This window comes from Passer montanus, unplaced genomic scaffold (assembly GCF_014805655.1).
Source record: "Passer montanus isolate IOZ18808 unplaced genomic scaffold, ASM1480565v1 scaffold15, whole genome shotgun sequence".
In the NCBI taxonomy this organism is placed as follows: Eukaryota; Metazoa; Chordata; class Aves; order Passeriformes; family Passeridae; genus Passer; species Passer montanus.
Genome location: NW_024362051.1, coordinates 8,653,245 through 8,927,082, shown reverse-complemented (window position 1 = coordinate 8,927,082; position 273,838 = coordinate 8,653,245). Strand labels below are relative to the sequence as shown.

The following is a 273,838-nucleotide window of genomic DNA, read 5'->3' as shown; positions in this document are numbered from 1 at the left end:
CTTAAAACTGACAGCCAGGCGTTGCTCCCCACGCTGGCTTTGTCCCTCTGTCCCCAGCTGTCTCAGCCTCACGACATGTGGGGAGCAGGAGGGAAAGTGTCCCTGTCCCAGCTGCAGTGGGCCCTCCCTGGGTTGCAGGGCAGACCTCACTCCCGGGCTGGGGGCCAGCAGCTGGAGCCCCCTCCCAGACACACCAGGCTGGGACCATGCTCCAGATGTGGCCACTGGTAGGTGCAAAAAGAGGGGGCAGGAGATGAGATCTTGCTCCTCCCTTTATTTCTTCCACAGCTTCCAGAAATTCAGGGAGAGGGATGAACTTTCTGATTCCACTGGAAATGGTTGAACACAGAGAGATTTGGTGAAGGGTCAGAGAAAGAGATGTCACTTCTCATCCAGCCTCTTCACCCACACTTTCCATCCAGAAGCAGCACAGATTCCCTTGGTAGCACTCATTATTTTCAATGCTTTAGAGAAAAACCATCATGAATGGCCCAGCCTTGAGAGACATGGCATCAGTGTCAGGCCAGGCACACCTCAGGCAGTGAGGACCTCTGTTCCTGGGGGTTGCAGTGGATGATTTTTAAAGGTCCCTTCCAACCCAAATTCTTGTATGGTTCTGGGATTCTCCAGAGTTTCCTGGGGGAGAGGAGCAGGAATGGAGCCCTTGGGCACAGGCAGGAGCCAAGCTCCCTCAGCAGCTGCCCAGATGCCCTCACTGTCCACAGCTTCATCAGCCTCTGTGTGTGCTAGTGAAGGAGCAGAGGAGCATCCCCATGGCAGGTCTGGTGCCTGGATCCTGCTGGGTGGCCTTCAATAATCCAAAAGCACAGTGTGGCCTCCCTCCTGTTTTGCAGCTGAGTACCTCCAGAGGGGCCCAGGCAATTCCCTGTACCACCCCACTCATTGAGAAAGCTGCTGTTTTCATATTTTCCCAGTTCCCACCTTTTCCCCCTAAGTGAACAACAGAATACTTTGAATGTTCATGCCATTAAAAATCCACTCCATTAATCCTGGTAGTAAATCCTGGGCAGTCTTGCTCCCTGGGGTGACATGGGCAGGCACAGATTGCAGTGGGTACCTGTGGGCATGTCTGAAGTTAAAGAACTGGAGGGTGACATCACCAGTTCTTGTGTCTCATCTTTGAAATTTTCTGGTTAGTCTTTGCAGATGCCTGATACAATTAATGTTCATTAGCAGTCTCACAGCAGCATCACACAGGAGAGAGTCCAGTGTTCTCTCTCTCCCACATTTCAGGAAGGATGTTTTCTCTCTGCTTTCCCCATAAAATAGAAGCTTAAAGGGGACTTCTCCAAATCTGACAGGGTTTTTTAAGCTGTGATTTTGGTCCCTCCCTCTCCTTAAACAGCTGCTGATAACATATGCAGGGCATAGGCTGGGGAAGCACTGCTAATTTTAGCAGCAGCTCCTGAGGGAGGGACCCTGCTCTGGCCAGGCACAGCATGGAAAGTCACAGCGTTTGCTCAGGGCCCCACATGACCTCGCTATTTTGGGGCTGCCCACGTCCCCCCTTGCCCCAAGCCCACAGACACAGTGTGGCATCAGCCCCGAGCCTTCCCACAGCCCAGCTGCTGCTGCCACAGCAGCCCAGAGGGGATGGTGGTTTGTGGAAGGGAAGTAAACAAGCTCAGGGCTAAATTGAGATCCCCACAACTCACACACTGAAGCAGTGATGGAGGAGGTATTTTCTGCCCACATATGTCCGCTGTATTTTCATCCACCTAAGGGGGTTGTGTCCTCTTGGGTTTCCTTTACTCCCTGATCAGTGAAATTCCATCGAGCTCCACACAGATGATGTGAATGATTCCTCCACTGACTGGCCCTTGCAAGGGCCTACACATGGCCTTAAAGATCTGAATTGCTCAAGCTAAGAAGACTTTAAGGAACTTGAACTCCCCAAATTAAAATCCACACTGGACAGGGGAGCTTAGAGAGGTTCAAAAGTGCACATGAGATGATCTGAAAGGAGCCAGCAAGCAGAGATGGTGTGGACGTCAGTGCCTGCAGTTGGTGTTAGCCTGGAATGGCTGTGTTTGTAAATCACAGTCACCAGATGCCAAAATCCCAGAGTGGCTCCCAGCACTGCCCCTACCAGCCCTGCCTGCCTGACCCTACAGCCCTTCACACAGATCCTGCACGACAGGGGTGGCTCAGGCTCACAAGATATCCTGCCCCAAAGTCTTATCAAAAAATATTTCCTACTGTCCCCTCTAATATCTTCTTTGCCAGCTTCTAAGGCTGCCTGTGTCTGGCTGTGGTGGTGTAACCCCAGTGGGCAACCAAGCACCAACACATTTCCCTCTGTACCCAATCCTCCCAGATGCACGTTGCCAAAACCAATCCCATTTTGCCTCCTCTGAGGGACACCCTGTTCATGGAGCCTCCTGCACCTGGCAGCCTGGCTCAGCTCTCTGGTACTTCTCAAGCCAGGGCTTGTTCTGAAGTGAGCTCAGCTGGAGCAGAAAGTGCAGAGCAATGGACACAAAAATGTGAATTCTCAGGGCGGATCAGTGCAGGCTCAGCCGGGGGTGGCCCAAGCACCTCAAGCACCGTGTCCTGCCTGATGCAGCCACAGCTCCAGCCCAGCTCAGTTCCCACCCAGGGATGCTGCAGTTCATCCTCCAGCAGTGCTGGGGATGTGGCCCCTGGGGATGGCTCTGTCCGGAGCCTTTCCTGGCTTGTGTCACCGCAGGCTGTGCAGAGGGCAGGGTGGGGAGGAGCTGGAGCACGGAGGGCTCACACCGAGCTACTGTGAGCAGGGCAGGGCTGCCCGGGAGCAGGGATGTTTTCATAGGGTTTTGCCAGCAGTGAGGGTTAATAGGAGGACACTGAAGTCCTGTTCTTCAGCCTCCACGGGGAGCTGCTAAACTTTCCAGGCTTCAGCTCAGATTCCAGCCCGCCTGTCACCAGTGTGCCTTGCCCTGGCCAAGACCGGCTTTTCCTCCTCTCTGCCTCCCGTGATGCACAAGCCTGCAGTGAAAGCAGCCCTCGCTCACAGCCGTGTTCTCACTGCTGGGTCCTGGGAACAGCGAGGGTTCCTATGCTGAGGACACCAGACCCTGCTGCCTGCTTTGCCTCAGCTGCAATCCCAAACCATGGCAGCTCCCATAGAGGAGTACTTGCGGACCTGCATATCTCAGATAACAATTCTTTATAAGACTTTATAAATACAAACATAATTATTACAGACTATTACTGCGAAAAACTGAAAATTTCATGGTTCACAACTCAAAATGAAAATGAAGCCCCATCTCTGCTTGGCCCCACTGGACACTCACCAGCCTGACCACTGCATCACGTTCCCAAAGGGCAGCCTTGTAAATGGGCTCCCAGCATAGACATGGCCCAGGAAAACCATTGCTTTCATCCCTTAGATGTAAGCTGGTGTGGCTGATTAAATTAGAAAGGGTTGTGGGGTGAGTGGCCAACTCATCTGAGAATCAAGCTTCTCTTAGAGGACCTCACACTCATGACCCAAAAAATCAAATGCAGCTGACCCCAGAGAGCCTTGTGAACCCTGGAATTTGCCTTTCTGGACTTTTCCTCACCCATGGTTATTGCCACTGCTTTCCAGATGACATTTGATGTTCTGGGGCTGCCACAGCTTCACCTGGGTACTCCCATCAAAGCTGCCTTTTAGGCTGTGTTTCTCCATGGAAAAGAGCTGCCACTGCAGCCCAGGAGCTCCCCTCCCCACAGGTCCCAGGGGCTTGAGAGTGGATTCCTGTTTATTTCCTCAAGCAGTTCTATTCATATCCTTCCAAAGCTGCCAAACCGCATCTGTCAGGCTCGAGAGGACTCAAAAGTAGGTAAACACCAGGAGTAAGGTGGGACTACCTGGAGTTAGCAGCACTTCCCTCCTGGAAGTTTTATTCCACCTTCTGCAAGTCACAGAGGTCTCCAGCACAAGGCCTCGAGCAAGAGCAGAGCTGGGCCGAGACACCCGACTGTAATTCAGGCACTCAACATCCCTGTGCCCAGGAGGAGCAGGGAACAGCCCTGGCAGCAAGGGAGGCCTTTTGGGATGGACAGTCAGGTTCCTTGGATACTGTGGGTGCTGGGCTGAGACCAAGCTCAGCCAGATGGATGTGTCAGGGAGTTTCAAATCAGCTGAGGAGGAGTCCTGCCTGCCAGTGCCTGGTGTGATGTCTGCAGGCAGGGCTGTGGGGCTCGGCCACAGGGACAGGGTGGGGTACAGCCAGAGGGGTTCTCTCTACCCACCTTTCTGGGTGTTCAGATGGGATGCCCAGGAGCAGCATCCTGGGCAGTGCAGGGGCAGCTGCAGCACACAGAGCTCCTGCCTTGCTCCACAGCAGGGGAAACTGATGGATTTTATTCCCTTGCTTCTTTGGCCTCAGTTTGGTTTCAGGGAGGACAGACAGGCTTCTCCCAGGCCTGCAGCCCCGCACATTTCCAGGTGAGTGAGATGGGGGAGTTTGAAGGAGGCAGAGACCTTCCCCATGGGGCATGGAAGAGCCTTCCACCAGAGAACCCTGGGACAGCTGTGAGAGTCCACACACCTCGTGGAAAGAACAAGACATCCCACAGTAAGCCTGGCCTGCTTTCCAGCTCTGCAGCCTGCTCCCAGGCCATGAGTCACTGCAGAGCCATGCACAGCTGCCTTTCCCTCCCCTGCCCTGCTGGCCTCTGAGAGTCTGCAGTCCACTCCTCCTTCTCCATCTGCTTCTGACCAGCACCACAGTGCAGGCATCACAAGAGACTGTGAGTGTGCATCTGCTCCATCTGAACCAGGCATCAGCCCCACAGCTCAGCTGAGGGACAGAGTCCCATCCCAATGGGAAGAATTCATTGTCCCATACAGGACAAAGCCACTCTCAGGCCTGTTCCAAGGACATTTTGGGTTCATCCTGCCCTGTGCAGATGGTGCTTCCAGTGGCCCTGCATCTGCTTAGTGCAAGCCCAGAGAGCACAGCCCTTCTGCCTCTGATCTGCTTCTGAAATGGAAAAAAACAGAAACCCTCCAGCTGACACACTCCCAGAGAGCAGGGGAGATGGGAAATTCCTGGGATAAGCAGATTCCTCTCTGCTCTGCATTTACTCTCAGCTTTTCCTGAGCTGGGTGCTGGGCTCCCACCCCTGCAGCCACTGACTTCCCCCACACTGCCCAGCACCTGTGACCTCAGCCTTCAGCCACACACCCAGGGATGAAGACTTAGCAAATTACCTTCCCACAGTGGTTCCAGGGCATCCTGTTTATTTATATGCACTTTGGGTTCGTTGTTTTGCAGCAGCATCCACCAGAAATTAATGCAGACACATCCTCTAGAGAAAAACTCATTAGAGAATCCCTCCCAGAGCAGAGGGAAGGAAAGGCTCCTCACACCGACAGACTTGTGAGCAGGGGACAGCAGGATTATTAATCCACACTTGTATCACACCTACAGAGCTGCTCATTTGTCTTTTTCTCCATCTCTTACAGCAGAATTGTTCCCCTCTTGGAAAGCACCAGGGTTTTCTCAACTGCACCAGCTCAGATCTGCCCAGCCTCGCTCAAAGCAGGATGAAAAAATTTGGATTTTGAACTGGGGTTAGCTGGAGTTCAAACCTCACCCCTCCAGACCTCTTGGCTTTGCTGTAAAATGAGCTCAAGCCCTGAAGGGTCTTGCCCTGTTTGCTGTTTCCATCGGAGTTTGTGCAGCCACTTGAGCTGGGAGCGAGCGCCGGGAGCCCTGGGGTTCATCTGCTGTGCCCAAAGCACCCCCTGCACAGGGGCAGGAGCCTGAGCTGGACCTGCTGCAGCCCTGCAGGCTTCCCAGGGCTCAGGAGGCCCCTTGGGCAATCTCCTGCCCATCCAGTGCCCCGGATGGCATAAGACAGCTTTCTAAATATGTGTGAGGTCCTGTTTTCCCCCTGGCAGCCTGACAGCAAAATCTCCTCTTTGCTGACCCCACTAAGCCTTACAAGAGTGGAAAGGACTTTCCAGGACTTCCTTTGCAAGCTCTCAGTCATTTCTGGAGCTCTTTAAAGCTGCTGAGTTTAAAGAGCCAGCCAGTTGCTCCAGGCTCTTTGTGATCCCTTTCCATCCCACTGCTGATCCTGGCACTGTGTCCTTCCCAAGGCACAGGACCTGGCTGTCCCCACCCTGTCACCATGAGCCCCCCTCACTGCCACCCCCCTGGGCTCGCTGGATGAGCTTGGGGGCCATTTCCAGATGTGACTGCATCACTGCTTTTTGCTCTTGCTCAGTCCCAGGGTCTAAGCCACCACATCCATAAAGAAATCCCTGCTATAATTATCTCCGTGGCACTATCATTTGGTTAAGCCCTTAGCAGAGGGCTTAACTTCAGGCTGCAGTGCAGAGCAATTGCCACGTTGTCAGTTAGAAAATTCGTGGTTTCTTTTCTCTTCTTTTTTTTTTTTTCCTCTCTAAAATTTTTTCCAGATGTCTTTTTTTTTTTTTTTTTTTTCCTTAGGAGAAGAACCAGCAGCGGTACAATTTCAATGCAAGCCGTGACTAATCCACTGCAGAGAGCATTCAACAGCTGTGTCCAGCTCCTTGGGTTATGAGTCAAGCAAATGCAACTTTGGCTTAGGGGATGTGTGACCTCTTGGAGCCAAACTGGACCTACAAGTGGCACTGGGCTGCACCTGGGAGCCACGGACACTGTGGTGGGAGGACAAGGTGCTCCAGTCGGTTTCATTAGAAGGAGCCATGGAGTCTTAGACACCATCACAAATCCAGCCTTCACAGGGACCTGGGAGGGTCACATGGAATATTTATGAATGTCTCTGTGAGTGGTGTCAACATCCACATATCAGCACCCAGGGGTGGCTTTTGGGAGGCGTGCAGCCAAATAAAGAAATGGGTGAAGATTTTCTTCTCTTGTTCTTTGCCACTGATTGACCTGTTCACATGAAGTGATGCTGGGTTCTCATTACCCCTCCTCCATTCTTTCCCCTCTGCCTTCCCTTTCTGTCCTGTTTATATTTTTTCCCCTGTTGGCCATGGGATGTTTAGTCTTACGTCTGATCTCTCACATGCAGCAGAAGTGCCACAAGGCCGGATGAGGAGTGAGCTGGTGCATCCCACAGAGGAGAGAGCCAGCCCAGCCTGGCAGATCATCAAGGGCCAGCCTGTGCTGAGATCTAAACCCTCAGCAGCATCAGTGGGAAGAGCTGAGCACCCAGGTCCATGTCTCAGCCCTCTCAAAGATAGCACATAATCAAGAATGAACCCAAACCCCAGGCAGCCAAGACAAAACACGATGTTGAATTCTGCTATGATCTCGGGTGTCCTTCACCCAGCATCCACATCTCACTGCTGGTGCCCAGATGTCCCCAGTCCTGCTGGCTACATGAGACACCATCTTCCCATTGCCCTGGAGAGCAGCCCCGGGGTGAGGTTTGATGCCACAGGGGGATCACAAGCTGCAAAGAGCTGCATTATCCACAGGGCTCAGGACAGCCCTGTATGGCACAGAGACATTGTTTGGGGATGCCCAAAGTGTAGCAATTTTTGGCTACTGGTTCTCCTTTGCAGTGCAGTGCCAAGGCCATGCTGGTGCTGGGGGAGCAGATGCACCTCAGATCCTCTCAGCCAAGGAGAGAGGAGCTGGGGTTTCACCCTGGGCACAGAGAGGAACAGATGGGAAAACTCAACCCCAAACAGCTTTGCTGCTTGGCTGCCTCTGGCTGGGCAGCTGCTCCAGCTGAGTTATAGTGAGTAAATAGTGAGTGATGTCTGAAGACACCACTGAAATCAGCTGAGTGGCAATTCTGGCTGTGGGTTTTGTTCAATCAGCCCAGATCTGCTGGATGATAACCACGACAGAGAGACCACTGTGCTGAGAGTCACATCTACCAGCCCAGCATTTATCTGACTGCTTACAGCATTTCAGATGCTTTATCCTCACATTCTCTGGGTCATTCTTCCCTCTCCATCTCCACAAGGCAGTCACAAATAGCAGTAATGTTAGGAGAAAGGATGGAGAAGCAATGTTTTCCTCTGCATCCCCCTGAGGATGGGAAACACCAGCTCAGGGACTGAGCTACTCCTCTGAGAAATGACAGCATTTAACATTATAATTGCAGCAGGTCGAGGTGTTAGGAGGTGCAGAACCAGGCAGAGGGATGGCATTCCCCCCATTCCCGAGTGCTGTCATTCCGAGAGAGGCAGAGAACTGAAAACTCGGTGCAGGCAGCTGCTGTGACAGTGACCCTGCTGGGAGGGCTGTGCTGGGGACTGGTCTGCCCCTGACAGGGACCCTTTGATTTTCAGCTTGATTTCTCTGGTCTATCCTTTGGAGCCAGGCTCAGGGACTGCCCACTGGGAAGCGGAGGAGAGGAAGAGACCGATTTGGAAAGCTACAGAGGAGGAGGAGGGGGAGAGGCAGAGGGAAACCCAGCCCACCCTTTGGCTTCCTCCTGCCTCCTCCTAAAACTTGCAGATTCCTCCAGCCTGTGCGAGCGCCTGAAGTTCCCTCAGCCGTGCTGCCGGGACTGCGAGGTATGGCCCGAGCTTCGCGACTGCCCTTGCTGTGCTTTCCCTCCGGCACGGGGGTCCCCAGACCCACTCCTGGGGGTCCCTGTCCCAGCCCGGGGAGCGGCTCCGGTGCTGGCCGTGCGTCACTCGGGATGGGCAGCTGGATGCTCTCCACCCCAAGCGGTTAGAGACCCCTCCTGCTTCACCCCTTTCTCCTCTTCGCAGCGTTTCCCCTTCTAAACTGGCTCTTACTCAATTTCACTGCCAGAGCTTTAATGCTTTGGTGGCATCTGATTGTAAAGGTTTGACTTGCCCTGATTCTTCTCTCTCCTCCCTTCTTCCCCTCTGTGTTTTTAGCTGGTGGGTAGCTCTTTAGTGAGATGCATGACACGAATGTCTGGGCACATCAAACCAGCCTGCAGAGAAAATCAGATGTAGTTATGAACAGTCCCCACTTCTCCCAGCCTGAGGTGTGTTGGCAGGTGATGTTTTACTCACCAGAGTATCCAGAGGAAGAACAAAAGAGCTGTCGGCTTCATGTCAGGGGTTTTATTTTTTCAGTGCAGCCGGTCTTATTTCTCCTTTGAAAAAAAAAAAAAAAAAGACACTCGGCTTTTTGTTCCAAGCAAACTCTGAAAGCTTTTCAAGTCGGCTGCCCTGGCTTGCCAAACTCTGATCGACTGTTAGGGAGACGGAGATTGCAGGAGAGGAGGAGCAAAGCTCTTTTGGGGTGGATTTTTTTTTTTTAGTTTTAAGAACTTGTGTTCCATCAGGCACAATTTTAGGTCCCCACAGAAGGGACGAGGCTCCTTTCCTTTAAAGGCAGCCGCTGTCCTTCCCGGCCCGCTGACGTGACAGTCTCACTCTGCTCTTTGTGTCCTTCTCTAAGAAAGCTCCACTCTGTTGCATCCAGCCAAAAAAAAAAAAAAAAAAAAAAGGGAATTTAACCGGTTGGGGGCTGAATCCCCACCCAAACCGAAAGGCAAAAGTCTCAAGTTGGAGTGAAACCAGGGGTACCGGCAATGTCACCAGTACTCCCGAGCCCTCAGAGGCGACCAACTTGAAACAGCCCAAAAACCCAGCATCCCTCCAAAAGGATAAAAGTTAATTGCAGCCGTTTGTTAGGGTCGACCAGGCGAGTTTAAAGTGCAAAAGAAAAGCTGTCGCGTCCGGCGCAGTGGCTGAAGCCAAGCCATTGTCTGCCACATAGGCAGGAGCAGGGATGCGGGCGGTGTTGGGAGGGGGAAGAGCAGAAATAAACTTTTTCGAACTTTTTTTCAAGCCCTTCCTTCCACAACACTCTGCTCTTCCATGACTCAGCCCCAGAGGAATGTCGGCTCCCATGGAAACCTTTTCTGGGTCCTCTGGTCCGAGGGATGTCGGGGCTGTTATCGCTGGAGCGCTTGTGGCAGGGCAGGTCCAGGGAATGCTCTGGAGATGGTTTGCATTTTTGCAGAATATTTATCGGACAGTTTATTCTCTGCCTCCTTGGTGGAGCTGTGCGGGATCAGCTGGTGGCACCGCCGGGGCCAGAGGGACCTCCCGCACCTGGCACAAAGCATCGGGCTGCTTCTGACACTGCTTAGGTCACTGCCTAAGCAGTGTCAAAAGCAGCCACACAAAACAAAAAGCTCAGGCAGGACAGCAGAATTCTGCCTCGCCTGTCTGCACAGGGCTCATCCATGAGCAGCTGCCTGCAGCCCACGGCACATCCAGGCTCTTTTTCTGGTACTAATTTAAGTGTTTTCTATTCAATCTCCAATCGGGAGAAACTGTGGCAGCTCCAGCACACAGTGTGATGGGCTGGGCTCTTGCTGTTGTATCAAGCCCTGTAAGATCTGAGCATTTCTGGGCTCACACAGAGCTGCTCAGCTCCCAGCACAGGGAGTGGGTTCACACAGTGCTGTGGGGTAGCCGTGTCTTTAGTGACTCTACACAGGCACATGGGGTAGGGGGATTTTTTCCCCCACTGTGTTTTACTCAAAGTGTGTTTGTGAGCTAAAGAGAATTTCACTTCCATCTACAGCTTGCGTGGCTTTCTGAGCCTGCACAGTGTGTGAGAGGGGTCTGTGCAGGTGGCAGGACCAGGCTGGCTTCTGCGCAGTCCCCTGCCCTGCTCCCCAGGCACCCAGGGCAGCTGCAGCACATCTGGGTGAGCAGGCACAGAACGTGCAGGGACCTGCTCAGCAGGGAGCTTCATGGGAACTCACGCATACATCTCCAGCTTCAAATGGAATTTCAGCCTGGGAGTGGCTGCTGAGTAACCTCAGAGGGTCTTTCTGCACAGGGAGGGCAGGCAGGCAGTGGGGACCCAGCCCTGGTGTTGTGTCTCTGTGGGGGTCACACTTGGTCACCCACCTGCACCTTGAGCACTGTGGCCCCACTCGGGTTTAGCAGAATCTTTTTCTGGCCCAGCTTTGCCCTTACACTCAGCATGAGCTGGGGAGTGTCAGATCCTCCAGAGGCTTGGACGAGCAGTGAGCAGGGTGGGTGGGTGCAGGAGACGCTGCTGCCGGGCTGGGGTGCAGGCAGGAGCTGGGGCAGGGCAGGGCCGTGCCCCCATCGCCCATTCCTGCCTCCGTGGCTGCAGCGGGAGGAGGCAGCAGAGCCCCTCGCCCGGGTTAGCAGGACTGGCAGCCGGGCTGAGGAGGAGCTGTCCAAGTGGCCGGGGGGAGACTCCTCCCCACGCTAACGTGGCATCCCTGAGGGCTTACGCAACCCTGGCCAGGGCCAGCGCCACATGGACCACGCTCCACCATCCACGGAGCCTCTCCTGAGGACACCCGTCCCAGCAGTGTCCTCCCCAAGCCACAAAGGCCCCGGGCTGGGGTGCCCGTGGCAGACCCGGTGGCACAGACCCTCTGTGCATCCCTGCGGGGTGTGTTCCCCATCAGGAGGAGCTGATGATGGTGCCAGGAGCTTGGGGGGAACATGGTGAGGAGTTCCCTGAGCAGCTGGCTTGGAGTTTCTGCAGGTGCTGGGGGTCAGCCTCTGCCCTCTCTGCACCCCTGGTTTTCTTCCTTGGGGTATGGCTGTGAAATGCAATGAGCAGCTGGTGCTGAGGGCCATGCTGCAGAGGTGAACCACTGAGAGGGGTTTGGGGGAGCCCCCAGACTCTGTTTAAAGAGTGAATGGGAGCTGAAGTCCCCATGTGGGATGCAAGTGGGATCAGGTATTAAAAAATCTGCACAGCCCATGGGTCCTGCAGCCCATGGTGCCCTGCTGTCTGCTCAATACACAGCATTCAGGAGGGCAGGCTTGAAGAGAGGGTGGTGACCATGGAGCTTCTCTTATTCTATATTCAGCAGCCCTTTCTGTGCTGGTTTCCAGCATCCTGCGAAGTGCTGGTGTCTGTTGATTCCTTTAGGATGCAGAAGGGCCCAAGTCCCTGCTTGCTAAAATCTTTTTCCCTGTTTTCTTCTGTCCAAAATGACCCCATGGCTGCACCCCCTTGCTGGCCTCTGCCCTCCATGGGGCTCACAAAGCAGTGCCAGGCATTCCCAGTGCAGAGCCCCCAGGGATCCTCCCAAGTCCCTGCAGCTGGGGCATGGATGCTGAGCTCCTGCTGTGGCCCAGCTGCCAGCTCCAAAGAGCATCCTCTTGGATAGCAGGACCATGGTTGCTCCACAAGGAGGGAGACTTGCACCATGGACCACGTTATCCTGGTAGAGCAGCCCTGTGTGCAGGGCTCCTGAGCTGTTATTTCAGGACTTTTGGCCACCAGGCATTCAGGAATGACCATTTGCAACCCAGCCAGGGGCTCACAGACTCTGTAATGTCCTCACTGCACAGCTTTGCCTCCAAAAACTTGTTATTTTATAATAAATTTGTTTTACCATCTAAGGCACAAGACAGTTCTGCAGAGGTTGTTTGCTCAGACATTTTCATGCTCCTTCTTCCTCCAAACACAACACTGGCAGCTCCAACTGTCTGCTGGCTCCTAGCAAACACCTAATTCCCTGACCCCACTTACTGCATGCCCAGACTTTGAAATTCAAGGCTTTTTTAAAGCTTGGGGAAATGATCTAAGATGGCCTTGGCGTGGGGTTGGGCTCTTCTTAGTGCCACCTTCCACATGTGCATGCACTGCCCTCTCCTCCAGGCTGGGCACTGCCCAGTGAGCACCACTGAGCCTCAGAGCACCTTCCAAAGCAAACAAGCCCCTGGAGAAGCCCAGGAGGAGCCTTTACTAGCCAGGGGATACCAGCAAGGGAGGAGATGGCCAGAATCACCTGTACTTTTCCACCTCCCTCCCCAAACAACCCTTGCAGGAAGAAAGAACCAGTGATCTCTGCTGGCTAATACTGGCAGAGCTCACAGAAACCTCCAGAACAAACCAAGACGAGGGGAAGGGACAGCTCACACCAAGCAGGAGAGGAGGGAGCTGCTCAGCTGCAGCCTCAACAGAGGCTCATCACCCCTTCCCACAGCCCCAAAGAGCTCATCACCCCTTCCCACAGCCCCAAAGAGCTCATCACCCCTCCTCACAGCCCCAAAGAGCTCATCACCCCTCCCCACAGCCCCAAAGAGCTCATCGCCCCTCCCCACAGCCCCAAAGAGCTCGTCATCCCTCCCCACAGCTCCTCTGTCACAGAACCTTCATGCCACCACAGCAGCCATCCCCACCACCCTCTCCCACCCCTCTGACATCCCAAAAAAGCTGTCTTCCATTCCCTGACCCCTGTTTTGCACAGACACCCCACTAGCGGCCGGGGGAGGTCCTGAGATTGGAAAGAGGGCATTCTCTGAGTGGCCAAACCTCTCTAAATTAGGAAGCAGAGCCCAGCCAGGTTTGGTGCCCTGGCAGCACAGCTCTGGTGTGGCTTTATACCCAGAGAGCTGCTGGGCACGAGGAGGAAAATGCAGTGACATTAGATACCCTGGGAGAGAAGAAGAAACCTCACCCAAGGCTTTCAGTCCCAGCAAATCCCCCAGGGCGGGCTGTGGGGCAGGTGGAGCGGAGCAGGGCAGGGAAAGGGAGGCTGGCAGGGGCACAGGTCCCCTCGCTGGCAGGAGAGGGGAGAGGGGGGCTGTGCCCGCGGCGGAAGGGAGCGGGCAGCGCCGCTGGGCAGCTGAGCTCCGGAGCGGCTCAGCCCTGCCAGACAGGAACCGGGGGGGATGGGGACACGGGCATGGCACCACGGGCGTGTCACCACGGGCGTGGCACCACGGGCATGGCACCAGCTGTGCTCTGCTGGCTGGGCTGCCCCTGCTGCAGAGGCTCTGCACAGCCCGCGCCGGGAGGGTGCAAAGGGCTCATCAAAGGCACAACCCCAAAGTGACCTGGATCCCTCAAAGCCTGGGGACCCTCAGGTCTGAGCAGGAAAGGGAAAAACACCCCAACACTTTGTGGTGCTAGGGATGAGGGACTGGTCTGTGATACCCCTGGGATGTCTGTGTTCACGGGGGAAGGGGTTTTCTAAAGGGTTTAATCCTCAAGTGCTTTCTCATTGTCTCTCTGTCATCTCTTTCCTTCATCCACTTCCATATTTTTTCTGATTGGCAACTAACATGCTAGAGTTTCATTCCTTATACCTGGCACTCATATCAGGGGATTTTTAATGTGAAAAATGTGGGGGGATTGGTGGAAAAAAAAACCCTCCAGAGAAGGAAAGAGCCATTTTGACTGTGATTTTCCTAAAGGTATCCAGGAGAGCAACAGACATCTAAACCCCACTGTCTCATTTTGCAAAATCAAACAAATTTATCTTGGAAACACAATTTGGCCCAAGGTTTTGGCTAGAAAAGCCAGCACTTGGGTCTGTAATACTGAACAGACGAGGCAGGAAATGGAGAGAACGCCTTCCTCGCAGTGTCTGCTCAGCCTGGAGCCCAGCAGCACACAGTGGCCTCCTTCCTCATCCCTCCTTTTCCTCTGCTTTGTTCAAGGTCTGCTGAAAGATGAGGGCCTGGATTTTTTTCCTTCTCTGCCTGGCAGGCAAAGCCCTGGCAGCACCGGTAAGTGCAGGAGACAGGGGAGCTTTGCTGTTGGGGCTGTTCATATGGAGCAGCTGATGGGGATTTGCTTTTATAACAAATAAAGTACTGAGGAATGAGGAATGGTTGTTCCAGTGGGTCACCCCCGTTGGGACTGTCCCGTGGACCCCCTCTCATGTGCATTTTCCTCTGCAGCAGGAGGCTCTGCCCGATGAGACCGAGGTCATCGAAGACCCCACCACAGAGGTAGGTGGTTCTGTCCCTGCTCCTCACCCATCCCCTCAGCACCCACTGCTCTCCAAAGCTCTGGGGAGCCCTGGGGGGCTGCTCTGCCCCCCAGGAGCTGGGGCTGTGCACCCACAGCAGAAACACCAACCTCTCTTGCAGGAGCCCGTGGGGGCTAATCCTGTCCAGGTGGAGGTGGGAGAGTTCGAGGAACCCACGGAGGATGTAGAGGAGATTGTTGCAGAGAGTAAGTCACTCTTCCCCTGCCCTCCAGCTGGCAGGGACACTGTCCCCTCCCTGTGTGGGGGAGCTTTACCACCCCAAACAGTGAGGGGGTCCTTTGGGAAGGGCTGTAGCACAAGGATGATGCCAGCCTGGATAGACATTTAAAGCAAGAGGCACATGGCATCTTCCAGCCCTGGGCTCTCTGTAAGCCCATCTTTGCAACAGAAAAGCCATTGGTGTGGCTACAGAAAGGAGTCCAGGATTAGCCCCAGGGCTAACATGGACTTCTGGAAGCCTTCACATCTTCCCAGTGTGAGAACAGATGTGGGAGGTGTCTCTGGCAAAGTCTCAGCCTTCCCTCTGTGCTGAAGTGCCCTGAGCATCTCGTGGGAGGGGAGGATGTGGCTGGCTCTGACTTAGCTCCCCTCCTGCTCCAGACCCCTGCCAGAACCACCACTGCAAGCACGGCAAGGTGTGCGAGGTGGATGACAACAACTCGCCCATGTGTGTGTGCCAGGACCCCTCCAGCTGCCCCGCCACCGCCGGCGTCTTCGAGAAGGTGAGGAAGGCTCTGCTCGGTGGCCCAGGGCAGGGAGGGACCCACACGGGCTTTGCCAGGCATGGTGACACGTGGAGACAGAGCCAGGGTGGCTGCTCCCCATCTGGTGGTGAAGAAGGAGCTATTACCCCAGGAACAAGTTAAACATCTCGTCTGGAGGCTCTCCCTGCCTCTCACGCAGCATCTCCCCTTCCTGTGCAGGTCTGTGGCACTGACAACAAGACCTACGACTCCTCCTGCCACTTCTTTGCCACCAAGTGCACCCTGGAGGGAACCAAGAAGGGACACAAGCTGCACCTGGACTACATTGGGCCTTGCAAATGTAAGTGGAGCCACTCCCTCAGACAAGGGGACCCCTAACCGGGCACAGCCCCCATGTTCACAGCCTGGTGGAGAGCAAAGGTCCTGGCAAGCTCAGGGCTGAGGTGGGAGGGCAGCAGGGCTGTGTCCAGGGCGTGGAGCTGCATGTCCAGATGCTGCACTGACCCCCGTGTGTGACTTGCAGTCATCCCTGCCTGCCTGGACACAGAGCTGACCGAGTTCCCCCTGCGCATGCGGGACTGGCTCAAGAACGTGCTGATCACGCTGTACGAGCGCGACGAGGACAACAACCTGCTGACCGAGAAGCAGAAGCTCAAGGTGGGGCACAAGGGAAGCGGTCTGGGAGCTCACCCCCACAGTGGAGGCCAGCACAGACAGGGAGCCCCTCCAGGGAGCCCTCACACCCCATTTCCCTGCTGACAAGGCCTCCCTGTCCTCTCTCATGGCAGGTGAAGAAGATCCACGAGAACGAGAAGCGCCTGGAGGCCGGTGACCACACCGTGGAGCTCCTGGCCCGGGACTTTGAGAAGAACTACAACATGTACATCTTCCCCGTGCACTGGCAGTTCGGGCAGCTGGACCAGCACCCCATTGATGGGTGAGTGCCAGCAGAGCAGGACAAAGACCCCAGAACCATTTCCTGCCTGAGGACCAGGGTGATTTGGCAGTAGAAGGTGTCAAGGCAGGGTGGAAATGTGGCACAAGTGGGCGGCTGGTGGCAGAGGTTGTGGCAAACCAGGCTGGGGTAAAGGCACCTTTGCCTCCTGCAGACTGCTCTTCTGCAGGAAGAGGGGCCTCCCCCAGCCCCAGCTGCTCCCACCTCCCTTGGGTGTGGAGTTTCTCACTTCTCAGATTTACTGTTCTATGATAGTGCCCTAAAATATCTTAGTCCAAAGGCCCTGGGATAACTTCAGCAGCTGAGATAGCAGCTGCTGGCTTAGCTGTGGGCTGCAGATGGGCACGGGAATGATCACACAGGCCTGTGGGGTGGGGGGCAGCTGGCAGGGACCCCCAGCTGGTGGCTGTTTTGTGACCAGCACAGCTGGCTGCAAAGACAGATACCAGTCCTTGACCCGTGTGCCACTCCGTGGCTGATACTGGAAGGGCACTGGGACAGCAGCCCAAGCAGAGAGCTGGGGCCAGCACCTTCCCTCCTGTGAGCGAGTGGTGGCCTTGGCAGGTACCTGTCGCACACGGAGCTGGCCCCGCTGCGTGCCCCCCTGATCCCCATGGAGCACTGCACCACTCGCTTCTTCGAGGCCTGCGACCTGGACAACGACAAGTACATCGCCCTGGAGGAGTGGGCCAGCTGCTTTGGCATCAAGGAGAGTAAGTACCAGGGAGGGCAGGAAGGGAGGCTGAAGGGCACCCCCAGAACCCCCTCTGTGGGTGAAGCAATGCACCACAGCCAGCCCTGGGTGAGGGGAAGCAGGGGCAGTGGGAAGGGTACAGGAACCCTGGCAGCATCACCTCCTAACTTTGTCTCTCTCTTTTCCTTCCACAGAGGACATAGACAAGGATCTTGTGATCTAAACGCTCGCCTTCCTGCCCTGCTGCCAACTTTGTCATGTTTTAACCTTCCCACTTCCTTTGGTTTTTAAACTGCTTTTGTTTTGTTTTGTTTTTCCCTGGGAACAAGGTGCTAATATAGGTCTAAACATATGTAGTAACGGTGCTAAGAGAAATAACAGTCCTCATTCATAGCCTTATCTATCACCACTAGATTACTCACCCAGCTGTTTCCACAAGCTCTTACCAGCCTTTTCTCTCTCCTACGTCTTTACTGCTGATTGTTCCTGTGCTAAATATCCGCTCTGCCTCACCATCCGCTCTCTCGGGTGGACTTCTCTTCACTTCTCACTAACAGCACGTTCCTGGACACTCAGACACAAAACCCTCTCAGCTGATTCACCACCCCAGGCACAGATGCCAGCGAGGGAAGGCAGAGCCAGAGGATGTAGGAGGATTGGGTTCTCAAGCAGAGCAGCTGCAGGTGACATTGTGGCCACCCAGCTCATGGTAGGAAGGATGGAGAGGGGTGAGAAAGACAGAGAGTGGTAGGATTTTGTTTTCCTTTTTTTTAATTTTTTTCCCTCCCATTCCCAGGGTTTGAATTTAGCAGTTATTGGGCACAAAAAAAAAGATAAATGGAACAAGCAAATAGGGAAGCGCACAGAATTTAAAACAAATAAAATGAAATTATTCCCATCCTGTAAAATCCTCTTGAATAATAAAGGTTTGAAAGTGCTACATGCTTCACCATCACTCAATGACCATGCTGCTGTTGTGTTTTCTGTGTGGCTGCCTGTTCCCCGGGGTGTGTGTTGCTCACCTTGATGTTGTGATTCAGTAGGTGAGATAAAGCTCTTGGCTCTCCCCAAATCACAGTGCCCTTAAGCACTTCCCACCCCTGCCTTGGCTGTGCCTAAATTCCAGCCCTGCTCTTCCAGGGAGGCTGTGTCAGACTTGGAAGGGATGTAAGGGATATTTCTGCCCAGAAAGTGGTGTGTTTGCCACGTGCTCGAGGGAAAGGCTGCAATATTTTTTTCCTGTTGTGGATTTAAGGGATGCAAAGGATGGAAGGGAGAAGGTATTTGGATTTTGCTTTATAAGAGAGAGTCCTGACAGGTGCAAAGTGATGGTTAAATCTCACAGGCTGAGAACTCTTTTTTTTACCTCTGAATGTTCCCTGTGCCTTATATTATGAAATTCCTGCCACAGTGTGAGCAACCTGATGAGTTTCTGTAATAAAAAATACTGATTTGAAACACTGACAATAAACCAGCCTGCAATGTTCCTCTGTTTCCTCCCATCCTGGTGAGAGGGACTGCCCCCTCAACACCAGCCTCATGCATGAGTTTAAGTTGTTACCACAGGTCTCCCAGCCCCAAAAAAGGTCTGGTCCAAGGTAAGCTGAGGGGCTTCTGCCCATTCCAGCCCATCACTGATAAGGGTTTGGGGAATATTGGATGGGAAACGTGGGCAGAGATGGGGTCACTGCAGCAGCCAGCATGGACACTCACAGGGCTCTCAGGCCATTGCTTTCATCAGCAATAAAATCCCTGGGAAAGGCAAAAAGGCGCAAGAGGAGGAAAATAAACACCCCCATTTGCATGGGCTAAAAATAGCCAAGTTGAAGAGCTCTGGCTGAGCTGTGAGGTCCGTGCTGACAGCCCCTGAGGAATGTGCTGTGCTCCCAGCTGGGCTGTCAGGGCAGATCCTGCCCGGGTCACTCCTGGCTGTGGAGCTGGGGCAGGTCCCACAGGACACAGACTTTGTGTGGCCAAGGTGTTTGACCCCCGAGGGAAAGATAAGCCCAGAGGGGCCAGGTGGAGCACAGCACCGTTCCCCTGGCCACACTGCTTCCCAGGGCTGTGAGCCAAAGGGGGCTCTCAGTGGAGACACAGTGAGTGCCTCCCCACTGCGGGAGCAGCTGCTACCAACTGGCAGAGCTGACACAGAGAAGGGCACCACTGCCCGTGACCCCTGCAAGAGCCAGCTGGATGTGACCCACCTCCAGGCCTGGAGAGCTGTTGAGAGGAGGTTTGGCCAGGGGAGAGGGCAGGAAGACAGGCAGGGGCTGCAGGAGATCAGCCATCCTGTGCAAACCTGCTTTCCAGTCACTCCCTCTCAGCCAGAAACCCTGTGAGAGGCAGCTCCACTCCTTCCAGCTCAGCCCTCCTGCCAGTGCCACCAGACAGGCACAGGAGCTTGGGTCCTGTGCAGGGGAAAGCTTTCCAGCCCTGCTCTCCCCTGCCTTCTCCTCTGGTGCCCGAGTTAGCCCTGAGTCCTGCAGGCTCAGGAAAGCCAGCAGGCTGCACCAGGAGAGCTGGGTATCGGCTCTGAAGGTGCTGTGATCCCTCTCCAAGGCCGTGTCCCATCCCTTGGGACAACATTCCTGTCCCAGCAGTCTGGCAGAGCCCAAAGGAGCCAGCCCAGTGCTCCAACAAAGTGCAGCTGCCCTGGCTTTAACTGAGCATCAGAAGGAGCTCAGGAGGTTTGAGCTGGGGCTCTCTTAACCCTTCAAAGGTCACAGCCTCAAGTATCAAGTGGTTGGAATCTCGCTGCCTTGGGGCAAATGCCATACAAGGGGTTATGTCAGGACTTGAGGAATAAGCTGGCCTCTTTGAGCTTTCAGACCCAGACAGTCAGCAAGGGTGGAACAGAACAGCCCTTTCCCTGTTGGAGCTGAAATGGAGCCTTCCCGTGCCTGCACAGCAGTAAAGAAACTCCCCTGTACTTTCCGAGTGGAAATTCTCCCTGTGGTTTGTGCTGACTGAGGACACAGTTTGCAAACCTGAAAAAAAAAAAAAAAGGAAAATTAAATAGAAAACTAACTGACAGATCTGGATCCAAAACCAGCACCCGAGTGCTACAGTGCATCTGCAGAGATGGTTCCTTTGGTGCAGTTACTCACTGAGCCTTGTCCTGCATTCAAGAGAGGAAAGATGGAGCAGACAGAGATTTCTGTAGAGATTTGTGCTGTCCTGTCTGTTTTCCTGACCCGTACTTTTGTAAGAGAAACAAACTGTGGCATAAATACTGCATTAAGGTTTGTGGCTGAAATGTACAAAGTGCAGGTGATGAAAAGGGTGACAAGCCAGGGATCACCAGGACTACTGAAGTCAGACACCTGGAAACAGCCTGGATCAGAGCCCCACTGTTTGTGAGGTGCACCTGGAGCTGCTTCCACTCTAGCTAACAGTGACACTGGAAACCCCTGGAATTAAACTCATCCTGCAGCACAGAATCATGCAATCACAGAAAATTCTGAGTTGGAAGATCCCACAAGGATCTGAGTTCCAACTCCTGCAATAGGACCACACCAAGAATTACAACATCTGCCTGAGAGTGTTGTCCAAACGCTTCTTGAAATCAGGCAGGCACTGTGGCCACTTCCCTTGGGAGCCTCTTCCAGTGCCAAACACCCTCTGGATATTTGAAAATATCCAACCTAAGCCTCCCCTGACACAGCTTCACATCATTCCCTCAGGCTCCACGTGTGAAGGCTGGTATTTCACACAGGATCAACTCTCATCAGCTAAAATCAGCCCTGCAAAGGAATATTGAACATGAAACTGAGGGCTTTGACCCATGGTCAGGTACCCGGGGTGGTGGGGTTGATGGAGTCACCATTCCCAGTGGGAATCTCACACACAGCTCTCTGCCACAGCAGTTCAAGCACCCCCAGAATCACTGAGGGGGGATCTTATCATGGGTCTGGCACAGAGGGTGTCCCCCGGTGTCGGGATTACCTCCACCCTTCTGCCCTGCTCCGGCCTGAGGAGCAGCCCCCAAACTGCCCATATCCACTGCGTGGCATCCTTTGGTCTTAAAATCCCGTATATTTCAAAAATGCACGAATTCAGACAAATCTTGCCCAACCTCCAACAAAGAGACAACGCCGGGGGAAACCCGAGGGACGCATCCCCCGCGGCCGGCCTGGAGGCAGGGCAGAGGGGAAGGGAGCAGACACGCTTTTGTCTGCCTCCTGAAACTGTAAGAGGAGCGTCCTCTCCTTCCTCCCCGTCCTGCTCCTCCCCGTCCTGCTCCTCCCCGGCCGGTCCCATCCCATCCCCGGCGGCGGCAGCGGCGCGGAGCGGCCGGCGGGGGGAGCGATGGGATCGGGATGGAGCCGGGAACTGCGGGAGGCTCAGGAGCGGGTCGGAGCGGGCAGGTTGTGCCGGGGCTGCCCGGGCACAGGGACAGAGGAGGGACCCGCTCCTGCATCCCTCAGCTGAGGGCTCTGCCCTTCACAGTGGAGCAGCTCAGAGCCCTGGTCCCTTTAGGGCTACGTCCCCACCATGCTTGGCTACTGCATCCCATGCCATCCCATGCCAACCCATACCATCCCATGCCATCCCATCCCATCCCATGCCATCCCATCCATTTGCTAACCCTTTAGACACAAACAGTTGATCAAATCTGAGGCTAAGTTTGGCCAGGGGGTCTACTCTGAACCTCATGACTCAATGGGAGGCTCTTCCTTACCCTTTGTACTCTTGCTCTTTTGTGTCTCTGGTCTCCAAGCAAATCCTTTTAAGATAATTTTGGTCAATTTTCCTCTGTAAGTTTCATCCACGTAGGAAGTGACAGAGTGGATGTTGCCCATCAAACTCTGTTAAGTTGCACTTTGACCACCTTACATTCAAACTTGCTGTTGCTGATACCTTTGTCAGTGACTCTCTAAGTGTCCTAAGCCACTCATTCACGACACCATCCCATCCCACCCGGAGGTGCCCGAGCCCCCCCAGTCCTTCTGGAGCACAGACCATTTTACAATCTAAAGGATTCACGTCTTATATGATTCCAAGCTTTGTGTTTTGCAGCTCGGTCTGTCTTCCTCACTACCATTCCCTCTAATTTTTGAACCTACTGGCTGGTCTTAACTTGATTTGATGGGGCATGAAACCACAGCCATGGCATTCCTCTGGGTGGCCTGAGGACAGAGAGAGGATGCAGACAGACAGACAGACAAGTATTTCACTGCACAGTGATGCTGAACTCTAACAGGAGCTGGGCTTGGCCTGATGCTCTGGTGCCAAGGTAATTGCACAGTAAGTAATTATTTGTGTCAGGGTTTATCCAGTTTCTGCACTGCCCATGGAGAACTTCCATTACTTTCTATTTTATGTCCTACCACATAAACAAGGGCCATTTCCCAACTGAGCCCATTTTTTGTCAGGCTCAGTATTATGCTCCTAATCAAAGAAACTCTGATTCTGTGATTCTTGGGAAACAACTCGCCCCAGGACACATTTTTATGTGCATTCCCTACATTTTTCTTAATTTCATATTCCTTTTGATTGCTGCTCCATCTGGATTCAAGAGACTGCACAAGTCTCTTGTTATTTCTTGCCCAAACACCTCACTGATCACCTTTACTGCCTGGGTTTTGGAGACTCTGCTGCTGTCAGCTCTGGGGCCAAAATTCTCCCTGCACAAAGCCCAGCCTGACCACAGCCTGATGGTGACTGTCTGCTGCTGCCCAGGGCGGTCGTGGCACCACAACCACACCTGGCAGGACAATTCCTGGTGGCCAGGGCTGTACCTGACACTCACAGGGCTTTCCACAGCCAGGAGCAGTGTAAAACCACCACAGGACTCCTACACTGAGCATCCAGTGCTGAGCAGCCATGTAATGCATTTCCTTCCCGTGAAATGAGGGATCTCCTGGAAACTGGAGGCTCTTTCTCCCCCAACACTAATGTCCCCAGTAGAGCTGCTTCAGCCCACAAGTGCCTGAACTGGATGCAGTCTGGAAGCTGGGTTAATATCTGGGTCAAGTATCACCACTTGTTTGCTCTGCTCCTTCTCCCTGGAGCATCTCCCATTGATGAGTCAGGGCAGACCTTGGGTCTGACCCAGTCCTGCTGCTCCTCTGCACTAACCACACCTGCAATCATGCCCTGTCTGCTTGGGCTTGAGCAGCACCATTCATCCTGCAGGATTCCTGTTGTTTCCTCCTGGTCATGGTGTCCTTAATGAAAACCTTCCCTTATCTTCCATCAGATGATTCCCCCTTCACCTGAGAGCCAGCTCCAGGTTTTAGCTCTGGTGTGGATTTTCATGCCCTTCAAAGAGCCGTTCCCTATTCTGAGCACTGCCCACATGCTGTCTGTTTGGTGAGCCTTTATCCTGCTCCACAGGAATAATTTCCTTTTCCTTTACAGCTTGCTCATCTAGCAGTATTTTACTTTACATGTCTTGTTTGCATCCTTCTCCTTGCAGCTGGCATCAGATGAACTACCTGTGGCAGGAAGAAACATGCTGTAATAATCAGAGGGGAAATCTGAAGGGCTCCAGAGGTTTGTTGCCCTTCAGAGGCAGATGCCCATATCCCTTGCACTTTAACCATAACACAGGGCCTGTGCATACAGATGTTCTCAAGCCAGTGCTGGCAAACTTCAACCCCTGGCCATGGAAACTCATTTCCCCTGGAGATCTTGGCATGGCAGACTGGAAGGAGAATGAATTTCCCTCTCCATATGCAAAGGGCAAAAGAGGAAAGGAGGAGAAGACCATCCTCCTCTCCTTGGCTGCCTCTGCCTAAAATCTGGCAGGGATGAAAGTGCTGCACCTAGAGCTCACACCTACAAACCCCTGCTGCCCACAGGGGCAGCCCTTCAGGGAGGAGAGCAGGGCTGGGAGCCAAGCAGCCTCCACAGCCCTGGGCACTGCAGGGCTCAGCCTGGCACTGCCACACTGCTGTGCCCATCCCTCCCCCTGCACCTCCAGACCCCATCACCACCCCACAGCTGCAGCCAGAACACAGCATGCAGGCAATGACTCCCTGGCAGACCCAGCCCTCCTGCTCTGGATGGTTTCTCTCCCCAAGGATGCTCAATTCTGGCTTGAAAAGCCAAATGTTAACTTGGAAAGGAGCTGGGCTGGGATGTCAGGATTCCATCCGCTGCTCCAGCAGCCAGCCCCCCTGCACAGCCCCAAGCTTGGGGCTCTGCTGAGGGCTCCCCTTTTCCTCCACGCTGGAGCTGTGCTGGCTCCCCTGCTTCTGGCCTCCAGCCGTACCTGTAACATGTGTGGGCAAACCCAGGCTCCTGAATGCAGCTCGGTTCAAGGCAAAGGTGTTGGGGCACGTTCCGTTTGGGAGAGAAGGAATGATTGAATTTCTGGGGAAAGGCCAGCCTGGGACTGCCAAAGGTGGGAGAGGCCTGGCTTCCTGATCCAGCCCTGTCTGGGAAGGCTTTGAATGGACCCAGGGAGGAGGCAGCGAGGGATGGAATCGCTGGCAGCCACAGGGACAGAGGAAACAAGATGGGGTTGAGACATGCCCCTGCTGCAAAAGGTTCCTTCTGTGAGGATGCCAAAGGATCTGTGAAGAGAGTGAATGAACCTGCCTTGGCATCCCCGCTTCTTTGTAAATGTTTCCTCTTTCCATCCAGGTGTGAGAGCAAAAATCTTCCCCTTCCATGCAGACTGAAGTGAGACCCCATGGCAGAGTCCTGCTTCACACACACGTGTGCACACCCACGCACAGACAGGGGTTCTTGGCTTATCTGACAAGCTTCTACTTCTTCTTCGATGTTCCGTTCCCTCTTTTGCTTCTCCCTGGGCTCAGCTCATCTTGCACAGCTCCTTCCATCCCAGTGAGTTAAGCTGAGAGTAAAGCTGGCTCAGGGTGGCTCTGACTCTGTGGGCACCACTCCAGCCCCACAGAGAACAGGAGTGGGGCTTGTTAACCCAAGAGACAACTCTTGGTGGCTGGGTGTCTCTGTATGGGAGTGATCCATCCAAACCCTGCTGCCAGCCAAACCCCATGTCCATCTCTGCACTCCCTCCCTGTCTCTGTCCCATCCCACCAAGCCAGCTCCTTGGGGCCACTGCTGCCCCCAAACTGGTCCCTACATAGGGCTGGAGAGCTTTTCTGAGCTACTCTGAGCACCCCAGGACCCCTTTGTCCTGCCCACTTTCCATCCTGTCTTCTTCAGAACCCAGCAGACTTCCCAGGAAATGCTGGAAGGGATTTTCTGCCTCTCTGTGCTGGGGTTTCCAGGAGCCAGAGAAACCTCCTACATATCTCCAGATCTAAATCCCCAGAGACGTGCCACAGCCAGCAGCCACCCCAGCACTCCCCCATCCCTCCGGAGTGAAGCCAACCTTCCCCCAGAGCTAAACGAGGCTCTGCTCCCCACCCTCTTGGCAAGTCCATTGCTCACCCACAGGGGAATATCAACCTTCATTCTCCTGGCCCCATCAATCTCTCCTTCCCCCCTCAGCCTCAGGGGCTGGGGAAGAGCAGGCACTGATCTCTCAGCACGTTTTCCCAGCAGGACCCTGCCTGTGACCCCTGCCTAGAGACCTGCAGAGGAGCAAAGTTGAAAACCATGAGCACAAACTGAAGGGTCTCAGCTCTCCAGCTGAGCTGATTCATATGCAGACACCTCAGGAATGAGGTTAGCTGTGGGGCTCAGCTCTTATCTGAGTACTTTGAGTTTGACCCTGCCTTGCTGAAGAAGAGATGGTTGGATTTCTTGTAGATTATTTAGGGTACCAGAAGTAGCCTGGCAACAACATTTTTCCTCCTTGCAGAACTCAGAATTAAGCCATGTGCTGCTTTGGGAATGATGAAATGATGATCACACAGGTGATCATTGGAAAAAAAACACCCAAAACCTCCACTGACTTCTACTCATTTCCAGTTTTGCTCATTGCCAGTGCCTCCCATTTCATCTGACTCTGATGATGACAAGCAGGATTCCAGCACTGGGAGGCATTGATTGACCAAGTTCTTCATCCTTTTATTTACTTCCCCATCCACTCACACGTGGCCAGGCTTCGATTCCCTGAAGAATCAGCCCCTCGGCGTTCTTGGAGACTCATCTACAGCAATAATCAGCACAGATGCCCTCAGCAGGGTTGGACTGTGTGAGGGAGGGAGTGCTGATTTTTTGGTGGGAATCCAATGAATGATCTCATCCTAGAAAGGAAGCCAGAAATCACCATCTCCACCGGGCAAGTCATGGTGCTCACTGTCAGCTGCACAGACCACCCCGTGCTCTCTGCAGATGGTCTGTCATGCCTTCCCACCCCTCAGTCCCACCGTCACCTCCACCTCCACGTTCTTCAGCTTTGATTTCCTGGCAGGAATAGTCAGGACTGCTGTCATGGCTGTGACTGCTATCCCACCAAATGCCAACTGGACATCAGGCAAGCTGGCCAAAGGGAGAAGAAAACAAGTTCAGTGTCAGAGTAGCAAAACAAACCCCAAAAAAGGGTGGCACAAGGAAGCAGTCAGTCTGATAAGGGTTGGGGTGGCACATGTGGTGTGGTGGGTGCTGCTGGGGCAGAGGCAGACCGTGTATCCCTGCACAGCCCCATCCCTGCACTGTCCCTTCCCCATTTCCCTGCTCTCCTGGTGACAGGGTAGCCTGGCCACCCTCCACAGAGCTGGGGGCTGTTCTGCACTCCCAGTCACCTCTTCTTTCCCTGGCACTTCCTTAGCAGGCCCAGGCAGCAGCACATCAGTGGCACCGTGCTGGGGCACCAAGGCCCTGGTGGAGCCCTCGAGATGTCCCTTCAGCCCCAGGGAGGAGGCCAGCAATGCAAGGACTGATCAGCACCATTCACTGCTTGCATTTCTCACCTGAGCCCCCTCCTGCCTCTGAGCCCTTTCCTGTCTGCCTCCCAGCTGTGTTTTCCAAAGAGGGGCTACAGGTTGTGTTTTTGAAACCTAGGAGCCATCCAGCTCCTGTGATGGCCACTCAGCCTCCATCCATCACGCTGCAGCCACAGCTCCACTCCACCCCCAGCCCTCAGCTTTGCCTTGCTGACCCAGCCTGCCCAGCTCCTGGAAGCAAGGACAGGGAGCACCCTGCCAGGGTCACAGAGAGGGCAGGGAGGAGATGTGGTTTGTGCATGTCCACAGCCACCACTGCAATGCTCCCACTGCCCGCGGGTCAGAGGCTCAGAGATCCCTCCTCAAGGTCGCTCCCAGATCTGCAGCAGGGCTGCTCTGTTGTGGAGCCCTCCTGGCCCACTGCCTCTCACACATGGATCCTCTTAGAGAGATCTCATCTTTGTTCTCTGTCCCACTGTGACAACCTTTTTCCACTCCTCTGTGTCTCCATGCAGTTCCCCAGGCCTCTGGCTCGTCCTTCCAGACTCTACCACATTCACCATGCTAATTCTGCATTCCAGTGCCTCTTGCTACAGCCCCCCATTTCACTCATCTCATCTAAGTATTTTTGCTCTATTTCTGTCACTCACCAGCACATCTCTCACTGGCTCCATTTCCCTCCCCAGCTCCCCAAAAACCACCTCCACCCCACTTCTGTCTGCTCTCAAGTGTTCTCTCTGCCTGCCTCCACCCACAGCTTCCAACAGCACTGCCTACCTCACACGTGGCTTTCCCTGCCCACCTTCAGCCCTCCCCTCTTCAAACTCTCTAGGAGGGCATGGAGCCATCAGGAAATGTTCTGCCCTTTTGGAGAGAAATCAGCCTGACCCAGATCCCCCTCCACAAGTGTAAGAGCCAGCCAGAGGGAGAGGTGCTTTGGATGGGTGCCTCCCTTTGGTGGGAGGAATTGGGGTCCACAGGCAACAGGTTTTGGTTTCCTGGGCTGGAAAGTCCTGTGGGACCTCCTACCCTCCCTGCCTATCAGCCACTGTTTCCAGATAGCCCAGGGTACCCTCTGCTGAATGTGGTGCAGCTCCTTCTCTTTGTTTCTTTTCCAAACTCGGCAGCACCTTTGTTCCCTGCAGATTTCAAATTGCTGAAAGATTTATAAGACCACAGTAAATCACAAGATGCATCACCCAAACAGGGGCTTTAATTATCATCACAAAGGTATTAAACATACATCCAAAAAGAGAGGGGGACTGCTCATCTCTCTGTGGGTATAATTCCCTGTTGATGTGTTGGGTACATCTCTTCCCCCCACCCTACATATTTGTATACCAGTGCATCTTTGAAGGCTTTACAAGAATGTATAATCTCTGCCTTTTATGTGCTTCCATATCTTTTCTCATCTCGATTACCAGGCCTCCCCTTCAGTCATGTTCACGTTGTGCCATGAAAGGCATGTGTGCACATCCATGGAGAGGAGCATAAACTGGTGTTTACTACCTCCAGACATATTTCCACACAAATACATTCTGCATCAACAGCTGCTTTTGCACCTTACAGAGATGTTTTGACACATGTGTGTGTGAAGTGTTTATCCCATGTCCCTAAAACCACTCATTTCTGCACATGCACACCTTTGGCATGGTTCCCTCCTCTGCTGGTGTCATATCCTTGGATCAGCACCATTCCCCACCAACCTGCCCCAGCCTCTGCATCCTCACTGCCCAGCAGAAGAGAAAGCAGAGATGTGAAGACCTGGTGTGTTTTACAGGTCACTTGTTTTATTTACAACACCTACCTTAGGTTAGCCTAAGATGCCCAACCAGCTTTGAAGGCAATCCCTTGATCCCAAAAACACCCAAACGTCTGTGTTCTTTCCCTTGGAATTACCTCTGCCTTCAGAGCTGTCTCTCATCAAAGGCCCTGGCAGAGAACAGTTTCCCCCACCTCCAGTTTGCTGTCTCCTGAGCCCCACACAGGTCCACATGTCTCTTTAACAACAAAAGCACACTCAGGAAGGCTGGTGGAATGCCACTGCCTGTGGTCACTTTGCCTTTACCCCCTGTTTACACAACCCACACATGCAGAAATCCACCACAGAAGAAGGCATTGGCCAGGCACCTCCATGTGAGGAGTTCCCAGGGGTTTGTCCATTTGTCCATCTGGCACTCACATGCCCCCACTGCCTTGCTGGTCCATTCCTGTATAAACAAGAGCAAGCTGTGGCCATCCTGTTGTTGTTTCCACGTTCCCTACAGCTGTTCTGCCCTCTGGTAATTTTGGACAGAAGCACTCAGGAAATTATAAACCACAGGTAACATAGAGGGCCCTTTCAGCGCTGCTGGCAGTCAGGCTTTCCTTTCCCCATCCTCAGTGATTTCAGGTATGAAGAGAAAGGAGATAAATCAGAGATACCAGAACTTGTGAGAATCCACATACTCTCCTGTTCTGCCAGGAAACAAAGAGCAGGAGAACGTCCAATCCTGCAGCCAGGAAGCAAATGTCCCTGCTGTGCACTGTGGGGCTCCTGCCCATGCACACACTCTCTGCTGGACACACTGGGCCACATTTGGAGCCAGCCTGGCCAGCAGGCACACCAGCTGCCACAGGAAGCCCCCTGACCTGCCCCTCTCTCCAGGAACGCTGCAAGCTTTGGCTCAAGGCACATGTTTAGTGAACTAGGACCTGCCCTCACTGTACACCAGCCCTGGCACTCACGCTGATGGATGTCCTGCTTCCCAGGATCACAGCCAGAGTCAGGGCATGCCCAGCACGGTCACCCAGCACCCGCTTCACCCCTGAAACTGCATCTCCCCCGAGGAGAGCACAGCCCAGCAGGGGGGTTCTGGTCACCTTAAACCCCTTGGATTCAGTGGTTTGAAGGCTCCTCAGGGGCTCAGTCAGAACCAGAGTTCTGATGGCTCTCCCCCTCACCTGAGGATTCAGTCACAACCCCTGATACCTCACGGTGCAGGAGCTGAAAGGCTGATCTGATCTGATCTGATCTGATCTGATCTGCCCTGAAAGAACTGTGCACAGCCAGGGGCTTTGGCTCTCCCCTCTCCAGCTCTGCATGCCCCAGGTTTCCCTGTACCCAGCCCAGGCAGCCCCCACAGAGTCCAGCTCCACTGCACTTTCCTGAGCTGCGCTGCCCTTTCCCACCTGCTGCAGAGGTATGTTCCCTCCTAATCCCTTTATAATTTCTCCCATTAACACAACACGCTGCTTTTGCAGAAGGAAATCCTTTCCAAGTACCTAACAAAGCTATGCCCCATAATTTCCTATTCATTTGGGGATCCTGCATGTTGCTGAAATCCACCGAGCTGTGCTAAGGACTGGCAGGGAGCACACGGTAGTGTCTAAAGCAGAATTTCCTCTATAACCAGCTTAGGGAGCATTAAGAGCATATTAACAGCAATCTGGGCCTGGCTAAGGATCAGCCAGTGCAGATCCACATGGGAACACCTCACGCTGCCACTCTCCCCAGCAGCAGAGACATCGACATGCAGGGGTGTGTTGCCAGCTGCAGCCAGCCTGGGCTCCTCATGCCCTGGGGCTGCAAGCAAGAAGTTCTCCAGACTTAAAACTGGATGAAACACCTGGCCCCAAGCTTATCTGAGAGCAGAGCTGTGTCTGGAGTGGCTGTGCGCAAGAGCCACAGCTCCTGTGCCTTTGCCCAGTTTTGAGCAGTGCTCAATGAAGGGGCAGATAGACACAGAGAGAAGCACCCCAACCAGCTGATGGATTTTGTGACAACAGAGCAAAAGAGAGGGAGCATGATCTGTCCTCTGAGCCCAGAAAAAGACATTAAGCTGCACATTGTGCCCCTCATCATGCTCCTGCAGTGCTGTTCAAGGTGATCTCAGCCAAGCAGAGCCCCGGCTGAGGCACTGGGACACCTGAAGAATTACCCCTCCCTGGTTGTGCAACACTGGTGTGATTTGCATGACAGCAAACTATTGCCCAACAATCATATTTAGGCTGCTCACAATCATCCTTTGTACACACACACCAAGCCATGTCAGTATTGGCCAATATTTATTAGATCTCACCCATCCATCTGCCTGCCTGCATCTCTGCAACACTTGTGCAGCAGCAGACCAGAAGGCTGGGTTTCCCATGATCAGTCAAGGAACTGGTTATTTCTCAATTCTTCCTCTCCTTGTGCTTCAAATTCCGTATTTCAGGCACTTTACTCCTCTGATTTGACACCAAAGATGTTTAAGCTGTTCACCTGCAGATTACTCATTTGGCATTAAATAAAACCTTAACAGCAAGAAAATGTAACTGAAGTGAGACACTCTCCAGATAGCAGGGAGAGCCCCTCAGAAGGCAGAATGAGCCCAGTGGTCAGCTCAGCCACCTGAAGCAGACATTACCTCCAGAACCTGGTGGTGAGCCCTTAGGTTAATTCCCTGTGAATTCCCTAAGAGAAGCCACCTAATACCTAATGACTTCTTCTAATACTCAGTGTCAAGTCACCACCCTCAGCCCCAAGGGGCAGTAATGGCACAAAACATTCACTTTCTAGTGAAGCCCTGGGCTTCATGGAGCTAAACCTCCCTACAGAACCATGAAGAGTGCACCAGAGTCTGAATGGGAAGATGATTTATTACAACATACCAGCCTAGCCTTTAAAGCTCAGCCTGGGGTGCTCTGGTGCCCTGGCAGATGGTCCCTTTGCTGCCCAGTGCCCTCCACAGAGCCCATTTGCTGTTGTTTATCCGAGTACAAGTCAGCCAGGCACAACCCTCACTGTGAGAGGAGGGACACAGGTTTTACAGCAGAGCTTTCTCCAGGCAGCTCAATAGATGGCCTGGAAATAAAACCCAGGAGAGCTTCGCTCTGGGTGGCACCCACCCGAGATAATTGCTGCTGGATACTTGCCTGGGGCTAGGGAGAAGTTCCTACATCAGCACGGAGGAGCTGCTCCCCAGGTACCCCTGCTCCTTCACCTCCCCATCTCCCCCTTCCAACCTGCACGGGGGAATCCAGCCAGCAGGTGAGGGGGCTGTGAGAGTGTCCAGCAGCACGGGCGGGTGAGAGGGGTTAAACTGCAGCGCCAGCAACAGCAGCCCACCTCCCACTCCCCTCCCCGTGGCTCCTGCCTTTTCCCGCTCCCCCCCAGACGAGTTCTGGTTTGTCCTGAGGTTTGCTTCTTGCTTGCCTTGTTTATATGAACGATAATTTTGGATGTGGTAATGGCAGAACTGTAGCAACATGCCTCCCTCCCACCCCCCTTTCTCCACTGGGGGTGTGGGGCACCAAGCTGCACAGTGCTGCAGCCCAGACATTTTGGGGCCTGGGAAGGACCAAGCTCCTCAGCACTACTCCCCAGCATCCTGCTTACTTCCTCTTCTAACTCCAGGTCCTGTTAACAGAGCTCAGCCATCCTGGCCAGTGCTGTGGAGTGTCCTTGGAAAGCCTCCCCACAGGCTGCCACGCTCCCACCACCCTCACTGCAGCAGCAGGGGTGGAACCAGCTCTGGGTTTCACCTGATTTATTCCATATGCCTTCTATGGGTCTGTCCCACACAGGTCTAATAAATCACGAACCAGATCCTCTCAGAAAAATATTAATAGCCATGTTTATAGTCAGCAGATTGCAGGAAATTCCCTCCCCACACCTATCACTGCCAGGCTTATCACTGAACTTTCAGGGGCTGAGATTTTATTGTTGATTCCCGTGCCAGGAATAGATGAGCTGCAGGTCCCTCACCCTGCCCCAGAGATGTGCATCTGAGATTCATCCCCTGCAGTTATTGATGGTGTGAATTCCCTCAGCACCTCGCAGCCCTTGTCCCAGGGTGCTCAGCAGCAGGCACTGCGTGTGTCTGCCAGCAGCAATGGCACCAAGAGGGTGCCTGAAGGATGGTGACACCACCAGGGTAAGGTCCCCTTCTGCCCAAGACCAGCAGGGAACAACCCCATTGCTTGGTATCAAATAAGGGACGCATGGATGGCTGGGATAAGCCATAATACATCCTGAGGATGAAAGCAGCCTGATGTGATGCAGGATGAGGGGAGTGCATCCATGCTGTCCTTTAGGGACCTGTGTCCACATCAAACACAGCTTTGCTGCTGCTCAGATCACTCCTTGAGTAGACTGAATGGAGCCAGCAGCAAGGCCCAGCAATCCTGGCCAATATTCCCACCAGAAAACTCAGGTCAGAGTCACAGCCAAGCACAGAGCAGCTCCACACAGGGGAGCCCCAGGTGGGATGTCTGTGGTACCCACCACCTGCTCCTGCCCCTTCTGAGTGCAGCAGGCTTTTCAGTGACTGGCCACAGGGTTGCTCCAACCTGTTAGGGACATATTTTTGCAGATCCCATCTAAAGAGATGCTCACCAGTTTTACCCACCACATCAGCTTTTCAGGGAGCCCAAAGCAGCCTTACCCTCAGCTCCTAACTCTGTTCTCCCAGGACCTGGTAGTGCAAAGAGGATTTTGCTGCAAGTGACTAATGCTCATCATGCTACAAGAGTGCACCAAAAGGAGACAGGTCAAAGAGGAAGACTCACCAACTGGCTCTCTTTTAAAACTGGGGTCATTGCCACAAGTTGTTTTTATTGTAGTAGTTCTTAAATTAGATGCTTTTAACTGCTCTGAGCCAGTGGACAGCAAATGAAACAGCACAACAGAAAGAACACAAAGAGAGTTTGTTCCATCCACACAAAATGCCACCCACTGCCTGTGGGAGACGGCAGCTGGGCTGGCAGGATGGCCCTGCACCAGCTTCCCCACTTGGCAAACCCCCAGCTGCCAGCTCCAGCAAGAGGCTGTGGGAACTGGCAGGGAGAGCAGCCCAGCACCAGCCCCGTGCATGACACGGCGACGTCCCCTCCGCTGTGGCCGTGTCCCAGCTTGCCTGCAGCGCCAGCAGGGACGAGCCACGGCGCTTGGGACGAGCTGCAGCCCATGCAGGCAGCACGGGCAGGCTGGCAGCCACCGAGTGCCCTGCAAGGCTGCACAGGGGCTGCCAGTGCCCCGTCCCCACCTGATTCCTCCTCCTCTGCAAAACCCGCGTGCTGCGCTGCAAAGCAGCCCCGGTCCCTGAGCGGGAGGAAGGCTGCCCACACTCCTCCTCTCCTCCCACTGCCCTTCCTGCTCGCAGCGGGCAGGGCTGGGTAAGCCACTCCTGGGTGATTCACTGCCCAGCAGGCAGAAATGCTTTCCTGGATACACACAGCTGGGCGCAGGGAGAAGGGCAAGTGCTGTGATCCCAGCTGAATCACTGCCCCGCCGAGCTCGGCATGCAGCGACAGGGCTCCGCTGGGGTCGCGGCCAGGTGAGTATTGCAACAGCGCAGGTGACTCACCGGCACAGAAAAATGCCATTTGGGCTAGGAGCGGGGAACGGGGGAGGAGAGCACCCGCCGGGGCACAACCCGGGGGTGGAAGGCTCGGAAAGAGCCAGGTCTGTCTCAGGCAAACTCCTGCAGAGCAGTGAGAGAGCTCCGGGAATGGAGAGAGGGGAGAGCCCAGCCCGAGAGCCACGGGCTCCTCAGCCACGGCTTCTGCACCCCAGCCCTTTGGAGCTCACTGGGATAGATCCCCACTCAGCCACGGCTTCTGCACCCCAGCCCTTTGGAGCTCACTGGGATAGATCCCCACTCAGCCACGGCTTCTGCACCCCGGCCCGTGGGAGCTCACTGGGACAGATCCCCACTCAGCCACGGCGCTGGGAGCTCTCCTCTTTCTGTTTCAGGACAGGATGCAGCCACGCGAGCCCCGCATGGACAGGGAGGTCACAGGAGGTTTGGGCTGGATGGTGCCAGGAGCACCGTGCTGGATTCTGCTGTGGAATCACACTCCCATCCCAGCCAGTGGCACTGCCAGGCTCTGGGAAAACCAGCCCATGGGACATTGTTCTTCTCCTCCCCTGCCCAGAGCTGTGCCCAGCAGCGAGCCAGTGTCCCCAGCACCCAGAGTCTTCCATGGGCACTGCTCTGGGTAATTCCAGTGGCATGCCCTGCACCTGCCCTACAGGCTAACAGGCTTTTTCCCACACCTATGTTCTCCTGCCTGTCCCTGAAGGCAAGGCAGCCTTGATCAGCATTTCCATGTTGTGTTGAGACAAGGCACCAACTCCCTCAGTCAACTGCCCTAACAGCCTTGCCAGGGGCAGCAGGAAAATGGGCAGAGATTCCCGGTCAGGTAACAAGACTTTCCTAATTCCTGCTAGGAATTGTGTGTCCCAATCCAGGGCACAGCCCCATCCCTACTTCCAAGGGAAGGGTGCTGGCCGAGAGCAGCAATGCTGAGCTGACAAGTCATGATGGAAAGCTGCATCCTCCTGCATCCCACCAAGCCAGCTGGATTTCCTCCTGGGGACTGCAGAGGAAGGGAAACAGGGCACCATGAACCACCCACACCCAGAGCAGCAGAGGGGCTCCCCCATCTCCCTCTAGTGACTGCAGTCCTTGGAGGATTTCGGGTTAATTAGGCTGGATCATTAGCTCTAGCTGCAGCCCCGTTGGTTCATGGACCCCTTGTCCCAGAGGGCAGAGCCCACAGCACCCCCAGAGTGGTGGCAGTGCTTATGTGTATGACAACAGCATGTCAGAGCAGGGGTACAGAGCCAGAGCCCTGCTGTGCAACGTGCTGTTCAAATGGAGAACTGCAAAAAAAGGTAATACCTATCTATATAAATAAACCAGGCACATCTCCATTGGGAATTTCTGAAAAAAAAAAATAAAATCATTACCCTTTGGGATGCAAAGCAGCTAGGCCTGGAGAGCAGCTAAGAATTGTTATTAAATAAATTAATTAGCTCAGCAGAGCCCGCCAGGTACCGAACACTTTCCACTTCCAAGCAGGTAAATGAGTCCGTGGGAACAGAGGCTGCTCCACGCCTGCCAGGCAGCGCAAGCTGCATTTTAATGTGCATGCAATTTCTGCAGCTCTGCCCCTGGAAGTGGCACACTGGGGGCTGTGTGTCCCCCAGAGGGACCAAAGAGCCCCCCAGACATCAGGGCCACCTTGCAGTGTGCCCCGGTGCAGGAGGGGTTTGTGCACAGGGATGGCCGTGCCCAGCAGAGCCCGGAGCCTTTCCTGCCGGGAAGCAGCAGGTCTGGAGCCTCAGCCAGGGCTGTGGGGGTGGCACTGAGCAGGGCTGGGGCACGAGGAGTGCTGAGCATCACCTCGAGAGCACAGCCCCACGCTTTGCATCGCCAGAGCTGCTGCAGGCAGCACGCTTTGATCCCTCCCCAGCCCTATCTCGCTGCCTTTAAACACCAACTTTCATCAGCCTGGGGTCTGGCAGGAGCAGGCTGAGGAAAGTGCTCAGCTGACACTGGCAGCAGGGCTGGAGCAGGGGACAGGGCAGCACTGCCCTCCCTGCCAGCGCCAGAGGCTCAGCTGGGCTTTGACCCCGTCTGCAGGAGGTGACCCAGGGCCAGGCTGAGAGGAGACCACGCTGAGAGGAGACAAAGAAAGAGGAAAACAGGAGCTGGGAAGGAAAGGTGGAGGTGGCAAGCAGGAACTCTCCTCCCTTCCATCCTTCCTCCAGGCCAGGCCCAGCTGCAATGACCCTTCCTGCATTTCCCACTCCAAATTTCTCCATCAAAATGTGAACAAATCCCTGTCCTGCACCAGCTTTGCTAAAACTGAGAATTTCAAGGCAGCTGTAGAAAACACCAGCAGTGCTCAAGCCTCCCTTCCAGGGAAGTGGGGAGCTAGATCTCTGTTATAAGAGGAAGTTCACAATTACAGCACAAGTCGTTACTGGAAAACAAAATTCCCTGGCATGTTGCAAATAAAATCTGAATTCCCCAGTCTGGGGTTCAGCACAGCCCACAGCCTTCATTCCAGGGCCCATTTGAAAGATAAAATGAGATGATATTTATGATGGCGGAGACAGATAAAAGGGGAACAACTCTGGGAGGGCATTTCAAACAATGACTATTACATCCAAAACAGCACAAAATTCACTTGCAGAAAGAAGCCCACAGTGCTGAAAACTCCTGAAATTAAATCTCTGCACACACCCTCCCCAGTAATCTGAGCAGCACTATTGCAAACAGCTCCAGAGAGCAGGATTGTGCTGCCTCTTCCTCAGCTTGGGGAAGGAGGGTTCTTAAGTCACTGAGAATCTTTGAACAGCCCTTATTTTTCACTGTGGGTGACAGCAGCTGTGCCCAGGGCATTCCAGAGCATCCAGCTGCTGCAGCACACCAGGATTGGGGTCTCTGCTTTGAGTCCAGCTCCGAGGCACCAAGAGTGACCCACAAAGCAGCAGTCAGTGCTGGTTCAGGTAAATTCCTTAATGGACCCTAATTCCCACCCTGGATCAACCCTCAGCATTCCCCATGGGGGCTGTCCTAAGAACAGAGCACAAACCCAACCTTCTGAGCCCTCCTGCCTGCCCGTGCAGATGTGCCTGTCTGTGCAGATGTGCCTGCCTGTACAGGTGTGCCTGCCTGTACAGATGTGCCTGTCTGTACAGATGTGCCTGTCTGTGCAGATGTGCCTGCCTGTACAGATGTGCCTGCCTGTACAGATGTGCCTGTCTGTGCAGATGTGCCTGTCTGTGCAGATGTGCCTGTCTGTACAGATGTGCCTGCCTGTGCAGATGTGCCTGTCTGTACAGATGTGCCTGTCTGTACAGATGTGCCTGTCTGTACAGATGTGTCTCCCCATATAAGCATATCACCCGCCCTTTCCTCCTCCAGAGGCACAACAAGCCCCAGAAGCTCCCCAAGGGGCTGCAGAAGCCTCTCGTGTCACCCCACATTTGAGCAATCCCCAGATTTGCCACGACTTGGGCAGGATCAGGCAGAGCTGCTGCCAGGCTGAGCTGCCCAGGGAGGACAGATAATTCCTGCCAGGAGCCAAGGCTCTGAAAAGGGACATTGTTTCAAGGATGATTCGCTGTTTCCCCCTCGCACACACACAAATCTGTAGCTCCAATCTGGCTTTTTTTGCGAGGCACCTGCTACCACCTGTGGTCGGCGAGCAGACCAGAGAGGGATGAGCAGAGGAAGGAGGGAGTGAAGCCAGGCTGCTCAGACAAACCCCGGGTCCCTGCTGAGGGGCTGAGCTCTGTCTGGGTGCTCACCTTGCCCAAGCCCAGCTGCTCCAGGTGCTGCACAGTGATCTGAGGGCAGCCCAGGGCAGAAGATGCTCTGCTCCCCTCCCAGACCAGACCCTGGCTCCCCTCCCCACAGCCCTGCCATGCCCAGGAGCCACGTGCAGTCCTTGCTGCAGGGAACAGGCTGCAATCCCTCACTCCCTCCCCAGCCCATCCTGGCTGGAAGGGGCAGTGTTGTTGCTGACCCCAGGCCCTGCAGGAGCTCGCTGGGAGGGTGAAGCAGACTGCCCTGGCCTCCTCCTGCCACCAAAGCTGTGCCGAGCCACCAGGAGCCACAGGGCAACCTCCACCTCAGCTGCTGGGGATGTGGGATCTGATTTCAGATGTGCAGCAGCAAACCCACACCCCCAAACACAGTTCCTCAGTCAAGCCAGCAGCCTTCCCCCAGAGCAGGCAGAAGCCCAGAGCTGGTCTCACACGCTCTGGCTCTGTTCCTGTTTCTCTGCCCTGTGAGATCCCCTGCAGCCCCTGCCCATGGCAGCACTTCCCTCCACTCCTCAGCACAGCTGAGGTGGGCTTACCCCTGTCCTTCTGCTCCCAAGCCAGCACTCCAGCCTGCCTTTGGTCACACCAATCTGAGAAGTGATGGGCAATCTCTTCTCCTGACTTAACCTTAGTCTTAACCCCAACCTCCAGCCAGCTGCTCCCCTCCCCTTTATCAGGCAGCAAACTCCCCACCTGCACATTTCCCCATGTCCTTTTTCTGCCAGCACAGTCCTGCCCAGATGTGAGGCAGGCAGACCCACACCAACCTGGCCTCTAAACTTTGGGGACTCACATTAAAGTGGGCCCAGGAGATAAACCAGCCTCCCAGGTTTACTCTTAAGCTCAGTGCAAACAAATACAGGGGACATTTTGCATCAGTCAACATTGCCTCCTGCTGCAGCACTTCAAGACAAAAAAAAAGAAACCCCTGGATTATGGGATGGCTCGGGATGAGGTTTGGTCTATGGGTCAGAAGCATCTGTCAAACTTTCCCTATCCTTGCAGCCAAAGAGGATGGGGAATGCCTTGAGGTCTTTGCAAAGCTCCTGTAAAGGACTCAGTGGGAGGATTTGCATCTGCTGAGCAAAGAACAGGGCCTGGGGCTGTGCCCCCAAGAGCCACTGGTCCCAGTGGTCAGGGTTGCTCAAGCTCCAGGGCTCACCACTGTGCTGGGAACGGGGCAGGAACCCTGGCCAGAGGAGTCGTGTTCACACCCTAGCTCCTTCCAAAACACTCCTGGATGGTTTGGAGCAGGATGCCAGAACCGCCCATCATCATACTTCACTTTTTTGCTTTAGTCTTTGCCTTAATCCTTTAATGAATTAAGTGGAGCAATTAAGCAGGATTTTTATTTCTTTTTAAAGCAAACACGCATGAAAATGGAGATGGGTATTTTTGCAGTTTGAATGCTTAATATGATAATTAATGCAAAGCCCCTCAGCTTTAGGGATTCTCCACACCTCTCACCCAGGCCTTTTTCTGTTTATCTTCCTGGCAGACTGCCCCTCATTCCAACGAAGGCTGCCCCTTCCTCTTGCTCACGCTATGCCTGAACTGCACAGATCAGGGGAGGAGGGAAGGGTGGATACTCACAGCTGCTTCACAGCAAAAGCCCCAAAAACCAAGAAGCATCAGTGGTGCAGAGTGCTGCCATAGCAGGAAATGGAGGAACCTCCTGTCTGGGGAAACCCAGAGGGGACCAGCCTTGCTCTCCAGCAATGCATCCAGCCTTCACCTCAACAGCTGAGTTGAGCCCTCATGCCCAGCTCACTGGGGAAGGGTTTGTTGGGCAGGGTGATGAGAAAAGTGCCTTCCCCAACCCTGACAAAACAGAAGGTTTGGCTCTGTAAAGGAGGCTGGACAGGCTCACCTTCCCAGCAGCATTTCCATACCCTGTATCTTCTGGCCCCACCAAACCTCCCAGTCCTCAGGTCCCTGCTCCCTTCCTCTGCTTCCCCTCATCCATCTACTCCATTTGGATTAACATGTTTGCAAGTATGGCTGAACATTTCCGTGCCTCAGTTTCCCCACCAGATGCCCCTGCTTCCCTGGAAGGATGCAGGCACTGGGAGATGACAGACATTTGGGGGATGCTGTGGGCCCAGCTCAACACCACTGAGGCTCTGCCACCCCTGTTCTCAGCACACATTTTTTACCAAGAAGACTGTCAGCCCTACAGACATCATTATCCCCCATCCCTGGAATGAAGGGAAGGAGCCTGGGACTGATACACACCAGAGCAGCACGATAAATTTCTCGGATATTTCCCCAAATGGTTGGACAAAGTGCTTCAAGGACAGGGAAAGTCTTACTGTAGCTCCATGAGGTGTTACCAAACATGGATCACTTGAAAGCAGGCAGTGGGACACCAGTCAGTCCCACAAGGGCCACCCTGACTGGGCTGGATGGTATTCCTCAGCAATAGGATTTGCTGTCTGGGAAATGCCTCTGCAACCTGCATTTCTTTCATTTCTCACTCCTTTTTTCCTCTCAGTTTATTCTACACTTCTTCCTTTTTTCACCAAAACACACAAAAAGCTCCTGGTAATGTTCTCTGACTCACTGAACTGCCCAAACAGATCTGCCTCCACAGGAACTGGACCATCCTGTTTGTGGGTACAACAGCCACCCCCAGCCATGTGCCAAGGGCTGAGGAAAGCTGTTCCCATTGTGAACACTCCCTGCCAGATGTGGGCAAGCCCTCCCTCACATCTGGAGAGCCATCAGACATTTTTATTTTCTCTCTCAATTGTTTGTTTCCCTGTCCTGAGCAGAACAAGCCTTGGACATGAGGCTCTTTGCCTTTTTCTGCAGGCAGTCCACCAGCTTTTTTTTCCTGTTTTGCAAACCCAGAAGGAAGATAATAATACCCCCTGAAAAGTACCTTCAGCATTGGGAGAGAAGTTTGTCTCCTCTCTTTTGCTAGCCTGTGAGAAATCACTTAAAGACAATGGATTTGTTTAGTAGTAGAAATTCATGGAGGTTTGGGCTGCTGGTACTGTGTCCCTTGGTGCCACTGCCCTTTACAACACACCTGAGACCCAGCCCTTCTTCCATGCCAAGGCACAGAGTGCTGCAGAGGCTGCAAAGCCTGTGCTGATCATGGCCAAACACAGCAGTCAATAAAGCTGATGACCTTTGCTTGGTTGTTCAGTCAGCCAAAGGAAACACTTTTCCCCTCGGGCTCCTGTTCTAGATGCTTCAAAAATTAGGGAGACTGCTCCCATAACGTCCCTGGGAAATCTCAGGGACACACCATCCATCAATATTTTGCAGTCTGAGACAGTAGCAACATCTCCTGCTACACTGGTACAAGCCCAGACACCGTGCTTGGCTTCCTGTAAACAAAAGCTGTTTAGCTCTAAATTCCTCTTTTGGCTGAGGCTGCCCTGGTTCAGCGAGGATGGTATCGAGATAATCATCACAGGATTGTGTTCCTGGTGCACGGCTCCCTTGCACAATGGCGCCTCTTTAAAATGCCCTTGGAGCAAGGAACTTCCAGGTTGGTTTCTCTGCCAGGCAAGACTGGTGTCAGGTCTAAGCACCAAGGCAAAGGAGAAGGAGAGAGCAAGGATCTGAGAGGGGAGCATGGAAATGTGGGACTGAGGGTTAGCAGATTAACAGACAAACATTTACAGACTGCAATGCAAAGGAAAGAGTGGAAAGGATTTGGGCTGGAGAAGAACAGAACTTTTCTCCCAAAGCATGGCAAAGCAGGAGAGGAGTGATCTTTCCTAGGAAAAGAGTTAGTGGTCCAGATTTTTCAGGCCAGACCAGAACAAGCACAAATTATTTCTCTATTTCAAAATTAACCTGCACTTTGAAAGAGTTTCTGCTCAAGCCAGGCAAACCAGAGACATTTGAGTGAAGCAAGAGTGTGGGCAGACCCTGCTCTGCCTGTGCCTGATCTCCCAGTGCCCGTGCAATCCCCAGCACACCAACCAGTGCACTGGACTAAAAGTTAAACATCCAGTCCAAGCTGGTTGTGTGGCATCAGTGAGGGGAGAGACTCATCTTCTGGGAATGCCTCATTCTCCCTGGACAGACACCTGAATTGTGGAGCTGTAATTTAACTTCTCATCCCTGCTCTACCCTTCAGATAAGTTAACTCACTGTCTTCTATGCACAGCTCCAGTAAGACCCAAGCAATTCCCACCTTGTTCCCTCCTCTATTATCCACTGCCACCCCCACCAATCTCTTCCACAAACACCAAGCCTAAGTTTGGTTTCTCATTCAGGGTGGTGGAAAAGCACATCTGTGTTCATCCACCCATCACAGCCCCAGCTCCTTCCTGCCAAACTGGGCCAGCAGGAGGCACTCACTGTGTCCCTGCCTTGGCCAGAAGACACCACGCCTTGCAGTGCATGGTGGGGAGGAGGGGGCTCAGTGCAGGAACTTCAGGAAGACTTATGGTGGCCTGGGACATTGCTGGTGCAGAAAAGCATGACCCAGCAAAGTCCTGTGAAGGGGACCAGCTCCTGAGTGAGTCACAGGAGGGTTAGGGAGTCTGTGATACACGAGGCACCTGGCAACGGCCAGCAACGCTGAGAGAGAAACCTCCTGCCAGCCCTGGAAGTGAGAGCTGTCCCCTGGGTGTGCCAGCAAGGAACTCACCTCGTCCCCCACCACCCACTCAAGTCTGGTGGGCAGCTTTGCTTGAGATCATTTCCCCAAGCCTCGCTGGGACATGGTGGCTCCTCCTCCCATGGTGTCCTGTCGGGGACTGCGGTGACACTGCCGCTCCTGAGCCAGCGATGAGATCAGCCATCCCTGAGATGAGCCATCCCTGGGATCAGCCAGCCCTGGGATCAGCCGTGCGTGGGATCAGCCAGCCCTGGGATCAGCCGTGCGTGGGATCAGCCAGCCCTGGGATCAGCCGTGCGTGGGATCAGCCAGCCCTGGGATCAGCCGTGCGTGGGATCAGCCAGCCCTGGGATCAGCCGTGCGTGGGATCAGCCAGCCCTGGGATCAGCCGTGCGTGGGATCAGCCAGCCCTGGGATCAGCCGTGCGTGGGATCAGCCAGCCCTGGGATCAGCCGTGCGTGGGATCAGCCAGCCCTGGGATCAGCCGTGCGTGGGATCAGCCAGCCCTGGGATCAGCCGTGCGTGGGATCAGCCAGCCCTGGGATCAGCCGTGCGTGGGATCAGCCAGCCCTGGGATCAGCCGTGCGTGGGATCAGCCAGCCCTGGGATCAGCCGTGCGTGGGATCAGCCAGCCCTGGGATCAGCCGTGCGTGGGATCAGCCAGCCCTGGGATCAGCCGTGCGTGGGATCAGCCAGCCCTGGGATCAGCCGTGCGTGGGATCAGCCAGCCCTGGGATCAGCCGTGCGTGGGATCAGCCAGCCCTGGGATCAGCCGTGCGTGGGATCAGCCAGCCCTGGGATCAGCCGTGCGTGGGATCAGCCAGCCCTGGGATCAGCCGTGCGTGGGATCAGCCAGCCCTGGGATCAGCCGTGCGTGGGATCAGCCAGCCCTGGGATCAGCCGTGCGTGGGATCAGCCAGCCCTGGGATCAGCCGTGCGTGGGATCAGCCAGCCCTGGGATCAGCCGTGCGTGGGATCAGCCAGCCCTGGGATCAGCCGTGCGTGGGATCAGCCAGCCCTGGGATCAGCCGTGCGTGGGATCAGCCAGCCCTGGGATCAGCCGTGCGTGGGATCAGCCAGCCCTGGGATCAGCCGTGCGTGGGATCAGCCAGCCCTGGGATCAGCCGTGCGTGGGATCAGCCAGCCCTGGGATCAGCCGTGCGTGGGATCAGCCAGCCCTGGGATCAGCCGTGCGTGGGATCAGCCAGCCCTGGGATCAGCCGTGCGTGGGATCAGCCAGCCCTGGGATCAGCCGTGCGTGGGATCAGCCAGCCCTGGGATCAGCCGTGCGTGGGATCAGCCAGCCCTGGGATCAGCCGTGCGTGGGATCAGCCAGCCCTGGGATCAGCCGTGCGTGGGATCAGCCAGCCCTGGGATCAGCCGTGCGTGGGATCAGCCAGCCCTGGGATCAGCCGTGCGTGGGATCAGCCAGCCCTGGGATCAGCCGTGCGTGGGATCAGCCAGCCCTGGGATCAGCCGTCCCTGGGATCAGCCATCCCTGGATCAGCCATCCCTGGGATCAGCCATCCCTGGATCAGCCATCCCTGGGATCAGCCATCCCTGGGATCAGCCATCCCTGGATCAGCCATCCCTGGGATCAGCCATCCCTGGATCAGCCATCCCTGGGATCAGCCATCCCTTGGATCAGCCATCCCTGGATCAGCCATCCCTGGATCAGCCATCCCTGAGATCAGCCATCCCTGGGATCAGCCATCCCTGGATCAGCCATCCCTGGGATCAGCCGTCCCTGGGATCAGCCATCCCTGGGATCAGCCGTCCCTGGGATCAGCCATCCCTGGATCAGCCGTGCCTGGGATCAGCCATCCCTGGGATCAGCCATCCCTGGGATCAGCCAGCCCTGGATCAGCCATCCCTGGATCAGCCATCCCTGGGATCAGCCATCCCTGGGATCAGCCATCCGGCACGTGGCGCAGGACGAGCGGCTCGGGATGAGCTCATGCCTGCTCCGCACGGAGGGATGGAGGGAAGGAGGAGACACGCTGACTCACCAGCTCATCCCATGACGAGGGCCTGGTACAGCCCCCTGTCCTGCCAGGAAATCCTGCAGCTCCAGCCTCCAGTGGGGCTCGCAGGGGTGGTGGCACTGGGGCTGTGGCACACCTTGGTACCCTGCCAGGGGTTTTCACGGACACCAAACCTTCTCCCGGGGTCCTGAGCAGCACCTTGCCCCATCCCATCAGGGTCCCATCTGTCTGTAGAGTGATGACATCCCCTCTGTGGGCTGGCATCCCAGCCTTCTGTTGCACTGAGCTTCTGACTCTGTCCTGGTGCCAGATGGCTTCGGAGGAAGATGACTTCATCTCTTTTAAAGGGGCAAGGGATCTGTCAGCAGTGCCCTGTAGGAATCAATGTGCATCATGCTTGGTGGGAAGCCAACATGGGGAGCATGCCACAGCATCCTTATGATCCCACACAGGGCCCAAAGAGGCTTGGATTCCATTCCAACACTGCCAACAGCCTCGTGCCCTTCACTCTTAGCCATGTGTCATGCTTCATCTGTCCCAACAATAGACTTGTGGAGTGGGGGACCCGACCAACAGGAGCTGCATGTGATGCACTTCTGAGTGTCTAAGGGCAGGGACTACCCAGCATTCAGCCTCACGAGCCAAAGATGTCTTAATAGATCCCACATTGAATAGAGGGGAGTGGTCTGCAGTGCATCAGCCTCTTATTCCCAAAATTATGTATGATGGTGGCCTGAGTCAAACTCATTCATCACTGGACTCCTCTTGGACCTCAGGCCAGGATAACCTGGAGCTCAAAGGAAATCCCAGCTCAGATTTGTACTGGGTACAAAGGGTGCGTCTCAGAGTGAGAATGAGGTGTGCTCACAGAGATATGAGTCAAGGGTTGTGATTACCACCCTGCTGCAAGGGGAGAGATGGATCCAGCCTGTGCCCCTTGGGAGATTCCAAACAACCCAAACGTCCCTCTCCAGTCAGCACCCCCTCATTCCCCAACAGATTCTGCCTGTCTGGGAGCTGCAGGGTGTTCTACAGGTCCATAGGAACCATCCTGAGTCACTGGAGCTGCTCCATCAGCACTGGTCAAGGAGGCTGCAGTCAGACCCAGCGCAGGCTCCCTGCCCAGGACTGGATCCTCCCTGCCCCCAGCGCACGCTCCCGCTGGCTGGGGAAGCGCTGCCGCCGTTCCAGGCAGATAATCGCCCCTTCCCTGGCAAGTCCCTGCACGCCGCCGTGCAAACAGACCCACAGAGCACGGCAGCACAGGCAGGCCTGAAGGGCCAGACACACAGACGGGCTCTATTCCCTGCGAAGGGGAAACTGAAGTTGTTTGTCCCTGGGGGAGGTAACTCACAGCTCCCAGCACACCCCTGAGCGGACGTTTGCTGTAGGTTTGGAGGTGGACTGATACATCTGGGAGCTGGGATTGCTGAGGAAATGCCCACCAGGAGGCTGGCTGCCCACCCTCAGCAACACAGCTGGAGCATTCCAGTCCCCAGCTCACCCACATCCTCAGGAGGGATGATCAAGGGGCTGTTTCTGAGGGCAGAAGAGTTTGGACAAAAAAAACCCAGTGCCACATCTCAACAGCACTGCCCTGACCTCCAGGTCCATGGAGGCAACACTCCAGTGGGCCAGCTGCAAGTGTTGGCCAGGCAAGGCACATGTTTGGCAGGATGAGCTGGAAGATGGGCCTGCAGGCACATCTTCAGGAGACAGGCAGGGCAGGGAGTCCAGCCACGGGCAGGGAGGCCCCTGTAAATGTTTTTTGCTGGTCCAGAGAGGCCCATGGTGATTTCCCTGCCCAGCCTGAACATGCTGCTTCACTGGAACACTCTGCATGCAGGTAACCCCCAGCAGAACGTCTTGGCTTTATTACATGGAGATCTTGGGTGGAACCAGGAAATGAAATCTCTCCCCGTGATTAGGGAGAAAGAAGCACCCTTGGCAGCCAAGTGATGGAGCTCTGACGTTCCCCACACCCTGGAAAGGTCCCATTGCTTCTGACAGGGAGAGAGCCCAACAGCAGGACATGGTGGCATGAAATGTTGACAGCAGCTTGTGGAGCTTTGCTGGCTTGTTTGACTGACTGAGTGGTGTGAAGAAGGACAAAGCCAGGCACCATGCACAGCTCCATCTTCTTTCTTTCCTCCTGGCACAGCTCCCCCAGCCAGGCCAATCCTCTCTGCTTGCAACCACAAGTAATTCTGCAACCCACCCCTTTCTGCAGGAGCAGGAGTTGCTCCTTGGGATAAACACTTCTGTTCCCAACCCAGCCTGACTTCAGGTTGAGCAGGAGAGCTGAGGAGACAGAGCCAGAAAGTTTTCGGCAGTTCCAGGCTCTCACTCAACACTGATATGGAATGAACAGCTGGACCTCAGGAGACGTTCTCCTCTGCTTCTTCTGGATCACTGCGATAGCAATCAATCCAAATGTGCTCTAAAGAGACCATGTTTGTCTTTGTAAGGAAGGCAGAACTCCATTTTAGTATCCTAGCTAACCATAATATGAGGATTTTGGGGGTTCCATAGCTAGATTGCTGCTCACCCCAAAGCCATGATTTAATTAGGAAAGGTAATTTTGTTATTAAACCATCTGTTACATTTGGAAAAGCAGGTGGGCTTTTGGATAATCAAGCCCTCCTCAGCTCATGTTCTGCTGCTCCATAGCCAAAGTTTTTTCTAAGAGCTAAGTCCCCTGCAGCCAACAAGAATGGCACCATGCTCTGCCACCTCTGTGGGAAGGAACACCCAGTGCCACCAACCTGCTGGCAGCAAGGTGGAGCTGTCAGTGGCTTTTGCATTCACTGGATATTGTACATTTTCTGTAAGGGTAATAGCCAGCTTACACCCAATTTTTCTGCAGGGCCTGACTGATACACAGCTCTTCTGTGAGCACCAGCCCAAAGAGCATTTCATCAGCAGAGCAAAGAAAAGGGGTGAAAGAGGGCCCCTGTCACCACCTGGGAGAGCAAGAAGACAGTGCAGACAGGGAGAGCTGGCTCGTGGGTGGCATTGCTGAGATCAGCACTGCTGGCCTTGCTAGCTGAGGGTTCACACCTTGCTCCACAAGATGAGACCAAGTCCCCACTGCTCCAGATGGAAGCAGAAGGAACAAGGCACCTGTGCAGTGGTGAAAGGCTCCAAACACAGGGAAATGCTGGTTCTTGCAGCAATCAGCTGATGCCCTGAAGCCAGAGGTTTGCTCACTTGCACCTTGGTGTGTCTAAATATAATACAAGTATTGTTCTGAGCCCTGCGTCAGCCCTGCTGAAATCCAGCCACCAATACCTGACTCTCTCGCCTTCCTCAGCTGCAAGACACGAGACAGGCAGCTTGTGTGAAGGAACTTTTCCTTTCCTTCCTCCCAAGTGCACCTCCAGTGCCACCACTGGCTGATCTGGCCTCCTCTCATGAGGTGTCCTTCCAAAGAAGCTGATTTGCAATTTTAAGGTACTATTACTTCCACTGTCACTTTCACAATCCTCAAAACTTCACTACAAGTTCCCCTATAAATCATCTGACCAAGCCAGCTGGAAAAATGGGCAAGCTGCACATGTAAATCCAACTAAATTTTTGCCCTTTTCCCATTCAGTTCAAACCCTTTCTGAAAGGCCATGATGAGCTGGAAACCAAAGTCACTTTCCAAGTGGAGTTAAGATGCTGTGAGCAGAGCACCCAACAAGAACATTTGAAGCACAAAAGCTACAGAGATTTCCCAACCCAGCAGTGTCCCACAGTGACCCATGGGAGATTGTTCAGTCTCACCATGCCATGCACATTTCCTCTCTCATTCCTGGTACAAACTCCCTAGATTTAATCTAAATTCCTGACCAATTTTGATTCCACCAAAACCACATTTTCTGGTGAATTTACCATATTTACCACTCATCTCCACCAACAACTCCAAATAGTCCAAATATATCATGGGTCAACTTCTTCACATCTTTTTGGACTTGCACCATGAAATCACATGGATTTTCCAAGAGATTGGTGTTGTGTGATTTAAACTGACAGCATCTAGTTTGAGACAAGTTCCAGTTGAGGCTGTACATCTGTACATTGGCCAGAGGATCAATAACCTCTGTCTTGTGAGGTTTGCTGGTGACCAGTAAGGTGCAAGTTTGCACCAACCACTCCTCTTCAAATGGATGTTAATAGACCCTGTGTCTCTCCTCCACTCATTGCTGTGCCATCGTTGCCTCATGAGGAGCAGCCAGGCACCTATATGGACAGTTTGAAGTTAAAATTGTCCAAGTTTGAAGTTAAAATTGTCCAATTTCCATACTCTTTTTTTCCCCTCCTAAAACCATATAGAAGGCTTTCTGGTAATTTCATCTGCAAAAACGCACCAGAGTGAGGGGAAAACTTCACCTAAAGCTGAACATTCATTTCCCACGTTGAGAACTACCCTGTTCAAACCTCATATCAGTCTAAAGGGGGAACATTAATATTTACTGGGGTTTGGGGTGGAAAGGAAATGGGGAGGCAGAAGGAGACAAACAGGACTGAAGAACACCCACAGAAGGGTCGCTGTCCTTCCACCTTGATCCAGCCCTGAACAACTCCCCCAGAGCCAGGATGCTCTACTTGTACAAAGAAAAATCCCCCACAGCTCCTGCACGTTGTCTGGTCTCCCCACGCTGCCATCTCTCCTCGCTGCCTCCCTCTCTTCCCTCTGCCTCCTGCCTTTTGAGGGCAGGACCCCCTTTTCCTCCCCCCCTGCCTGTGCAGCACGGAGCACCCCGGGGCAGCAGATGAGGTTTCTGGGGGCTCCCCAACACAAACAACAACAACAGCCACCTTCAAAGCGCCTCTCGCACGCAGCTGCTCCCAGGGCAGATTCAGGTTTCCCCCACCCCCTTCTACCCATCCCTCCTCACAACACCCACCTGGCAGATAGCTACAAACAATCTTTGAGTTTTTCAGGTGTGTTGGAGGGATTTACCCGACTTATTCCACCAGCCCACCACCCCCCCTGCAGCTGAAGCCCTGGATTTCATGGCAGTGCTGGTTAATCTAACAGTAAAAAGCGCTGCAATTATTTGGCTCTAAGGCTTGGTTCCTTGCCCAGCTCTGACACAGGCACACACACACACGCAACTTCACTTCGGGAGCGGGCGATGCCTCTCCTCCTCCTCCTCCTCCCGTCACGGAAGGGCTGGCGCTGCTCACACCGAGTTCCACCCCTCGCAACTTTCTCCCGACCGCTGCCGCCGGGGTTTCAGCCGGCAAAACCCCTTCCTGCGGGAATTTCTCGGAGCCCTCCCCTCTGGTTTGCGAGCACCATGGACCCCCGGCGGGCAGCGAGCTGCTGCTGCGGGAGAGGATTTCCAGCGCAGGGAGCAGCGAGACAGTGAACTTCAGGAGAGGTCCCTCTCCTGTTGCAACAGGTAAGGCACGCTGCTCGCCGGTGTGGGGAGTTGGAGTGACTCGGGGAGCAGTCTGTACAGCATGGATGGAGGATGCAGAGATTTAATCGTGAAACTGCTTTTGCACGTGAGTAACTTCTGCTGGGAGCAGCCTTCACCTACAGAGAGAGCTTTGGGATGCAGAGCTCTTCATCTCTTCCTCCCTTCTGGCAGCCCTAGCACGGGGCTCATGGAAGGAGGCAGAAAAAGCTTCATTTTTAGAAGGTGGCTAGCTGGGAAGCTTCAGCAGGCTGCAGCCAGTGCAAGCAGGTGGGCTCCAGGTATCAAAGGCAAAAGGGACGCTGCAGAGCAAGGCAGGTGTGGAGGCAGTGAGCAGAGAAGCAGTCCAGGTGTCTGAACAGGGCAGGATTTCTGCAGGGAGCAAGCTTGTGCTGGAGTAAATGGATGAGCTGTGGCAGGAGCAGTGATGGTGTGTGGCTGTAGGCTCAGCTATTGCCCATGTACAGCCCTACAAAGTGGGGTGAGGTGGTACAGCTCCAAACTGTCCCCACGTGCCCCACTAAGCCACTTCCACTGTCACCTCGAACTGGGCTGTGCTTTGGGGATCCCCGAGTGCAGTCACAGCGCTGGTGTTCCCCTGCCCAGCTTCCCTGTACAGCCAGCTAGGAGCTCCTCACCTGCCTTGGATGTGCAGCAAAGCCAGGAGCTGAAGCCAGAGCCACCCTTTGTGTGCCTGCACCTTCGTTCAGTGCCAGTGCCTTGCGACGGGATGAAATCCCAGAGCAAGCCCAGTCCCACTTCAGGGCGTGCAGGAATTATTTCCTATGTACATGTGCAGCCCTGATAAAAAGAGGTGGAAACACAGGCAGAGAGGCCTGGGCACTTGGAGCCAGCAGCGCCCTTCCAAACTGCACTTATCAGCTAATCAGCCTCCCGGGAAATCGAGGTTGGACTCGGTGGAGCACGGCACTCCAGAGGGGCAAAGATCAGCGGTCACGCGACTGGGGTTGCTCCAGAGGAAGCCCTTAAAGAAAGCTCCTGCTCCTGTGCGTTTGTGGCCATGGAGGGCTGAGTTTGCAGGTGTGGAAATTCAGGCTGTGTGGTGGTACGAGCTGGGCAGGCTCTGCTGGGCAGGCAGGGCTGTGGCCAACGGGCTCCTGCTCGCCCAGGGTGCCCCGGATCCCGGCAGGGGCACATGGAATGCTCTGTTCCCCCTATTCCAGCACTCAGAGGGGCAAAGAGCAGGCAGGGGATGTGTAGGGAGCTGCCGTGGCTCTCCAGGCTGTCAGCTAGAGAGAGCTGGGGGGTTATTGGAGCTTTGGGATGGAAAGCAAACAGTCTGTATTGGGCTCCTGAGCAGGGCTGGGCTGTCTGGGGATTCGGGACAGCAAAGTCTCCAGGGCTGGCATTGTGTACTTTTATCATCTCCTGATGTGCAGCACACCTCACCTTATCAGGACGGTTCAGGGACATCTGCCTGTCTGCTATGGGATTGGGGTTCCTGAGGGTCTGGGCAGGGGAGAGGTCTCTAACCCAGCCAGGGGGTTCAGTCTCTGCTTCTCCCAGCCTTGCCTGTTGTGCTCCAGCGTGCTCTGTGGCATTCCCAAAATGAGCCCAGCTGCCCTGCCTGTGGAGGGGAGAGCACAGCAGGATCCGTCATCTCCCAAGCTTTTCCCTCACCGTGAATGCGTTTCAAATCCTAATGTTCCCAAACCAGTGCATCCTCTCCCAACCCTGCACACAAACAGGCATCATTCATGTACGGAGGGAGAGTTCAAAGGAGGCACGACACCTGGAATCAAACATCTGTTAGGAACTAATGCATTTTGCATCCTGCTCTCCTGCCAACTGCTCCAAGGCAAGTGCTGCAGGATCATTCCAGCTACCTGCAAGCTGCAGCAATGGCATTCCCTGCTCCGTGCTCCTCGCTTTGTTTTGTGCCACGTGTGGAGCATGCAAGTGCAGCTGCACCTCGAGCAGTTAGCAGTGGGCTTCCTCCTGTAGCATGGACAAACATGAGAGGATTAAATACCCCTGAGCCCTTTTGCATTTTTTTAACTGGGTTGGCAGCATGGATGCTGCATTGTCTACTAACAAGCTGATCTGCTGAGCAAGCATTTTTTCCTCTAACCACACTTTTTCCTTGGCAATGAGGCAGGTACTGCTTTATTAGCAGAGAAACTTTCTTCTCTAATTCTTGGAAGTAGGAGCTCCAGGGAGGGGCAGGCTGCAAGGGCTGCTAGAAAGGTTTGTAGCTCAGAAATGGACAAGGAGCAGGGTTGAAACAAACCAAAGGAAACACTTTGCTTTTCTGTAGAGAGGGCATAATTAACTTTGGAACAAATTGCCACAGGATATTGCAGACACCAAAAGTTGTTTGGCTTCAAACAAGGTTTTGATCCATTGGGGATGGAGGGCTCCAGTGGAGGTTTTTAAATGCAGTAGCCCAAGATCAGACAGGTACTTGCGCTGATGCTGAAAAGTGGGAGAAGGAGCAGGTTATCTGTGCCTTCTTTTTTATGCTCCTCCACTAAATAATCAAAACTGGCCATTTTGGGAGAGAGAATGGAGAGGTAGCCAGGCAGGGCTGTTTGGATGCTCTGACATTTTGTGGCTATTTTTGAGTGGCTGGGTTGCACCTTGGGCAGAAGCTGTGACTCAGGCAGCCCGGGAGACTGGGTTATGCCACGAATAGACACTCCATATGGCCCCGGTTGACAGGGACACTCTGTGCCCAGCCTGGTTGTCACAGGTGCTCCACGCAGTGTCCATGCACTGTTGCTGGCTCCACAGAAGTGCTGCAATGGCAGGAGATGTCAGAAATATGATTCCAGCAGAGTCCGGAGCAGGAGGGAGTGACCTGTGCTGGGAGCACAAGGACACACTGTGGCAATGAGACCAGCCTGGGCTCAAACGCGTCTGTCCTGGGGGTGAATCTTTTCTCCCGGGGAATGCCGAGCTCCCCAGGGCACGGGCTGGGCTCGCAGCAGCCTGTGCAGCGCTCTGGACACGGCGCAGGAGGTGGGCGGCTGCGGGCAGCTCTGGGAGCTGAAGGGTTTCTATCCCTTTGCCCTCAGTAAATACCTGCTGGGGGAGTTTTTGTGGCACGGCTGCTGGCATGCCGGCCAGCCGTGCTTTTAGCAGGGAGGATCGTGCCCTGATTCTCATTCATTTTTGGTCCTCTGTGTCCTTACGCTGCCTCCAAAGGCAGGGGAGGGACGGGAAGGAGCAGCTCGGGGCAGGGGGATGGCAGCGGAGAGAGAGGGGCTGCGGGCAGCAGGAGGGCAGGACCGGCAGGACCTGGCCAGGGGAAGGAGAACATGTGGGATCAGTGCGGGGACAGCTCTGCAGGGAGAATGAGAATTGCCGGGTGGAGGAGAAGGTGAGGGAGGAGCGCGGTGGGCAGGGCGGTGCTGCAGGGCAGAGCAGGCTGAGCTCTCTGTTGCATTAAATGCATTCTTTCACCTGTCCTGCCGAGCGCTGCGGCTCCTCGCCTGCACCCAGCAGAGCACCAGGTCCCTCACGCCAAGGTGCTCCTGGGCTCCTTCCCAAGGAATTTTGGCGATTTTAGGATAACGTGTATGTTCTCCACGGGGAATCACAGAACGGGAGGTGATGAGGGCAGCGGCCTCAGTGCCAGCACCCGGGCTGAGCTCAGGACTCGCAGGGTCAGAGCCCTGCACGCTGTGCAGAGTGCTGCTGTGCCCAGGCTGGGGTGAGCTGACCCTGTTGGTGCCCATGGCTCGGGTGGGAGGTGTGTGTGGCTCTCCCAGCTTTGCAGCACTCAGTAAACAGCTGTTTGTGAGCAGCACAGTTCACGGAGCTCGCTTGCCTGCGGCGCTCCCTCTTGTGTGGATTCTCTGATGTCTAATAATCGGGTTGGGCTCGCATTAGAGCTTTTTCTTCCAGCTGGGAGTCCTAATTTGGATTTCTCTCCTCTGTCCTGCTGCTTTTCACAAGCTTGTGCAAAGTTAACTCCTTTCAAAAGTCTTTGCCTATCTGGTTAAATTTGGCTGGAGCTGGCCAGTGGATCTGAAGGGTAGCAGGATTGACAGTGTGGTCCCACACACCCAAATCCCTCAGCAGTCTGCAGACAGGGGAGTGATTATCAGTGTGAGATAACTTGCATCCCAAGCATGAGGGAAATGTGAAAGGCTCAGTATGAGTTTTGGCAGAGAAAGCAATCAGAGAAGAGCCCAGGACCCCTTGAGGCTCTCACAGGCAGTTTGCAGTGGCTGAGGTATGGAGGTGCTTGGTGCTAAAAGCCTCCATGGCATCTGAATCACAGGGTGAATGGTGCACAGTCCCAGCAGCAGCAGCAGAGCTGGGGCACGCTCATGTGAGACCCTGCCATGCTCCACCTGGCCCTTGTGCCAATGTGCTTGGGCTGCTGCACTGTGGTGCCCACCCCCAGGGCCCCTCACACCCTGCCTGGGGAGCAGCTCCCACCAAAACTCCTTCCTACCATCCCTGACTGCCCCTTCTCCAGCCCCCAGGGCTGTTTCTTGTCCCAGGTGCCCCATTCCCATGGCAGCCACCAGTGGGATGTGCTGTCTCCTCCATCTCCTGGCTGTCACAGCTGCTGTCCTTGTCCACCCCTCAGCCCCTCCACTGGTTATGTGCAGTGGCAGCTTTTGGATCATAAGCAGGATTTACCCCCTTGCTCCCATAACTGGGGAGAGCAGAGGAAGGAGATTAGGAATGATGCATAAGGATGGTTCCCTCTTGGCACAACAAAGTTCACTTCCCTCGTGTCACACTTGCCCTGGGACAGGAGCCAGCAGCAAGGCAGGTGGCACTGCAAGGTTCCCTCAGCCCCCCCAGACCTCACTGAGGACTCCAGAGCTCTGGAGGTGCTCAGTTAACTCTTGCTCTGGAATGATGCTGCAGTGCCAAAACAGAGAGAGATCATTGACCCTCACAGCTCTGCAGAGAGTTCAGGCATGTTCAGGTTGATGAGCTTACAACAGTGACACCTCAGCTAGGTGACATACCTGGGCCAGGCCTAGGTGTTGGCAGCAGTGCAAAATCCAGCTCTCCCTGGGTTCCTCAGAGCAGACAGAAATGCACATTGCAGGTGGAAAGGTGGCAGGAGAAAGCCTTTGGCTTCACCTGCCTGGTGGTGCTGTGGGACAGAGGATGGCTTGGAGGCACAGACACACAGCACCTGCTTGCTCCAGTGAAGGGTCACACCAGGGCAGCAGGAGCAGCATCAGGGCACAGCCAAAGCCCCAGGGATGGGGAATGGGTGAGATGTTCTGGGGGCAGGAGGTGAGTGGCTGGCTGGAGGAAGCCACAGTGGGATGTCATGGAGCAAGGTGCCTTTGGAGTCACTCTGGCCCTGAGCATCCAGCCTGTGGAACCTGGCACAGTGACAAAGGTGGCAAAAGCATCCAGCTGTAAGGGGGAAGGAGGAGCTGGACAGCAGAGTAACTAAATGCTTCCCAGCTGCCCTTCCCATGTGGAAGGCCATCCTGCCATCTCCTCTCTGGCTCAACTCATCCATGCCTTGCACCACTCAGGGACAGCATCCCAGCACTGTCAGCCCTGAATGGTGGCCCTGGCAGGTCCCCCCACAGGTCCCTGGCCACAGCAGACCAGGCCTGGGGAAGGCAGGGCTGCCTCAGAATGAAGCATTTTCACCAAGCCCTGCAGCAGTACAGAGAAAATTAGGTTATGTCTGCTGGATCTCCCTCCCAGCCTGGGGCACAGACTGCCCCACGCAACTCAGTGTCTCCCAGGCTTCCCCCAAACTCCTTCAAGGAGTTTGTTCCACCACCTCTGTTCCACCACCACTCCAGAGGCTGCCAGTCCAAGCTCCTAGGGGCACCCAAACCCCCTGGGTTAAAGCACCTGCCTGGCTCAGCTGGCAGATGATGGAAGGAACATCTGTAGTGCTTTAGGGCTGTACCTGTTCTTCTAGGGATCTATTCTAGATCTTGTGTGACCTGCAAGGAAGGAGTCCCTGCTCTGCATGCCAGCATCACACTCATTAACCCACGGCTTTCCATGGCTCTGCAGCTGAGAAGCCCTCAGGAGACCCCACCCCATCAGCACACAGCCCCTTCCCCCAGGAACAGAGCCATGAGATGGTTGTGGCACAGGTCTGGCACTGCCACTCTGCCCTGGCAGCATTTCATGGGGCACTCAGAGCAAGGACACTCCTTGGTGGTGAAGGGCACGTGCACCAGGTTCTACATGACCAGCCACCTTGCTCCAGGCTGTCCAGCAACCTGGAAAGAATTTTCAAAACTCTGTCCAAGCCGTTCAGAGATTGGAAAGTGGAGATGGGGAAGGAATAGCCCAGCTGTGCCTGGATGGAATCTGCAAGTCCAGCAAAAAGCTGCACCCACACCAACTCAGCCCCCTAGCAGGTTGGTGCAAGCAGTTCTGCAAACATCAGCCCTAAGAAACCATCCACAGGCGCTGGAAAACCCCGAGATACATTGAAGAAGGAAACACCGTAACTTCAGGGGCTCTTTTCATTAGTTTTCTGGCTTTGTGTAGTACCTCCAGGATGTGTTTCTCCTGTGCACTGCAAAACCAAGCAGAGACTGCACACCCAAAGGCAGGAGCAGGATCTCCAAGGATGGGGTGGTTTTGTTTGTTTTTTTTTCCAAAGTCCAAGGAAACAGTTTGAAAGATACCCATCTCCACGGAGAATTCAAACCCCATGGGGTGACTGTGAGCAGCCATCAGGGAGCTCCCCAAATGGAAAAGGATCCAATTCCCACCAAAATCACTGTGGCAGAGGAGAGGGCAAACATTAACCAAGCAGCACAACCTCCCTGCAGGGTGAGCATAGGCTATGTCAGCATTGGGAGGCAAAACATTTCACAGACGTGGCCAGCACAGTGTTCATGTAACTCTGTGACTTTGCCACACTGAAAGCCCGGGGACAGCTTTCTGGTTGGTCCTGTTTGGGGGGCAGCTGTAAGGACATTGCCCCAGCTGTAGTTGGATCCTTCTGCTCCACCAAGCCAGGAGAACAATGTCCCATCTCCTATTACCTTCCCAAAACCTTGTACTCACCATCTTACGGGATTGCTCCCTTTGCTCTCTGTTTCACAATGGCCATTGAAATGCATCGTTAAACTAATTACTTGAACAGCCAGTCTCATCTCCTGTCTTTCCCTGTTCTTGCAGCCTCTGACAAATAAGTTGATGTGTTTGGGGTTATTTTGCTTGGTCCTTATCCTGGAGAAGAGGCTTTTTCTTGTATTGAAGGAAAAAGGGAGAGAAAATGGAGGGAGGAGAGGGAGGAAAATGAGAGAAAGAAAGAAAACTTGGGATACATGCTGGCAAAAGAGTAGTAAGGGAAGAGTTGTCCTTCTTTTCCAATGAAAATTATTTTTCTTTAAGCTTCTGATCTCAAAACCTTGGGCTAAGTCCCCACCACAGCTCATGAGGGGAATGCTGCTCTGGGTGCACTCAGCACTTGCTTTGTTTTGTGTTTTGGGTTTTTATTGCTTCCAAATGCTCCTCTTGAAGGGAATCAAAAGGTGGGGCTGGGGCCACACCTGCTTCCTGGCAGGCTGCAGCACTTTTCTGCGATATGGCCAACAAACACATCAGCCCACACCTTGCAGGAGACCCCTGGGAGGGTCCCCAGAGACCCCCCCGGCCATGCCCCAGCCGCTCACCCCAGCTGGCCAGAATAGCCTTGTCCTGCCCCAAACCACCCGTCTCCACGGTCTCCCCACGCACACACTTGGAATCTCAGCTCTGTGTTTGTTCCCTCGCTTCAAGCCGGCAGATTTGGGCATGCCTTTGACAGAGGTTCCCAATTTGGATGTTAAATTTAGACGCGCGCTCGGGCTCTGATTAGAGATACCCGGCTGTTTACCGCCTTTGCGGGGAGCTTGCATCTGCAGCGCTGAGGGCGAAGCCCCCCGAGGCTCTCTGATCCTCGCCTGGTGATTAGGAAAGGAGGCTGAATCACCACATAATGATGCCCTGGTATTTCCCTCAGTCGGGAGCGTGCCCTGCCTTCCACACTCCATCCCACCGTGGGCTTCCTCCAGCGCTGCTGCCTCCCCGTGAGCAGCCAGCTCCAGCAGGGCACCAGAGAGAAGAGGAGCACTGTCAGGAGTGGAGATAAATGGTCCCACGAGGTGGAGAGGCCAGAGGCAAGTGAGGGTGTTCAAATGTTAAATGCTTGCAGCTGAATTGTATATGGTCCTTGCCACAGGTCCCATGGATCGTGCACTAATTACTGACAGCGCAGGGACATGGGGTAGTGCAGCTTAGGAAAGCAGGAGGAATGGTTTTTCTCTTAATCTGCATGAAAAATCTGTTTGATTTCGCCCAGTTTCCATTTGGAGATCCTCGAAATCCGTGGCAAGGACTCCTAAGCTTGGCAGTGCTGCCCTTCCTTGGTAGCCACCTGCATCTGGGAATAAGGGCCAGTAAATTGATTTTTTTGCTGGTTTCATGCTATGCACAGCTTTCAACCACGGAACAAAGGTCATAGAAACCCACCTCATTTCTTCTGGTTCATTGCTGTCATCTTCCAGGGTCAGTCCCAACAGGATTTTCCCTGGAGCTGAGACAGTTCACCAGATTTCCCCTCTCTTCAGAGCACTGTCCCCTGTTTTTCTGCTAAGCTTCACCACTGGCCTTGGAAACGCCCCAGTCCAACTTCTGGATAATTTTGCATTGTGACTGTGGCATAAATGATTCCAGAAGCAGAGGACAGATCAGGGACAGCACAGTCATCTCCTGGGAGATCTCTCACACTCCAAATTGCACAAAAGCCATGCTAGAGAAAGAGAAACAAGACCCTCAGAGCATGATTGCTTCCCAGTGCAGCGTACTAGAGGAGGAACTGCAGCTGCAGGTCATAGGGGATGAATTCCAGGCCCAGGGTGGGAAGTTGCTGTCAGGGGACACAGATTGTCTGTGATACTGCTCAACTGAGCATGGTCCTGACACAAAGAGAAGCTCTTGAAAAGCTGATGGTGATGCCTCCTGGACAATTCCCCCCCAAGTTTTGACTGTGTCTTTCAAAGTTTCAGATCATTTGCAGAGGAAATGAGGCTTCTGCCTCATGCCCCACATGCATAGTCACTCTCCATCCCTCATCATAACTGCTGAAGCCGTTGATTGCTTTCAGTCCAGCTTGTAATTGAGAGTAAAGCTCTAAGAAATATTGAGGTCACAATAGGTTTTGAAAAATAATTATCTGGACAGAGGAGTAAAACCCTGCTAATACAGAGGGGAAAAGAAACACTGTTAAGTGAAGCCCTTCTTAGATGTCAGGAAATACACAGGGAAGAGGAAGGTTAAGTGCATTCCAGGAGAGATTCAGACGAAAGCTTGCATCTTGTTAAATGCCAGAAAACCCACTCCTTGCTCAAGGTTATCCTCCCATATTGAATTGCTGGTGCCCAGGAAGGCATGTGCTCTGGATCCAGCTTTTCTTGTGGTTGTGGAGTTCATAACGTCTCTGCTTTTGTGGCTTCTCTGATGTCTTATGAGAGATGAGTTCACATTGCCGTTTGAGTACAATTCAATTAAAAAGTCAATTAGCCCAGATACAAAGTGATGGGATTCATTAAGGCTGCTGGTGGTGGAGCAGCCCTGGGTTGGCTGCTGGTTTGTTCTGCTGCACTCTGGGCTGTGTGGAGTGCCCCGCGTGCGCAGCCTGCCCACGTCTCCTCTCCAGGTTCAGCAGTTGAAAGTGCTGCAAGGGAGTAGCTCTAGGCAAGTCCCTACATGCTGCACAGCTCTGGAGAGCTGTTAAGTAACGAGCAACAAGCAGAGCTTTTAAGAGCATGATTTTCAACTTCTCAGGAGGAGCCACATGCCTTTCTGGGTCACCCATCTCTGCCCTCCAAGTTTTTCTTTAATTTGAAGGACATTTGGGATTATGTTGTGTTTCCTAGAAGTGAAATGATGGCATGAAAAGCTGTCAAAACTGAATTGTGTTGATTTCTCTCCAACTTCTGGTAGTTTGACTTCAGCTTCAGAGCATTTGTCTCAAAAAGGAATGGCTACAGAGAGATTTTTTGGATGTTTGGCTTCTATTTACCAAGGAGAAAAGGATTTGAAGCAAATATGACATATACAGCTTTGTATTTATCAGTAATTAGATAGCTCAGTGAGAGAATATGACACTTACTGTTGGTTGGGATCTAACAATTTGTTCCTAAAATTCAACTTGACATACAAATTGAACTAGTTCTGGTTCTTAAAGAGATGAGTCTTGAAAAAGTGTCTGGAAAAACAAGTCTTCCCTGTTTAAATTAGGAATGTGCCAAATGACTGGCAGGTACTTGATATATAATTTAAATTTAAAACAGGAAGAAACAGTTCTAGATAAAGATCTCCTAGGATATCTAGGAGAAATATATGCACCTATATTTAGCTTATCCCTGGTTTCAACCCCTAACTGCACACACAGCAGCATGCACTTAGCTTTTGAAAAGAACAGGCCTTGATCCTTTAACAAGCTCTGCAAAGCTCCCTAATAAAGTTACATCCGTGTTAATCACATGTGTGCTGCCCAGTTCCTCCTTTGACACACCTGGTTCACAGAGATAAACCGTGGAGCTGCTGGGGAGCTGTTGGAGAAGGAAGCTGATGGCAGGTGGTCATGGACAGCAGATCCTCCGCAGGAATCCTGACCCTGGGGCTTTGCCATGAGAAGGCAGCAGCCAGAGAGATTACTCAAGGGATGAGGGTGACATGGGCAAAGTGTAGCTGGAAACCTGCTCCTTCAGGAGGCAGCAGGGTCAGGCCCGTGAATTGGAAGAACTTTGAGGTGATTGAGACAGAGCTTGACTAGAAAGTGAGAAAAAGCTGTTGGAAAGGCCACGTCGTGGAGCTGCACATTCAGAAGGAATTTTTACAACATGGCATGTGTTCCCCATCATTGCTGGGGAAGGACAAGACATTCTGTAGCACAGGAGAGAAAAAGGAAGACAACCACAGAGAGGCAGATAAACCAGTTTATATTTTCACTCTTGAAGATACTTTTCGGTGAGAGAGAAGTTAAGATGGAGAAGGGAGGCTGGAGAAACAAAACAAGAGGGGGGATGGGTTGGGGATGGAGAGTGTAGGTATGCTGTTTGACTTAGGAGAAAGCAGAATGAAGGGAGGGCAAGATTGTTCACAGAATAGCAAGTCAGCCCGATCAGAGCATTTTGCATGACTTAGCAGATTTTGCCCTCTATAAAGACAGAAACTGAAGCAGAGAAAGTGAAGAAATCTGAGCCAGTGTGGGGGTGTGGGAGAACAGATTTCTCACTGGGACAGAGGGAAGAAGGGCTGAGCTAACAATTTTATCAATAAAGGTCAGGGTAGACAGAGCAGGGAGGCGAGGCTGAGCCCTTGCAGACTTTTATCTGTAGCACACTGACCTTAATGAGAATTACCAATGTTCTTCCTTTGACACCTGCAGGGCTCAAGGAGACACCGCATCATGGAAGTCTCCATCAGGAGTCGCTTCCTGAGTGTTGCAGTTTTCCTGATACATTGTGTGGTCCACAAAGCTAGCTGTGAGAAGGGCAGCACTTCCCCTCTGCACTTCACTCACTTCTTCTACAATGCCACCATCTATGAGAATTCAGCCCCCAAGACCTACGTGGAGAGCTACGTCAAAATGGGTATTTACAAGACAGACCCTGAGTGGGACATCAGGTACAGAATAGCTTCTGGGGACAACACTGGTCTGTTTAAAACAGAGGAGCACGTGATTGGGGATTTCTGCTTCTTGAGAATAAGAACCAGGAGCAGCAACACAGCACTTTTAAACCGTGAGGTCAAAGACAGTTACATGTTAATAATCAAGGCCACAGAGAGCACCTTTGCTTACGAAGCCTGGGCCAAAGTCTTGATTCATATTCTGGACAGAAATGACTTGAAACCTCTCTTTTCACCCCCCTCCTACAAAGTGTCCATCAGAGAAGACACTCCTCTAAAAACAGTGGTCAGCAGGCTCAGTGCCACTGACGCTGACGCTGGCCAGAACGCTGAGTTCTACTATGAACTCAACACCAAGTCCAACCTATTCAGTGTGCACCCCACCACGGGGGCAGTTATGGTCACAGGCAGGCTGAACAGCACCCATCGAGGCAGGCATAACCTGCAGGTTTTGGCTGTGGACAGAATGAGAAAGATCACGGAGGGGAATGGCTTTGGGAACTTGGCTAGTCTCACCATCCAAGTGGAGCCTTCTGCCAGGAAACCCCCCTCTATCTCCTCGGTGAAGGTGACATCACCTGACTCAGACGAAGATTTTATCTATGCAACTCTCTCTGTAGAAAGCGGTGACTCAGAAGCAGGGATTGATTCAGTTGAGTTTGTGGATGGAGATCCGGGAAGACATTTCAAAGCCATCAAATCCTACTTTGGGAGCACTGAGTTCATGATTGTGTCAAACAAAGAGATAAACTGGTTACTTTACCCGTTTGGTTTCAACCTCAGTGTGCAAGCCAAGGACAAGAGCAAGCCACCACTGTTCTCTCCTGTCAGAGCTGTCCACATACCTCCCTCCAAGTATGTTTCTGCCAGGTTTGAGAAAGAAGTGTACCGGGTCCAGCTCAGTGAATTTTCCCCAGCTGGAAGCCAAGTTGTTATGGTGAAGATCACACCAGCTGTCCCAAATCTTAAATACATTTTGAGACCAACTCCTGACAGCACAAGCTTTAAGATCAATCCTCACACTGGACTGATAACTACAGTCAGAGCAATGGACTTCCATGAGCAGTCTAGTTTTGAGCTTGAAGTTACAAGCAGTAACAGTCACACATCTACGTCTGTTATTGTTGACATCACTGACTGCAACAATCGCGCTCCAAGTTTCACTCAGTCTTCATACCATGGGGCCTTTGATGAAAATGTTCCTCCTGGCACCAGTGTCTTAACAGTAAGGGCTACAGATGAAGATGAAGGAGACAACGGCTTTGTCACCTACAGCATAGCCAACCAGAAATCAGTTCCCTTTGTCATTGACCCCTATTCTGGTGTCATTTCCACCTCCAAGTCGATGGATTACGAGCTGATGCAGAGATGGTACCACCTGCGAGTGTGGGCGTCAGACTGGGGCTCACCCTTCCGCCACGAGACTGAGGTGTACGTGTCCCTGACGCTGAGCAATGTCAATGACAACGCTCCTGTGTTTGAGAAGGCAAGCTGCAGTGGCACCATCCCACGGGACTTTCCAGTTGGGAGCCCTGTGGCCACGGTCTCTGCAATCGACAGTGATGAGCTGCAGCATATCAAGTACGAAATCAAGTCTGGCAACGACTTACAGCATTTTGAACTGAATCCCATCTCTGGAGTAATATCCCTTAGAATATCTCTGCGAGATCTTCCTTCTGAACAGCCACTTTTCTACTCTTTGAAAATAACTGCAACAGACGGAGAGAACTATGCTTTGCCAACATCTGTAAACATCACTGTGGTCAGCCAAGGCCTCCCTGTCAAAATGCAGTGTGAGGAAACAGGAGTCTTGAAGCAACTGACAGAAACCATCATACACTCCATCGAGTCTCAGTCTCAAGGCCATGGGCAGGATGATGAAACATCTCTGAACTTGCACCTTATAAACCATAATGCTCCTAAGTTTGATGACAGCTTTCCACGATCCATTGATATCATAGAGACTGTTCCCATCAACTCAACTATTGCTGACCTTTCAGCCCTTGATCCTGACACTGGTTTTAATGGAAAATTGGTTTATGTGATCTCAGATGGAAACGATGACAGCTGCTTTACAATTGACCTGGAACTGGGTCTCCTTCAAGTCCTTTCTCCTTTAGATCATGAGCAAACCAGCTTCTACATTCTCAACATTACTGTGTATGACCTTGGCACACCACAAAAATCGTCTTGGAAACTATTGGCTGTGAATGTGTTGGATACCAATGATAATACTCCTAAATTCACTCAAGGTGCCTATTGGGTGGCAATACCAGAACATGTAGCAGCAGGGACAACAATAGCTCAACTGAAAGCAGAAGATGCTGATACAGATGACAATGGGAGAGTGAAATACTCCCTCCTAACCCCCACGGACAAGTTTGCCATTAACAGTGTCACTGGAGAAGTGACAGTTACAGGTGCTCTAGATAGAGAATTGTGGCCTTGCTATGTGCTGAAAATAGAAGCTAGAGACCAGCCCAAAACAGGCTTCCAGCTGTTTTCTGTTACAGACCTCATTGTGACTCTGGAGGATGTAAATGACAACACCCCTCAGTGCCTCCCAGCCCTCAACAGTGTGAAGGTCCCCGAAGACCTTCCCGTGGGGACCATTCTCCTGTTTCTGGAAGCTTTTGACCCTGATGCTGGCTCTGGGGGGGAGGTGAGGTACAGCCTCATTAACAATGAGGAGATGATGTTTCATGTGGATAAGCTGACCGGGGCGCTCCGTTTGGAGAAGGAGCTGGACTATGAGAAGAGGGACTCTTACAATCTAACCGTGCAGGTCAGTGACGGAGGGAAGCCCTTCTCTCGCTCTTCCCTCTGCCACCTGGAAGTGAACGTCATAGATGTCAACGAGAACTTGAACCCACCACGCTTTGCCTCCTTTGTCTTCAAAGGCTGGGTGCAGGAGAACAGCCCTAAGGGCACCTCGGTGATGATGGTCACAGCCAAGGACATCGACAGGGGCAAAGATGGAGAGGTTCAGTATTTCCTCCGAGAAGGCACTGGCCTGTCTGTCTTCCACATTGAAAAGGACACAGGTAAGGACATCTTCAATTAATAGTGTCCCTTGAAGGCTTAAGCTACCTGCTGTGTTTGGCCTGGCTGTTTACAATGTTCTGTGCGTTCAAGCCTTTCTTGTTTGTGCAGGAATTTACTAATTTACCCCTGGATCTGGGTAGGAACAAGCAGGGGTTTTTCTCCTTAAAATAACAGCAAATCAATGTCTGTCCTCCCCCAAAATTCCAAGGTCTTCTCTATCACTTGTATACCAAAAATTAACCTCAGCAGAAACAAGCCCCTCACACATTCTCAGTGGGTGTGAGAGTTTGTGTGTGCAGCCAAGAGCAGGAAGCAGACTTGAGACTGCTCTGTCATCAAGAACTAAGTGGTCTGAGTTGTTTAAATCCCTCACAAACACTCCCTGTTCTTCTCCTAGGCACCATACGGACCATAGGATCACTCGACCGAGAGGGAACATCTCACTACTGGCTGACTGTGCTGGCCCTTGATCTGGGAACAATTCCTCTGTCTTCTGTGACTGAAATTTATATTGAAGTCGCTGATACCAATGACAACCCACCTCAGATGTCCAGACCTGTCTTCTATGCCTCTGTGATGGAGAATTCCCCACCAAACACATCAGTCCTTCAGCTTGATGCCTTTGATCCAGACTCCAGCTCAGAGGGAAAACTGACTTTTCACATCCTAACTGGAAATGCTCAAGGACTCTTCACCATTAACCTCATTACAGGTAAGACTGACCCAGCTCAGCATCTGTTTTTGAGGCTTCCAAGTGCCCAGAGGATGTTACATATTCAATATAAACAGCCCACACAGCTGCCTTTGTCACACTTTTCTGCTGCAGCAAAAGTCCCAGTCTCCAAATACACTCTGTGGGGAGTCTGAGGACTGAAACCCTCAACCTGAGGGCTGTGATTTGCATCCAGATGGCTCTTAGAATGACACAAATGTGCTGCTTTCAAAGCCCTGAACAGTTTCTTTTAATCTTTCCCCTTCTAAACAACTGTTGCACAGCCTGAGCCAGGGAACACCCTTCTGGAGGTGACTGTTCCTGACACAGACCCAGGCAGGATTAACAAAAATGAATTCCACTGCACTTAAAGGCTCCACCCATTCTCCAGCACTATTAATGTAGTAAGTGTAGTAAGCCTCTTCTGCCATCTTCCTAGACTATATCTTTCATCTGAGGATTATTTACCAGATCTTCCAGAGCCATCAAAAACCCGCTGATGTTTTGTGTAAACAGCTTCCTCAAACTATCCCAGCGGAGCTGACATTGGGCCAGTCTGGCAGGGAAAACTGTGCCGAGCCCTTCATGCCATCAGCTCCTGGGAGAAGAGGGAAGGGAGGGCACAGAGCCTGAGTATGGGAGAGGATTAATTGCATGACTTTGATCTCCTGGAGATGATAAAAGCAGTTCAGCTACTGCAGCGGGATGGAAGCTTGCTCTCAGATGAGGAGCTGGATGCATTGAAAAAAGCTAGAGCTGCTCTCAGCTGGATGTTTCCAGTGGTGTGATGGCTTTCTGGCAGTGCTCTACAGCTGGCTAGGAGGGGAATGGAAGAAGGAAATTATTATTATTATGAAATACTAAAATCTTTTTGTCACAAGAACCTCACAGGGTGTATTTACATGGCACTGTATAAATGCACCTGGAGATGTCAGCTAACTGTGCTGCCCACAGCTGTAGCTGTCTGTGCTGGAGCTTTTTAGCCTGGTCAGGACATTGCTCTGCATCCAACTTTCCCACATAATCCAAACAGCCATGCACAATCCAGCTCCAGGACAGCTTGCACAATGCAGGGTTCTGCAGAAATGTTCATTCAGAAGCCCTGTTGCATAAAACCACTGCCTTTTTGATGGGATGTGGAGCAGGATGGATGTCAGGACACCAAGCTGGCTCCCCTCTTCAGCTGAGCAGCCATGCACCCTGCAGGAAATGCAGCCTTTATGCTGCAGGCAGAGCTTTCAGCCCCATTTGAGTGCAAAGTCACGATCCAAGGCTGTTCCTTAGCAAAATGAGTGACTCTGGCAAAATCCAAATGTTTGCTAATGAGACACCTCACCTCTGAGCCATCCCATTAATCGCCATCTTAGACAAAAAAAGCTCTCTCAGGTATGAGTCATCTCTCCATCTCTGCCTATACTCAGGTGATTTGCATGAGAAGAGTGATAAGTTTGTCAGTTCTGAAACAAACCCATGGGCTGATCTTATCTCTTGGACAGTTGCTGGAAGTCTCTTCTTTAAACCCTGAGTTTAGAGGTTGTTTAAGGTCCTGCTTCCAAGCCTGATGAGGATTCGGTTATCCATTATTTTACTTGCATGTCACCCAAAAGAACCTATAATTGCCTGTGAACATTGGCATAAACTGAGCAGTTACACTCTCATGTTTACAGCATCTAAAGAGAAGTCATTTGCTGCTGCTGCCAGAAGGAATATCACAGCCTGTCTAACGTTCAGGGCCCTAGGCAGCCTTTTGGAAACCCAATAGTATTTTCATTCTGCAGGTTAGTTGCTCCATTAAGTAGAATAAAACAATAATCTTTGGTCTCAGCTTGGTAGTGCAGTGCTGGAAGATGAGCTGATGTCATCCCCATTAGTGCAGGATTGTATTAAAAAAAAGAGTTATCCCATTGCAGGGCAGAATACTGTGATCAAGACATCTCCTTTTCACCTATTCCACATGGTCATTGTCAAAGGACAGAGAGATAAGTCACACTGGCACTGAAATAATCCAGGACACAGGAGGGCCAGAGGTCAGCCTGGATCTCTCCTAGGTTGGACATTTCTGGTAGTGGGCTCTAGGCAAAGGCAGAGGAGGAAGCTCGTTCTCATCCTGTGTCTTAATAGGAATGAAGGTCCTGATGTGCTGCTGCAACAGGTGTATCTACACCCAGAATAACCCTGCAGAATAGCCCTGGAAAGTCATTTAGAGCAGAGTGACACACTATTGCAAGTAACCTAATTCGGGTCCTGGTTGTGTGTTTGGTTCAGTGCCTTGACATGGCATGGATTGACCAGTGGAGACATAACCAGCAAGGCCCCTTGACTTCTCCTGAAGTCTTACAGGGGAGCCAGGAGCAGCCATGATAACTGTCCTGGGCTTCTCCAGCATTCCCAAACTACCACAGAAAGGCTCTAAGATCTCCAAGCTCTCAGTTCTCTAAAGAGGGTGGAGAAAAAAGGAGGAAAATACATGAAAGGCTAATGAGAAGAGGGAACAAAACTGTGCACCAAGATGAAAGCTCTGTGCCATGGGCGATGGAATCTCTCCAGCCCAGCCTGGCAGCTGGTGTGGAGCAGTGTTTGTGGGAGACAGGGATAGACAGATACATGGAGAGATGGGCAGACAGCAGGGCTTGGGGTATTCTTCTGCTGGAAAAGTTTTCACCTTGCTGTGTTCAGGATTTGATGTGAAGGGGGTTTGAGTCCAGACAGGACCAGGAGGAAGTGGGAGGCTGTGGCAGGAGGAGTCAGGACAAAGCCATTCATCCTGCTGAAAGGCTCTTTGGAGAATCCTCTTACTTTGGATTATTTGTCTCCAGCTCTTATCTAGTGCTTGTTCTTCTGGTGTCTCTCCTGCTGTGACAGTATCCATTGGCTTCCCCAGGATGCCTGTGGTTCCCTGCAAGGAAAGACTTCTCTACAAGGAAGGACATCCTGCTCTTTAGGCCCGAGAGATGGTTGCATGGCTGCTCCCCAAAGTCAACCTAACACACAGCTGAGCAAGGAGTGTTGCACAGTGGGGTCAGAACAAGAGTTGGGGTGGTAAGAGAAGAAGGAAACAAAGTAAGACAAGAGAAAGAGTAAGAGTAAGACAAGAGTAAGAGGGTTTTAGGAGGACAACCTCTTCCCTTCTCAAGCTCTTGTGAAACCCTCAGTGCCTGCAAACCTGATTTTGGCTATTTTAACTATCTTAGATTTTCCCCCCTGCAGCAAGGGCAGGGGGCCAGCAACCTCCACCCCAGCCCTGTTCATGCCAGCAGAAGTTATTATTATTTTTTGTTCCCTGACAACAGTGCCCTGGTAATTCTGGTGCTCTTGTTCCAACATGACCAGCCTTCCTCTCTGCCCTTTGCAGGCAGCAAGCAGGAGAGAGGCAGACAATCCTTTCTCCTTGCTGTGTGTGGACAGGCTGCTGGAGCACAGTCTGTGTCTCCCTGCATGCAGGCAACAGAAGGCATTGTTCCTGGACCTTCCCTGAATGCAGAGCTTGGCTAATTAGCCAGGTGCAATTAAGACCTTTGACAGTGTTGTTCAGTCTCTGTAGGATTCAGCAGAAACCATCAGAGCCTCATGCAAGAACACAAATAAAGGACACCCACTCAACTCCATCACACGTCCCATGGGACAGGCTGGATGGGGTTTTCCAGCAGGGTAGGGTACTGATAACTCACACATATGCACACGCACACACAAAACACTCATTAAAACAAAGCATGCACTTCCCAGGCCTTGTAGGGGACAGCAGAAAGAACCAGGGAACTGTGTCCCCAGGCCACAAAAACTGATGGTAGTTCCCCTTTAATAACAGCCTCCAATTGCATTTTAGCCCTCTGGCCTCACAGGGTGTATAACCAAGCAGCAACAAATGAAAATGTGCATTAATTCCAGCCAGCTTCTCTCAGGAGTCGGTGCAGTGTCCATCTCCCAGCTCCGGGCGTTCCGTAGCCGTGTGAACACTGCTGTCAGTGTGTGCATCTCAGCACCGCCCAGCACCGCGGCTCCAAACGGGAATTAGGGTGATTAACCCTAATTAATTAACCACAAGGCCTTTCAGATCCCAGGGCAGAGTGGTAACTGGCTCCAGAGGGGGGAACCAGGAGCCGTGGTTGGGCATAGAGTAAGGGACAGAGTTTGCCTGGGGTCAGGAGGAGAAGTCAACTCTTTGCCTTGTGGCTCAGCAGATGTGAAAATAAACCAAAAAACTTCCAGCTGGTGAGACTCCCAGCTGGGATACAGCACAGGTTATGTGATAGAGAGCAGAGTCAGTTCTTACTCCCCGGGAGATACGAGCATCTTCAGTGATACAGACATTCTAGAGTGCCATTAAATTCCAGTTCATCTGCCTTCACTACAGTCCTCCTTCTCCAGCACTAGAAAGCTGAGCTATGATCCTGCTTTCTTTCATTTTTTTCATTGAGTCACGGAAGAATTTCAGGGTGTGGCCAAGCAAATCCAGATAGTTCCTTTAGAGTGGCTGAGTTCCCTTCCATCAGCTGGCATGCAGTAATACACTACAAGCAAGGTGTTAGTCTGCTGCAGCTGTATTTTGGAATCTGATAAACCAGAAGCATCATCAGCATGTACATGGGTGTCTGTTTTCAATATCTGTGTGTCCTGTGGGCTTTTTAGGCCAAAATTATGAAGCATTCCCTGAAGTAGCTGGAATTCTGAGCTCAGTAGCCAACTTGTAGGTAGTGAGGACAGGAACATCAGAGATCTCAGTGAGCTGCTGCTGCAATTCCTTCTCCAGGCCCCCTTTAGGAGAGCATTTCCATGAGTTTTGCTGCTAATGGAGCCATACAAGCTCTCACTAACCTGGGAAAGTTTTAAAAGCTCCTCAGCCAGCGGGCTCTCTGCTGAGTCCTCTTCACCTGCTGAGATGTTAAGAGGATGATTAGGAAGAGAAAAAAAACCACTATGACAGACAAGCAAACACAATTTTTCAAGCCATCCTGTCGTAACACATTAAGGAGTGTTGATTTATGATTGTAAAGGCATCAAATAAATGTTTAGCACCATAGCTGGTGCCAAATGTGAATAATCCCAGGGAACAAGTGGAAACTGTGAACAAGAGTCACGTTCCAAGCAGCTGCTCCTTGCTCCCTCCTTCAGCTGCCTCGTGTTTCCTGCAGCCATTTGAAATTTTCTCCTGCCTGTCATGCTCAGACAGACATACACAAAAACTATGGTACACCTGAAGACAGTACTATTAATTAAAGCTGTCTGGTTTTGCACCAGAAATGAGAGTTGAGATGGGTTCATGCAGCTGGGATGTACAGGTCTTTCAGGGCACACAAGTGCACGTGCTCACACCACTGCACACGCACGTGGCATCCCGTGCAAAGCATTTCCCAGGGTAGCATGAATGAACCTCTGTCAGTGCTTGCTGTGCTCAGGAAAATTCACCCTGCCTTTTGTTGGTGTGAAGAAGAAGAACTTCCTTTCACAGGGAAGAGAGAGATGTTGATAACTGGGAGTGGGCAAAAACACTCACATGTGTCAGCCTTGATGACTTTCAGGAGGTCAAATATTACATATACAATTTCCATTGTTGGTAAAGCAGTTGTAAAATGATCTAGAGCTGCATTTCCCCAAAAGTGAAGAGTCAAGGCACTCAGCAAGGACTGTTATGAAACCAGACATGGAAACAGAAGCCTCAATGCTATCCTTTCCACTTGCATCTACTCAGCTTAGTCATTGACAGGCCCAAAAGGGACAATTATGATTATTTTGTTTCAACTCTAGTTTATTATAGCCAAAATTCTTCTCTCCTGCATCCAGCCTATTCCCTGTGGTTAAACTACTGTGTATTTTTCAGAAATCCCTCAAATCTTGCAATTTTTGGAGGACTCACCCTGTGTCTCAGCAAGGCTTAAATAACATACCAACATTATTTTTGACTGTACCTTATTTTTAGCCTAAATGCATTTGTTCTAGCAGTTGAGTAGAGGGTATTTCCCAAGACAGAAGACAAACTTTTGTCAAAACACTGTAAATTACAAAGAGCAGGGTTCAGCAGAGGAAAAACAGGAGTAGAGACTTGTTAAGAGACTTGTTAAGAGGCCAGACTTGTGCCAGCACATGCAGAATGTTTCTTACTTAGAGGCATAAGAAAAGTTTTGTTTTCATGGTCCTGCAGCTTTTCTCACCTAATGCCTTGCCAACCCTCAACTGGTGCAGGCATCTGGTAGGTGTTCCCCCTCCTCCGTGGTCTCTGTGATCAGAGAGCAGCAGCAACACCTCCACAGAGGTGTTCAGGCTGGGAGGGGATGGGTTACCCTCTGGGGGTATCTGTCTTTCTCCTCTGATCACAAAGGGAGCCTGAAACAGGACAGGTGGGCAGGCTGATTTTGGGCATTCAGGGATCTGATCAGCCCTGGCTTTTCTTGCATGCTGAGTCTTGGAGCTCAAAGGGTTTCTTTCTTGGCAGGTCTGATTTCCACGACTTCACGGCAGCTGGATCGAGAATACAAGGCTGAACATATCCTAGAGGTGGGTAATGATGATTGTAATTAGCTTTATTTACCTACAAGTGTATTAAGTCCTCAAAGGGCTTTCCTTGCAAGTTGGAGCACAGAGAAAGAATCTCGTCCCATCAGCTCCCAACTGCTGGGAAACTTAATTAAATGGTGTGTGTTAACCCAAGAGACAGCTGCAGCAGTACTGCAGGGTTTATTATTTTCTTGCTGAGGACTGGAGCAAAAGTTCTGTTCTGGAAGCTGTGGGAATGTAGGAAGAGGACTGGAAGTGTCCTCTAGCAGGATAGTTTATACATCATGGGGGAAAGAACAAGCCAGAGAAATCCACCCTCATTTATCTCATGGTATCAGATATTGCTGTGTAGCTTTGCTCACCAGCCCCCATCCCCAGCTGCTCACAGCTATGAGTGTTCCCATCAGAGGCATCTGGAGGTTTTTCAGTCTATCAAGGTCTGTCATTTCTGTCTGCAGTGCAACATGCTGGGAGCGTGCCCAGGCAGGGCAGGGTGAGGATGGCTGGTACCTGGCCAAGCCGTTGCAGTACAGATGTTTTCAGATGTGTGATCTCTAATGACCAGCCTCACCCCCTCTGCATGGACAGGCCCTGCACACTGCCAGCTGCAGCCGGCAGGCTTTGCCCTGCAGAGAGGAGCAGTGCCTTTGAAAATGCTGAGATACAAATGCAGACCCACCCAAAACCCCCTGGCTGAGTCCTTGCCCGCCAGGATGGAGGCTGGCTGGTCACACTCCCGGTCACCCAAGAGCCCTGTCACCTCCTCCCTTTTCCTGCTGACAGGTGGCTGTCTCTGACAACGGAGAGCCAGCCTTGAAGTCCACCAGCAGAGTCGTGATCCAAGTCCTGGATGCCAACGACAGCCCTCCCAGTTTCCCCCACAAGCTGTTCATGGTGCAGCTCCCCGAGAGGGAGGCCTCGGAGACGCCGCTGCCCGTGTACAGGCTGATCGCTTCCGACCGCGACCAGGGCCAGAACAGCCAGATCACCTACACCATCGAGGAGGAGGAGGAGGGCGTCTTCACCATCAACCCCACAACTGGCACGGTCTTCTCCAGGAAAGCTTTTCCTGCCTCTGAATACAACATACTCACGGTGAGAGGAGAGGGAAACACAAAGAGCTGGTGGGGGGAGAGACAGGTGGAGAGGGAAAGAGAGAAAAGGGTTCAGAAACAGAAAAGGTGAAAGAGATTAAGAGAGTGCAGCAGTGAAAGTATAAGGCAAATGTGTTAAGAGGGAGAGAACGTGGGAGGGAATGATAGGAAATGCAGAAGGTAGGAAGCTATTAAAAATGGACAATAAATTTAAAATTCACTGTCCAACCTACCTTCAGAGAGGAATAAAGTGATCCATGATCCCATATGGATGTGGACCCAAACCTGAACAGTCTCTGGGTTCCATCATGCCTCTATATGGCATCCTGATCAGGCCGTGGAGTTCGGATGTGGGTTCAAAGCCTTCCCACAGTCTGTGGATTCTTGCCACAAGGCTTGTGATCCAGGTCTCTGCTATGGATAGGGCTTTGCAAATCTACTTGATGATAAAGAGGAATTTGGGTTGCATGGCTCTGCCTTGGAAGCAGCCAGAGCATGGGCCACTGGCTCAGGATCTGTTTCATGGGATTTTGGGCACACTGGTAGCTGAAACTCCCAGTGGATGGGAGAAGGAGCTATCCATGGAGCTCCCATGAGCTAACTCATCTTTCTCCCTGGGTGCATGTGCCTTCCTGCGCAGGTGAAGGCCACAGACGGCGGCAGCCCCCCGCTCTCCTCCCACGTGAGGCTCCACATCAGCTGGGTCGCCCGGCCCGGCCCTTCCTCAGAGCCTCTGGCTTTTGATGAACCCCACTTCAACTTCGCCGTGATGGAAACGGATCCTGTGAACCACATGGTGGGAGTGATCAGCATCGAGATGGGCCCCAGCCAAGTGTGGTTTAATATCACAGGTGAGGCACAGGAATCAGAGCAGGGCAGCAGTGTCTGTGAGCGTTTGCTCTGGCTCCCTTGGCTTTCAGCGCTCGCATGCCTGAGCTAATGGAATTGTTTGCTTTAGGTGTAGGTGAGCTAAGGGGAAAGCTTTCTCACAGGCACCCGGAGGTTTAAACAGCCATTAGACAAAGCTGCCCATCCAAGGCCTCTGGTGCCAAGTGCAATTACCCAACGCGCATTTTTAATGACAATCTGGAACTTGCCTGTGTTTGAGGTGTTCTCCGATGTCGCATGAAAGGCAGGGCATGCCAGTGCCAGCTCCTCCTGGGAATCAAGTGACACTGCTGGTTTTGTTAAAACTGCCTGCAAGGATCCAGGTGTGTGGCTGAGTGTTACAGATACCCCCGAATCTCCCTCCATGCTGAGTCTTGAGCAGGGACCTGGGAAGGAAGCATTCCTCAAAGACTTGGTCTGCCCTGACTTGTGGGGCTCTCCCTTCCTCCTCACCACATCCCAGGGGTGATTTAGACACGGAATGTGGAACTCTAGGGCCTCCTTTACGACACAGGATTCACAGGGGATGTGGGCTGTCACCCCTGGGGACTCTCCAGGCAGCGTGTGCAGAACTGGTCCTACCAACAAGGGCCAATTGTGCTCCTGTAATTTGATGTTTTGAAGTGGTGCCCCAATCTTGCACAGCCTTTCCTGGTACTGCCTACAGGGCCTGCCCTTGTCAGACAAAGCCTTAATTGGGCAAGTGAATAGTTTTTCCCTTTACTGTGTTGGGGCAAGGATAATGGTGTATAAATACAATTAACCATCAAGAGATACAGCACTACAAGGAGAAAGACAATATCAGTGCAAGGTTTGTCTGGCATTAGTAGTGTCTGTTTGGGTCTGCAGAATTAACACTGTATTCCTCTGACAGTTATCCCATCATTTCCCTGCTGAGTGCTGGAGCATAGCTTGACCTCATCTTTCCCAGTTCCTAGAGTTCCAAGTGATGCTGAAGGCTCTCTTGGTTTCTGTCCTGGTGAAAAAGGACAGCATTTTATTTTCCCTGCAAAGGGAGGAAAGCATAATGGTAGCCGGTAACCAAGGGGGTGATGCAGAGGTCCAGGAGCCTTCAGTACCTCATTCAAAGTTTCACTTTCCCCAGACCACAAACACTCTGTCACTGGGATTGATGGAGTCTGCAAAAACTCTGACAAACAGCATTGCTCTTCATCTCTTTCCTTTCCTGGGCTGCTTCTTTCCATTTGGCACTGTGCACAGGGAGCTCTTCTATCTTTTCTCAGGGAAGAACATCCATGGGTCTCTCTCCCTCTGTCTCTGCTTCTTTGTGTCTCCTTCCCAGCAGGAGACCAGTGTCCAGATGGCTGGTGAGCACTGCATTCCTCCAGCAAGGGAAGATACATAATTTTACAACCAGCAAAGATTTTACCAGCTGGTAATTGAATAAAGCAAAATCCAGAGCATCCAGTGGCCAGGAAGGAAGAAGTTGATACCTGAGATAAATTACAGGAAACTGTTTCAGCTTCTCCATATCTCAGAGCAGCTTTGCAGGGTTTAATGTGCAAGAGGGGCCCAACAGGCCCCAGCAAGTGAGGCATGAGAAAGGGGCTGCCATGCCAGGGCTGAGCAGCAGTAGGGTGAGGGACAGCCTTCTGCTGCTGAGCTGCTCAGGCCTGCTGTTCCTGGCAATCCTCAGCCATCTGGGTTGGAGGCACCAGGCTCTGCTCTCCCTGGAAGCACCGTCTGCCTCCCCAACTGTTGGAGTGTTGGGAGTTCAGGTAGCTCACAAGCTGACGAGGACCATTGCTGATATGCCCACAGTGTGACCTTGAATCAGAAGCCAGCAAGAGCCCTGTTCTACCCAGCAGGTCCCTGGTCCATGCTGAGCCCATGATGGTGCATGGCTGGAAACCTTGTGCAAATAAATCACTGCTCAGATGGGCCTGGTGCCAATCTAGCCAGGACATCACATGCATAAGTGCATCCTTTCCCCTTCTCTCCTCCTTGTTTTCTCTCGTTCCCCTCATCTTCCTTTTCACACTCCTTTGTCACCATCTGTGACTATCCCTTTGTCCAGCTTTGCCTTGTCCTCCCCATCTCCTGTGTGCATCTATCTATCACATGTTGTTTTGTGTTTCCAGATTTGGGACAAGCCTTACAGTGGCACTATCCTAATCTAGCTGACTGTAACTGCCCTCCTGTTTCCCTGTCTCCCCCACGTCCCAGGTGGTGATGATGACATGGATTTTGATATTGAAAAGAGTACAGGCAGCATGGTCATTGCAAGACCCCTGGATGCAAGGAAGAAGTCAAGCTATAACCTCACAGTAGAAGTCACTGACGGGTCCAGTACGATCAAAACCCAGGTAATGCTTTTTCTTTAGTGGAGACCCTGTTGAGAGGGAGCATATGCCAAAGGGAACCTTTCCTCTGGGTCTGCTGAGCTCTGGATCAGGTGCCAGGCACAGGAATGTCCTTACACTGTGATCCTCCATTACACAGAGACAGTGTAATGGAAGATCCTCCAGTACAAAGATCTTAAACCAAGCTAAGATTGTTTTTGTGTTGTTGGAAACACAGCTGGTCTAGGAGAGTTTGGGTCTTTCCTGTTGATTGCAGGCAGCACACAGGGACACATCCACATCACCAGCCAAGCTGGGGTGGCAGTTCCCACACTCAGACCTCAACTTGGTCTCAGCTGCTCAGGCTGAGTTGCAGCACTTCTGGGTCAACATCTTAAGGGAGGTTGGGTCAGGCTTGGGTCTGTGTTCCCATGGCAGGGGGGGTTCCTGGGATATGCTAGCCCAGGTACAGCACAAATCCATCTGCAAGAGGTGAGGTCAGGCCCAGGGAGTGAGTGGGGCAACTGCAGAGATGCTGTGTGCTCTGAGTTCTCACATAAAGTAAGTGCTGGTAAAAGGAGGCGCTTTACTGTCAGGCATGTTCCTGAGCCCCAGCTAAAATCATGAGATTTTGCCCATCTTTGCTACCCTGAGGAGGGGTGTTCAAGGCATGATCTTTCACTAGTCATTCTCTCCATGCATAAGAAGCAGCCAAAAATCCAGCCCTCAATGCACAGGAAGACCTAGGATGTGAGTCACCTGTCAGTAATGCTTATCATGGGAAATTCACTGTGGGGGATGATGAGTGAGGAGCTCCACCATTCCTGTGGAACGTGATGCTAATGGATGGCCACATGTCTCAACTATCTTCAAGTATTGTTCCAAATAAACAAACAAAGCCCCACCTTGCCTAGTGTGCATTCCCTGCCACCTTGCATCTCATCCCTTCGTTTATTTTGGCACTCAAGGCCGCTAGCAGATGTCAAGAAACCTGCTCATGTAAAACCCCCATGGCATGCTCAGGTTTGCTAAAGGAAGCAAATTATTACACTTGGTTGAGGCTTCCTAAGATGCAGGAGGCACATCAGTAGGAGGGTCAGGACAGCCAGGGTAGGAGACCACACAGGAGAATTCAGTGACTTCCCCAGCAGGATTCAGGATTCCCAGCATGTGCTGTTCAATACAGAGAGGAAAACTTGGCTGAAAAGGGTAGAACAGAAATTTTGTTTCTCCACACACTTGCTTCTCTTGAGATAGGCCAGACCCTCTCTTCTTTAACCAAACATCCCCTTCTCTCAGCTTTCTGTTGAGTAAATAATGGGGGTTGCTGTGTAGGCACCAGCCAGCAGCAAAGCTGGCACCACGGCTGAGCCACTGCTGCTTTCCATGGCAGGCTCTGACTGTTTCCCCACGTGCCAAGTGCAGGCACGTTCACTCTGAATGCCTTGCCAGACTGGAGAGATTTTGAAAAAGGAGAGGAAGCAAACTGAAAAACACAAAAGGGGAAGGCACAGCAGGTGTTCCTTGGGATGAAGGACAAAGGTTCTCCTGGTCATCACAGATGGCAAAGCTCCAAGAGCTGGAAAACTGTGATGGTTGTGGAACCCAAGAAGCGCCCAGTGTCAGCACCCAAGAAGGATTGGTAGCTGAGATTTTACATGGCAGTTGCTGCCCTCACTGTGCTGTCTCCCCCACAGGCATTTATCCACGTGATTGACATCAACCAGCACCGTCCCCAGTTTCTTCAGAGCCATTACGAGGTGAGGATTCCTGAAGATACCCCCTCAGGGAGAGAAATCCTCCGAGTCAGTGCAACAGACAAGGACAAAGGAAAGGGGCTCATCTACACCATCCATGGCAGTGTGGACCCCAAAAGCACAAGACTTTTCCAGCTGGATCCAGGCAGTGGAGCCCTCACAACAGCAGAAGGCTTCAGTTCCCAGCCCATGCCTCAGCACACCCTCACAGTGATGGTGAGTCCTGACCAAGCCCTGCTGAGTCCACTGGTTTGGCCAGGATATATGGGTCATGGGAGAAATTAAAAGTGGCTCTAGTCTTTGAGGGAGGATTTGTCTGGAACAATAGGGAAGAGGAAAGCAGGGTGTTAACTTGTACTATACAGCTAAATGTAGTTAACACCCTGCATTCCTCTAACCACCTTCATAGGAGGGCCACTGGATTCTTACAAAAGAAAACACAGTGTGTAATAGTTAATGTTTGGTTTCAAATTCAAGGCTGAGCTTTGGTGCTGAAACTTCCAGGCTCTTTCCCAGACAAGGGGTTGGTACCATTGTAAAACACCCACTGCTGTCAGAGTGCTGGTGAGTTACCTGGAAGATGGTGCAGGCAAGGCTGGCTTGTCCCTGGGTGTGACTGTTCCTGCTCTCTCTCTGCTGTTCAGGTACGAGACCAGGAGGTCCCCATCAAGCGGAACTTTGTCCGAGTCATCGTCCACGTGGACAGCTGCAACCTGCACCCTCCCCAGTTCAGCAGCATCCATTACGAAGCAGAAGTGCTGGACTCAGCAGTGGTGGGCACAGAGGTCATACAAGTCAGAGCCCTTGATCAGGACCAGGGAGCTAATGCTGAAATCCACTACTCCCTTCAAGCAGGTGAGAGCCATGCATCTTGTTGCAAAAAATCCAGAGTGAGTAGGTAATGTCCATATTATGGAATATTAGCATCTTTTCTTAAGAAGACGGCTTAATGTTGAGTCACTGGTCCAAGAAAAATAGTGACTGGACGAGTTAGAACAGCCTAAAATCTGCTCCTCTTTGTCCATGGGAACTGTTCAGTTGTTAGGCAAAAGTACTCCCAATTCCCACAGGAGAATCATAATTCCACTATTTCTACCAAGAAACACATCCTCAAGGAATGGTGAGAACCCTCTCAGCATTGACTGGTGGTGGTTTTGAGTCATTCATGCTCAGTGGGCAAATATTTTATCATTCACTATAAAGGTTAAAACTGAAGTATTTATGTCTGTGCCACACGGCCTATTTAGCCTGTAAACTCTTTGCAGGAGACAAGCCATCCTTTGCTCCATCTTTCTCACTGCAATTTAGATCAAGGACTGAGGAATTTAATTGCTCCTGAAGTATTGGTAATTACAAGCATGACAGGGCTTGAAAGAACTAGTACTGTCTGTGCTACCATGTTCTGCACACGAGGCAAAAGCTTCAAGCACATGCTCTGCCACCACTAAATATGCTTAAATTAGAAGGGTGTTTATCTCCAATTTACATTTTGATTGATTCAAATGTTAGCTCACAGATCTCAATGGGTTTGTTGTTCTTACAATTAAAATTATTTAGAAATGAATTAATTTCTCCCAGTAAAAGAAACAGATGTTAATCAGGTCTGCAATCAGGAGAATCTATGAAAAAGAATTTCAGAAAATGAAGACCAATAAAGTGTCTGCATTCTTCACTCTGTAATTTCTCTTCTTGCAGGTAATGGGGAAGGCTTCTTTAGCATCGACCTGTATTCTGGAATTGTTACAGTTGCCCAGAAACTGGACCCATCCAGGCAGGAACGATTTACTCTTATTGTAAAGGCAGAAGATCAGGGATTTCCTCAGCTTAAAGATTCTGCTACAGTACATGTCCACATTAGACCCTCGGATCGAACCCCTCCAAAATTTCCAGAGGCTGAATACATCACAGAAATCAGTGAATCCACTGCTATTGGCTCTCCTCTGATCCAGGTTACAGCCACAAGCTTGTCACCAGTCAGCTATGAAATAAAAGATGGAAATGGAGATGGAGTGTTCTCCATGAACTATCAGTCAGGCCTTATTTCCACTCAGAAGAGCTTAGATTTTGAGCAGGTGTCTTTTTACCAGTTGAAAGTCCGTGGTACCAACATGGCTGGAGCATTTATGGACGCAGTGGTGCTCATCTATGTCATAGATGAGAATGACAATGTGCCTGTCTTCGTTAAGCCTTCCTTCATTGGCTGGATCATGGAGAATGCCCCATCACAAAGCATGGTTCTGGATGAAAGCAATGCTCCCCTCGTCACCTATGCAACAGATGCTGATCAAGACTCCAATGCTTTGCTGATCTATGAGATTTTGGAACCAGAGGCACTGAAATACTTCACTGTGGATCCCAGCACAGGAACACTGACCAGTCGTGGTGATATAGACTATGAGCTCACACCAGTTTTCCACTTCAGTGTACATGTGCACGACAGTGGAAGTCCCAGCTTGTTCGCATCCAAGCCTGCCAAGGTCACAATCCACGTAAAAGATGTCAATGATTCACCTCCAGTCTTTCTCAAAAACACTTATGACATTTCTGCCTTGCTGCCTGCCCACCCAGGGATGGAGCTTTTGTCAGTGCAGGCAAAAGATGCAGACTCGGAGGTGACCTACAGCATAGTGGAAGGGAACCTTGACAATGCTTTCCATATCCATCCACTCACAGGTCTCATCTCCATTCTTAACACAACTGGCCTGAAAAGCTACCAGGAGCTCACAGTCAGAGCTGGTGATGGCTTGTATAAGAGCACTGCTCTGGTTAAGCTAAATTTAACTCGGGCACAAGGTACCAGCTTGAAATTTGATCAAGACGTATATACAGCAACTGTGATGGAGAACTCTACAGATGAGAAGACTCTAACCATTCTTGGGGTCAAAGGGTATCAGCTAAATGAACCCCTTTCCTACTCACTTTTGAATGAAAAGGAAAGGTTCAAAATGATCCAAGCCTCTGGAGTTCTTCAGACCAAGGGTGTGAAATTTGACCGCGAAGTGCAAGACATGCACAAGGTAGCTGTGGAAGTGAAGGACAACAGGAAGCCACCAAGAGTGTCCCAAACCACAGTCAGAGTTTATGTAGAGGATGTCAATGACAACCCCCCACAGTTTGAGAATGTGCCATACTACGCCTCGGTGCAGGATGGCACAGAGCCAGGGGATGTCCTTTTTCAGGTATCAGCAACAGACAAAGACATAGGGGATAATGGAGCTGTTACCTACTCATTTGCAGAGGAATACAAATACTTTTGGATTGACCCTCACCTTGGAGACATCTCCCTTAAGAGGCCTCTTGATTATCAAGCGTTAAATAAATACAACCTCCGTGTCATTGCTAAGGACAAAGGAGAGCCTCCTCTGCACGCTGAAGAGGAGGTTGTGATCAGTGTGAGGAACAGATCCAACCCTCTGTTCCAGAGTTTGTACTACCGAGTGAAGGTGCCAGAAAACGTCCCCCCATACACATCCATCCTCCACATCCAGGCCCGCAGCCCTGAAGGCTTGCGCCTCATCTACAACATTGTGGAAGAAGATTCCCTGAAACTCTTCAACACTGACTTCAAAACTGGTGTCCTCACTGTCACAGGGCAGCTGGACTATGAGCTAGAGACAAAACACACGTTCACTGTTAGAGCCACAGACACAGCACTTGGATCCTTCTCAGAAGCCAGAGTAGAGGTGGAGGTGGAGGACATTAATGACAACCCTCCCGTATTTTCTCAGATCATTTACACAGCGTCTGTATCGGAGAGTTTGCCGCCACAGACCCCTGTTGTCCAGCTCTTTGCCTCTGATAAGGATTCAGGCAGAAACAAAGTGGTCTCCTATCAGATCATGGATGATGGTTCAGAGGCTGCCAAGTTCTTTAATATTGATGCCAGCACAGGGCAGATAACAACAGCTCAAGCACTTGATTATGAAACAAATCAACAGTTCCGCATGAAAGTCAGAGCTGCAGATCACGGGGTGCCTCCACTCAGTAGCGATGCCCTGGTAATCGTAGATGTGACAGACATCAATGACAATCCCCCTGAGTTCAGCCAGCTTCAGTATGAAGCCAAGGTCAGTGAAATGGCTACGTGTGGGCACATCGTGATCAAAGTCCAGGCCCTGGACCCCGACAGTGGAGACACCACCCGGCTGGAGTACGTGATCCTCTCGGGTAATGACAACAGGCATTTTGCCATCAACAGCACTTCTGGGATAATATCCATGTTCAACCGCTGCAAAAAGGACTTGGAGCCATCTTACAACCTCAGAGTTTCTGCTTCAGATGGAGTTTTCAAGAGCACTGTGCCTGTGTATATCAACACCACAAATGCCAACAAGTACAGCCCCTCTTTCCAGCAGAATGTGTACGAGGCAGAGCTGGCAGAAAATGCTGAGATAGGAACCAGAGTGATTGAGCTGCTGGCTATTGACCCAGATGGTGGCCCATATGGCACCATAGACTACACCATCATAAATAAACTCGCCCATGAGAAGTTCTCCATAGACAATAAAGGCTGTATTTCCACACTGCAAAAACTGGACAGGGAAAATTCCACAGAGAGGGTCATTGCTATTAAAGTCATGGCCAAGGATGGGGGTGGGAAGGTGGCCTTCTGCACTGTCAAAATAATCCTTACAGATGAGAATGACAACCCACCCCTGTTCAAAGCCTCTGAATACACACTGTCCATCCAGTCCAATGTCAGCAAGGGCTCCCCTGTCATCCAGGTACTGGCTTACGATGCTGATGAAGGTGCAAATGCAGATGTCATTTATTCTGTTGACTCTGTGGAAGATGTGGCAGAAGATCTTGTGGAGATCAATGCTGCCACTGGGGTTGTTAAGGTCAAGGAGAGTCTTATTGGTTTAGAAAACAGAGCCTTTAACTTCAAGGTGAAGGCTGAAGATGGCAGACCCCCTCACTGGAACTCCCTTGTTCCAGTGAATCTCCAGATTGTCCCTAGGGAGGTGACATTGCCAAGGTTTTCTGAGCCCCTTTATACGTTCTCTGCAGCTGAGGATCTTCCAGAAGGGTCAGAAATAGGGTCAGTCAAAGCTTTTGCAGAGGATCCCATTATATACAGCCTGGTGAAGGGAACCACTACAGAAAGTAACAAGGACGAGGTGTTCACACTGGATGAACAGACAGGGGCCTTGAGAATCAAAAAACCCATGGATCATGAGACCACCAAGTGGTACCAGGTTGATGTCATGGCTCACTGCTCACATCTGGAGACTGAGCTGGTCTCTCTGGTCTCTGTGAATATCCAAGTGCAGGACGTGAATGACAACAGACCTGTTTTTGAGGCAGATCCCTACAGAGCTTTTGTCATGGAGAACATGCCTTCAGGAACCACAGTCATTCAAGTGACAGCTAACGACCAGGACATGGGAAGTGATGGGCAGGTGACCTACAGTCTGGAAGCAGAATCTGGCAACCTCCGTGGGCTCTTCACCATCGATGGTGAGAGCGGGTGGATCACCACCCTGAAAGAGCTGGATTGTGAGGAGCAGGAGGTCTATCGCTTCTACGTGGTGGCCACTGACCACGGCAGGAAGGTGCAGCTCTCTTCCCAAACCCTGGTGGAGGTCACTGTCTCTGATGAGAACGACAACGCCCCGCAGTTCACCTCAGATTTCTACAAGGGGTCGGTCATTGAGAACGCGGAGCCGGGGCAGGTCATTGTCACCCTGAGCACCGTGGACGCCGACATCTCCGAGCAGAACCGGCGGGTCACCTGCTACATCACCGGTGAGTTGTGCCTGACTTTGAACCTCCGGTGGGCAAGAGGAGAGTGTCCTCTCAAAGTGAGGATTTGATACCGTGTCTTAAGGGTTGTTAGTACAGAAAATTGTTACACTGACAGTCTTGTCAGAAGCAGGAGATGAAGGCTGAGCTCTGTCATGAGCCAGACCCAAATGAATCTTGGGAATACAAAACCCTTTAGTAACTGCAGTGGGTGGAATGATCATTAAAATATCTATCTCACCACTGAATCGTCCTATTTCTCTGGGAATAAATAAATAAATAAGATACATATAAGTAATTACACTTTACCATATAAATATTTATTTACACTTTCTTAACAGAGGAATATTTAAGACAGTGTAATTGTAATGCCTGTTGGAAGGACAGGAGAGGCAGTACAGCAGGAAGGAAGATTTTTCTAACACAGACACTGTGATCTGTATTTAAGTTCTTTGACCCAGCTTCTTCTCCTGCCAGCACTGCAGTCAGTTTACACATCACACATATACCTGTAGCCTGTTAGTGTTCTTTAATAACTATATATAACTTTTTGGTATTAAGTGTGTTTCCTACAAAACCACTTGGAGGCTGATGTAATAACAAGGCTGCATAGTCACTCTGCACTGGGGAATATTTAAGACTATCACGTCAGTCTTAGTAAAGGTTTTGGCTAACAAGAAATGCTAAAAATTACTCTTGCATCCCTGAAACATCACATGGTGCCAACTGAAATGAACCACTGCTGTAAAATAACAAAAAAGTTACACTGGAATGTTTGTTGTGCATCTGCACAAGTAGAAACTTGCTTTTATGGTATTTTTTGACCCTAAAGAGTCTTTCTAAGACCTGAGGCAGATCCTTCAAATTAAAATGTTTGTTCAGGCTCAAACGAGGACCCTTCAGGGTCAAAACATTAGGCCAGATCATGCTGCAGCCTGTTATCTATTATTGTAACCATCTGAAACAGGGGAGGAATGTTGGTACTTTCATTTGGTTTATGGTATGCCTTGGTATTTCCAAGCCTTTGGGAGGAAAGATTTAATCCATTATGTATTCACATTTCTGCCATCTTAAAGGTAGTAGTAACTTCCAAGTACTTTAAACCTATGTTAGGGGTGAGCACCTTGGGCTCTGCACATACAAACACAGGTCAAACTTTACAAATAAACCTGGAAATGCAGCAAAAGATAGGATTAGGTAAAGACAGAGCCCAGCATCCCCCTGTCCACACTAATTTCAAGCACACAGAAACTAAATCTGGTGCATGAGTTGGTGTTTGCCAGCATCAGAAGAAGAGCTAGTATAGGTGTCATTGTGCCTCCCCTACCTCATCCCTGCAGCACAAATAAAAGCAGAAAGGGAGTGAATTTCATTTATCCCACTGTGTGAGACCCTTCAGAGTCCAACACAGATTCCACAGCCAGCTCTCCTCACTGACCCCCACTGCCTGTCGTGCTTCCTCCTGGGTCAGCAGCGAACACCAGCTCCTTCCCAGGAGAGAGGGGTTCTCCCGTGGCAGCACCCAGCCCATTTAAAATCCAACATGTGTAACTAGGAACAGCATGAATCTGCTGAACCAGAGAGCCTTCCTAGTCTGGATTTACCTGTCTCTCATCATTTGGCTCTTTGAGAAACAAAAAGTAGCCCCAGAAAACAAAGTTATATGTTAAATACTTCTACAGGTTAGAGGAAGTACAACTGTACGTGGTACCATAACAGTAAGATCCAAACCATGTCTGCAGGGTGTTTACAACTCTCGGATCCCTTTAGGAACATGCACAAAAAAAGACTGACAGGCTCTGGGAAGGTGAGACAATGTGGTTTTGAGGCAATGAATATGCACATCTGCAGAAGATTACTGACTTTTCTGCAATCAGTTGTTTCCTTCTCCCACTGTAATGTGCAGACAGGGAATAACTAAAACGTGCAGGGTATTTCCCAGCTGTGCAGTGAGGCTGACCAAAAGCTCCTCACCTGCTGGATGCACCACGAGTGCCCTCTGCATCACCAGTGTGAGTCAGAGAGTCATGGAATCGTTTAGGTTGGAAGAGACCTCTAAGAGCATCCAGGTCCTTCAGGTCTCCTAAGGAGCCATCAATGGATACACCCATATTCCCTTTCCTTATCCCTTCTGATTTTCAGCACTTAGTAAATGCCTTTTTTACTTGGTTCTTGTCACCTTCTAGAAGGAGACGTACTGGGACAGTTCACAGTTGACCAAATTGAGGGCGAATGGACAATTTCTTCCAAGAAGCCTCTGGACAGAGAAGATACAGAGAAATATCTCCTCAAGGTTATGGCCTCTGATGGGAAGTTTCAGGCTACCACTGAAGTGGAAATTTTTGTACTGGATATCAATGACAACAGCCCTGAGTGTGGCCAGGTAAGACGTCTGTTCTGGGACATCAGGGGCATAAAGGGAGATCCTGGGAGGGAAAGAACACAATAGAAATGAAGAAAGAACAGGCAGAGCATGTTAAAGGATTTGGCTTGTCATAATTCTTCTCACACGATCCTGTTGCTTTGATTATGCTTAACAATTTTAATTAAGCAGCATGTCAAGCAAGAATATTAAATCTAGCCTCCAAGCATGTTTGCCAGCAGCAAGTGAGAGCCTAAGCATTATGAAGAGTAATTTTTGGAGATAAACAATGCCAGGAAGCCTCCTGGGAAGGGGCATGTAAATTACTGAGTTTTATATCCTGCTAAGCTGGGAGATTCCCATCAGGAGGTTTGTTGCTGTAGAGAGCTGATCGCTGGTGTGGACGTCACCCGTGGTGAGAACGAACAGAGGTGGTTACTTCCCAAAGGAGATTCAAAGGCTTGTGTGAAATGAGCTCACTTGTCCCAGTCCACACCCCAGCAGGCAAGAATGGGAGGCACATTGTGTTCCCCTATAAAACACAGGGTTTATCCTCTGTGAAGCTTCTGTGGGTCTGTTCTCCTTCCATGTGGGGTGGAGGTATTTATTGAATCAGGGTGACCCCAGCACAGGGAATAATGTGCTCTGATTCTATGATTTAGAAGGCTGAACAAAAGCTTTATTCAGTTATTCTAAATTACACTAACACTATACTATATTAAAGAAATACTATACTAAAGAGGTACTATACTACAAAGATACTAAAGAAAACCCGTGACTGTCTGGAGACAGTCACAACACTGCTTCGACCTAATTGGTCAATCAATCCAAACAATCATCAGCAGAATCTAATTAACTAATCACTCTCAGTAAACAATCTCCATAACAAGTTCCACATGTGCCAAACAACAAAAGCAGTAAGCAGAGCTAAGAATTGTTTTCTTTTCTCTGAGTTTCTCACTACCTTCCCCAGGAAAAATCCCGGGAGAGAGAATTATGTCTCTTTCTGTTCAGAGAATGTGAATACCACAGGTATTTTAGAGACAGCTCAGATGCCAATGATTTCTTCTGTCCTGGCCAGATACTCTACACTGGGAGAGTCTCTGAAGACGCTGGGCCGGGTCTTTTAATTTTGAAAATATCAGCGAGTGACCCCGACGTGGGCAGCAATGCCCAGATAACCTACAGCCTGCACGGCCCCGGCGCGGAGGAGTTCCGGCTGGGCCCACACACAGGTGAGAGCAGAGCTGCTTTTATCCTCTCCCTCACCCACCCCTGAGAAAAGCAAGCTCCCAGCATGGCTCAACACTTACCTCCTCTTAACCAACACAAGGAGCTGTTTATTCCAGCTGTCCCAAGCTAGGAAGGAATGGCCACAGCATAGAGGAGAGGGAGCTGCACATCATCCTGTTTGCTCTCTCTGTTCTGTTAAAATAAGGGCAGACACCATTGCTACCAGCCAGGTCTCAAAGAAGAAAGAGCACCAACTATTAGGCTTGAGTCAAAGACAGAAGTTCTAAATCCCAAAACACTTCTTATCAGGTCTTATTTACCCAAACAGACTTGATGATTATTCTGGAGATCACTTGGGTTCATTACATTGCAGAAAGCCCAGTGCAGTGGGGTTTAGAAGTACAATTTATTTATGAACAGTTTTATCCCATGATGGCATCCCTTGGATGAAGTCCAGCTGAACTTGCAGGACTGCCCATGCGAAGCCTTGCCAGGGCCCTGGCTGGCAGTGATCCGAGGATAGCCCTGAGCAATGTGGCGTGGACACATCACCACTACTAGCTCAATTATTGTCTCCCACGGTTCATCCAGGAGAACAGCTGAACCTCTCTGAGGTCTTGTGGGCTGCGGCTGTGATTGCTGGAGACACGACCACCTCCTGTTCTTTCCCACAGGAGAGCTGACCACATCTGCACCCCTGGACCGTGAGCAGAAGCCCACGTACCACCTCGTAGCCAAAGCCACTGACGGCGGGGGCCGTTCGTGCCAGGCTGATGTGACACTGATCGTTGAGGACACCAATGACAACGCGCCAAGGTTCTTCCCCAGCCACTGCGCCGTGGCCGTCTTTGATAACACCACAACTAAGACACCCATCGCTGTGGTTGCTGCCAGGGACCTTGATGAAGGTGAGTCAGAATGGGATTTATGTGTTAGTAGAGTTCATCTTTCATTCTGAATAGAAGCCTTTGAAACCTAGGGAAGTGCTACAGCAATGGGCTTAGATGATTGAATCTTGGCAAAGATGTACCTGGATCTCATCTCTGACATGTTCTTGATGACCTGGGCTGGCATCAGCATTTTTGTGACCCTGTTGGGAGCACAGTATCTGTAGAAACATGCAGACCTTCTTTGAGAATGTGCTCAGTGACTGTGATAACACAGCACAAACGGAGACACAGGGATCCAAACTGGACAGAAACTTGTTCAAAGGTGGGGACTGAGAATGAGTGTAATAAAGGAAAAAAGGAGTTTTAGATATGGGTGGGGTAGGTAATATGGATGGAGAGGTATTCCTGAAGACACAGAGATTCTCAGAAGTATAGGTAAGGCTCCTAAGAAAGGAACTTTGAATAAACCTCTCCAGCAGAGGCTGAATTTAGAGAAGAAAGATCATATTTATCTTCTTTGGAAGCAGGTAGGAAGAGAAATTACCTTTGAAAACAAGGTAATTAAAAATGAGGAACACTAGTAAATGCAGACAGCTGACACTGCTGGGTAATGGTGAGGGCTGGCTAGATGACTGAACCTGCAGATGGGCAGGGGCACACTCAGTGTTGGTATGATGTTCATACAGCCTCTATTTTCCCTGAGAATTGAAGATCATTCTGTTCATATAATCCTAATGCATTATAAATAAATAAACCCAGCAGCATCCCTACCCATGAATTATTGCATCCTGTCTGTTTCCCTTCCAGGTCTCAATGCTGAGGTGGTCTATTCTCTGTCTGACTCTGCCAATGGACACTTTTCAATTGAGGAGACCACCGGGGTGATCCGGCTGGAAAAGCCTCTGAAGGATTCCCAGCACTCAGCCTTTGAGCTGACAGTGTGTGCCACCGACCGGGGCACCCCGCAGCCCCTCTCTTCCCTCGGCACTGTCACTGTCTCTGTTGTGGATCTCAATGAGTACCTGCCTGTTTTCCTGGCCCCTGAATACGTGGCCATGGTGAAGGAAGATGTGGCTGTTGGTACCGAGGTCCTCAACTTATCAGTCCTGACGAGGGACAATGCAGAAAACACAGAGATCAAGTATGAAATTGTGAACGGCAACGACCATGGGAAGTTTCAGCTCAACTCAAATACAGGTAAAATGATCTTGTGCCCAAGCAAGTACAGGATGAGCCAACATCAAAGGATGTCTTTGTGTGCATCTTCTCTGGTTCTTCCCCATTTGGCTCCCGCTTCTGCTTAGCTCTGTCTTTACCCAGCACAAGGGTAGGGAATACAGTCTTGTTTTCTACTTCAAATTTTACCATCCAAGTCACTTAAGGAGTGATCCAAATCTTAACTGAAATTAAAGGAAAGATTCTTCCTGTGTGTCTGAGACTGGAGATAGGTCCATGTGAATGAGGGATACGTGGCGAACAGGATGAGGAAATTTCCCCACTTCAGAATTCAGGAGAAAGTGTTTTCATTTTAAAAGTCTTTTCATCAAGATCCCATGAGGAACCCACAGCCCAGGGTAATGGGCAGCTTTATTGAGTAGCACTCAGTGATAGGACCCTAACCACGGGCAGGTGTTGAGCCATGGTTACCAGCCAAATACAGCCCTATTCTGTTTTCACAGCTATGTGATAAGAACTGTTATCAGAAGGCCACTCTTAGCTCCCTGAAATGAGCCCTTGGCTGCATCAGCAATGGCCTTCTGCCCTGGCTGTCACATCCTCATCAATGGCTCCTCAGCCTCTCTGGTCACAAGGCTCTTCCTCATTCTTCCACATCTAGGGGGTCAAAGTTAGGTCAACTACTGTTTCAGCTGGCAGTTTGGCAGTTGCCTTGGCATATTTGCAGTATTCCAACAAATCTCACGTGCCATTCATTCATTAACCTCAGCCTCTCTGGTCACAAGGCTCTTCCTCATTCTTCCACATCTAGGGGGTCAAAGTTAGGTCAACTACTGTTTCAGCTGGCAGTTTGGCAGTTGCCTTGGCATATCTGCAGTATTCCAAATCTCATGTGCCATTCATTCATTATTTTCTGTCTTTTCCTCCCATCTCTCAATGTAGGTGCCTTATACATCAATGGGAGCCTGGACTTTGAAGCCAGTCACGAGTATTACCTGTCCATTGAGGGCACGAGGAAGGGCTCAGCCTCTCTCAGCGATGTGACCATGGTGGTGATCAACATAACTGACATTAATGACCACGCACCAGAGTTCATCCAAGACCCCTACTTCACTGACATTCGGGAGGATGCTGCCATTGGAGAGGTCATCCTCACGGTATGACTGAACCAGGCCAGCTGTCTTTACCTCTTCCTTATTTGTGCTATGCAATATTCACTCCTCTTGTGCATTTTCTTTTCCTTGGACACAGCAACCTCAGTGTGCTTGTGACATTCAGCATCTAAAATTAAAGCATGACTTTTAAAAAGGCAGAATTCCTGAAACTCCACAGACATGGAGAACACTTTGCCTTATAAGACACCTTTAAGTGAAAATTAAGGGTGGACTCAGGAGCTTTGAGAACATCACAATAAAACAAAAATGCCTGAAAAAGGACAATGCCCTTGTTACCTGGGGAAGGCAGAGGTTCCTCTGGGCAGAGTAGCAGAGTCCAAGGTGATGTAGAGTTCCCTGTCCAGCCTGTTACCATCACAGGGCTGGTAAAGTCGGGAAAGGGACTAGGAGAAAGCTGAGGAAACTATGTTGTTTTGAAAAAACTATTGGATGACACTTGAACTACCATCTTTTTCCCCTCCTCATTTGAGGCAAACTCCAGTCAATGCCCTTAAATGACAAACTGGTCCTATTTCTCCATGGTATCTCCTTTTTGGCCCAAGGGTCCTATCAGGGTTTGTTTTTTTCCTCCAAACAGGTGTCAGCTGATGACTTGGATGGCTCCATGAACAATCAGATCACGTATTCCATCGTGGAAGGGAACCCGCTGGGACACTTTGCCATTCAACCCAAAAATGGGCAGATCAGCATTGCCAAGCATCTGGACAGGGAGGAGGTGAGTTCACGAAAATGAGAATGGGAAGGCTGAAACAGATGTGTCCCAAAAGACTGAGGGAGAACGGCTTACTCAGCTACCTCCTGATTTCTGAATTATTTACTCATAATATTGTAGGTAAAAGACAAGGCATTAATTGTTTTCCAGACTGACAGATACTGCAATAGGAAGGCTGGGCTTTAGGAAAGGCAGCATAGAATCGAATAATGGTTTGGATTGGAAGGGACTTTGAGGACCATCTAGTTCCAACCCCTTCCATAGGCAGGGACACCTTCCACAGCTCTGAGTCTTTGGTCTCAGTATTAGGAATGTTGGTTGTGGAAACCAACATGGTTGGGTTCTGCTTCTCTGCATTAGAGAAAACAGGTGTGAGGAGGAGAAAGGTCACCTGGACAATCTCTCATTCATAAACAGCAGCAGCTTGTCTCAGCCTGCCAGAGTTCAGAAGCTTTTGCACAGCACTCTGAGGCACATGGTGGAATTCTTGGGATGTCCTGCACAGGAGCAGGAGCTGAACCTGGTTGGTCCCTTACAGCTCAGTTTATTCTGTGATTCTATGATTCTTAAACCACTATTGACAGGTGTTTGCCCAGCTCAATTACATCCATCTTTGCCAAGTTGTTTCTCTTTTCTGCAACTGTTGTGAGGCTGATTTAGTTTAGCAATGAGCTTTGAGGGAGATTTATGGATGGAGAGCCTTAGCCAAAGGCAAAGCTGTTGTGGCCATGGTGCATGACCTTGGGCATTTCATCAAGCTGCAGCAGAATAAAACTTCAATGTGAAAAAACACTGTTCTGCCATTTCTCCAAGTAATCCTGCACTACAAACCCTCCAGATCCCCAGCTATTCGCTGACAGTTCGAGCCACTGACAACGGCCACCCTGCTCAGTTCAGTGATGTCCCTGTGCACGTCCATGTGTCTGATGTCAATGACAACCCTCCTCGCTTCTTCCAGCTCAACTACAGTGTGGTGGTGCAGGTAAGCCAGGAAGGAGACACTTTGTTCTCCCAGTCCCTCTCATTGTGCTGAGGAACTCATTCCTAGGCTGCTGTTGGAGTAAAGTGGAGAGACAGTGATGAATCACGTTGCTGCTTTGTGCTCTCTGTGTTCTAGGGCAGGGGTGGGATTTGTTTTCCTGTTCCTGATCCAGCAGCTCCTGGGGCACTGTAGGTTCCCCTGGGCCATTTCTCTTTGCTTGCCTTCCTCCAATAGCATCTTTCCCCATTTCAGGAGAATGCTCCCGTGGGGACAAGTGTCCTGGAGCTGATTATGAGCGACAGAGACTCTCCAGAAAATGGACCACCATACTCGTTCCAGATCACCCAGGGCAATGATGGGAAAGCCTTTGAAGTCACCCAAAATGGTCTGCTGGTGACATCGTCTGTCCTGAACAGAAGAGTGAAAGAACAGTACCTATTGCAAGTGCAGGTAGAGCCTGTGTTTCTGTCCTGGTGTCTGAATTCCCCAGCTAGCTTAAGTCGCAGTAAAATGCGATTAGCATGGCCCAGCTAAATGAAAACATCTCTGGCTTTGAAGAAATCCAATCCAGGCACAAATTTTGCAGCTTGGAGCCAGCTGCAGAGCTCATTTCTCCACACAGTCTGCCCACAAGAAGCAGGGGGCCAGCTTCTGTGTTGATAAAATCAGATAATATGATCATGAACAATACTCTGTCAGCAGTTTCCTTAGACAGATGCTTTCCCCATAATCATTCTAGTGAATTCCAATTTAAAGTGAGACCTGGATCTGGTCCTACAAGCTTTCTCTAATTATCCTTGTCATTTAAGAAGTGGTTTCAGTTCCTCTTCAAAAAGGATTTCTACTGTTGCAGAATGAATTCATTACTTTTCAACATTATCGGTAGGGATAGTCCATTACAAACAAAAGGATAATAACATGTAAAGTACATACTTCTTCAGTAATGGCAATTGTTGTAAAAGCTGGGTACTATTATATTACAAACCTCAACCTCTAACTGCTTAGCATTAGGGAGAAATTTATCCCATAATCTGATTATTCGCATTTTTCTGTTTGAGGTTCCTTGACCGAATGCTAGACAGACATTGTCAGAGGTGGGACAGGGGCTTAAACAGCCTGGAGGGTGAGCGAGTGTGTTGATGTGTGTAACTGCTTTACATCTCCCTACACTCAGTTACATGTGGAACCACAAAGATTGGCAACATCACAAAAAAATTATTAACCCTCAGGAATTCAGAGCCACGCAGAGGCACCTCAGCTGCTGCTGAATGCACAGGGAAGTGAGCATGACCCCACCTCTAGCAGAGGGCCTCAATCAGTCTCCAAGGCCTCCTCAGTTCCTCCATCCTTCCCTAAGGAAGGGATGCTGCCCTTTTCCCTAGGGCCTTCTCCAGGCAGAGCTCCAACACTGCTGCCAGTTTTTCCCATTCCTTCTTCACTCCCAACCTGCTGCCTGAGAGCTTCCACTCTCTGCTCCCTGAAAGGCACTCTCCTTTGAAGACCTCACCAGTCAGGTGAGGTGACAGTAAGTCAGCGTGTGGCTGTAACAGATCCCTCTCTTTTCCTTGCCAGGTCTCTGACAGCGGCATCCCTCCCCTCTCCTCATCTGCATTTATAAATATCCAAGTGACTGAGCAGAGCCAATATGCCCCCTCAGCCCTTCCCCTGGAAATATTCATCACCACCAACGAGGAGGCCTTCCGCGGCGGCGTTCTGGGCAAGATCCACGCCACGGACCGGGACCCCCACGACACGCTGGTGTACACCCTGGTGGCACAGGTGCCCGAGGAGGGGCTCTTCTCTGTCGGGGCTGCGGATGGGAAGATCATTGCTGGGGACAAGCTCCCCCACGGCCACTACCTTCTGAACGTGACAGTGAGTGACGGAACGTTCACGGCCACCACGAGCGTCAGCGTCCACGTGTGGTGCTTCACACAGGAGGCCCTGGACAAGGCCGTGGTGCTGCACTTCCGACACCTCTCCCCCGAGGAGTTTGTGGGGGACCACTGGCGCAACCTGCAGAGATTTCTGGGGAACATCCTTGTCACCCGGCGCCAGAACATCCACATGGCCAGCCTGCAGCCTGCAGCTGCCTCTGATGGAGTGGATCTGCTCCTGGCTGTTGGAGAGCCACACGGCTCCTTGTACGAGCCACGGGTGCTGGCCAGCAAGCTGACAGGGTCAGCTGGGGAGATGGACCAGCTCGTCGGGCTCCGCATGAAGAAAGCGATCCATGTGCCCTGTCACGGGTCAGACTGTGCCCACCGTGTCTGCAGGGAGACCATCCAGCTGGACCCAGGCATGATGTCCACGTACAGCACTGCCCGGCTCAGCGTCCTCACCCCACGGCACAGCCTGGAGCAGATCTGCTCGTGCAATGGTGAGCAATCCTTCCTGGCAGTGTCTGACCCTATAAACCTGGGCATGTTGTGTATTCTCTCAGAAAACACAACATAGAGCATCTGGATTTTCCATGGAAAAATTATGTTGCCCAGTGACCAACAGTTCTGGCCATAACTTCAAAGACTTTAGAATCCGAAAGTTCCATACAGTCTATTTTTTAAAATTGATCTCCTGTAGCATTTAATAACAGTAACATCTGTCTCTCTGATTGAGGAAAGTCACTCATACTTAGCAGGAAATGTAGGTCAGTGATCAGAATTTTCTGTCTGTGATCTCATGTGTTGATCCTGGACCTGGCAGAGCACAGAATAACTGATAAATTTGAGGAAAGCCAAATAAAATATATTTGTTACACTGGCTCTAGGATACTTCAAGAAATAATTGGAGGGAACAACAACTAGTAACACTAGGGCAGGAATGTAAGGACATACCACAGAATAGTATAAAAACTTACTAAGGATGGAGAAATTCAAGGGTGTTGTAGACCACCCTGAGGGCACCTTGAAGGACAGAAATAGCCGGGCTGATACTTCAGGGTTGCTTCACAGTTGAGTGCATAGAAGAAATACTGGGAGATCCTGGTGGGGCTGTGGGAATTGCAGTGTAGGAATCCATGGGTTGCTGTGGATAGAACTGCTCCTGGACAGCTGTGGCATCCGGCTAGCAAAAGAGGCAAGGCTTGATACAGTCCATAGCCTCAAAGTGCCACAGAGATGAGACCTTTCTTTCATTTTCCTTTCAGGAACAGCTGTGAGGTTTGGGGGCCACAGCTACATTTGGTACCAGCACTCCCAGGCTGGCTCCTGGCACATGCACTTTCGCCTCAAGACCCACCAGCATCACGCAGTCGTGTTCCACGCCAATGGGACCGACCTCGCCACTCTGGAGGTGGGTATGGCAGTGCAGGGGGGTTTCTCTCCACAGCTACAAAAGCTTTACTCTCTCGGGGAAGGGAATCACAGAAAGAACATGCAAAACTATGTACCCTTAGTAATTGGTGAAATACAACAGTTGGGAAGACCAAGCAGAGTTTGGCAATTGCTGCAAATGAGAGCCAAGCACAGTTTGGCAATTGCTGCAACCACAATGGGAAATCGTTCTCTATACATGTAAGTGCATGTGTTGGTCTCTGGTGTGACTTCTGGTGAAGTCATCAGACACCCATAGCAGGTCTGCATCACCTTCATTCTTGTTGCTTCATTCCTCTCTTGCATCTCACCTCTCAGGACAAAGAATTTATCAGGTGGAGTTGTCCACGAACCAGTTTGCTCTTTGCTAAAGTAGAAACAAACTTTCTCCCATAGCTCAGATTAAAGGTCCTTTACAATAATGGACAGAAAAGACAGAACAGGAATCCTAAATTGTATTTTTCACACACACACCCCTCTTTTCAACTACTTTCTTCAGCTTGTTTCACTGTTTTAGACACCTGCAGAGACAGGTATATTTCGTTCTGATCACTCTCCTCTCTTTGACTGAACACTGAACTTACCAAAGCATTCAAAGATCATCTTCTGCTTTGGCAGCAGAATGAAAGCAGCAGATGACTAAAGAAAAGCTGTTTTATATATTCCTCATCAACTGAATTCAGACTAAGATCACAGGACGTGCTTACCAGCTTATAGAGATTTGTCCTTGAGACTGATCGGGTTGAGATCTATACACTATAACCTACCTGGAAGTGTTCATCCTGTCCTTGGATTTCCCCATCCCTTCTCTTGGTTTCACAACCCCATCTTCCTGTTGCATCTTTCCACAGTTACCAAAGACCCACTCAGACAGGGAGCTGCACAGCAGCCAACCCCCACGCACATGCCTTTTGCACATATTTCAAGCTCCTGCTGCCACAGCCATCACTCCTGAAGAGCAGGAGCAGAGAAATATCATCCATGTGTCCTGTAGCCATCTCTGAGAGTGATTTTAGGCTGAACTGTAAAGGGCCAGTGAGAAAAGCTTCTCATGAAGGGTCTCATGCTTTCTATCTCACCTCTGGGAAGGAGAGTCACCAAAGAGCTCATCAGAAGGAATCCAGCACTTTAGGTGGTGCTCAGGAAGTACAGGATGGCAAAAAACTCCACTGATCCAGGCCAGCGCAGGGAGTCAAGGGAGAAAAGGCTCATTGTTGGTGAAATTCAGTGTGCCCTTGATCTCCTGTGCCCAAGCTTGTCTCCACATCTTTTCAATAGGAGACATTCATAAAGCCTCCTCCATAAAAGCACCTGTGAATCATTTATTTCCTGGCTCACTTTATTAGCAATATCTTAGGGATAAAAAGGTTTCTAAACCATCTGGCCTGATAAAATTGAAGGACTCCCTCAAGAGTTTAAACTGTGTAGACTCAAGTACTCCAGATATGAGCCAAAGCCTTGCAAGGACCACGAGTGATGGTTTGTAGTTTTGATGAAGAGGATGAGCTCTCCCAAGAGCATGAGTATCATCACTTTTCCAGTCTCTGAGCTGTCCTGATGTTCAGAAATAGGTTGCAGGAAGAGGATGGCAGACCAAGCAAGCTGGGAAAGGCTTGGCAGTGTGTCAGTTCTTGCTCCAGGGAATTGAGTTCTCAGCTGTCTCCCAGCCCCAGAAATTGATAAGCCAAATCTACAGACCCATCTGAAGAGAAATCATGTTCCTGCAGATGAAGTGACAAAGTTCTCTGGTGTGCTTGCCAATTGTGCAAAGGGATTTACACACGTGTTGCCCTGAGGCCCTTCCATGCCATGTGCCAGCTGCTTCTTGTTCTTTCTTCCTTCAGCAGTTGCTCTCTCCTCCCACTGGTATTTATTTATACTGTGGGCTTCTCTAGGAGTTAGCTGTTGTCCTGCTCTGCTCCAGAGTAGCCCCTTCATATTGTGTGTGGGTTTCTCTAGAGTCACTGTACCCATAATCATTCCTGCTCTTCCAACTTCTTCCAAGAACCAAACCCTTCTTGCTGTCTCTAATGTTCCCCAAGGACATCTCTCCTGCCTGAGATGAATTGATTGATGTTACATAGCAGGCTCTGCAGGTTTCCCACCAGCACCTCCTTCCATCTCTTTGCTCCTTTTCCACAGGCTCTTGGCTTCTGTGAGAGAGAGGTTTTATCAACAAAGCACTGGGGAGATAAAGGTGAAAAAGGGGTTTAACCCTGACTTCACCCTGAAACAACACAGCTAACTTTTCCTTTCTCTGTCCTATATGACTTTTAAACATGAATATTGGGCCAGAAATAGGAATTTCTGACGTCCCAGTTTAATGCAGAGGATGTTGGTGTGGTTCACTTTTAGCAGCTCAGTGCCTTGTGTCTCTCCAGTCTGGTGGAGATCAAGGATTGGATTGCAGCATATATCAGTAACTTTGGCCTGGTTTTCCAGCATGGGTACAACAGTAATTCCTTTCTCTGCCTCCCAAATCTTCCTTTTTCCTCTGGAGAAAGCTGCCAGTGCTTCTCCTCAATAAGATTCTTTCACCACCCTCAGCCCTGCCAAAGGGGCAACTGCTCCAGCACCTTCCCCACCACTAATGAGACAGTGAGAACAGAACAGAAGCCACGTGGCCCAGAACAAGAGTCCATCTGTGACTGGTGGTGCACTTATGGATAGTCTGAATGCCAGGGCTCTGATCAGGCTCAGGAAGGTGGGAGAAAGGGCAAGCAGCTGCAGCAGTAGCTGTATGATCCCGTGGCTGTATTACATGGAAAGATGGGCTTCCCTCCTTGTCAAAGGCTGCTGGGCAGGACCACGGGTGAAATTGTGCCAGAGAGATGAAGGTGTTTTGCAAAATAAAGGAGTTTCAGTCACTTAATTAATCCAGGCATAGGTTAAAAAAGGTGAAAGGGGCTGCATTTGGTACTTCTTGGAAGCAGAAAATTGGGAGCAATCTCAACTGTCAATGTGAAGGCCAGGAGAGAGGGGATCAAGCAGCAGGAGAAATGTTGAGACCCTCCATGAAACAGCAGCCACCTGTGTCACAGCTACCTGTGACTTCTGTGTTTTACAGATGGTCAATGGAGTGCCTCACCTCAGCTACAGCTGCCAGGGGGGCTCCTCTGGGAACCTGTCCTCCTCGCGCTTCGTGAGCGACGGCGAGTGGCACTCAGTGTTTCTGGAGGTGAAGAACACTTCTGTCCGCCTGCTCATCGACGGCCTGGGCAACGCCTCTCTGCAGCTGCCAGGCACCTGCAGTGCCTCCCAGGGCAGACGAGACCTGCTTTTTGGGGGCCTGCGGCCGTCGCTGCAGCCCCAGAGAGTCACACGGGGGTTCAGGGGCTGCCTGGACGTGGTTGCCATCAACGGCAGAGAAGTGGTTCTCCTTCCCGGGAAAGGGCAGTCGAAGGAAGTCTTGGAGCAGGTGGGGATAAGGCAGTGCTGCTCCCCCACCGGCGCCTGCAGCAGCAACCCTTGCCTCAACAACGGGATGTGCTCCGAAACTCACGGAGGAGGTAAGTGAACATCCCACACGGAGCTGCAGGAGAGCAGTGAGGCGGGGAAGGATGCAGCAACTGTATTCACCCCTGTGCATGGACTATTCCAGAGGGGAAGCAGAGATCCTCTGTCCCAGGGGACCTCAGGTGACTCAGTGCAGCAGCAGCTGCAGGGTGTGAGATCATCATCCTGGCTCTCACCAGTGGACTGTGGGCCCAGAGGGCAGGAAGGTGTTTCTAAGGAGTGTGCATGACATAGTAGAGCAGAGTGTTGCCAAAAACTCAAATGCATATAGAGATTCCGCCCACCCCCTGCATCCTTTTTGCTTAAGGAGCTGTTAACAAGGCTGGAATCAGGCAAGATGGGATCATGTGGTGATGGTATCTGGGCAGAAACAAGCCAAGATCTTGGTCTCTTCCCACTGCAGTGAGCGACTCCCCAGGGCTATGCAAAGGGATATGGGAAAACCGTAAGCTCAAATCCAAGAGTCCCAGGCTGACGTGGGGTGCACACACCCAAAAGAGGTTTGATACAGACTCTGCCCCAGGCTGTGTCCCTGCTGCCCCGTTCCTGCCATCAGAGGGGCTCCTTGCAGTGAGCTGTATCACAGGGACAGGGGCTGTGAGCAGAGGCGCTGCTCCCAGTGATGTCCACCTGTGTGTCACTGCCCTACAGCTGGTTGTAGCTGCCAGCACAGCAGGGCTGCACCCCTTAACACCCTGTGGGATGGGTACTGCCTGTGCCTCGGCCCCTCCGAGGGGCAGTGGGGCACTTCCCACGCTGCTGTGTGGGGCAGAAGCTGCTCCTGCAGCTCTCTGGGGCCCTTGCCAAAGCACACCCTGCCTGGCGAGCAAGTGAGGACAGAAGAGGCACCACCTTCTCCTGCCCTGCCCGCTGCCTCTGGGAACAAGATTCCCAGCCCTGTCGACTCAGCAGCTGCCTGCTTCAGGTGAACTTGTTTGACACCAGGTGTAAATGTACAGAACAGTTAGTCTGGCTGGCACTCACACCTCAGCCTGCAGACCCTCTGCACAGAAAACCTCTCTGGCTGGCCTGGAAGGGGCTCAAAGCCCACAAGGGGAAAACACATCTCTGGTCTAAGTCAAGGCATCCCCTGCTTACATTGCAGAGAGAATACAGTGGGAGGGGGAGGTGAATAATCACTCCCTCAGTAATAACCCAGCGATCATCCAGCACCCTTCCCATAGTTTCCTTCCAGGATGAACAATGTCTCCTGCAAATGGCCCAGCTGACAAGGAAAGAGCCTGTGGGACATGGCAGGGCACTGCTGCAGGGAAGGGATTGCCCCAGGGGTGTTCATTTGTGAGGTTATCCTGGTTCCCTGAGTGCCATGGGCTCTGTCCTGGGGACTCCAGGCAGGCAGCAGGAGTTCAAGCAGAGCTGTGCCCAGGGATCTCAGGCGTGGGATTCCAGCACAGGCAGGGACTCGCCCGTGGGAGCCAGCCCGGGGAGCCACGTGGCCGTGTGAGAACACAGCTGTGGGGAGAGGACCCAGGCCAGCCCAGCACCACCCCAGGACCACAAACACAAGCGAGCCCCACATCCAGGACATGTGTTTGGGCACACACAGCCCTGTGGGCAATGTCCAGCAGCTGCTGCACCAGTGGCAGCACGTCCTTCTGGTACAGCCACTGACACGCATGTGGGAACAGGCCCAGGTTGTTTGCCTGTGCTCTAAAGCAGGGTTCAGCTTGTGAATGAGTAGTAAAGACTTTCAGGTGTGCTGGAAGGTGGAAGCTCTGAATTTCCCTCACAGCAGCACCAGCCAGGTGACAAGCAGGAGCTCAGCACAGCCAGGGACGTTGACATGCTTAGGGCTGTGCTAAACAGCAGCCAAAAGCACAAACAGCGGAGCCCCCTGCGAGTCCCTGGCTGTGCTGGGTTTCTCTCTCTCTGTGAGCAGACATCTCCTGCAAGCAGGAGAAACTCGGCATGTTGAGACAGGCACTTCATACCACAAGAACTTGCAGGACCAAAGACTCCTGAGAACAACAAATTACAGGGGATTGCACTGAACAGAGTCAGAAACTGTGAATCAGCCAGCCAAGTTCCCCTTCCTTTATCCCAGATTTGTCCCTCATCTTCTCCATGCAATAAAGCTGTGCCCTGACTGCATCTCTGATCTGTGTCAGGAGAGGACGGGCTTCACTTGTTGCTCAAAAGCTCCCTAGTTTCACTCTGTTGCTCCAGAGTGGCCACCCAGCCTCCAGCAACCATGGCAGGTCCTGTAATGAAGCCACCAGGCCTCCAGGGATGCCCTGGGTGTCCCACAGCAGCAAGTTCCTGTGCTTGGGTAGCTGTGTGAGCCCCCTGTGGGGGCCATCAGCACCAGGCTCTGCTCCTCCCTGTTCTTGCCCATTTTTCCACACGGATATTTTCACTCTCACCCTGTCCAGGTTACACCTGCATCTGCCCCGGGCTGTTCTCTGGTGAGCACTGTGAGCTTGGGGACAGTCCCTGCGAGTCCAAGCCCTGCCTGCACGGGGGAACCTGCACCCTCTCGGCCACCGGCTACTCCTGCCACTGCCCTGACTGGTACCTGGGCGAAAGGTAAGGCCTGGGGGCGCTTTGGGACAGGTGACATCCCATGGGGGGCTGAGAACATGAGCACTGCACGTTTCTGGAGCTCACCAGATCCACACACTCTGGGATTAATTGCAAGGCACCTGAGCATTGGAGCCGGGAGGTGCTGGAGGGCAGAGCTGAGCAGAACAGGACACAAAGAACTCTGCCATCGTGTGGCCAGTGCCCCTCTGAGCAGGAGGGAAAACAGAAACATCTCTGCTTACAGAAGCTTTGGGGCCTGCAGGTGCTGTGGGGCAGTGCAGAGACTGTCCGTGATGGGACACAGTGCTGCTGGCACACGCTGCTGCTCCCTGTGACAGGAGCTGAGTTCAGCAGTAATGGGAACACCTTGGCTCTGCTGCGGGGAGCTCAGCTGTGATGGGGGGCCTGGCAGCAGGGTGCAGGCAGACACTGTCCTGGGTGGCAGGAGGGTGCCCTGGGGCTGGGGGAACCTGCCTGGCAGAGCTGGGAGGTGCCCCCTGCTTCAGTAGCCTGAGCACCCACCCTGCAGATGGTGCTGAAGAGATTGCTTCTATCTGGGACCAGCTCTATGGTGTTCATGCAAAAGAAATCTCTGTCCCAGCTTGCAGCTGTGGTTCTTCCAGTTCAAATCCCAGCTCAAGACAGTGGGCATTACCACCCCAGCCCAGCAGCCCCTCCAAGACCCCCACCTTGCCTCCAGCCCAGCCTGGTCAGAGATTCCCAGCACAGGCTCAAACAGCATCACACCCAGTTCATCCTTCTGCCGTGCCCATTTAGCCAGGATGGACACTGGTCCTGTGGGTCAAGGCAAAGGCAGAAATTATCTCTTCAGCTCTTGAAACAAAAGCCTGTAGCTGAGCATTAGGTGGCAGTGTAATACCTGACATCAGCCAGAGTCTGTGGGTGCATGTCACACACACCAGCTCACACATCCTAAACCACTGACTACAACAAGAGCAGTGCAAACCTCACAGAGTTCATTCAGTAACGAGAACAAAAAAAGGGAAGAAAAGCCATTAAAGCACTGTCTGTTCCCCCAAGCACTGGGAGGTCATTGCTGTTGGAAGAAAGGTCCCCTGTAGTGTTGGCAACATTTAGGTTGTGTGGGGGGTAGAACAGGACAGAGAATCAGAAATTCCCTCTCAGTTCTGCAGATGCTCCATAAAATGTCAAAAAGCCTCTCCAGAAAGGGTGTCCATTCACCACCTCGTGGGGTAGTCTTTTCCCAAATGTTTGCTGCAACCTGCAGACATCCACAGACCATCCAGGGGCTCCATAAAGCTTGGAGGACATGAGAGGCTTCATAAGAGGTTAACACACCTCACACTGACCCTGGGCTCCCTGATTTAACAGGGTGGGACCATCTCTCTGTGCAGTGTTAGCCCTAGAATTCCAAACACTCTTCTGAGGCAGAAAGCCCCCTATTTTAATTTGGGCGTACAACTAAAAAATAGGACCACCCTGTGTAACATGGTCTTTTGAAAAGCATCATTTTATACTCGAGGATTCTCTGCCAGGATAAGCAGGTAGCATCATTTTATACTCGAGGATTCTCTGCCAGGACAAGCAGGTAGCAAGAATCCAGCAAGGGAGGGAGAGCAGACCAGGACAGAGCATCCTTGGGTGGTGTAAGCCAGAGCCTGACCAGGACGAGGCACTTCTGCTGCATCCCAGGCTGACAGGGGTTGTCTCCATCCCTTTCTCCCCACAGGTGTGAGAAGCTGGCAGAGGAGTGCCAAGACAACCCGTGCCGCAACGCCGGGCGCTGTGTGAGCAGCCAGGGCTCCGTGTACTGCATCTGCCCGTCGGATTACCAGGGGGACTACTGCACCCAGCCCATCATCACGCCAGCCATCGTGCCCACGCAGTGGGCGCTGGGCCCCGAGGAGATCGCGGAGATCGCGGCCGGCGTGCTGGGGGCGGCCATCCTGGCCGCAGCGTTTGTGCTCGCCCGCAAGCGCTGCCGCCACCGCGCCAAGGCGCACAAGCCGGTGGCCCGCGAGGACCCCGACCTGCTCTCCAAGAGCGAGTTCTCCAAGAGCGTGGGCGTGGGCACCCAGCCCGTGCCCCCCATCGAGCTCAACATCCTCAGCGACGCGGCGCACAACAACCTGGACCGGGCCACGCCGGAGCAGCGCAAAGCCGCCGGCACCCCCGAGTTCGTCACCTTCAACTCGGCCAACGCCCCGAAGCACCGGGGCACCATCGTGTGCAGCGTGGCCCCCAACCTGCCCCCCGCCGCACCGCCCTCCAACTCCGACAACGAGTCCTTCATCAAGTGCACCTGGGCCAGGGAGGAGATGGGTCAGTAGCCACAGCTTTTGCTTGTTCTTACACATCCCTCTGTCCCTTGGGAAGGGGATCTGAGGTTTGCAAACATAGGGGGGAAATGGTGTTGGCTAAAGCAAAGCAAAGCAGAGGCAAATGCTGCCCCAGCCCTGCTATAGGGCCTTTGTTGGCTCTTTCCTCCTGTTTCACCATTACATCCCAGTTTTCTGCTTTAACCTGCTTGGTTTTGTACACAATCAGCAGGGAAATGCACAGCAGGCTGTGATCCCGGGTCAAAAAAGCCTGTAAAAGAGAAAAATTGGAAAAAAATTTAAGATCCTAAAAGTCAGTAGGAGTGTAGTGAAGACATTTGCATCAGTGCTTCTGGGCAGAGGGATGACATTCTCAGGGAAACATCTTGAATGGCTCTGGACAGCAAGTTACCCCATGCAGGAGTTCTTCACAAGAATAACTGCAGGGAAAGGGAGAGATCCAGGGCATCACTGCCCCAGTCCCTTCATAACATGAGTTTCTTGCATCCAAACATAATGATGAAGTGTGTCTTTTGGGTGCTGGAGTAGTGGATATCTGTAGGCTGGTGGGGACACTGCGGGGTGATCTCAGGTCCCCACAATTCCCAAAGTGGCACCTCCCCTGTCTCTATATCTCCTCTCCTCCCTAGTCTGCCACATCTCCTACAGGCTCAGCGCCTACAGAGGGAATTGGCAGGAGGGCAAGAGAGAGGCAACAGCCACTAGAGCTGCAGCTAACAGGGCTTTTCTTTTGTTCCAGTCTACCCGGCAGAAACGACCTACTGGCCGCCCCAGTACCTGTCCTCAGGTGTCCAGGAGTATTCCCACTACGAGATCATCCAAGCCCCCCCTGCCTCCTCCTCTCACCCTCCTCTCCCGCCGCCGCCCCCTCCTCCCGCAGACACGGAGCCCGTCGCTCTCTACGGGGGCTTCCCCTTCCCGCTGGACCAGAGCAACAAGCGAGCCCCCATCCCACCCCGCTACAGCAACCAGAACCTGGAGGACTTCCTGCCGCTGGGCCCCGTGGACGTGGGAGCATCCCAGTGCCAGAACGAGTACACGGCCATCAGCTACTACCCAGCACAGCTGGTGCAGGGCGAGGGGGTCCCGTTCCAGGCCGAGCCGGGCTACAAGAGGGTCAGCATGCGCCTGAGCGTGGCCCAGCCCTCCTACGCCGACTGCGAGCTGGGCCACCAGCCCAGCATCCGAGCCCAGCCCCTGCCACCCCCCAACTACGAGGGCTCCGACATGGTGGAGAGTGACTACGGGAGCTGCGAGGAGGTGATGTTCTAGCAGGGCTTGCTCGTGGGATGAGGAGAGAAGCACGTTTCCACGCAGAACAGAGTGCAGGGGGCTGGCGCATGCTGCTGAAGGGAGGCTTGTGTGTGTGTCTCTCTCAGCCTGCAGCGTCCCCTCCTGCGTGGCTGGGTTGTAATTTTGGCTGGATCTTTCCCCTCGCTGCCATCCACGGTGCTCCTGCTGCAAATGGAGGGGAAATGCTCCAGCCACTGCTGGGACATGGAGGATGCTCCTGGGATGCCAGTGACTAACCTGCCTCCTCACCAAGGGGACTGCCTCCAACACCATGTAGGACCACACATGCTACCTCCTCCCACTCCGGGCTTCCTGGCCACAGGGAGGATGAGGAGGAGGAGGAGGGCAAGCACTGCAGGTATGGCAGCAGTCATGGTGGAGAAAGGTGTGGAAGGATTAGCAATGCACAGCCTGGCAGTGCCCCTTGTGGGGTACAGAGGCTCCCTGTCCCAGCTCTGGCTCCAAGGGCTTGCATCAAGCCAACAGTTTGTTCGTGGAATGGATCAGCTGGTGCAAACCCTCTTCATGTCTGCTTCCTGACACTGGCAGAGAGAAGAGGGAATGTAGCTGGTCCCACCAGCACATCCCTGACTGGCTAATAGAAGTCCAAGGGAAAAAAAAAAAAAGAAAAAAAAAAGTCAATTTCTGTAGAAAAACCAAGCAACAGGGTTTGTTACAGCAGGAACAACTCAGACTCAAACCAGGCTGCCCAGCTGGGCTGTGTGCACACAAGTCAGGGGGACCCTGCCCCAAGGATTGTGTGCACAGCCTTGTCCCCATGGCTGTCACAGTCCCACACTGCTGCAGCTGCACACCCCGTGCTGTATCCCAGAAGGACTGGCCAGCACTGCCTGGAATCTCTGAGCAGAGAGGGGCACCGAGGCTACTGAGCATGGGTTTGCCTGTTTGACCTTGTGCTTGGACATGTATCGTTTCTTCGTGAGAGGTTTTCTTTGGTTGGTTGTTTGATGTAACTTTTTTTGTTGTTGAATTTTTGGAAAGTATTAAAAGAGTTTGGATTTTTTTACTATTATGATTTTATTCAGTATCTCAGGGATTCTCTTGTAAATAAATAGGACATCCTTGCCTAGCTTCAGCCAAGGAAATTACAGCTTAGTTTGGGCACCAAAAGCTTTCAGAGAAGTACCAAGACAGCAAGTTAAACACTTTTTTGAGGATCCTCTAAGTGCCAGAGGGATGAGGCAGACAGACCCATGGTTTGGGAAACCATGAGCCTCCTGTATGTCTTAGCTCAGGAGTAAAGGGGTTGAAAGGACCCAAACTGAAATCTTTGATTTGTATCCCAAACAAACACCGCCTGTTTTACCTCTCAAAGCTCTCATGCACTTCCACAAAACTTCTTCACCAGCTCTGCTCAGCAGAAAGCAGTCCCAGCAGTCCCAGACCTATTTTATCTAGTTGGTTTTATTCTGCTTGGTACATCATCCTAAAATAATGCATGTACTTTGAGGACATTTAATCTTGAGGTGTCAGCAACAGGCACCACTTTTGCCCACAGGGAAAACACAAATTGTTCTTCCCAGCAGCAGAAGCAGCACAAATAACAGTGATATTTTCATTCAGACTTTTTAACTCGTCAGAGTTGCTTTGGCCAGTGGTCACAACACAGGGAAGGGCAAAGGCAACTTGAGATGAAGCTCCTCTAAGTGACACCTGGGAAGGAGCAGCCTCAGTAAAACCATTTCATGGGATGGTTTTACTGAGGCTGCCCTGCAATGCTGAGCCCTAAGAAAGCATGGCTGTGGATCCCACCACCCACTCTCCAGAGTCAGAAATACCCTGAAGCGCCATCCCTCCTGCCCTGTCACTCAGGTGACCTCAGATCCACAGTTCCCATCAGCCTGTAAAAGCCTCCTAGTTGAAGCAAAAAAATCTGCCAGAGTTTCTAAAGATGAACTTTTTATAGCACTGATTTCCCAACAGCCCTGTCATGACACACTGCAATGGCATGAATTATTCAGCAGTGAGGATAAGCCGAGCTGCAGCAGTGCTGGCAGCCTCCCAGTGTGGGCTGACTTTTGCTCCTTTGATCTCCAGGGCGGATCTGCAGCCTCTCAGCACCCCCCATCTTTTTTCACATGCCAGGCTCTTTTTTTTTAGCTGCAGCCCCACTTTTGGGATAAATAGGGAGATGAGAAACCAAGGCCCAGCTTTGGTGAGGCAGAGAAAAGCCCAGCCCTACAAGCCCAGAAGCTCTGCCCACAACCTACTTGCACAAATGAGGTCAAAAGAAAAATTAAATTTTCCAAGCAGCAAAGCTGGAACACTTTTATTGAAACTCACTAGGAGGGGAAATCGTGTGTGCTGTGTGGGGGTGGGAGCAGCACAGGATAGAATCCTGGCTGCCTGCTGGGCTCCACATCTCCTCCTCTCACTTCTTTTGGAAGAAAAATCCACACTTCACACCCCCAAAGCCTTTACACATAAAAAATAGATCATATTTATTGATTAAAGTAAGAGACATGATTCAGGTGCAGCACCAGCTCTCCTGCTGGGCAGGCACCTGTGCTGTACACTGACAATATCCATAGGCACAAGACATGGACGTGACCATTGCTATATTTACACAGACAAGTTTCTTGGTTACTGAGCAGCCTACAATACACAAGTGTCAAGTTTTCGTGTCCATCCTTGACCCCAGGCTCAGCAGAGCCCCTCACACCACATGTGCCACCAGCACAAGTTGCCCCATCTTCAAACACCCCTGCTCACCCCAATAAAAGGGAAGAGCTGCAAAACCCATTTTAATGCTTCTGTGATATCCCAGTCCCCTTGGACATGAGGTCTTCACTGCTGCTTGCAAAGTGAGTTTGGATGCCAGGAGCCTCATCAGCAAACCCACTGCTGCCCAGTGCCAGGCTGGGGACATGCCTTGGCACACAGCTGTCCCTAAAATGTGGCCAGCCTTCTTCGAGTGCACTGCTAGCAGGGCAAGGGGAAGCATCACACATCCCCTGCTCCTCACAGCACTGCCTCCTCTGCTTGACAACTCTGACTCAAACCCAACCCCAAGGGCCACGCTGGGGTCAGTACACAGAGACGGACATGAATATTGCACTTGTCCCGCCTGTGTCATGCCCTGCAGCCCCTTCCCAGCCCCGGGTGCTTCCTCTCTATCCCCATGGTGCCCTCCAGAGGGAGGAGTTGAGTTAAAGCTTTGCTCTGCTCCTGACCAAGCCAAAACCTTCCCCAGCACAGCCTCGGAGGAGACGAGGTGAGCCCCAAGAGATGCAGGGAGCAGAAGAGGGGCTGGAAAAGGGCACAGACATGGCACAGACCCACCCCACACCTGGCCATGGGTCCACATACCAGCATGTGGCACCCAGAGCTGCCAGCCAGGGGCACAGTGCAGCCACAAGCAGCACCCAGGGAGAGGCAGGCTGCAGGGACACTGCTCCACACAGCCTTCTCCTCACAGAACCTGGTCAAACACCGAAAATAACTGCAAACCTCACCCTCCACCAAAGAGAGGAACACAGCCCACTGGTGCTGTACTCAGCCTCCTTTCCCACCACCCAGGGAGACATGGCTGCAGCGGGATGAGGGATGAAGGCTCTCCAGAGAGAGCTGGCATTTGGGAGATGCTGCGTTAGCAGGCAGGAGTTCAACCTGGCCTGTGGAGGATGCATTTGCTCCCTTGTTTTAAAAAAGTAGAAATCCAGTAGAAAGGCAAGGAAAAACCCTCTAGGGAGGAAGCTGGGCTCTCAGAGAAAGGAAAGCAGCAGCGCCACAGGACCATCCCCACCAGGCATGCACCAGCCACGACAAAAGAAGCAACAGGAGCACAGGGAGAAGTGCCAGGGAGCTGCATCCTACAGGAGGAGAGGAGCTGGGCAGAAGCAGAGGATGCAGAGGGAGTGCAACCAGGAGAGGAAGAGTTAAAAACAGAAATATCATGGAGTTTTTGTGTGTGATTTGACATTCAGTATCAGCCTGCAGACACAGGCGGAGCGTGCCAGGGCCAGCTCAGGCACTGTAAACAAGGTGATGTATTCTTGTGGTGTGTGGGTGGCACGTGGTGACCCCTGGGGACACCCCATCCCACCCAAAGGGGACCAGCTCAGCCCCTCATTATGGCAGAGCCTGTTTGCTCCCCACACACCTGGGTTCTGTAAAGCTTCTGAAAGCCAAGCGTTGGGCTGTGCGCTGCATGGGGATAAAGAAGTGTCACTACTGAAAGTGTGGACCAAGGGTCAGCAAACCCTCCCAGTGCCCAGCTCCAGGGCCTGCTCAGACTTCCTGCTCAAGGCAGCTGGAAACAGAGCTGAAGCACTGCAGGAGCCACTGCCCATGGATGGGGATCCCACTGAGAGAGAGTTGTGGACCCCAGCACACTCCGCACCTCAGGCTCTGCCCACCCTCTCCACAAGGCTGAGGTGAGGAGGGAGCTCCACGCTCTCTAACCTGAGCTGAGGTTTGTCTGTTGCTGTAAAAATAAAGTGCTCAGGGAAAAAAAAAATAAAATCAAACTGGCACAAAAAAGAGTAGTCCCTGTTCCCTGCCCTGACTAAGGGACAGGGGAAATATGGAAAGGTTGGGATTTTAAAAAATAATAAAATAAAATCTACATCCCTGGGATTCCTCACCTCTCAAAGTGCCTATTTACAGAGGAACTGCTTTGCTCTACACCTGCCCTAAGAGCCCCCCCAGGGAAGGCACTGCCCAGCCTGGATCCCACCTTGCAGGCAGAGCCCAGGGCAGGATCCTGCTGCAGCCGGGCGGCCGCAGTGCTGGGCAGCCCCATCCCCTCAGAGACCAAACCCAGCACGCTTCCCAAGCACAGAGGGGATGCTGTTCCCAGGAGAGCAGTGCCCAGTGTCCATGCACCCCCAGCTCAGCGTCCAGAGGGGCCAGCGGGGCGAGGGGACAGTCACTGCACCAGGACAGTGGTGGCGTTCACCACGGTGGCCGCGGGTGCCACCAGCTCCACCAGCGCCTCGTACGTGCCCACCACGAAGCCCACGAAGCCGAAGAGGCTGATGGCGATGTCCTTGGCAATGACCAGGGGGTGCATGCCCTCGGAGTAGTAGGTGGCAATCTCCAGCAGCGGGGGGAAGATGAGAGCCAGGGCGCTGCTGCTGATGGAGCCCACCAGGGAGATGACGAGGTCCAGGCGCGGGATGAGGATGGCCAGCACGCCTGGAGGAGGAACGGACACGGGACACGGCATCAGTGCTGCCACCTCCCAGATGGCACAGAGGCTCCTCCCCGTGTCAAAGCTAGTTGAGTCCCACCCCTGCCCTCCTCCCTGACAGAAGACAAGGCTGCATGTTTTTCCGGCAGCTCCTCCCCAAGAAGCAATTAAGCTGTTAAATTAACAAGCCTTTTTGTCGCCCTGGGCGACACCTGAGCGAGCTGCAGGGCTGAGCAGGATGGGTGCCGCTGGCTGCCAGCATTCCCGACCCCTCTGTGTGAGCCAGCACCCCTGCTCCCCACACCTGGGGAGCCATAAAGCCTCAGAAACCCCATAAAAGCAGGAGAAGGGAAGAAAAAGGCATCTCCCCCCACCCCAAATCAATCCGTGTGGTTTGCGTGTGTTTAGAGCTGCTCCAGCAGCAGCACGCCCACGGCACAGCCCGGGGGAGAACATTTGTTAGGACTCATTTGTTAGGTGAAAATTGCAGCCAAGGAAAATCCCCCTGGGACACTCCTGACAGCTTGAGCTTAGCAGTGGGAGCATATTCGACATATTCCTGCTCCTTCTCCTGCATGGCACCAGGAGGGGACACAGGGATGTCACCAGAGCGCTGCAGAACACAAGAGAACCCCCCTGCAAGGAAAGGAGACCTCAGTGCTTAACCAGTGACCAAGAGAAATAAATTGGTTTACTGCTTTGAAAGCTTTTCTGCTTAGAAACAGGAGACACCTAGAACCATGGCAGGTGCAGTCCCTGTGGAGAAGGGACATCTCAGGGCTCCTTATTGGAGAGATTTGTTCTTTCCCTGGCCATCAGCTACAGGTAAGAGAGCCTCCCTAAGCTGAAGATCATCCATGGAACTGCATGGATGGAAAGAAGGAAAGATGGAAGAAGGAAAATTTGGGAGATTGAATGTGTCACCACTGCAACACTGCTGTTATCTGGATAAGCCTAGAGATAAACCATCCCTTCACCAAGGAAAACAGCAGCAAAGGTCCTGAGCCAGTTTATCCTGGTGCTCAGCCCTGAACAGAGCCAAAAGAGTGCTCTGACAGGTGACTGCTGCAAGAAGCACCCCTGCTCCAGCAGCTTCTGAGGAGAGCAGAGCAGCTCCCCTCCAACAGCATCATCAGCCCAACCCCACACTGCTCTTTGGACTCAAAAGTAAACAAAATTATTAACTCCCCTCTAAAACAAGCAGATTTGAAGCACCAGCTGCAGTCCCCAGCCTCCGGGGAAACGGTCTGATTTCTGCAAGTATTAATTCAAAGAGGTTTTAAACATGCTGGTTTTGAAGTTTAAGCTTGAAAGACACCCATACACCAGATTGCATCCTCTCTTTGGAGCCAAAGCCCTGGTGGGGGCTTGTTGTGCAGCCACACAATCATCCAATGAATATTCATGCAACCCCCCTAATGCTTTTATCCTCAGCAGGAGCCACAGAGATCCCCTATATGGAAGGGTGAGGGGAGGAGGTACAAAGGAACCTGCATCCTTCCACCAACACCTCTGCTGCCTCCCTACCCCCAACAGGAGGGCACTGACAATGCCTAAAGCCATCCCATCTATCCAGCCTTCACTTCCATGTTTTGGCACAGCCCAACATCCTCCAGGAGAGGCTCCAACCCCACAAGAAAGTTCCAAGTTCATCCACAGCACGAGGGTGACCACAGCATATGGCCCAGCATGGCAGGATTTCATCCCTGCACCCTCTGAGGACATCAAGGGTTCAGGAACTCGGCACAGAGATGGGCCTTGCCCACCTCTGTTAATGCAGCACTTCTGGCCTTTCATTAGTGAGCCAGAAACAGCAGCACCCTATCTCAGCCAGCTCCACCACCCCAGAGTTAGCACGACGCTCCTCTCAAACCCAAACCAAAGCCAGCTGGGACACAGGGCCAGGCACCTGATGCTCAGTTCTGGTGCATCAGCAGCATCGAGCCATGGAGCAAAGCTCCATTTCAGCAGGGGACGCCAGGGAGCTCAGTCAAGCATGTCAGCTGTGCTGACAACAGCAAGCATTGTGTCTTCAGGAATCAAAGCCAGCCGAAATCAGATACCACCTGATTTGCTGCACACTGTTCCCAAAGGTCCATCAGGCTCGAGCCAGGAGCCTGCTCCACCAAAACCTCACTACAGGCCCCACACACCATGAAGGGAAGGGACCATGTGGGGCTGCTCCAGGCACACCTGCCCAGAAGCACACCAGAGCTCTGGTTATGTATCACCTACCCCTGTCAGCTGTCTCCTGCTGTGCTCCATGCTCAATGAGTGTGTGGGCACAAGAACAGCCCATCCCTCACAGTCAGTGACTCCTCTGCAGTCGTGTCCCCATCACACAGGCACAAGGAGCCTGGCTGCACACTGCCTACAGAAAACAGCCTCTAGGCTAAGCTGGCCTGGCACTGAACCCTGTGCTGGATGTTCCATGCAAACCCTGGTGGGCCTTGATGTCCTGCAAAACTGCCATCCCCAGGCCTGAGGCTCCACGGGGATCTGCCACTTCTAAACAATGCAGTTTCCTACTCCTCCACTGAGAAGACTGGTCCCATACAGAGGGGGCAAAGGACCACTACTGCTGCTCCTTGGAGGCCACTTGTTTGTATCAGCCAGGCCCAGGCACTGCCAGCTGTGAGGCCTTGACCAGCAGGGCTGAAGGTGCTGGGGTGAGGGGTGAAGGCTCAATGGGATGAAGGTGCCACAATCTCATAGGGCAAAGTCAGACAAGATGGTTTGTACTCACAGGTGACACAGACCAGGGCCACCCTGAGGAGCAGGTTGATCAGCCAGCCCCAGCGCTCCGACACCCGGGCCACGAGGGGAGGGATGATGATCTCAGCAGGCACGTAGAACTGCACGGCGTAGGTGAAGAAAATCCCGAAGGAGAAGAGCAGCTTGACAGCTTGGTACAGCCTGCAAAGGACAAGGACACAGTGAGACAGGTTCTTGCTCCAGTCCCTGCAACGTCAACAGCAGAAGGGGAATGTTCTGCAAGAACTTTTGTGAGCTAGGGGTCTGAACTCCTGAACACTCTTAGAAAATTAGGGGTGATGCATTTAATTCACAAGGATCTTCACTGAGCAAGAGACAGCAAAGACGTGTCAGCTGCAGCCATGATTACACATTCCAGCTCCTGCTTGGCTTCTGAGGAGGGGGAAGAGGACAGCACTGCTGGGATAAGCCTGGGCTCCCATGCAGAGTGAACTCACAATGTTCCAAAAGCAAAGTGATGTGAACAGGCAACTCAGCCTCCTGATCAAACAAAAAGGAGCAACTATTTTTGGAATGCTGCATGATATATGTTTGAGGGGAAGCAAGTTAAAAGAGCAGTTTGGGCTGAGCAGAAGGAAGACAGAATGCAGACAGGCTGCTAACAGCACCTTGGGCTCACCCCAAGTCAAATCTCACCATGTCCCAGACCCCACAGTTACACAGTGTGGCTGCAGGAGAGAGCCCATCACAGGTGACCAGAAGGCACCTCCCATCCCATCTCTGCCCTCAACTTCCCAGCAGCAGAAAAAGCCTCTCCAAACAAGAAGTAACATCTGGTTACCTCACATATGGTCCTAGCCCTTCCCCAACTCAAGACACACTAACCAAGCAGAAAAGATGGGTCCTGGCCATACCACTTGGGTAAATATGGGGTGGATCCAAGCTGAGGAATGCATCTGGCTCCTGCCTTCCCTCTACCTTCTTTGGGCCTGTGCCCTTCTGTCTGGTGGATCTCAGCATCCACCTTCTACAACAGCCTTAAATCAGAGAAATCCAAGTATTCCCATGCAAGACAGCTTTGAACACCAGTGGCAGAGTCTGGCAGAGTCAAACACTTCCCACAGAGGGAGTTAGGGATCACCTAAGTGAATGGAATGTTACAAAAGTCTCTGGGACCAGTCCACATGTGTTCATGGTTGCAGCCAACAGGAGCCTGAAGCCACCTTATCATCTTCAAAAGAGCAGGGTGCTGAGGGAGAGGATCTACTGCCTTGGGAGAAGGATAATAGCCACCTTCAAAAAGGATGAGGGAAGGTCCAGGCTAATCAGCCTCACCTCAGTCCCCAGGAGAATATGGGTTAAGTCTTCCTGGTATCTATTTCCAGGCACATACTGGACAGTAAACAGCCAGCAGGGATTTGCCAAGGGGTGAGCATGGAAATATCTTCATCAGTGACCTGGATGAGCTTTCAGTGACCCAGAGCACATTCTCATCAAATTCCAAGCAAGATCAAATTGGAGAAAAGGCTGACAGCTCAGAGCAACAACATGTCACAATCAAAGCTCAAGTGCAAGCACAAATTCCCACACATGTGAAGGGCTGGGGCCAGGAGAACAGGACCTGGGGGTCTTGGTGGGCAGCAGACTGAACATGAGCCAGTATCAGGACCCTGCAGTGATGAAGGTCAATCACAAAGCAGGCTGTGTTAGCAAAAGCACAGCCAGGAGATGAAGGACAGGGCTCAAGAGATTATTTTTTTTGTTTGGGGCTTGTGCATCTTGAATATTGTGTCCAGTCCTGACTCCAGGACAGGACACTGACTTACTCTGCAGAGCAAGTTGAGTGCAGGCTACTAAAATGGTTGGGGCTGGAGCTTGATGTACAAAAAGAGGCTGCAAGCCTTGAGCTCATTCAGCATGATGAGAGGTTAAAAGGGGATGTTATTAATGTCTTCAGCTGCCTAATAGGAGGGCATGGAGGAGAGAGTGACAGGCTCTTGTTGGAGTTGCACAGTAGAAGAACCAGGTGCAATGGGACAGAGCTGCATCTCCAAAGGAGGGTTAAGGGCCAGAAGAAGGGCCTGGATTGGTAGGGAATCACTGTCCTTACTGATATGCAACACTTAAGCTGGTGAGAGACCCAGTGATCCCATGGTATCCTCTCCAAGCTGAATTACCCTGAGGTTCCGGAGGCAAACTGAACACAAAGTTATCTCCAGAGTCCAGAGTGCACCTGTGCAGCCACACGTGTGCACAGGAGCCTTGAGCCACCAAGCCATGGCTGGCATATCTTATCACTGTATTCCCAAGAAAGGGATTCTATAAAAGCCATCATGTGCTCCAGGGCAATCCAAGATTAATAGTTGTTATTAAAAAAAGTACAGAAGAAGGCTGTGTACCTGTCCTGCACAGGTCATGAACCATGACAACAAGATCAAAGGGCATTTTAAATACCAATTCAAGCATTACCCTTGATTCACAGAAAACAAAGGCCCATGCAGGGCCTTGGAGAAGCACTCTGCCAACCACAACAACGCCTGCTTCAGCCAGCTTGCCATGCCAGGCCATCCCAAAAGGCTGCAAGAAGTGAAATACTCTCCTGGGACCATAAGCTCTGTCATTACCTTCAACTGGCCACATGCAACCCAACAGCTTCCCCCTCATTACAGCATTTCTTCACCCTTCACATAGTGCAGTGAGGCAACCCTTCCTAGGAGGCAAGGAAGGATTTCTGCATAGCAGCAACATATTTTGGACACTGTGGTTAGACCTGGGCACTGGGAGCTGACACACTCCTTGTTTGAGGAAGCTGTGGTTTCAGAGAAACAAGACTGGAAAAGTCCTTAGTCACCCTGTAACTCAACGATTCCTGAAACACTCACAAATCTGCTCCAGAGACCCCCAGGCAATGGCTACAGCTCAGGAAGGCTGCAGCACCTCCACCACAATCCTTGCCTTGTCTCCCAGGCTGCAGGCAAACCCCATGACTTCTCACCCACAGCCCTTATGACCAGCTCCTATAGCCCAGCCTTTTACTGCCAGGAAGAAAACCCAGGGGCGAGGCAGGATGGGCAAGACTTTCATTTCAAGAGCAAGTCTTCACCTGTGGCTTAGTCTACAGGAGTGGTAGTGAAGACTTTATCTCAACTGTCACAGCCCTTACTTGAGATAACCCATTTCCAAGTTCAACATCCACTGCCAAGAGGTAACGTGCACAAACATCAAGGTGTCCTGTGTGCCAAGTGACAAGGACCACAACACACCTTCCCTGCAGCTGGCCTGCCACATGCCCTGCCACAGGCCTCCCCAGACACTGCTTCCAAGGGCTATTCTCTTGTCACTATCCAAAAACCCAATGGCTACTTTTAGGAAAGTAACTTTAGAATACTTCACCTTCAGAAAAGTAGTTTGCTGTAAGAAAAGACAGAAGGTGTGGATACTCCTACAAACGTGGATTTGCACTCTTCTCTCTGTAGCCTAGCAGGTCAAAGTAATCCCATTCTAAGGACCTGTTCTAAGGGAATGTCATTTCTCAGGTTACACAGAGCTGAGATTCCCTGGTGAAGACCCCTTGCAGCATTTCAGGCCAGCAGATGTCATTGCAGGCTGTGGCATGCAGAGCTCAAACCTGGAAATTATCTGCTTTTCACCTTCAGCAGAAATAGAAGCATCTCATCCCCTCCACATTGTACTTCTGTTTACTGAGCAGAAGGGATTCATATCTCCTGTGCTTGGCATGGTGGGATTCAGTCCTCCCTACAACACAGGCACATCATTCCACCAGCCCCATCCCTCCTCACTGAGAGCAGGGACCTGGCAGAGCTCCCAATGCCTGCAGGGGACAAGACAAGGCCCTTGGCAGGAGCAGGATCCTCTACCACACCAACACCAACACCCAGCACTGCAGTCACTACACAGACCCAGCATGAATGAACATCCATGCACTCAAACTGAAAAGAAACCCACACAGCAATAATTAAAGCAAAACCAGGCTCTCTTTTTGTCAAATCATGGCTGTCTCCAGAGCCCCAGCTGTGCAGCTCTACAAGGACAGCATGTGGAAGCACCAGTGACTCATAACTTGAGTCCTGCCCAAATTTACTCCAACAGTGAGACAGTGAGTCCCACTGCAAGGTGCTGGGTGCTACTAGGAGCAGAGAGGGCTGAAGTGGAGGACAGGCACCCCCAGCTCCGGGTCTCACTCTGCTCTTTTGCAGGATTTCAAGCTAGCAGACAACATCAAAGAGGACTGCCTGCATTCCTCCTGTGGAAGAATATGGAGCCATGACACTGAGCAGCCACTCATCCTCAAGGACAGAGAGCTGCTGCAGCCCTGGCAAGAGGAGAAACAATCCCTCCAGGCAGGCAGGCATGGGATCAGACCACAGGGCTCCAGACAGAAACTGGAGCATCTCAAGAGGCTTCACCAGATCCCAGAGGACAGACAGGTTTGGGAGGCTGCAGAGCTCAGCCCCCACAGAAGGAAGGGGTATCCTCATGGCCCCAGTGCTGATAGGCAAAGCACTGGCTCAACATGAGCCACATCCAGACACAATGTGGAGCACAGAAGTGGGAGTTTCAGCTCCAGGGCTGCAAACAAGGAACACAACCCACACATGAGGATGTCACATCTCAGTCCCTCTGGGAGCTCCCAGCTTTGGGCTGGTTTTTCACATGCTACATTTGAGGAAGAGAAGTTTTGCACAATTCAGTGAGTTCTGGTATGGCTGCATGGGGGTTATGTTCAACACGTGCTAGCCAGTGCCCTGCTGAGCCCCAAAAAGATGCCACAAGGCTCCAAGAAAACAAGAGCTGCACCTACCCAGGCAGGGACCACCAGGGACCCTGATGAAGCTGCCTGAGCTCCAAGACACTAGAGCAACAGCTCAGACACTACAGCAACAAGCCTCTTCCAGCACATGACAATCCTTGTCAAACTCCTTGAAGTTTGCCTATGGCTCAGTTCCTTAAGCATCCTCAAGCTCACCCAGATTAGTTCCTGTAAGGAGTGAGGTCCCCCTCTCCCACCTGCCTATCTGGGCCCCTCATTCCCTCCCCAGTCCCTCCACTGCCCACAGGGACTCACCAGCAGTTGGGCAGGTTGAGTGTTATGCTGGCCTGAATGTCTGCCCCAAAGCGCAGGTAGCCCAGGACACCCAGGCTGATGTACAGGATGGTGACAATGGCCATCCCCACGTAGAGGATGACTGGGAACTGACGGGGGTTCTTCATCTTGTTCTCCAGAGGCAGCACCTGGAGAAGAGGAGGAGGAAGATGACAGAGCAGCAGGCTGCCTGTTCCTCTATACCCCTCAGGCCCAAAAAGAAGGAGAGGCAGCCCCATGGTCAAGCACAGCCCACCATACCAGGATGGGATAGTCCTACATGGAGCTTGGAGAATCCAGCTGAAAAAAAAAACTGTACTGGAGATCCGATTTCTGTGCTCCCATTGGAGCATAGCAAGTCTCCAACAAATCACCCACACCCTTGTCTTAAAGATGGGACCTGCTCCCTGCCCTTGGCAGGAGCTGTGCCCAGTGCTGGGTCTTGGGGCAATGCCAACCACCCCATATCTTGGGTGTGTTACACTCTGCACCCCAAAGCAGCACAGCCATGCCCACTATTTTACACCCTCCTATTTTCCCCAGCAAATTCTGGAAAGACTAAGACACACTCTGCTGTGCTAGCAAGTTTGCCTGGATAGATTCCAACCAGGTAGGACAATAAAAAAGAGCAAGGAGAGGTAATTCTCCCACTTCTATACTACTGACACTAAATATAGGCCTTCAGCAAACAATTTTATAGCTGTCCTTGGGTGGTGTTGATTTCAAGAAGAGAGACAATGGCAGATCTGGTGAGGAGGCAGGACAAGAAAAACTTTTATTTGCTTCTTCACCTCTAAGTAAGGGAGGAAGAGAGCATTTGTGCCTCAGTGCTGGCAAGAACCCTCAGCCCAGGGCACAGCATTCAGTAAGCACTCCTCCTGTAACGGATTTGGCCCTCTCCAGCCCTGTGTTTACACAGCCAGCTTATATTAAGAGATGAAAACATTTTTTCCTCCTTTGAAGGGAGCTCCCGGAAACAACTCACAACATCTTAGGGAGTAATTAAGCTCTCCACCCACCTAGCCAGCTTTTTTCACAGACACAGTGGGTCTATTTACAGCATCTTGCACGAGAGGCCCATTTGCATGGGCAGGCTGGGGCCACGCGGCTGCCAAAGGAGATCTCAGTGCCCCCGCAGCCGGGTGGGAAGGGAAGGATCACATCTTTTCATGCACAACTTTTTGGCCTCCCATTTAGGCAACTTCAGGATCCAGCCTGCTCACAAGACTCAGGACAATTCCTCATCTGCAGGTCAGCCAGCAGAGCCCAAGGCAGAGTCTGGTGTGATTCCCAATCTACTGCCAGATAAAGCCACCTCTAAAGCAGCAACCAACCTCCTGAGGTTTGGAGCATGTGCTCCTCCAGCCTCAAATGGAAGCACCAGAGTTTGACCCAGGAGACAGCCTGGAGCTAAAGCTAACAGCATCATCCAGAATTTGGGCTATTGTCAGAGAAGTTCAGCTGCAACTGCAGCTGCAAAGCAGAGCAGGTGCTGCAGCAAGTCCGAGCAGGGTTGAGCCTCCTGTGCAGCAGCCCCACTGCCACATGCCCAGACTTACCACACCAATGCCTTCAAAAGCAAAGATTGCAGTGCCAAAGAACAGAGGGTAGGTCTTCCAGGCTGCTGCTAGAGGCAGGTTTCTGGGATCTGGAATATCCTGGAAAAAAGCCCATGTAGAGTTCAGTCGCAGGGAGGACGGGGAAGACCTGGCCTGTTCCCATCACCCCCTGTTCACAGCCCCATGCTGCAGGGAAAGCCCTGCAGAGCAGAGGGAACCATCAAGAACAAGCAGTACCCCACAGCATCCAAATACCCCATTGCCAAGCTCCCTCCACCTGGCAAAACATGGGACAGCAGAGAAAGGAGAGAGGGGAGCCATACACACGTACCCTGACGATGTACTGGTAGATCACTACAAGGCTGACAAGCATGGCCACATTGGCCAGCATGGAGAAGATGGACAGGACCTTGAGGTTCTGGATGAACGTGAGCAGCACCACAAAAGGCAGGATGGAAAGCATGTACAGGCGGGAGTCCATGGTGGGGGTCATCACCACCGTCCTGTTTGGGCTGCAGTCATTGGTGGTCCCATTTGCAGCAGACACAACCTGGGGAAGCACAGGAAGCCCTGGTGAACTTCATCACAGAGGTCTAAAAGCCACACGAATCTTAGCAGCCCATCCCAGTGGGTCAGAGTACTCCAAGAGCTACTTCAAACACAGCTAGCTGATTGAAATCAAACCAACACGTGTTTTCAGACAGCTCTGAAGCAAATCCTTGTTATCTTGAAGGGGGCAGAGGTGGGACTGGCTATGGCACCTGAGCCAGGCGAGCAAATCCTGCCCAAACCCAGATACACCGAGCAGGAGGACTCAGCAGCCAGGCACACAGAGGGCAGAAAGCACAGACTGCATGTTTGCACTGCCCACGAGGTCAGTTGAGAAGAGAGGAAAGAGGCACTAAGTGCTATTCCCAAAGGTATCTTTTCCCTCTTGCTGCCCCAAGTTGTTATCTAAGTCACAGTCCTTCAGTTACCCAGTGCCCTGTTCACATGCAAGGACATCTGGAAACTACTGCTGGCCCCCAAGTTCACGTTCTCATGACAAACCATTCTTTCCTTGGGGTCTTTCATTCCAAAGGCACTCCAGGCCATGTGCTCACTACTAGAGGCTGCTCAGGCCTGGGAACTGGGTGGCTGAGCCATCCCCCCCAAGAGCATGGCTCCCTCAATCACAATACAACCATGACCAAGCTGGTTCAGGTAGCACATCCTGTCCAGTCACTGCAGCGAAGAGCAGTCTGCAAACTGATTTAACCAGCTCCAGAGCAAATCCTGCTCCAGAGGAGAGGCTGAAGAACTCTGTGTAAACCAGCATCCTCTGTGGGAGAGGGCAGTGCAGGACCATGCACCCATGGGACAGTGCTGCTCAAGCCCCAGCCTGCCCTGCCTCTTCATGGCTTGCTCCAAAGCCTTCTTCCAAACCAAAGCCCTGCCCAACACAGTGGCACCTTGCCCAAGGTACCACCTGCACCATGACTCTCCACCTAACACGCTATTCCTCACCACAAAAAGAAACAAGCAACACTCCCCTCTCCCCACCCAAAAAAATTCCAAAACCAAAGCCAAGGGGTTTCCCAGATGTGGCCTAAAAAACTGGTGTGGATTTGCAGGTTTTTGCAAATTTCCCCTGAGGCTTGAGACAACCTTCAGTCTTTGCTGTGAGGGGCTGAGGAGAAAGAAGCCCACCTTGAAGTGGGGCAGGGTGCTGGTCCCAGGGGTGGGGGCCAGCAGCAGCCTGGCCCTGCACACAGCCTGGTCCCTCCTGCTCTCAGGGCTGGTGGATCACCAGTGTGGACCCATTTACTCCTCCTGCCACCCCACAATGGGAATCTCCTCACTGCTGCTCCAGGAGCAGAGGAAGAGTCTCACACTGGAGGGATCCCCGCCTTGCTTCCCAGGAGCTGATGACCATCACTGAAAAGCTGACAAAGGGCAGAGCCATGGTGGCAGTGTCCAGAGCACTGCTGCAAGAGCACAGCAGGAGCACATGGGGAAACAAGCTCAGCAGTGCCTGCAAGGCACTGAGCTGGTGGAGGCTGGGAATGGGGACTCATTATTCCCAGTTTCTTACAGAACAGGAGCCAGCCAAGCGGTTCAGGGTTTCTGTTTATTTCCTCCTGAGGCCTGGCAGGAAGAAACTCTTTCTCTAAAGATGTAATTAAGCTTCAGAGCCACAGGATGAGGAAAGAAACTGGAATGCAAACAGATCCAAGGAAGGGAGAAGAGAGTTCACAGCAGGTCCTGGGACCTACACGTTACTATCAACACCAATAAACCAATTAACTGAGGGGGACAGGATAGAAAACGCACAGTCCCTCTGCTTTCATCCCTTTCCTGTTGTTCCCTCACTAAGGATGGCCTCACTTTTCCTGGGCAACACAGACACCTCCAGCACCTCTGCAAAATCACAGAGATTCTCAGGAAAACCTGCTCTGTTTGAACAGGAAAACCAATCCTCCAAAATATCTGGGCAAAGTGGACTTTTGTGAGCAACATATCCTATAGAAACCAGACCTTTGGTGGGAAACAGGGCACAGGAGCTAAGAACAACCCAAGCACCTTCACACCCTCTCACCTCCCCCCAGCTCATGAAGGAGGTGTAAGTCCAACCTGTTTCAGATTGTCCGCCAGAAAGACAAAGTACACGCAGCAGAAACCCAGCTGAGTGATGATCAGGAAAAGTCCCACTATACGCCTGGAAAGCAAGAGAAGAGCATTTGCCAGCCACATCACATGGAAATAGAGCCCTCCCCGAGGTTGGGGTGTACAGGTCACAGCACACCCAGCTCACTTCTCTGTGATCAGGAGAGAGGACCTTCTCTCCACCCAATCTCACAGATCTCAGGCTCTCCAGTGTCCCCCTCCCATCCCTTTCACAGGGTCAGAACCAGCTTCAGGAGAAAAGTCTCCTTTTTGGGTTTAGCATCTCCAGTCTGCTGCTGAATTGTGGAGCTGGAGACAACACTCCCTGGACACAGGAATAGGTGAATGCTCCCATCCCCTGATGGGCAGTGATCGGTGTGATGCAATGTGGGACACCCACAGGGCAGGGAGCAGCCACTGGACACGTTCCATGTCTAACAAGATGGGCCAGCACTGCAAGACCCTATTCACCTCTGTTATACTGGGGAGACTTAATCATCCCACGCATTTAGTGTAAGTCACATCTGGCTGGGGACAGTACTGGATCAAAGACCTCAGCATTACCCTCTGGGGAACACTGAGCACTCAGGGCAGGTGAGCCAAACAGCGTTTTATGTCACTTGTGCTTATCTGCTGACACAGCTCAGTGATCAGAGGCTCTTCTGTCACGGCTGCAGCACATGCTAGGCTCAAAGACAAGTCCCTGCCTAGGGCAGGGGAGCAGTACCTTCCCCAGATGGCATGTGTCCTCAGGCAGGCACTGGGAGTTGCCTCCAGCCCATACATCACAGCACCTCCATAGTCCACAAACTGCTTCTGGAACCTGTCCAGAGAAGGGAGAAGGATCATCACTTCAGCCCTGTCTGCTAGTTCCCAAAGCAAATAGTGACATTAAAAGGAAAACGTTCCTGTGAAAAAGAAGAGAAGTTCCCACCTGAGGCTTTGGAATGGGCAACTTGCTGCTGAGGGGCTTCAGAAAAACCCCAGGGCTTTTTGGGTATGAGGGAAGAACTGTAGGAGTTGCAGGGCTGAGAAGGGGAGTTGCTCCTTACCTCCTGCAGAAGTGATGGGCACATTTGACCAGGATGCCCATGCAGTGCACAGCCACGACTCCCATCACCACCAGGCTCAGAGGACCCAGCTGCAGGGAAGAGAGGGGGAAGGCTGCACTCTGATGGCCAAAGGCAGAGCTGCACTGTGCCTTCTACTTCCAGAAGAAACTCCATGGGCTGGCTGAGTGCAAACACTGCTGGAGGCTGAACCAGAGCTCTGGTGCAGCTCCCAGGAACCAGCCCCCCAGGACCAAGTAACCTGACAGAGTCACGAGCTTTGCAGGAATGATGCAAAAGAAGAAAGTTGGGGCAGTTTGGGTGTAGCAATGTGCTTCCAGGATTGCTTTCCAAACTATCTTGCACATCTCTACTATGCAGGTGATGAAGAGGTCATGACCTGGACACAGCGTCCTGCCTGACCCCAGCAGAGGAAACCACAGACCCAGCTCACACACTGAACTCCCCCACACCAGGCAGCAACAATGCAGGGGCAGCAGGAACAGTCTCGGCAGCGAAACAAAGCCACAGAGCTTGAGGTGCAAACACATGCAAGTCACCAAACACTGAGAGGTGTCTGGGAAGGGACTCAAGCCCCAACACCCCCAACACTGGCTGTGTGAGCTGCCCAGTGCCCCAGGGCCACTCTGCCCCACCAGCTCCAGCACAGCAGGGCTGAGCTGCCTTACCAGGATGCCAGCATTCTTCACAGCCAGAGGCAGCCCCAGCAGCCCTGTCCCAATATTCCCCTTCAGCAGATGGATCAGGGTCTGGTACCACCTGAGGGAAGAGAAGATGCAGAGGTCACTGTCAGCAGGTGCCCACACCCAGACCATACACAGCTTATCCTGTTAGGGGTGCACAGCAGCCCTGAACTGCTGCAGGGAATGCACATGGAACTCATGATCCTGTCCCCTGAACCCACCTCAACCAGCTGGGACTGAGCTAGGTGGGAAAGCAAAGACTGAACAAACAGATTTTGGATGGGCATTTGCAAAACCAGCTTCATGGCAAAACCCAGCACAAGCACAGCCCAGCACCAAGGAGCTGCACAAGGAAGTCTCTGAGGTGAAGGGATCAGTCTCTGTCAGGCAAATACAGCATCCTCTGCACACCTGGGCACAAGGAAGCCCCCAGAACACGGCTGGCTCTGAATCTGGGCATGCTGTTTGCTTGTCAGAACGAAGGTGGAATGGAAAACTATTGGGAAAAGCATCAATCACCGCCCAGTGCCAGCAAGCCCAGGTTCAACAGAACACGGCTGGCTCTGAATCTGGGCATGCTGTTTGCTTGCCAGAACAAAGGTGGAAAAATATTGGGAAAATATTGGGAAAAGCATCAATCATTGCCCAGTGTCAGCAAGCCCAGCTTCACCAGAGAGCAAAGAGCTACACTGGGGCAGCTGCTCACTTGGTGCCAGCACCCCACAGATGCAGGACCACAACTCTGCCCTCATCACCCTCATGAGAACTCCCCATAAAACCACAGTTCCACCATCCTCTAGCAAAGTCAGCAGGGAGCCAGCATGACCTCCTCTGCCCTCCCCAGTGCCAGGCCAGCCGAGGAAGGAGGGAAGCATCACTCACGTTGTCCCATTGGCCTCCCCGAAGCGCTGGTAGGACTCGGGGTGAGCAAAGCCATTCATGCCATCAGGAGGGCTCCCCTCTGGTGTGACATCTGTGGAGCTGTAGTCATTGTAGTCCTCGCTGCGGAGGCGCCGGGTGGACATGGTCCCTGTGGGGGCAGTGGCATTAGGGGTGCCCAGCTCAACAGCCCCATCCTCAGGCTTCTGGGGGTCAGCCATTGTGCACAGAGAGCGGCTCGCACTGCCAGAGCAAGAGCTCCTCCAGGGCTTTTATACAGCCACATGCTCCCGCCCCAGCAATCACACACTTGGCATGTCCTAAGGTCAAAGGTGCATGGCACATTCCCACTGGCTCTTCCTTCAGGCTCGTGCCCGTGTTTTGGGCACACCCAGTCAGAACGGGGTCAGGATCCTGCAGGCAGAGCTGGATGTGACCCAATTCCTGTCCGGCACGGGAGCTGCGTACCCCTGCTCTAAGGGTGGTGAATGTGACACCACAGGCAGCGGGGTAGGAGGGGACATGCTGGCACTGTGTCCCCTGCTCTGGCACTCAGGACTAGGGCTGTCAAGTGGATGGGCCAGGAAAGTGTAACTGCTTTTAACTTGCACACAGTGTGCTGTGAGGGAACAGCTTGCTCTTGCCAGGGAAGGGAAAGTTTCCTAACTTCTCTTTTTTTTTCTTTTCCCTTTTTTTTTTTCCCTAATGGAAGACTTTTTATTAAGGAGAACTTTTACAAAAATTTATTATACTCCCATTGAGAGGAGCACAGACCATGTGCTGACAGCAAAACACCTGCCCCAAAGGTTTCACAGCCAAGGAGGGGCAAAGGGGCTTCCCAGGATAAGGCACCTGTACAGCCTGGAGCTCTTGCTCCAACAGAAACTATAACTGTGTCCAGCAAGCCAGGAGCACCAGCACAAGCCTCACCAAGGACGCACACCTCATGCTTTTGTCTGGAAAACAATCAGCTGGTTCAATTCCCACACATGCCACACCCAGTATCCCGAACACCCACTGGGAAGGAGCACCAGAGGCAGGGAAATTATGTGTAAGGCTCTTGCGCCACAGGCTGGTGACCCAGTCCCTGCCCCACGGCTCCTCTGGGCTATCATGCCACAGCCTTCACACCTGCCCCAGCAGTCCTGGTGCTCCCCCATCCCTCTCCCCAACACTGGTGAAGAACTGGGAGCAAGAGGAAGCAGCAGAAAAATGTTACTACAGCAAAAAACTGTCTTGTTTCCTGCCAGAGCTCTTCATGAACCCACCAAGTCATGCAAGCACCTGCCAGATGCAACCTCAGCACAGACCAACACATCTGGCCGTGCCAGGAATGCTCAGCCCAGGCCACCCAGGTGATTCTTCAGAGCACCAGGCATTCCCCAGAGCACTGCTCTGCAAACCTGCCTGCTACATGGAAAACAAACCAGGAGCTGCAACAACTGGGAGGGTCCAGCCTGGCGATCAGAAGGGTAGCAGAGAACAAGGGTTTTTCCTCAGGTGTGGATGCTGCAGATCCCAGCTGCTCTGAGCAGTTATCCAGGCCACAGCAGCAGTGCTGTATTTCCCACAGCACCACGCAACACCAGCAGCAGGAAGGAGCAGCATGTCCCGTAGAGCACCAGGCTGTGGAGCAGCAGTGAGGCTGGCTGGCAGGCACTCCAGAGCCAAAGGCAGCACATGCATCACTCCTGCCCAGCCTCCTCCCTCACAGCTGGGACACGTAATGGTGTCCTGAACCGGCTCTGCCGCAGGCAGGCCGATCCGCGAGGCAGGGCCGGGAAGAGCGGCAGCAGGAGTTTACACAAGGAAAGCGTTAGAAGCCATTTGTCATCCGTGACAGGCCCAAGGGGCAGGACAGAAACCTGGCAGGCTCTGCCAAACACCACGGGCTGGCAGAGGGCAAGGAGAGCAGGCACAGGGGGTGCAGGACTGGGTTGGGCATGGGTACCCTTCCCAGAGATGCTCCACACAGCATCCAAAGTACCCAAGAGCAGCGACTTCGAGATAAACACAACGTGCTGACATCACTCTGCCTGATCGCTCCCTGTGGATTTTTTTTCCCTTTCAAGCAGGCCTGTCTGCTTTCTGCTTTGAAGAGCCAGGGAAATGCATTCACCGTGACTTGCCTGCCTTGTGTCTGGATTAAAGGTTGCGTAGCAGCAGGGAGAGAGCACTCTGCTCTCCCGCAACCAACAAGGAAAAGCTACAAAACTTGTCTCATCCATATGACAAACACTCAAAACCAAAGCAAAACCCCACTACACAATTTCCTCATAATTGGAAACAGCAAAGACAGGAACATCTACATTCAGTTCCCACTTCAAACCCAACTCCTCAGCCACTTTCATGTGCTTTTTTTGCCACCCACACACAGAAGCAATTTCATCCTATTAGGAAAGCTGGGGGGTAGTGACAGCAATTTGTCCCTTACAGTGACAGCCCCATGCCAGAAACCAAAAGCAAGCTGTTACTTGCTGCTGACCGTGACAGCTCTCCCCAGCTGAGCTGGGGCTGTGTATAAATCAGGAAATCTTCTGGAAAAGTGAGCTTCACTGCTGCTTCCCACCATGTGTGCTGAATCGTTCATTTCCAAAGCACTACTTGTAATAACCCATCTCAGCGTGACACAAGGGAGAGCCAACAACAAGCTCCTTCCCCAGGCCACCATGTCCATCCCAGCCCGACATCTCCCAGTCATCAGTCCTATTGTCCCTGTGCTACCCAGTGCTCCAGAGAATCCCCAGATTCACCTTTCCAACATTTCACAGCATAGCCCGGTGCCCACAGCCCAGCTTCTCCCCACGGACAGAGCTGCTGGGCACAGACCCACCAGCGCCCACAGCTCCCACCCCAGCCAGGCTGTGCTGCCCAGCTCCCCTTGTCCCTCCACAGAGCAGCACAGCTGAGCCTGCAGTGTGGGGCTCCCTGCACCCTCCCAGCGCCACAGAGCATCCCGCACCCTTCCCAGCGCCTCACAGCGGGGCTGCGCCCCTGCACGGCAGGGCACAGCCGGACACTCCCGGGGCAGCCCCACGGGGTGCCAGCACCCCCGTGTCAGCCTCCAGCACCCATGGCAGCCGCCAGGAGCCCCGGGCCCGGAGCACCCGCCCATGCACTGGGGCTGCCGACGAGGCCGCGAGTCCCGTCAGCGCGCCCGGGCTGCCCCGAGCACCCACGGGGAGCAGCGGCACTGCCGGCACCCCGCGCGTCCGCCGCGCCCCCGGCTCTGCGGGCACGCGGCGGCCTGACAGGCGGCCGCGCTCGGCCGCGCCGTCACGTGAGCGCCGCTCAGCTGAGCGCGGCGCGTGCGCGCGGGGAGCGCTGAGGGCGAGGGGCGGCGCGGCGGCGCCCCCTGGCGGCGGGCGGTGCAGAGGCCGCTGAGGGGAAGGGCGGGAGCGCCGAACCCCGAGGGACTGCGGGGACGGGACCGGGAACGGGAACGGGAACGGGCAGCGGTCTGGAGCCGAGTGCTGTGGGGAAACTGAGCTTGTTCGGCCTGGAGGAGGCTCGGGGGTGGCTTTATCGCTCTCTACCACTCCCTGAAGGGACGGTGGAGCCAGCTAGCGTCGGGCTCTGCTCCCAGGCAACCTGCGGCATGACAAGAGGACAAGGTGCTAAGCTGCGCCAGGGAATGTTTAGGCTGGGCTTTAGGAAGGCTTTCTTCACAGAGAGAGTGATTAGACTGCCCAGGGAGATGGTGGAGTCTCCATCCCTGGAGGTGTTTAAGGATGTGGCACTCAGCACCATGGTGGAGGGGACATGGTTGTGCTCAGCCATGGGCTGGACTCACAGAGCGGGGTCATGACCACAGAGATCTTCTTCAAGCTCACTGATTCTGTGCTTCCGTGATCCCCCAGCAGGGCTGTTCCTTGGGGCGAGGCCTGCAGAGCCATGCAGGAATCAGCATTATAGAAGTCACCCAGATGAGCGACACCCTCAGAGCGCCTCAGCCTGAACTGTGTCCCCCTGGGCCATGGCTGTGTCCCTGTGTCCCCAGATCACAAAGCAGCGCCTGCAGATCCCTGCCCTGCTCCTCACACAGGAACTGGCCTCAGGGCTGCTCAGCTCCACTGGCCACAGCGTCCTCCTCTGCTGCCCCACCACACCACCTCCGCTTCCCCCAGCTCACACCCGCATCCACACTATTCCCAGCAAAATAAATGTCACCTCCAGGTCCCCCCCAGCAACAAGAGGCACCAGCTCCATGTCCTGGTAAAAAGATTTATTAAGAACCTGCAGAACCTGCCCAAAAGGAGGTTGCTGCCCTGGCACTGAAGGGGAGCAGGGGCAGAGGGTTAGTGCTTCTCCAGGCAAAGCCACAGGGTGAAACAAAGTGAGTGGAGGGCACAGAAAGGCAGTGGGAGCACATCTGCGTGGTGCAGGAACACCCGCAGCAGTTAAGGCGTATAAAGTGCTTGTAGAAGACCAGCCCTATCGAGGGGCTACATAACACAAGCAGGCAGGGACAGCAAGGGATGTGGGTGGCTGGTGGCACCTGGCACAGGGGAGTGATGACAGCCTCACACCCTGCTCAAAGCTGCAGCAAGAAGGATGCTGCCTGCCCACATGGCAGTCCCCAGCCACAGCCAGGACACCCCCAGACAGGATCTAGGCTGCTGGTCCTCATGGTCCTCTCCCAGTTATCCCATGTTCAGGATGCTGCTGTGTTTGGGTGCCTCTGCCAGCACAGGGGAAAGATAGTCCCAGCACAGCATCCTGCCTCGGCTCACTCCCAGAGGAAAAATGAGAAGAATGTGACTGGTTCTCAGCCGGCTGTGCCCCAGCAGCTCATCACAGCCTTGTGTCCCCCTCTGGAATGAGCACAGCCATCAACCAGCAACCTCTCCTGCTGCTGGGAGCATCACCAGCCTCTTGGTCCCCCCTGACTGGGAATGTCCATGTGGGGCTCGGGTGGTTTCTATCCTCTTGTGTTCCTGTTTGCCACAGGAGGGGCATGGGGAGGTGCCTTCACAGGTGCCTCATGCCACCAGGCTGGTCCCCCATGCAGGACAAGGATACAGCAACAGCAGATCCAAAGCTGCTGTGTGGGGACAGGTCACCTTCAGCCACTTTGGGGACACTTCTGCAAAACAGCCCTGTGCTCTGGCCAGAGATGGTGGGAAGCAGGGACACCCTCTGCAAATAGTGCTGCATCTCTCTAGCCTGCCTCAGCACCCCCAAACACCCCCTCATCCCCACAGACTGCTCCCAGAAATACTGCTTTTCCCTGGAATGTTTTTGTCTAAAATTGCCCTGATAAGAAAAAAAGAAACTGGATAAAAAATAACAACCCCAGCTCATGCTGGAGTTAGGCTCCAAGGCCACCCTGTCCAGGCAGGAGACACCCTGGTGATGGGTTTGGGGACAGCAGAACAGCCAAAGGGGCCTCTCTGGGTGCAGCAGGAGAGGAGATGCTGGGGGGGACAGGGGCTGCCTCCTCCTGACAGCAGGAGGGATGGACCTCACAGGGATGGGTTGGGACAGGATGGGATGGGACAGGGGACCAAGCTGGAGGGGATAGGAGGGACGGTGTCCCACCCCTCAGTGGGAGTGCAGGGAGAAGGCCAGTTTGACACAGCTGAGCTCCTCCCCGCCATTGCTGACCACCACCCGCACGCGGTAGTTGCCGTTGGTCATCCAGGAAGGCAGCTCCACATCGGGCACGTCAAAATCGCTGGCTGGCAGGGAGTAGGAGCCCTGTGGAGAGAGGGGACAGACAGGCACGAGGTCAACCAAAAGGCCAGCCCAGCACCAAAGGGCACAGTGGTACCCACTGGCAGTGGCAGCGTCACCGCGGGGCGCGGCCGTACCGCTTTGAAGGGACAGTGGCAGGGGATGCCGTAGGTCAGCAGGGGCTCCGGGCAGGGTGTGCCTGGTGGGATGAGCTCATCCAGAATGCTGCAGACGTCGTTGTAGGTGCAGCTGCCCAGCTGGTCGATGCAGGGCAGCTGGATCCAGAGGTCACCCAGTGCCTTCTCTACCACCAGCGCTGCCTGGAGGGAAGGTGTTCAGTACCAGCACAACCAGCAGGGGCACCCACAGCTCCTCACCAGCCAATTCCCTCAGCTCCTGGTCATGCAATCTTTGGGATGTCCATGAGGTCACTAAACCCTCTCCTGCCTCTCCCTCCTGACTTTCAGTTCCTCTCAACCTGCAGCTTCTGTTCCTCCAACCTTAGTTTGACCCCTTAAGCTAATACCTCCCAACACCTCACATCCCCACCCCCTTCCCCTCTCTTCTGCCTGTCCCAAAACTCCCAGGGTGCTCCCATCTTGCAGCTCTGGCTTCTCACCCCCCCCTGCACTGGCCCCAGATTCCCAGGCCCAAACAGACACCATAGCATTGCTCAAGACAGCCCACGCACACTGGACAAGAGACATGTTCTGTCTCATTCCAAAAAACTTCCCAGAAAGTGTTGCAGGGCAGCTGGCATGGCCCAAGGCTCCCAGAGCAGTGCCATGGCATGTCCTTGGAGGGAGCAGCTGGGTTGGCTGCTGAAAAACAAGTGCTGCAGTGACCTCCAGAAGCACCCACAGTGCTTGGGTTTTACTTCCCTCCTGAAGCCAGTACATCCCCAGGACATGAAACGACTCAGGTGGTTTCTGTCCTAGCAACAAAGTTAGGAGCCTCCTACTGAACTGTCTGCTCCCACCACAGGTCTCCCCATGCCCACTGCCCTGCTCTGGCTTACAGAGCCCAGTGTGCTCAGCCCTGCACCTCTCTGCACCTCACTCCTCAAGAGCTGCTCATTCCTGAACCCATGACAGGCATTTCCCAGCTGCCAGTGGTTTGAGGAAGCTCTGCCCTCCCTCACACCCAGAGGCACATCTGGCACTCACCTTCAGAGGGGAGCCCATGGTCTTGCCACTCTTGACAGCTGCGCTGACACGCAGGCTCCCCGGGATGCTGATGGGGTCGGGTGCCACAGAGAGGCTCTGCAGCACCACAGGGTCCTTCTTGTCACCACAGTTCTCCCAGGCAAAGCCACCAACCTGCAGCACCGAGAGACAGGAGGAGTTAGAGGCAGGGCAAGCCCTGCCTTGTGTTTGCAGGAGGTTTATCCACAGCTGCACCTCCGACCCCTGCCAAACCTCTGCTCACAGAGAGCCAGAAAATGACCTTCAGCCCCTTCTAATGCCAGTTCTTGAACTCCCAGCTCTCTGAGACTGAGGACATTGCAGAAACCATCTGTCTATGTGCCTCTACATGTACTTTACACCCAAAGATGATTACCACGCTGCAATTTCCAAACTTGCCTCCCAACACTTCGCATGTGACCAAGGCAAGATGCATCCTTCATGCCAACGGCACCAAGCAAGGTGTGTGAGGACAGGCCAGAGCAAGCTGGGACCAGGTGGTGTCTGCACTGTCCAGTGGGATGCTGGGCAGAGTGGGGGGATCCCCTTGGAGGGGCTGTGGGGTTGGCACTGCCTCCCACCTCATCCAGGACTAGCCCTGCTCTGTGAGCCCTCATCCACCAGCTCCAGCCACCTAGTTCCACATGGGAACAGGAATCACACTCGGGGAGCAGAGTAGTGTCTGAGCTCATCCTCTGCCTGATACACCCCAGGGGCTGATCCTGACTAAAATGAGTACAAACGAGCCAGGGAAGCAGCATTGCCTATGGGATAATGAAAATCCACATGTAGGGAGATGCCACCCAAATGAGGGACATCTTTTATGTGTCCTGTCTGAGTTAAGAGTCATGCTCAGACATCTCCCCTGTTTCTTACAAGTCACACCAACCTCTCCAGCAACCACCAGTAAAGACACTTTGATTCAAAGGTGGAGGGCTAGCAGCACTGTCTGCAACAGCCACCTCTGAGCCTGCCAGAGGCAAATGGCAGAGACCAGCCCCAGCTCCCTCCCCGAGCAGGTTTGGCCGGAGCATCCCGTGTCCCCACGGCATGACGTGGGGCCCTCCGTGCCTGCTCGCAGCCGCAGAACCGGTGGAGGCTGTATTGCCTGGTGCCACACGGCAGCCCCAGCGGGCACAGCGCAGCCCACGCAGCCGAGCAGCCCATCCCACATCCCGCTCGCCCGCCGGGAGCAGCCCAGGGCAGGACACGGGGCTCAGGACAAGCCGGGACAAGGGGAGGCTGCACCCCCGACGCTGAGCGACAGCTGGGAGCCCCCAGCCCGAGAGTCTGCAGGCAAAGAGGCTCCAGCGAGCAGAGCATCAGTGTGTGGCTGCAGAAAGCTGCCCGCCGAGCCCCCTGCAGCCTTCCCAACCGGTTCCCCCTTCCCTCGGGCAAGCGCAGCTTTCCTGGAAAATAAATTGCGATATTTCCCTTCACACCGCGTGAGAGTTACACGTGGTAATCGGCTGTGTCTTAATCAGCGCGTGTTAATGAGCCCGACCCAGAACTCCGTGGGAATAGGGAAGAAAAACCTGGGCTGGAAAAGACTCATGGAGCAGCAACATGAGAGCCGGGATACGATCAGCCGAAGGACGAGGCCGCTGTGCTTCTGCGTTGCGAAGTGTTTGTAAACATTGGATCCCTCCTGCTCCGAGGGATCAGGAGCAACCCGCCCCCAACCTCCAGCACTGCTCCCCAGCGCGGGGGGCTGCGGGGCTCCAGGGGGTCCATGGACCCCACTCCCCTGCCCAACGCACCCACCAGCGATCTTCCACCCTGACGGGATAGGAAAAGCTCCTGGTCTCCTGCAATCCCAGCGGGATGACGGAGTCTTGCCCCTCTCCGCCCCGCCGAGTCCCCCCGCAGCCCCCTCCGTGCCCGCGGGGTGCGGGTGCGGGTCCCTGCTCACCTTGCCGAGCCGCCGGGCCCCGCTGCGCTCCACCAGCAGCTGCGGCTGCGGCCCGGCGAGCGCGGCCGGGACGAGCTGCAGCGCGCACAGCGCCAGCGCCAGCCCCGCGCACAGCATCCTCCGGGAATGCGCCGGGAACGGTCCGGGAAGGGCCGGGGAGCTGCTCCGAGCGGTGGGGAGGCGAGCGGAGGGCAGGGACCTCGATGGCACCGGGCTGGCAGCGGCCGGTCTATGAAGCCCCGAGCAGAGGGGATGAGCCCTCTGTCGGAGCCCGGCCCACCGCCCGATTCCCCTCCCTCCCCCGAGGACGCTCACATTTTGCCTTCCCCTTTTTCTTTCTTTTTTTTTTTTCCCCTCCCTTCCCTGGTTTCGCTGCCAAGCGCAGGACTGGACTCGCAGGGATGCTGGGACGGGAAGCGCCGCTTTCCCAAGCTCCCAGAGCCGGCACTTGGAGCGAGGGGGCGGGAGCTGCACCCACCACCCCGGGGCACACACATCACCCCACTGCGATGGGGGAAGCACGACCATCGCCCCAGCACCCACCCCTCCACCCAGGGCTGCGGCTCTCCTCACATCCCACTCGGGGGTGCCCTGGCTGTGCGAGGGTCGGTACCCTCGGTCAGCACCCGGGACCCTCACGCTCCCCCCGCGCCCGGGACAGGGCAGGTGGCAGCTGAAGAGCAGAGATATTTGAGATATTTCAGATATTTGAGACCCTCCAACCCGATGTATGAGCAGGGGGGGAGGGGACGCTGGCATCGGGTAGCCCCTGATGGGCAGTTTGCCACAGTGCCCCTACCACCCCTCTGTGTAAAATGCTGGATTTATCATCCCTTCTTCCATTCCTACCCCCTGTTTGCGGATCATTTTCCAGACAGAGCTGCCCCAGGCACCCCCATCATCCTGGAATGGTCACACGGGTACCCCTCCATCAGGAGTGGCACAGTAGCATGGATTTTCCCACATATTTTGGTGGACAGATGCTTTTATCCTGCGGAGGGGACTGAACCAGCTGAGCAGACAGGACACAAGTGTGGCAGGTCTCACACCTTCCCCCTGCCACAGCACGGTCAGGAACCACTTGTGAGACCCTTCCCCGCAGTCAGCTCTGCTGTCCCTTGCACACGGACACTGCTTGGCCTCCCCATATTGCTCCCAGCCCTGGGAAGGGTTGCCTGGCTTGTCCAAACCCCCATCTCAGCTCTATTTTTAGCCTTTCGTCCTTATTTAGCAGCGAGGCCGGGCGGCAGCGTGCAGGCAGGGCGTGGGAGCAGGCAGGGGATGCAGTGGGTGCTGCTCCCACCCCGAGCCCACAGCGACAACTGCGCCGCCGAGGCTTAGGGGTGAGGAATAAATAGCCCGTTCCTCCCAGCCGGGAACGGAGCGGAAAGTTATCCCCTGGGATTAGCTTTCACTTTGAGGCCCTGGAGCAGCCGGAGGACAGGGATAAGGATAGGGATGCATGGGGAGAGGCACAGAAGGAGCATTGTGTTTGGGGCTGGCAGGGGAGCAGAGCCCCTCACCTCGAGCCCCTGGCATTGCATGCTTTTCTACTTCTCACAGCCATTGTGAGTGAAGGTTTCACTTCCCTATTCACGTCCTTTTCCACTTCATTTTGCCATGGGGGAAGAGGATAAAAGACTGCGAGAACAGGTTAACCCACATCTTTTTGCTTGGAAAAGCACAGGCAGGTACAGGAATGACTTGAAATTGCTGCACTACCTCAAGGCAGAATCATGTGTGACCTAAATCCCCACTAAAAGAGCCTGTGACTTTTTTTGGGCTCCAACACGTATGAGAACTTCTCTAATTCAAACAGTTTTTTCATCTATCTCACCCATGCAAAACTGAATGCAAGTCACGAGGTCTCAGCAGACCTGGCTAAACACCTCGGATTTGCATTGAAGAAAAGCAGCCAGCACTCCATTGCCTCTCATTTACAAAAGCAAACAGATTGCAAGTGATGAGCAGGGTGTAACCATGACCACTCTCTGTCCACTGCTTAGGCTGCAGCTCTACCAGGACCCATCAGGCATCACCACATGCCAGCTCATCACCCAAAAACATCCAGCATAACATCCTCCACCTTTCTTTTTTTTTCCTTTTTTCCAGACTAGGTTTCTGAAAATAAAATATACAAACAAGAAAAAAAAAAAGGAATTACCCCATCTGCACTCACAGAACCACTCTGCAAACAAACCATGCCGGGCTGGCACTGACACTGCCTTGTACCCATCCTGTTGTGCCCAGTCCTTACCAGCTAGAACCAGAGACAGAACCACAAGAGACACTTAAACAGTTTGCACAAATGCTTTTCTTATCCATAAGCTTTGGCAAACACTTTAAATGACCATTGGTACAAATTGACTTGACTTTCCAGCTGTTATCCCATTTACGGCAATTCAGCCGAGCATGTGATAAAGCCTCCTTGTCTCACTTTTCTAGACAAAACCCTGGAGATGTCTCCAGCTGCTGTCATTCCTGGGGAGAGATCAAGATTACACCAAGAAAAGACATTAGAGAAAACTTCAAAAGGAGCTGAAGCTGCCTCAGGTGGGGACACCACACCACCTCTGCTTTCCTGTCCTTGCCTGGGCAGACATCCCCTCGCTCCCACAGTCCCCCTTTTCTCCAGGCTGCCTCACACAGCCTCCAGGCCCTTGTGCTCCCCAGATCCCCGGGTGCTCTGGTTACCCCTACAATGCCATGGAAAGGCCCTGCTTTGCTCAAAAGCAGCTGAACAGAGCAGTTTATGGCTGTTTAAGTGCTGCCCTGAAAAGGGAGCCAGTTTTCAGTGTATTGGGGCAGAGCTGAGATGAAAGACCCGTCTGGCAGGCACACATCCCATGCAGTTTCCACTGGAAAGATTGGAGAAACTGAGGAATTGCTAAAATCAAGCTAGAATAAGAGAGGTTTGGGGTAGCACAGACAGGGCAGGCAGCCTCACAGATGCACCCACAGGCTGAAGGAAGGATGTAGCATGGTCTGGGCAGCCGTGTCTCCAAAAGGCAGCGATCTCTAGAAGCACAGGTTGTCACACAGAGCCTGCAGCAGGGGATGGGGTGCTGGAGCTGGCCTTGCTGCACAGGCCCATCCCAAGCCCCAGCTCTGCCCTGCTGGCTCGATGCCTTAGCCTGATGTGACCAAACTGTGTTTTCTCCATCATTGTCAAGAGAAATCCTACCTGGAGCCCCACTTTGTGGCGCCAGGGTGTCCCCAAGCACCCCCTCAGCACCTCACAGTTAAAAGCTGAAATTTCCACAAGCACATGTGCGAACTACTGGACCTTTGTGCACCAGCAAGACACGATGGCAGCTGGACAGACTCCTCATCAGCTGCCCACACAGTTGCTTCTCTTTGCAGCCAGGGCCCCAGCCATGCAAATTCAGCCTGGAAATCTGTGTGTGCTTTGTGCTTGCCCCTGTAGGCCTTCAGTCTCTGAAGTCTGGACCGGGATTTTCAATTAACCCTGGTGAGGTGGAGACCGGCACCTTGCGTTTTTATCCCACAAACGATCTACTCAGCCCAAATAAGTACTCTCATGCAGGGAAGGAGACTTGCCCCACTCTGAAGTGCTGGGAGAGATAAGAACTGAGACGCTCTCGGTGGTTTCTGAGCAGTGGGAGCAGATGCCAGAAGCTTCTGTGACTCACAAAATTTCACTCAGGTTAAGCAGCACCCACCCAAGAGGACGCAGGCAACTGGTCCCGCCAGTCCCCGGGAGACTTGGGGCAGCATGGGCCTGCCCCTCGCCTTCCCCACCCTCCCATCCAAGCGGTGTTTCACAATTTCCCCCGTGCCAGGGTTACCACGGCAAGAAAAACACCTCCAAGTCGAACGTGACAGGACGACCAGGCACCTCCACTCCCTCGCCGCCCAGGCGAAATGCCAAGGTGTTGGCATCCCCAGAGCCGCAGGCTGCTTGGACTTCTCCCAGGGGATATTTGGAAAATGTCAGAATAGAAACTTGTTGACAAAAAACTTGCAATGTTTCCATACAGGCACGGCCTCGTGACCAGGTTCAAACACTCCTATTTCAGCAGTTTGGGGTAGCACTAATGTGTTTTCAGGTCAAAATGTGTGGTCATTCAGGAATGTATAAAAATATAATTTTAAAAAGGCATTTTAAACCATCATCAAAATGAAAACATTTGAAGAACCTGCCTTTCCTCACTTTATTTTTTAGATGGGACACTTTCAAATCCGTGTTTCCCTATGTGTTCAGGACCCACTTCCAAAGTGCAGGATTTCCTCCTGGAAAAGGGCACCCTGGCTCCAGGCCCAGCATTTGGGGTGTTTGGGATGCTCGGGGGAAGGGCTGACAGGATGCAGTCCTTCAGGCAGTATGGAACACATCAAAAGCCCTCTCCAGCCAGCACAGCGACCCCCAGAGCAGAGCTCCTGCCAGGAGTAACACCCCAAACCCACCACTTCTCCACAAGTACCCCCACATAAGCTGAAACTTGATGGGGTAATGGCAAAAGCCAGATGGATTCTGCTTTCTCACTCTCATCCCTGCTCCTCAGGGGATTGGGGTGGGTTCAGCAGAGGAAGCCCCCTGAGCAGCTGGTCCTGCTCCCACCCTAGCCCTGGTGCACGGCTCCTGTTCCTGTTTCTCCTCGCCCAGGAGAGGACACCTCCAATGCAGGGGTCCTGCTCTCCCTACCCCGCACTCAGAGCATCCTCAGTGCAGGGGGCCCGTGGGACAGAGCATTCCCGAAGCACCCCGGCCCAGGGCGGGGACACCCCGGGGTGGAGGGGCCCAGGGCCAGCCCCGGGGGCGGGCAGGCTGCGGCCGGGGGCCCTGCCCGCGGCTCGGGGGTGCAGAGCACCCTCTCCCGGCGCTGCCTGTCAGCAGCTGCCGGACGGTTTTATTACTTTTTTTTTTAATTATTTTTTTTTCTGCCTGCCAGCTGGGGCGGCTCATCCCGTCCCGTGCCGTCCCCGAGCGGTGCCGCTCGCCGCGGGATGCCGCGCCCCGCGCCCCGCGGCTGAGCCGGTCCCGCCGGGGCTCCATGGGCTGCACCGGCAGCGCCCTGCGCTGCTGCCCCGCCGGTGCCGAGGTAGCGGCTGCGGGGGCTTTGGGGCTGGGCTGGGCTTCGCTCGGAGTCGGGGTTCGCGCGGGGTCGGGGCTCCGCGGGGTCGGGCTCTCGTGGGAGCGAGTGCGCACGTTGCCGGGGTTCCATGGAGTTGGGGCTCGCGTGGGGCTGATGCTTGAGGGGAGTCCTGCTTGCACGGCTGGGGACGAGGGGTGTTGGGGGCACCCGGCGTGGGTTCCTCCCTGTCCCGGGAGCGGCGGTGCCGGCTGGTGTGGCTGTCCCCGGCTGCGTGGGACCCCACCGGCATTGTGGTGGGGGAGGTGGCAGCGGGGACAATGAAACTGGCAGCCACCCGCCCTCCTGCACCCTCCTGCACCCCTCCAGGCTCGTCACAGGAATTCTGTAGTTGAGGGGGTGCAGCATCTGGGATGATGATGCCTGTTGGAAATGCTGGTCCCACAGATGACAGGGATGGGTTCTCCCAGCTAGACTCTGCCAGCTTCCCACAGCATCCTCCCTTGTCCCAAAGGCTGTGTCCCCTTGTGCTGAAGGCATCGCTCCTGTCGGGGATCACTCTGAGTCCCCTCAGATCTCAGCACGTTTCTCTGTACTGAAGAGCTCTTCAGCGAGGTCTGAAATTATCTGCTGATTGTTATTATCATTATTGTTGTTATTACTTGATGTGCTCGTGCCCCAGGGCCTCACCACTGACCTCGGGAGATGTTTTTGCTGTCGGATGTGCTGTGCTTACTGCTGTTGGGTGTTGTGATCGCTGGAGGGTGGCAGGGGAAGGAGGGAAGGCAGAAACACCTTGTGGTGCTGCTGTGCCCCTGGCACAGGTGGCCCTTTGCAGATCCAGCTGTGAGAGTCCCCACCTGGGACCACAGAACCCACCACAGGATGTGCAGGGGGAGCAGGCATGGGGCTCACACAGCCCTGCAGCCAACGAGTGCCTTTATTTACAGCACTTGCAGGCTCGGTCGCTTCTCCACATCATGGAAAAAATCCCACTCTTTGCTATGTCATAAGATCAGATATTTCTGAGCTGCTTTGTGACTCTGAGAGCTCTCAAGAACAGGCATAAGAGAGGGAGAAACAACAGCCCCAAGGCCGCAGGTGCTGAGAGCCCCACATTTACCGAAACACGGAAATTTGTCATTTGCCTAGAGACATCTCCCTTCCTGCACTTGCCTGCTCTCGAGCTCCTCTGCTCAGCCCTGTGTCACCAACAGTCATTACCCATAAACAGCCCTGCTGCTGTGGCTGAAAGTCATTCTGAAAGGAGCACCTAAAATCCCCGTTATGGCTAAAAGGCATAAGGGCAGGCATGGGGCCAGTCCTGCCCGTGTTCTCATGTCCAGAGTGCCAAAAGGCAGGATGGGAGAACTTCACCTCACACTGCTGATGGGTGGACTTGCAGAATTGGTCCCTTGAGGTTGTGGGGCTTAGGGGAGACTTCAAACCCCAGGGACAAGCCAAGCCAGAAGCCATGTGCAGGTCATGGGGCTGGGGACTCTAATGGGGCTGGGGGCTGCAGAGGCTTTTGAAGCCAGTCCCAGGTTTGAGGTGACCTTGAGGAGCTGGTGCTGGGCTAGGTCTGGTGGGTGGATGACATGCCAGGAGCCACTGTGTGCCCTGGGGGAGGTGCCTTGGCAGCCTCATCCTTCCCTGGCACCAGTCTGCGGGCGGCAGGGCGATAAGGGAGGCACAGAGAGATCCAAGCCCGAGCTGTGGGCACTGCCCCTGGGGTTTCCTTCCCCTTCAGCTCCATCCACCCGTGCTTGGCCACTCATGGTCACCGCTCACGCTTTGGTCACGCTCCTGGCGTGAGAGAGGCCAAGTTGCCTTCCCAAAAGTCAGGGCTGAGGCTTGGCCGCCTTCCAGGGCTGGGGTGAATTTATTTTGAAGTGCTAGGAACTGTACGTAGCACCAGGAGTCAGGGAAGGGTCAGAATGCAAAACTCGGGGCTGTCAACAGTGTGAAGTGTTTGCCTACGGTCTGCGGCACGGATCTGACTGTAGGAGAGGTGATAATCACCTCCTAAGACAACCATCACCATCACTGGAGGAAACACAGCAGCAGGGTTAAAGGCAGGTCCCACGGACCTGTGCCAGCATTGCTCTGGCAGCACTGAGCATCTGCGGCAAGTCCTGGGAGGTGTTACAGTCATGGACCAAATCCTGGCCCCCTTCTCCACAGCCACAAAGCAAAACCTCCTCCCCAGGAGCAGAGTCAGGATTTAAATACTCATTTCCTGCCTCTTTGTGATTTCCTTTGCTAGGTTGCATGGTTGAATTGCTTAATGTACTTGTAAAACAGGAAAAGAGGAAGAAAAATACAGTCCAAAACCCCACCTCACGCTAAGAGCTGAAGCAGAAGCTGCAGCCACCTCGGCTGCCCACACTGTGCCAGCTGCTCTGCACTGGTGCTCCCCACCCCAGAACCCTTGGAGATGACTCAGGTCCTGTTGGAAATCCCTATTAATCCATCCACAAACAGTTCTGCTCCAGACTATTAAAATATTTAGTTCTAAGAATGTAGATACTTTTGGTTTTTCATAGCTGGAAGGTATTTTTGGCAGAGGTTTCCAAGACCGTACAGGATAAGCTACGCTGTGGATGGCCCCCACCTGCAGGATGTATCAGGCTGCTTCTTCCCCTGGCCAAAGCTGTTCCAGCTGGAGCAATTCCCAACCTGCTCCTTGCACACACTGTGGATTCCAGGACGATTTTCCAGCTCTCCAAAATGCGCCGGGTGATACCAGAGGTGCCACAAAGCTTCTCTGGAAGTGACATGGAAAGTCCCTCCATATTTCAGAGCTTTCAGCCAATTTTTACTGTACACCCCAGAGGTGGAGCTTTTATTCCAAAGGACAATTGAGTGCTTATGACTAAAATTAGCTCTAGACGCTATTTTAATTGCTCCTAGAGGTGGGAAGGTGCCTCACTCATAGCCTCAGGGAAGGTGTTTCGATTTGTCTGCTGGTGAACCTGTTGCTCCCTTCACCTATTTCTGAGTTCAGTGCTGCTGTCTCAAATCATCTTCCTTTAGAAGCTGAGGGGCTCTGAGGTCCCATCCTGCTGGATTTGGGGTGTGGGGGAGAGGTGAAGATTCTCTGGGTCTGTGCTGGGGACATTGCCTGTGCTGTGGAGGTGAATGAGGAGAGCCCTGGGCTCTCTGTCCTTAGGCATCACTTATGCCAGTGAGCAGGACAAGTGCAGCAGAGGTGGTTTGGTTTGGTTTGGTTTGGTTTGGTTTGGTTTGGTTTGGTTTGGTTTGGTTTGGGGGTTTAGGGTCCCTTCTGGGGGGTGGTTACAGCATCCTGCTCTCAGCTCTGCTGAGATCATCCAAAACCCTGGAGGTGTGTGTCACCCCCCTGTGTCAGACGGGTCCTCCTACACAGCCTTTGCTTTGTTGCAGTGAAAAAAGGGGGGATATGGGCTGTGGGGCTAGGGGAGGAGGCCTTTTGGGACTCCTAGGATGCCCTCGGGACTGCAGAGCCTCGACTGTCTCGTTAATCTCTCCCCTTGCCCCCCATCCCCCGACTTCAAAACCCATCACAGGACACGGGTACGTTAAATGCCAGGGAGATGCACACTGGCACGAGGTGTGTCAGGGGACAGGCAGGGATTCCTGGGGACACTTTGCAGTCAGGTGTGTCAGGATCCAGCAGCATCCCAGGGCACCCCACGATTTCGGGGTGAGCTGCATGGACAAGGAGAACAAGCTCTGAACTCGGACTGCCGGGTGCCTCCTCGCCCCCTCGCCTGGGCCACGTTCAACGCCGCGGCTGCTCATGCCATAGAAGGGAAGATAAAGCCGTGCCTTCCCAGAGGCTTGGAGCTCTCCTGCTCTCTGGAATTGCGCCTCCCTCCAGCTCCAGAAGGGGGGCTGCAGGGGAGGCGGAGACAGGCACGTCTGTTTGCTTTGCCTTGCTTTTTCCCAAGCCAGGCTCCCTAATCCGGGCTGTATTTGGCCGCAGTGCGCGGGGCCGGGCCGGGGAGCAGCCGGCACAGCGGGTCCCGCAGGCAGCCGGGCTGCGATCCTGGGGGATCGGGATTGTTAGGGACAGCTCTGCCGGGGCTGGAGAGCAGCACCGTGTCTTCAGGTGAATTTCCTCACCCCTCGTGCACCTGTGCAATATCCACAAGCTCATCTCAGTGATGGGCACCAGGGACCAGATTTGCCCTGTGCCGGCGAGGCCGAGCCGTGAGAGCCTGCGAGCTTTGCTTCTATCTTTCAGCAACTGATAAAAATATATCCACTCCTTATGTTTTTTTTTTCCTCTTCTCCCCTCCAAGTGACTAAATTAAACCCATGCAGGGCTGGAAGGCATCCCACGGAGCTGTGTTGCTGGAGGCAGCTCCTGGCTCTGGGTTATCTCAGCCCCGTGGCAGCAGCGGGAGCGTGCGGGAGCGCGGGGCTGTGCAGCACATTCCTGCGCTCCTGAGGTCATTGCTTGGCCGCCTGCTCTCGCCTGCTGCCAGCCCTGCACAGGGGCTGTATCGCCTCTGATTTATGGCTATTTTTCATTTCTCACTCCTGCTCCAGCTGTGTCAAAGCCCATCTGTGTAAGGCCCTGGCAGAGGCGCGTGTTTGAGGGGCTGCAAGGTGCCAGGGACCAGACTCAGCTGAGCATCCCAGGACAGGAGGAGGGTGGCAAGGGAGTGCCAAAGCTGGAGCCCTGCCAAGTGCTGCCTGCTCTCCCCCACCAAAAGTTTTGCTGTTGGACCCCGTTTTGCACCAGCACCATGTTGGTGGGGGTGGCATCCCCCAGGTTTTCCAGCTGAATGCCACATGGTGAACTGTCTGGGATGCAGGGAATTGGCATGAGCTTGAGGCTGCCTGGTGGGCAGTACATGCACACCCTTGGGTGCCCAGTGCTGGGAGAGGGCAGGGGGCTGCTGCTCCTCGAGGAGCTGTGTTTTAGCAGAGCTGATGCAGGCTCAGTGCAGGGTGTTCTCTGCCTGCAGCCCCTGCCCCACTCTGTGCCCCCCTCTCTCTCTGCCAGAGACAGCTAAAAGCCCAGCAGAAGAGAGGATCAGCTTCCCAGGAGCTCTCGGCCTTGAAGACACAGAATGGTGAGAAACAATGTGTTTTCCCCCTGCTTTGCTTTCTCAGAGTGATATTAAGGCAGCACTGGACAGGCCCCAGCATGGCACCCGGGAGGATGGGGATGCTGTAGGTGCATGCTGGTGCAGGAGGGCAAACAGGGCACCCCAGAGACAATGGCATTCCCAGAACAGGAGACCTGACAAGCTCTGTGTCCTCTCTGAGCCTGCCAGCACCATCTCAATTCATGCTAATTTGGACCAGTGAGAGGGAGGGAGGTGTTTCTCAGTGGGAGGAGGGCAGTGCCCATGGCACTGGCAGGTTCAGCTGCCCAGGATGTGCAGGCAGCTCAGCCAGGGGGAGGCACCGGCGCTGCTTCAGCCGTGTTTTCTTGCAGCCAATGCCTGCCTGCTTCCTGAGCACGGGGAGAAGGCAGCACGGCCAGAGGAGTGGGCGGACGGTGCGAGATTCCTCCAAGGCCAGGAGGAGGAGGAGGAGCAGCGGCTGCGGGATGCCGGCCAGGCAGGCACTGCCAGCATCTCCCAGGACACTGAGATCCAGGTGAGCTGGAAGGGCTGGTGCTGCTGGAGGCAGCAGCTGGGCATGGAGCATGCCACCAGCCTGGTCTTCCCTGGCACGTGCTGGGCTCTCCCATTTTTGGGAGAAGGACGGGTCTAATAAAGGGTGAGGGAGCCCAAAGCAGTGAAGCTCTGCATCCCTTACACTGAGATTTCTCACCCAACTGCTTCCCACGTGGCAAAGGGAAAAGAGCTGGAGCTGAAGGAACAGCTTGATGCCCTGAGGAGAGAGCACACAGAAACCCTGCAAGGTGAGTGCCAGGGCAGTGGGGCTCCCTGCAGCTCCCCTCCCTTCTCCCCACTACTGCCATGTCCCTTTGGCTGCCTGTGGGGTCATGGGGACACTGTCCCTGCTCTCCAGGTCTGTGGGGCTCAGCTGGGGCCTGCTGCCCCAATGTCCCCACACTGGTGGCACTCAGCTGGCGTTTCCCCACAGAGCTCCAGGGAGCACATGAGCAGGAGAAGCTGCTGCTGACAGAGTCCCACCACAGGTCTGAGGCAGCCTTACAGGTACCAAAAGAGAAATCCCTGGGGAGGGGGGGCTTGTGGGGGGCATGAGGACCATCTGCTGGTTCTGCCATGGTGCCCCACGTTCTTCAGTGGCCACCTCAGTCCCTGGTGTGCTTGGGGACTGCACCAGCTCCTCCAGCAGTGGTGCAATTTGGGTACCACAGCGCAGCAGTCCCCTGGCTCAGAAAGAAATGCCAGATACCTCTCATTCTGCTTTTTCCCTGGTTCTCCTAGGAGAAAATTCAGGCACTGAATTCCCAGCTGAAATCCTTCCAGGACAGGATGAAGCGGGTGGAGGAGTCACTCTTGAGGACAGACTACAAGAAGCACATCCAGGTGCAGGGAGGGGTGTCAGGGAGGGGACCTGCTGTGGGGTGCTGACCCAAAGCCAAGGGGCCTCTGATGGACCCTGGTGGGGCTGGAACCAGAGGGAGCACAGGGCACCTGAAGGGGGGAGCAAAGCCTGTCCTGGGGAGGTGCTGAGGTCCCTTGGACACAAGTGATGGCCCTGCAGGAGCACGGGAGCCCCAGCCCCTTCTGGGAGCAGGAGCTGGAGAGCCTGCACTTCGTCATCGAGATGAAGAACGAGCACATCCATGGCCTGGACAAGAAGCTGCTGCACCTGGAGACTGTGGTGGGTTGAAAGTGGGGGTCACACATGGGCTTTCCTCTTTTCAGCTCCTCTACCCACCTAAATTCTGCCCAGAAACTGCAGCTGCAGCAAAGGTGGATGGAGCCTATTTCAAACCTCTCTTGGCGTGGGGAGGGGATGCAGGAACAATGCCACCAGGCCAGCATTTCACCCAAAATGAGGTGGCAGGGGGCTCAGAAGTGCTTCCCAGCTCTCTCCTCACCCTCATGCCCCCTTCCAGGAAGAGAGGAACCTTCTGCTGGAGGAGAAGGTGAAAACTCTCCAGCAGGAGAACGAGGACCTGCAAGTTCGCACCCAGAACCACTTGGTCATGGCGAGGTAAGTCCCACCCCGCGGTGCGCAGGTGACATCTCCGCTGGGGGGGACAGCTGGCACTGCGGGAGCTTTGGGGGGAGCAGAGGGGCTCGGGGCGCTCTGCCCGGCTCCGGCAGCCCGTGCCCTCTGCCCGCAGGCAGCTGTCCGAGGAGCTCCAGGCCGCCCGCGGGGCGCTGGAGAAGGAGGCGCAGCTGCTGGATCGGGCTCGCCGCGAGAAGGAGGAGCTGCTGTACCGAGTGCTGCACGCCGGGGACGGCACGCCCTTCCCCGTGGCTACCGGCGAGGTGCCCCTCATCGCCACGTAGCACCGACGGCACCGAGCGCTGCCCGGTGAGCCCAGCGCTGCTCTCACCGTGCCCCCAGCCCGGGCAGGGCTCCGGGCTGGCCGAGCCCCGGGGCGCTCACGGACCGCAGCGATGGAGCATGTCACGGGACATTACTCCTGCGTTTCCCCAGCCCGTGTGGGGCTGCAGAGGGACCCTGGCCTCCCACCCACGCAGTGCCTGCACCTCACCTGGTGAGGGGGTGACTGGGGGTGAAAGGGGTCAGCCAGGACACACGGACTTGCATCGGGCTGGATCTGATCCAGCACTTGGCTCTGAATATAAACAGCACCAATGCTGCCCCAGGGCATGAGAACGATGAGGAGGCCACCAGGACAAGCACCAGGAGGATGAGGAGGGCACTGGGGATATGGTGTTAACCTCACCAGGCAGGGCTCTCATCCATGCCCTCCTATTGCCATCACCTCTTCCACCTTCAGCAAATGTCTCCCAGGCACAGCTCCTGCAGCTCAGGCATGTCCCAGCTCACTGTCACGAAGACCCCAAGCCCTGCTTGTCCCTGCTGCCCATCAGCAACACCACCAGTCCCATCTTCTCCCCCAAAATCTGGATAGAGGCTGGAGCTGCACATCAGGGAGCAGAGCATCCTCCCAGGGGGTACCAGGCTTTGGTTGTCACATCCCTCTGCTCGAGGCAGGACATCCCCATCTGGAAGATGCTGCCAGCATGGCTGTGGGTCAGGGCTGGATGCACACAAGCACTTTTCCCTGGGTGCACAAGTGTGGTGGGAGTCACTGCTCTGGGGCTGTCACAGCCCTGTCCCCTCCCCAGGGCTGTTTAGCCAGAGCTGCACACATGTGTGTGTGTGGGTGTGTGTGTGCACCAGCCAAGGTGCTGCTGGCTGTAACCATTACAGATCTGTAAGAAGCAGCAGCCTCAGGAATCCCATGTCAGTGGTTTGGGGGACTGGTGGAGGAGTGTCCCAGAGTGGGGCTGTGAGCTCCACACCCCATACAGTGGGAAGAAGGGGAAGGGTGGGAGCTGGCACCACAAAGACTCCACAAGGAAACTCCAGATGAGGCCCTTAAGGGGTACCAGATGTTTCCTGCTCCTTCCCTCTTTTCCTTCATTTCAATGGGCTCCCAGCTCAGGGCAGACCCGGACCCTCCCAGCATCAGGGCCACTGCATCAGCCACTTCCGTCCTTTGTGCTGACCCTAATCAGAAATGCAGCAGCTGAACGGGCAGCCAGGAAGGCAACGTGGATGTGGGGTCCAGCTCTGACCCACAAACCTCCATGGGGTGGCCAGAGGGGGAAATGGGGAGCCTGTTGTGTCAGAACCATGTCCCACCAGGGCACCCTCTGCTCCACACATCATTGTGCCTCCCCAGGTGCTGCAGCACCAACGCAGGGGAGAGCCCAGCAAATCCTGCCTGGTTATGGCTGAAGGGATCAGGATTTCTGGACAAAGGGATATGAGGCTGGGGGGTTCTGGGATCCTTCTCTGGACATCTGGTACCATGTCCCAGAGCCCCAAAGGCAGATCCTGCGTGGGACTTGGAAGAATGTGCCTGACTCTGGGAAAGGGGACACTGGGAACTGAGGAGGAGGAATAAATGAGTGCAGAAAAGGACTTGCAGACTATGCAGGGGGGAAAGCCTGGACCAGGCAGTACCTCGGCAGTCATGGGGGGGATGATAGCTCAGCTCAGGCTGGGAGCCCAGCTGAAAATGAGGGTCAGGGCAGCACGAGAAGCCTCTCCAACTCATTGTGAGCAGCTGAAGGAGCAGGGTGGGCAAGGGCAAGGGGCCTGTGGAAGGCTGCAGGGAAAGGTTTCAAAGGAAAAAAAAAACAAAAACACAGCCCAGTAAGAGCAGCAAAAACACGTGTGTGCTTTATCCTCTCCAAAGAGAACTCTGTCTGCAGGGGCTCGCTGTGAGGATTTGGGTTGCTCAGGAAGGTTGACCAGACTCAGGGCAGCAGCTCCTGCAGCTCTGGCAGGGCTGGCCCTCTCTGTGGGACAGGACCCACAGCCCAAGGGGCTTCCTTGCCCCCTGGGCACAGGATGGAGGGAGCCAGGCACTCAGGAACTAGCCATCCCCTTTTATTGCCCTGGAGCAGATGGGCACAGGGCAGTCCCACGGGGCTCCAGGGCCACCTCCCTGGCTCTGCTTCCCCCCTGGGGACCCGTCCCTTCAGGCCAGTGGCTCTCAGTGCTGTGCCAGATCCCATAGCCAAAGTAAATGAGGAAACCTGGGAAAGGGCAGAATAGGGTGTGTATGGACTGCTTCTCTTCCTTCCCCTCCCATCCACCAAGTGCTGGCCCCTTCCTTTGGGCCACGTATCAGAGGGCACGGTGCTCCCACCACTGCTGGGCATCACAGGTCAGCATCTCCTCCCTCCCCACCACTGCTCAGAGCAACATTAGTGCCACGGGCTCTCAAACCACCAGAACTCCACAAGAGGGGCTGCTGCCAGCTCTGGGGCCCCGTGGGTGGCCGTGCTTACCCGCAGCCACCCAGAGCAGGAACCGCAGCCAGGCGGCCGCGCTGAGCCGGGCCAGCAGCACGGCGTTGATGGAGATGCTGAGCAGAGGCAGGAAGGGCAGCCAGGGAACCTGCAGGGAGCACAAGGGTAAATTCCACTGCTAAATTCAGCTCTTTGCTGCTTTGGCTAGCTGTCCAAAGGCAAGGGGAAGCGCAGCCTGGCTGTGAGGCTCAGAGATCCAAGCTGGGACTGCAGCCTGTGCTGGAGAGGGATGCTTGTGGAGGGTGTTTTAGTTGACAGCTCCTGCACTGGGGCAGGAGGTACTGCAGGATTTGAGGTGAGAGAGGCAGCAAAGAACTCATAAAAGTAAGCCAAGGTGCTAAGGCCAGGTACCTTTTTCTGAAGAACAGTTCTGGTTCCCCAGCAGGCACTGGGCTCAGCTGGGAGCTGCCCTTCAGCCTTCAGTTTGAGGGGGGAAGAACCCTCATGGTCCCTATAGAAAACCCCAGGAGCTACATGCTGCCTCCAGCAGTACCTCATCAATGTGGTTGCAGCAAAGTTGTGCCCTGACCTACAGCTGAGGGAACACCCCCAAAGGGCACCCTTTCCCCACAGGGCTGCAGCACTTGCCTGCTCTCTGTGCCCCAGGTCCTTCTTCCCGGGCACACCCCGAGGGTTGGGCTGGGTGCTCACCATGAAGGATGCTTTGTGCTGGCTCTGAGGCTGCCTCCAGATGAGAAGAGCTGCTGCCAGGATCCCCAGGAGAGGCAGGGCCAGAGCTGTGATGCACCAGGCAGCCCCAGCCCGCAGGCAGGGCAGCCCAGCAGTGCTCACCCAGCTCAGGGCACAGGCCAGGGTGGCTGCAGAGGGACCACAGTGTCAGGGCAGCCTCCCTCGGCTGCCATGGTGGGACAAATGACAGCCAGGGGACATGACTGGGCGGCTTCTCATGGTGGGTTTAGCTTTTCTCTCCAGTCTGGGAAGCAGAGGGAGTGGGAGCTCTCCTGAGGTCCCGTTGGGGCAGCCAGCTGTGTGGCAGTGGGGTGAGGGCAGGAAGGAGCTGAGCAGCCCCTGCATCTGCTGCTGGTGGTTTCCACCAGGCCAGCCCTTGCTAGAGCAGGGATGTCCCCCATGGGTGCCCCCAGGCCAGCTCCCCTAGAGCCCATCCATGGTTCCCAGACACACCTGCAGCTGTCAGAGCCCAGACCACCACAGCAGAGGAGCGAGGGGTGGGATGGGGGGGCGGCTGGACCAGCTGGCTCCACCAGGGCTGCACAGCCAGGACCTTCCCATCAGGCGTGTCCCCAGGGCTGGGCTCAGGCCGATACCTGAGGAGCACACACTGCTGTCAATGCACATAAACCTGCAGCTGCCTTGTCCCAGGCATGGCCCACATCAGAAGCCGGGTGAGCCCTGTCCCCTGTCCCCAGCAGTGTCACCTGAGCAGCAGCACACAGCCAGCCACCATCGAGTAGGCCAGCAGTGTGCCAATGGACATGGTGTCAACCAGGGCTTTCAGGTCGAAGAGAAGGGCCAGCAGAGCTGTGGGGAAGAGAAGCCCTTTCAGCCTCCAAGCAGAGCTGGCAGTGCTGCTGTGCCCACCTCAGTCATACTCTCCTGAGCTCCCCGTGTCCCCCTGACCCACTGCAACAGAACCTCGATGGACTGGTGATGCTTTGGGCACTAGGACAAAGCACCCCATCAGCTCCTGCCTGGCAGTGCAGAGAGGCTGAAGCAGAGTCTGGGACTCCATCAAGGCCAAATGGTCCTCAGCCACCGTGAGGAGATCTGTCTCTGGGTGAAGAGACATGGCTCAAACAGCTGCAGTCAAGCTAGAGGGAAAGAGGACACCCACCAAGGCCTGCTCACAGTTCAGGGTAACCCAAACACTCACCCACCTGCCACTGCCCCAGACACCAGAGTTGCCAGCACCGGGCACTGACGGCGACTGACTTTGGCCAGAGGCTGGAAGAGGAGCCCGTCCCGAGCCATGGCATACAGGATCCTTGGCATGGGGAACATGGAGCCCAGGAGGCTGCATGAGAGAGGGAAGGAGATGGGGGAGAAGAGGGAGGAATGCAGGAGGTGCCATCCTGCCTTTGCCCCTCCAAGGGAGCTCCCATTCATCTGTATGGCCCATAACCTTCTCAAGACCCTCACCTTCCTCACCACCAGACGAGGCACAGTGTCAGGAAGGAGATGTCTGTAGCCACCTGTGCATGCCAGCCCACTCTTGTGGACATGGTGCCACCAGGCCACTTCCTTCAGTGGCATGCCAACGGGTTTGGCTGCTCCCCCTGGTCAGGAAGGGCCAGGGTGGGAACACCAGGGTTTGTGTGGAAGGGATTTTGGACAAGCAGGAAAGGCAAGGAGGAATTCAGGAGGGAGGGGCTGGGGATATCCCCTGGGTGTGTTCAGCTCCTCCTGTGAAGCACAGAAATGCCATCAGAGGACACCCCTCACCTGGTGGTCAGGGCACACAGTGACCCCGCAGCCACGGCGTGCTTTGCACTGCTCCAGCCAATGTACTCAAAAGCCACTGGCAGGGGGCTCGTGGTGTCCAGGAGGTAGTAGGGCATCATCAGGGTGAGGGCAGCAGACACCCCGAAGTAGGCCAGGAAGCAGATGAGGAGGGAGAGAATGATGCCCATGGGGATGGATCTCTGTGGGTCCCTCACTTCTTCCCCTGGGGAGGACAAGCTCAGCTGTAGGAACAGAGGCTCATTTAACATGCATGGCATGCTGAGAGCCCAGCTCAGGCTGGAGAGCAGATCCTATATCCCCCCAAGAGAGGACACAGAGACCTTCTAGCAAGGACCACTAGATGTTCTGGGCCCCAGGGATATTGGGATAGAGAATGTCTCTGCTTCAGGAAGCCCAGACATTCCACGTGGACTCAGAAAGGGCAGGAGAGAGTGGCTGCAGCACAGAGCTGGGAATGTGCCATTTCCCAGCCTTACACCAGTTCCCAAGACTGTGGGGACAGTCACTGCCACAGCCCCCCAGCCTGCAGGGAGGGTCCCACCAGCAGCACCCCCACCCCCCTTACCTGTGGTAGCAATGCAGTCGAATCCAACAAAGGCATAGAAACAGGCAGAGGCTCCAGCCAAGGTCCCAGAGAAGCCATAGGGCATGAAGCCTCCCACCCCAAAGGCACTGGTCATGTTGCTGGCCATGGACTGGTTCCTGGGAGGAGGAAGAAGAGTCAGGCAGTGCAGGGGGGTCAGGGCAAGGGATCCCAGGATGGGTCAAGCTGAACAGTCCATCCAACCTGCTCAACCCTCAGCATCAACCCAGCAGGGCTCAGGACTTTGTCTCTTTGACACATTGCCACCAACAGGGAGAAATGGAGAAAGTGCTGTCTCCTGGGATAAAGCACTGGGGGTTTGACTCCCCACCCCACTCTGAAGGCAGCACGGGGAGAGTGAAGCCCCTCATACCCAGAGTCCTGGGCAGCTGCTTGTGGCAGGTCATCCTCCCTGAGCTTCCAGTTGCTTATGTGGCCTTTGATGAAGCCACTCACTGTGACAAAGAGCAGGACAAGCACGTTGAGGGCTGTGAAAGCTTTGTTGACCATGGTGGACTCCTTCACTCCAAAGGAAAGAAGCGCTGGAGAATAAAAAATCAAAACTGGATGAGGTCCCTGGATGACACCAGGGTAGACATTCCTGGGGAGGGTGGAAAAGGGGGGGCAAATTCAGGACAACTTGCAGATTTCCCCAGATTCCCTTTCTATTTCCCATTCTTTGCTCAGGGAAATGGCAAAGCCATCAGAGGGGTCAGCCCCATCCTGAACAGCCCACGGTGGGATGAGGAGCTCATCCTACCAGATGGGGGGTGGCACAGGGGGAGGCATCCTACCTGCCAGCAAGACCACCAGGCCAGCAGCGAAGGCATCTGGGTGCTCTGCCAGCCCCACAGAGCCCATGGCTGCGTGAGCACCCAAAAACCTCCCCATCTTCTTGCCAAGGAGCTGGTCAAAGGTAGCGCTCCAGGCCCGGGCAACGCTGGCAGTACCTGGGGAGAGGGGATGGCTGTGTTCTGCTGGCCCTGCGAGGCCTCAAAGGACACCCAGCAAAGCCACCAGCACGGTGGTGGGAGGCATCAAGAAGCCCTTATACCAATGAGATAGGAGAGCAGCAGGTTCCACCCAGCCAGGAAGGCCCAGAGCTCGCCCAGTGCCACGTAGCTGTAGAGATAGGCAGAGCCAGCCAGGGGCACACGGGCCCCCAGCTCGGCGTAGCACAGCCCTGCCAGGGCAGACACCACGGCTGCAAGCAGGAAGGACAGGACGATGCTCGGGCCAGCGCTGCTCTTGGCCACCTCCCCTGCCAGGACGTAGACACCAGCCCCCAGCGTGCTGCCCACTCCCAGGGCAGCCAGGTCCAGCGTGGAGAGGCAGCGGCGGAGGCTGGAGCCCTCTGAGCCGGCTGGGATTCGCTTCCTGCGGGAAAGCAGCTTGGGAACAGAGCGCAGGCGGCCCCAGCACGGCACCTGCAGGAGGGGAAAGCAGCAGGCGTGAGCACACTGCTGCCCCGCCACCCTAATGGGACACAAACCCAGCCTGAGAGCTGGGCTTGCAGCTCCCACCATCCACAGTGCTCCTGCACGCGCTGGGTGCTGCCTGCTCTCTGTCTCTGCCAGTAAAACAGCCCGTTTTGGAGCAAGATGGGGCTCAAGCAGCTGTGCTGCTCTCTCATCCCCCATGACAAGTGGAGCTATGCATGACTGGGGTTTGTTTGGCTGTGTCAAATTTTTGAGAGGGGACAAGGACACATGTTTGACCTCCTGCCAGCTCAGAAAGTCCTGTTCCTCCAGCAGCCTCCCCAGCAGGGACACACAGTCAGGATCACCCCAGCTTTGGCACTGAAACTATTTGAAATACAGAACCCATGCCAGGCAAGGAAGGATGGGAGATGCTTTGCTCCTGGAAATTGCCTTGAAGTGCACCAGGAAGGACCCAGCTGCTCAGCTGGAGGTGCTCCCACAGCACCTGTAACTGTGGGTCCGTGGCACAGCTCAGGGGGACACTGGATCCCCTGGGCCGTCAGCCTGTGCAGTAATGCTTTGGCTTGCTGGGGGCACCAATGGGGATGCCAGCCTGGCAGAAACCCCAAACTGTGTGACATCTGTGCTTGGGGAAGGTGTGCTTGGCATGGCATGCCTGGGATTTGTGTGCCTTCCCCATCCTGCACATCCTTTCCCAGGAGCTCCAGGTCTGGACAGCCTGCCTTCACATCCCATGGTGCTGCCAGGAGCTCCAGGTGAGCCCACAGCAAAGCAAAAGCCGTGCCCCGCACTCCAAATGCCATAACCTGCTCCTCCCATGGCTGGAAACCCTGTGCAGTGGCACATCCCTGTGGCACAGGGGACATGTGATCCCTGCTGCGGAACTGGAGGGGACCCAGACCCGCAGGATGGGGTGCTCCTGGTGGAACAAGGAGCTGCAATTCTCCAGGACAAATGCTGTGCCCTGGGGGTGAGGAGGAGCTGCCCCAGCAGCACCCACCCTCTGCACAGCCCCAGTCCCGCCCAGGGCACCTCGCCCCGGCGATTTTCCCTTCCCCTGCAAACGAATTACTCACCCCGGCCATCCTTTGCTCCAGCTGCGAGCTGCTGAGGACAAGGAGCAGCAGGCATGCCCCCCTGAGGCTCTCCCCTTAAATCCCTTTTGGGAGCACCCTGGCCCTCCCCCCGCTGACCACCGCGCCGGGCTGCACAATGGGAAATCTATGCAGAAATATTTTTCCCACAACGCCTTCCAAACCATACACACAGCCCTGCAATGCTAATAGGCTCAGAAGCATTATTGAGGGAGTTTAATTCGCTTTTCCAAGCTCCCTGGGCAGGTGAAGGGGGAGCTCTTTCCCTCTGTCCCTGCTCCTTGCACCAGGACCCACATCTCAGTCTGTGGAGCTGGTTCTGGAGGAAATTCAGCCAGAGAGGAGCAGGAACAAGGCTGGGTTGGGGGTTGGGGGTTTAGAGGTGTGTGTACCTACAGCTATGACTGACCCCAGCTGCCCCTGGGAACACAGAGGGAGTGAAATGGACTGCAGCAGCGAGGCAGAGGAGCACAGACCCAGCTCCACGGGATGTCTGCAGCAGCAGGTCCAGCTGAAACACCCCGAAGCAAAATCCTGAGGCTGCTTGCACTTCCCTGGTATCTGGGCATTCCTGGGGTGCAGCTCACAGGGGCTGAGCAGAAGAGTGCAACAGGGGCAGGGGTAAGTCCAGGGCTGGGCTGAAATGAGGGCACAGGGCTGTGTGGGTGGGGGTCCCAGGTGAGGCTCCTTGGGGCCAGTAAGGCACATGAGTGTCCTTGGGCAGCAGCACGGCTGCTCTGCACGGCTGCTCCTGGCAAGGACAGGCCATGGAGGAAGTGATGGGGTGACCTGGTTGGTCATCAGCATCCTGGGAGAAGAGCACCAAGTCCGGGCTCTGAGGAGGTGTTTTGGTGTGAAGAGCCAACTTTGATTTTATTGTAGAAAGTGCTCAGCCACTGAGTCTGCTTACAGTATTTTGAGACAAAAAACTCTCAGGCTGTGGCTCAGCCCATCCTCTGGCTTTCAGCTTGCACGGAGCAGAGGAAGGGAGCAGGAGCCATGGAGGAGCAAAGCAAGGAAGGATCCAGAGCATCTAAAGCATGTACACTCCAACCACAAGGCTGCTTGTCCTGGCTCTGTGGGGCAGCCCCTGTCTAGAACCCCTGTGAGCTGCTGGGCTCTGTGGGCACCTCTGGGGCAGGGGGGCTCAGCACACCAGCCAGGGAGAGCAGGGCTGCTGTCCCACACTGCAGCACAGGGAGAACAAAGCCGTGCTTGTCACCCACGCCATCTCACATGAGCGAGGTCCCAGATAGCAGTACCAGCCCAAGGGAACATTGCTCTGAGGGAAAAACAGGGCAGGAAGGAGCAGGCAGTGCTGGGAGGAGGCTGTGAGGGTCTCACCCTGCCGGGCTCCTCCAGGAGAGCACAGCCCTGTGGCTGCATGCCAGCCATCCTGGGGTCTGTGCTGCCCCGGACAGGCAGGGCTGAGCAGCTCAGCTGCCTCGCAGCCCCAGAGAGATGCTCAAGCCAGTGGGTACCATCAGGCCTGGGATGCCTGAAAGGTTACACACCAGCAGCCTTCAGCATCTCCGGGAGTCCCGTGGGGTTTTCTGCTCTGGCTGGTGTCAGACATCACAGCCCGTGGCTCCTGGGAAGCCCCGCCAGCTCCTCCAGCCCCGCCGCAGCCTCTGCGCTGGCTGGGAGGCGGCAAAGAAGGAGCCGGGTTGAAAATGGGTGAGGCGGGGCAGGAAACGGCCTCAGGACAGCGCAGACAGCGGTTCAGCCCGCCAGCAGCATCCTGGAGAGCCTCAGCCTGCACCTCATCCGTGCCTGCAGCACGGGAAGAGAGCGCTGGGGGCAAAACCAGGTCAGGCTGCAGCTCGGGTCCTGCCCGTGGGTGCTCATCGCACCTGGGTCAGCACCTCCCTCCTCCCAGGGGACCAAGGTCAGGCCGTTCTTCCTCCCTCGGACTCCTGCAGAGGGCCAGGGGTGGGCATTTCCCAGCCAGGAGCAGGGCAGGGCTGATTTGGGGTGACTTGGGGTGATTTGGTGCAGGGGAGGTGCAGGCTGGCGGCAGGACCGGGAGGCAGCGGGGCACCCTGCGCCCGGCGTTCGCCAGGAAACCACAGCTGGGGGGACACAGGGGTGACATTTCCGCCCTGAAACGCAGTCACCGGCGTGGCCCGGCAGCGTGCGTGTGGCACTGGGCCACCGCTGCTGGCACAGTGCCCCCGAACACACCAGCGGGGCTCTGGTGCCGGGAGACCCCCTTCCCCACAGCCGGGCAGGGCACGGAGATTTTGCGGGTGACATCGGGTGCCACGACTGATTTTGCGGGTGACATCGGGTGCCACGGCTGATTTTGCGGGTGCCATCGGGCGCCGCCGCACCGCGGGCACCCGGCGGGTCTGGCTCGGCTCCGGGGGTGGGATGTGGCCCCGGCCGTGGCAGGCGGGGACTCGGGGGCGGTGACGTCTCGCCGTGAGGAAACAGCTGCTGGCCAAGGACGGGCGCTCGGCCGCAGGAACAGCCGGGAGGCTCCGCGCTGCCGGTCAGTGCCGCTGCGGGCCGGGCACGGGGGTGCGGGCACGGGGGTGCGGGCACGGGGGTGCGGGCACGGGGGTGCGGGCCGGGGCGCCCCACGGGGCCGGGCACTTTTTTCCGCAATGGCCTGGGGGGGAGGAAAGTGGTGTAAATTCCTGGCTGCGCCGGGCGGTGAGCTGTGCAAGCGGAGGCTCCCTCCAAGGGGTGGCTGCAGGGGGAGTCCCTGGGTGCTTTTTTTCTTTTCATGAAAAAAATCTTTCCTTCGTGACGAACCCCCGGGGGTGCGCTGTCGGTGCTGCTTTCTGAGGTGGGCCCCGCGGGGTGTGTCCCGGCCGGGATGCGCCGCAGTCCGAGCTTTGGGGCTGCGGCGGCCGCGCAAACGCCCCCGCTCCCTCCTTCCAGCCGGGATCCGCGCTGAGGATCCCCCTGCTTTGGTACCCACCAAGCTGTGGGTACCAGGTACCAGGTACCAGGTACCAGGTAAACGCAGCCCGCAGCAGCCCAGAGGCTCGGAGCTGCTGAAGGCCTGGGAGGATTTTTGGCAGTAGGGTGGGGCAGGGCGTTTTGGGGAAGTCGCTAGCGCTGTCAGGAGGATGGTCCGGTGTTTTTAACGCGGGGAAGATCGCTTTGCTTCGGGGCAGCGGGTGGCGGGGCACTGTGTGGTGCGGCCTCTGTGCTGGGGGAGCCCCCCGGGCCAGTCGGGCTCTTGGGGTGCAGCCCTGAGCTCACACCTCTGGGGGCTTTGGAGAGCCTGGAGGGGGGCACTGCTGGCCAAACAGAGGCTTCCACAAGGGCTGTGCACATCCCTTGGGATGTCTCACGGGATCCCCATAACCCGCATTTCTCATTTGTTGGGTGGGGGGCAGGCGTACCCCCATGCTGGGCCACTGCTGCCCATGGATGGGGTGTGCTTGTGCGGGGATTTTCCCGGGGCTGCTCTCCCGGGATGCCCGGAGGTGTCAGCAGCAGCAGGGGACAGGGACGGGGCACCGTAAGGACAGGTCGGGGGCTGGGTGTGGTCGGCGATTCCACTGCCGGGATGAGCCGGGCGTTCTCAGCCGCGCTGCCACAGGCACGGAGTGAGGGAGAAGGGCCACGCTGGGATCTCCCCACGCCCAGCAGGGTCCACGGCTCCGTGTGCAGGCTGCAAAGGGGCATTAACAGGGGTGGGATCCTTGGCACCCACCCAGCCCCGGCCGCAGTGCGGCCCCACTGCGTGCGGGGCATGTGGGGCTGTGCCCGGCCAGGAGCCACGGCAAGGGCTGGGGATCACAGCCTCAGCAGGGGCAAGGGGAGCCCACCCAGCCCCGGCCGCAGTGCGGCCCCACTGCGTGCGGGGCATGTGGGGCTGTGCCCGGCCAGGAAGGGCTAAGTATCACAGCCTCAGCAGGGGCAAGGGGAAGGGAAAGCAGCCCTGCTCCCCTCCACCACGGTGCCTGTGGTGCTTTTAAAAGCCTTCTGCAGCCACGCAGGGGACACAGAGGGCTGCAGGGCTGGGTCTCCCCTCACACGGGAGCTCCTGCAGCCAAGCCAGGGAAGTTCATGTGATTTCTCCTGCTCGCTCCATGGCATGAAACCGAGCTCCTCTGGGGTCAGAAATCCCCCAGGGTGGCCCTGCTCTGCTCTGAATTTTTCTGCGACGTGTCTCAGGGGAGGGTGAAGGAGCCAGGCGGGGCCGTGCCTCACGGCTGGCCTCAGCTGACGCTCAGCGGTTCATTCATGGCCGGGCTCCATTTCCCAGCTGTTTTTCTCCCTCTACCAGCTTCTTTCAGAGCAAATGGCGCTGTTGGGGGACTTTCTCTGGGAGGGTGGGGAGAGCCCACAGCGCAGTGGGTTGCAGTTATAAATGGTGCTGGTGTTAATAAAACAACCTGCAGGTTACCCTGGAAACCCAGCTGTGTTTCCTGGTCTCCAAGGATGTGTGGGACTGGTGGTGGCCTTGATCGCTGCACGGAAACTCAGATAACAGCTCTGGGGATATTGTGGGGGCTGCCCAGCACCATGAGACAAGGAAAAGTCCCCAGCAGCTGCTGAAGCTGGGATGGCCCCAGGGCTTGGGCTGCAGGGAGCAGAAGGGACACTGAGGGGTGCAGTGAGAAGGCCCAGCCCTGCAGAGGATGCTCGGCCCGTTTCCATGTATTCAGCACATTTTTCCCCTCTGGTTGCTCTTGGTACCGACAGGAAACTGTGCAGGCTCTGTGCTGCCCCTGGCCTGTGGGGTCCCCTCAGTGCCAGGGACCAAAGGCTCAGTAACCACAGGGTGGCTGTGCAAAGCAGCAAAGCGCCTCTCCCTGATCCATCCTGCAGCACCTGGCAGTGCTCTGCCATGGGCATCACCCCCAGGAGGGAGCAAACCCTCCCTTAGCTCATAGAACCTGCAGAGAGGGGCCTTGGCTCACACTGGCCTTTCTGTTCCCTCCCACAGCTCCTCCTTTCCCTCGCTCCAGTGAATTCCAGCTCGGGAACCATGGCACCCCAAGGAAAGGTAAGGGTGACCTCCACATGGCAGGGGTGGGCTGAGGGCAGACCCCAGAGCTGGGGCAGTGTCTCCAGCAGCAGCAAGGATGTGGTGACGTGCATGGACTCCATGCTGCCCAGAGCCTGTTTACATTCCTGCCTCTGCAGCCAGGGCTGTCTGCATGGGATGCAGATGGGGGAAGTGTTGGGCTGGGGAGCAGGGACAGCAAGGAGCAAAAATCCTTTTGGGACCACAATGGGATGGGGGACAGACGCGGGGCCGTGGGAAGGGGAGGAGGAGAGATGTTGCACTGGGGATTTGGGCATTTGATGGAGAAAACTCCCTCCTGAGAGTGCTGCAAGGCATGCAGCCCAGTTTGGGCCCTTCCCCTCTCCCCAGTCTGGATTACTTCCCACTCCAGACTGGGGCTGGTGCAGTGTGGCAGCTGGGTGAGCAGGTGCTCCCCTGCAGCCAGGAAAACACCTCAGTGTGGGTGGAAAACCCTGCGTGGCTGGCTCAGTGCAGCCTGCCTGTGGAGGGGAGGAGTCCCAGCCCAGAGCCTCCCTTCTGCTCTGCTGGGGCCTGGCTCTGCTTTCCATTCCCTGGAGAAATCAAGCAATTATTTCCTCCAACCTTACTACCCAAAGCTTCCTGCCCAGCTACGGCAGTGGTTGCCCTGGATGGGGAAACTGAGGCACGGTGCAGGTGAGGATTTTCCTGCAGTAGTACAGGACCCCAAGCAGCCATGGGGTGGAAGAGAAAAAAGCCACACTGGGAATTTTGCTTCCACCCTCTTGGCCCCAGTGTGGCTTATTTTTAGCTGGGAGGTCCCAGGCAGGCCAGGATGACTCAGAGGCTGGAGGAGGGGAGCCAGGAGGCCCCTGGCAGCTGAAACAGGATGGAAAGTGGGATGGGGGTATGAAGAGTATGCAGTGGGCAGGATGCTGTTTCCATCCTAACAGATGTTCCTGTGCTTCCCTGGGGCTCATTCCCACAGAGAATGCAGGGAGTGTGGGGTGATGAGGAGCACTGAGCTCCTGCCTCAGTTTCCCTTGCCTGAGCAAGGCAGGCAGCTCATGCTTTGAAGACTCAGCAGGCAGGAACACAGCCCTGCCCTTCCTCTCCATATAACCAAAGCCAGCATCTTGACTCCCAATACCTTCCAGCCACCCTTGTTCACTCCTGCTGCCTCCAGGCACCTTCTTTGCCTTGCAATTTATTTCCATTCCCGTAAGGCATGTGTGTGGGAGCAGCTTGTGCCAAGCCAGGAGGGTCTGGGAGCTGCTGGGAAGTGGGGCTAAATCCAGCTGTCCCGATGAATCACCTGCAATACGATCTGTCCCGTGCCCGCCGGGTTCCCTGGAAGGGCAGCACCTCCTCCTGCTCCCTGCCACAGGGACACAGTGCCAGCAGCTCCTCCCAACAGGGCTTGTGGGATGCGCCCAGTTTCTCTCTGGAAGCAGGAGGAGAGAGGCTGGTTTGTTTCCGAGGGTGCTGGGGGGATGTGCAGCAGAGCTGTTGTGCTGTGACTTTGGGATGGGGCCCGGGAGAGCGGTGGGTGTAGAGCTGCCCTGAGGCCATCCTTGGGCTCATTCCTGGAGGCACTTCCTGGGTCAGGGATATTGATGCCCATCTCCTCTGAGGATGTGCTGGCTTTGATGTCCATGCTGGCAGCAGGCCTGGGCCTTGGTACAGCTCCTGAGATCTCAGAGAAGCCGTGCAGCAGATCCTGAGCAGATGAGCCCAGGGAGGTGCACAGACCCTGCTGGCACGCGGTACAAGCAGAGCCAAGGGAGGATGCTCAGTTTCCCAGAGTGCTGGCACAGCTGACAGCCCCAGCTCAGCTCCCAGCCCTCCTGTTTCTCGGCACAACTAATAAAGAAATGCTGCTGCTCGGTTCTTCCCACTCTGTGCCTCTGGTGGGGATGTATCCCAGTTCCTCATGTGGGGCCAGGATGGTTTCACCTCTGCTTCCACCCACGGTGGTGCTGATCTCATTCAGGGTCCGGCTCCAGGCTCCCGTGGGGTGAATTCCCTGAAAAAGCTGACCTGGGAAGGGGGATTTCAGTCCCTCCTTTTTCCTGAGGTCACTGGAGGTGTCATTCCTGGGCAGTCTGGAAGTGGCTGAAGAGCAGATAGAAGTGGATCATATCAACCCCCAGGATTTCTCAGGCACTCAGGAAAGTCTTTCCCAATACCCAGGGTCTCTGCTCCAGCCCCTTGGATCAGCTTGGGCCCCATGGGAGTGCATGCTGGAGCAGGACAAACTATTGGCAGCTCTGATGCTTCTCAGAGTTTTCCACTTAGCAGCCCATTTGTGCCTGTAATTTTGTCTCTGTGCTTGGAGGCCATGCAGGGCCTGGGCATCCTCATTATCCAGAGTGGTTCCTTGCTTGCAACAGGCAGTGGAAAATTAATTCCCTCTGTAGGGAGAGTAAACAGGAAAGGAAACAACTGCAGAGGAGAACAACTGTTTATGTCTGAGCTTGAGCTTGCCTTGGGCAGCCTGAGCCATAACGGATCTGACCTCAGTCCTGCTCAGCTTCAGCTTCTCCTTCCCCTGTCCCACTGGGGCTGCTCCTTCCTCTCCTACCTTCTGCCTCCTTTCCCCTAGGTCTACAGGGGCTCAGTGAAGGATTTCCAGGGCTTTGACGCCAACCAGGACGCAGAGGCCTTGTACAATGCCATGAAGGGATTTGGTATGGATGCTCCTTCAGACTGTGCCAGGGCTACCCCTGCTGGTGTCCCTTATTCCCTGGCTGACCCTTGCATGGCTGGGTGTCCTGCATCACTTCCCCTCTCAGCTGCCTTCAGCAGTGTGCTGAAGCTCTCCTGGGTTCCTCTCCTCCCCGGAGCCAGCTTGGCTCTGCTTGTCCTCCCAGCCCCATGTCCAGAGCAGCTCTGGGCACAGCAGGGTGGCTCTGGTGACTCCTGGCTCTCCCCACAGGCAGTGACAAGGAGGCCATCCTCGACCTCATCACATCCAGAAGCAACAAGCAGCGGGTGGAGATCTGCCAAGCCTACAAGTCCCTCTATGGGAAGGTAAAGGCAGGAACTCTCCCTGCCCTGTGGCCCCACTGCAAACACAAGTGGCCGTGGCTGCCACCGAGCCCTCACAGGGACCCAGCGCTCCCTGCACCCACCTGGAGATGCTGTGGAGCAAAGGATGCCCCAGCCCCTTTCTCCCCCTCCACCAGGACCTCATTGCAGACCTGAAGTACGAGCTCACGGGGAAGTTTGAGCGGCTGATCGTGAGCCTGATGCGGCCCCCAGCTTATGGAGATGCCAAAGAGATCAAAGATGCCATCTCGGTAAGGGGTGGGCACGCTGCCAGGGCCCCTCTGAGGGCACCCAGCCAGCCCCAGGGCTCACGGGGCTGTGTCTCTGCCCGCAGGGCGTTGGCACGGATGAGAAGTGCCTCATTGAGATCCTCGCCTCCCGCACCAACCAGGAGATCCACGACCTGGTGGCTGCCTACAAGGATGGTGAGGGCTGAGAAAGGGCAGGGGCTGCCCTGTGTCCCCTTGGGCCACAAAAAGGGCAGAGGTGAAGGGATCCAGGTCTCCAGGTCTGACTTCTTCCCTTCCTCTTCCAGCCTATCAGAGAGACCTGGAAGCTGACATCGTTGGAGACACATCAGGCCACTTCAAGAAGATGCTTGTTGTTCTGCTTCAGGTATGTCCAGCATCTGTAGGTGGTGGATGCCTGTGCCTGAAGGGCTGAGCCCATCTCTGTCCCACAGGGTGCCAGGGAAGAGGACGATGTGGTGAGCGAGGACTTGGTGGAGCAGGATGCCAAGGTGAGGCTTGGTGGGTCACTGATAGGTGGTATCTGGGCAGGGATGGGGCTGGTGCCACTGGGACATCTGGATTTAGGCTGCAAAAGGTGGGTGGGTGCCAAGGGAGCACCCCGAGTCAGGCTGTGCCACCTTCTCCATCCCACCAGGACCTGCTGGAAGCTGGCGAGCTGAAATGGGGCACAGATGAGGCCCAGTTCATCTACATCCTTGGCCGGAGGAGCAGGCAGCATCTCCGCCTGGGTGAGCATCACCTGCGAGCTCAGGGTGGGCCTGAAGGTGCCTTGGCAGCTTCTCCAGGCATCTCCTTGCTCTCATCCCACAGTCTTTGATGAATATCTGAAGATTGCTGGGAAGCCCATTGAGAGGAGCATCCGGGGGGAGCTCTCTGGTGACTTTGAGAAGCTGATGTTGGCCGTGGGTAAGCCAGCCCCACGTGGGGACCCTGTGAAACCACATCACTGCCCTTCCTGGGCTGGGAGGGCTCAGCACCGGGGCCAGCAGGGTCAGGGCTGTGGTGTACCTGGTATCAGGGAGCTCAGGGAGGCTCCTTCAGGGTGGGTGGGCATGCTGGATGTGGTTCCCATGGGTGTGGGTGCTCAGAGGTTGGGGGCACTGGGGGCACTGGTGAAGCTGGGTGCTGGCATCCCTCACCACACCTCGATTTCCCTGCAGTGAAATGCATCAGAAGCAAAGCAGAGTATTTTGCTGAAAGGCTCTACAAGGCCATGAAGGTGAGTGTATTTCCCCTCATCTACAGGGTCCCCCCAGCATTGCAGGGATCTGGCCAGAGGAGGGGGCCCCTTGCCACGGGGTGCTGCTGGAGAGCAGGGTGACACAGGTCCATGAAGGCAGGACTTGGGTGACCCGGGGTCTCTGCCCTTCCCTCCAAAGGAGTTATTCCTTCACACCCAGGGCTGGGTAGAAATCAGATAGAGGGTCCAACGTGTGCTGGGCTGAGCAGAGTTGCTTGGCCACCCCAGGCTTGACGTGGGGCTGGTCCATTGCAGGGTCTGGGCACGAGGGACAACACGCTGATCCGCATCATGGTGTCGCGCAGCGAGATCGACATGCTGGACATCCGGGAGGTGTTCAGGACCAAGTATGAGAAATCTCTCTACAACATGATAAAGGTAAGTGCTGGGGGTCCTTGCTCACCCTCCAAGCAGCTGCTGGTGCTGCCTCCCTCACGGTGCCAGCACCCCTGGGAGGGCTGTGCTGGGTGTCCATCTCTGAGGACAGGGTTCAGGGAGACCCCTCTGCATGAGCCCATCCCATGGCACTACCTTGTTTTTATGTCCTCTGTCTCCATCTGCTTTTCCAGGAGGACACGTCTGGGGAGTACAAGAAGGCTCTGCTGAAGCTGTGTGGAGGGGATGATGAGTAAGACCACCCTTGTCACCCCCCTTGTCCCTCTTTGTTCCCTTGGTGCTGGGTACAACATCTGGGTCAGAGCCCGGTGGAGCACCTGGTCCAGCAGCACCCACAGTGACTGTGGTTTGGTACAGGGGGCCCTGTGGCCCCTCTGCATGGCCAGCCACAGTGTCATGGTCCCTTCTTGGCACATGGGAGCCCTGCAGGGCAGAGCCAAACCCCTGGAGGGAGGATGCTCTGGTGGGGGAGGCTGGGATTCACCACACATTTCCTCCCATCCCCACCCATCCAGCCCCACAGCAAGCACCTGGTTCCTGCCCCCGTGCCCAGTGGACACAAACCCCTCATGGAGGAGCAAGGCAGGGTGAGGGGGGCTGCTGGCAGGCGCAGGGCCCCCGTGGCTCACTGTCCCCTGTCCTTGCCCTCCGTTGCAGTGCTGCAGGTGAGTTCTTCCCCGAGGCGGCGCAGGTGGCCTATCGGATGTGGGAGCTTAGTGCGGTCAAAGTGGAGGTCAGCACCCCCACCCCCCTGCCCTCTCTGTGCTGCCTGCCAGCTTGGGACCCCTGGCTGCTCCTCTCTGCCGTGGGGCACAGCCAGCCCCACAGCTCTGCTCTGACTCTGCTCCCCGGCCTCTCTCGATGCCGTTCTCTGGTTTTGGGGTACGAGGTTGGCAGGGTGTAACCGTGGCAGGGCTGGCTGCCCCCCGTGGCTCCACTAACCCCCTCCTCTCTCTGAGGCCTTTCTCCCTTGGGGCAGTGGGTCCTGCATGTCTCTGCAATGCATCACATGCAGCCCTGGCTCCAGTGCCCACCAAAGAACTCCTGTCCCCTGGGGTAGCCCAGAGCTGGCCAGGGCATGGCTGCAGTATGGGCAGCAGCAACCTGCATGCAGCTGAAACTCCCACAAAAGGGTGCTTTGGGAGGTGCAGAAAATACACCCTGAGCCCTACATGAACACTGTGAGGACAGAGATGTGTTTGGAGCATAAGGACACAGGAAGATAGAACTGTAGGGCAGGAGTGGGCACCCTTTCAGTGACTCCTGCTCTGTCTCTCGGTGACATGGCCAGCCCAGGCTGAGATGTTCCAGGCTAGGGCAGGCAGGTGTAACACTGGGCAGGGCACCAAGACTCCAGGGACTGTCAGTTGCTGTTTTTCTCCTGCGCTCTGCTGGTCTGGCTATGGTTTTCCCCTTAACGGAAGAGGTGACAGTGGTGGGGAGATCCTCACTGATCCCCAGGTGCTTGCACTAACACAGAACCTGCTTTGGCCTCAGCTTGCTGGGTGGCACCTTCCCTCTTCTCCATCTCTCCTTCTCTCCATCTCTCCATCCCTTCATCCCTTCCTCCCTGCCTCTCATCTCGAGGGTGAGCATGAGCCCCTCTCTGCATCCACAGCTGCGAGGAACCGTGCAGCCTGCAGGAGACTTCAACGACGATGGTGATGCACAGGTGCTGAGGAAGGCGATGAAGGGCCTGGGTAAGTGGGGACCGTGAGCTTAGGCCTGTCCTGCTGGCTGAGTTTAGCTGTGTCCTGCTCCTCAGCAGCTCCTGGGGCACAAAATCCACCCTGCATGGCTCCATGGAAGCCCCATGGGGTGTGGGAGTTCTCCCTTCCCCGCCTGCCCAGTTTGCAGGGGTGGCGATGTGCCCGTGATCAGGGGTGACACGGTGACACAGTGTGGCTCTGCTGTCCTTGCAGGCACGGATGAAGGGGCCATCATAGAGGTGGTGACCAAGAGGAGCAACGCCCAGAGGCAACAGATCATAAAGGCTTACAAGGCTCATTATGGCAGGGTACTGCAGTCTCCTTCCCATCCTGCTTCCATCCTGCCCCCTCCCACAGGGAGATCAGCCCCTCACTGAAAGGAATCCTGCCCAGGGAGCAGTGGGCAGCTGGGGCACAACCACATGCCCTGGCATGACAACCCAAAGAGAAACAGAGTTGTCACAGCAGCCTCCCACTCTGGGTGCCCCCCAGCCCAAGCGAGGGTGTCCCTTCCCCTGGGCTTGCCCCATCCTCAGCTCTGCACAGAGGTCTCCAGAGCCAGAATCTCCCCAGAGCCACCCAAAGATGTGACTTTAAATTGCCCCAAGGGTTTTCACAGATGTCTCCAATCCCTAAGCTCTCCTCCCCTTCTTTTCTCTCATGTTGCCTCAACTGGTCCATCCCTGCTGAAGCAACTGGGGACTGAGCCCTCAAACGTTTTTGCAGGACCTGATGGCAGACCTGAAATCCGAGCTGTCTGGCAGCTTGGCCAAGCTGATCCTCGGGCTGATGCTGACGCCGGCGCAGTATGATGCCAAGCAGCTGAGGAAAGCTGTGGAGGTAATTGTCACACTGCTGGTGGCCCGGGGCTGTCAATGCCCATAGCTTCATGTGCCCCAGGGTCTCTCCTATGGAGAATAAAATGTCAGAAAGCACCAGGACAAAGACCTGGTTTGCACTCAAGACTTGCATGCCTCTTTGCAGTCCAGCATGCTCACCCAGCTGGTGGCCACTGGAGAGCCAGGGTGGGGGCAAACCAGTGACATGCACTGCTATCCACCAGTCACACCAGCTGGGACCCCACTAGCAGTGTACTAGGACACTCCCATGTTGATTCCTGCCAGCCCTTGGGGCCATTTGCTGGATGTAGACTTCTGCCTGCATGGCAGTGCCATCCTGTCCCCATCTGGTGTTGGCACCTGCAGCACCCACCATGGCACTCTCTTCCAGGGGGCTGGCACAGATGAGAGCGTCCTCATCGAAATCATGGCCACGCGGAACAACCAGGAGATCAGGGCTATCAACGAGGCCTATCAGGAAGGTAGGGCACAGCAGGGACTGGGGGAGCACCTGGGTTCTGGGCACAGAGCACACTGTGCAAGGCCCTTCCAGAGCCCAGGCAGAGTTTTGTCTCTGGGTTGGGTCCATGGCTTGGTGCTGTGAAGGTCTGTTAGTCCCCCCAGCAGAGGTCCTCGCCTCTCTCCATCTCATGGTGACATGCCCCAGCTCTGCCATCATTGTCTCCTTCCCTGAGAGCTCTTTCACAGTGATCCTATTTCCTCCAGAGTACCTGGAGAAGAGGCTGTGCATATGCTCAGGGCATTAGAGCTCCTGGGGTGATCCTTCTTCCCCGGGTTTGAATTCAGCATCTGCTTCAGCCATGCTTCCCATGGGGATCAGGGAGACAACAGGCACTGCTGGGTGGGAATCTGAGCTGCAGGCTCAGCCATCCCTTCTCCACAGCCTACCACAAGAGCCTGGAGGATGACCTGAGCTCTGACACATCGGGGCATTTCAAGAGGATTCTCGTCTCCCTGGCTCTGGTAAGAGCAGCTCTCACTGGCTCTTTTCCTCTCCCTGCCACAGGCAGTGCTGGGGGTCTGGGAGGACAGTGGCTGAAGACACAGCATCCCTGCCTGGCTGGGCAGTGCTGCTGGACTCTGTCAGCCACCCCCTCACAACTCCCAGGAGATGTCCCCTCTCCAACTCCATGCTTTTTTTATCCAACCACAGGGCAACCGTGATGAAGGACCAGAGAACCCCACGCAGGCACACGAAGATGCCAAGGTGAGACCCATACTAGCAGTGCTCTCATGGGCTTTGCATTAAAAAAAAGGAGAGGATGTTGCATGCCCTGCTCTGGAATAGACATTCTCAGGGAAGCAAATGCTGCTGGGCCAGGGTCTCTGTAAAGTGCAGGGGGAGATGCCAGGTGAAATGAAACCCTTGGAAGTAAAGCTCCCATGCCTGACTCCTGAAGCTCTGCTGCTCCATGCACAGGGAGAGCAGCCCCAGGGAGTTCCCCACCTGTAGGCTGCAGAGCTGCCACTCTGGAGTTCAGTAACACACACTGATGCTGAAATTTGGCTCTTGAGCTTCAAACACAGCTTTGGGCTGGTCTGCAGGAGCCACCCACCTCTGTGTGTTGTGCAGGGGACAGCCCTGACACACTGGGGTGCTGCAGACCTCTCCTGGTGTGGTGAGACACAACTGGAGGGGGAAGGCTGAGCAGCCAGAAGCAGTGCAGGGAGGTGTGGGGGCCATTCCCTGGCTGAGCTGCTGGTCCCAGAGACCTGTGACCCACAGGCTGTGTCCCCTGAGCTCCTGCTCCTCAGGGCTGGGGCTTTTCTTTAAGGGGCTCAGAAGATCTGTGCAGGGTCCAACCCGAGATCTTGCTTGGCTGTGCTGTGCCAGCACTGCATGTTTCAATGCTCGGGAGAGCAGCACAGCATTCCCAGCAGGGCTGCCACCAGCAGAGGGAGTGGATGCTGTGCTGCCTGTGTGCCTGCCCATGCACTGCCTGCACCCTGCCACCCCTGCCATGCTCTCTGCACCTCTGCCCAGGCACTGCCTGCACCCTGCCATGCTCTCTGCACCTCTGCCCATGCACTGCCTGCACCCTGCCACGCTCTCTGCCTGTACTTCTGCTCCTGCCTTTTCTTGACCATCTAAAAACAGAAGCGAGACAAAATTAAGAGAATAAAAAGCACTTATATTTATTGAAGAGCCTTCAGGTACATTTAGGACAGATGTAACCCCCCAGGGGCTGCACCCAAAAATGGATGACAGGTCATGGGTTTTAATAATTTTATGTTTGGTCTATTTGCATATTAGGGGTTAATATTCCAATTACAGCTTCAGGTAATGAAGTAATTTACCACAAATTTGCTCCCCCCCAACTCCCTTTTGTTTACATTTCTTGGAGCCTGAGACAATAAGGTGTCCTTGATTCCCAGGCCTGGAGAGGAATTGTTTTATCTTACTAAAATGGGAAAGCAGTCGCTAACACTCTACCTGGAGTTTAGAGTTACACACTAAGGCATTGCAGGATTACAAATCTATGAAAAATATAAAGGCTAAAATCCTAAAGCATCACTGCCCATTCACTGCCTGCACCCCTGCTGCATGTGCTGCTGCTCACCTCACCTGCTGCACAGAGAGAGCCAGGGATGACATGCCCAGGGACAAACCAGGCAGGTGGCACCTGACCTGGCACCACGCTGTGTTTTGTCAGCAAAGCTGCCCTTCCCCTCACCCCACAGGCAGAGGGAGCCAGCCTAAAGCCAGGCAAGGATGCTCCAAGAGGAGCAACAGGCTGGCACCCAAGCTCCAGGGCTGGGGGGACTCACTTTGTTTGGCCAAAGACCACCCTCCCAAGGTACTGGTGTAGAGGCCAAACCAGAGGAGGACACAGGTCCTGCTCATGGGGAAGCAGGGACCTGGGGACAGGTAGTTTCAAGGGATTTTGCCAGACTTCCCTTGCTTTGTGAGGGAATGATAAAGGTTGAGCAGCACCTTCTGACCCTGTTGTCTTCCTGTCTCTCTCTCTCCACCAGGTTGTTGCTGAGACCCTGGTGAGTGCCTGCCTTTTTGCTCCTCACCCTTCTGCATATTTGAAGGGATGCTGCAGTCCTGGGGTGCAGGGCTGGGGCTGGGAATTGCAGCCCCACAAGCCAGGCCTTTCTGACCACATGGGCTGTGCTCACTGGCTTGGGACTCTTGCATGAGGACAGGGGACAAGGGGACAGGTGGGACCTGCAATGAGGGCACTTCCCTGCAGTGTGGGGCAGGAGAGGGAGGAAGGCACCTGCCCTGCCCCTGGGGCCCAAGCCTGCCTGCTGCCTGCATGTGGGACCTCAGGGCTGGCTTCCCTGGCTCCCCAAAAGTGGGAACTGGGGAAGGGGTGACTTTCTCCTGCAACAGCTTAACAGATGAGATGAGCACAGCCTCCCACTGATGCCCACAGAGGAATGGCAGCTGTTCATTCATAGGCAGCACTGCTGTGGCCCAGAGTGGCTTCTGTGTCTGGCAGCCCTGGATTTCTTCTTCAGGAGGTGTTGGTCACCCCTGAAACATCCTCCACAAAGGACAAAAAAGTCTTAACTATGAGCATTGCAGAGCTTTTTCCATAACATTTGGAAAACATCTTTTCTTAGAGATAATCTGTGAGTGTGCAGCTTCACATCCGTGGAGAGGAAATGTCTTTTTTAGGGGGAAAAAATCCCCAGCTATTTTCCTGCTCATAATCTCTTTACAAAAGGGTTTCCAGTCAGGACTGTCTGTCCCAGGAAGAGCTTTTTGACACCTGTGTCCCTGTCTGCTATATATCCCTCTTGACTCTTTGTTCTCTCCCAGAAACTTGCTGATGTGTCCAGCAATGACTCCAGCGACTCCCTGGAGACGCGGTTCCTCAGCATCCTCTGCACCCGCAGCTACGCCCACCTCCGCAGAGGTAGGACCACACTTCTGCATCAGCTGCAACACACGTGCTTGCATTTGGGCTGCGTGGGAGATGGGGGTCCCCTCAAGGTTGAAGTTGAGCCCTGTCCCCCCAGCTGTGGTGGGGATGAGGCAGTGGGCAGAGATGGTATGGCCTGGCATTTGAGGTGGCTCGTTGAAGTCACCCAAGCCTGCTCTGGTCCCAGAAGTGTCCACAGCTGAGGCTCGAGTCTCCGGGGTGCCCAGGGCTGGGGTGGAACAGCTCAGCAGTGCCCTTTCCTCTCCCCATCCCCAGTGTTCCAGGAGTTCATCAAGATGACCAACCACGACGTGGAGCACGCCATCAAGAAGCGGATGTCGGGAGACGTGAGGGACGCCTTCGTGGCCATCGGTCAGTGCCCCCCTGGGCAGGGCACCCTGCAGGGCACGCAGCCCCTTCAGCTGTCACTGCCACGGCAGTGGGGCCGCAGATTCCTGCTGCCACGGGGCCATGGAGACTCCCACTGGGGCACGGGGTTGGGACATTTATGGGGTCTCTAGAGAGGGCCAGGCCTGCACCCTTGTACCGAGGAGGGCTTGTGGCTGAGACAGTGGTGCCACAGCTCCTTGCTGTGATGTGTCCCCTGGGTGCCATGAAGCCACTCTCTGTCCCCTCTGTGTGTTGCAGTCCGGAGTGTGAAGAACAAGCCAGCTTTCTTCGCTGACAAGCTCTACAAGTCCATGAAGGTGAGGACAGGCCCTCCTGGGGCTGGGCTGGGGGAGAGGGCTGTGCTGGGATTCTTTGGGACTGTGCTTTAACCCCATGGAACGGATGGGGTTTGTCCTCTGGCTGTCCCTGAGGGAGTAGGGAGGGCTGAGCTCAAACCAACATCTGGGGTTTTCAGGAGATGTGTCAGGCTGATGTCTTGCTGGCAGCAAGTCCAGCATACGTCCAAGGAGAGGTCATGGAACAGTTAGAGACCACAGTTAGGGTTGGAAGTGACCTTTAAAGGTTTCATCTAGTCCAATTCCCTGCATTGGGAGGATCTTGATTCAAGACTATTTAAGGCCCCATCCAAACTGGCCATGAATGTTTCCATAGAGGGGAGATCCACCACCTTTCTGGGCAACTTGTGCCAGTTTCACCACCCTCACTGTAAAAAACTTCTTCCTTGTAACTAGTCTGAAACTTCTCTTATAACTTAAAACCATCACCCCTTTTCCTATCACTACATTCCCTGCTAAAAAGTTTGTCCCCATCTTTCTAAAGCCCCTTTTAAGTATTAAAAGACAGCAATAAGATTTCTCCAGAGCATCCTCATCTTCAGGCTGAACAACCCCAGTTCCTTCAGCCTTTCCTCACAGGAGAGGTGTTCCAGACTCATTTTTGTGGCCTTCCTGTGGGCCTGATGCCCAGCTTGGACAGTGCTGGAGATGCCAGGAGCATCTGTGAGTGCCAGTCCCTGCAGGGCTTTTTGTTCAAGCTCTCCCTTGCAGGGTGCAGGCACAGATGAGAGGACCCTGACCCGGATCATGATTTCTCGGAGCGAGATTGACCTGCTCAACATCCGGGGCGAGTTCATCGACCTGTTTGACAAATCGCTGCACCACATGATTGAGGTGAGGGACAGGGACATCCCTTCCTGCCTCATCACCTTGTCTGGCTGAGTCCTGGCCCTGAGCCCTGAGGGGACCTGAGCCAGGAGCAGCACAAGGGCTGAGCATCACCTGGGCAGGGGGAGCCTGCCCCCAGCAGCCCCAGAGTTGGCTGGTCTGGCTCTAGAGAGGATGTGCTGGCATCTTCCACTGCTGCAGGGATACCTGCAGGGTGTCCAGGACATGGAGCTGTGCCTTCCCTGTGCCCGGCACCTTGAACCAGGCTTCCCCAGGGCTGGTTCTGACACAGCTCTCGCTCTTGCAGAAGGACACCTCCGGCGACTACCGCAAGGCTCTGCTGGCCCTGTGTGGTGGGGAGGACTAGGTGGCAGCTGGGGCCCCTTGTGTCTGAGCCAGCACACAGCCACTGCCTTGATGTCACCGCAGCTTCGGGGGCTTCGGGGGACACTCAGTCCCCTCCAGAGAACAACTCACTTTGCGCTGGAAAGCAGCACCACATTGCAAGCGGGGGAGTCTCGGGGAGGGGAGCAGAGGGGTCTGGGTAGGGAGATTGTCTGTCTTGAAGCAAAATAATTCATACCCGAACATGCCACTAAACCAAAGAATTTACCCAGATGGAAAAGACAATTTAAAATCTGATAAATAAAACCTCACTGTTGCTGACCCTGGGGCGAGAGCAGTTGACTTACTGGGGCAGGTTTGGGTGGGACTGGGAAGCCTTGGTGTCTCCTTGCTCCCGTAGGCAGACTCGGGTAGCAGCCCAACCCCAGCTCTAGGGAGGGCCCTGAAGACACCACAAAACCTCTCTGAGCAACGCTTCTGCTGAGAAAGGGGCTGAAAATGCATGTTGGGCTGGCAGCAGTGCAGGGACTTCACCAAGGGCTTCACTTCATGCCTCTGAAAATCCCCGGCAGGGTTCATGCTGTTGTGTGGATGATGCTTTCATAAACCAGAGATACAAATCAGACTTGATGGCATCCACCCGTCCTTGCACGCGGTTTCCTGTGCTTTCAAGCTGCTGAAGAAGCAGTCGAAAGGCACATGCCACAGAGGCTACGCCCCCAAACAGTTTGTTTGCACTTCCCCCAACACTCGGGAGAAAAGAACTGGAATTTCCAAAAGCGGGAAATTCCAGCACTTTCAATTGTTTCCAAGTCAGAACAAAAAGTTGTGAATACCCTAGTCTTCCTCAGAACAGCTGGGTGAGGAAAGCTTCACCTTCAAAGTATCAAAGCAGTGTTAGGAATAATAACACAATATTATTACAACACTTCAAAACCAGCTGAGGTCAAGAAGCAGCAACATGTAGAGACAAACCAGGGAAGCTGAAACAACTCAGGTGGGTATTATCCCACTAAAAATTCCCTTGATGCCTTCCTGTAAAACATCCCCATGTAACAAAATAACCTTTCTTGGTAGAAAACAGTCTGGTTGAAGCTTTTTCACCCTCCCCATACTTCCCATAGAGATTTGGGTTCCTCTGTCTAGTCCCTGTGTGTAAGTAGGATTGGGCATCCCTGTCCAGACAGCATCTGGGGGCCTCAACACACACCTGGCCACACCTGCAGCAGCCTAGGGGTCACCTGCTTGGCCAGGAACCTGCTGCAAAGACTGAGCAGCTGCAGAAGTTGTTTTCAAGGGATGATGTAACCCCAACCTCCATCTGCCCGTCCCTTCCTGCAGCTCTGGTGCGGCAGCTCCGAGCTCTGCAGCAGAGGCTTCTGGAGATGAGGGTGGCACAGACTGCAGGGAGCAGAGCTGGTCTGCAGCTGGGAACAGGGCTCAGGAGTCAGGAAGGCCCAAGGAAGTTTTGAGGCTTGGGTGACAGCCCATCACCCCTGGGAGAGGAAGATTTGGGGCAGCAGAGCCCTGTTCCTGCAGAGCAGGGGGGAAACCCTGGTTAGCACAGGGCCATGACACGTGAGCCATCATCTGCTTCATTCTTGTTGCCAAAACAGACACCTGAGAGGTTTGTACAGTGGGGATGTTCCCAGGTATAAACACTCCAGTGAATTTTCTGGCTGTACCACAACTGTTACACACCAATGGCCAGGGCCATTCACCACCCACAGCCTGGATGTCTCGGAGTGGCACTGGACCACAAGTCAGCCCCTCAGGGCCAGTCCCCAGCCCAGCTCAGGGTGATGCCACCACCAGGAGGACTGGCTGACCAGAGCACACTGTTCCCAAGGCCAGGAGTTTCCCTGGTACCTGCTGCAGGCTGCTCCTACAATGCAGACAAGATAGCAGAGTCACACAATGTTTGGGCACAGGACGGGAGAGTGAGATGGGGTTTCTTCCTTGAGCAACTCTCTCTTCTGGAAAGGTCCTGCAGGCAAAAATGCTCTCTCTTGCCCCAGTGCCATGGTAATCCATCTCCTGCAGCAGCTGCTGTTTCAGCTGGAGCAGAAAACAGCTGGTGGTATTTTAATTGCTGCAAATACTCAGCACAGTCAATACTCCATTTGAGCACAGATTATTTCAGCACCTGCCCCATGCTGGGGTTGGGTCTGCCCTACAAAGAACCACAAACTGGCCTGAACTCAGCAGATCTACCTATCCTAAGGCCAGGAGGGTGATGGGAACTTGGGAAGCACTAGCATGGCCTCTGGGACTCACTCATAAGGCAGCTTCATCCCTATCCCTGTAGCACCCCAGTCTCCACAGAAAATCCACTTCATAGCACCACTGTCCATGAAAACCTCTGCTCCCTGGCTCCAACCCACCCACTCTGAGAGCAGTCAGTGACAAATCCCATGCCTGACCTCTGAGATCAACAAGGAGGTGAGCATTTCAAGGAAGGCTAGGAAAGGAAGGGGGAAAATCAGCAAGGCTGTGAGCAGGGTAAGGGCTGGAGGCAGGTGTGTGCTGGCCATCCACGCTTTAGCTTTCAGGGGTACTGCAGGGAGGAGTCTGGGATTTACACCTTGCACATTGACCAGCAATGTCGGGGGCAAGGGCTCGCTTCCAGGCAAAGCCAAGGCTAGATTTCACAGGTTGCAACATCCAGAAAACCCCACGAGCCCCAGAGAGGGCCGGACCTCTGCTCTGAGTCAGCCACTGCAGATCCTCTTTGCTGCCAGCCCCTGGAGAGGAGGAGCCACAGAGGCAGATGGGATGCTGGTCTAAATCCCCAGCACAATGCAAGCCACTTCCATCCCACCTGCCATTCTCCCCTTCCTCTGAAAGGAGAAACCCAGCCTTCAGCCTTGGGAGGTGGCGAGCTGGGCTGGGGAAACAGCTGAGCTCTCCAGGACTGTTCCCATGTCTCTACAGGACATGATGACTGCTGCTGAGCCCTGTTCTCAGGCATTGCAACTGGATGAGACATGGCCTGGGGAGAGAGGAAGAGGGGAAAATCCCCTCTGTGCCTATTGCTGGTTTTGTACAATGAGATTCCAAATTATTCAAAGCTTAAGTCATGCAAGGAAATCCTCTGAGCAATCCTAGACCTGGTTCCCACAGTTTTTTGGCCCCACTATGAGACTGCACCAGGTCTCACCACAACCCATCCCTGCTGACTGTGGAGGAGGCAGAGGCTGGCAGGAGGTGGTGATGTGCTGTGAAATGGGTGACACTGAGTCTGGCCTCACATGCCAGAGGCAGAGGAAGAAGGGAGCCCTCATTCAGTGAGACGGTAAAGCAGCCCAGCATCCCTGGAAAGCCAGCGTGTGATCCAGCCCCCCGTGAAGGCAGGGTACTTCAGAGGCTTGCTGGAGCAGGAATGTTCCACAATATGTCCCTTCTCTCCTATCTTGATCCCTTTCACACTCCCTTCTGCCCTCCCAGCAGCCAACTATCCCAGGCTCCCTCCCCTGCCTCTCCTTTGCCCTCCATCCCAGAGCCCTCCCATCCTGCCAGGTTAATTTGAGTTTCTGATTTGCATAAGCAGCAGATCACAATGTTCTGGAAATCCCCTCCTGCAGCCAGAGCTTCCTCCCCACTCTCACAGCGTCACCGTCGGCCTCCTGCTTCCTTTCGCTGCGGAGCACCGGGACACATCCCACCAGCACTGCCCAAAAGCAGCTCCCAGCTGCTGATGCCGAAGGGATCCATGGCAGCCCCTGCAGAGCTGAGCCCACAGGGGCCCTGGAATGCTGGGCCAAACCAGCTGCACCCACTGCCTGCTCTGCTCCCGCCTTGCTCGGGGCAGCTCCAGGCACAGCCACCCGTGACAGCCAGGTCCTGCCTGGCCCCATCAGGGTTCGGGTGAGCTCTGTTTGCCCAGCAGCAGAGGGCACGGGGATTTTTTGGCAGTAAGAGCTGTTGGGCCAATGGCACTTTGAATTCAGAGCACTGGGCCCACCCTGCTCACTCCGGAGTGGGATCAAGTTGAAGGAAGCCAGACTTGATCTGAGACAAGCAGGATGTGAGGACAGGGGAGTTCCACCAGCCCCCATCCACGGGCTGTGCTCCTTCTCAGCCCATTTCCCACAGCCCAGCAGCAATCAGGGCATGTTCACATGCTGCAACTGAAGGTGCTGAACCCAAGTCTCTGTACCAAAAAAACCCCAAATGTGTCAATATGTCAGCTGTGAACACACCCTCACAGCCACACAGGCGTGCTCATAAACCACAGCTGCCATCAGGGGAGTCTTCTCCCCTGGGAGCATGGTGGGACCAAAGGAATGAGGAAGGACCAGCAGGACCAAAAGCCTTTCATTTTCATAGTGAAAATCATGCTGGCGTTTGGGCCAGCCTGACCTGGCAACCTCAGGTAAAAACACAAAGAGCAGCTGGCTAGAGAGGTGGAGAGGCACAGGTTCCCAGGTGCAGGCAGACCCCAGACCCACAGCTCCTCACACCCAGCACTCACACTCCTGCCACCCAAACCAGATGGACTAAAGCTGAGCCCTCTTCAGGCCTTGCAGTTCACACCTGGCAAGTGCAGACCAAGCGCCCTGCCAGGTACAACTGTACCTGCTGGCAAGGAGCTGGGGAGCTGGAATCAGCCTCTAGAGAATAGAAACATTTAAAGCTTTGGTGTTTATTCCAGCACCAGCTGGCTCCAGCCTTGGTTCGGATCGCCAGTTCTCCTGGTGGATGGTTTCCAGAGATTCTCTGCAACCCAGGAAAACCATCACCTGTGCACCTCCATCAACAGACCCAGCTCTTCCCTGCTCCCCCAGGAAGATGCATCCTGTTCTGTCCCCAGACAGGGACAAGAATGAGATGGAAATACACGTGGAACAACAATGCTTCTTGTCAGATGCAGCAGTTTCTCTAAGGAAAAGCACATTTGCAATCCCAGCGAAGTTGCCCAGAAACCAGGCAAGGAAAATGATGTAACGAGGCTCTCCAGTTGTCCAAAAGTGAATCACAGCCTCTACGACAGCTTCCCTCCCCCCCCCCCTTTTTGCTGACTAATACCTGACACGAAGGGCCCCTGGGAGGAACAGCACAGGAGAGCCCTTTAAGTGGTGCCTGGCTCCCTATCAAAACCACACAGAGGCTGTCTGGGACCTCCATCATGGGGAATTCCCCTTCTCCATGCCTAAAAGTAAGCTCAGCTGGGCCAGCCTTCCTGCATTTGGGGATCGCAGGCACGGAGCTCCTGCTCTGAAGGGCTCTCCCTGCCTCCCCCAGCCCCTCCAGGACTCAGCCCGGTGAGTAACACAATGATTTTATTTGGTGCGAGTTCCCGCGATGGAGTGAGGGGAAGATGGGCAGCTTTTGGGGTGCTGCAAAACCCAGCCGCCCCTTTTGCTCCTAGAAGAAATAAGCAGGGTTTTGTTATTTCATGCAGGTTGAGTCATTAATTTATAAACAAGGTGTTTTCTGGTTTTGTGGGACTGTGTTTAGCTTTGAAGACAGGTTTTCTGAGGGTTTACAGAACAGCACTGGGCCTCTCACTGGGGTGAAACAAGACTTTCAGGGAACAAAAGGGAAGATGTTGGGCATGTGTGGGGTCCTGCTCTCTCATCCCCAGCTGAGATTTCAGACACGAGCACAAAGAGAATCAGGATCCTGTCAGGGCTGAGCTCTCGTAACCCAGCCAGGCTGCCGGGGCGACGTTCTACTGCCAGTGAAAGGCAGTCAGGAAAAGGAATTTCTGGGGTTTTAACTTTTACAACCCAAACCATCAAATTCCCAAGAAGCGGTGGAGCTGTGTGAATACAGCTGAGTAAAAAGCTAGGATTGGGGCAGCTGGAAACAGCTCGATCTCCAGTGAAGGACCTCGATGAGCCCAGCACCAGGTCACCCAAGGAGGACGCGTCTGGAGTACAGGCAAAGACCAGCACAGCTGCTTACAGCAGGATTTCTTCACTCCTGGTTCGTTGCTTTTATTTACACATATATTTAATAAAAACCCACCACCTTCTCCTTGTGGCAAAACCGACAGAAGAAAGAAAATCAGGTAGCTGTTGAGCGAGTCCCGAAGAGCAGAGTGAACCCAGCTGCTCCCTGTGCTTGGTGCTCCTCTGGCTGACTTCGGTGCTCCACCACGGCACAGCTGCAGCAGCAGCACAGAGCAAAAGGATCCCTGGAACACCCGCTGCGCTTAGACGGTGAAATTCCCTCATTTAACATGAACCTGGAGGCTCGGCGGGGAATTCTCCGTGCCTCAGAGCAACGTCAGCCTCGGCCAGCCGGCAGCACCACCCTCCTCCCTGCCGGGGCCGAGGCCATCAGAGCGCTCCAGCACAGCCTCCCCTCAGCCACTGAGGGGGTTCGCGGGGAGCCCCTCGGCCCCGCCATTTTGTGTCTGCACAAGCCGGGAGAGCCTGCAGGGCTCGGCCTCGCCGCTCCCCTACGAGCGCAACCTCCCGCAGGAAGAAGGCGCAGGCTGGGTGATATCGTCCCTCAAAGCCCCACTAAGCCGGGCGGGACCGCCACGCAGCCCCAGGGAACCCACGGGACACAGAGACCACGGCTCCGCCATCACGGGCACCGTCCCCACCAGCTCCCCGCCCTCCCCTTTATAGCCCCGGCCGCGCGCCGATTGGCTGCGCCGCCTGTCCGTCAGGCTGGGAATTTCCCGGGGGCGGAGCCAGCCCGGCGCTGTGGCGGAGCGGAGGGACCCGGAGCGAGACCCCCGACCCCGCTGCCGACCCCATCGCCGTCCGGGCGGGCCCCGCCGCGGGGCGCACGGCAGGTGAGCTCGGGGCGCCGCGGGGCCCTGCCGCCCTGGCGGACAGGAGCCCTGCCCGGGGCACCGGGGTCTTCCCGGGCAGCGGGGTCGCGCCGCCCCGGCGAAGGGGCCCGGCCCGGAGGGAGCTGCCGGCATCGGGGCTGCGCGTTGCCCGTGTCTGGCCGGGTCTCGGGGTGAGACCCCTGAGGGGGCCGGGGCCGCGCCGTCCCCCGGGGATTTGTCCCGGAGCCGCCCGGCGTGGCGATAATCGTGCCGTGCCTCAGTTTCCCTCTCGCGGCCCGGGCGGGGGACCGGCGGGGTATCTGTGTCTGTGTTGCCCGGGGCAGAGCAGGAGGCTCGGCGGGTGCGGGGGTCCCCGGGCGGCGCTGGCGGCCCCGCGGCGCTGCCGGCCCCGCTCCTCCCTCGCCCCGCCTTGCACAAGTCCGGCGTTTCCCCGGGCCCACGCCTCTGCCTCCCGGCTGGCCCTGGCTGCCGATCCCCCGGGCACGGCCGCTTCCTGGGCCCCCTCCCGTGGCCTCAAGGACCCTCCTGTCCGTGCTGGCTTCCTTTCCCTTTGGGTTTTCCCCTCTGGTCCAGCCGTGTGTGTCCGCATGGGATGCTGATCCAGCGGTTCGAACAGCTGGAGCAGGGATGGCAGCAGCCTCCTCTCTTGGGAGGGGGGCACAGCTTGTCCCCCCCATTTCCACTCCCTCAGTTCCATTCAAGACCCTCACGGAGGGCAGAGAGAAAAAAGCCATGAAAGATGCTGCCTGTCACTGCTGCTTTTGGGTGAGAGTAGCTCCAGGTGGGACTCATGGGGCTCTGCATCCTCTCAGAGATGTGGCTGTCCTGTTCCTGTGTCCCTGGCACACAGGGTGCTCCCTGTATCAAGAAGTCAAAGGCAGCCTTTTCCCTTGAGCAGGTTATTCCCACCACCTGGGGGAACGGGAGCTGTTCTGCTGCCACAAGCTCTTTTGGAGTGCACATTCCATGGAGAGTGCTGTCAGCTGAAGCGTTCCGGAGACTGGTCTTGGGGCACTGGGGTGCATTCTGAGACAGGAAGGCTCCAACCAGGCACGTCCTTGAGAGCTGTTTCTGTGGTGAGGTGAAGTAAGCAAGAAGAAAACAGGAGAGGCTTTTTGCTGCCTTTGGCATCGTTCCTGGTTCTGCAAGAAATCCCACGACGCCCTTTCAGCCCGACCTACGCCAGGCAGACCTATTTAGCACAGGGCCGTGGGTTGTTGCTTGCCAGCAGCTGGTACAAAACTCTGGTGGGTGGAGGAAACTGAGCTATCTACTCTTGTGGCATTGCAGATTTTGTTTTAAAGCGGCAGTTCTTGCACTTTGGGTGGCACTTCGCTGGTGTAGCTTTGTGGTGTCACTGTCTGCTGTCGCCTGCCAGCTTGATTGTTGCCAGCTGAAGCACACCAAGCTGGACAGGAGTCGCTTGGAAGCAAAGAAAAGGCTACAAGGGAAGGGGTGGCTGTGCCTTGTTCTGCTTTGGAGTGCTGTGACAAGCAGCCATGATGCTGCTGAGCTCTGCAGGGAGAAGTGGAGCAGGCAGGATGAGCCACATGTCTTCGCAGCAGAAGACAGGGTCTTGCATAAATCCCCCCACGCCGTGCTGCCAGGAGAGCACCACCACCATGCCTGGCTGCGTGTCCTGCCTGCATTGGAGCTTGCAGCTGTGTGTGGTTAGCTGTGTTTGTAAACCTGGCAGACCCAGGGAAATGCTTTATTTTCTTTGTGAGCAGCCTCATCAGAAGCAGGTTGTTTCGTGAAGCCTCTTTGGAAGGTGGGTTTTTGAGGCAAGAATGGGATTTCTGGCTGGGGGACGTCTTTAATACCTGCTGTGTTTTGGGTAGGGCTCTTGCCTTTCATGCCCTTTCTTTGTGGCTAAACTGGCTGGAAAGGAACACACTGCAAGTGGAGGTTCAGACCTTTCCCTTTGAGACCTGAGCCTTGCAGTGCCTGTTTTCCTCTTCTTTTATTACTCCCAGCCCAGTGGACTGCAGTGCCCAAAAAGTCTCATTATTGCTGCCTCCTAAGGCAAACTCTGCTTTTGCTTTCCTGCAGATGAGACCAGTCCAGCAGTCCAGGAATGGTTTTCCCTTGTCTGGGAAGCTGCTGTAGAAGAAAAACAGTCTGGGGGCTACAATGTTTTCCAGTAAAATGATGAAACAAACAAAAAAATCATTCCTTGGTGTCTGAGTGGCTTTCGCTTTCCCTCTGAGGAGGCATGCTGGGGACCCAGCAGCCCCAGTCCTGGGAAAATTATGCTGGCAGCCTGCAGGGATTTGCTTTCACCTCCTGTGATCCTGGTGCGGAGGAGGCTTCCTGTGAATGTTGTGCATTGGAGTAAGGAAAAACCCCTTCTCCTTAGGGGGTTCCCATCACAGGATGGGAATTGAAGGGCTGCCAAGCTCTGGGAGGCTGCTCCCCACCCTGGGGTCACTGCCCAAAGCAAACCCCCCGCAGTGCCAGCCCCCTCCTGCACAGCCTTCCCATCCTAAGCCTCGGTATCTTCAGTGTTCAGTAATTTTAAAGTAGGAATCACATCTTTCTGCCACTTCTGCATGGCTGGTGCAGTGATGGCTGTGGCAGCGCTGCGTGCTGTTCTGGGTGACAGCAGTGACAGCTCCCGCTCACTCCCAAGCCACAGCACAGCTATTTAAACACCACTCTGCTTTCATCTTTGCCCATGAGTCTCCTCTGCCCACACATACTAATTCTCTGCTTTTGCTGAATTGCCATAAAAATTTGTTACCTAAAGGTCTTGGTGTCCCACATGGAACCAGCAACACCCGCAGGTGCCCGTCTGGCAGTCTCTGACAACGGCTGGGCATGGAGCCAGTGAGCTGCAGCTGGGCAGCCACGGTCTAAGCCTGGCCCTCAGGGCTGTGAAATATTGTCAGATCACCTTAGGAACTGTTGACTGGCAAAGAGGGAAGTGTTTCCTGGTGGTTTGGTGGTTTCTGTTGGAGTTTGTGGTAGTCGTGTTTTCTTTGCGTATCTAACCACCGCTAGGTGCTGGTGTATGGTCCCCTTTCTCCTCTGCTCTTGTTTTTATTGAAATGATATTTTTCACTGTAAATCTCACCTGTCAGAACTCTTAAAGAAAAAAAAACAAAAACACAACAAGCCAAGACTGGGATCAGTGACTTGGTCTCAGGTCCCCAGGGTGACCTCTTTGTTTCAGCAGCGCCTTGCAGAAATTGGACTGTGCCTCCACTCCAGGAAAACCCACCCTGTCCCCAGTGATGGCCTGGAACACTGTGGAAACCCCTCCCTCTTGCTGGCTATTGTTTGCTGGTGAATTTGTGGCTGGTCTGTGCTTCAGTCAGCTGGAGCTAGTCCAGTTCCTGTCTGCAGCTGTTGTTTGAAAACAGCTCCTGTGGTCCCTTTGGTTCAATCTCCCTGGTAGGGTACAGACCTTGAGTAGAAAAGTTCTTGATAGAATCTTGAGAACAGAGAATATCAGAAGCTTGCAGTGGCTCCATCCAGCTGGGAGAATTTGGGATCACTGTGAGTGAGCTCTGCTGTTTGGCAGGGTGGTCAGTGCAATTGAGGGATTCCTGCAGGGGTGCACAGGGGACAGGTACCTCCCATGTGCTATGGCACAAGGCAGAAAACCTCCAGGCTTGGGGTCTGGCATTAAGAGAATGAGGACTGGCATTTCAGGCTGCTTCCAAGCCTCATGGGGAGATGGTACCGTAGGAGAGGGCAGCTCTTCCCTTTTCTTCATACCTTCCCTGACACACACCTGGGCTCATCCCTGTGCAGGATGCAGATGGCCCACGGGATGGTCACTGCAGGGTGGATTTGGTACCCAGCTCCTCCCAGAGCCCCAGGTCTGGAGCAGCATGTGGTGACGGGACAGCAGTGAGAAGCAGGCTCGAGTCCCCAGCCAGCCTGTGACACTGTCCCCATCCTCTGCCAGGCAGGTAGCGTGGGCACAGGTGATGGTGTTTCCCAGCCATGAGGGTCCCACTGGGCAATGTGCTGGGCTTATCCAACCTGTCCTTGATCACTTCTAGCAATGGGGCTCACAGCTGCTCTGGGCAGCCTGTTCTGGTGCCTCACCCCCTCCCAGTAAAGAATCTCTCCCTAATACCTAATCCAAACCTGCCCTCTGTTTAAGGCTGTGACAGTGCTGCCATTGCTGGGAGCCACAGCAGGAGATGGCCCTGGTTCTTCCACAGCTCCCTGTCAGCTGCTCTGGGCTCCAGGAACAGCTTCTCCTCAGCTCACCCCACGCCACCACAGCTGGGCAGATCCCCGTGGCACTGCCAGCAGCTTGGCATGGGGTCACTGCCTCCCCATAAAGGAGACAGAGACAATGGAGGGCTTGGCAGCACCCATGGAGCAGGAGTTTGACGAGAGGCACCAATGCATCTCCCAGAAGCAGAGTCCTGCTGAGGCCAGGGCTAATTCCCTGTCACTGAGACAGGCGTTAATTGCTGTTCCAGTTGTGGATGCTGCCAGGTGACAGCTGTCATCTGGAAAGTCCCTGCCGCTCCCTGGGAGGCAGGTCATCAACTGGAGATCAGCCTGGATCACTCATGGCATGAGCATTAGTCTGAGGTTGAGACAGTTTCGGGTACAGGCTATCCCCTTCCCCTTTCTAATTGCCTCCTCTCAGCCCTCTCCTGCTCACCAGCTGTCTTGGCTGGGAGAAGAGCACTTTGGGGTGCTCCTGTTGTGCCCCCAGGCAGCATCCCAGCTTCAGCTGGCACCAGGACCTTCTCAGCTGCTGCTCTGCTCCATGTCCTGACAAGCTGGCATCAGGAGGCATGGTTCTGATAAGCTGTGCTGTGATTCACAGCTGCTACTTTATCCCCCCAGGAGATGGGTGAGACCTGGAGCCAGGAGCCTGCCCCAGCTGTCCCCAGGCCAGACTTTAGCAAGGGGGAGGCCTTAGGCCACCCACAAGTGCAAGGGATTGGAAAAGCAATTAGCATCCTGCTTGTGGGTGTTTTGTCTCCTTGGGCTTTGCTCCCAGACTGGCACATGCCCGGATGTTTCCTGTGCCCAGTTCAGGAAGCCATGCTGCTGGCAGCCAGTTTTTCTGGCTGAGCAGGAGGACAGAGTAGGTCACTGCCTGGCTCCTGGGGCTCATCCCCCAATACTGCCCAAACTTCCCCCCAGCTGCTGGTTAAGGTTTTTGGAGTTGCAGACGCTGTCCCTCCCCAGACAGCCCCTGACAAGCCTTCATGCACCCCAGAAATGCCATGTGTTGAGCAGGATGCCTGGTGACAGTGCCCAGGTTTGTTCTGGTGTGGGTGAATGCTCCTGGGCTGCATCTCCATCTCTCCTGGCATGCAGCAAACAGGGGGTTGCAGCCTTCTCTGTGACTCCAGTGCCCTGCATGGGTGAGAGCCAGCCCCAAGTGGGGCTGCTGGTGATGCCTGCTCGTGTGACAGTTCTCATGGCCATGAGTCACCCCGACATGTTCGCCCCAAGCAGGGCTGGAGGGGGAAGTGCCTTCACCTGGGTCACTTGTTGGCTGGCTGGGGAGCAGTGAGGCACCAGCACAGCACCCTGGACCCCCGTACGGCTGGGACCAGGGGACTGTGGCACCATCTGGAGCTAGAGAAAGGTGACACCGTGCTCCATTGCCTTGCAGGGATGCCTGGCTGGGAGGTAGGCGACTGAACAGCAGGCATGGAAGGGACAGGACCCTATCATATCTATGACCCTGGTGGGGGCTCAGAGGAGAATGGATCCACGGCCTTGGAGCGGCTGGTGGAGGAGAACGCCCGGCTGAAGGAGAAGATGCAAGGGATCAAGTCTATCGGTAACTGCTGTGTGCCAGGGCCATGAGATTTGCCTTTGGGCAGCCCAGCTTGTGCCCACTAAGCCAGGGGTTGCTTGCTTGGTTGAGGAAGGGTGCTTGTAGAAGCTGGGGGTCTTGGCACTGGGGCAGCAGCAAAGCTCTCTCTGTCCTGGAGGGTTGAGCAGGATGTCTGAGCTTTTTCACATGGCCATGCAGAGGGAGCAAGAATTTTGCTGAACTTCTGGGGTATTTTGTGATGGAATAAATGGCTGGAAAGAAAAGACAAGTGCTGAAGCAAGGACAACTCCTTGGAGTTCATGGGTGCTGGGACCAGTTCTGCTTTTGATGAAAATCCCCACCTCCTGCAAACCCTGTTGGGCAGGGGCTTTTCTCAGGTGTTTCTCAAGGAACCCGCTGTTGAGTGCTCCCTGCGGCAGCAGGAACATGCCAGTGTTGAAATGTTCCAGCTGAGTTGTGCCACCCTCTTTCTTCTCCTTGTCAGCCTTCCCCCGCTCCCACCCCCAGTTTTGCTTTCTGTCTCGTGAGCCAGCTTCCTCCTTTGAGTCCTGCTTCTGCAGCCGAATTTCCACCTGCCTCGTGATTCCCGTCATGCCACCGTGCCCTTACCTGGGACAGGGACTCACTGGTGTGACAGCAGCCCCCCCTCATCGGGGGAGGATTGCATTGGTCGTGGAATACCCCAAAGTGGGGAGGTTGGACCTGTAAGTCCACCACCCAGGCTTAAATTGTCTCTTCTTGGAAGCAGAGGAGAGCCACTGTGGTGCCTTCTGTCTCCTGTAACAGTCCTCTATGTGTCAGCATCAGGATCTCTGAAACCAGTGAGCCGCTGATCCAGCTTTGCCGTTGGATTTATCCCAGAATAGTCGTTTCCAGATGAAGAATTACTATTCTGGGTACTGCTTCCAGCCAGATGGGGTTTTTGGTGCTGGTGGATGGAGCTAATACAGGACAGGCCCTGGGGGAAGGAGGCTCAGCATCCTTCTATTGCCCACAACAGGAGAGCTTCTGGAGGAATCCCAGGTCGAGGCATCCAAGCTGCGGCAGAAGGCAGAGGACCTTGTGAAGGACAATAAAATGCTGATTGGATCATCTTCCTTGGAGGACTTGGTGGAAACCGGAGGTAGGAGATGTGAGGCTCATGGGGGAGGAATAACCTGATGGCTCAGAATTCTGATCTTGGGGGAAGGGAAAGGCTGTGCAAGAGACTTTAATGAAGGTCCCCTACAGCCATGTCACCTCTGCAGTGTATCAAACCACTGCCATCCTCCCTCCTTAAAGGAGGTTTCTGTCCCATCCCCATAGGTGGGGCAGAAACCATCCAGCAGTGCCTGACCTTGCAGGGGTCTGCTGTCTGCATCCCTGTGCCGGGTGCAGAGAGGCCCTGCTCTCCAAAAGGCTCATGGCTGCATCCTCTCCCCTCTCCGCAGCCGTCGGCCCCGATCCCAGCTTTGCACGGGCAGCCCTGGGCAGTGCCCAGCCGGACGTGGAAGCACGGAAATCTCCTCCCAGTGTGAGTCTGCTGTGTGGAAGCTGGTGCTGGCATGGCTGGAGAGCGGGGCACTGTCCATCCATCTAATTAAAGCAAAAAGAGGAAGTCTTTAGTCTCTAGAAACAGGGATGAACCTGAAAGGAGGGGTCAGCTCCCCTGCTGTACTGCTGGTGGTCCCTCTCTTTGTGTGGTGGGTATCTTGGGCTGCTATTCCCTGGGGAGCTCTGACCTGGCTGCCTCCCCTTGCAGAGATCCTCCTCAGAGTTTGAGATTGTTGCCATCCAAGCGCAGGGGTTTCCCCAGGAGGGCAGGAGAGCAGTGAGTGGCCCTGGTGCCTGCAGGATTTGGGGTTGGCAGGTAGGGAGTTGAGGCAGTGTCAGGGGTTTGGGGATGTGCAGGGCTTCAGCTCTGTGCCCAGGCAGGCACAGCAGGGGTGGCTGATCCATGTCAAGGAAACCCTTGGGCAAAGCAAGAGGAGGGATAAGCTGGGCAAGGGTCCTCCCCCAAACACAACTGGCCTGGCTGGGCCTGGGTGAGGTGCCAGTGAAGCAGCCCCAGCCAGATGGGGACACCAGTGTCTGCAGATGCCACATCAGAGTGACAGGAAGAGCTGTGACAACACAGGCAGCTGTCAGTGATGCTCTGATGTTCAGCTGGTGCCCACACTGGGTGGGAGGACCAGGCCTCCAAGCCTGGTCATTGCTGACAGGGTCTGCCCTAGCCAAAGTTCTGTGTGCTCAATTTGCTGCCACCCGAATGCCCTCCTGTCATTGCCCCATCCTGTCCTGTTCTGTTTTTTTGTGTGTTGGAAGGGAGGGGAGAAAGGATGAGCAGCCCAAGGGGAATGAACATCAGCTGGCACCAGTAAGAGGACATTCTCTCATTGCACATGCTGTTCTCATTGCCCAGAGAGACTCTTGGAGGGGTTGGGTCTTACTGGGTGCTCCTGGGGTGCAGCTGTGAGGTGGTGGAGAACAGAATGGGATCTGCTTGGCCACCAGCTGCTGGTGCCTGAGCCGAGTCCAAGTCGTGGGCTCACAGCTGGATTCTCCCAGCTTGGGTCTTCACTGCCTCCCTTGCCAGCAGCCATGGGTGGGAGGAGCTGGCTGTGCTGTGCCACACACACACATTCCCACAACAGGTTTGGGGCTGTAAACTCTGGGGTCAGGGTGCTGGGGACACACTGGGCTGCCCTGTGGTGCAATCTGGGGCATTCCCACAGGCAGCAGGTGAGTCAGCGGGGCTGGGAGTGGGGCAGGCATAGGTGTGCCAGCACATCCCCAGCTCCTCCCAGCAGTGCCACGTGTGCCAGCAGCACCTCCTAGGCTATGGAGGAGTTAACCAGCCATACCAGAGGAGCATAAACCTCCTGGGGACACTCCCCATGGGCAAGGTACACCCTGACACTGGTGGGTGTGACCTGGGCTTTCCCAGCCGCTGTTTAAATCCGTGCATCACCCACTTGGCTGTCACCTGCCAAAGGGCTCGGGTTCCTGGTGCCTGGCATGCCACAGCAGCAGGAAGCACAGAAGTAGGACAGGTGGAAGGAGAACATGGGAGTTGGGGTAAGACCACCATGCTTTCCAGCACAGACCAGGGTGTACGTAGAGAGGACAGTCTCAGGAGCTGGGATTTTTAGTCTTGGTGCAGATGGGAAGAGCTCAGGTGGAGGAGACCAAGGGTGGAGATGCCTCCATTGCTGTCAGTGATTTGAGAGTGTGTTCTGCTCAGACTGCCAGGGGCACAGGGAATCCGTGAGCTGCTGCCATGTCCTCCTCCACCCGGGGACTCGGTGTACCATATCCAGCAGCTGGGAATCAGATCCTTACAAAGCTGACACAGTTTTTCGGTGTACTGAGAGGTGCTGCAGAGTGTCTTGGTGCTGGCCTAGCTCCCCACCACAGCCCTGGATGTGACATGAAGTTGATCTGCCCTAAGAGGAACTTTGCAATGCTCTGTTAACTGGTCTGACCACACTTGATCCCCTCCCCATTCCCAGGACTTGGAGCAGCCCCCGAATGAGGATGCCAACCTGCTGCCCCAGCTGCAGCAGCTGGAGAACACACTGAGTGGCTGTGCCAAGGAGGCCAGCAAGGACCAGGTCTTTGTGCGCATGGGCTACATGGCCTCCGAGCTCAAGCGCTTGGCCTCCAAGGTGCACAAGAATGAGCAGAGAACGTCGTTCCTGCAGGTGAGCGAGGCCTGGCCTGGCCCTTCATGGAGATTTTCCCCCTGTTTTTTTTTCCCACCAAACCCCTCCTGCCCACCCTGAGGTGGACACCCACCTCATTAGCGTGGCTTGGTGGGAGGTGTGGGTGGCCCAGGGCTGGCCATGGTCCTCACACTGCCAGTGTTCACCCTCCAGACATTGTGTGAGACGCTGCACAGTGAGAACAAGGAGCTGCGCACCAAGCTGGAGCATGACCTGGAGCAGAGAAACCAAGCTCTGGAGAAGCTCAGGTGAGGATGGCCTATGTGGATGGGAACAGGGCTGCTCTGGAAGCTTCTTCCTGCTGACCCATCTCTTCCTGCCCACAGGTGTGAGAACCAGGAGCTCCGGAGGATGGTGACGCTGAGCAGCCAGGACAGTGGGAAGAGGGAAGCTGCCGAGCAGCAGCAGGTGAGGAGGCAGCATCTCTGTGGAGAGGGCTGGGAAGGAGGCAGGGAGCCCGCTGACACATCAGCAAAGATGGCCTCATTTTAATCAAGCCCCCAGTTTGTCCCAGTATGACCAGCAGGACTTCTCAGGGTCTCAAGGGGATGGGGGAGGCAGTGGGAGGGGAACTGGCTCGAGTTTAGCCGGCCATGGGCACAGCCTCCACAAAAGCCCTGAGGGTCCCCCCCGTGCGCGTCCAGCAGAGCGGGGCCATGGTGGAGAAGGCGCCGGGCAGAGAAGAACTGGAGGCCAAGGAAAAGAAGGTGAAGATCCTGGAGCACCAGCGCAGGGAGGTGAGGACCAGGCTGGGAGGGAGGCACCACTAAGGAGGCGGGGAGTGGGCAGAGTGGGCACAGGGCTGGGATGGCACCGAGAGACTGGGGCAGGGCTTCAGAGCTGCAGGGGAGCACTGCTGGAGCTGGGATCTCCATCCAGCTGGTCCCCAAAGTGCTTTCATGACAGGAGTCTGCTGGGGACCACCACAGCTGGTTCATAGCAGGGTTTGGGCTCCTGTTCAGCCATCCCTCTCTCCCTGCAGCTGCTGGAGGTGAATAAACAATGGGATCAGCATTTCCGCTCCATGAAGCAGAAGTACGAGCAGAAGGTAGGGCTGGGTGCTGGCTGTGGGGACTCGGAGGAAACGGTGTAGGGAGGTTTGGGGGCTGCCTGTGCCTCCTTTCCCCCAGTGTGGGTCCTTCCAGGCCAACGTGCCCACTCCCTCCTGGCAGGTCACAGACCTACACCAGGAGCTGGCTGAGGCCCGCAGGGCAGTGACCGAGCTGGAGTCGGAGCGGGAGCAAAAGCAACGGGATTTTGACCGCAAGCTGCTCCTGGCCAAGTCCCGGATCGAAACAGAGGAGGCAAGTCCCTTGGGAAGGGTGACAGGGAGCTGCCAGCCCTGTTGCCCTGCCCTGGCTGATCTCCCCCCACCCTGGGTCCTGCAGGCAGAGAAGGAGAGGCTGGCCATGGAGGTGAGGGACCTGCAGCAGAGGATGCGGTTCCTGCAGGAGCAGCTGGCTCCGGTCACCAGGCAGCGGGAATACCAGGAAAAGGAGATCCAGAGGCTGAACAAGGTGGGAGCCAGGGCACAGCCCCTCACTGCAAAATGTCTTCAGTGTTCTCCAGTCTCTTCACCTCTCTCATATCCAGAACTGACCCTGATAACCCACTCTTGCTGAGGCAGAGACTTGTGTCTGCCCACCACTTGTATGAGGCCCACCACATCCCTTTGGGCTCTGAGGAAGGGGGGGGGTGTTCAAGGAGGGTCTGTTGTCCCTTTGCCTGTGCCCAGTTATACCCACTTGCCATGCTAGGCACATGCCTAGGGTCTTCCAGTGACATCTTGGGCACTGAACTTGTTCTGAGCTTGCTCCCTCCTCTTCCTCTCTAGGCATTAGAAGAGGCCCTGAATGTCCAAGCCTCTCCACCACCCATCTTTGCCATGGAGCCAGCAGGGAAGCTGCCACAGCAGGAGCTGCTGACCCAGAATGAGCTGCTCAAGCAGCAGGTAGGGCAGGACATGGAGCCACTGGGGATGGGCAAGGAAATATATGTCCTGAATTTCCACAGCAAAGAGCCCTGTGTGCCAGCAGCAGCCCAACAGCTGGGCAGGTGTCAGTGCTGGGGTGGTGGGGGTTGGGGACCCAACTCAGCATCCTCCAGGCATTCATCTGGAAGGACTACAGCCATGGGCAATGGAGCCAGCCCACATGCCTGGGGCTTGGCATGGCTGGTGGAGTCAAGGATGGCAGCACAGTGATGGGGTTGCTTAGGGGAGGTGTCTGCCCTCAGCCAGGTGCACCCACATTCTTCCTTCCTGCCAGGTGAAAATTTTTGAGGAAGACTTCCAGCGGGAACGGAGTGACAGGGAGAGGATGAATGAGGAGAAGGAAGAGCTGAAGCAGCAGCTGGAAAAGCTGCAGAAGCAGTTGGTCCTCTCCAACAACCAGGTGAGCAGTGCTGGGTGCTACTAGCAGCACTCTGGCAGCCCCATGTCAACCCCATGTGTCTCGGAAATGCTCACCCCCAGTGTCACGGTCCCTGTACCTACCTAAGAGTAGGGGCTGAAGGAGAACAGAAAGGACAGAGGGGTGTTTTTTCTGATGCTTGTCACTGCTGGAGTATCTCCTTTCATTCAGCTTATCTTTCTGCACCTCTCCTGGCAGTCTGATGGGGAGAGACTGGTGCAGACATTCCCTCAGCAACCCTAACTCATGAAGATGGGGGGTGGCAGAGTGGGCTCTGCACTAACCCTTCTTCCTCCCAGCTGCGAGCCTCCAAAGACGATTGCCAGAGGGAGAAGGAGGAGAAGGAGAAGCTGAAGAAGCTGCTGAAACAGCACAAACAGGTAGAGATGGGAGGAAACCCTGTTTGGGCAGAGGGGCTGGGGGCTGCAGGTGATGGGTGGTGGTGGTGGGCTGGCCCTGGGACCTCCTCAGCATCTGTCCTGGCTCCTTGCAGGCTTCTGGAGAGAGGCTGCATGCCGAGCCAGGGCCGGGGCCGCTGGGCCCAGCCTGCCCCATGTACCAGTACCAGTACAGTCCCCCCATGGCTCACCCCATGTACCACGGCTATGACGAGTGGCAGCAGATCCGATACCCACCAGCCATGCCGGGCGAGCACACACAAGGACAGAACTTCCACCACTTTCCCCCGGTGAGACTCCACCTGTGCCAGCAGGAGGGGAGCAGAGGGTGGCATGTGGGCAGGTCTGGGGCTCCCTGCCCTCCAGGGCCACTGAGTCCCAGAGCAGGGAGCTGAGCACATGTGTGCTGGTGGCATGTGACTGCTCAGCCCCTTTCCTCCCCCTCCTCCTCCTCTTCACACACTGTCAATCAGAGTGCAGCCTCATGATTCACATGCCAGGTAATTCCCTGTCTCTGTTCCATTTCCTCCCACAGCCTGAGTACCCCTGGCGCCCGCCCTGTGCCATGGCTCGCAGCCAGAACGCCCAACCAGTGGCCGGGGTGAAACCAGTCCCCAAGGACTTGGGTAAGGCTCAGACCCTCCCTGACAGGGGTGCCCGTCCTTCACCCTGAGACTTGGGGCACTTGGCTAAACACATCGGGGAGGGATGGGGGCACAGCTTTCCAGGCAGTGGCCATTTTCCCTTAGCCTCTACCTCTCATCAGCTGAGGGGATGATTTTGCCATGGGGTGGTCCCTGCTGCATCCCTGCCAGCATTCCCACAGCACCTAAAGTCAGGCTGAGCCCAAACAGCTCATGGAGTTATGGCAGTTGGTGCTCAGGGATAGCAACCATGCCATGGCTGGCATCCCTCCTGTGGGGCTTGTGTGAGGATGAAGAACTGTGCTTACCCTGTGCCACCTCTCTCTCGTGTCTCAGAACAGGCAGGTCCCGGATTGCCCTAACGCCAAGGACCGGCCACGCTCCGACACCAGTGGAAGAGGAGTAGGGTGTGTGTGTGTGCCCGTGTGTGTGTGTCCAGGAGCTTCCTCCGGCCCCAACGCCTGTGCAAGGACATGTTCTGCACGTGGGGGCTCAGCAGCGCCTTCCCCCGAGGATATCATGAAGGAGGGACTGAAGGGACCATCGTGGTGACAGCCAGCATGGGGTCAGTCCCCTGTGGCCATCCCCTTCCCCACGAGGAGCCAGGCCTGGCCTGGCAGCGCTGTAGGCCTGAGCCAGGTCTTCAGGGAAGAGGAGCCATTGTTTGCCAGGAGCTGCCCCAGTGCAGAGCCCCTGGAGGAGTGGGTAACAGCGGGGACTCTCCCGGTGGGGGGAGACCCCACACTCACAGGCAGGTGCTGGCCGCAGCCGTGGCCTGGCCTGAGGGTGGTTGGTGTCTTTGTATTTATTTAAGGACTGAAGTGTGGCTGAGTCTCTCTGGTTTTGTCCTGGGCTGCCTCTGTGTGGGGAGGGGGAGAGGGAGGGATACCAGGGCTGTTGGTCCCCATGTGCTCAGAGACAGACTGAGTGCAAGGGGACCCCAACCCTTGCTTGGGCACCCCAGGATCTGCTGCCCCAAGTGCATGCCCCCACCTCCCTCTGTGTGTTGAGCTCAGCCCCTCAGCCTCCCCTCTTCTGACCCCCACCTCTGCCAGGGCAGGGAAGCCCCTGCTGCCACCTCTGCCTTTCCATGCAGCAGTGGCCTTGGGGACAGTCTTTGACATTGCACACAGCAAATCTTGCTCCACGAAATAGGTCTGGAGAGGGAAACAAAACACAACCCAGTTTCTGTAAGCGTGGCTGTCACAGGTGTGACAGCAGGAGGCACAGGATTCCAGTATGCTCCTCACTGGGGGTTGTCCCTGATCCTGCCTCCTGCCCCTTTTGTCTACCTGTGCTCTGCACTCACTCCCCATCCTGTCCCCAAATTCTGGGCTATGATAATAAGTCTATGTCTGCAGTTACTGTGGAAAAAATTTTAGTTTCTCCAGTCAGGCGCTGCTACACCCAGGCTGGCCACTGTGCCCCCCACTCTACCTCCCCTACCCCTGGCCAACACGTGGGGCTGCATATTTGCAGAGCCTTTATTTGGTGTCTCTGGTGGGTTGGTGAGGGGCTGGCCATCCCTGCTCAGGAGAGCAGCACATGTGTGTGCCAGGAGCACGGGCAGCCTGAATGCACTGAAGAGCTGCTCCGTGCTCGGCACGGTCAGGCCAGGCCCGCCCCAGCCGGGGCTTTCGGGCCAAGCCTTCATGGAGATGTGGTCTCCTCCAGGGACAGCCAGCCCCTGCATCCTCCCACTGCCCGGGATGGTGGAGAGCAGGCTGGGGGCCAGGGGATGTCACCACCAGGGATGGAGGTGGGACACAGGGATATTGGAAGTGTTTACTGCCATCGCTGAGATCTCTGCCATGAGATCCTCAGCCCAGTATCCTGACTGGGGAGTGCCAGAGGCAGGAGCAATGGAGGGAACAGGGTGTGATTCCTGCTGCTGGGGAACATCTGGGGAGGGAATGGAATGGGGAGCAGCCGGGGGGCCAGCAGCCCGAGGCTCTACTGGTCCTGCTCTTCGTCGTGGTTCTCCTGCTGCCGCCGCCTCAGGTAGGTCATGATGTTTTTCTTCACGACGGCGATGTTGGTGCGATGGTACCAGCGCATGATGGGCACGCCCTCGGGGCTCACCAGGAACTTCTCGAAGTTCCACTTGATGTCATGGTTCCGCAGAGGCTCCCAGAAGAGCCTGTTGGGGTTCCCAAAGTCCTCTGCCACCGGGGGACAGGCGTTCTGCAATGGGGAGCCAATACATCACTGCCTTGCTCCTCCAAAAAGCAAACTGGGTCTGTCCCCCTCATCTCCCTTTGCCATAGCACCCACCTTCAGGAAGGTGAAGATCTTCTGCTCCTTGGCCCCGTTCACATCCCCTTTCTGGAACAGCTGGAAGTTGGGAACAAAGCCACCTCCTGGCCGAACATACCTACAAGGCAGGGAACAGGATGTTGTGCAATGGACAGCTCTGGGTGCTTGCACAGGGGTGGTGACAGCATCCCAAACCCCTTGTGTGGGTCCAGAGTCAGCAGCAGCTGCAGTCTATGCTCCCTCTGTTGGAGAGACGTGTCCCACTGCCCCCACCACAGTACTCACTTAAGGGCAGGGAGGATCTCTGAGTTCTGGCCGGGTTCCTGCTTCCCGAATTGGTTGGAGGGGAAGCCGAGGACCACGAGCCCCTGGTTTCTCAGCTCATCTTGTAGTGCATTCAGTTCTGCATGCAAGGAGAGCCAGAAGTGGGTTAGCAGAGGGCTGGGCACACCTCCACACCTGCGTTTACCATCTGGGACAATTCCAGTCAGGCCGGGCCCTGGGGAGCAGGCATTAACCCCTTCCCCAGCTCCCCGAAGCAGAACGGACCATGGGCCCCTGCCCTGCCCCTGAGGTGCCCGTGCCCCCCAGGACCCTTACCCACGTACTGCAGTGTCAGGCCTCAGTATGTGGCTACGTTGACGAAGAGCACTGTCTTGCCCTTGTACCTCTCGAAGGGGATGTACTCGTCCCCATCGATGGTCAGGGCCCCGTAGTTGTAGATGGTGTCGTTCACCGACGGGTAGCAGTCCACCTGCGGGGTGAGCAGCATCCCGTGGGAGCGGGCTGGGGGCTGCCGACCACCCCGCTCCCCGTCCCCACGGCCAGCAGGGCAATGGGGACGGCTGCCAGCCTCGTGTCCCCTGCCCTGCGTGCCGCTGGCAGCAGCCATGCTGCAGCGTGCCAAGGTCGCGGTGGTGGGACAGGCTGGCTGGGGCGTGTGGATGCGCGGGGGTCTGGCTGCAGCTGGGGGAATGTTCACCGAGCAGGGAGGGGAATGGCTGCAGAACAGCCAGAGCACGGGGGAGGCCAGCACCAGAATCCCGAGGCTGTGGGCAAGTGAGCAGGATCCACCAGCCCTGGGGGACAGGGTAGGGCAGGGGGAGCCGGTGGGATGGGGAACGGCTGGGAAGGGTCGGGCTGGAGCAGCCCCTGCATCCGGGGCCACAGGGGTTAACCCAGAGGAGCCCACCTCCTGTCCCCGCGCAGCCAAGTGCCACCGAGGGGCTATTTTGGGAGCTGGCAAGAGGTGAAATCACAGGGGCTGCTCTCGAGGAAAGAAGGCTCCTGGGACTGTGGGGTCCCTGTGGCAAGGTGGGGAGCCTGGCTGGGGGGGTGACAGTGCCCCTGCCCGCTGGGCTGTGGGGACACTGTGGGTTCCACACCTTCCCGACATGGGGGAACCCACCCGGACACTGCAGGGAAAAAGTCCCTGTGCTCTGCCCCTGAGGAGGTCACTTGGGGGACACATGGCTCTGTCCCACTTTGTCCCCAACCCCAGGACAGAAATTCTTGGCCCTTGGCAAGAACCAACTCAGAAAATCTCCCTGTGATCCAGGCACCGGGATTGTAGGGGGAAGGAGGGGGGCTCAAAGGGCCGCCGTGCCCCGGGGAGCCCTGCAGAGAGCCTGGGGAACAGGCGCGTCCCCAGGGTGCCACACACCCCCGAAACCCCCCTGCCCGCCCCTGGGGCTGTCCCCCTCCTCTTACCTTCTCCTTCTCCTCACTTCGCCCCAGCTGGACGAGCCCAGCCAAGAAAAGGGGCAAAATCCAGCTGCTGCGGGAGCAGCCCCCCATGGCTGCTGCGGGGCGCCGGCACCCCCGACAGCCCGGGACAAGCGCCGCTGTCGCCTGCTGTCACCTCGGAGCCCGGTGGCCGAGAAATAGCTGCGGGCTGCGAGGGGGGAGCCAATGGCCGGGGGGGGCCGGGCCGCCCGCGTTAACCGTGTGGGCTCTGGGACGGACACACGGACACCCGGACGGACACCGCCCGGGGGTGGCACCACGGCCTGGCGGGGACCCGGGGGACACGGGGCAGCGGCATGTGCCCAGGGTTTATGCAACGTGTTAGCCGAGCCGGGATTAACCGCAGGGTGCGGGGAGAGATATCGGGGGAAGGAGGAAGGAGGCGACGGGGTGGAGGAGGAAAGGTGCCCCATCCTGCTCAGGCCACCCAGCCAGGGTGACATTTCCTCCCGAGTGGGGTGGTGGCACCCGAGGAGCAGGAACCAAACCCGGCAGCAGCCCCGGGGAGGCCGGGTTGGGGCTCGGTGGGTGCTGCCCGGGCGGGGAAGGCTGATCCCGCTCCTCTCCGGTGTGCCCCGTAAGGAAGGCGCTGCTAGAGGCAGCTCTGGAGGAGGATCCCTCCTGCCGGGGCTGCTCTGCAGCTGTGGCTGCACGGTGACCCTGCCGGGGTCAAGGGCAGGGCACTGCTGGGTGTCCCCAGGGGCAGGAGTTTCCAGGGTCCTGTTTGCTTAGCCAAGGAATGTGAACGTTTACCCTGGGCTGTCTCCAAGGAAAATATCTGTGGTGAGGAGTAAATTCCCTGAAATCCCCCCCAAACAATTATTAAGTGGGAGAATGAGCTGGCTGGAGGGAGTTGTGGTTTTGGGGTGAGGCTGGCCTGGGGTGGAGGACAGTATGGGGTGGCAGTGGGTGAGCCCTGGGGGGACCCTGAGTGCCAGCGGGAGGTTTGGCTTTACTAGAAAGCAGGGTCAGCCCTGCCTCCATGCTGTCACTGAGCCAGCTGCTGGAGATGCCACCAAGGAAGGGGAGTGAGGCCATGGGTTAAGAGGAAGCTGGGAGCAATCTCCCAATCTGTGTTCTTCACCAGAAGGAACACCATGTCCTGGGAAAGGCTGATGTTGTGAGGCTCCAACTGCAGCCTCAGTTGGCGTGGGAGGGCTGGGGGTTGGGTCCATCTCCCAGGCACACAGAAAAGCCATGGAGCAGGGGAGCTGTGGGTTTCTCTGTCACTGGCAGCATTTCCCAAAGCTCTAAACCTGCACTGCTACTGGGGGAATGGCGCAGCTCTGCCCTGCCTGGACCCCAAGCAGTGTGGGGTGTTCCCCCAGGTCCAGGCAAACCCTCAGGGTGCTCAGCCACTGCCTGGGGACTGCACAGAGCCCATGACAACATGCCAAGAGCCAGGCCAGCCACAGGGCTGCTCCACTCGACTCTCACAGATAGGGCTGTGAGTGGAGCGAGGTGGCTCCCTGCCAAAACCTGCAGGAGCCAATATCCAGGTTAGACCCTCCCCACCTACTTCCCAGGCTCTAGGGAGGTTTGAGGCCATGGGGCTGCACCTCCTGGCCTGCATGTTCTGCATCCTGCCACCAGCAAGGACCAGTGTGTGGCCAGTGCTGTGCTCCCCAACACAGCTCACGCTTCTGAGCCTGATCAGGGCTCGAGCCACCTCCTGCAACAGAGCTGGGACAGGCCTGGGGAGCTGCTCAGGACTGTGCTCCCTGCCCCGCTGCTTCCCACCACAGGAACAGCCACCCACATCCAGTTATAGTGGCACAGTGTGGTTGTGTCCCTTCCACGTGTCCCTGATCCCTGCCATGAGCAGTGAAAGTCTGAGTCACTCCTGAACTCAGTTTTCCTAAAACCAAAATAAAAACAAGGGACCTGTTTATCCAAATCCCGCCTCCTTGGGTCCCAGTGCCAAATCAGCCTTGGTGGAGGTTGGAAATGGAGAAGGAGCTAATGGGTCATAGCCAACAGACTCCCTCTGTGCCGCTGATCTTCCCTGGCATGCCGGGCATGTCACCCAGTGTTCCCAACGCACTGTTCCACATCATGCCGGAGGCTGCATGCTGCAGGACTGGGGTCCCCCACCCCAAAAAGCAGCCGTGCAGGGCAGGCTGACCCTCGCACGAACTGTCCTGCTGGGTTGTTTTTCCACCAGAGCCCGGAGGCAGCCAGCTCCCGCCTGCTGCAGATGTTTGGCAGGAATCCGGGGCGGGAGGCCAGGCGCTTCCAGCTCCCCCCCGCCATGCTGCCACTGCCACCAGCCCCCCTGGCTGTCCCCTGAGCCACGTGCCGGGGCTGCAGAGACCTTGTGCCAGGCTGCAGGGCCCCAGCTGAGCATGGGGAATGTGAAAGCAGTGGGGACCATCTAGTGCTGCCTGCTGGGGTTATTGCAGAGCTGACGGAGGAGTATTTTCATGCAGAGGGACAGGGATGGTGCCAGCAGCGTGGCAGGACAGTGGCAGGAGCTTGGGCAGCAGCAGGCAGCATTGCCCTTGCTAGCAGCAGTGCAGCTTCCCTCTGGCAGCCTGGCCTGGCATCAATCCCAGGGCGACCTCTGAACCTTTGTTCTAAGAGTGCAACGGGAAGCAAAGCAAAGCAAGCTCTGCCAGGAGAGAGGCCCCAGCTCTTTGAGCAGCAGGCTTCCCCAGGCTGCCAGCCCTCAGCTCACCCAGCCCTCGCTGCTCTGCCCCAGCCCGTGTGCTCCCACACACTGCCCTGCTGCAGCAGCAGCCTCCCTGCTGGGCATGGTGCCCAGCACCCTTTGGAGTGGGGGTTCCCCTTCCCGAGTGCCCCCAGAGCCCCCAGGCTATGTGCTCTGCCCCCTTCAGCACTGCCATCCCTGCCTGTTCCAGGGGAAGGTTTGCTCCCTGTAGAAATGCCCCTGGCCCATTGTCCCCCCTTCCCCTGCAAGGGGAGGCTGCCCAGAGGCAAGGCGAGAGCCAGCATCCTGTGTCCCCTTCTCCCTTCTGGGACTGCCCCATCTGCCTCGCCCAGCTGCAGCCCCCACAGGCCAGCAGCCAGCTCCTGACACATGCCAGCACCTCCAGGGAAGCTTCCCAGTGGATGCTGAATCACTTCAGTGCCCACATCACCCTGCCTGCTACAGCGTCACCAGAGCAGGACACGCTTCTCAACACAAAGGCATTTTTCCTTGGCAAAACTCCATGCAAACACTGCCTCCAAGCTCCAGCACTGTCCAGGCACTGGAGACAGGGCCACGGGGGGATTTGGTTATCTCGTTCCATCCTGGAGGAGGAATTTCTAACTCGACAGTGTTGGAAACCCTGTTAAAATTAATTCTCCTCCATCTTAATGCTTTAAAAAATGTCGTGGCTTCTCCCTGCTTTACCTCTGCTGCCATTTAGCTCCATGTTTGTTGTTGTTACGAGCAAACTCATCTTTCCAAGGCCCTTCCTGGAAATGTTTTCCAGGGGTTTGAAACTTCCCAGAAAATTCATACCAAGAAATTAAATCTCTCATTTCCCTCTGCTGCTCTTGACAAGGGGACGGCAGAGTGGGAACAGGAATCATGGATGGTTGCATGGATGGGGGGAGGTGTTCCATGCTTTTCCTTGTGTTTTTCTCCAAACCAGGCTTTCTTCCCAAACCACTTCAGTGTTTGTGGCTTCTCACCTATTCCTCTCATAGCAAAGCTGCTCAGCTCTGATTCCTGGTACTGCTGGCCATCCCCACATTGTCCCCAGGGAAGCAATGCTGGGGTGGAGCACGGGAGAGAGCAGAGCCAGGGCTGCTCCCCCCCTGCACATCTGTAATGTCCTCCAGCTGCTGCTGCACCGTGCCAACAAGGGAGGGAGAGAGGAAGAAAAACAGGAAAATAACTCTGGTTATTTGCCTCAAACTCTGCAATTCAAGAGGGGAAGAGAGAGTTGACAGCTCAAAACAGAAATATGTTTTTTGGCTGGGCAAGGAATAAGTGTCTGCTCCCTCCCAGCACAACCACAGCCAGGGGCTCCAGTGCAGGCACTTCTGCTCCCCAGGGTCTGCATCCTGGTGCTGGCTCCCTCCCCAAGGTGGGAGGTGTTGCCCAAGGTCCTGCTTCTCCAGGAACCTCCTGCCTTTCTGACCCCACCACCCAATGCAAACCCAAATCTGGCTGTTGTGGATCAAGCACACAGGGATGGCACACAGGGTTTCCAACACTGCAGGGCTGGCTGCTCTTTTCAGCACAGAAAATAGGATTTAAATAATTCCCACCAGCATCACTGTAGTATTTCCCCACATCCTTCCTGATTCATGCTGTTCCTTTTGTGACCTTCCTTGCTGTGAGTCACCAAGATGCTGTTTCAGCCTCAGAGCTCCTGCCACGCTGACCCTGCACGGGGCTGGTGTGAGGGAAGTGGTGCCGGTCACCCAAGTGGGAGAAAAACAGCCACAACCACTGCCAGAAAGTCCTGAGGGATCCTTCCCCACCCACGGGGTCCAGACTGAGGTTTGCCCTCCTGGCGTGTGGGGCTGGGCTGGCAGTGAGCTTCCTGCTGGGCTCCAAGGCTGGGGAGAACCCCAGGGACCTTGAGGCAAGGCAGTGCAGGAGGTCAGAGCAGGGAGGGCTTCTGGAGAGGCTGCAAAGTATCCCAGATCCTGCAGAGCCAGACACCACCCGTAGCGTGGACAGAGCTGCACGACACACTCACATGAAGGATAAAGTCCATTTATTTCATAACAAAGGGCAATACAAGAGCTTGCATGATCCCTTGCCACTGGCTGGGCACAAACCTGCTCCTCCCGCTTTACCTGCCAAGGTGAGGCATGCACAGGCTCCCCAGCAGGGCTGGTGTGCTGGGCAAACAGTGGGAGCTCTCACTATCAGGAGTGGGGAGTGCAGCCAGCAGGCAGACAGGAGGGCTGGCAGGAACTGCACACACTCCTCTGCCCCACAAGACCCAGAGGAACCAAGAGTCCTGCAGGATTTTCCTACCATTTCTGCAGACAATGGGTAGAGGAGAAGCTGGTGCCAGCTGCACGTCTGCTGTGCAGCCAGCACAAGCTCTGTCACTGATGCTTTTAGCCAAGCACTAAATGCACAGTCAGAAGCCACATCCATCTTGCTTTGACTCTTTTTCCCCCAACCACCTTGACAGCTGTGACTCCAAAGGAGAAATAACTTTGTCAGGCATTTCCACTCCTTGCTGCTTGCCTGGGAGGAGACAGTCACCAGTGAAGATGAGACCAGCCTGCCTCTCTCATGGAGTGAGATATTTCCAGCTGGACGTGTCCACAAAGTCACGGCTCTCCCCACTGCTGCCCACGCTGTCATTTCCCCCTCAGTCCCCGTGGGCTCAGTGGGCAAGATGAGCAGTGGGTACCCAGCCAGAGGAGCAGGTCGGGGTGCTGGCCCACCCCAGCTCCTGCCCAGGCTGCAGCTCTCAGGGTGCCTGGTGAAGGTGCGTGGCACAGGGTGCCATGGCTGCAGCCCCAGCACAGCGAGCTGGCCGTGCCCCGTGCCGGGCTCACACGATGCCGTTGCGCGTGGGGTGCGTCCGCACTCGGTAGATGATGACGGCGGTGGCCGGGCACAGCAGCAGCGCTGTCATGATGACGATGGTGGCCAGGATGATCAACACGATGACCCAGATATCCAGGATGTGCTTGGGGAGGTCGGTAGGACTCGTGAGGTGAGGGAGGTCCATCCTGCAAGGAAAAGGCAGAGGGGTGATGGGGCAGCCCCCTGCATTCCTTCCCTAGCCAGAGTTCCCCACAGCCTCCTGCTGCTCTCTCCAGGGACACCCCTGTGGCCAGGTCCAGCTTTCACCTTGGGCTCCTTCGAGAGCCTTTGGCAAAGGCTCCTTCAATTACCCGCAGGATTTACAGCATGCTTTAAAGGCACTGGAAAAAAGCCCAGGGAAAAACTTCCCTATTAATTGCTGCTGTCTGTTGTAGGAACTGATAAAGAGAAGCCACAACCGGGTGTCCCACTGGTCTATCATCACGTGGGGAAATGGTGGGGGTCAGCTCATCTAGGAGCCCCCTCGTTTCTGGGGAGCCTCGTGTGTGTGTCCCCCCACCCACACCTCGTGCTGAGTCACCGAGTTATCCATGAGCTGAAGGGGACGGAGGGGCCGGCGAGCGGGGACCCCCTCCCCGGGGACCGCGGCTGTGCCCCGTCCTGCCCCGGCACCTCGGGGATGGGGGACACGGTGCCGTGGGGGAGAGGCGGCAGCTGCCCGTGGCCTGCCCGTGCCCTGTCGGTGCCGTGTCTGTGCCCTCCCTGTGCCCTGTCTGCCCTGCCCGTGCCCTGCCCGTGCCCTGCCCGTGCCTTGTCTGTGCCCTCTCTGTGCCCTGTCTGCCCTGCCCGTGCCCTGCTGTGCCCTTCCGTGCCCTGCCTGTGCCCTTCCCGTCCCACCCGCCCGCATCCCCGTACCTGCGGCGCTGCCAGGCTCCGGCACCCCCTCGGAAGGCGGCTCCTGCTCCAGCTCTGCGAGAAGCGCTGGCAGCGGCAGATCCCGCCGGGAGAGGAAGACTCCCGCCGGGGGAGAAAGGCTCCGCCTGGCCCCGCCCGGCCCGGCCCGGCCCGGCCCGCGGGGGACGGCAGGGGAGGAGAACAAGGGGAAGGGGATCGGAGAAAGGGGAAGGAAGGAAGGGGAAGGAAGGAAAGGCAAAGCACGTCAGGACGTTTTTCCTACAGCAGGATGAAACAAGAACGCACTCCACCTCATCCCACCCACAGTGGGGTTGCACTGGGGGAGCGCCTCTGGAGCCGAGCCCGAAGCTCTCCGCGAGGGGCTGTGGGGACAATTTCACTTCACAGTCCTTAACAAAGGGTCCTCCCTGCCCCGTCCCGCTCCTGCCTCAGCAGGGCTCACCCGGCAAGAGCAGCCAGCGGGGCAAGAGCAGCCAGCGCCTCCAGAGCCGCCCGCAGTCCGCAGGGGCTCGGGCAGGGTGACTTACAGACACACGGGCACAGGGGACAGACCCCAGCCCGCCGCCGGGGAAGGCTCTCTCTGCTGCCCAGCGGAATATTCCACTCCACTGGTGATGCTGAATGGCAAAAGGAAGATGGGACGCTCTGGTTTTCCTTCTGGGACCCAGGCTCAGTGTCAGTCACGGTGCGAGCCACACAGTGCACCTTTCACTCCTGCCTTTTCCCAGGGAAACCTGTTGGTTTCTGGTGGTGGAAAGCCCTGCCACATGCTGCCAAGACAGCCCTGGCCTCCAGGCTCTCCTGGGCACGGGCTGTGCCGGAGCAGTGCACAGGCAGCCTCCTCCCTGCCCGCCAGCTGCTGCAGGCGGATAAAACAGTGGGGTTTTTATCGGGGCAGCGGCAGATCCTCGTGGACAGGGGTTTCCTGTGGAGCTGCAAGCAGCGGGCAGAGGGCAGGGGCTGGCTGCAGGCGCTGTGTGGGGATGGATCCCGGGTGAAGATGGAGGACTCACACCACAGGCCAGGCTGTCTGCAGGCGCTCTGTGGGGATGGATTTGGGGTGACAGTGGGGGATTCACGCCACAGGCCAGGCTGACTGTGGGCACTGTGTGGGGATGGATTTGGAGTGACAGTGCCACAAATTCACACCACAGGCCAGGCTGACTGCAGGCGCTGTGTGGGATGGATCCCGGCTGAGGATGGAGGATTCACGCCACACGCCAGGCTGGCTCTGGAGCTCGTTTGGGCTCTCCAGCAGCGCACCGGGAGGGGTTTGCTGATGCCAGCTCTGCCCTCTGCACACAGCAGAGCATCCGCAGACCTCGTGCTTTCCTGCTGATCCCACGGCACAGGAATGTTCGTTCTTGTCGGGATCCTGTCTTAGTGGACATGAGACTGAGGAGAAACCACCTTTGTGGTGTGAAAAGATCACCCTCCCTGCTCTGGTGAGACCCACCTGAGCTGTGCCCAGCTCTGGGCCCCAGCATGAGCTGGCCTCGGAGCTGCTGGGGTGACTCCAGAGGAGGCCTGGAGATGTTCTGAGGGCTGAGCCCCTCTGCTCGGGCGCCAGGCTGGGAAAACTGGAGGAGGCAAAGCTCCGGGAGACCCTTGCAGTGCCTAAAGGGGCTCAGGAGAGCTGGACAGGGATGGAGACAGGGGCTCGGAGTGACGGGATAAGATAGAACAGCTTCCCACTGCCAGAGGGCAGGGACACACGGGATACTGGGGACAAATCCTGTGTGAGGGTGGCGAGCACTGGCACGGACCAGCTGCGGCCGCCCCGCCCCCGGCAGTGTCCAAGGCCGGGCTGGAGGGGCTCGGCAGCCCCGGGACCCAGGAAGGTGCCGCTGCCACGGCAGGGGTGGCACTGAGGGACACTTGGGGACACTGGGTGGCACTGAGGGACTGGCCACGCCCCCTTGTTGGCCACGCCCCCTTCTCGCCCCGCGGGGTGACGTGTCAGGCCGGCGTGCTGACGTCAGCCAGAGGCGCGGCGGCGTCGGCCGGCGGCGGCGCGGCGGAGCCCGCCCTCTCCCAAGATGGCGTCGCTGCTGCAGTCGGAGCGGGTGCTGTACCTGGTGCGCGGCGAGAAGGAGCTGCGGGCGCCGCTGCCGCAGCTGTACTTCTGCCGCTACTGCAGCGAGCTCCGCTCGCTCGAGTGCGTCTCGCACGAGGTAACGGCGGACCGGCCGCGCCGCACCCGCGTACCGGGCGGGACCGGGAGGGACGGTGCTCTGTCTGCGCGCAGCGATTGGGTCGCTCTCCTGCCACTCACTCGCTTTCTGCTTTGCTATTGGTTGTTGGCGCGGCTGGAGGGTGGGTTTAGCCGTGCAGGGAGCGCGTGGATTGGCCGCGATTGACTGATGGGGCGGGACTGCGCGTTGATTGGCTGTGCGTGCCTGTCCATCGGCGGAGCTCGGGCTGTGATTGGCTGGGGGGAGCGCACAGGGGCGGCTTCCCCTCATGGGGGACGAGCCCCCCTGAGCGGCCCCGGCCGGGGCCGCGGGGACCCCTCACCCTCGGGGGACCCAGCCCTTGATTCAAAAGATTCCAAACCCCCTGCCAACCGCCCCCATGGCCATCGGGCCCGGCCGCGGAGGGGCGGGGACCCCCAACCCCGCGCCCCTCCTCGGTTTCTGCTGTGGACGAGTGTGTGGCTCTTGCTGTGGAGGGGCGGTTTGGCTTCTTAAATTCGCGTATTAAAATCCCTGAGAGTGGTTTTGCGGAAGCCTGCTTGAATGAAGAGATTGTGATAGATTTGGGAAGCCTCGACAGAATGACTGTGCAGCCCAGAGCTCAGCAGAGGCATCCTTGAGGAAATGGTGAGGCCTCTGAAGGGCGGATCTGTGGCCTGGCTCTATCCATCATGAGTTCACTGTGCTGTGGGCAGTGCAGCCATTGTGCACGGCCGTGCTTAATAATCAGTTTGCATTCCTCTTCAAGAAGGGGGCCCCATTCGTGCTGCTGTTGTTTCAATTGATAAAATTCACTGTGACAGCAGAGAGATACAAAGCATCTTCTGAAATATGTATGTATCTGACCAGTGTAACTGCGAGGACACAATAAATTCAGGTCTAAATAGAAAATAAAATGTTAAAACTTTTGTTCAAGCTGAAAAACGAGATTCTGGTAACTGCTAAAGGTCAACACCCAGCTGATCTTTTCCCATTTACAAGACAGAGTAATTTAATCCATTCTGACTTAAGAAACCTTATAATTTATGTTATTAAAGATCAAAATCTGGCTGAGATGGGCTAAGGTTTTGCATACCAAAAAAGCATCTCAAGCCTTCCCTGGCTTCACCCTGCTGTTGCAAGACACAAATCCTTCTTGGATCATGTGGCACTTTGGGCCTTTTTGAACAAAGGTGTGCCAGATAACGTGTGTGATATGGCTGTGTCTTTTCAGGTTGACTCTCACTACTGCCCCAGCTGCCTGGAAAACATGCCTTCAGCTGAAGCCAAGCTGAAAAAGAACAGGTAAAGCTGCTTTTTTTTTTTTTTTTCATCAAGGCTCCCTATTTGAAACAGCCTCTTTCCATGTCTGTCTGAAACTCTTCAAAAATTTCATGGCTGCTTGTTGTGTTTGAGTCTGTTTAGGGGAATGAGTGTCTTTCCATGATGTACCATGTGCTGCTCATGACTTTTGGGGTTTTTTTATGACCTGGGCTCATAATACAGAGTTTTTTTAGCATCACATTATGTTTCTCACTGCTGCTGCTCTTATGCTGACTCTGACTCCCCCAGGTTCCTGTGACAGCAATTCATGATCTGTTGGTTTAGTGCTGATGTGTTGTTGGGAGCACTTTTCTCAGCCTGGGCCCCTTGTCAGAGCCCTGCCTGGTTGTTTGCAGGTGTGCCAACTGCTTTGACTGTCCCTGCTGCATGCACACCCTCTCCACACGGGCCACCAGCATCCCCGCGCCGCTGCCCGACGACCCCGCCAAGACCACCATGAAGAAAGCTTATTACCTGGCCTGTGGCTTCTGCCGCTGGACCTCCCGGGACGTGGGCATGGCAGACAAGTCTGTTGGTAAGGGACAGTCAAAACTGAGCTGCAGCACGAGCCCAGCTTGTGTTTTGAAGGTAACAGGTGATGCAGTCAGTTCCAGACTGATATCCGGCTGGGATTGGAGTTGTAGTTGGAAATTCACAGGAAAGCTCTTTGTTGGTGAAGGCTCCTCTGAAAAGCTGATCTGAGTTAGTGGAATGTGTGACCCACTTTCATGCCTGTGTTCCCTGACTAGTGAGAAAACTGTCAAACTGTTTCAGTGAGTGCACTCTCCCCCACAGCTGAGATCTTGTTTGTGTGCTTTCACAGGCTTTGAAGTGGCTCAGTCTGACAGCATAAACACCTAATTTATTTTCCATCACTTTTGTTCACTTAGACTTATTCCAGAGTTGCTAGTCAGTGTTTGAACTTGGCTTTTCTCTTCACAAGAGCACTAGAACAAAGCTTTAACCTATTTTTTGGTATGTGAGATGTACAGAAAATATCTGTCAGGTGGAGTTGAGTAGGCCAAGCAGATCCTGACTTCCAGTGTTGTTGTGACTGAAAATGGAGCTGAGGATGCAGAGACAGCAGCAGCCAGTAATAAGAGACACACATATAAACACAGGTACCTGCTGCTGAAGTGACTCCTGGGTGCTGTCCTGAGTACCTCTCAAGCAACATTTGTTTACAAACACAATATAAAAGCTGCCAGAGCTCCTTCATTCCAAACCTGCCTGTGCAATGCTTTGAGAGGTGTATATTTGTACAGACATGAACTTAAACAATTGCAGTGGTAGGTGTAGCAAAAATAGGGAGTGCCATATTTTATAAATAACACCAAGATAGTTGAGTGTTGGATGTGATTTCTGTGTGGCTCCTGGAAGCCTCCTGTGGACTTTGCTTTTTCTGTTCTCTTCTCTTGTGCAGCGAGTGGTGGCTGGCAGGAGCCGGAGAATCCCCACACACAGAGGGTGAGTGAGTGGGAAAGCTGTGCTTGGCTGAAATGCATCAGCCAGAAAGAACTGTTAGAGTGTCAGGCCCTCTCAATCACTTTTTCTGCATCTATATAATCCTTCAGATACCAGTTCCAGTTCCTAATCTGCACCTTGAATGGAGGGAAGGCCTCTTAGAGGCTCCCCTGAGGATATCGCAGTGTAAAATCTCCTTTTGAGAAGAAGCTCAGTTGAAACCAACCTATCTAATGGTGCTGTTAAGGTGAATGTGCTGCGTATGTATGTGAAAAAAAAGCTGTTTTCCAATCAAAAGTGTGTCTAGGATCTGGAAAACACAACTGCACCTTTAACACCCTTCCCTTTTACCCGTTAGGGCTCCAGTCTGAATGTGACCAGCCTCAGGGAGGGGGGAAAAGATGCTAAAGATGCTGTTTGCTCTGCCAATCCAAATTGCTCAGAGTTGGCCACATGACATCACTCTATGCAGTCATGGCAGATTCATGAACGAAGTCTCAGTTGCTGAATTTCAAAATGAGAATTGGGCACTGCCCTCCAACACACATCATTCCCAAGGAAGGGTCATTTTGTCCCCCACAGTGTGGGTTAGGACACATTAAGGTACACAGGCTTGCACAATACAGCTGGTACTAGGAACACAATGAAACAAGCAGCAGGAACTCCAGCTAGTTCACAAGCAAATGCTGCAGCTGAGGTGACAGTGCTCTGTTCCTCCCTCCAGATTAACAAACTGGTTGAGTACTACCAGCAGCTGGCTCAGAAGGAGAAGATGGAGCGGGACAGGAAGAAGCTGGTGCGGCGCCGCAACTACGTTCCGCTGGCCTTCTCGGTGAGCTGCTTGTGCCATCCCCAGAGCAGCAAAAGGGACCCACAGCAGCCTCAGCCTGGAAAATTAGATAGTTGGTAGCACGACAGGGCTGCCCAGCTTTGGCTAATTGAGGACAAATGGAGAAAATGAGGCTTTCTTTAGGGGTGAATACTTTTACAGTCATTACTGTGTGTTACATGGCCACTCTCTCTGATAGTCCTCCCCAGCAGTGCCAGAAGGTTTATACTTGCCCTGCCTAGGGACATGTTCTCCAGCAGTGAAGTTCAGTGCAACTGCAGCCACATTGCCAGTGGCAGCTATTTCTCAGGACAGTTCATCCCACACCTTAGTGACAGATAGCTCAGCATTGTCTGACCTTTCTCTGCATGAAATCTCTACTGAAGTTAACCTTAAGACTTGGTTGTGGCTTGAATGACTTGTTTATTGTACCTGGCAGGTAAATGCTCACTTTCTTTAGCTGGGTGACTGCATATGCTTGCTACTTCAATGAATTGTGCTTGCTCTGTGCCCTTGCTTGTGTCTTATGGCTGCATTTTTTGTCTCCGTTGCTACCTGCTGCTATTTTGGGGGCTCTCCACAGCAACACACTATACACGTAGTGGTAAGTCTTTTCACAGTTTCTGCTGGTGTTAAAGCTCTCATGGTACCAACTGAAGGGGAGTAACAGATCCTACACCATGCCTCAGGGCCTCTGGCTTAGGTGTGCCTAGAACAAACACAGGTGAAGCCTAACTCTTCAGAGGGTAACAATTGTTACAAAAACTATTTTGTGTTAGTTTAGAAACAGGGCAGTGTCTTTGAGGAAGTGATGTACACTTGAAAAGCAGTCCTTCACCAAACTTGGCTCAAACACAGCTGTCTGCTTGGTCAAGGCAAGTTCCACTAACATTAATCATCTCATCCTTGAAAAATCACCGGGGTTAGGCTGATGCTCACATTTCTCATTTGGTGAGAATTCAGGTTTTGAGCCCTGCCCAGAAGGAAGATGTCTGCCTCCAATCACCCTGGGTACAGCTCAGCTGTAGAAAGCTGAGGAGTAGCTCAGCTATTGCTGGTGAGAGAGACTTGTAGGTAATGAGGCTTGTAGGAGTTTGAACCTTTCAGCTGCTTCAAGTAGTGCTACAGAGCCTTTCAGATGGATGCACAACCACATCAACCCACTTTTTTTGTCAGCTGAGCTCTCATTCTACACTATTTGACATGGAGTTGCTCTGAAGAGAATATCCAGGGAAGATGTGTCAGTAGTGCAGGCTGGTGATTTGAGGAAGCAGCAAAAAGCTTTATTAGCAGTAGCCACACACATCTGTCTTTCCCCATCTGCAGTGTAGTGGGAATTGTTTTCTCCTTGCTAACAGTTTAAGCAAAAAAATATATCTTAGGAAGCGTTGAATACCTTTTCCTTTTTGCTTTCCTTTGCTTGTACCCCCATGCTTGTCATGCAGCTCAAAGGATGAGTTTGCAGCAGGTTTTTGTGTCCATCAGGAGGCAGACCTGAGGGTGACAGTTCTTTTTTCCTTGCAGGACAAATACGGCCTTGGAACGAGGCTTCAGCGCCAGAGGCCCGGAGCTCCCATCAGTGCCCTCGCTGGCCTCTCGTGAGTCTCAGGGTTTGGCTTCCTTTGGGGGCAGCATTGGGAGTGTAGGCAGGAGAGGGGTAAAGTAGCTCTAGAAAGATGATAGACAATTAACAGATAGCAGTGAGAGGAGATTTCTCCTTTGAAGCACTGGAGAGGTGTCAGATCCTCAGGTGCTATAATGCAGTTGCTGTCAGAGCACACATGCCCTATTCATGACTGAGCTGCCCCCTATTTTGCTTTAGCCTGAAAGAAGGAGAAGACCAGAAGGAGATCAAGATTGAGCCAGCTGATGCAGTGGAAGAAGTGGAGCCTCTTCCTGAGGATTACTACACAAGACCAATCAATCTGACAGAAGGTAAAACCTTAGTGTTCTGTCACTTTTTGGCCTTACATTTTGTAACATGGGCATTGCCTACAAGCTTGTGGCGTTCCTCATGACCCAAGTTCCTGGTGATTTTTATGCTGGGATTGAAATACTGGGAAATACTTGACTTTTTAGTGGTAACTTTGAATGCAGCCTCAGCTTCATGTTGTGCATGGAAAGGAGTCTACATGGCTTCAGAGCCAGAAGGCCTTAATTTTCTTGCTGGCCTTAATTTCTGTGTGTGTGAGGCATCAACTTTTGGACAGAGAAAAAAGCTGATGTCCTTTTTCAAATAATAGCAGGAAATAAGGAAACAGCAGCTGCTGGGGATCTGGAACCAGAAGCAGGCTGTTGAGTAACAATTGCGCATTGCTTTGACATCAGCTTGGAGCAGCCTGTGTACACTTGCCAGTTCTTTAGCTGACTCATAAATTTAATCCACAAATGCTGTAAATGGATCAGTAGGACTTGGTGTGAGCAGGATAAACCAGCAGGTACAGGAGTGATGTGGGCTTCCAGCTGAGGTAGTTCCAAGCAGAACAGGTGATGTTTGTAGTTCTGCAGGCCTGTAAAGTCTGCTAGTATCAATTAATTCATGAAAGGTTTATGGAAAGGGGTAGATCTTATTGATCTCCTTTTCTCATGAGGCTGTTGGCACTGAGTTTGATGCTGGTGAAGAAGACAACTTTCCTGGTTCCTTACAGTCAGGGAAAGGCTGCCAGGTGGCTCACTTGCTTCTTAGGCACTGAAACAGTGAGGAGCCTGCATTTTGGGAGAAACCCATGGGAGGTTTTGGCTGCTGGGAGTTTCTTGCTTTGGGAACTGTTTTCTCTAATTCTACGTGTGAGTCTGAGTTATGCAAACTCTTTGCTAAGAAGCTGTGTATTGTACTCATGCAGCACCCAGCTGTGAGGGTAACAAAGATGTGAAACTCATTTCTGTGGTGAGGGAAAGAACTATGTTCTAGATGGTTAGAAAACTCTTGCTTCCATCCCAGCTCAGCTGTGAAGAAAGATGTGGGTCCCTTATTTCTCCTGGGCTAGCACTGATGTTGCTCTCATGTGACTGTGCCCAGTCAGGGCAGCCCTTTATTCAGCTTTTGCCTTTCCATTTATTTCTAGAAATGTGATAGTTGCCAGTGCCTTGTGAATTACAGGGTGCAGGTGAAATTAAGTGTCTTAGAGATGGTGGCAGGTCTCCACCCAGTGCGAGGTACATATGTGGAATCAGTTTGAGTTTCAGTTCCTGAGACATTTCTTTGTCCTGCTTTCTGTTGTGCTCCAGTGACCACTCTGCGCCAGCGCCTGCTGCAGCCTGACTTCCAGCCCATCTGTGCTTCCCAGCTCTACCCACGCCACAAGCACCTCCTGATCAAACGCTCGCTGCGCTGCCGGGTAGGGAGTTCAATCCAGAGAGTGCCCCTTGCAGCCTCCCAGCACTTGGGTGCTGGGAAAGGAGCTGTGTGTTTCTCTTTGAAAAGAAATGGCTCAAATGCTTCCAGCTGTTGAAAGTTCTCAGCCAAGTTAGTGGCAGCAGCACTGAGGGGGTGAGGGAGGCTGTCGTGTCTCTGGTGTGGTGACAGTTGTGAAAGGGGGACAACACTGTCAAAGATGCATAAAGATACAAAGGTGGTTTGTGCCAGTGCTCTGCCTAGCCACAGAGCCAGAGAATACTGCCAGTGCAGTTGAAATTAAAAAAAAATTGCTGTTACTAAGGACAAAAGTCAACAAACAAAATATTAGGGAGAGGCAGTGCAGAATACTGAAGATGTCACTAGAGTGAAGGCAGGAAGATGGTATTTCAGAGAAGCAAAGCAGAGATCTGTGAAGACAGGCAAGAGTTAAATCCAGGTTCTGCTGTTGGCTTTCTACATGGCCCTTACTACATGATTTGTTTTCTCAGTCATACAAGGATATTTATTTATCTAGTTCCTAAAGTAATAGAGCAATATTATTGTAAGTATTTAAGATGCAGGATGCTGAACAAATGCAGCGTATTTTCTCAGAAATAAGTAATGTCAGACTGAGTCTGTGTTTGAAGAGTAGCCTATGAGGGGATCAGGACTTCTAGCTGGTTCATTTTTCCATGGATTCTGGAGCATAGGTCAGAGGGCAGTTATTTGTGCTGCAGTCAGTGTCCAGGTGTTTTCAAGACTGGTTCCAAGTCTTGTGTTTCTGAGGTTGTGCTGGTAGTGGTGGATATGACATTTTGGAGTATCAGTAGCTGAGCACATTGATGGCTCCATGCACCCCAGATAGTTCATAATGTCATGGCTGGTGACACAGCACTTGTGGCTCTGATTCTTCAGTGTGTGACTGCACACTGTCTTTGGTGCTGACTTAAGTACTTTTCTCTCTAGAAATGTGAACATAACCTGAGCAAACCAGAATTCAATCCAACATCTATCAAATTCAAGATCCAGCTGGTTGCTGTGTAAGTAAGAAATGGGGACTGGCAACAACAACTCCCTGTTCATGGCTTAGTTAATACCTTCTATTTTAATTTCCTTTGGCCTCTTGTGGGATTGTGTCATCCCTTAGGATGGTGTAATCACCTTTTTAAATATATTTAGCTTATCTGTGATAGGTTTGCTTGCTGATCTATTAAAGATTTCAGCAGTTTGACAAAAACACTGCATGCTGTGCCAGCCCCAGACTGTAGCAGGGTTTTGTAGGGTTGGGGTTATATAGCAAAAGAACACTTCATTTTTCCAGTCCCTCACAGTCATTTTCTCTGTTATTTTGTAGGAACTACATCCCTGAAGTGAGAATCATGTCTATTCCCAACCTGCGCTACATGAAGGTCAGTAGCTTTTCCAGAAATGCCTTAGGCTGAGACATAGCCAGGAGCTGTGAGTTGGGATCTTTTGGAAGATGACATGGTGTGATGATTGTTCCCTGAGGGCTGCACTCACTCCATTGAGAGGGTGCAGGGCTTAAGGGAGTGGCCAGAGTAACACTGCATGTACTTGTCACTGCAGCAGTAGATTGCTGTGCAGTGTAACATCATCACTTGACAATGTCTGAAGAATGAAAGGTGTGGAATTGAGATCTCAGCTAGACTCCCAAAATACATATTTCTTATATTAAGAGTTTTCATGGCATTGGTGCCTTATGAACGAGGGGGGGTTGCTGTCCATCCATTGAGAGGATGTGATGCAATTTTTGAATATGTTGATGAGTCAGAGAACATGGAGGTGCTTACAGTAACAATGAATTTTAGCACAATTGCTTCTTGAACTGTGATTCCTGAATGTCCCTAGGAGAGCCAAGTCCTTCTGACTCTGACTAATCCTGTGGAGAACGTCACACATGTCACATTGCTGGAGTGTGAGGAGGGAGACCCTGATAACATCAACAGCACTGCCAAGGTATTGATTGTACCCTCCTGCTGGGTAAGCCCAAGCCTCTTCCAGGGTTTACCACTCCCATTTGTCCTTCCACAGGGCACACTTTTCATATGTCTTTTCACCCCTGCTGCATTTCCCTCCTTGGAGCTTAAATGACTGTCACCAATATAAACAGCAGTTCATTAAGTATTTTGAAATTTTGGCTGTTCCTTGATATGGAAAACCCAAGGGAGAAATTTATTATGGCAGGGTGGTAATCAGGTGGTCCTGGAGCAGAGAAAAGTTGAGGACAAGTCACTTTTCTGTTAAACCACACTGAAGCAGACCTCAGAAGAGGAGAGCCCTCTCCTGCTTGCAGTGTAGCTGGTGATCAGTGCTGAAAGGCTTGTTTCTTTCCATGCTCTATTTCAGGTGGCAGTTCCTCCCAAGGAGCTTATTCTGGCTGGCAAAGATGCTGCAGCAGAATATGATGAGCTGGCAGAGCCTCAAGACTTCCAGGATGACCCTGAGTGAGTGTCCTGTGGGGATCCTCTCCCTTAAAAACTTGGCTTTTTGAGTAACTCCCTCTCCTCCTGTGTGTCCAGCGTGATTTGAGTTCCTCTGAGAGCATTGTTCCACTTGGAACAATGCTTTGAGAACTTGGCTGACCCAGTGTTCCTGTGTGTTCTGCCTTGCAGCATAATTGCCTTTAGAAAAGCCAATAAAGTGGGAGTTTTCATCAAGGTCACCCCACAGAAAGAAGAGGGCGAAGTGACCGTGAGTTTCAAGATGAAGCACGAGTTCAAAAACCTCACAGCTCCCATCCGGCCCAACGAGGACGGTGACCACACCTCGGAGGTGATCTGGCTCACCCACCACGTGGAGCTCAGCCTGGGCCCCGTGCTCCCCTAGCAGGGCTGCATGGACTGCACCCCAGAAGGCGCTGCTGCAGGCTCTGCCAGCTGCTCTGTGGTGTGTGGGTGTGCCTCGGGCTGCCCAGCCCCAGGAGGGGGCAGAGGCTGCCGTGGCTTGGGCTGGTTTCTTCTCTCTCCCCTTGTCTAGTGCCCACTAACTGCTCCACTTCCCCTCACTGCCACAGGCTAGAGTAACTTGCAGCACGTCTTAGAGCACAGGAAAACCTCCCTCCAGGTTTGGCTTTATCAGCAGATGGTTAGGGCTGAATTTGGATTTATCAGCAGAAAAGAGCCCATACTGTTTTTTCCTCCGTGTCAGCCCACCAACCTGATGTTGCATACCCAATAATGAACAACTTCTCTTTCACACGGGGCAATGCCCTTCCCAAACAAACATTTTAAGGAGTGTCCCTGCCTTCTGCATTCTGGCACACTGCTGCCAGCAGCCTGATCTTTTAGTTTGGTTTTCTGCCCCCTCACAGGATACCTCAAGTGCAGGGGCTGGGCCACAGAGCCCTACCCCTCTGGCATATGTAGCTTGCTTAGCCGAGGTGGCAGAGATTTTTTCACAAAAGAGTTGATCAGTTTGCCTTTAAACTTTAAACATAGTGTACTGTAGTGTTCATGGATTTAACTGGCAACCAAGCCTGCCATCAGCCTGCTGCATCTCAGCTGGATGTGGCAGCAGGATGTGCTGCAAGCTGGGAATTCACGTTCTGCTGCAGCTCTAGATTGAGGCAGGAATGCTCCAGAGAGGCTCCCTGGCAGACCTCAGCTCAGTAAACGTTGTGTTGCTAGGGGTTGTAGCAATGAGGGTATGAAACCTGGAGAGTTAAGATTAGTTCTGGTAATTATAAAGTTACAGTGGTGCTTTGGGTTCATAATCTTTGTTTTTCCAGTTAGGGCGGGTGGGAGGGAGGTGTAAAGGTGGAAACTCATTAGGTGTTAACTACACACACTGTACCAGAAGGTCATTTACCCAGGGTATAATTTGGCTGCAGTCCAAGCTAAAATGGGTGATTAAGAGCTATGTATCCAGGAGACTGAGTTACACATGAGAAGTGCATGGCTGGTGCAGGCAGGCGAGATGGCTCTTCCTGCAGAGCATTCCCACTTCAGGCGTTGACCTCTGTTAAACATTTCTGAGGGGCTTTGACATGCTGCAGTGCTGGGAAAGGCCTGAATACCCGCCAGCCATGGCCGTGTCATGATGCTTGTGCCATGGCTCTGCCAGTCCTCTGCAGGGAGGGGCAGGATGAGGCTGCCTGCTCTCTTTTGGGTGCTGCAGCACCCCAAAACATCTCCCCTAGCACAAGGAGCCTGCCGTGCTGTGCTGGGGGGCTCACAGCCCACAGCCTGGGTCTCAGAGCAGCGAGGCATCACGGTTACAGCTCTGTGTAGGTGACACAGACGTACAGCATGAGTTTGAGATTGTAGTTAGTAGTTAATGTGTAGTGCTAGTGCCTGCCGTGGCTTTCCCTGTGCGATAACAAAGCACGTCACCTCTGGCCACCACCTCTCGTGTTCAGTAGCCAGAAGAGCTGCTGCACTTTGACAGCACCACTGAAGACCTCCCAGCACCCAAGCCTGGGGCTGGGTTTGCTGCAGGCTGTGACCTGCGTCCTTGTCACTGCAAACACAGGTTCCCTGGGCTGTGGGGTGTGAGCCCGGAGCTGCTCTCCCCTCCCTGCGGCTGCTCTAGGCCATAGGAAAGTATCGGGTGTCCCTGCCTCTGTCCCTGCTCCCCCACAGGCGCCTGTTGCCTTGTGCTTGACGTCGTGTAGTGACCTTCAATAAACCACACGTGGCTCTCGATGCTTTGCTCTGGCTCTTATTCCAAAATAATGTTATTTAAACAACACAAAAGGCGGAGCTCCCCCGTCCTTTCCCAATGGTCTCGTCCCCGTGCTCCCCCCGCTCGCCTCGCCCGTGGTCTCGCCCATTGAGCCGGGCCTGCAGCGCCCCCTGCCGCTGTGACGTCACCGCTGCCGCAGCCCGCCTTTTCCGTCAGGGCGCTGCGGGAAGTGGCGTCACTTCCGGCCGCCGCCTCCCGGCAGCGGAGCGGAGCCGCCATGTCCACATCGCTGGGCTCCAACACCTACAACCGGCAGAACTGGGAGGATGCGGTGAGGGCCGGCCGCCACAGCGGCGGGGAGCGCGCCGGGGCCGGCGGGGCCTGCTCCGCCGCGGGAGCGCCCGGGGCCGCGGGGCCAGCGGGGAGCGGGCCCGGGCCGGGACCTGCCCTGGGGACCCGCCGCCTTCCCGGGGACCGGCCACCCTCCCTGGGGATCCGCTGCCTTCCCGGGGACCGGCCACCCTCCCTGGGGACCCGCTGCCTTCCCGGGGACCGGCCACCCTCCCTGGGGACCCGCTGCCTTCCCGGGGACCGGCCACCCTCCCTGGGGACCCGCTGCCTTCCCGGGGACCGGCCACCCTCCCTGGGGAGCCGCCCGGGAGGGCTCTGCGCGGCTCCCGCCGTTCTCTCCCGGGCGCCAAGGCAGCGGGCTGTCCCGCCGCTCGTTCCCCGCGGTGCCGGGGCTGAGCCGCGCCCCTCGCGTGCCCCCGGCCGCGTCCCCCGAGCTGGAGGCTCTCCCGCGTGGGCCCAGTGCAGGCAGTCGCTGCTGAGGGACAGCGGGGGCGGTGTTCCCTGCTGCGGTCCTGGCGCTGACAGGTCCAGATCTCAAGAACACGTTTTTTATTTGGTTATTCTAAGTTTTACTCCAATAGCAACCAGACGATGATTCTGTAGTAATTGGGGCCTGGGTCGTGGCTTGCAGCTCTCCCCCTGTCTCTGGATCCATTTGCATTTTTTAATCTGTCTGATGTATTAAACTAGATCGTTTTCAGAGTGTGGCTTGAATGCTGTTGTGATGGCAGAGCTTGTTACACTTCTGACTTTCTTCTTCCTCGGTTCAGGACTTCCCAATCCTGTGCCAGACGTGTCTTGGAGAGAATCCCTACATTCGGATGGTAGGTGCCTGCCGGGCCCTGCAGCCCTTCCCTGGCTCTGGGGTGCCCTAAACTGCCTTTGGGGCTGGAACAGGGCGGGCTGAAGTGAGCACACGCTCCTGAGCAGCGGGTTCTGCACAGCAGGATGTGGCTCCATGCTCGGTGTGTAATGTCACAGGTAGGGCTGTGATCTGAGAACAGGTCAGTCAGAAGGAGAGCAGGTGACCCAGCCCAGTGGCTGGAGTGCAGGAAACAGTGGAAAATGGAATTTTAGTATTGGCAGGCTCCAACATGGACAGCTGTGAGCTGCTCAAATTCTAGTTAGTGCAGTTTCTAAAATGTGACAAACATGCACCCCTAAAATTAAGTTTAAGGTGACTTACAAAGGTAGATGAAACTCCTGCTTGTTTTCCTAGGCTGGCTCTGTGCAGGGTGGGTCAGTCCATGTTCTGTTGCTTTTCTCTGCCTGGCCTGCTTGCCCTGCACTGACATTCTCTCCTTCACACATTTCCTGAGAGAGGCTGGGTTGTTCTTATGAAACACAACCCCAATGCTGCCACAGGGGATATCTCTAAGCCTGTTTGTTTCCATGGGTTGTTTGATGTAACATCATCTTTCCTTAAAAAGAGCTGACAATGCTCCTTTTCATTCTCACCTTTCACCAGTGCAGGAGGTGGGACTGAAAGTGCTCTGTTTTTAATGAAAGTTTCTCAACCAAAAATGTATTGAGAGTATTTATATTTTTTGTTCTGCTGACTTTCCAAGGTGCCAGCCAAATACATAGGGATGAGTGAGTCTAAATGCAGCATCATTATGAAAAAAACTTACTGTGTTATCACATCAATGATATGTCTCATGTTTTACCTTGAATTGGTGATATTTAATGTTTTATTTTATTATTTTTTATATTTCAGACCAAAGAAAAATATGGAAAAGAATGCAAGGTATGTTTGTGTGTTTTGAAGAAAGACTGTCAAAATTGGTGCAGATCTGGGAGCAATCCATTTTAATGATTAAAAACCTGTCAGCTTCAGAGGAGTGCTTATCTGGGTTAACTTAAAATATTTATGTAATCAGTTTTTAGGTCGGTCTACTGTGCTTGTTAGACAAATTCAGTTGGTCCTAAAATAATAAAATTATTGAGCAAATCCTGACTTTGTCTAAACAAATCTTCACGTTGATCAGAATGAGGCTTTGCAAATACTCTTGCAGTATGTGTGGAGTTATTGTAGCATTTTAAATGATCCGTGTTTTCTTGGGTGAGTTTGTTGTTTTTCTGAGAAGTGCAAAATACCTGGAGTTTGGGTTTTACTCTGTATGTTATTCATGCTGTTTGTTGATTTGTGTTGGCTGTCCAAGAAATAAGCCACAATTATTTCCAAGAGCAAGAAATACTCAGAGTTGCCTGGACTGAGGAAAATTAAAGGAGATTTTTACCCTTTTATCAGTTTTCATCTGGGTATAATTTGGAGTCTGTACATATTGAGATTGTGTTGTGTACTCAAGGTGTACGTGCAGAGGAAGCAAATGCAGCATTCCATGAGACAAGAGGGAGCATCACTCCTCTGCACCAGAGCTCTCATAACCTGTTCCAGGTTGCTGCTGTGCTGGTGCCTGATGCCCCCATTGTTGTAATTTATCTCTGGAAGCTCCACACTGACATCACCTGGAATCAAAGAGAAGTTTTATATCTTTCAGTAGATCTGCACTTAAATAAATAAACAAATAAATAAATAATTGCAATAAATAAAAGGAAAAACAGCAACAAAAAAAGCCAACTTCCCTAAAACTTCTTCCTGTCAAAATAAAACCCCAAATAGAAACAAATATTTCCTGAGCCCTGAGTCTTAGCTTTAGGACAAAGAAGTTATATTTATGGTTTGGAGTAGCTGGATGAGTTTGGGGTTTGTTTCCCTGCCAGAAGCAGAGCAGTAGCTGTGTGCAGGGTGATCCAAGTGCCACCTTCTGTCCCAGATTTGTGCCAGGCCCTTCACGGTGTTCCGCTGGTGCCCCGGCGTGCGGATGCGCTTCAAGAAGACAGAAGTGTGCCAGACCTGCAGCAAGCTGAAGAATGTCTGTCAGACCTGCCTGCTCGACCTGGAATATGGTGTGTACCCAAAAACCTGCCCTCTGAAACGGGAGCTGTGAAATCACTTTAAATGTGTGCGTGTAATTGGCACTGGACAGTCTTTGAGAAGAACAGGTCGTGTCTCTTCAGAGGTTCAAGGGCAGAGTGGTTTCCCTGAGCAGCAATGATTTTCCTCTGGTCACTGCAGGTTACAGAAATCACTGTTTCTGCTCTTACAGCTTGTTCTTCATATGCATTGGTTGGGGTTTTTTTGTTTCATTTTAGGTTTGCCTATCCAAGTCCGGGATGCAGGACTCTCCCTTAAGGATGAAATGCCTAAATCTGATGTCAACAAAGAATACTACACCCAGAACATGGAGAGAGAGGTAAGTGTAGCCAGCCATGATCGTGCTTTTTGGGTGGCTGTGTGCGGAGAGGAAAGGGCAGCAATGGCCTAGCTTCTCTTAAAACCACTTTTCTGTGCATTAGTGTTCAGTGCTGATGTACACATAATTATTTGTGTTCTGCCTGCTTTTAGATAGCCAATTCTGATGGCACTAGACCAGTTGGTGCTCTAGGAAAAGCTACTTCCACCAGTGACATGCTGCTGAAGCTGGCCCGAACCACTCCATACTACAAACGCAACCGTCCTCACATCTGTTCCTTCTGGGTAAAAGGAGAGTGCAAGAGAGGAGAGGAGTGTCCCTACAGGTACAGACACAGCTTGGACAGTCCATCTCTTCACCACAGTCAGATGCAGCTTCCCTTGGAGATGCTGCAGTGGGCAGGAGACACTCCAGTGATCTAGGTCAGGGCAGCACTTGCATCCAGTGCCAGCAAATGAATCTCTGTGGTGGCCAGTTGGTTTGTGAGAAGTTGGCTGTGTCCTTTGCCAAAGCAGTGACTGCAGCTCTTCTCTTGTGTAGTCAATTTTTCCCCTTTGTGGCGTCAGTCCCCTCAAGCAGAGATCTTTGTATTTGAACAAGAGGCTGTTTCAAACCCAGCTCTTGTGTTTTGTAGTGCTGAGTGTTGAGCTGTCAGAAGCACCATTCATTCAGAGCTTGACACAGTCCTGGCTGCAGTTGAAGTTTTCAGGGCTTTGTTCCATTTTGGCATGTTTATGTGGACAGGGTTAAGGATATAATTGACCTGAGGGTTTCAGAAGGCAAACTGGCAGCTACAGTAATTTTATTCCATTCAGTCATCCCTGATGTTAAAAAATGCTTTGTTTGCTGAACCTTAGACATGAGAAGCCTACAGATCCAGATGATCCTCTGGCTGACCAGAACATCAAAGATCGTTACTATGGAATTAACGATCCTGTGGCTGACAAACTTCTGAAACGAGCCTCAACCATGCCTCGTCTAGATCCTCCTGAAGACAAGACTATTACTACACTGTATGTTGGAGGGCTTGGAGATACCATCACTGAATCAGATCTCAGGTATGTTGGTGAATTTGTATTGCCCTTGCCTTTTTGTTTGACACTTTGATAATGGCTCTTCAAATGAGGAACAAAAATAAATCTGGTTTTCAGTTTTTTTTAATGGGGAACTGGTTGGTGGGCAAGTGCAGAGGAGTGCCAGCTTGTTGGAGAACAGGCACATTTCAAATGCTTTGATTAAAATTTATCTCTTTAAAGATGAGTCATCCCTTTGAGCTGTTGGGGATACTGTGTAGCCCTTTTTAGGAAGAGGTCTTGTATCCTCCAGCTAGCTACTGAGAGAAGCTGCTGCAGAGCTTTAATTGCTCCATAATTGCACAGAGGGCTAATTATAATTAACTGATTGATTATTGATTTCTAATGTTTTGTTTGAACTGGGAATGGAGAAGAGAAAGTTTTTGAGCATGCCTATTTCACCTCCCTGTACCCTGTGACTAGGAGGAGTGGGGGATCATCATAACTTTTTTTGTCCCATACAGAAATCACTTCTACCAGTTTGGGGAGATCCGGACGATAACGGTGGTGCAGAGGCAGCAATGTGCTTTCATCCAGTTTGCCACCAGACAGGCTGCAGAGGTGGCTGCTGAGAAATCCTTCAACAAACTCATTGTCAATGGCCGCAGGCTCAACGTCAAATGGGGAAGGTAAGTGTGGGGGGAGAAAAACTGAGAGAACTTACAAATCCTCCAGGCTGCAGTCTTGATCAGCAGCATTGGATATTATGCAGAAGTTGATACTTGTTTGGTAAATACTTGGGGTCCTCTTGCATTTTGGTTTTCTTTTTACAGTGGGATCTTGCTTGGAGGTTACACAAGTAGCATAGGGGATTTCTTGGCTGAGGATTATGGATGAGTTTTGGTAGCTTTGCTCCTAGTCCATCTCGTCTAAACACTGTTTGCAAGCTTGGTACCATCTGTCTGATGTTCTGTGAGTTTTTCATCTTTGGCCTGAAGAAGTGGATCTGGAATAGATAATGTGAAGCCACTGTGGTATAAATAGCTCCTTATCCTGCTTTTCTTTTCCTTGTTCTCAAACTTTTGTCTGTTTTTCAGGTCCCAGGCAGCAAGAGGAAAAGAAAAGGACAAGGAAGGCACTACAGAATCGGGGATAAAGCTGGAGCCAGTTCCAGGACTTCCTGGGGGTAAGGGAGTTGTATTCATCTCTGAAACACTTAATGCTGGCCCACTTCCGTGAGCAAGGCTGCTGTTAAACTTCTGGAGCAGTGTCAGTTCAGGATGGTGGAGGCAGTGCTGAGCCCAGAACAGTTACAGTAGGCTTGCAGCAGATCCAGCTGGATGGGAGATGAGCTTTGTCTAGGAGCAAATCCTTAATGAAAAGAGAGTTCTTTATGTGATGAGTGAAAAGTTAAAGCTGAATTCAACTTACTTGGGTCACAGATAGTCACAACCCACGCTTTTCATGTTTTCTTAGTCCACTGAGTGTTGTATGATGGACAAAGCAAAGCTGGTTTCAGATGGAGGAATTTGGTGACTGGGGTTTCAGGGCAGTTCTGCTTCTCAGTCCAGTTCATACATGCAATAGCAGCAACAGTTTGCCCTTGTGAAAGTGTGGGTTGTGCTCCATCTCTGAAGCAGACACCTCTGCTTGCCTTGCCTGAGAGATTTTCCATAACCATATGTACTTTTTCTGCAGCCCTCCCCCCTCCTCCAGCTGCAGAAGAGGAGGCTTCTGCAAATTACTTCAATCTACCTCCAAGTGGCCCTTCAGCCGTGGTGAACATTGCCCTGCCACCTCCTCCTGGCATCGCTCCACCGCCGCCCCCAGGTACCTGTGCTTCCCCCTCCAGTGGGGCTGTCAAATGCAGTGTGAGACAGTCTCTTCCTCCTTGCCAGGCCATGCTGCACTACTGATGCATGCCCTGAGCTGATCTTCCTCATCCCTGATCACACAGTGTAAACGGATGATCTAAACTGAGCTGTCAGCACAGTTTAATTAAACTGAGCTGCCTGTTGTGGTTGGTATTTGCTTGCAAATTCCCAGGCATGTTAGAGATCACTGGTACTGGGACCTACCCAGTGCTTTTGCTGGCTGTGTAAATGCCACATTAACCCCGACTTCAAAGGGTAATTTTGCAGATGGCTGAATGCTGACATGTCCTTGGCTCTCTATATATCTATCCAGAGATACTTTTTGTTTTAATGGCATTAAATACATCTCACAGATGTATTTGCTCTGCTCTGTGGTTGAGTAGGAAACATTTAGATTGGTATTACAGACACCTGCCCAGTCCCCCCACCAGCTTTTATTTTTAAGGATGTGTGTTGGGATTGGCCCTAGTTGTACTGTAAAGTGGGGCAGGAGTTTGGGGAGATGGGAGATGTGCACATTTGTGGGGCACAGCTGTCAGCCAGCTGTGGTGTCAGTACTTTGAAGCAGCAGTACACACACATCAGGTTTTCTCTTGCTTTGCCTGAAGCTGCCAACTTTTGTTTCTGCAGGTTTTGGACCACACATGTTCCACGCCATGGGGCCTCCTCCTCCCTTCATGAGAGCCCCAGGCCCCATCCACTACCCATCCCAGGATCCCCAGAGGATGGGTGCCCACGCAGGAAAGCACAGCAGCCCCTAGCACGTCCTGCCACCCTCATCCTTGAAGTAAATGTTATTTTCTAGTTACCATGGTAGCATCATATGTCGAGCTGTGGGTGAGCTAGAGATGCCTTATTTCCCTGCTTGCAGCCACAGGGCAAGCTCAGCTCCGTGTCTCCACTTATAATCGGGTTCTTGATATGTCCCAGGTCTTTCTATTAGTGTGGGGGATGGGTGGGGGACAGACAGAAGGGCTGTCAGGGGTCTGTGGGTCTGGGGTACCAGAATTACAATGCTGTCTGTGTATCCCATTGGCACACTTTTGAAATAAACTTCTGGAAAAACAAAACCAAACCCTTTTCAAGCCCTTTTGATATCCTCAGTTGGAACATTGTGGACTGTTAAAATGTAACCAGAGACTCTCTTCTGTCACATAACTAATGATGTATTATTCTAATGAGGTATTAAATCAGGACTGAATAAGAGTTGAAAAACGGGTTCATCAGAGCTGCCAAACCCATGGCTTGGCCTTACCACTACACAGAATTTTTCTCCCTCCTTTTTTCTGACTTCTTGATTAAAAAAGACCAGAAAACAAAGCCTTTTTAAATGCATCACTTCTAATCCTGCACATCCTCATCAAGACAAGTTCTGGGTCAAGAAGCAGCCCCCAGGCAGTGTGGGCATGATGTGGAGTGCCAGGTCAGCAGTTGCTGATTCAGCCAGATGACAGCTCCCTCTGCCCCAGAGCCTGGGCTTGTGCTGCCTGCAGCTGCAGGGCACGGCAGGATGCAGCTGCAGCTGCAGGATCTGGGGCTCTGCAGGGCCTGTGAAATGGCATCCCCTTAAGCTGTGACATGGGTCCCACTTCATCCTGCTCTGATAAGATGTGAAACTTTTCTTTCTGTGCTCCAAGTGGCCTCAGAGCAGCTGCATCCTGCCTGGAAGCTGCAGCTGAGTGAGGTCTGTGTACATGTGGCTGGAGGATTTTAGGTTTATCTCCATATTAGCTGCTTTCATGCAGGGGATCTGTGGACATCTTCATAACAGTGTGGGGCCTGTTCTGAAGCTTCATTTGCTTGTTTTTTAAGAGCTACTGAAAAATATTTGTATTTTTCAACACCAAGCTTTGACCCAGCTTCCTGGAGCTCAGTATCTGAGGACTTGGTCTGATTTTTATGTGACTGCTGCCGCAGCCAAGATCCTCCATGGGCAAGGTCATGCACATCCACTTTTAGTTTCTTTTGCTGTCCTGTACAGTGCCACTGGGTCCCATGATGGTGCCAGCCCTGCCAGGCTGTCAGAGGAGATGCAGCACTTGTGGCATCATGGGCTGGCTTTCTCTGGAGAAGGAGCTGGGCTTTGGCTGTGGGTAATTAGTTCCACTTTTGTCAGGGGAGAGCTCACCCAGGGTGGTGTTGGACGTGCTGGTGGATGGGAGAGGGCTGTGGCATTTGCCACTGCTCTGGTCCAGAGTGTCTGTAGTCAGGACCTGAGAGTGCTGTGACAGATTTGGCATGCAGGAGGCTTCACATCATCCCAGTTTATTTATAATTTCCAGCTGGTTACCCAGGGTGCCTAGGTTCTGTAGATGCTGGACAAAGAGGGTAGAAATGGAATTGGAACAGGGCAGCAGTTAAGCATCATAGATTTATTGTTTCTAAGGAACAAACCATTTTTCTTTCCATTTGCTCACCCCCTCCTGCTTCTGTGGGAAACAGAGTAATGAAAGCTTCCCACCTGAATGATATGTTGTGGCAGCAGAGTCCCTGCGTGGGGTTTGCTCTGCACAGCGTTACAAACTTCACAAATGAGGCAGCTCCTAACTGCATTTTTACCACAACATTTACTTGCCCCATTTAACCACAGTGGTGGAAAAAGGAGCTTTTATCCTGGTGCTTTTGGGAGTATAAGAAGGGAAAACGTTAAGAACCTGACAAAAGCAGTTGAAGGAAGCCTGTGTTGAGTCAGAGGTTTTTGTGAATGGGGTTCCCCAGGTATTCTGGTGGCTGTAGGCTGCTGTTTGCTGCATGTCCCACTGTGTGTCACTGCTGGAAATGTTGTTGTAGTTGGATCCTCATGGCTGATTTTCACGTTCCCAGGGAAGCCTGTGCTTGCTTTGGAGGCACGGCCGTGCTGCTTTTCCTTCCCACTGGTGTTGAAGTTCCCAAACACCCCAGCAGCATCCTCACACTGTGTGGTTCTGCAGGGCAGCAGGTCCAGGTCGGGCCTGATCATTGACCAAGTACATGAAGCAAATCTGTCATAAGTCACTCAAAGAACCTAGATTAGATGTCCAAGCAAGACATGCAAAGAGCAGTAGGAAGGGAAATAGCTGCCAAGTGCTAGCCAGTAGCTTCTGGAAAACAGAGCACAAGTTCCCAACTCCCAGCATTCCTCTCCCCTCTATTGTGGCTGTAGATTTCCACTCCTTCATTTGTTTTTCTTGTCCAGCCAAGCTCAAGGTAGCTGCTTTAAACATGCCAATGCCTCAAGTAACTTGTTTTGCTACTGCTCTTCCATTATCACCTCCTCTCTGCGTCCTGACTGGAATGACAGAGGCAGAGTTGTCCTGAAGATGGAATTTCTCTGCAGAAGCACCAGCTGTCCGAGCAGGTCTCGCGTGCCAGTGAGGATGCAGTGAGGCAGCTTTGGTGTGCTGCAGCTGGTGGTGCTGCTGTTTTCCATGAGGAGGGAAGAGGACAGGCTGTACAGGGTGTTTTGTACGGGAGCTTGTGGGGATTGCTGGGTTAACAGCGAGGACTTGGCACTGACTGCAGGGGGAGTTCAGAATGGTCCCACACTCGAGCTCATTCAAACCCCACTCGAAGATGACAACCCAAACCAGCTGAGCTTCCATGAAGGATACCTGCCCCCCTCCCCTCCCCTGCGAGCGTGTCCGAGTCCAGTGAGGGATCCATCCGTGGCCATGGGGAAGGGAATGCACATCCTACAGCTCCTCGCTCTCCGGCAGGATCCGCACCCAGCCTTGGGCCACCCTGTTGAAGTTGGGCCTGTGGGAAATCACCTCCAGCACGCTCAGGTTGTCCAGCTCTACGGTGGGCAAAGAGAACAGCTCACCAACCAACGCCCTGTCAAACGGGGCTGGAGTCCTGCGGCACAAGGACAAGCACACTTAGTCACAAGGAGAGGCTGGCCATGTGGTGCAGGTGTTAGAAAAATAAGTCTGGATTTACTGAGTCCAGCACAATGTAGCAATGCCTGTTAGAAAGGACAACCCTCCTCTTCCTCCCCAGGACACTGTTAGAGCCCTACCAGCCCAGCAAGGTGATTCTCTGGTACAGAGCCCACCTCAACTCAAACTTTGGCAAACCTAAGAGTGGGGTTTGATGCCTGGCTGTTGGTGGAGGTGTTCTGCACATGGAAGGGCTTGGACTCAGAGACCAGTGACAGTGACAAACCCCTGGTCTTGAGAGTGCCTCATCTGCAGCTCCTGTGTCCTGCACAGGGCTGGGGCTGACGCTGCTCAGGGTCACAGCAGCACATGCAGCTCTATTGGCCCTGGCTCCATCCCTCGTTTTGGGACTGCTCCTCCTGAACAATGACTGACAGTGTGGGGGCAAGAGCTGTCATCTCTTTCTGGAGAAATGTGGAAAGGGACTGGGGAAGAGTGTGCCAGCCCCCAAAAAGCCAAGAATGTTGGTTTTGGAGCAGCACATGGGGGCTGAGCTATCAGTGAGGCAAAACTGGGAATGTTTGCTTTGGGAAGCACAGCTAGAACATGAATAACGTGGCACTGTTTTGCAACAGAGGAGAAATAAGAGGGGGAAAGGCAAATGAGAGAAGTTTGTTCTAGGAACTTTCTTTTGGGAAAAGAGAGTATTTGTCAAAGCTTGGTTTTCACTCTCTCTTAAGGCAGCACACCTTAGCAATGTGGCCCAGGTTTTTGCATCACAGTCTGAATATTCAAAATTGGGAATAAATGAGCCTGCTTTAACGCAGTTGCTGTGGAGGTGGTGGACTTGCCCTTGCTCTGTGACCCGTGAGAGCTGTGCTGGGATTCAGCTAGCTTTAGGCAAGACCACTGGCTTTTCCATAGCCAGCTTGTTCCAAAAAGTTTGTTTTTCTGTGGCTTGGTATTTGAACTGAGAAGTGATTTAAAAGCTTGGAAGATTATGAAAAGCCCAGTTAAAAGCAGATTGGCTTTCTGAATCTTCCTGCCTCACTGAAGAATTAGAGGAGGTGGCAAGAGGCTTGGAGTTAAATTAGCATCCATCTGTATTAAATTACAGTTGAAGACTTTAAATAGAAAGGCAGTGTGTGAGAGGGGAGAAATGGTACAGGGTAGAGTATTATTCAGAAACATGCCCTTGCTTCAGTCCCTGTTCATAAATAAATCCTGAGGCAGAAACATGGCTAAATGTTGAAATAAAAGAGCCAAGTGTCTGCAGCAGCTCCTTGTTCTCCCCCTGCAGCACCTCCTTGGCTCTAACTCCTCAAGGAGAGCCACATGGCAAAGGCCCAGGGCTGAGGGGGAGGACAGCAGCAAAGGGACAGTGGTGGCCAGGCTCATCTCTGCCCTTTAGGATGGCTTTTCCCACAAGGAGGGCTTGTGGTCCCCCACAGCCCCTTCTGCCAAGTGCTGAAAGCACAGCATGCCTCAAATCCAGCCCTGGGGCGGGTGCAGGGGAGCTGCTGCTGCTGGCACTTGGTCTGCTGGGGAGCAGGGCTGTGTCCCAGTGGGAACTTCCCTACTGGAAGGTGACTTTGGCCAGGCCAGCAAAGCCAATGTAATTCCATCCTCATGACAGAGGCTTTCAGGAAGGAGGACAGACCAGACTCTTTTTGCTGATTCCCTGGGTTGATGTTCAGCTTTCAAGTTCAGCTCTCCTTATTCTGCCATGGGTTGCTGGTGCTTTGCTACCAGCAGATCTCCATCTCCTGGATCCCCACTAAACACCTTTCCAGAAAGGAGATCTGTCTTGGCAGCCTTTGCTGCGGGGTCCCACCCTTGACCCCAGTGTAATTTGGAGCTGTGAGGGGGCTCCAGCCATGCTCCATCAGAAGCCACAGGGCACGGAGCTTGCCAGGCTGAGCCACCAGAAACCCCCTGGCCTGGAGGCTTTGGGCTCAAGCAGGTGTTTGGAAGGAATCTGGTGACCTCTTAGCACTCTGTGGGAAGATTAACCTTATACCCCCACTGCTTCCAGCAGCTGCTTGAATACCTTAAGGAAATTAGGAAAGAGACTTGGCACTGTGTCATTCCTCCATGCAGCCCAGGGCTGAGCCCAGCTGGGAACGGGAGTGATTCCCAGCTGGGAACAGGAGTGATTCCTACTCCAGGGCCATGTTTGTAAGATTTGCTCCTCCCAAATTTCATCCCTGAGGTTACCCAGTGAGATCAAGCTGCTTGAGGCTGTGCAAGCCCAGTAGTGGAGCTGAGAGGAGATCTGGGGGAGAGCTGTTGGGGGCAGGAACCTTTGCAGGGAGCCACAGAGGAGCTCCTGAGTAGAAAAAGAGCATCCTGAGCCCTTGCTGTGCCCCTCTGGGGTATAAAGAGAGCATGAATGGTTGTGTTTCCCTGGCAGGATGGTGGGTGCTCCTCGAGGCTGAAGGGCTGGTGGTGTCTGCCCCGTTACCTGTTGAAGCTCCTGAAGTCCCACGCAGGGGGTCTCATGGGCGGCGGGTTCTTGCCACACACAGCATTGTCCCTGTCACCAAAGAGCTCCTGCCACGGGGACCGGTAGCCCTTGGGGATGGCAGTGGCATTGAACTTCTCATGGGGGATTTCTTTGAGGGGGCTCGAGTACCCTGTGCAGGGGAGAGAGACAGTGTGAGTGGGGCCAGAGCCAGGCTGGGGCAGGGGGCTGGGAGCAGCCCGGCCTCTGCATGGCCACGGCTGTTCTGGGGCAGGAACGCATGTCTATAATGCATATCAGGTTGGGTATTAGGAAAAAGCTTTTCACAGGAGTGATAAAATATGGAATGGCCTGCCTGGGGAGGTGGTGGAGTCACCATCCCTGGATGTGTTTAAAAAAAAGACTGGTTAAGGCAATTGGTGCCATGGTTTAGTTAAGGTGTTTAGGGCATGGGTTGGACTTGATGATCTTGGAGGTCTCTTCCAACCCAGCGATTCTGTGGTTATATACAAAGATAGATATAGATATAGATATAGATATAGATATAGATATAGATATAGATATAGATATATAGATATAGATATAGATATAGATATATAGATATAGATATAGATATAGATATACATATACATATACATATACATATACATATACATATACATATACATATACATATACATATACATATACATATACATATACATATACATATATACATTTGTGCACATAGAACCTCTGGGGGAGGGTTGGGCAGACCCCTGAGCAAGCAGCAGCTCACTGCCTCCAGCCCCCTGTTGCTGAGACCACAGCAGAGTTGGGTTCAGGAAGCATTGACTTACCTGGGGCCAGGGCACTGGGGTTCAGCACTTTGCTCATGTGCAAGACCTTCTCTGACTTCTTGGGTACTTCTGGGGGGCCACCTTGGGGTGATGCTGCTACATGGAGCTCAGAGTGATAATTCTGGCCCTCAGCATTCTCGCCTGCCTGTGGAGGGGAGAGTTAACAGGCACAGGGGGAGCTCCCCCTGCCCCACTTGGGACTCGGGGTGGTTGAAAGCACCTCAGAGCTTCCTCCATCTACTCACCATCTGCTCATTCACTGTTCCTTCTGGAGCACCTTTCCCAGTGTGGTGGGAGCCACCTGCCCCTTGCCCTGGGAGCTGCAGGAGACAGTGAGTGGGAGCAGAGGGGGATCAGCACCATCCCCCTCCTCTTTGGTGGATACTGAACCCCGTGTTTGCCCATCTCCGACCAGGACATCTCTCCTCTCCCTTCACCTCTGCATAGCAGTCAGCCAACCATGGCTGCCCTGCAGAGAGACCACTGACCCCGCCAGGAATTCCTCCCTGGAAAGGCTGCCAGGGCCAGGGAAGGGCTGGCCTCAGACCCACCTGCCTGGAGGCGCTGGGATGCTCAAGGACAAAGCGCTGCACCCGCTTCTGGCGCTGCTGGAAGAGCCGGGAGCCGCGGTTGTTGGGCAGGGAGAGCTCCTCGATCATCAGGTCGTGTGTCGTGCTCATCTTCTTGCCCAGGTCCAGCTGGGGCTCTGGGGAGGCTGGGAGAGCACAGCTACAGCTGAGGATGCTGCAGTGTTGGGGACCCCCAAGGCAGCACAGACCGTGCATCCCCTCGTTGGGGTCTCTGTTTTGTGGGACTGGCGTTTCCCCAGTGTGAGGAATGCCAGGGAGCTCCAGAGGTTCAAGCAGCCTCTCCCACCCTGTGCATGGACTGTTCCAGCAAAAACAGGGCAAGTGGCCTCAACCAGAGCTGGGTCTGGCCCCTGGGCAGGGAGGGCAGCACTGTCCTGGGGCTAGTGGCACACCTGCACCCCCTTACCATCTTCAGGGCCCGGTCTCATGATGGCCATCACTTGCTGCCGTGCTCCTGGGGCAGCTCTGTGGGAGGGGGATGGATCCTGTCTGGCTGGAAGAGAAAGGCACTCCAGGAGTGACAGCAAACATGGGAACATGTCAGCCCCAGGCACGCCCCAGAGAGATGCTAGGATTCAGCTGAGCATCTCTCCTGGTCAGCATCACCCCCAGGCATCTCCTTGCACCACCCTCTGTCCCCTTCAACAGACACAGGGAATGTTCAAATCACACTGCCCCTCAGCCCCTGCCTGTCCTCCTTCCTCTCTGCCTTTCTGTAGGGCAGAAACTGTCCTTGCCCCTGTCTTTGCCCACAGTGAGCTGCTGTCCTTGTGCCCTAAGTGCCCTCAGAGCAGCAGGTGCTGGCCGAGCAGGGGCCCTGGCTACCACCCCCCAGCCCCTCCGCCTTAGCAGAGCTATTTTCAGCTGCTGGCTCCCAGAGTGCAGGAGCTGCAGCCCTGAACCTGCAGGGAGCTGGTGAGCCCAGCCAGCAGCAAGAAGAGTCATGGCACCACTCAGCTGGGTGCTCCATCGTGGAGAGATGGCTGGAAACCAGCTCCAGCCTGATCCCCCTGAGCTGCCCACCTGCAGCAGAGCCCTCCTGTGCTGCCAGCATGCTCGGCTCCCCAAGTGCTGCTCCACCCTGTTTGGTGCATCTGGCACCCCTCAGCTCGGGCTGATGAGGGCAGCTGCCCCTAAGGGCCCCGCAGTGCCAGGCTGGGGTGCCTGGCACACTGCTCCATGCCAGCTCTGAGCTGGGGTGCCTGGCACACAGCTCCCTGCCAGCTCTGAGCTGGGGTGCTGGCACACAGCTCTGTGCCAGCTCTGATCTGGGGTGCCTGGCACACCCCTCCCTGCCAGCTCTGAGCCGGGGTGCCTGGCACACAGCTCCCTGCCAGCTCTGAGCTCAGCACTGACCATCCACACAACGAGCCCGGGACCTGCACCCCATCCTTCCCTCTGCCCCACTCCAGGGAGGCTGTACCCTGACCCCCACACTGGTGCTGTCCCCTTTCCCAAGGACATCCCCAAGCCCCGTGCACCCCCCCACCTGCTGACCCCCACATGGGACCTCACCTTCTCTACCTGGCCCGGGGATACCCCAGATGTTCCTGGGGCACTGAAGATGCTTCTCCTGCTGTGCTGGGGATGAGGCTGAAGCCAAGCTGCAGCCAGCAGCACTCGGTGGCCTCTGCTGGCCCTTCAGGGCCCCCTTGGGCTCCTGCTGCTCGCCCCAAGCCGTGCTGGGCTCCAGCCCAATGCCAAGGTCCAGCCTCGGGACAGAAGTTATTTCTGGCTGAGAAAGGGGGCGGAGCAGGGCTGTGACCCTTGGGGCTGGGATGCCATCACCCCAGCGTGGAGCAGGTCTGACTCACGGGGATGAGGATGCCATAATCCTGGCGTGGAGCAGGGCTCTGACCCTTGGGGACCGGGATGCCACCAGCCCAGCACGAAGCAGGGCTGACCCACATGGATGCAGGCACTGTCACTTGGCATGGAGCAGGGCTGACCCCTGGGGACATGTAGCAGCAGCAGGAGGTGGCCATGTGTGTGCCACGTGTGCCCAGGGAACCTCGGGGACAGATGAGAGCCAGCCTGGGTGCAGTAACGGCGCTTTATTTCGGATCTGGGTATACAGCGTGTGGCGAAGGCAGGTTGTGGTGGCTGCTGGAGCCAGGGTGGGAGATGTGTCCTGGGAATGGGGACTGGGCTCCAGGAGGGGCAGCTGCAGTGTGGAGCGCTCCAGGGGTCAGGGATGGGCTGGCTCCAGCAGCGTGTCCTGGGGAAAGGGAAGGGGTGACGGGCTCCCTGAACGGGAATATGCTGGAGCCCTGGCAGCCCAACACAACCTCTTTTCCAGGCTGGCCCCGAGGTGTGGGGACCACGACGTTCTCAGAATCACCTTCTGTGCCAACACCTCCTTCAAACCCTCTGCAACTTCTACCATTTCCTTCAGCTCCCACAGTTCCCCACTGCCCTGGCTGTCTCAGCCCCCGTTGGTTCCCGTGTGTGCCTCCAACCCACCGGAGTGGGGATGGGGGGAACTTGGGCATGTGGACAGTGACAGGTACAAGATGGGGCTGTCCCTCTTGGTCTGGGCAGGGTGGGAGGGCACCTGTAAACAGTCCCCTTCACATGGCAATAAATAACTTTGGCTCTTTTTGGTCTCCAGGGAAAGAAGGATCTGGGAGAATTTCTTTGAGAAGGAGTCAAAAGTTTAAAAAAATTTTTAAAAAGGCAGTGAAGAACTGGGGGGGCTGGAACTAAAAATTAAATTTTCCTCTCCAAAATCTGGTTTTAATTGACACCAGCCAAATCTAGAGGCTGGGAGAGCCTGGTCATGGCAACCAATCGATGCAGCCCACCCGCAGCAGATGTGCCACCCCCGGGCAGCAGAGCTGCAGGGACAGCCCGGGATAGCACCGGGGAGCTGGGGACAGGGGCTCACCGGCACACCGAGCCCATCCCACCCCGGCTGTGCGGGATGGGGCGGGCTGGCAGGCCGGGACTGCCGAGGCAGGGGCCGGGGGGGCCGCTCCCCCCTCTGCCTGCTGACCACGCAGTCCTGCCCCGAAAGGTTAGCGTGGTAAAAATAGAGCGGGGCCATGGCGTGCCGGGCGGGCGGGAGGCACCTGACCCCGCTGGCACACTGAGGGGTGGTGGCAGCTCCCAAGGGACACTTTTTGGGGACCTCAGCCCCGGGGGTTGGTGTGTTCCCGGTGGGGGACGAGCGGGTGGCATCACCCGGGCTGACGGGTGGAGGGAGAGGGATTTTTGGGGGGCCTGGCTTGTCTAGGAGGTGCAGGGAGCCCCCGAGGGCAGACCCCCCGTCTTCAGCCGCAGGCTGCTGGTCCAGCCCCGGGGACAGAGGTTGAAGCTGTGGATGCCCGGGCTCTTGGTCCCCGAGTCTTCGGAGTCGAGGGAGACGTCCGAGTCCGTCGGGGAGCGGGAGGTGCAGCGCTTGGCTGGGGAGCGCCCGCCCACCGCGGGGGATGGCAGGGGGCTCTTGGGGACGGGCGACAGCCTGGCCACGGGGCAGGAATGGGCGCTGGATGGCAGCAGGAGCCGGCGACCCTCTGCCCAGGCGGGGGAGGCACAGGACTGGGGGCTGCCCGCCCGGGGCGATCGCAGGGGGCTTTTGTGGGTGGGCGAGGGGCTGCCCAGGCTCCCCAGCGCGCTGCTGGCAGCCTGCGGTGCCGGCGCTCTTGGCCCCAGCCGGGGCGACTGGGGCAGGCTGGGGGGGCCGGCAGGGATGGGGGTGAAGGGCCGGGAGCTCTCCAGCCCCGCGGCTTTGGGAGAGGAGCTCTTCCTGCGGGCGGCGTTGATGATGTTCCTGGCGAGCCGCGCTTGCATCTGCCGGCTGGCCCGGGGCTCCGCGTCCTGCCGCAGCGGGGACAGGGACCGCTCGCTCCAGGGAGGGGACGTGGGGGGTCCCTCGTCCTGCTCGGGCACCGAGGCCGGGCTGGCCCAGCCGTCCAGGCTGCCCGGGCGCCGCGCCAGCCGGGGCGTCCAGGTGGGCGACGCGGGGAGGGACGAGCGCCTGTCCTGGAGAGGGACAGAGAGCGGGTTAGTGACCCCCAGCCGGGGGGACAGGGACACAGCAGGGCTACAGCCGCAGGGTGCCGAGCTAAGATTCATGCTGGCACAGCCCCGCAGGAGCTGGTGACATCTCTTTGTTCACTGCATCCCTGCAAGGGGTCCCCAAAACGAATTTGACCCTGCACCCCTTCGCCCACCAAGGAGATGGCGGCAGGCTGAGCCTGCCGTTCATCCTTGCCCAGAATATGTCCCAGGACCTCTCATTACCTGCAGCTTGCTAAAGTCTCCCTCTGGGGGATGCTCGGAGCCCCCTTGCACGGCCCCAGCATCCATCACCCCGCACTGCTCCCCAGGCGGCAGCAAAGAGAAGAGCCAGGTGTGACAGCGCAGAGAGTGTATTCAGAAAGAGGGGAAAAGAAAAATGCAGGAGAAGTAAAGCACAGTCAAAAGGCAACTTGGCACCGTGGGGAAGGTGGCGGGAGGGCACGGGCAGAGGCACAGCTGGGTGACAAGCCTTGGGCTGAGCATCACCCAGCAGCCCTGCCCTCGGCGCCCTCCTCATCCCAGCACGTCCCGTGCTCCCAGCCGTGCCACACAGCACTGCCCAGCCCAGCCGTGCCACACAGCCCTGCCCAGCCCAGCACTGAGCCCAGCCGGGGACAGGGCCCCGCGGGGACCCTGGGCCCAGCACCGCCGGGCTCTGCCATTCCCCGAGGGATGCAGTTCTTCCTCCACAGCGAGGAAGCAAAGGAGGACAGATCCTGAAGGAGCAACAGAAGAGCCAGGAGCAGGCACAGTGAGGCAGAAAGGCAGCATGTCCCCTCCAGGTTTGCTTTGGTAGGAAGCTGAGAAGAGCCCAGGACAGAGGGGATGTGGAGGAGCAGGCAGAGCTCTGAGAGCTGGAAAGCCGGAGGCGAGGAAAGGAGGGAGCCAGAGGTGAGATGCTCCATAACAGTTTCCAGGTGAGAGAAGAGCAAGAACAGCCCTGTGGGACAGACAGGCTCCTGCTGACTCTTTGGGAATCCTGCAGGCTCTGTGGCCAGTTCCTGCTGCCTCCCGGACACTCCTCAGCTCCTCTTGCACCGGGGGTTCAGCAGTGCCTGTCACCCACTGTCCCAGCACTGCACCCTCACAACCACTTCTTTTTTCTATTTTCTTCCCCCCCCCACTTTTTGTTTTGTGCTTGGTTTGGCTTTTGGCTCTCCCACGAGCAGTTCGTTAGGGAGGACTCAGCCTAGCACCTCTGTATTTTTCTCTCTGCCACCACTACTTGTAGTAAAAGGAAGGTTTCCACACCTGCGGCTCGATGCCGGCATTCCTGGTGGAGTAGGAGGGCCGGGGTGCCTGGAATCCCTTTGCCCGCGGCGGCAGCAGGCGGCACGGCGAGGCCAGCAGCGCCTCGGCCGGGGCTGCGGGGCTGGCACGGCTCTCGGCACCCAGGGACAGGGCCCCGGCTACACTGGGGAAGGGGCTGGCACTGCTCTGGCCGGCGCTGGGCACCGCGGGGGGATGCCAAACCGGGGAAGAAGGCAACGGAGAGGTCGGGCAGGAGGCTTGCTGGGAATAGGGGTAGGAGTCGGGAAGAGAGGGTCTGGGTGGAGGCACCTCCTGGGGCATGGACCTTGCTGGCCCCTTGGATGGGGACAGGATGAAGAGTGAAGACTGGAGCTGGTAGGGCTGGTGCCTGGAGATCTCCAGCTCCTTCTGGGACACCTCGTTCTCCATGAGGTTGCTGCCGTACAGCGATGCAGGAGGGGTTTTGGAGGGCCTGCAGGGACTCTTGGAGGGGCGTCTGGAGACCATGGGTGACAGGTAAGCGTTGTTGTCATACTTCCAGGAGGGAGGCAGGGACATGGTGGGCGATGGCGACCGCAGCAGCTCAGGCTGGGAGGGGGCCTCAATGATGAACTTCTCCATCCTGGATTGTCGGCGCGCAAAGAGCTCAGCCCCCTTCCCTCTCGCTTCAGTGAGGATGTGGCTGGGCTGTGGCTTCTTCTTGGGCTGGATGGTGGGAGACTTGAGGCAGGAGGACCATGCTGGAGCATCCTCAGCTGGTGGGAGGTGCTGCACACCCCTGGCTGTGCTGTTGGGGACAAAGTTCGCAGCTTCAGCCCCGAGGGCGAAGGGCTCATCCTCGGCGCTGGGCTCCCCCTGCTCCTTCTGCTTCTTCCTGCTGTCTGCACTCTGAACCAGGTCCAGCAGGTCGGGGTTGGGGCTCAGCTTTGGCTTCTCCAGGAAGGTGAACATGGACTTTCTGCCGGCTCTCCGCGCAGCCGACTCCTCCAGGATGCCTGTTTTGGGCAGGGGGTTTGGTCCGCTCACCCCGCAGCCCAGGAGGGGGTCTGGCAGCATCTTCTGCTCCTGGCTGGGGTACAGGACCGAGTAGGCAGGGGGGGAGCGGACACGGGTGAGGGGTGGGGGGCTGCTGAGGGTCTCTGCATAGGTTGGTGGTGGGGGCAGCTCGGGGGCAGGGGGTTCCTCGGCCGGCTGGGCGCTGGCAGGGTGTGCCTGGGTGCCGAAGGGTCTCGCTGTCCGGTTCTTCACAGGCTTGGGCTTGGCCAGGGTGAGCTGCACCTCGTAGTACTGCCGGCCCTGTGTCCCGTTCTGCTGCTGCCCGCCCGGGGGTGCCATCCCTGTGGCTGTCCCCACTGGTGCGCTGGGCACTTCGCTGGGCACCTCGCTGGGCACCTCAGCGGGCACCTCAGCGGGCACTTTGACGTTCTTCCCCTCCTCGGGGCTCTGTAGCAGGACCAGAGGCGCCGTGTTCGGCTCCGCAGGGGTTCCTGCATTTCCGAGCCCCTCCACCCCTCCCTCCATCCCTCTGTCTGCCTGCTCCTGCACGCCGTTGCTGGCGGCCGATGCCATGTTCTCCTTCAGGTAAACGCTGAGTGGGACCTGCTGGGCTTCAGCAGGGAGCTCCTGGCGCGGGGAGGCGTTTGCCAGCATCCCTTCTCCGGGACTGCCAGGCTGGCCGGGCTGCGGCTTCATCCCGCGCCCCTGGCTGTGCTCCATGGCGGCCTGGCGAGGCTGGGGCGCGGGGCTCAGGGGCAGCCCCCCGCCATGCCCGGCCCCCGTGAGCCCCTCAACGCGCTGCCTGCGCCGGTGGAACAGCAGCACGCCCTTGGAGCTGGGGCCGGGCGCCGTGGTGAGCTGAGCCGCGATCCTCTGGCTCCGCGCCTTCGCCTCCTTCAGCTCCTTCTCCGAGAGGCTGGCGCTGCGGGAGAGACCTGGGAGAGAGGAGAGGGGGATTAGGGCCCTCAGGGGAATGTGGGGGGTCAGTCCTCCCCGCCCAGCCCTTCCTCCAGGTATCCCCCGGCATCCCGACTCCTTCCCCGGCAGGTGGGAGCAGGCGGGAGGGATGCACCGGGGCTGGGATGCACGGTCCGGGGGAACGGGGAGCCAGCACAGACATCACGAAGCTGCTGGGACAGATGGGAGGGCCCAGGGGACACCCAGTGACACTCAGGACGTTTCCACCACGCGCCCGGTGTCTCGGCTGGGTTCTGCGCACCCACCGCGCTGACCGCACGGGGAAGGAATTCCTGGGAGCGGGTCTCGGGTGCAGCTCACACGGCTCCGGGCCCCGAATGAAGAGGCAGTGGAGAGAAGAGGCCAGCGTGTGTCCCCAGCCCCTGGCCCCGAATGCCGGCACGCTCAGCCCCGAGCGGGCAGGACACAAACCCGGGGACAGCGGGAGATGCCAGCCCACCCCTGCCGGGGACTCGTGTGTGGAGCGACACGAGAGGGCAGCAGCCGACAGAAGCTGTGCAGATCCTGCCCGGCTGGACACGGGCACGGACACAGCGAGGAGCCACCCCCACGCCCCGGGACTCCACACAAGCGCTAAGAGCAACGTGCTAAAGCCTGGCCCGAGCCCCGCGGCGAGCAGCCAGTGCCGCCGGGCTTCTCCTGTGCCGGACAAAGGTCAGGGCACCAGCCCTTCCCTAAGACCAAAAGGATGTGGAGCTGCCGGGAATGCATTTTCTCAGGGTGAGCCATTTCCTATGAGCTTGCCCCGCCGAAAGCACGCGTGGGAAGGGCAGTGTCCCCCACCCTGCCGAGGCCACTGCTGGGCACAGACACCAGCGCCGACCATCGGCATCAGCCCCGCGCCCAGCGAGGGTGCAGCCCTCTCCAAAGGCACTGCCAGGGGCTCTGATGGTGTCTCTGCTCTGTCTCTGGCCCCAGCAGGGGGGTGGGTGGCCAAGGCAGCCCGCTCCCAGCCCTGCTCTCCTTTCCTTCCCATCCCATCCCCTCCCGTCTTCCCTTCCTTCATGTGTTCCTCATTTTCTTGCCTTCTGTGCTGCTTGGGAGTCTTCCAGGATATTTTCAGCAGTGGCTCAGCCTACCAGCGAGGGAAAGGGATGGATGACTAAGCCAAATCCTTCCAGCAAGCCCACGGTTAGCAGGAGGCCTGCTGGAAGCTGGGCAACTCCTGTTCCTCACCCTTCATCCCTCCTGCCTCCCTCAGCACGCGGCAGTCCTTGCACACAGCTCAGGAGTGCAGGATGCCCTGGATGAAGTGCTCAGGCTGCCCGACAGGAGGGTTTTTTCTGGGCAGGGGAGGCAGAGATGCCAGTGGAAACTCTCCTGGAGACAAGGAGCCGGTCGGCAGCGGCGACGCCGGCGGCCCGAGTCCCCCCGGTTCTCGCCCAGCATTGTTTCACGCCCCGTTCCTATTTGCCTTGGCGGCGGCACAGAGCGGGGCCGCTGCTTCCTCCGGCCGGGCTGCCTGGAGGGCGGCCAGCGCCGCGGGGTTACCCTCGCCGCCTTTATCTCCGAAAGGCAGGAGAAACGCGGCCAAGGAGCCGTTGAGAAACAAGCCACAGGCTCCAGATGTCTGCGGGCTCCGTGCTCCGAGCGGAGCATCCCGCTCCTCGGGGCCCGGCTGCCTAAGAAGCCGAGCTCTCGGCGGAGCCATTTCGCAGCCTCTTGCTCTTGCTACTGCCTTTTAACAGCAAACGAGGGGCCCTGGGGGATCTCCTCTTGCTGGAGGGATGACTCAGCTCCTGGCCAGCCCGTCCTGCTTGCACTAGCCGCCAGATACGCTCCCACGGAGCCGGGACCAACACCGGGATTTGCCCACCGGGATTTTGCTCCCGGGTGTCTCCATCCCTTGCTGCTGCCACAGCCATGGCATTGCTCCGGGCCAGGGTGTGCTGCAGGGTGGGCTTTGCCTCCTGAAATCCCCTACCTGTAATCCATTGCCATCCATCCCCTCCAGCCTTCCAGCAGCCCCTGTGCCCCTGCACCCCCAGCAGCCGCCCTTCCTGGGCTGGTCCACCTGGGCCCACTGGAAATGAATCCCTCAGGATACTACTTGGGATGCTGAGGGTAAGGATTGCTCTTCACATCCGATTGTTATGACACAGATGAAGAGCACTGAAGCCTCTGGCAGTCCAGAGGAAATTGCTGCAGCCTGAGCCATGGGATGAGATTATTCAGCAGTGCAAGAGCCTTTATCCATGTACCATGGTGTCTGGAGGGATTCTGTCACCTGGGGCAGTTTCTACACCACACACTCCCCTCCCAGCCACAGGGAACATTCCTTCATCCTTCCCTGCCAGCTCCTGCCAGCCCTGGGTGGGCTCTGGTTTGTTCTTTTCCCCAGCCCCAGGCAGGAGGGAGGGAGCTGAATGCACTGAGAATGTCCAGGTGCTGGGGAGGAGAAGGAAGAGGGGCTGAAGGCAGCCAAAGCCATGCAAGAAGGAGACAAAAGTAAAATTAATACACGTGTCCAAGGGCACTGGGAACTGCTTTCCACCCATCACCCTGAGCCCAGTCCAAATTCCAACAGGTGACGGCTCCTTCCTTCCTTCCTTCCTTCCTTCCCCATGCACTGGTTTCCCATGACGCTGTCCCTCAGGCAGGAAACCTCTCCAAGTGTCCCATCTTTTCCCAAGCCAACGAGCTCCCCAGCCAGCCCTGGGTATCTCTGGTCCAGGGATGCTGCAGGAGGAGGCTCCCTGTGCATCCTGTGCCCTGTGGAACTGCCAGAGTCCTGGCACACAGGAGCAGCTCCAGCTGCTATTCTGGTTTAGCACACTCCAGCTCTGGCCACAGAAGCCTATAGATCTCTATCTATAGATTTATATAGGCACTTGCTCTGTAGGTTTTCCGTTGCTCCAGGGGTGACTTCCTGAATCCTCCAAGTGCAGGGCTTAACAGCTTCTTGCTGAGCTGCCAGTCATCCTTCCCACGGAATGTGCAGTGCTCTCTTCTCCAGAGAGAGGATGATGAAGGTGGTGAAAGGCATTTTTGTTACTCTCACTTCCTGGACAGATGGGGGAAAAAAATTCCTTCCATCTCAGCTTTCCATGCAGAGGATGGATCCCCCTGAAGGGTGCTAAAGCAGGATGTCTGAAGTCTAGCCAGGAAAAGCTGGAATCACCATCTGACCCCAAATGAAGGTGAAGGATGTGTCAGACATGGCTTGTACCCATCCTGCCCTAAGATGGACTCCGAGAGCTGAAATGGGATGAAGATTTGGCCTTAAACTGCAGATTCACTGAACGGACAAATTCAGTGAAAGCTGATGGTCTTGACATGGCTGGGATGTCACAGGAAGGAAAAACTGTGACTTGGAAGTTGTGCCTGGTGAGAAGTCCTTGTATAGAAGACAAGAGGTACCCAGGCCTTAATGGGACCTGCAGGGTGCCACAGGTCATGTGAAATCTCAGAGTCAGAGCTGGCAGGTGACTCCAAAAGCTTCAGTTTGGGCTCTGTCCCTGGCCTGCTCCAAGTGTGGATGCTCAGCCATGCCAGTGCTGTGCCCAGCTTGGCCATGCTCAGGGTGTCCCACCAGACCACCCCTGGACAGAGCACCCACCATCCATAACCAGCAGGCACTTCTCCCCATTTCCAAACATTTCTTGGATTCCTGTGGTCAGCCCAAATGGTGCCTCTTGCTGGCAAAATCCCACTGGCAAAACCAAAAGCAAAACCAAGACAAACCCCATTTCCAGAGGGACGTGCTCTGTGCCACCTGACACGAACCCCAGTGCACATCCACAGCCAGGCAAGGCTGGGGAGAGCAGATCCAGTGTTTTCACCCAAACACCGAGGACTTTGGCCACTGAGGAAATGTAAGCAGGTTTTTTGGCAGAGCAGCAAGCTGGCCCCTTGCCCCAGCTACAGCTGTGCAGGATTTTTTGCAAGGCGTACCAGCTCACACACATTTCAGTCTGTGCACACATTCTCCTCCAGCTCCCAGTTATCCCAAATAATCTGCAGCTAGGAAAACACGGAGGGTAGCACAGACAGGCAGCTGAGCTAGCTAGAAACGGATATGATTCAAACATATGGATAGAAAGATGACAATTTTCTGCCTCGTTCCCAGCTTCCAGCCCTCCCATGCCCCAGATAGAAAACCTCCATGAAGTTCTTATCTGTGCTGGCCCTGCAGCCCCAGAAGGATCCGGCCCAGGTGGTGGGTGCTGTGGTGGGATCAGCCTCTCCTGCCTGGCAGACGCTCTGTGCTGGGCCTCTCCACACGGGTGCCTCTGCCAGTGACAAAATGTGGCACGGCGAGAAAATTCGTCGCGCTTGCAAGTTTTCCCTGGGCTCTGCTCGCAGGGGCTTTGCTGGATTTGGAGCTGTTTGCCTCCCCAGCCGTGCCTGGCACTCAAATCCTGCTGAAATGGCCCCACAGTCTCCAAGCAGCAGCTCCTGGGGCACCCAATTCCCACACAGGGGGAGAAGGGGGTGGTGGGGGGTGAGTTCCAGTGGGGGCTGTCTGCCCCTGCCCCTCCCCAGTTCCTGGGGGATGCAGTGAGCAGCCCCAGCCCCACAGGTGCCCACACTGGGCAAGAAGAAGCTGCTGCCACCACACAGGTGGAGGCAGCACCTTCCCCAGCTGGCTAAAATCAAGCTTTTATCTTGGAAAAGGCGGCTGGAGCCGGGCAGACCTCCCCCAGACATCCCTGCCATCCATCCACCCCGAGGGCAGCCCGTCCCACGGCCGGGTACCACGGGGACTCCATCCATCCTGCCCGGAAAGTGCGTCCCAGCCCCGCTGTGCCAAAGGCTCTGGGACTCGCTGCCACCGTCCCGGGCTGCAGGGTCCCGGGACAGCCCCGCCGGGTCCCGGGACAGCCCCGCGGGGTCCCGGGACAGCCCCGCAGGGTCCCGGGACAGCCCCGCCGGGCGGGCGCCCCGAGCCAGCGGCGCTGGCCCGGCCTGAGAAGGTCAAACGGCCCGGAGAGGGGTGGGCAGAGCGGGGAGGGCGGCGGAACGAAACGGGGCCTTTGCCTGTCCCTTGCACAACCCGTAAAGGATCCATCCTGCTGGCTGCCAAGCCCCGGGCCAGCCCTCGTGTCCCCAGCATGGGTGGCATGGCCAGGGGAGGTCACGTCCCTGACGCAGGGACAGGGGACAGCGCCTGGGAAGACGTTCTGCTGAGCTTGAGGGTGCGACCCTGCGAGCCCCGAGGAGGACCCCCAGGTCGCTCCACGTCCCCGCCGAGTGTCCCCACTGTGCCTCCCACGCCCCACATCGGACACCGGGCTGCCGGCGGAGCCAAGCGGCACCTGCGCCGCTCATTCCTGGGGACAAACCCCGCTGGGCCCCGGCTGTGTGCGCCCCATCGCCCCCCATCGCCCCCACGGCACTTCTGGGCATGCACTCCCGCTCCCCCGTGCACCCGGGCCCCACGCACCCCCTGGGCGCTGCCATCCCCCGGCAGCCCGGACACCCCAGATCCCGCTCTGCGTGCCCCCCCTGGCCCCGTCCCTTCTGCACCGGCACCCCGGCCCCGCGCGGAGCCCCCCGGTCCCTGCCCCCCGCTCCAGCCCGACCGTACCCGCGGTGCCGGTGCCGCCTCCCCGCGCAGCCCGACTGCACCGGCGAGGCGGCGGCGGGCAGGAAAGTTGCGGCAGCTCCGCCCTCGGAGCGGGCCCGGGGGGGCGCACCCAGCCGGGGGCATCCCCTCACCCAGCTCCCCGCATCCCCTTCCCACTCCGGGGCATCCCCTTATCCCACTCTGGGGCATCCCTCTCTCCCAGCTCTGCACATTCCCCTTAACGCTCCTGAGCGTCCCCTTACCCATCCCCGGACACCCCCTCACCCAGCCCCTCGCCCTTTTCCCCTCCTCTCCCCCGCAGCACCTTGCGTTCCAGACGCTGCTGGGGGTGTGGGGCTTCCCCTTCCCGCAGGTTTCCTCAGTGCTAAAGTTTTGAAGCACTTGGAGGGAGGCAAAAATCCAGAGACAAAAATCCAGCACCGGTGTCACTGCCCTGGGGACCTCCTGGAAAGAGCCCTCAATCCCCAGGGCTGCTCCCAGTCCCAAGGGAGCCACAGACGATCCCTGGGGAGCCAGCATCACCTCCCGCCTCCACCGCTGGGGCTGCAGAGCTCGGGTGAGACCGGCCTCACCCCCTTCCCATGCCTGTCCACACCTCAGGATGAGGTCTTGGCTTGATTTTTTGCCTTTCTAATTTCCTCTCTTCCTGCCCCTCTGTGCTTTTTTGTGCTTTGCTGGTTTTTGAGGGAGCCTGGCGCTGGCTCTGCAGCCCCCAGGGAGTGAAACCTTCCGTTTATTTGCACACCAGACAGAGAAACCAGTCCTGCCTCCTGCATCTCCCAGCCTCTGCCTCTTCCCGGGGCTCCTGCGCTCCCCAGCCTGCCCTGAGAGGTGCCAGCCAGCCCGGGCTGCCGTGCTGGATATTTGGGAGCAGCCAGCCTGGCCTTGGGCTGCTGGATGGGGACCAAAGGGGCACCTGGGACCCGCCTGGGTGGGTCCATGCAGCTCAAGGTGGGGCACCCGTTTGGCTCCCGGCTCCCAGGGCCAGCCCTGCACCACTCTGGGTGTGGATGGATGCATCCTCTTCTGCTGAAGGGGCTGGAAGTGGTGGGGGGTTCTGTACCCCATGACAGCTGAAGAGAAGAGGAGAGAAGAGGATCAAGTCCCTGACGTGTCCCAGGGATGCTCCTGCAAACAGGAACAGCCCTAGTGCCAGGGATGCTCCTGCGTGCTGCAGGAACAGCCCTGGTGCCTCTTAAAGGGCTCCTGTCCTTTCCTCTCACTGCACAGAAACAAACTTCTCTGCCCCAAACCTCTCTGCCCCAAACCTCTCTGCCCCAAACCTCTCTGCCCCAAACCTGCAGGCTTTGGCAAGGTCCCTGCTCTCAGGACCCTCGGTGACATCCTGCCTGCAGGCTCTGGAAAGTCTGACGGGTCCTGCAGGCAGTGGCTGCTGGTGATCTCACTTGGAGGGGGAGGAAACGGGACAGACAAACTCTTTCCAACAAACCTGTTGAGTTACTTTAAAATTCCAGGCTGGCAGCAAAAGTGCTGGATGGCGGCGGGGATTAGGAAAATGCTGAGCCTGGACAGAGGCAGGCCTGACCTTTCCCCACCGCTGATCTGCCATCCCCGAGCAGTGAGAAATGGGAAGACTATTTGGGTCCATCTGGTTTGTGTGCTGAGCCCTGAAACACGATGCTGCTGGGGCAGCTGTGAGCCAAAGGGCTTGGCTGAGCTTCCCAGCCTTGTCCCATCCAGGAGCCGCTGGTTTGGAGGATGCCTGACACTGCAAAAAGGCAGGGAGTGGGTTCTGGACACCGGGTTCATATCAAGCATCCCCAGTCGGTCCCACCCAGTCCTGGGGGCTGCCCTGGGAGAGCCAGAGCAGCAGCATCCCAAAATGCCACCCCGTGGGGACAGGGACACACCTGCCCTGCTGTGTGGCAGCTGAGATAACAGCTGGGCAGGAGCAAAATAGAAAGGAGGGGGAAGCAGGGTTTAAAAATGGGCCCAATGCCTGTAAGAGGATGGGTTCTGTGGGAGCATCTCCCACAGGGATGTGGGGCATTCCAGGCGTGGCAGCAGCCCCAGTAACCCTGGGTATGAGCCTGTAGTTGTCACTGAGGCTGAAGGGACAGTCGTGGGGGAGAGGAACAGCTGTGGCACGGGGCAGTGAGGTGAGGCAATGGCAGAGAGCATTGTGGGAACCAACCAGCCTGAAATAAAGCGCTTAGTTTTTAAACCAGGGACTGACAAAAATGGCCCAAAGCCATGTGAGGGATGCTTGGCCATCCCAAACTGATGGAGGAGAGGTGTCCCTGTCCCAGCTGGTCCTGATCACTCTGGGGCAGGATCCCACCAAGCCCATGGCCAGGGTGAGGGCTGGGAAGCCCATCCTGGTCATGCCCCACTGAGGGATGGGTTGAGTTCCTGGAGACAAGTGGGAACCCGCCTGCTGCCTTCCCACCCCCCTCCCGAGAAAAGCCACAGATTCCTTCTTATTTTTAAGGCCAAAGAGATCATCACAAGCTAAATTAGTCCCAGCAGCTCTGCTGGAAGCCTGGGAGCTCTAACCCAGGGAAAGTCCTGCCCTGGGAAGAGCTGGGTGTTCTCACCAGGAGCACAGTAGTGCCTTTCAGGGGGGACAGCGGCCAAAGGGGGTTTCTCTTACCTGTTTTCCTTGGCTCAAAGTCAGGGTTGATGAGGACCCGTTGGATCTTCACCACTTTCCACTCCTGGCTGGGATTGCCCGTGGGGCTGTCTGCTGTGGGGAGCAGCTCTGGGGCAGAGGCAGGGCACTTCAGAGGGGCTGCAGGCTGCTCTGCCAAGGCCAGGCTGCCGTTCAGTGGGGGCTGTGGTGCATCCCCATTGAGCCCCCCGAGGTCCCTCTGGCAGCTCCCACTGGGTGTCCCTCCCAGCAGTCCCGTCCGTGCCTCCTGCTCGCCTGGCTCGGACGCTGGAGCACCCCAGAGCTGATGGCAGCTCTGCCCCCCTCTGCTCCTCCTCTCCTGCCAGCTGCCACTGTCCCCCTCAGTGTCCCCCTTGGCTGTCCCACGGACACAGGGGGGCTGCTCAGCCTCGCCAGGCACGGGGCAGCCGGGCTGGGGGTGGAGGCAGAACTGCTGCAGCCTTGTCCTCAGCATCTTCCTTCACTGATTTCCACTCCACGGCCTTTCCAAGCAGCTCTGCATGGCCAGGGGGATGGATCCTCCCTCAGAGCATGGGCAGCATGAGGGAGGGCAGCCAGTGCCAGGCGTGAGCTCCGCTTTGCTGCCCCTGCAGGCAGGAGGATCAGGCACGATGCCGCTGGAGCAGGCAGGTTTTGGAGACCAGGATGGAGGGATGTGTCCAGGGGAGGCAGGCCAGCAAGGAGAATTATGCAGGAATTTCTCTTTTCCAGGCAGAGGACCAGCATCCAAAAACCTGTGTGAAGGGAAGGAGGAGCGTTGAGGATGCTTGGGCTTGCACTGATTTCCTACGGGCACAGAGCAGCTCCCAGCAACCCCAGCCCAACTCCAGCTCCAGCACCACTTCCCATGAGGAAGAACCCCTGGAAAGCAATTTGGAAATGCCCCAAGCCCACCACCGTGCTCACCACCCCAGCACCCTCATCCACCCATCCTCACCCTGGGGACAGCACCCATGCCCCTGTGCCCTGCTCCCCCTGCTTTGTCAGCCCAGATGAGGCTGTGGCACCCCTGTCAGTGCTCAGCACTGGGGCACCACCAATCCGGAGCTGGGAGTGTCCAGCCAAGAACCAAATCCCTGAGGATGTTGCTCAGGGTTATCAGGAACAAAAAAGGAAAATTTCCAGCATCCAGCTAAACCGTGTTTAACCATTGAGTGACTCATGCGGCGTCAGGACAAGCGCAGACAGACCCACTTCCCTCCTGCCAGGCACAAATCCTGCCGGGATGACGAGCCCACGCACAACACAGACAGTTATCAGCTGGGAGAGGGGGATGTCATCTCTCCCAGGACAGGATATGGGTTACAGTGCACGGAAATTCCTGTGAGCCCTTCGCTCGCACAGCATCACCAGCGCTGCTCACAGCCAGGCTGCTGAGAGATCCACAGCACCCACGGCACGTGGGCCATGATGGATTTCCCAACCCGACAGCCAGCTGAGGAGGAGAAGGGGATCCTGCTCATCCCAAACCCCTCCCTGAGTTATTGCAAGGTTTCTCAGCGAAATAAGAAAAAGCACCAGGTCAACATGGCAGGTTAAGCTCTGGCAGGAATACACCCTGCAGCTTCCTCGAGGCTCACACAGCTTCTCTGCGAAACTTTTCCTGTCCTTAGCAAGGTTATTTTGGAAAAGAAGGCAGATTAGAAAGCAGGCGCTCGGGCATTTCCCAAACACAAGGCTGCATTTTTTGGAGAACGCCCAACGGAAATCTTCTGCCCTTTTTGAAATCCTTCCTCCTGCCTCTCTCTGCTGCAATTATTCAGCACAGATTTGCAAAGAGAACCTGAGGAGAAAATGTCAATGTTTCTCTCTGAAAAAGAAATTTCACTCTCCTCTTTACGTAATTTGGGGGATCAATAGTTGCAGGAAGCCACCCACATCTTTCCTTAGAAACATGGCAAGTTGGAGCTGGAGAGAGCCAGTTTATCTCAAATGAGGACAAAGAGAAAGTTGCCCAAAATAGCCCCAGCCCAGCGTGGGTGGCAGAGAACCTCTCCGGGTGGATCTGCCTCTCCCCACTGCCATTTCCTCACCCTATCCCTGGGCAGCAGGGTTCTGGGGCAGCACAGTTGTGCCCATCCAACAGCAGATCTGCTTTGACAATTTGCTGGGGGAGCTGTGGGAGCTGGTGCCTCCCTGCAAACCATCCTCCAGAGCCACCCCCTTCCATGCAGGAGCTCTTTCCGCACACGGGCACCTCCTGGGAGTGACACCCATAGCCCCGTGCTCCCCAGGCAAACCCTCCCTCCCGAGACACGAGCAGTGGTGCTCCCTGAGGACACTCAGCTGGGACAGGGCCACCCACAGCACCCAAATACTGAGTCAGGCATTTGCTGCCTCCCTGGGGGCCAGCCTGGGCCTGGCACGGCAATGGGGGAACAGTGGCAGAGCTGTGGAGAGCAGCCTCCTTCTCCAGGACACAGCTCCTGGGCTCTACCAGCAGCACAGGAGGGGAATATTCATGAGTACCAATATTTATGAGTACCATGGATCTCAGGCAAAAGCTGCTGGGCTGATCCTGTCTCTTGGAATACCAGCCTGGTAGGATGTGTACAAATGCCTCGGGTGCACCACTGTGCTGGCAATAAAGGGCAGCAGCAGCAGCCATAGCCACAAACCAGGCTGAGATAGCCCCCACCTGCAAGCAAAGGCTGTAAAGAGGCATGAGGGTCATTTCAGGCAGCATTTCAGGGGTGCAGCTCCAGAGGATGCCCAAACTGGGCACTGGTGCCCAGCTCAGAGTCCCAAGAAGCAGCTGCTCACTGTGCCCATCTGAGAGGCTCCTCATGCTTCCTGATGGCAACAAGTCCCTACGAGAAGCTGCAAAATGGTGCTGGGGAGGGAATAACAACAACAACAACAACAACAAAATCCTTCAATTCACAAAGTGTTGAAATCTGGCAGCAAGGAGGTCTTTTGCTCGACTTCTCTTCCTGCCCACTCGCTGGCGAGTGATGCACAGCCCCCCCACCTGCCTTTCTCACACCCTGTCACCCTCCCCCCCCGCTATTGAAAAAAGGAAAACTAAAGTTAACTTTCCACGTCCCACACAAATATTTTTGGCAGGCGTTGCTGGCATTCAGGCTGCTGAGCCCGGGGGAGACGGGGTCTGCTGAAAGTCTTTGTCTCCATCTGCTCCCGGCACCCGGCTGGGGGTCTGCAGTGCCTGGCTGGTCTGTCCCAGACACAGCGCAGGGCTAGGAGGTGGCACAGCTCTCAAAAAATGGGGGACACCTCCAGGACAGCCCTGGGGACCGTGAGTGGCCCAGCCACGGGAGAGCCATGAAGTGGGGGGGCAGATTCACACCCAAACTTTGGCTCTGTCCCCGTTTTCTCGGCCACATCCCTGCCCCACGCTGGGTTTTCATCACCACGAAGCAGGCTGGGAAGGGAAGGGAAGGGAAGGGTAGGGAAGGGAAGGGAAGGGAAGGGTAGGGAAGGGAAGGGAAGGGAAGGGTAGGGAAGGGAAGGGAAGGGAAGGGTAGGGAAGGGAAGGGAAGGGAAGGGTAGGGAAGGGAAGGGAAGGGAAGGGTAGGGAAGGGAAGGGAAGGGAAGGGTAGGGAAGGGAAGGGAAGGGAAGGGTAGGGAAGGGAAGGGAAGGGAAGGGTAGGGAAGGGAAGGGAAGGGAAGGGTAGGGAAGGGAAGGGAAGGGAAGGGTAGGGAAGGGAAGGGAAGGGAAGGGTAGGGAAGGGAAGGGAAGGGAAGGGTAGGGAAGGGAAGGGAAGGGAAGGGTAGGGAAGGGAAGGGAAGGGGGGGGAAAGCTGTCCCGGCACAGCGGGGCTCTCGGGTTTCCCGGGGCAGGCAGCGGGTCGCTGTCACTCAGGCAGGACCCTGCTGCCCAGACTCGCAGTCCCCAGCTCCAGTCACAAGACCGGCCCGGTCCCTTTCCAAAATAGCCCAGCTGCCATGTGTACATCTGGGGAGCTTTACGCCTCCCCGGTGCCAGCAGCTGAATGTCCCCTCAGGGGAGCTGGGCACCTTCCTTCTCCACGTGGCTCCTTCTTCCCGTGGCCCTCTCCCTCGGGAGTCGGGGTGGCTGCATCCCCCAGCTCGCCGTGTTTCTGTCAGGCAGCGCTGCCCTCGCAGCTGACACCGGAGACACCTCGGCTGTCACCCAGCAGCGTTTGGCTGCCCCGTGCGCAGCCACGCTCCCGTCTGCTGCAATCCAATATCCCTCCCGGCCCCCTGGGTACCTGGCCAGGACGGCTGTGTGCTGGGGGGAGGCACGGCCGAGCTGCCTCGGGGGTGATTTCCCCTGCACAGGGACCCCACTGCTAAACCCTGCACGGCTGGGGCCAGGGCGGTGTCACCCGTGCCACCCCGAGGGACAGCGAGGCTGCTTGCAGCCACAAGGGGATGGCAGCAGGAGGGACCCTGCTGGGATGAGCAGGATTCAGGGAGGGAAGCCTTCCCTGGCAGGGTCCAGGGGGCACAAGGAAGGTGGGATGGATGTGGTGGCCTCCCCGGGCATGACAAGGGACGCCAGCTCCCTGAGGAGCTGACCCGGCAGTGTGGACAGGGATGGCTCCGTCCCGGCTCAGGGCACGCAGGCACAGCCGCCGGCAGCGTGCTGGGGAAAACAAAAGCCTTTTGCAGCGCTGATTTACTACCTGGCGGAAACCGGGATGGAAAAAACAACATTCCTGAGTTCCTGTCCCCGTGCAACCCCTGCGATCCGCGGGCCGCTGCTCCGGGCAGGTGGGTGCCCGTGCCCGGCTCCCTGCCCGGCTGGCGGGGACGGCAGCAGGGGAATGCTGGGGTGGGCACGGGGCTGCGGGCACCGCGGGGGAGGCAGGGATTCAGCCCTGAGCGAAGCTAGGGAGGAGGAGGAGGAGGAGGATGGCATCCCGGCCAGCTGGACCGCGTCCCTCCCTCTCCACCCCGCGCTGGGAGGAAGGGCTGGATGTGGGCTGATCGCACCCCTCGGAACTGCTGCGTGGCTCCTCACGCCAGCCCTGCGCTTGTCATTCCCTGGGCAGGGGCCGAGGAGGGCAGGGGAGCAGGATGGGGAGCTGAGGAAGGGGACGCTGGCCCCTGGAGGGCAGCACGGCGCAGGCAGGGCTGGACTCGGGGTGAAATGTGTTTGGTACCCCGGCACAGCCATCCCAACCCAGCCCCACCCTGGTTACCCCACTCCACCACCCTCACTCCATGGGGGTTGTGGTCAGGTTTTGGTGCTCAGCACACCCACTCCCCTCCTCCCACTGCTCAGCCCACGTTCCAGTCCCAGTCTCCAAGAAACCCTGATGCTCCACGGGGATTTGCCTCCATCAAACATCAGTCTGTGCACTCCAGCCAAGCAGCACTGGTCCTGCTCTGCCCTCCTGGCTGGGTTCAGAAGTGAATTTACCCCTTCCTGCCATCCCTGAGGGGCCCATCTGCCCTGGGGGTCCCAAGCAGACAATCCTGGGAGCTGCCCGTGCCCTGACTGCACGACAGCCCCACGCAGGGCAGGTCCCAGCCTGTCCTGCCCTTTGCTCAGCTTGAACCCCGACCCCAGCTCCAGCTGCTGCATTCCAGGGAAGGAGGACAGCCCCAGCCTGGCCCTTGCAGCTGCCTCAAGCCCTTCTCAGTGCAGCTCTGGGCAGCAAAGTACCAGGTTTGCCATGTCCCACCACTCAGCCTGATGTCACCAGGGGGGTGGCCATCCTCAGGGACCTCTGTCCCTACTGCAGTGGGACAGAGGGGGATCAGCTGGAGCCTCAGCAGACCACTACAGGAGGCCAGGGATGAAACTGCTGCTCAGCCTTTTCAAAACTCAAATTAAATGTAAAAACCAGAGAGGTCCAAGAGAGAGGATGAGCTGAAAAATCAAGCTCTGATCATTGTGGCACAGCTGTCCCCAGGACTGGCACCACCGTGGCTGCAAGGCGAGCTGGATTGGCAAGCCAGGTTCTGGCAGCTTTTGGTTCCACACAGCCCTGTCTGCCCGGGGCAGCTCGCCTTCATCACCCATCCTGCAGGAACATCCCGGCTCTGCAGCCACCAGCTCTCTGGCACAGCAGGTCCCACACCCAAATTTCCCTGAGAGCTCCAGCAGCAGCTGCCAGAGGCAGAGGAGGGAGGGCGGGCTGGCACAGCGGCGCCTTCACGCATTTCCCAGGCAATACCAGTGCACAGTTCCTGGGAGAGGAATGAAGGAACCCTCACTGAACACAATCCTGCTCTGGGGGGATGGGGTCACCCCTGGATATCAGATGCCTGGTGATGGCTGTGCCAAAAACCGTGTTGGGAGGGGAGGACAGGGTAGCCTCTGCTGTGGGGTTGGGGTTCACCCTGCAGTGGGGTTGGAACTCATCCCACAGGCATGAGATGAGTGGGATGAACTTTCTGGCAGTGGAGTTATGGCTCATCCTGCAGCCTCGCTGGCCCCAGGGAGCTCAGCCTCAGCAGACACAAAGCACAAGACAGCAACTAAGCAGAAAACCCCACAGGGGCTCGAAAATCCAGTTTAAACAACCTGTGAGCATTCAGGGCTGCCGGAGCTGCAACAAGTGAGTTTGAGCATCTGAACTCCCCAGGCTCCAAACCAGGCTGCAGAACTTCCCAGGTAATCCTGGCACAGCCACTGCTGGGTTTCACAGCCGTGTCTGACATTGTCACAGCCCTGCCCAGGTCCTCCTGAACAAACGAGGGGCCGTGACCTGGGGCTGTCAGGATCAGGGCGTGCGACCTGCCAGTGCAGAGATCCAAGGTCAATAGCAGACCTGCCAGCTCAGCCAAGGTTTGCTGAGCCCGGCAGCTCTGTCCTCCCCGCTGTGAGCCCCCCACTGTCACCTCCAGGCATCCCTGAAGCCCTAAAGCTCCCTGAAGAACAGAACTGTGCTGCTGAGAAACAGGGAGCAGCTCCCTGCTGCTCTCAAACCTGCAGCTCTGGCCAGTGCCTCGGCCCCCAGCTCTGATCCCGGGGGGGCAGGATGGGAACTGAGAGCAGAGATGGGTGCACACAGCCTGGGAACCGCCAGCACCAGGATAAAGGACATTTTAGCAGCACAGGGACAGAGTGCACACAAGCACAGGGTTTGTCCCCTCTGAGCCCCACGGGCAGCGCTCGGGTCTGTCCATGGGAAACAAAGAGCATCCCGGGGAAGGGAGTGTTTTCTTTCCAGACCAGGAAAGCAGCCAAACCCCAGCACATGCCCATTCCCAGGCCTTGGCCCCAGCAGCACAGCAGGCTGGTGGCCTTGGGACATGAGGTCCTTTCCCAAAGCTCCCCCAAGGCTGAGAGCCCGGCCAGCCCAGGCGAGGCAGGAGAGCAGCCCTGCTGCTTGGGGGGGCTCCGGGGGTCCCTGAGGCCAGGGCACCGCCACCTCGCTGCTCAGAGGGGTCCCCAGGCATTCTGGGCTGGGGCTGTGTGTGTGTGTGCTCAGCAGCCTGGCTCTCCTTCTGGCAGAATCGCTTGTGCAGTAGGAATAAACATGCCGAGGACACATCCAAGCCAGTGCAAACAGCCCCTGACCGAGCTGCTCTCTCCCAACACTCTGTTTTTCTTTTTGTCCTTTTCCTCTCCTCTCTTAACCCCTTCAGGAAGCCCAGGGGACCTGTACCCAGCTGCCCTAGGTGCTGCTGGAGCCAAACCCCAAGAAACCCCGGGAGTCTGACCACAAGGAAGAGCTGGGACAGCACTGAGGTTCCAGGGTCCCCCCGGGGCACAGGGCTGGTTTTGCTGCCCTCAAGTCCCCTGGTTGTCGTTCCCCTCCCTCTTCTTCTTCCCCTTTCTTCTTTCTCCCCTCCACAGCTCATCCTTTCCCCAACAGCTCCGGAGGGTCCTGGGGGAAAGGGCTGCTCCCCCTTCCAGCGCCCAGTTCATCCAGCCAAGCACGGGCTGGGTGCTGCCAGGGGGGCACCTCACTCTGGGCAGGACAGAGCAGCCAGGAGACACCCATGGTGAGGAGAGCACTCCAGGGAAACCACCTCCACCCTCGCTCTGCCGGGAGCCCTCTCCATCCGCGTTCCTCTCCTGTGACACCGCTCTGTCCCCAGGGTCACCGAGAGCCATGCCCGCAGCATCCCGCCGGGATGGCCGCGGAGCCCAGGACAGCTCTGGAGAGCCCAGGGATGCTCGCACTCGCCGCGCTCACCTCTTTCTCTTCCCCTTTTCCCCCGAGGGGAAGCAAGGCTGGCTGCAGTCCCTGAGCGCGGAGCGGGTCGCGCCCCCGCTGCCCGCGGTGCCCGCGGTGCCCGCGGTGCCCCAGCCCGGTCCGGCCGGCAGCGCCCGGCTCTCCTCGCCGCTCCGCTCCAGCCGCGCAGGGCAGGACAACGGGGGAGAGGGGAGGGAGGAGGGGAGGGGGGAAATGAAGCTTTAATAGCACAGAGCCCCTTTTGTTTCCCAGCATATGGGATATTTCATACATGCTGAAGGCATTAACCACCTATACTCTTCAAGCGCTGGCGGCGGCGGGAGCACAGCCCTGCGCTCAGCTCGGGGCACAGAGCCTGTCCTGGGGGCTGCAGCGAGCAGCGAGCAGCCCCTCTGCCCTGGCACCCCCCAGAAGAGGGGAGACCCTAAATTAAAGCCTGGAAAACTGCTCTGCTTCACCCAGGATCACCCCCCGCATGGTTTTGTCCCCCCAAAAGAGCAACCAAGCCCCCAAACTCGAGGCCAATAAAGGGATGTCCCTTTCCCTGTTTTTTGGACATGCTGTGAACTGGGGGGAACTAACCTAAACATCCCCGGGGATCTGAGATCCAAATCATCCCTCCTGTCCTGAGGACATGGCAGAGCCCAAAGGTCCCATGAGCTGTGACTAACAGGGGCAGAGAGGGCTGAGAGGGGCTGGTGGCACGGGGCTGAGGAAGGCTGGTGGCATGTCCCCTCCCTGCCCTCTGGACACAAGAGCATCCCTGGAGCTGACAGGGAAGGGCTGGGAAATATCCACATGTAATATCCTCCTCATGCTGTTTATCCATTTTCTCCTCTCTGCCTGTGAAATGGGTGACAGCATCTTTGCAAGTAGGAAAGGGACTTCTGCAGGTCCTGAGCACAGACAGTGGCTGCCACTGCCCCCTGCAGCCCCCACCAGCCACCTCAGCGTGGGATGGGGACCTTTAGGGTCCTTGGCACTGCATCCCTCCCTTATTCCCATAGAAGAGATGTTGGCTTCGACCTTCTGGGCAGGAGAGGACATCCACTGATGGCAAAACTCCGAGCGTGGTGGTGAGACGGAGGGGGCCACATGTGTGCTCTGTTTTCACCAGATTGGGTGGAATTCCTCAGCACTGGAGCTCTTCATTGGTGTCCACCCCCTGACTGGCACTCATGAGGGCTCCCAGAGTGGGTTCCCCTTCACCAGCCCTCGTGTTTCTGGCCAGCCAGGGGAAGGAAGGCATGATCCCACTCACACAGGGTGAAGGGATATGCTGTCCATCCCACAGAGCCACAGCTCCCCTTGTCCCTGAGCCCCCAGCCCTGCACTACACGGGATGCCCAGTAAATCCTTGCTTTGTCCAGTGTTTATCCAGTCACACTCTAATTTGAAATAAAAAACGCAGCCAGTAAAAGGCCTTTACAGCTCTTCAGAGCTCATAAACCGGCAGCGCTGGCGGACGGGGGCCAGATGATTGGGGGCTGCTAGGAAAATTTATTGCAGATTTTGGTAACTTAAACATTACAGCTCTGTGAGCCCCGGGACTGGTTTGCTGAGCAGCTCCCAGCGGCAGGGATGGAACAAGGGATGCTTTATTGGGGAAGGGAAGGGGGGGCTGACAGGTCTCACCCAGACCCACAGTTAACATCCACCCAGATTTAGACTGGCTCGTTTTTAAGGCAAGGCTTTGCACAGACTGAATCCGTCCTCGTGCCAGGAGGGAGTGTGTGTCCAGGATCCTCTCCTCATGTCCAGGGCTGCTGGACACAAGGCTGCACCACCCTGGGATGAAGACAGCCCTCAGCAGCATCCCAGGGAGATGACAAACGGGACTGTGCCAGCACCTCCTTGTGCCAAATCCCCTGGCTCAGTGGGCAACCTTGCACCAAGCCCTGCTGTGGGCAGGAAGAGCTGGGATGGCTGGCCAAGCTTGTCGTGGGAGTCTGTAGAGTTTGGAGAGAATGAGAGGAAGCGGCCGGGGTGGGGAGCGTGCGAGGGAAGGCGGGTAGCAGGAGGGAAGGCATTTTTTCCTTGCCAGTGTCTTGGCTGATTCGGTGTGAACTGCTATAAATTTGTTCCTTATCTCTCAGGCCATTTAATGTTTTCATGAAAAGAAAATAGTCTGCAGGAAAAAAAACCCCGCTGATAAAAGATCCCTTTGGCACTGGGAGGAATGTTAAATGTCTCTAATCAGCAGGGTCTGGGGCTTGGAGTGCTCCTGGAGCTGGCAGGCAGCTGAGAAGTTGTGGAGACTGGGCAATGCTTGGAGCAGACTCTCCCAGCACCCTCCCAGGTCTGGGGGGGAGCTGGCATCTGCACCCCTGGGTGCCCCTTGCACTAAGAGAGACCTGCACAGGGGACGTGATGCCCAGTGTGGGGCAGCAGTGGCTGTGGCTGGGGTGGCTCCAGACACTTCACCCTGCAGGTGAACATAAATGAAACCAAACACTGCCAGAGAGAATAAAAAGTGGGAATACGAGGTGCAAATTCTATGGGAGAAAAGATATGGATCCAAATCCTTCTTGGCTGCTTCCCAGGAGCAGGCAGGAGCACGGGCTGTGCCAGGGACCCCCCCATGTCTTTGCACCTCCAGGATCTTCACCCCTCACCTGTGCCTGCCCCCATGGGGAGGCCAGGGGGAAGCCCCAGAGCCCCATGTGCCTGGAAGCATTCTTCCCAAGAAAGCTGGCCCATGGACGAGCTGCTGTTTGGATTTACAGTTGCAAAAACAAATCCTGCATGAATCCTCCTTGGAATGAACCTCCTGGTCCTTACTGACCGTGCCCTTGCTCCTGCTGAGGACTGGGATGCAGGGCTGGAGGCACAGGGGTCATGAGCATCCCTCTCTGCAGGGTCAGCTATGCCTGGTTGCACTTCCCATGTGTGTGGGCACTGAGCTGTGTCCCTCCAAGCGCTGGGTGATGCAAGCACACCACCACATGCTGCTGCATTCCTGACTGGGAGCATCCCTGGCTGGGAGCATCCCCTCCGTGTGGCTCTCTGGGGGCTATCCCACCCTGCAGCCTGAGGCCAGCAGAGCCATGGCACAGGGACACATGCAGCAAAAATGTGACTACAAAGGGGATTTTTCAGGGTGGGAAGGAATTGTTTCTGATTACTTCCACCCCCCCCCTTTTTTTTTTCCTCTTTTGGTAATGTTTCATTTTGTACTCCAAGGGAGCAGAAATGCCATTTCAAGTGAAAAAATCAAACCCTTCTGTTTCAACACACTCCCCAGCTCAATGTCCTCATGCACCAGCACACCTACATACCAGCTTTTCTCCCAAACACAGCCCTGCCCCAGCAGCCCCCGATCCAGGCAGCATTCCCCCTTGGCCAGTCCCACATCCCAGCACCCTGCCAGCCCCATCCCAGCCCCATCCCGCCATCCACATCCCCTCTCCACAGGCAAACACATTTTCTTCCACATCCATCACGTGGAAGTAGGATGTGCATTCTGGTGCCAGAACACGCACGGCCGGCCGCGCCAGCAGCGCCTGCACGGCTGCACAGAGCTGCTGCTGTGCTGCTGGATTGCAGTTGGCCTTTGTGGGGTGGTTTTGGCTGTGCCTGGAGTGGTGGGGAGGAGCCAGGAGCTGGCACTTGCCACCAACACTGACCTGCTGAAATTGGTGTGGTGCCAGGTGCCTCTCTTTGCTTGGACATCTGTCTGTGTGCCCACTCTGGCCTTGCTGCAGGCATTTCTGTCCCATTCAGAGGCAAAACCATAAGCATTTTGTAAAGCTGGGCGTTGCTTGGCAGACTGGCAGCACCACTGGCACCACGATGGCATCGTGGCTTGAGGACAGTGACCGTGCATCAGCCCCCGGGCACCCAGCATCCTCCTGAGTGAGGTGTGGGCATGAGGGTCCCATCTCTGCAGCGCCCGTGGCAGCTCCCCTTGGACTCCATGCAGCCCCACAGCTTTTCCTGCCCTCTGGAAGACCCCCCCGTCCCGCCGCCGTCTCCTGTGACGCAGGCGGCCCCGCTGCAGACGGGCCGAGCCCCAGGCAGAGAAAGCCCCTTTGTTCAGCCCGGCAAGCGGGGCCCATGCGCCGGCTGACCCCGCTGACCTCCAGCCCCAAAACACAGTCCCTGCTGTCCCGTGGGGCAGGGACACGGACAGGGACAGCCCCGACACCCTGCTCGGGTCAGGGTCAGTGCCCAGGGACACGGGCACGGGTCACAGAGGGTGCAAGGGTAAGGAGCTGCTCTGCCCTGCCGGGAGGGATGGACGGATGGATGGATGGATGGATGGATGGATGGATGGATGGATGGATGGATGGATGGATGGATGGAGGGATGCTGTACAGCCAAGCCTTTCATCTCATGCTTTTTGAGACGGGCAGAAATCACTGGGAAATAGTGGAGCTGCCAAGCTCACCAGGGTGGGATGGGGAGCGGGGCTGGCGCTGAACAAGCTGCTGCTAATGAGAAACAGGTGGAGAGCCCGGCATGGCCCCCCTCCACCCAGTCCTCTCTCAGCCCTCGGGGTCAGCCTGTGTTTTCTTAAGTCCTGATTGCAGAGAAATTGGAGGCTTGTGTGCCAGTGGGTTCTGGTGTGCTCCAAAGCAAAGGCAGCCTGACAGGACCTGGGTTTAAGTTTGGAAATTACTGGAGATTGTTCTGGCTCTTTGCACCCTGGCTGAGCAGGGCACAGGGCCCATGGGACAATGCCTGCCCTGATCCTGCTCCAAGCAGGAGCATCCCAGTTGGGAATGGCAGCAGCCCATCCAGCAGCGCTCAACTCATCCCCGATTTGCATGCAGGAGAGGAGGAACCCTGAGCTGCCGAGCCAGAGAGGAAACGAGAGCAGAAAAATGTGATAAACAGCTGTAAAGCCCAGCCCTGGCTCTGCGCTGCTCCCGCCGTCGCGGGTCGGCCCCTCAGACTGTTTATGGAAAGCCCAGTTTGCCGAGAAATCCATCTCCCGTTTCCTGTTGATCGCTGGGAGCCAAGGTCCCGCGGCCAAGGCTGCCGCCCGCGCACTGCGAGACAGAGCAAGGGGCTGAGCACAGGGCAGCCCGGGAGCTCGGGGATGGGGGACAGTCCTGGGGGGGCTGGAGCATCCCCTGGGAGCTGATCAAAGCTCTCTGGTGCGACACAGCAGCCCCAGCCCCGCAGGGCATGGAGGAATTGGGAATTTTTCACTGGGAGACAGAGCAAGGGGCTGAGCACAGGGCAGCCCGGGAGCTCGGGGATGGGGGACAGTCCTGGGGGGGCTGGAGCATCCCCTGGGAGCTGATCAAAGCTCTCTGGTGCGACACAGCGACCCCAGCCCCGCAGGGCAGGGGGGCATTGGGAATTCTTCCTCAGGCTGCTCGACACCGAGGGGGTGTGGGTGGGATGCTCACACCCAGCTGCGGGGTCCAGGGCTGGGAGTGCCCACCCGTTTCCAGCAAGGGCAGGGTCCCCACCTTCGCTCCCTTCCTGCCCGGGTGACCCCGCTGAGGGTGCGGGGGCCGCTGCCGCTCCGTGTCCGCTCGCCCAAGGCCAGCAGCATGGTTGGTGCAGCCGTGCCGGGCCGAGCCGAGCCGGGCTGGGCCGAGCCGGCGCTGCAGACCCTGCCGCTCTTCACTGAGTCATCAGCCCGCGGGAGCTGAGCAGGGCAGAGCCGGGGGCTGACCCGAAACCCAGCCGGTTCTTTTCTCTGAATCAGGGCAGGGAGGAAGGGAAAAAGGTTGGGGGAAGGGGGGAGCAGCGAGTGGGTTTTGGCTGCTCAAATCTCCCCTTTTTTCTGACTGCTCCAGGGAGAGATGGGGCCAAGGCAGTGCCAGAGGGAGGGAGGGGGGGTGCAGAGAGTCGTGATGGGGACACACACAAGGAGATGACAGTCTGCAAGGAGAAGGAAGGGGCTGGGAGATGTCAGGCGTATGTGTGCCCTTGTTTTCTCTGGGCTCATCCCAAGTAATTCTTGGAGGAAGAAGAAGGAGAGAGAGAAACAGAAAGAGCTTTCCACCCGCTGTGCCAGGTCCCCTCCCCGAGCTGCAGTTCCCCTTGGGCGGGAGTGGGGATCTCGCCCGGCATGTGCCTGCTCCAGCTCCAAATCTGAGACACCCCCCAGGGACAGCCCCATCCCAGCAGAGCTCGGGCCAAGGGCAGATCTGGATCCTGCTGGCTGGGGAGGATGCACACCAAAATCATCTCTGAGTGGTCAGATGGGTAAAACAAGCCCATCCCACGGGCAGCTGAACCTCCCCTCCTCACACTCTCCCCTCCTCAAACCCCATCAGCGATCCCTGTTGCAGGAAATCCTGCCTCCAGCCCTTCACAGACCCCCCAGCAACCCCAGCACCAGAGCCAGGGAGAACACCCACCCCAGACCCACCCCAGGGCTGCTCCCCACGAGCGGGGGGGTCCAGCAGCCCAGCTGGGGACCGTCACCCATGTGGTCACCAGCTGCTTGGAAACATTTCCCTGGCTCCGGGCTATATGAACAGATTTTTATAATTATTAGCCTTGGTAATTTACCGTAAAATATTTATTCTGGCTCATTCCAAGGCGTTTGATTCGTGTTGGGTCCGTACGGCTTGGGGGGGTGTGCGTGGGGAGCCACGCGGCCGCGCAGGGCTGGATGCTCGCTCCCTTCCTGTATAAATATCCACATGGATGTGTGTGGCCCGGGGAAGAGACCCTGGTGGCAGCAGGAATCGGGGGTCCAGCTCGCCGTGCGGCTGCTCACCCCCTCCTACCCAACCCCAGCAACCCCAGCGCTGCCGGACACGGGGCGGGGAGGGTGGAGGTGATGTCCTGATGGAAGGAATGCGGGGGAGAGCCCCCTGGCAAACCCCGGCGAGGGCAGGTGGGTGGAGGTGGCAGGGAGGGACGAGGGGAGGCTCCCGGGGGTGGCACGGCCATCCCAGCCCTGGGTGGGCGGCAGGGCTGCGCTGCCCAGGCCTGGCTGGGAGGATGGGAGCCGAGATGGGCTCTGTGCCTCGCTGAGCCCCCAGAGCGGGGGGAAGGGGCAGCCCGGAGCCCCCCTGCCTGCCCCGGGATCGCGGCACGGCTCTCCGAGCCCCGGGGCTCCGGCAGCGCCCACCCCCGTGATGCGCGGGGAGCCTGCAGCGGCGAAACCCAACCCAGATGTGCAACAGCGGGAGCCCTTTAGCATTTCCCTGCTCTGTGCCTGGAGCTGGAAAGCCTCTCCACCAGCCCTGGCTCCCCAGGCTCCTCTCGCCCTGAAAAGGAGCTGCAGATGCTGTCCCGGGAGGAGCGAGGGCAGGGACCCACGGGAAGCTCCAGCAGCTCCGGGCAGTGCCGGGATCATCGGGGAAGGCAGCAACCTGAGAGCACCAGCAAACAAAGGGCACCGAGTCCCCACGGGGCTTAAAATGACAAGGAGAAGTATTAAAGCGGTTGAAAATTACAGAATGTGTGGGCTGAGCTCCACCCCCACAGCAGTGCCAGCCCCTGGGCAGGGGGAATGTGCTGGTACCAGCATGGGATTTGCCTCTCCGTGAGCTCAGACAAGTTTCATCTGCACTGACGTGGCCACAAGCTGGATTGGCTCAAGGAAAAGTTGCCAGGACAGCCAGAATCACACACATCTTGTCACCCTCTGCCCCCCTCAGAGTCTGGAGCCTTGTTTAGTGTCTGCCTTCACTTTTCTTGAGGGCTCAGCATCCCCCCACACCCCTTGCTCACCCTTGGCCTCCTGACGTGAGAGGACACCCCAGCCTGCCTCCCAGCTGGCCCCTGCATTATTAAACCAGCTCCTGCTTATCAGCCTTTATCTTTTTCCACTCATGCAAAGCCTGCCTGGCTCTAGCTTTGCCAGCCTGCTTCCAGCAGGAGCCAGAGGACTTCGGGTCACCCCCTTGGTGCTGCCCCTCAGTTCATCCCCTCGTGCCCCTGCAGCCCCTCTGGGGGGACAACCACTGCTTCCCTGCCTCCGAGCCTGGGAAGAGCCCCTGCTCAGAGCTGCTCCCACACCTGGTTTCAATAATAAAAGGGAAAGGGACAAAGGCAGGAGGGCAGCGGGATGCGGGATGAGGGTGCAGTAGGGAGGGAGGGCGGCTGCAGGGATGAGGGGCATGCCGAGGGGGCACCAGCCCTGCAGCTCTGGGGGCTGCAGGGGCCCACTGCCCATCTCCACATCTCTGACAGAACAGCACTCAGAACGGGGTTAACTGCAGGCACCGGAAAGCTGGGATTAATGGAAATTGGTTATAAGAATTTTCCCAGATGGAAGAAACATCTTTTCGTCATCTGTCCTTTGACATTTCAAGTCTATTTTGCATCCCCAGCGTTTTCTGATTTGGGCTGTGACATTTAAATGGGCAGTTTGTGTTTACAGTCTTAGGCGTTGTAAATAGCTTATATATAAACGTCTTTGCATGTATAGGAGACATTCTATACATTTGTATCTCTGAAACAAGAGCTATAAATCTTTACAGGAAAATGTAGAGCTACAAAACCATTTATATCAGCTTTGTAGTCACAGGGTAAATGAACATGTAACAGAAATACATTGACTTTTTCAGACACTGGGATTTAGTCTTGTTTTATCACAAAGTGTAAATATGTCACTTCAAAATCATGAGAGGCATTAAAAAGAAATATTTTGCATGGCATTTATTCAAGGACTTGCTGACTTGCACTGTGCCCCCTCCCAGGCTTCATCCCCCTCCAGTCACAGGTCCCGTGACAAGGATGCAGCAGCGTCAGGGCTGCAGAGCCAAGGTCACATCCCAGCAGCTGTGGGGGGGATGCAAAGGGACACAGCTGTCCAGCGGGGCCTGGCATGGCCACAGTCCCCTCCCAGCACACAGCACGGTGTGACACCATGTGGGGCCTCAGGAGGCTTCCAATGGCCCCGGTCTGACCTTCCATGAGGGTCCATTGTCCCAGCAGGAGCATGACCACAGCCAGGGCCTCACCAGCAGCACCTCTGTCACCTCCCTGTCTGTGACAAGATCCCCTGGGAGGCCCCAGCTTGGAGCAAAGGGCTGTGGAAGAAGGTGAAGCCATTGCTGGTTCACAGCCCTACCACAGTATGAAATATTTGCAGTATCTCCTTTTACCCCCACCTGGGCTGGGGACACCTTTCTCAGGGGGCAGGGGCTCCTCCATGGCCAGGGATCTGTTACTGGCTGGGTGCAAACACAGCCTGCTGCTCCCTGAAACAGAGCAGCTTCCATGGCCCGCCCTGACTCCTCCATGGATTCCAGAGCCAAGGTCTTGGACAGGCCAGAGCTTCCTGGGCTCTGGCCCTTCTGTGTGCCTCTCTGGAGGAGCAGAGATGGGGGAGTGACAGTGAGATCCCTTCAACCTAAACCCATGAAATAGACACACTTTGATGGGAATAATTCTGATTTCTGTTGAGTCTCATTGTAAAGCTTGATTTAAATGTCGAGGCTCAGCAGGCTGTGAAGGCTGGGGACAGCACAGAGCGAATGGAGGAGGAACCCATCCCACCCATAACTGAGCACCCCCACCTCCATCTGCTCTGGGGAGCCAACATGGGAGATGGCTTTCAAGTCATCCAAGAGTTTTCCCTCTTGTCCCCCCGCCCACTCTGCTCACCAGATGATGGAAGGCACAATATCCCTCTGCAGGTTTGCACCCCAACAGGCACAAGGAGCCAGGGCACTGCTGGAGCAGGCAGGAGGAGCTGCCTGGGGTGTACAGGCACCCCAGCTGCTGGCACTGCCACCTCAGTCCCTGGCAAAACCCCTCTCCAACCCCTCCTTCCCAGGGCTGGGGGGCTTAAATCAAGTGAGGCACCTAGAGGTGGGATCCTGGCTGGTCTGTACAGCTGTGCTGGGGACCAGCAAAGGGTTAGGGGACCACAGGCATTCAGTGCCTGCATTCAGTGGCACATGCCCATGAGTTACCCACTGCCTGTGGCCAGCAGCCTCCAGCCCTGTGCCCAGCCAGGTGAGCTCTGCACCCTGCTGCCACATCATCCTTCCTTCCCTGCACCCTGCTGCCACATCACCCCTCCTTCCCTGCATCCCTCCTGCCCACATCTCTCCCTGCCCACATCCCTCCTGCCCCCTCAGTGGGCTGTGGCTCCACCAGCACTCCCTGACCCCATGGAAGAGCAGCCCAGGCCCGGCTGGGTTCCGTGTCCCTCCTGCAGACATTTCCAGCAGGGATTCACTGGCACATCCCCGACAGCCAGGAGGACTCAGGACACGTTGGGGCATGGAGGTGGGATGTGTCAGGACGAGGACATGGGACATGTCAGGGCACACTGCAGGATGAGTCAAGGTGCAGAACACAGCCATCAGGGATGGACCCAACCCCATATCTGTTTGTGGGGTGGAAAGCCAGCCCTCACCATGACCACCGTGGTGCTGCCTGCAGGCTGGGACTGCCAGGAGCATCCTCATCTGCTTCTCTGGGAGCCCCAGGACCTGCTGACTGCCATCCACTGCCCCGTGCAGCTCATGGAAGCTCAGAGCTGGGCAGGGGCTGCCTTGGGGTCTCTGGTAGGAAGCTGCAGGACAAGGCTGCAGCCCAGACAACCCCTGCAGTCCAGGGGCAGTGAGGGTTTGAGCCTGCTGACTGCAGCTGCCCAGCCTCTGGCCCTTGCTCAGCCAGAAAGGATTTCGCCAACTTTGCACATTTTTTGGCAGAAGCTAAAAAACATCACAGGTGCCAAGGTGGGTGACAGGCAAGGGGAACAGATCCTCCCTCACACAGGGCTCTCCTGTGGCTGTGGGAGGGCACAGACCTCCTCATCCTCCCGGGCACCCTCATGGCCATGGCATGGGGCTGAGCTGTGCTTATGACCCTGTTAATTAACAAGCAATTAATTCAGGACTAAGCTGAGCACCAGCTGGGCCCACCTGGGGCAGCCCAGGGAGGTTTCCTTGCACATGATCTTGGGCTGGAGGCCATCCCCTGCCACTGCTTCTTCCCGAGCTAGGGGACACAAGGCAGGGAACCGTGGTGGGTGCGTGGCCAGGGTGTGCCCAGCACGGCCGGGAACGAGCAGCCTCCTCTTCTGGGCAAGCAGCTCCCTCGTTCCCCCCAGCTCTCCCCCTGCAGCCCCCTCTCCTCCCTCCATCCGGCGGCTCCTTCGGCACCACACATCGTTTGTCACTCGGACAGGTTCAAACAAACCCGTCTGGGATTAATTAGGCTCCGTCCTGGTTTCCTGCAGCGCTTCGCCGGGGCCGGGCAGCGGAAGGCACTGGGGAGGCAGCAGACGGGCGGGCAGGCTCGGGCAGGCAGGGAATGGATCCTGGGGCAGGGCAGAAGGTGAGCAGAGACCCCCCGGCCCCCCAGACCCCTCCCCAGCGCTGAGGCAGTCGGGGCTGGACGCTGTCCAGGGAGGAAAAGGCTGCGGGCGCTGAGCAGCGCGCACGGACCCGGGACTAGAGAGCTGCTGCCACCTCGTGCACGGAGAGCTGCTCCCACACCCCCTTCCCAAACCCCCAAAGACGGGCCAGGACCCCCAGGGGCAGGACTGGATCGTGCCAGCGAGGAGAGACACAGGCAACAACAGCAAATAAAACCAGAGCCCCCCCATTTATTAGCAGTGGGTTCAAGAGGACCTCACACCAGCGCTCGGGAGCCCCCCCAGCACAGCCCCCACGGCCCACGTGTGGCCACAGGGCTCCTGAACATCCAGGTGGGAACGCTGCTGCCAGCAGGGCCCCTCACCTGGGCACTGAAACCTTCACCCCAGTGCCCTGGCCGTGCTCGGGCAGTGCTGGGCACTGCATCCCCTCCACGGAGCCACTGCCATCCCACACCCTGCAGGCAGCTCCATCCAAGGGGCAATGTGGGCCCGTGTCCCGGTAAACCCGTGATGGCTCAGCCTCCTCTGCCAGCAGTCCCAGGCCCTGGGAGAGGCTGCAGCTCTGGAGCCTCTCCCAGGGCCTCTGGAGCCTCTGGTACAAAACGTGTCTCCCAGGGAAACTGTCCTGGTTCCCCTCGGACCTTTGTCCATGTCACGTCTACCAACCAGAGACCACGTGAAACCCTCGGGGTTTAGGTACAAATCCTGGCACTGAAGAAAAACACCTCCCTGCAAAATGGGAACCAAATGAACACCCACCCCCACCCCGAAAAACCCAGCATTATTAAAATACTTTCGTTTTTAATATTCAAGAGGTTTGAAGTTCTCTCAGTATTCTTCTGATTATCCCAATGTCTGCTCTGTCCCCGAGCTCTCCTCCATGCCAGGGTGTGCTGGGCACCACTTGGCTTTACCACAGGAAACACCACATGTGTACAAGAGTGCAGGAAGGGCTTGGGGGTCACGAGCATACTGGGACCAGCATGCCCAGGCCAGCATGCCAGCCCCTTCTCCTGCCAGGCCACATTCCCACCACACTGCCCGTGGAGGGGGAGCCAGAGGCTGAGGAGCTGGAATATGATGACAGAGATGACAAAAGAAATGGTGCCCCAGTCTTTGAAAGAAAAATCCACCTTGTTCTCAGCTTTTCCAAGCAGGTGCTGGGGAATCCAGCAAACTCTCCTGTTTCCTGCCATGGGGCTGATGGCAGGAGTGGATCTGGTTTCCTCTGTGCTTTGGGTCTCCACCAGCTCCATCCCCCTGCTCCAGCTCAGCAAAGTCACCACCAGTGCACCCAGAACAGCTCCTCCACCCTTGGACCAGGGAGTGAGGGACAGCTCTGGTGCTGCCCTTGGGCCCAAGGCAGCTGGAACCCATTTTGAGCAGAGAAAGGGGCAATTTGTGCCACTTCCCTATGCCAGAGCAGGGCGGGGAGGGACGAGGAATTAAAAAGGAAAAATAAAACCAAAGAGATACAGGTGTGGGGCAGGCAGAGAGGTGGGAGCACAGGGATTGCAGAGTTGGATCACTGCTCAGACAGCCTCCAGTGGAGCCCTGTGCTCCTGGGGGTCCTCTCCAAGACTCTGGTGCAGCCATATGCTCCTGGGGATCCCCTCCAAGCCTCCAGTGATGCTGTGTGCTCCTGGGGTCCCCTCCAAGGCCAGGTATTGCTGAGAAGGTCCTGCTGGCACAGGGTCAGCCCCGCTCAGGCATTGCTGGGGGGTGGCAGCAGCAGCTACCTGGTGCTCTGCAACTCCTCCCGCAGCCAGGTGGGCAAGGTCTGCCCCATTTTGTACAGGAGCTTGGAGAGCTCTATGTTATGGTCCCTGTAATAGTCCCTCAGGAAGGAGCGTGACTGCAACGGGAGAGCAGAGAGGAGAGTCAGGGGGACCAGCCTGGAGCCCCCCACCCCAGCACAGCCCTGCTCAGGCCCAGCCCAGGAGGCTTTCTGCATACTCACATCTGAATCCATCTCGGGGTACTTCCTCCCTTTGCTCTTCCCCAAGCATTTTGTTTTTCCTCCATCCAGAAGCTGGCACCAGAATCCTTTCTTTGGATCAAACCTGTGAAGTGAGAGCTCTGCCTCAGCCCCCTTATCCCCCTCACACATGGACATCCTGTCCAGCAGGTCCCACTGCTGTCCAGTCCTGCACAGGGCACTTCTCCACCTCTGGAATCCACAACCCAGCTAACATCTTGTCATCAATCCCTGGTACCACAGGCTCCCCCTGCAGCTGTGCAATAAGCAGTGCACCAAGGCTCATTCATGGCCCTGCTGAGGGAGCACAGAGTCTGCCTGGGTTTAATTACCATTTTCTGTGGCACTTTTGTCCCTGGATGCCCTCACATACCCCACAGCACCTGGGTGGACACATACACAGGCAAGCCCTGGCAGAGGTAAATTATTATTTCTCTGGGAGCTCTGGAGGCTTCCCACAGTGGGGTTTAATGGAAAGCTCAGAGCAAGGTGACACCTGCAGAGGTGCCACACAGCCAGCAGCTGCTCTCAAGCATTTATGAGGAGATGGAGTGCCAGGGCTCAATACCATCATCTGGGTCACAAATACTGAAATCTGCTCCAGGAGCCCAGGGCTGCTCTTGGGCTGCCTGGAGTGACCTCACTGTAGTGTTTGGATAAGTCTCAGGCAAAAGCTCAGCCTCATCAAACTCAACAGCAGCTCTGTGGAGAGGCCAGGGCTGGGGGCTGCTCTGGGACAGTGCTGGGTGTCCCCAGGGCAATACCCTGCACAGGAGCAATGGCAGGGTGGAGGAAGGACAAGCTGGGGGAAGGACTCACGCCAGGGTCTTGTGATAATCGATGAAGTTGGTCACACCAAGGAATTTCTGGACTGTGTCCATCACTTTGGCGGGTTCTGTTCGGAGCAACTTGCCATCCAGCACCAGGATCTGCAGGGAGCAAGGCAGAGGGGTGAGGTGTCACTGGCTCCCAGCCCTGCTCCCCTCAGGCAGGAGGACACCTTTACCACACCTGTGGTCATCTCAGAGCCAAATCTGTCACCAGCCTGCACAAGGACACCTTTTAAATACCAGTATGCCCTGCTGCTCCTTACGCTGGATGTTGGAGAATGAAATGCAGCTAAAGCCAGGGCCAGGACCCACCCAGGACAACATCAGAGCTTCTGCCCAGGGCTACCCAACCCACAGGCAGCTGGGCTTGCAACACAGCAATTACACTAGCAGCAGGCAACTAATAAGACTTTATAAGGTTAATCAACAGTGGAAAAATCATTCAGGGATTGATCCCATGCTCTCCAGCAGGGCTGCACTGTGTGGGTCACAGCAGAGCTGGCATCCAGCTCCCATTTTCCCTGCAGACAGCCTGAACTATGGGCAGGTTCATCTGCTATTTTTGTCCTGTTCGATGCCATGGTGTCACCAGACAGGGCAGCCCCAGGGGTCTGTGGCCAAGAGTGAGGGTGGGTGTTGGGTGACCCTGCAGAGACACCCACAGCCCTCTGCTCCACTCCCTTTCAACCCTGCTGTGACAACCCACACAAGGCCATCTTCGTGTGTTATCCATCACCAGGCTCCCTTCTTGCACAGCACCTCCCCTCTGCCCCTTCCCCAAGTACTTTTACTCCTCTCCCCGTAGTTCGCAGCGTGTAAGAAAAACAGCTCCCATGGGAACAACTCCACAGCGGACCTTGGACCCAAGACCTCTTTCCCCCACATCCCTGCTCGTGTGAGGGCTGGGGCGTTGCCATCCCTACCTGGTTGGCGTGGTAGCTGCTGAGCCAGCGCTCGATGTGGGTGCTGTACCAGCCCGGCACCAGGCAGCGGCTCTGCAGCGCGCGCAGCTTCGGGGCGGCCTCGGGCCCCGCCGTGATCACCTCGTGGAAGGTGTACTTCAGGGCAACCAGGTCGTCGTGAGCTCGCTGGTGCTGGCAGGCAGGAGCAAGGCACGTTTGTCCCCAGGGACCAAATCCTGTGCTGCCCACGAGGTGCAGCAGCTCCCAGGCCACCGCGATCACGTTCAGCCACTCACCCCACATCCCAAACCAAGCCTCTTGCCCACCATCCCACAGGACTGCCCAACCCAGGGGAGAGGCAGAGGCTCACCTGATACCAGGAGTAGGCTCGATCTGCAGGGTTGATGAGGATGGTGATGATTTTGGCCTTGGACAGCAGGGCTGCAGCTCGCCGGGGAGCCACTTCAGAGTCAAAGTAGTTGGCACTTTTCTCAAAGTAGAAGTCAGAGGTGGTGTTGGAGGGGATGGGGAAGAATTCCATGTACCTGAGGGAGGCACAGTGTGAGGCTGGCAGACAGGCACCACAGGATGGCCCCAGCATTGCCCTCACAGGTGACACTCAGAAGGGAAACCCTCACAGCACCACTGCTCGCCTTCCCAAAGTTATGGGCACTCCCAGCACAGTCCCCACAATGCAGAGACCCACCAGTCGATGCCCTTGTGATAGTTGTGTCCATTGAAGAACTGTATCTCCTCAAAGGTCTCTGAGCTGGGGTAGTTGCTGCTCAGGTCCGGGTGCATCCCCAGGAAGAGATAAAGGGCAGTCGTTCCTTAGGACAGACAGAAAGAGGGAGCTGACACAGGCCAAACCTCCCTCCAAGCTCTGCTTCAGGGCAGAGGCTCTTTGTGGGGTCCTGTCGAGCCTCCCAGCATGCTCACAGAACTGAAGGTGAAGGGAAGCACCTGTTTTTTGAGGCCCAATGATGAGAAGCTTTGGGAATCGGTCACAGGTCTTTTCTTTGGACCAAATGTCCTTGTGTCGTTTGTCTTCACAGGGATCCTGAAACACAGTGTGCAGGATCAGAGACAGTGCAGCCTGGATGGGACCTCACACCACTGCTCAGCCCCTCCAGCCTCAGCAGACACAGGGGAGGCAACCCTACTCATCAGGCAGGACAAAGACCAGGCTTATCTCCAGGTCTACAGGACAAACCCCTTTCTGGCACTGCCTGCAGAACCAGTGAGAGGTGAAAAGCCACAGCTTACCCAGGCAATCAGAAAGAAATGCAGGCTGGAAGCTACTTGAGGCCCAAAGCAGGGTCAGCACAATAAAAAAGGTCACTCCCCCTGTTATAGGCACAGGGGTACCTGCCACAGTGGGTCCTTCTCCTCGGAAAAGATCTGGAAGTATTTCTGTGCCAGCTGCACGGGGGGCAATGTCTGCAGCTTCAGGTTGGTCCAGGAGTTGAGGAAGCGGACCAGGTGCTTGAAGGTGTACAAGCCCAGGCGGTCGTTGCCATAGTTGGACAGATGGGTCATGAAGATGCTGATCTGAAGCCCAGAGGACAGAGCAGGGGTTAGTGAAGCCTCACCCAGCAGCCATGCCACAAATGGCCCCATCCTGGCTGAGGACACTGGGGACATCTCCCGCAGCAGTGCCAGGACAGCTCTGCCAGACACCGGCCTGTCTCTCCCTGGGCAGTACTTACAGGGTTCAGGAGGACAGTCAGGAACAGTTCACCTCCATTGATGATTTTGTCCAGCTCACTGGAGCCACCTGGGTACTCATTGTAGAAAATGGTGTGTGTGAACAGGCCACAGGTTTGCCGGGGGAGTACCTGGGGCAGGAAAAAAGAAACAGGTGGAAAAGCCAGGGCAATGAAATGGTCACACGGCCTCCTCCAGGCTTTGAGTGCTGGGTCTCCTTCCCTTCCCAACAAAAAGGGGGAACCTGACCTCAACCCCTTGGAAGCCAGGACCAATTCCTCTGCCCCTCACCGCTCTTGACTTTAATCCACACACAGAGGGAAGGATGTGGACAGATGGAAACACCAAAAACCAGCGTCACACAAGCTTCACCCATGCAGGATGAGCAAGGGGTAACAACCCCCCCAAACTGGAGCTGCACAGAAACCACATCCCGAGGTTCTGGTTGTGGTGGGGCAGGCAGGAGAAGAGAAGCCCCAGGGACAGAGGCCAGCGCTCACCATGATGCCGTTGTGGATGAAGCCGCGGCGGTAGCGGGCGGGTTTCAGGTGGGGATATTCCTCCGTGCTCGTCACCCTGATGGACCAAACCTGCTTCCAAGCCTCGTACAGCTGCACGTGCACAGGGTACACCCCCGAGTGGTGGGGGGCCACAGCGTACCCCATGTCGGTGGGGATGCCATGCTCCTGCAGGGAAGAGAGTGTGGAGTGGGTGACTGTGGAGACCCCACAATCACAAACCAATCCCTCGCCATTCCCAGCTACAAACTGTCTACTTGTGCCTCTGCAGAGCAACCAGGGCAAGGCTGTGCCTCTGCATCCTCTCCTAAGCCTGGCTGTCTCCACAAAAGGGAGCCCAGGAGCAGCCGCGCTGGGTGGACACCCACTCCTCTGCTTCACTCAGACCATCCTCATCCCTGTCTTCTGCTGTCACCCACAGAACAGCCACAGACAAGCTGTGGTGTGAAGAATGAGATAGAGCTATATAGGTCTGCAGGTTGGTTTGTATCAGTAGATACAAAACAGCCTGGAAATTCTGAGCTGGAACATTGCCCATCCTAAGTAGGAAAGGTCTGGTCTCTCTCTAATTAAGCACTTGTAATTATCAGATAATAAATTCAAGTTAGGTTGAAGATCCCTCCCTTAGGCCATAGGATCCAATTATTAATAGGTCTGGCTTTACCAGCTTGGATTCAAGACAGCTGTCAGTCAATCACAGCATGAACTGGTGTCAGTGCCACACAAAGGACAGTCCAAGAGGACAGAGAACCCCATACCAAGCTGAAGGTCAGAGCCTGCCTTTACAACCAAACATGTCCCTGACAGTTCAGCCTGTAGAGGGAGTTTCCACCAGCCGGGGCCTCCCAGCACAGCCACGGCTCCAGGATCCCACATCATCACCCAGCACAGATTCACAGGTGCCAGGCTGAGCATCCCCCTGAGCTGCACCTCTGCATCCCCACGGGGCCAGGCCAGGCCAGGTGAGCACGGCTGCAGGGCACAGACAGGGTGTCCCCTTGAACAGCCACTGGGGCAGCTCACTGCCTCAGCAACAAGTTGGCTGCTGCAGATAAATCCTTTAGCTCTAGGTACTAGAGTATGAATGGATTTACCCACACAGCAGCAACATGGGGGACATGACTTAATGTCACCAGGTCCCTCTGCTCCAGCAAGAAGGGGGCATTCCCTGGGAATCTTCTTTGCTCCTCTTCTACCATCCTCCCCTCACCACAAGCAACCCCACCAGAAGCATCTTACTCACGACAGCGAATTTCTTGTTTAAGGTCATCTGCTCAGCAAGAACCGACTGGTTGTGGAAGAGGTGAGGCTGCATGTGGCTCCACATGTGGGGGAACCACCAGAACTCCTTCACGTAGCTCAGCAGCAGGTCATCACCTTCGTCCTCAGCATCAGTACCTGTGGCATGACACTTGCTGTCACCACTGACACAGAGAGCTTGTGAGCAGCTGGGCCAGAGGGAGGGCCAGCCCCTCTTGGTGGCCAGGTGATGGAAGAACAGGGTGGGATGCCTGAGGACTCTCTACAGCCCCAACAGGACCCTCTCTGAGCAGCAGCTGTACAGCACCCAGGAGAAGGGGAGCCCTTGCCCTCCTCACCTGTGTGGAAGAATTTCCCTGAGTATCCCAGGTTGAAGGTGAAGTTTGGGATGTGGGTGCGCAGCTCGTTCTGTGTGTCAAACAGCGCCTGGGAGAAGGGGACAGAAAGCAAGGTGTCCTCAGCACGTGGCCTCAGGGACAGCTGCCACATCAGGGCAAGCACCAACGTCCCTGAGCGCTTTGCAGAGAGGCTCTCAGAGGGACAGGAGAGACTCTGAGGACAGGAAAGTTCACTCTGGAGCACCCCATAGCATGTCCAGCCCTGCCCACCCAGCCAGGAGAGCACAGCCTCACCTTGACATCATCCACCTTCATGCGAGTGCCCTCCTTGCCCACAAAGATGTCATCAATGTCCACCAGGATGTAGCGGTCTAGGGGCAGAGACAACCTCTTGCCCGTCAGGAAGGAGACAGAGTCCACAAAGACCAACTTGTGCAGCCAGAAGTTGAGGTTGTTGCCGAAGAGCACCCTCTGGATGCCGTCGTGGAGGCCCAGGTCCTGCATCACGGTGGTGTGCAGCGCAGCATCCACGCTCATGTGAGGGATGGACTCAGCTGACTTGGTCTTGGCCAGGAGCACGGGCTCGTAGGTGGAGTGGTTGGACTGGAAGACAGTCCAGTCCTCCCCGGGGAGCACACCCTTCTCCACCTCACTGGGGCGCGTGATGTAGAGCAGGGGCGACTTGGGGTTGATGCTGCAGTCCTTCAGCGCCAGGTTGGAGTGGAGGAAGAGAGGGAAGCCCTTCAGCTGGGCACTCAGAAGGCTGTTCTCGTTGGCCTGCATGGGGAAAATGGGAGCTACAGGAGATGGGACATTGGGGACAAGGCAGGGGCTCACAAGGAACACCAACAGCCACATCAACAGAGGCAGCAGCACACCACACCTTGAGATCCAGGTTCTGGGTTCTCCCCTTCCTCTCTGGAGCATGGAGTGCCCTCATACCCCTCACACACTCAGCCCTGCTCATGTCCTATGTGCAAAGTGCCCCAAGGCTAGGAGCCCTGGGCAGGAGAAAGGCTGCTAAGCAAAATATCTGTTCATGCTTTTGGCAAACCCCAGCAAGGGTCACTGCTGGAAAA

At 55.0% G+C, this 273,838-nt stretch overlaps 15 protein-coding genes across 31 annotated transcripts in view; 7 read left to right on the top strand and 8 right to left on the bottom strand.

Annotated features, from left to right (window-relative positions):
* Positions 1-8,337: 8,337 nt before the first annotated feature.
* On the top strand, positions 8,338-18,505 carry SPARC (secreted protein acidic and cysteine rich). Its single transcript, XM_039701384.1, has 10 exons — positions 8,338-8,485; positions 14,351-14,419; positions 14,594-14,644; positions 14,786-14,870; positions 15,286-15,407; positions 15,609-15,729; positions 15,913-16,046; positions 16,178-16,326; positions 16,909-17,057; positions 17,233-18,505. Exons 2-10 carry the CDS (start codon positions 14,363-14,365, stop codon positions 17,259-17,261), a joined length of 897 nt encoding a protein of 298 aa, XP_039557318.1. The 5' UTR covers positions 8,338-8,485; positions 14,351-14,362; the 3' UTR covers positions 17,262-18,505.
* Positions 18,506-49,719: 31,214 nt separating this feature from the next.
* Positions 49,720-105,959, top strand: FAT2 (FAT atypical cadherin 2). Its single transcript, XM_039701806.1, has 24 exons — positions 49,720-49,854; positions 61,238-64,523; positions 64,922-65,236; positions 71,664-71,725; positions 72,509-72,820; positions 73,460-73,670; positions 75,895-76,034; positions 77,708-77,983; positions 78,412-78,622; positions 79,463-83,515; positions 85,699-85,895; positions 86,956-87,109; positions 87,782-88,015; positions 88,805-89,194; positions 90,116-90,330; positions 90,926-91,063; positions 91,899-92,042; positions 92,295-92,492; positions 93,615-94,422; positions 95,188-95,333; positions 98,421-98,862; positions 101,263-101,416; positions 103,125-103,717; positions 104,474-105,959. Exons 2-24 carry the CDS (start codon positions 61,259-61,261, stop codon positions 105,004-105,006), a joined length of 13,191 nt encoding a protein of 4,396 aa, XP_039557740.1. The 5' UTR covers positions 49,720-49,854; positions 61,238-61,258; the 3' UTR covers positions 105,007-105,959.
* A 1,330-nt stretch (positions 105,960-107,289) lies between these two features.
* On the bottom strand, positions 107,290-127,696 carry LOC120498529 (proton-coupled amino acid transporter 1-like). The gene is made up of 10 exons (XM_039701406.1): positions 124,842-127,696; positions 123,945-124,035; positions 123,259-123,347; positions 122,934-123,029; positions 122,174-122,258; positions 119,892-120,110; positions 119,561-119,659; positions 117,984-118,150; positions 112,929-113,098; positions 107,290-110,187 (listed from the first exon to the last, which is right to left on the bottom strand). Exons 1-10 carry the CDS (start codon positions 125,057-125,059, stop codon positions 109,919-109,921), a joined length of 1,503 nt encoding a protein of 500 aa, XP_039557340.1. The 5' UTR covers positions 125,060-127,696; the 3' UTR covers positions 107,290-109,918.
* Positions 127,697-129,048: 1,352 nt separating this feature from the next.
* Positions 129,049-133,893, bottom strand: GM2A (GM2 ganglioside activator). Its single transcript, XM_039701709.1, has 4 exons — positions 133,611-133,893; positions 131,681-131,833; positions 130,652-130,834; positions 129,049-130,538 (listed from the first exon to the last, which is right to left on the bottom strand). The coding sequence occupies exons 1-4, from the start codon at positions 133,725-133,727 to the stop codon at positions 130,383-130,385; spliced, it is 609 nt and encodes a 202-aa protein (XP_039557643.1). The 5' UTR covers positions 133,728-133,893; the 3' UTR covers positions 129,049-130,382.
* Positions 133,894-138,416: 4,523 nt separating this feature from the next.
* On the top strand, positions 138,417-147,943 carry CCDC69 (coiled-coil domain containing 69). The gene is made up of 9 exons (XM_039701355.1): positions 138,417-138,673; positions 143,661-143,730; positions 144,099-144,262; positions 144,464-144,530; positions 144,716-144,789; positions 145,024-145,125; positions 145,304-145,423; positions 145,662-145,759; positions 145,893-147,943. The coding sequence occupies exons 1-9, from the start codon at positions 138,626-138,628 to the stop codon at positions 146,059-146,061; spliced, it is 912 nt and encodes a 303-aa protein (XP_039557289.1). The 5' UTR covers positions 138,417-138,625; the 3' UTR covers positions 146,062-147,943.
* A 132-nt stretch (positions 147,944-148,075) lies between these two features.
* LOC120498631 (cationic amino acid transporter 2-like) lies at positions 148,076-154,121 on the bottom strand. Its single transcript, XM_039701610.1, has 12 exons — positions 154,113-154,121; positions 152,649-153,021; positions 152,389-152,544; positions 151,968-152,136; positions 151,577-151,713; positions 150,991-151,213; positions 150,426-150,562; positions 149,967-150,069; positions 149,713-149,855; positions 149,221-149,387; positions 148,549-148,657; positions 148,076-148,293 (listed from the first exon to the last, which is right to left on the bottom strand). The coding sequence occupies exons 1-12, from the start codon at positions 154,119-154,121 to the stop codon at positions 148,145-148,147; spliced, it is 1,875 nt and encodes a 624-aa protein (XP_039557544.1). The 3' UTR covers positions 148,076-148,144.
* Positions 154,122-156,522: 2,401 nt separating this feature from the next.
* Positions 156,523-172,709, top strand: ANXA6 (annexin A6). 2 transcript variants are annotated; one of them, XM_039701353.1, is made up of 26 exons: positions 156,523-156,624; positions 159,043-159,102; positions 161,690-161,774; positions 162,023-162,117; positions 162,273-162,386; positions 162,470-162,560; positions 162,671-162,750; positions 162,818-162,874; positions 163,021-163,114; positions 163,197-163,292; positions 163,547-163,605; positions 163,882-164,004; positions 164,196-164,254; positions 164,680-164,755; positions 165,641-165,722; positions 165,945-166,039; positions 166,458-166,571; positions 166,962-167,052; positions 167,475-167,554; positions 167,745-167,798; positions 169,568-169,585; positions 170,367-170,463; positions 170,746-170,841; positions 171,118-171,176; positions 171,927-172,049; positions 172,351-172,709. In XM_039701353.1, exons 2-26 carry the CDS (start codon positions 159,085-159,087, stop codon positions 172,408-172,410), a joined length of 2,016 nt encoding a protein of 671 aa, XP_039557287.1. In that variant the 5' UTR covers positions 156,523-156,624; positions 159,043-159,084; the 3' UTR covers positions 172,411-172,709. The 2 variants fall into 2 exon arrangements, with proteins under 2 accessions (XP_039557287.1, XP_039557288.1); XM_039701354.1 differs by lacking the exon at positions 169,568-169,585.
* Positions 172,710-177,509: 4,800 nt separating this feature from the next.
* TNIP1 (TNFAIP3 interacting protein 1) lies at positions 177,510-192,895 on the top strand. Of its 7 annotated transcripts, none has more exons than XM_039701277.1 (17): positions 177,510-177,652; positions 184,745-184,915; positions 185,913-186,035; positions 186,343-186,425; positions 188,404-188,595; positions 188,770-188,864; positions 188,943-189,024; positions 189,261-189,353; positions 189,599-189,664; positions 189,789-189,920; positions 190,005-190,133; positions 190,451-190,567; positions 190,884-191,009; positions 191,327-191,407; positions 191,521-191,715; positions 191,961-192,051; positions 192,411-192,893. In XM_039701277.1, the coding sequence occupies exons 2-17, from the start codon at positions 184,783-184,785 to the stop codon at positions 192,473-192,475; spliced, it is 1,803 nt and encodes a 600-aa protein (XP_039557211.1). In that variant the 5' UTR covers positions 177,510-177,652; positions 184,745-184,782; the 3' UTR covers positions 192,476-192,893. The 7 variants fall into 7 exon arrangements, with proteins under 7 accessions (XP_039557211.1, XP_039557215.1, XP_039557216.1 ...); XM_039701282.1 differs by lacking the exon at positions 177,510-177,652 and adding an exon at positions 178,997-179,142 and having other exon boundaries at positions 189,264-189,353; positions 192,406-192,895; XM_039701276.1 differs by lacking the exon at positions 177,510-177,652 and adding an exon at positions 178,997-179,142 and having other exon boundaries at positions 192,411-192,895.
* Positions 192,896-193,535: 640 nt separating this feature from the next.
* Positions 193,536-196,199, bottom strand: GPX3 (glutathione peroxidase 3). The gene is made up of 5 exons (XM_039701284.1): positions 196,036-196,199; positions 194,926-195,079; positions 194,611-194,728; positions 194,344-194,443; positions 193,536-194,253 (listed from the first exon to the last, which is right to left on the bottom strand). Exons 1-5 carry the CDS (start codon positions 196,120-196,122, stop codon positions 194,023-194,025), a joined length of 690 nt encoding a protein of 229 aa, XP_039557218.1. The 5' UTR covers positions 196,123-196,199; the 3' UTR covers positions 193,536-194,022.
* Positions 196,200-200,733: 4,534 nt separating this feature from the next.
* On the bottom strand, positions 200,734-203,505 carry SMIM3 (small integral membrane protein 3). The gene is made up of 3 exons (XM_039701531.1): positions 202,987-203,505; positions 202,460-202,584; positions 200,734-201,729 (listed from the first exon to the last, which is right to left on the bottom strand). The coding sequence occupies exon 3, from the start codon at positions 201,726-201,728 to the stop codon at positions 201,549-201,551; it is 180 nt and encodes a 59-aa protein (XP_039557465.1). The 5' UTR covers position 201,729; positions 202,460-202,584; positions 202,987-203,505; the 3' UTR covers positions 200,734-201,548.
* Positions 203,506-204,418: 913 nt separating this feature from the next.
* On the top strand, positions 204,419-216,250 carry DCTN4 (dynactin subunit 4). The gene is made up of 13 exons (XM_039701523.1): positions 204,419-204,633; positions 205,868-205,938; positions 206,313-206,491; positions 207,380-207,423; positions 208,145-208,252; positions 209,774-209,847; positions 210,072-210,184; positions 211,478-211,587; positions 212,553-212,626; positions 212,941-212,995; positions 213,456-213,563; positions 213,954-214,051; positions 214,220-216,250. Exons 1-13 carry the CDS (start codon positions 204,499-204,501, stop codon positions 214,431-214,433), a joined length of 1,383 nt encoding a protein of 460 aa, XP_039557457.1. The 5' UTR covers positions 204,419-204,498; the 3' UTR covers positions 214,434-216,250.
* A 173-nt stretch (positions 216,251-216,423) lies between these two features.
* RBM22 (RNA binding motif protein 22) lies at positions 216,424-223,800 on the top strand. Of its 2 annotated transcripts, none has more exons than XM_039701524.1 (11): positions 216,424-216,561; positions 217,352-217,405; positions 218,299-218,328; positions 219,359-219,491; positions 219,738-219,838; positions 219,991-220,163; positions 220,696-220,896; positions 221,376-221,540; positions 221,949-222,037; positions 222,550-222,681; positions 223,356-223,800. In XM_039701524.1, exons 1-11 carry the CDS (start codon positions 216,508-216,510, stop codon positions 223,484-223,486), a joined length of 1,263 nt encoding a protein of 420 aa, XP_039557458.1. In that variant the 5' UTR covers positions 216,424-216,507; the 3' UTR covers positions 223,487-223,800. The 2 variants fall into 2 exon arrangements, with proteins under 2 accessions (XP_039557458.1, XP_039557459.1); XM_039701525.1 differs by lacking the exon at positions 216,424-216,561 and adding an exon at positions 216,637-217,106.
* A 1,277-nt stretch (positions 223,801-225,077) lies between these two features.
* On the bottom strand, positions 225,078-232,191 carry MYOZ3 (myozenin 3). Of its 5 annotated transcripts, none has more exons than XM_039701530.1 (7): positions 231,991-232,191; positions 230,882-230,968; positions 230,437-230,600; positions 230,131-230,205; positions 229,886-230,030; positions 229,047-229,218; positions 225,078-226,559 (listed from the first exon to the last, which is right to left on the bottom strand). In XM_039701530.1, the coding sequence occupies exons 2-7, from the start codon at positions 230,910-230,912 to the stop codon at positions 226,397-226,399; spliced, it is 750 nt and encodes a 249-aa protein (XP_039557464.1). In that variant the 5' UTR covers positions 230,913-230,968; positions 231,991-232,191; the 3' UTR covers positions 225,078-226,396. The 5 variants fall into 5 exon arrangements, with proteins under 5 accessions (XP_039557464.1, XP_039557463.1, XP_039557461.1 ...); XM_039701529.1 differs by having other exon boundaries at positions 230,882-230,964; XM_039701527.1 differs by having other exon boundaries at positions 232,000-232,191.
* A 1,382-nt stretch (positions 232,192-233,573) lies between these two features.
* SYNPO (synaptopodin) lies at positions 233,574-254,067 on the bottom strand. 5 transcript variants are annotated; one of them, XM_039701521.1, is made up of 4 exons: positions 253,967-254,067; positions 245,868-246,619; positions 235,750-237,680; positions 233,574-234,459 (listed from the first exon to the last, which is right to left on the bottom strand). In XM_039701521.1, exons 2-4 carry the CDS (start codon positions 246,337-246,339, stop codon positions 233,707-233,709), a joined length of 3,156 nt encoding a protein of 1,051 aa, XP_039557455.1. In that variant the 5' UTR covers positions 246,340-246,619; positions 253,967-254,067; the 3' UTR covers positions 233,574-233,706. The 5 variants fall into 5 exon arrangements, with proteins under 5 accessions (XP_039557455.1, XP_039557456.1, XP_039557451.1 ...); XM_039701522.1 differs by lacking the exon at positions 253,967-254,067 and adding an exon at positions 249,864-249,881; XM_039701517.1 differs by lacking the exon at positions 253,967-254,067 and adding an exon at positions 248,937-249,278.
* Positions 254,068-265,434: 11,367 nt separating this feature from the next.
* Positions 265,435-273,838, bottom strand: part of NDST1 (N-deacetylase and N-sulfotransferase 1) — a 9,648-nt gene continuing 1,244 nt past the window's right edge. Inside the window, exons 2-14 of the mRNA XM_039701430.1 lie at positions 273,054-273,536; positions 272,760-272,847; positions 272,405-272,559; positions 271,144-271,329; positions 270,646-270,774; positions 270,305-270,487; positions 269,900-269,996; positions 269,643-269,766; positions 269,307-269,481; positions 268,958-269,128; positions 268,024-268,133; positions 267,187-267,289; positions 265,435-267,081 (exon numbers count right to left, since the gene is read on the bottom strand). Coding sequence (XP_039557364.1) covers positions 266,962-267,081; positions 267,187-267,289; positions 268,024-268,133; positions 268,958-269,128; positions 269,307-269,481; positions 269,643-269,766; positions 269,900-269,996; positions 270,305-270,487; positions 270,646-270,774; positions 271,144-271,329; positions 272,405-272,559; positions 272,760-272,847; positions 273,054-273,536 — 2,124 coding nt within the window. The 3' untranslated portion in view covers positions 265,435-266,961. The remainder of the gene's footprint in view (positions 267,082-267,186; positions 267,290-268,023; positions 268,134-268,957; positions 269,129-269,306; positions 269,482-269,642; positions 269,767-269,899; positions 269,997-270,304; positions 270,488-270,645; positions 270,775-271,143; positions 271,330-272,404; positions 272,560-272,759; positions 272,848-273,053; positions 273,537-273,838) is intronic.

Coding starts and splice junctions, on each gene's coding strand:
- DCTN4 (XM_039701523.1), top strand. CDS start 204,499: ATGGCGTCGCTGCTGCAGTCGGAGCGGGTGCTGTACCTGGTGCGCGGC. Junction 209,848..210,071: donor AGTGCCCTCGCTGGCCTCTC/GTGAGTCTCAGG, acceptor ATTTTGCTTTAG/CCTGAAAGAAGGAGAAGACC. Junction 211,588..212,552: donor AACGCTCGCTGCGCTGCCGG/GTAGGGAGTTCA, acceptor TTTTCTCTCTAG/AAATGTGAACATAACCTGAG.
- ANXA6 (XM_039701353.1), top strand. Junction 170,464..170,745: donor CTACGCCCACCTCCGCAGAG/GTAGGACCACAC, acceptor CCCCATCCCCAG/TGTTCCAGGAGTTCATCAAG. Junction 172,050..172,350: donor CGCTGCACCACATGATTGAG/GTGAGGGACAGG, acceptor TCGCTCTTGCAG/AAGGACACCTCCGGCGACTA.
- MYOZ3 (XM_039701526.1), bottom strand. CDS start 231,014: ATGTTCCCATGTTTGCTGTCACTCCTGGAGTGCCTTTCTCTTCCAGCC. Junction 230,031..230,130: donor GAACAGTGAATGAGCAGATG/GTGAGTAGATGG, acceptor TCCCCTCCACAG/GCAGGCGAGAATGCTGAGGG. Junction 226,560..229,046: donor GACTTCAGGAGCTTCAACAG/GTAACGGGGCAG, acceptor CTTGTGCCGCAG/GACTCCAGCCCCGTTTGACA.
- LOC120498529 (XM_039701406.1), bottom strand. CDS start 125,059: ATGGCTGACCCCCAGAAGCCTGAGGATGGGGCTGTTGAGCTGGGCACC. Junction 123,030..123,258: donor GCCCATCACTTCTGCAGGAG/GTAAGGAGCAAC, acceptor TTCTCTGGACAG/GTTCCAGAAGCAGTTTGTGG. Junction 110,188..112,928: donor GGCCCTGGTCTGTGTCACCT/GTGAGTACAAAC, acceptor TTCCTCCTCCAG/GCGTGCTGGCCATCCTCATC.
- GM2A (XM_039701709.1), bottom strand. CDS start 133,727: ATGCTGTGCGCGGGGCTGGCGCTGGCGCTGTGCGCGCTGCAGCTCGTC. Junction 130,835..131,680: donor CCATGGGCTCCCCTCTGAAG/GTGAGTGCCAGA, acceptor CCTTCCCTCCAG/GCAGCGCTGGTGGTAGAGAA. Junction 130,539..130,651: donor GCCACTGTCCCTTCAAAGCG/GTACGGCCGCGC, acceptor CTCTCTCCACAG/GGCTCCTACTCCCTGCCAGC.
- SPARC (XM_039701384.1), top strand. CDS start 14,363: ATGAGGGCCTGGATTTTTTTCCTTCTCTGCCTGGCAGGCAAAGCCCTG. Junction 15,408..15,608: donor CCGCCGGCGTCTTCGAGAAG/GTGAGGAAGGCT, acceptor CTTCCTGTGCAG/GTCTGTGGCACTGACAACAA. Junction 15,730..15,912: donor CTACATTGGGCCTTGCAAAT/GTAAGTGGAGCC, acceptor TGTGACTTGCAG/TCATCCCTGCCTGCCTGGAC.
- FAT2 (XM_039701806.1), top strand. CDS start 61,259: ATGGAAGTCTCCATCAGGAGTCGCTTCCTGAGTGTTGCAGTTTTCCTG. Junction 78,623..79,462: donor CCACTACTCCCTTCAAGCAG/GTGAGAGCCATG, acceptor CTCTTCTTGCAG/GTAATGGGGAAGGCTTCTTT. Junction 103,718..104,473: donor CTGGGCCAGGGAGGAGATGG/GTCAGTAGCCAC, acceptor CTTTTGTTCCAG/TCTACCCGGCAGAAACGACC.
- RBM22 (XM_039701524.1), top strand. CDS start 216,508: ATGTCCACATCGCTGGGCTCCAACACCTACAACCGGCAGAACTGGGAG. Junction 219,492..219,737: donor CCTGCTCGACCTGGAATATG/GTGTGTACCCAA, acceptor GTTTCATTTTAG/GTTTGCCTATCCAAGTCCGG. Junction 222,038..222,549: donor AGTTCCAGGACTTCCTGGGG/GTAAGGGAGTTG, acceptor CTTTTTCTGCAG/CCCTCCCCCCTCCTCCAGCT.
- LOC120498631 (XM_039701610.1), bottom strand. Junction 152,545..152,648: donor GCTGCTCTCCTATCTCATTG/GTATAAGGGCTT, acceptor CCCTCTCCCCAG/GTACTGCCAGCGTTGCCCGG. Junction 152,137..152,388: donor CCTGGTGGTCTTGCTGGCAG/GTAGGATGCCTC, acceptor TTTATTCTCCAG/CGCTTCTTTCCTTTGGAGTG.
- SMIM3 (XM_039701531.1), bottom strand. CDS start 201,728: ATGGACCTCCCTCACCTCACGAGTCCTACCGACCTCCCCAAGCACATC.
- TNIP1 (XM_039701276.1), top strand. CDS start 184,783: ATGGAAGGGACAGGACCCTATCATATCTATGACCCTGGTGGGGGCTCA. Junction 184,916..185,912: donor GCAAGGGATCAAGTCTATCG/GTAACTGCTGTG, acceptor TGCCCACAACAG/GAGAGCTTCTGGAGGAATCC. Junction 189,921..190,004: donor CCCGGATCGAAACAGAGGAG/GCAAGTCCCTTG, acceptor TGGGTCCTGCAG/GCAGAGAAGGAGAGGCTGGC.
- CCDC69 (XM_039701355.1), top strand. CDS start 138,626: ATGGGCTGCACCGGCAGCGCCCTGCGCTGCTGCCCCGCCGGTGCCGAG. Junction 143,731..144,098: donor GGCCTTGAAGACACAGAATG/GTGAGAAACAAT, acceptor GTTTTCTTGCAG/CCAATGCCTGCCTGCTTCCT. Junction 145,760..145,892: donor AACCACTTGGTCATGGCGAG/GTAAGTCCCACC, acceptor CTCTGCCCGCAG/GCAGCTGTCCGAGGAGCTCC.
- SYNPO (XM_039701521.1), bottom strand. CDS start 246,339: ATGCTGAGGACAAGGCTGCAGCAGTTCTGCCTCCACCCCCAGCCCGGC. Junction 237,681..245,867: donor CTTTGAGCCAAGGAAAACAG/GTAAGAGAAACC, acceptor CCTCTCTCCCAG/GTCTCTCCCGCAGCGCCAGC. Junction 234,460..235,749: donor ATGCCGGCATCGAGCCGCAG/GTGTGGAAACCT, acceptor GTCCCTCTCCAG/GACAGGCGCTCGTCCCTCCC.